Below are 283837 nucleotides of genomic sequence, written 5' to 3' on the forward strand. Positions count from 1 at the left end.
AGGAGAGGATCAGCTTTGCCTGATTAACAGGTGGATCTGGTGATGTTTTTGGTGAGGCATTCTTCAACAGGAAACTACACAGGTGGGAGTCCTCTCTCTGACCACTGGCCTTTGGGATGGGGAGGCCAGCGGCCTGAGTCCAGGCTAATCCACAAGGGATAGCTATAAGTGATCACAGGGTCTTCAGGAGCTGAGAAATAGTGACCATATGAGTTCTGGAAGGGCCCTTGGGGGTCTCCTGGTGTAGCCCCTTAGTTTTACAAACAGGAAACAGGGCCTGGAGAGGAAGAGATTTGTCCAAATCCCAAAGCTAGCTAGGATTGTTACAGGGATTAAATGAGTTAATATCTATAATGCACTAAGACACTGCCTGGTACCCACTAAGCTCTATGTATGTTTGTTAAATAAAAACAATGGATCATCCGGGAGCAGTGGCTCATGCCTGTAATCCCAGCACTTTTGGAGGCCGAGGTGGGTGGATCACCTGAGGTCAGGAGTTCAAGACCAGCCTGGCCAAAGTGGTGAAACTCCGTTTGTACTAAAAATACAAAATTAGCCAGGCGTGGTGGCGGGCTCCTGTAATCCCAGCTACTCAGGGGAGCACCTGGCCTAAAACTCAAGGCAAACTTAAGTTGGCCTCTCAGACTTAGAAAAAAGCAAACCCTGACTTTAACATGGAACCCAGAGCAGCAGTGCTCTAGCAAGCATCAGAACCACACAGAGCACTTGTTAAGACAGAATGCTGGGCCCCACTCCTGATTTCAGATTCTGCACATGTGGGGTGGGGTCAAGAATTTGTATTTCTTTTTTCTTTTGAAAAGACAGGATTTCGCCATGTTGGTGAGGCTGGTCTTGAACTCCTGACCTCAGGTGACCCGCCCACCTTGGCCTCCAAAGTGCTTGGATTACAGGCGTGAGCCACCACGCCCGGCCAAGAATTTGTGTTTCTAACCAACTTCCTGGTGCTGCTGATGCTACTGGTCCAGAGACCCCTCTTTAAGAACCATGGACTCAGCAGAACAAATGACTAAAGGAGTAATTTCTGGCACCAATAAGGGAGAAATTTGGAGATAGCGGCTCTCTTTATCCTTTCCCAGATACACAGTTTCCCCCTGACTGCCATCCTGCAGCAGAGCAGCTGGGGGGCACGCACCAATTCTGTGCCCACCTGTGACTAATCCACGTTTCACCCCAGTCTAGCCTTCTCTACCTCATGCTTTCAACAAGAGGACACCTCACTTGCATGTGGGCTGGTTTGATGCCCAGGCTATAGGAGGTCTGTACGGTGAGAATGAATGAAACACCAACCAGGCAGATGAAAACAATGCATTCTTTATTGCAGACTAAAGCTAAGGGGCTCACTCACTGTGAGCTCTGATTTGGGGGCTGCTGTGGCTGCCCACACTTTCCCGGAGAGGCAAGGGCAAACTCTCCAAGCAGAGGAGAAAACAACTTCCAGAAGCTGCCCCTTCAGAGGCCTGAGGTGAGGACCTGGCTCAGCAGACAGCTTGGCATGCAGGGGTTAACCAGAAAGGCCGGGTCCAAAGGGCCAGGCACACCTAACCCTCATCTCCTGGTGACTGCAGGTCACTCCCTTCTTCGGGAGTGTCACGCAGACTCTGGAACAATCTAACAGGCCAAGGGTCTCTCAGGGCTGGTTAGGGAGGAGGCTGCGCACAGGCTTGGATCCCTGGAAGTGGCAGGGAGAGAACTGAAACTTCACTCTCTTCTTGGAGGACATCCCCAGCCCCTGTCCTTGCTTCTCAAACTCTAAAGTGCTTACAGGAATCAGCTGGGGGGTCTTGCTAAAACGCAGGGTCTGAGTCGGGAGGTCTAGGGTGAGGCCTGGACTCTGCATTCCTAACAAGCTCCGAGGGGACGCTGCCACTGCAGGTCCACAGACCACACTGTGAGTTGCAAGGCTCCCTGTAGTCTCAGCTACTCGGGAGGCTGAGACAGGAGAATCACTTGAACTCGGGAGGCAGAGGTTGCGGTGAGCCAAGAATGTGCCACTGCACTCCAGCCTGGGTGACAGAGCTAGACTCCATGTCAAAAAAAACCCCAACACCAAAAAACCCAAAACAAAACCACATAAGCAGTGCCTGCCTGGTGCTGATACACTAGGAGCTCCAGGGGTGCTCTTGCGTAGACCTAACACAGTCATACACTGCCTTTGTGCATATCAGAGAAGCATGCCTCTTCTTCAACAGGGAGAAACCCTGTCCAGGTCACAAGGCAGGTGGGGCCAGCACAGCCTGAACAGGACTTCAGCCCCAACTTGCCCCCAACACCCACAGATGAACTCGGTAGCTCTGAAGACCTGTCTTAACCTCCTCATCCTGAAAACCCTTTGCCCAGAGTTTGACCAACCAGGCGTTGTGATATGAGCAGAACGAATAGTTTCTTGAGATACTGAGAGCTCAGTGATGGCCCAACAGGCCCAACCTGTCAGCTCCTTACCAAGAGACAGGAGACCTGGGCAGGGACAGGAGAACTGGGAGCTTTCTCAGCAGGGATTACTGCTCTGAGCAGTGATCTGAGCTCCTAACATCTTAGCCCTAGGAGTGCTAAAGTGGCCACTCATCCACAGAATGCAGGATTTGGGTGGCCTGGTTTTGTCTCAAGCCCAGGGGCCTCAGGTGCCTCCAGAGATTCAAACAAAGGTGCAGATCAGGTGGGGTCTGGGGCACTGAGTCAGCTTGCTCCACACATGAGAGAAATGAGACGTAGATGCTTGAGGACCAAGCAGTCTTCAAGCCACAGGTGTTCTCAGGAAGAAAAAGCCCCAGGCCTTCTCCTGGTAGGGGACCAGCCATTCCCACTTGCCGGGTACTGTCCCAGTGTTAGCACTGAAAGTTCCACGTCCTGGGAAACCAGGACAGCTGGTCACCCTGTTGCCTCATCATACCCTAAGATGCCAGGTTGAGTCCTTAAAAGGACTAGGTCATCAGGGGTTTGGGTGTTGGCCTGGGAACTGGCTGGCTACAAATTCGGCGATTCACACCTTGTTTGCCCCCAGGGGCCCTGACAAGGCAGCCAGGCTGCTGCTGGATGGGACTGTGGTGAGGGTGGCCATCTGATCACTTCAGACCAGAGCCACAGGTACAAATGGCTCTGCCGTTCTGGGCCACCTCTCCCACAGCTCAGGGATGACACTACAGAGGGACAGAGCACTCAGGACTTGTCACCCCGCCAATTTGTTAACTGTCAGGAAGGACAGAGCTGACGTGACTTGCTCCTCATTCCCAGCCTGCTGGTCCTCGGGCTCCTACATGAATGTTCTTGCCCCACAGCAGTGCCAGGCCAGATTCCCACCACAGCTCTTGCAAGACTCCTAGCGGAGGCTCCTGCCAGTCCAGGGACCACAGGGGTGAAGACCGGGCCCTGCAGAGGGCCGCATCCAGGTCAGTTCTCAGGAAGCAATAAATAGATGGGGGTTGTCTTCTCTTCTCAGGACAGCAACTGGCACTCAGCACTAAAAACAAGGCCTCAAACCCGCAGGGGTCCAGAAAATACCCAGCAATGCCCACCTGTGCCTGCTGATCTGGAGGTAACCTGGAGGCACATACTGCTTAAAAACCTCCAGGGAGCCCAAAGGAGGTAAAGGGTCCCTGCCTTTTTGTAGGGATCTTTTCCAAGGTCCCTTTTTTCAAGTGACAAGGCTCAGAGAAGGCAGGAGACCTGCCTGAGCTTGCATAGCAGCTGTAAGTGCCCAGAGTCCAGGTGGCAGGCGCCACCTTGCCTCTTCCCTTGGGCATTCTAGAGCCCGCTACTGTTGTAAGCTATCTATCCAGACCGGCTGCACCCCACCCACCACTTGCTGGTCGGCCCACCCACCCCCAGCCCGCAAGCCTGGCCTCCCATGGGCCTCCCTCCCTTCCAGGGTGACAGGCCAGTGGCCTCTGTCCCTTGCTGGGTGGGCATGAGGAGGGTGGCCTAAGGTAGGGGGCCTCTTGCGCCCTCCGGAGACATGAGCATGTCAAACTTGATGAGCGGCGGGGCGATCACGCGCACCTCGGCATTGAGTGGGTTGAAGCGGAGGTTGATGCTGCGCAAGGCTGGCATGGCGGCCAGCTTCTCCACGGGCACATCTGTTGGGGACAGAATGGACAGGTTAGAGAGGTGGGGGCCAACCAGACAGAAAAGAAGGACAATGGGCCAGGAGGACTCTGAGCACATGATGTTGAGGGGCAGCTCCCCATCACCCACTGCACATGGTGAGGCTCAGCTCCTGGTGCCCAGCCCTGTACGAGGGGCCATCAGGCCCACCAGGGTACTACAATCACATGGATGAAAGCATCCTAAAATATAAGAATCAGCTGCTTCAAAAAGTCAAACATAGGATTACCATATAACCCAGCAATTTTACTCATAGGTAGAACTGAAATAATTAAAAACTGGTATTCAAACAAACAATTTTACACAAATGTTCATTGCAGCATCATTTACAATAGCCAAATGTCTGCCAGTGGATGAATGGATGAACAAAATGGTATATACATATAATGGAATACTATGCAGCCATTTAAAGGAATGAAATTCTGATACAGGCTATGCCATGGATGAACCTTGAAAACATTGTGCTAATGAGAGAAAGAAGGCAGGCACAAAAAGACAGATAACGTATGACTCCACTTATGTGAGGTACATAGAGCAGTTAAATTCATAGAAACAGAAAGCAGAACAGAGATTACTAGGGACGAGGAGAAAGGGAAGCAGGGAGTTATTGCTTAATAGCTACAGATTCTGTTGGGGTGAGAAAATATTTTGGAAATGGATAATGGTGATGGTTGCACAACATGGTTAAAGTAATTAATGCCACTCGGTATGCTTAAAAATGGTTAAAGTCAGCTGGGCTATAGTCTCAGCTAGTCAGGAGGCTAAGGTGGGAGAATCACTTGAGCCCAGGAGTTCAAAACCAGGATGGGCAACATAGTAAGATCCTGGTCTCTGTTTCTTTAAAAAAAAAAAAAAAAAAGTTAAAATAGCAAATGTTATGTTACATATATTTGTCACAATTTAAAAATAATGTAATATGCCAAAAACCACTGAATTGCATACTTTAAATGGGTGAATTGTATAGTATGTGAAGTATATCTCAATAAAGCTATTAAAAAACAAAGGCTATTGTGTGCATAAAGAATATTTTAGCCAAGAGAGAGGAAGCTGGATACAGTGGCCTATGGACACTCTTCTTAACTATGGGAAGGCCATTCTATATCATGTCATCTGCTCCATCATACACCTAAAGAGTCCCCAAAGAGGCAGACATGGCTATCTTGGGTCTACCTGAGGGAGGTTAGTTACACTTTGAATTTATCAGGACTCTTGATAATGTGCCCTACCTCTATTATTGCTCCATAAGAGTATCCGGGAAGTTCCAGACTATGTTGGATCATCACTTAGAGATGGAATGTTCTCTGGAATCAAAACAAACATATCTCCTGTCTCAGCTCTAGTTTCCAAAATTTAATGTGTAGAATATAGAAACCAAGTTTCAAGCTGTCATCCACCTAATTTACATAAAGATACTAGGGTATTTTCCAACACTCATCAGAAATGCCACATTGTAACAAATTTAAAGATCATGGTGAGCTACTAATTAATTCCAGGTCCGATATTCTCAGTTGTAACTAAAGAGACAGCAGCCTAGTGTCATAGACATGAAAGGTAACAGACAGCCCTAAGCTGATGCCCCAGCTTTATCACCTAAAAATGTTTATTACTGCCCTGTACCTTGTAATCTTGAAAATGGAAATAACTAATCTTTCCTCAAACAGAATAAAATTGGGGAGTGACTACTTAAGGGGAATGGGGACTCCTCTGGGGTGACAGAAATATTTTGGAATTAGAGGTGATGATTGCACAACACTGTGAATGTCCTAAATGCCAATGAACTGTACACTTTAAATGGTTAATTTAAATGGTTCATTTTATGTTATGGGAATTTCACCTCAATTTTTTAAAGGACCAGAATAAGGCAGCAGCTATGTTAATACTCCGTAACCTGTTCCTCCCACCTAACCTTTAGCATCACTCAGACAAGAATAGGACGCTTGCCTCGACGCAAGCCCTCTATCCAGGCTGAGGCTCTGGCTGCATCTGCTCTTCCGTGATCCAACTCTGTGAGCAGCCAGATCCCATAAAACCTCCCACCTCAGCACAGGATGGGGCCAGACCTCACCCCACCGAGTCCTACACAACCTCAGGTTGACAGTGACGGCAAGAGCCAACTCCTCTCCTCTCCTGGGCACCAACTATTGGCCAGAGTTGGGGAGGGATTTGTTTTTGGGGTTGTTTTGTTTTTAATTTTAGAACACATTGGTGATTATGCACATATTTTACTTGAGATCTGTGCTATGGATCTCGGGCCACCTCAAGTTATATATGTATTTTTAACTAAGCACCAGTAACAATCTTCTTTGTAATTTATTTTTAATTTTTAGTTGTGGTAAAATCAAATAAAGTTACCATCCTAACCATTTTTAAGTGTACAGTTGAGTAGCATGAAGTACATTCACACTGTTGTACAACCAATCTCCAGAACACTATTTTGCAAAACTGAAACTCTATACCCATTTAAACAAGAACTCCCTATCCTGCCTCCTCCCAGCACCTGGCAACCACCACTCTACTTTCCGTCTTTATAAATTTGACTACTCTAGGTACCTCACATAAGTGGAATCATAGAGTATTTGTCTTTTTGTGATGGGCTTATGCCACTGGGCATAATGTCCTCAAGGCTCATCCACGTTATGGCATGTGGCATTGATAATGCAGGATTATTCAGCCTTGAAAAGGAAGAAACACCAGGCGCAGTGGTTCATGCCTATAATCCCAAAACTTAGGGAGATCCAAGCAGGTGGATCACCTGAGGTCAGGAGTTCGAGACCAGCCTGGCCAACATGGTGAAACCCCATCTCTATGAAATACAAAAAATTAGCCAGGCGTGGTGGCAGGTGCCTATAATCCCAGCTACTTGAGATGCCGAGGAAGGAGAACCGCTTGAACCTGGGAGGTGGAGGTTGCAGTGCGCCAAGATTGCGCCATTGTACTCCAGCCTGGGCAACAAGGAAACTCCATCTATAAATAAATAAAAAGGAAGAAACTTCAGACACATGCCATAATGTGAGTGAACCTTGAGGTTCAGCTGTCAGTGGTCACCTGGGTTGCTTCCCTCGCTTGGCTATGATGAATAATGCTGCTATGAACGTACATGTGCCAACATCTCTTCGAGGCCCTGCTTTCCATTGTTCTGGGTGTATCTGCAGATATATGTGACCCTCACCCAGATAAAAATAGAAAACATTTCAAGAACCCGCCAATAGAGTTTCCTTGTGCCCCTTTCCAGTTTATACCCCCCTGATCTTTCTCATCATTAATTCAGTCTATTCCTGACCTTCATATAAATGGAACTACATAGCATGGTCCATGCTTTAAATGTTTTTAGGACTTTTGGTTTGAGAAAGTCTGAAACTTTTTTCACTCAGGAAAGTTGAATATTATTGTCTTAAGTCTCTTCCCCCCTTCCTTTTTCATTTGGAAATAATTTCAAGTGTATAAAATGTTGCAAAACTAAAAATAAAAACAGTAGCAAAAATACCAGATGCCCTTTAGCTAGATTCACCAATTGTTATCATTTTATCCTATTTGCTCTATCATTTGTGCACGCATTTTCTGTTTCTCTCTCTCTCCACACACACACACACACGGACACACACACACACACACACACACACACTTTATTCCTGGATCATTTGAGTGTACCATACATACATTATGGCCCTCAGTGTGTATTTCCTAGGAACTGGGACACTCTCTTACTTTTATAACCACAGTGCAGTTACGGGTTCCAGGTGCTGACATTGATAGAATGTGTATCTAACCCAGGGCCCACAGTTCAGTGTGGTCAGGTGTCCTAACATCCTGTACAGGATTTCCCCGCTCTAGTACCAGAACCAGTCTGGAATCAAGGATTGCATTTACTTCTAACTCTGGGCTCCTTTGTCTTTTATGACGTTGACATTGGAGGAGCAGTGTACTACCCCTCTCCCTTTCTAAAAGTTCCACATTTTGTGTTTGTCTGGTGTTTCCTCATGGTTTGACCGGGTTTTCACACAGGTAAATGTCCTTCCTGGGGCATCACGTCAGAGGCATGCCAAGATCATCTTGATTGTTACTTTTGGTCAGTTGATCTATGTGTTACTTGCTTTCTCTACTAGATAATCACTGTTGTGGTTTTTTTTCTCCCTTGCAACTAACAGGAAGTCTGTGGGGACACATCTTAAGTGCGTGCAAATATCCTAAATGTTGGTTCTCACCAACATGTAGCATTCATCACCTTTAGATTTAGCATCCACTAAAGATTCCCACCTGACCTGATCTTTATGATGGCTGCAAAATGATTTTCCAGTGTCACCAGTCCTCAGCATTCTACTTCTCTTCCATTTACTTATTATCAATATAGACTCCTATGTTTCTAGGGATTTACAATTCATTATTGTACTTCATTATTCTGTGTTGGGGGAGGCAGCAATTGAGGAAGGGTTTAGAGTGTGCCTACATAGACTGGTTATAAGTAATGTAAAAAAAAATCAGGAACAATAAACTGCGGAAGGCCGTGGAGGCCTCTGGAGAGGAAGGCCTCTCTATGCCAGCATGTTCCCAGGAACGGAGTGACCTAAGCTCTGATATTCTAAACATAGTGCCCAAGGACATAACACTCCCTTGAAGCACTGGAATCTAACCAGGCATGTTGGCTCCTTGCTAAGCCCTCTCCCATCAGCTCCACTGTCTATTGATAAACGTATGCTTTTAGCTCATGAGAAACTCACATAAACTACCACTGCTATCAATTTTATATTTGATGAACAGCCTCCCCGTCACCAATTCACCCTACCACCTGCACTATAGATAAAAGTGGTTGTGTTCAATAAATATTGTGGAAACCACAGCTTGGGGCCTTTGCTGCCTCCATTACAAGTGATGGTCCCCTGGTCCCACCTTCATTCTTAATCTGTCTTTTTCTCATTCCTTTGTTGCCCCCGAACTCAGGGTATCCATGGGTGGGATGTGGGGGCTGGCTCCTTACAATTCTGATGCTCAGATTGTCTAGATTTGACCAGTGGGAGCCCATTTTGACATGGCTGCAGCACTTTTCAGATGCACTGCCTGACTTTCTAGGAAGACACATCTTGAGCCTTCCCTGTTCCCAGCCCTGGAATCAGCCACTTCTCCAAGAAGTCCTGGTTCTTTTCAATGGGGAAGGGTATCAGTGCCCGACAGTACCAGTGTGACTGACTAAGCCACGTTTTACAATCCATCCACGAGGCCTGTGTACATCGAATCCATCTGCTTGTGACTGCTGCCTAGTATACCATGCTGTGTGCCCACCACACTCTACCTCTCTACTGTGCCAGCGATGACACCCAAGTGGCCTCTATCTGTCCTTAGAAGCCAATGTGGGAAAGTCTTTGGACGTATGCCCAGAAGCAGGACTCTGCTCTGTCAAAGGATATGTGTATACACCTCCACTAACTGCTCTCTAATTCCTGTTGAGTCTCCCTGGGAGCTTCCTATCCTTCCTCCGACAAAAACTTTCAAAGAGGCTGCTTGGACCTGCCCAGAGGCCCGGCCCACCTCCAGGCTGACAGACACAGAGCCCTGGCCTTCAGCAAGGTTTCTGCAGTCTCCTCGTTTACCATGCCTTGAGCCCTGCAGTGAGGAATGGGTTCCACAACCCCGGAAGGAGGGAGGACAGCTCTGTTGCCTATGCTCTGGAAAGAGCCCATACAACTGCATTCCCCGAGGACAGATACTCTCCTCTCCTCTGGGCTTGGCAACTGGAACGTGGCTCCACGCCAGCTCTCCTGGGGAGAAGGGGATGGGAGGTCACTGGCTCGGGACAGCCCCTCGTATGTGCAGACGCACACCTGACTTTATAAAGCACCTCCATGTTTGATTCTCCCCACGGTCATGAGGGTAGAAGCAGTACAGGTGCTCCTCTGCCCACTTTACAGAGGAGGAAACTGAGGCTCGGAAAAGACTGATGCTGAAGGGCACAGAGCTGGTAGGAAGCTGAGCTGGGGCCCAAAATTTGCTATCGCATCATGTCCCAGTGTCCAATGTCCAATGTCCATGCCCGACATGGTGAGCATGGGAAGCGAGAAAGCAACTCAAAGGCTTTACACCTGAATTGGCAGAGGGCTTAGCACCCACGGGAGCTCCCAGGGGCCTCTTCTCCCCAACGCTGTCTGCCAGGCTAAAAGTGGCAGTTTGCAGGCCTGTGAGCCTCTGGAATCTGTGCTACGCCACGTTTGTCGTTCATGATGGCTTTTTAGGTAATGCATGTTGAGTGCTTACTGACTGAACTTCTTCAGTTTGTTTAATCCTCACAAGAGCTCCATCTTATAGATGAGGAAGATGAAATGTGAAGTTAAGTCCTGGCCCAAGAATAGACACCCAGCCAGGAAGTGCTGGAGCCAGGCTCTGAAGCTAGGCCAGCTGCCCCAGAGCCCCTGCTCTTCATTCCACCTCTCATGTGGCCTCTCTGCCACCCCTAGCTAGGAGATCCCTTCAAGAAGCCCTTTTAGATAAGAGAGAGAGAAAACAGTCTTCTTGCAGGGATCTCCGGGACCCAGCAGCAGTGTCTGGCTTTATCTGACCAGGATGCTCACCACTCCCTGGACTACCCAGCCAGTCCCTCCACAGCCAGGGACCTCACCCCCAGCAGAAGCCAGAGGGCACAAGGCAGGAGTCATGGAATCTCTCGGCCCCATAAGGTCCCCATGGCAGACATTTCCCTGCTGACCTGTCCTGAGAGACAGGGTTTCCTGGAGATGTTATCAAACTGGTTCTGGAATCTTCCAGGCCTCCTTGTTCTGCTGTGGGCCATAGCACAGAACAAACCTATCCCTTCTTGTCCATGACACTTCTGAAGCTTGGAGCTTAGAAAACACCACCACCTTCTTTAGGTCAAGACCCCCAGATCTTTTGCTTCACGTGATAGTTAAGAGTGGGTGGGTGGTGGTTTTAAGATGAACAAGCTCTGGAGTCAGAAGGAGATGCCTGGTTTTGCAGTGACTGTGGTGCCTCAGACAGGATCCCTGCACCTGAGCTTTCCCACCTGTAAAATGGGGTCACACTGCCCACCTTGCAGGGAAGCCTCAGAAGTCGACAAGACACCTGCACACCGTACACCAGCACAGTGCTCCAGCAACATGCGTCCAGCTAGTACAGGTCCCCTGCTCCCTGCCACTGCTCTGGGGCCTGCATCCACTGAGCAGCAGCCCAGACCCCTGGGGACAAGCCTGCAGAGCTTGGCCAGCAGAGTCTCAGCCTGAGCTCTCCCCCGAGATAACCCGGATGTCAGCTCACATAGAAAGGAACAAGGACTGAGCCTCAGATTTCTCCTGTGGCCCCCAGAGCCCCTCACAGAAGGCCAAAGCCCCAGATTGGCCTCTGCTGAGAGCACCAACTAGAAAGTTCATGGACACATTTATATTCATGGGCTATTGACAAGAAGCTGTACAGATCATGGCAGAGAGACCATGGGAGGCAGGAGGGTCCTCAAAGTTGTGAAAACCCAGGCTCGGTGGGAGGAAGTAATTTTGCCTGGGGTCACCCAGCCAGTGAGTGGCAGGCCTGACACAGAGACAGAGAAGACTCTTGACCACAGAGAAGCGCTATGCAGGAGTCCCCAGGCCCTGTAAACAGGCTGACAGATTCCCTAACAGGAGGAGCTCACCCACCCTTAGACTCTGGGTGACCTGTCCTCTCAGGTCCATGAAGGCAGGCTCTGCGTATGAGACCAGGGACCCAGTCTATAGCTTCGAATGCTGGGGGACAAAGGAAATGCTTAATCCAGGAGCTGTGTCCCCAACAAGAAGACTGGCTATAAGGCAGCCGGGGGTGGGAGGCTGGTCACCACCTGCCTGGAGCAGGAACCACGTGACAGTTTGCGAGCCGGCAAGGAGGGGTGGGAGAGGCTGGGAGTCCACGGCAAATGGAGGCTTGGGCAGGAAAAGATGCAGAGAGATAGGCTGTTTTCAGAAGGCAGGGTTATGAGCAGACGTGACTCCTGGGAGAAGAGGAAAGCAAGAACAGGCAACAGGAGTGGCCACTCACCTCCTTCGCCTTCTCTGGAGCTCATGCAGGTGCAAATGTCACACCATACAGCTGCCAGCAGCCTGGCCTCCCTCCTCCCGGCCCATTGCAGGGTGTGGGGGCTAAAGGAAGGTGCTGCCTATGGTAGTTCTTGAATCTCTTTTTTCAAGCAGGGCCCCCATTTTCCCTGCTAATAATTAATAATGGCTGGGAAGAAAAGGGCTAACTGCTTGGACTCTTGCACATCATCACATTCAGCATCCCTGTTGCAGCCATTCCCCAGCGGCACAGACAGCAGGTGGGCAGGGGTACAGATGCCTTCCCCTCTGCCCCTGATCACCCAGAATAAGAAAGACCCCTTGCACTTGGCTTTTATTTCATGGGCCATCAACCTCCATTAGACACAGAAGGAAATCAAGGTGCAAGGCGGTATAGACATTACTTTGTCTAAATGGGCCCAGCAAAGGGGGCTTCTTCTGGGAACTGATGTTTGAGGCCCACATTAGACGGTTCCTCACAACCATCCATTTCCCACGTAAGGAAACTTGAGTCTCAGTTTCTTCATGCCCAAGGTCGCCAAGCCAGTAAGTGGTGGAGGCAGGACAATTCCGGATCCCAAAGCCCATAGGCTTCAGCCCACAGTGCAGAGGGCAAGGCCAAGGCCAGAACCTGGCCCCCAGAAGATAACAATGACGGGCAAGTTTTGCTGAGTGATTCAGTAAGGGCTGGACTGTGGGTGAGAGATCACGACCTCAGTTGTCCAGATATCCCCACTTCAGAAATGGGGGCTCAGAGGGGCTGTCATCCCTTCTCGTCATCCACTACAAAGGACCCCTGGTCCTGCCCCAGTTTCTCCAGAGGAGGCTAAACAGAAGCTGGCTAAGACCCTCCCAAATCTGAACTCTGTCTCCTCTGTCCCTCAGCTGGGAAGACCAGTGGCCCACACAGTAGCTCCTGAGGGCAGGACGGGGGTCCCCCATCATGCTGCTGCCACAGGCTTACTGGGCACAGCAGGAAGACCCACTGCAGCCCTGCCTGGAGCACATCTCCATGACTCCAGACCTAGTGGGAGCGGCACTGCCAGGGTCTCAGCTTGTTGTTTCCATGTTTGCCACAAGCTGGCCTCTCCAGGGTCTGTGGCATTCTCTGAATTCAGCAGCATTCACCCTGCTGAAGGCCAGTAATAGCTTTCACAGGCACAGAGCAGGGATTAGGTAAAGCTCTCTCCCCTCATTTAACTGCAAAAGTCATTTGAGCAGCTTAGAGGAAGGAGCGATGGGGCCATGAAACACACCAAAGCTGGTGGAACTACCAGAGTAGTCCAGCTAGCAAGTGACAAGCCCAGGAAGGCAACTGGGAATTTCTGGGTAAAGCTGAAAGATCATTTACAGCATCCTTAACAGGAGGCAGACAGCTGGAGGCTGCAGAGGAGATTATGAAATGATCTGCATTTTGTGGATGGGGAAACTGAGGCTTGGAGAGGTTAAATAAACGTGCCAAGGCTAAACAGCACGTTGGCAGCACAGTGGTCTCTGGACTCTGTTGTACCTGGAGAGAAAAGGGACCTCATCTTTGCCTCAGTAGCATCGGCCATGCTCCCATCACCACTCACTGCGTCCTGCTGCTCCCCAAACCCCAGCTCAAGGGCTGCTTCCCTTGCCACTCCCCTTCATTCCCCTCCAAACTCTGCGAACACTTTCTACCACACTCATATCATGCACCATGCTCCACATCCTGTAAATATATCTGTTCACTCCTGTAAATGTGCCACCAAGCACAGTGCCCAGGGGGTGCTCCATAACTGTTGGATGAATGAATGTCTAACCCAGGCGTCCCCAGACTTTTTACACAGGGGGCCAGTTCACTGTCCCTCAGACTCTTGGAGGGCCGCCACATACCGTGCTCCTCTCACTGACCACCAATGAAAGAGGTGCCCCTTCCTGAAGTGCGGCGGGGGGCCGGATAATGGCCTCAGGGGGGCCGCATGCAGCCATGACATGCTGTTCTTCATGACACACTGTAAATATCTTTTCAGGTTACAAATTGGTGACTTTCTATGGCTGCATCGTAGTCCATGGGATGGATGTACCACTTTGGCTCCTGTTCCTGTTGTTGGACGTTTCAGGTTGTTTTTTTTTTTTTGAGACGGAGTTTCGCTCTTGTTACCCAGCCTAGAGTGCAATGGCGCGATCTTGGCTCACCACAACCTCCACCTCCTGGGTTCAGGCAATTCTCCTGCCTCAGCCTCCTGAGTAGCTGGGATTACAGGAACGTGCCACCATGCCCAGTTAATTTTTTGTATTTTTAGTAGAGACGGGGTTTCACCATGTTGACCTGGATGGTCTCGATCTCTTGACCTCGTGATCCACCTGCCTCGGCCTCCCAAAGTGCTGGGATTACAGGCGTGAGCCACTGTGCCCGGCCCAGGTTGTTTTTAATGTTACACTTTCTTTTTTTTTTTTTTTTTTTTGAGACAGAGTCTTGCTCTGCTGCCCAGGCTGGAGTGCAGTGGCGTGATCTCGGCTCACTGCAACCTCCACCTCCCAGGTTCAAGAGACTCTCCTGCCTCAGCCTCCCAAGTAGCTAGGATTACATGCGCATGCCACCACACCTGGCTAATTTTTGCATTTTTAGTAAAGACAGGGTTTCACCATGTTAGCCAGGCTGGTTTCAAACTCCTGACCTCAAGTGATCCACCTGCCTCAGCCTCCTAAAGTGCTGGGATTGCAGGCGTGAGCCACTGCAACCAGCCTCGAACATTCTACTATTCCAGATAAAGACAGGCTTTGAGTCTACAGGACATTCTGGGGTTACTTCATCTCTTTCAGCCTATGACCGTTGAATGTAGGAATGTGAGATTCTATAATCCTTTTATGAAGGCAGAGGAATGTTCCTTTACCTTTCCATGGCCCCCAAGCATATACACTTCTGTTGCAAGGCCTCATGTCTTAGGTGGGGACTAAAGTCAAGGACTCAGTGGCCTGTGGCAGGACAAAAACCTCAAGCAGAATGAAACCATGCCCTGTCTGGCCCTCCTCCCACCGCAGACAGCCACCCTGGACTCCCATCTATGTCTGTGGGAAGTTTAATCAGTAATAATAGAAGCAGAGTGGGAAGTGTTTACAGAAAATTACCTCCCCAAGGTCAACTTGCCCCCGTCTTGCTAATTGTTAGTGCTACTGACAGGTAAACTTGTCTTACATCAGTGAGACCGGCTGAGAAGCAGGATGATTACAAACGATGGCTCCTGAGTGCTTTCCTCGTCCAATGTGGTGCCCAGAGTGGAATCCTGAGACAAGACAGAGGGGGTCGGAACCCGGGGAGGTGTTGGGGCGGTAAGGGCCTAGCACAGAGGGAAGCGGAAGAGCTGGCTGGCCTCTGATTCCAGCATTGCTGGAGAATCCAGGCCAGCCCTGGCCCCACGTCTCAGCCTCAAGGCAGCTCTGCTGTCTGGGCACAAAAACAACTAAGATCAAGGACGCCCTGCTGTGCCGTGCCGAGCTGCACACCCCTCTCAAAATGCCACAAGAGACACGCAAGCAGACTGTGGCAACCTGGAGGGGACAGGGGGGTCATGCTGCAGCAGGAAGACTCCAGGACCACACACACACACACACACACACATCTCTCAGACCACTACACCACACCCTGCTGGGCAGAGTCAGGTGGGCAGGGGCTGAGCCTTCCCTACCTCCACAGGGCCCTGGACTTGGCATCCTGGCAGGGGTGGTGCTGAAGCAAACAGAAATAGAACAGCTCCAGCCCTCAGAGAGCCGGAAGCACACTGCACAGCCTTGACAATACTGCAGGCTGAGTTCTAGCTGGGTGGCCCCTGAAGAACAAGGGCCATTTGACAGGGTGAACAGGGCTAAGGACCCAGGCCCTAATTTTGGCACTGCCATTCAAAGCTGTGCACCCTCAGGCAAGTCCCTTCATGTCTCTGAACCTCGATCTTTCATCTTTAAGACCGTCCTTCCACCTCATGGTCTGTGGGGTGGGACCATTGGTGCTCTCCAGGGAGGATGGGGTTAGTGAGGTGCAGAAATTATGGCAGACACCCCTATTGTTAGGATAGGAAGCATGGGGTTGTTTTAAGAATCTGCTAATGAACTTAGAGACATTTTTCTCTCTTAAGTATGAGCTGCAGGGAAAGAAAAGCAAAGGAGAAAAAGCCTTGGCTTCGATTCTTCCTCTGTGCCCCAGGTTGGCCAGCAAGAGTGGGCGAATGAGCATCAAGGGGGCCACCTGCCACAGCCTTTCCCTCCAAAGACTCCCCTGCACCCTGATCTGACATGGAATCAAAGCCAGATCATAACAGTGTTCTGCAGAAATGACTCAGTCTTCCTATTGGCTGCTCGAGACAGCCAAATAAGCAGCTGAAACTGCTGGGCCGATGCCTGACCTTCATCCTCCTCATCCTCTGCACCCTCCCTCCCCTCCCTCCTACACTCCGGCCGCTGGAAGGCCTGCGCCCTCCCACAGGCTGCTCTCAGGCCTCTCTTAGTTCCTCTGCTTTGGTTAAGGTGCTCTGGGAAGAGCCTCAGAAAAGAATGACAATTTTGTTGTCCCCGTCATGTGCCCATGTTTCCTGCCTCGGAGTTGGTGGTGTTCACCTGGGGCAGAAGGTTTGTCAGAAGTTCTGGTCTAGCTCAGTGGTTCTATCTAGCTTGCACACCGGAATCATCTGGATAAAACTTCCTCTACAAAATTATGACAGGGAGAGAAATCTGACATAGCTGACTCCATCTTGATTCTAAACTCACAAACTGTCCTTGATCATTCTTGAGCATAAGCCAAGCTAACTATGGGAAGAATTTAGTTTATAGCTTAACCTTAAAACAAAGACAATAACAGCCCCTTCCCAAAACTAACTCCGTCCTTGCTCAGGGACCACCTTTGTAAAACTAACAAGTTAGCCACAAGGTTAGAATTATGGTTCTGAAGTCATGGAGCTGGGGGGGTCACAAGATTCCTAACCTTCCCAACTGCTCCTACAGATAACATCACAACTGCAAAACCTATCATTGGTGTTTGAGCTGTCGCTCAGACTCTGCATTCTGATGGACCTGCTGGCACCACCTGGACCAGTGTATTAGTCTGTGTTTACACTGCTGATGAAGATATACCAGAGGTTGGGTAATTTATAAAGAAAAAGAGGTTTAATGGACTCACAGTTCATGTGGCTGGGGAGGCCTCACAAATCATGGCAGAAGGTGAAAGGCACGTCTTACGTGGTAACAGGCAAGAGAGAATGAGAGCCAAGTAAAAGGGTAAACCCCTTATAAAACCATCAGATCTCATGAGACTTATTTATTACCGTGAGAAAAGTATGGGGGAAAACGCCCCCCATAATTCAATTATCTCCCACTGGGTCCCTCCCACAACACATGCGAATTATGCAAGCTACAATTCAAGATGAGATTTGTGTGGGAACACAGCCAAATCATCTCAACCAGTAACCCATACTAAGAAACTGGCTCAACTGGTCTTGTGACCCCTGCCCAGGAACTGACTCAGCACAAGAAGACAGCTTCAACCCCCATGACTTCATCCCCAACCCAACAAATCAGCATTCCCCATTCCCTAGTCCCCTGCCCAACAAACTATCCTTAAAAAATCCTAGCCTCTAAATTCTCAAGAAGGCTGATTTGAGAATTCTCTCCCATCCTCTGGCTTGGTTGGCCCTGTGATTATTAAACTCTTTCTTTGCTGCAAAACCTGCTGCTCTCTGTGAATTGGCTTTCCTGGGCAGCAGGCAAGAAGAAACCATTGGGCAACTACATTGAGAGCCCTAAAAAACAATGAAGCCCAAATCCCACCATCAGAGACTCTGATTTAATTGGCATGGAGTGTGGTCAGGATATGGAGTTTTAAAAGCCTGCTCAGTGATTTGAATGCACAGCTAGTTTGGGTACCACTGGTCCTCTTGGTAAAGATTAATGAGACAATCTGGTGAAAATGCTCACACAGCACTTCCATTCTGGGTGCCACCCCCCCGCCCTGACTTCCAGAGTTGACTGGAGCTAGCAGGAGCGGGGCTGACTGCCTACCTGGCCTAGGGAAACCTGCCTCATTACCTTATACTGTTCTCTCCACCCCAAAGGTGTTTCCTTCTGACCAAAGTTGTGCACTTCAGCCATAATGTTCCTGTGGCTTTCCAGCTCCCTATAGCTATGTGCAAAAATCTCTTCCCATGCAAAACACTTTCCTGAATAGCTGGGACTCTGTAGCGAGACTACTTGAGTTGGAATCCTGGCTCAGATGGAGTGATCCTGGCCAAGTTAGTTAATCTCCCTGTGCCTCAGTTTTCTCACCTCAAGAGAAAAATAGTATCTGCCTCATAAGGTTGTCATGAGGATTAAATAAAAGCATCCCTGAAAAGTACTTAGAGAAGAGCTGGGTGTGCAGCGAATGGTCACCAGTGCAGGGGACAATGCCAGGAGCGCCGTGAGAGCAGGGAGTGTGTTTGTTCTATCTGTGTCTCCAGCTCACTGCAGCTCAGCTCTAGCACAAAGTAAATCACTTAGTTAAAAACAGCAACTGGTGAATGAAGGAACATCTCCCTTCATTCAATGCCTGAATCCAAAAGTGCCCCCAGAGGGCTGACAAGAATTGCATGCCACATTCTGGATTGAAATACAGTTATAATTAAGCATTAATCGGGCTGTACTTTGGCCCATTTCCTTGTTGCTGAAAGTCACACAGCACGAGATCCTGACCATTTGTATCCCAGTTGTTCCTGTAGATAGGATTTCTGACATTAGGGTCCAAAGACTGTTTACAAATCGATTCACGTCCCCGTTGTTCCTATGGACGGGATCTCTAACATTAGAATCATGAGTTTTTGCTGCAGGATAGCTTAAGATGTTTTTCAGCCCCCCAATTCCAGCAACCGGTTTGGAGACCCCCATGGAGGATCAGGATGAGCATGAAAGCACAGCTGCTTCCTCTCCCTGTCCCATGACCTCGCCCTGCACTCTTCCACCGGTCAATGATCTCCACACTTTGGCCCACTCCAAAACTGTTAAAAACTCTACTTCCAAATTCCTTGGGGCAATAGATTTGAGGTGTCCTCTGAGGCCTTCGTTCAGTGACCCTATGATTAAACCTCTTTCTCTGCTGCAACCCGGTGTCTCCGCATACTGGCTTGCTGAGTGCATCGGGAAACAAACCCATTATGGTTACATATCCATGTCCATATCTCCACAAGTCTTTTATTCCTTGGATAAGGCATCCTTGCAAGGCAGGGCTTGGAGATCCAGGGCATTAGGTGGCTCTCCAGCACTCTGGACAGAGGCAGGGGCAGTCAGTAGTGGAGAGTGGCAGTAAGTGGAGCCTGGAAGCCTTTTGTTGTGTTTATTTATTTATTTTTGAGACACAGTGTCATTCTGTCACCCAGGCTGCAGTGCAGTGGTGTGATCTTGGCTCACCGCAACCTCTGCCTCCTGGGTTCAAGCAATTTTCCTGCCTCAGCCTCCTGAGTAGCTGGGATTACAGGCGTCTGCCACCATACCTGGCTAATTTTTATATTTTTAGTAGAGAGACAGGGTTTCACCACGTTGGCCAGGCCAGTCTTGAACTCCTGACCTCAGGTGATCTACCCACCTCAGCCTCCCAAAATGCTGAGATTACAGGCATAAGTCACCACGCCAGGCCCTTTTGTTATGTTTTAAGCAAGGGTCAAAGAACTTCTGGCTGTTGACCTGTGTGCTAGCAGCAGAGCACCAACAGCAGCCTGGAGAATTGGAGGCTTTGGTTCATCCAGGCTTCACCACACAGTGATTGGCACAGAGAATGCCATCTGGGCAGAGACCAAGTGTGTGTCTTGCTACCTCCCTGCAGATGCATACACATGGGTCAAAGGCTGCGAACAGCTTCCTACACCCTCATGTTTGGGGGCCATGTCTAATTTGTCCTAATTGCTTTTGACACCTGTTTGTTTACTCCCAGCCTCTCCTTTGGTGAGGCTGCAGAGCTGGCAAGCGCTCCCTGCACTGTTTGTCTAATGACTACCTCCCAAGTGCTCTCTAACACAGTCAATGCCTGCCTCTACTGCTCGATGCCTGTGAGCACAACTCAGAGCTCTGCAGACACCAAGCAAGGGCGTGCGGGGCAGGAGGCAGGAAGCTACCACCTCAGAGGGCAAATCATCCTTTCATGGGGCTTGTGACACAGCACACAGGAGTCCAGGCAAGGCTCAGACTCTGGGAAGCTGGCTGTGCTCAGGGGGGCAATCCAAACTCCACACTCAGGGAGGGGACAAATCAGCATCCCTCCAGATGGGCTTGCAGCCCCAGATCCAGGTGCAGGAGAGGAGTGCCACGGGTTTGACTTTGTCCTCCCACATGTGCCAGCCCAGGGGGCCCCTGCCTAGTCAAATTCTTGCCAGGCTTAAAGGCTGTGCGTCATGATTGCTCCCTCTTCTAGATTCTAAGTGGCCATCTCAAATCCCGTTTACAGATGCGGTAAGGAAGAGAGGGAGCAAGGGAAGAAGGAAGGACCCCTGCCACCCAGCACTGTCAGTCCCTTGCAGCCAGCCTGCCATTCTGTACTGCCCAGTTATTGCGTCTGATCTTTCCATGATACACCAGGGTCACTCTGAGATCTTGGGCAACTCACCGAGGTCTTGCCCAACTCTAACAGACCATGATTGTATCCACAAGCCCTTGTCTGAGCCGCCCCTTACATTCTTACAGCACAACTACCACCATACAGAGAGCTCACTGCATGTCAGCATGGTTCGAAGCGCGCTGTATAGACTGACTCACTTAATCCAGTATTATTTAATCCAGTATCATCCAGAGAAGGAAATGGAGACACCAAGCGATTAAACAACTTGCTGGAAACGTAAACCCACATTTTCTTGATCCCCTGCAGTCAGAGTCGGCCAGTAAGTGCCCCAGAGGGGGCAGGGGGTGGGCTTCTGCCTTAGCATCTCAGGGTCCAGGCCCCCTGCAGTGGCCTCCCAATCCCTCCTTGGCAGTCCTGCAGAATGACTTGAGCTCACTAGTTCCATGGTGGCCTCCTGCTCTCCGCTTCCTGACTACGGAGGGACTAACTCACTCTCATCAGCGGTACTCTGAGAGTGACGGTTGGCAGCCGGGCCTCACCCACTGCCAACACCTTCCAGGCTTTTGTAAGAACCTAAGTCCCCATGAAGCCCTTTTTACTTAAAATGCCCGCATGGCTTCTGTTTCCTGTACTTCCTGATCAGGTGTCTGGGAGATGAGGGGACGCACAGTGGGGGAAGGCACTTTATAACCAGGAGATATCAGGGGGAAGGTTAGTCATCATTACCTACCCAACCAGGATGTAGGGGGCCCCTTTACATATGCAGACACTTACATGGGGGGAGGGTCAACAATCCCTTAGAAGTCCATAAAGGACTTCATGCTTTATAAAATGTGGTGCGTGCATTAATTTCATCTTCTCCTCTGGAGAGGGCTGGGAGGACATAGGGAAGGACTATCTTCCTATTTTTCAGATAGGAAACTGAGTCTCTGCTCCTCACACAGATGGTGCTGAAGGTGGGACTCAGACACAGATCTGCAGCCTCCCCTTGCAACATCCTTCGCATCATCCTTACAGTGGTAAGTGGAGATTCCTCATCTGTCAGCTCCCTTCTCTGCAGAAATTATTTGTCCCCTCTGTGAGTCACAATGGGACCCAAGACTGAGACCTGAAATGACAGAGCAGCATTCTTCCAAGTGTGTGCATGAGGAGAAGGAAGGTTGGAGTGGGCTCTGGGGGACCAGGGAGGGCGTGACACAACTCTGCTGGGGGCTGGCCACTCAGAGTGTTCCAGAAGGCCAACTTCAGCAAACCTTCCCTGGTCACCTGCCCCTGGCCCTGGACCCTGCAGTCATTGGTTAGCCTCCATCATACCACTGAACAGTGCCTCTGCCTCCTCTGTCCTGGCCCCTGGGTGTGTGCAAGAAGTATATGCAACAAGTGGCCCTGTGGGCTAGACGGCGAGGAGTGAGCAGGCAGCACATAGTCAGGATTCCAGGTGGGCTGAGGGGCAGGAGGTGATCACAGTGATGCTGCCTCCAGCCTGATTCCAGCAGGTAGCACTTTCCTCCCCACTCTGCAGATGAGGAAATGGAAGCTCACAGAGAGGAGGCCTGCTTATGCTAATGATGTGTGTGGGTCTTCAGACCTTTGCCTTTCTTTTTTTTTTTTTCCCCCAGGTTAATTAATTAAGTAAGTAATTTATATTTTTTTAAAGATGGGGTTTCACCATGTTGGTCAGGCTGGTCTTGAACTCCTGACCTCAGGTGATCCACCCGCCTTGGCCTCCAAAGGGCTTGGATTAACCTTTGCCTTTCTTGCTACAAAACTCTGAGAAGCCGAGGTTAAGGGAGGGAGGACAGGCAAGGGTTGAATGTGGAAAGTGGTCAGGTTGAGCGGAGTTTGACTCAGAGGCTCGCTATCCTGTAGGGGGCCACGGGTCATCAGGAGAGAAGCAGAAGCAGGTGTAAGATGAGCCCTGGTTTCTGCTCTGCTTCTGCTATCACCATGGGAGTCTCCCTTTCCTTTTTCTTTCTTTCTTTCTTTTTTTTTTTTTTGTTGTTGTTGTTGTTGAGACAGGGTCTCCCTGTCACCCAGACGGGAGTACAGTGATACAATCATACTTCATTGCAGCCTTGAACTCCTAGCTCAAGCAATCCTCTTGCCTCAGTCTCCTGAGTAGCTGGGACTACAGGTAAGTGCCACCATGCATGGCTAATTGTTTTTAAATTTTTTCTTTTTCTTTTTTTTTTTTTTGTAGAGATGGGGGCTTCATTATATTGCTCAGGCTGGTTTCAAACTCCTGGCCTCAAGCAATCCTCCTGCCTTGGTCTCACAAACTGCTGGGATTACAGGCATGAGTCCCCAGGCCCAGTCAGGGGTTTCCTTCTCTGTGTCATCCAAGCTGAAGACAGGCAGGCAGTCCTAGGAGACACTGAGAAGCCTTTTGTGACCATGGTTCCATCTGCCTTGTGAGCCCAGAGGAAGTGCTGAGGGCATCTGGCACTGGCAGGTTAAGGCACCCTCCCTGGCAAGCTGGGAGGTCTGAAGCCTGGCAGGACCCAAATCTTTGGGTCCAGAAGCATTTCTTTTGGCCAAGATTCCCTAGTTCCTGCTGACCCTATTCTACTGAGGGTTGGTGGATCTACAGGATGGGTAGCAGGCCAGGCCTTGGCACAGTGCTCATTAAATGAAGACTTATTATGCAAACAGATCACCTGGCATTCTTGCTCAGGGGCAGATTCTGACTCAGGAGGTGTGAAGTGAAACGTAAGGTTCTGCATCTCTAACAGGCTTCTAGGATGCCCATGCTGCTGACCTATGGATGACACTTTGAGAATCGAGAGCCCAGGCAGAGCTTCTCAGGCTTCAGCATGCATGTGAATCAGAAGGCAAGGAGTATGGGGGCGGGCAGTACAACAGACTGCTGCCCCCTCCCCAGAGTTTCTGATCTAGGTCTGGGGCCAAAGAATGTATATCGCTAACCAGTTTTTTAGCGATGCTGTTATTGCTGGTCCTGGGACCACACTTTGAGAAATATCAGCAGGGATAGTAAGAGGTGAAACAGGACAAGGGCAGAATTAAGTAAATGCAGCCCAAAGCATCCTATATGACACATACTTTTCCTCTTAAAAGTGCTATTGGCCAGGTGCAGTGGCTCATGCCTATAATCCCAGCATTTTGGGAGGTCAAGGCAGGTGGGTCACTTAAGCTCAGGAGTTTGAAACCAGCCTGGGCAACATGGCGAAAACCCATCTCTACCAAAAATACAAAAATTAGCCAGGCATGGTGGTGTGCATCTGTGGTTCCAGCTACTTGAGAGGCTGAGGATCACCTGAGCCTGTGAAGTTGAGGTTGCAGTGAGCCAAGATCGTGCCACTGCACTTCAGGTTGTGTGACAGAGCAAGACCCCATCTCAAAGGAAAAAAAAGTGTTGTTACTCTATGTAATCAATTCTGTTTTATTTGTTTCTGTTTTTTGAGACAGGGTCTCACTCTGTGGCCCAGGCTGGAGTGCAGTGGTACAATCATGGCTCACTGCAACCTCAACCTCCCAGGCTCAATGGATTCTCCCACCTCAGCCTCCCAGGTAGCTGGAACTACAGGTTCACACTACCATGCCCAGCTAATTTTTGTATTTTTTTGTAGAGATGGGGTTTCTTCAGGTTGCCCAAGCTGGTCTTGAACTCCTTGGCTCAAGCAATTCTCCCACCCTGGCCTGCCAAAGTGCTGAGATTCCAGGCACGAGCCACCACGCCCAGCTTAAATTCTTAACAAAGACTTGTTTTCCTCTAATCTCTTATGCTCTCTGGAGCAGGAGGTGCATAGAGGGGGGGAAAAAAAAAACACCCAGAGAACTGAGGGTTACAGAAAGTTAAATTCCAGCATAACTGAAATAATAGTCTCTTACTTGGCAAAATCATCTCTCAAATATGTGACTTTTGTCTTCCGCCCCACATGATCCAGGACTGAATGGCTATGCAGCACCAAGTACTGGTGAGCCAGTGGCGAGGCCCTGCTGCCCCTGTATCCACGTGCGTGGCCACCTTCAAGCCACATGTGTTGGCTACTGGGGTGAACGAGCTGACTGTCTCCACCCATCACATCCCCATGTCATCATTGACATCCGTCTACTTAGAAACCCTCCCACAAGGACACAAGGACAGCCACCCTCCCTCCCACTGAGAGTCCTCTTCCTAGCCCTCCACAGCATATCAGCCCTCCCCTACACCTGTGACCAGGTGCCATCTAGCCGTCTAGTGTTTGCTAACACTAATACCCTGTAAGCAACCTGAGGTCGAGACTTGCATCTCCGTAGCCCCTCCTTCTCCAGAGATGACATTTTCCAGGTGGTCTTATTTATAACTACTTAAAAACTTCCATACGCCACTTTCTGATTTGAAAAACATAGGAACTATCTCATCTCCCAGAAACTTATAAATGACTGTTGTCTGAACAAATATTCTAAGCTACAAACCCCTTCCTCCCTCCTGGGAGTACCTAGAGTAAACATCTGTGTCCTGGCAGGCCAGTCCCCAAGGATCCTGGAAGCCTCTCCTCTGGGTAGGAGACACCTGCAGCTATGTGTCTGCCAGGGAGTCAGCTGGGAGAGGGAGAGGGCCCTTGACCCACTCTGCTTCCCTTTGACCTGAACCAGGTCCAGACTCAGGATTTGGCCACAGGCAGAGAAAATGTAAGACATGAGAAAAGACTTCCAGACTGAGAACATGGGCCATGCGGGGTGGGTGAACGGGAGGGATGAGAGGAGGAAGTCTGATAATGTGGTTGGGGCATAAGCTGGGAAGGACAGGTGGCTGATGTGGCTGAGAACAGACCCCCAGATCTCTGCAGGACAACTCATAGGAGTAGTTTTCAGTATTTTTTCATCATGACTAAGAGTAAGAAATAATCATTTTTCATCACATCCCGGTATATCTCTATCTATCTATCTATCTATCTATCATCTATCTATCTATATCTGTGCATGCACACAGTAAAACTGAAATTAAAAGTTACAACGTGGTAATTACCATTTTATATGTGATGAAACTGAAATTAAAAGTTACAACATAGTAATTACCATTTTATATGTGATGAGGTACTCTGACATTTTCTATTTTATTGCATTAAAAAATTGCTGGTCTTCACCCACTGACTTAACAATTCACTACCAGGTTATAGTATGCAACTTGAAAACTCTGCCCTATCATGTCTCAGTTATTTCAGAGGGGATTCAAGGCTTTGGAATTCCTGCTCTACATGATGCTCCCACACAGCTGAGCACCTGCTATATGCCACATACCAGGCCCGATGCTGGCAGAGGTGAGGAGGGCAGAGAAGGGTCAAACATGTAGACCAGAGGGCTGTGTGCTCCAGGTGGAAACATGGGCATCCAAGTGCCATGCAGACCTGATCTGAGGGTATTTAGCTACCTGTGAGCACCAAGGTCAGGTACTACCTCGCAGTGATTGGCATCAGAAAACAGAGTATCCTTGTCCCTCTCAGCCTGCCTGCCCTGTTGAGATCCCAGACCTCTCTCTTTCTCTCCCTGAGAATGGCTCAGAGGGCGGAGGAAGATCAGGTGGCAGCTCTATTTGGAAACAAGGGGATGACTGAGTTGATCCTGGCAGCTGCCTGGATGCTGAGAGCTCCCAAGTCTTTCCAGCGCCAGGCTGGGGCCACTTTGAGGGAGGTCCATTTAGGGTGGCTGTCCTTACAGTTCACTTGGGAGCCTGTTTCAGAGCTGCCTGTTCTCTACTTACTAAAGCTTTAAAGGCTACTTTAATAATCTTGAATTGATTTCTCATAAAAATTTTGATTTATTTTTCCACCACCCTCTAAGCATTCTGAAAGAAAAAATAAGCCACTCTGAAGGCACCATAAACTTCTATAAATATCCCAGTGAGGTGCTGCAGGAACTCAGCTACAGGCAGCGAAGAGTACAGAGCTATTTCCCTAATGGAAGACCCTACGGCCCTATCTTCTTCACCGTAACCGCAGCTCCTCCTTCCTCCAGCAGGCCCTTTCGTTCTCACCTCCCTCCAGTCTGGGGGTGAAGGCTGTGGCCTGGCTCTCCTGCCAGTTTGGGAGTTGAGAAACCACCCGAGTAACTCGGATGGATCCGGGAGCAGTAGCAAATAGAAGCAGGGAGACACCAGCAAGGGAACAGTGGCTGCCTCCAAAACGCCCCTCTCCAGATCGGGGACAGGGGAAGAACAACCAGGCCTTCTGCAGTGGACAGGGCCCTGGGATCAGTCAAGCTTTTTCAGGAGCAGCTGGCCACTTGGGGTTAACCAGGAGCCCCTCCTGGACAGGGGCAGCCCCTGGCAACTCCATATCACCCAGGCCTGGCTGAGGCCGGGCAGCAGGGGCTCTGTCCCAGGCTGAACTGACTGGGAAACACAGCCCAGTTGCTGACGTGTCTTACCTGGCCAGGTGTGTGACAGGCACTTGGCCATGAAGGCTTAGAGCTTCAGTTTCTACCTGTGTCAAAGGGAGACCATCATCCTGTGGCTGTGGGACTATACATGACCATTCTTGGTAAGACATAAGATGCTTCCACATGTGGAAATTACTACTATCGTTCTTCAGAAAAGCGGCGGTATATCTATGCAAGGAGCCAAAACAGCCGATCTTTGCTCTGTGGCTGTGCCTGCTAAGAAATACTGTCAGCCTTTTAAAAGGCGAAGGACCAGGAGATCTGGGCCACCCTTCCTGCCCACTTTGGTACAAATCCCTTCTTGGACTGCAGCTGACATAGGTACCCACTCGACTTACTCCCCTACCTGCAGAAAAGCCATCTTCCTATCTCAAACCACCTTCTAGGGCTGGGAGATAAGCTTCATTTGAAAGATGAGAGGGCGCTGAGACTCACACAGCTGCTGTGAACCTTGCAAGGCCACAGTTAGGATGTGGGGAAGCCACGGCCAATGCTGGTGAGAACCACCTGTCTACCAGCTGCACACCCAGCTCTGGTCTTGCTCAGTTACTCCCCCATTTGGATGAGCAGCAGAAGGAAGTGGAGGCATCGGAGGGGCCACAATGAATAGAGGCAGGAAAGGAAGGACTCAGGCAAGAAGGGCCTGGCCAGGAATGCAGGAGGCAAAGGGCTCAGAAGCAAGGCCCTGGGTGAGCAGGACAGCACAGCAGGGAGAGCCGCGCAGGCCAAGGCAATTCTGGACAGGCTCCTTCCACTTAAAGACTGCTCAGAGGCCCCAGTGACCCAAGAGCCAATCCAGGGGCAAGCTGCTTGAGGACTCTGGTCTTGGGAACCCAAGACTGAACCAGAGCCCACCTCCAGGGGCTCCCCAGAGTTCAGGCAAGAGAAGTCCATCCTGGGCACAGGGCTTTTCTGGAATCACATATTCCTGTCCTGGAACTATGAGTCTCACTATGTAACCTGATGCTCTCTCATGATGTGTTTGGTCCTTGGTTGATTCATCTGTCCAAGAAAAGACCCAGAACCTCAAAGGTCAGCTGGCCCTGCCTCCCACCCAGCCAGGGCCAGAGTTCTGCCTGCAGCACCCCTGACAGATGGGCACTTGCCTCCACATGAGGCAGGCCATGCCCCAGTAGCTGGGTCCAAACTACTAGGAGGCTGTTGCTTTTCATCAAATGGGTTAATGGCGATAAAAGGGCTTGTGAGAATGAAAGCATAACTGAGGGGGGTTATTATGAACATCACTGGCATCAGAACGGCATCCACATTAGAGATCATGTGAGAGACGGTGAACTGGGGCGGAGCCACCGAAGGAAGGTGCTACAGGAGGGAGGGCACACAGAGACCCCGCCCAGTGCTCAGGTTCTCTGGGCAGGGGGGACCGCTAGCTGGAGCTCAGGCTCGGCTCCCTGACGTCCTGATGAGACAGGAGGTACATCACTGCTGCAAGAGGAAGGAGGGGCCGCTTCCTGACCTCAGCAGAACCCACCCTCCTGGGGTCTGCTGTTTACAGAAGGCACCTATCAGACCCCTGGTTCCCTGGTAGTGAGAGCCCTGGCGGGCTGGGCTGACAGGGAGCAGCATGTTTGTCCTGGAAGGCACAGAGTGGCTGAGCTGAACGTGGCAGTCTCTAGTGGGCCCTGCTTACCCCTGTGAAGAGGTCCCGGCGAAGGCAGGGGAGTTGGGGAGGAGAAAGCACACAGAGGGCCAGAGCCGAAGGGTCTGAGACCACCTAGGCTGGCAGGAGAGACCTGGAGAGGGAGGGCCTGTGGCCCCCAATGGCCCAGCTAGTTCAGAGCTGCACGGTGGTGAAAGCGGAGGCCATCCACCTGCCGGGAAAAGCCAGTGTCCCACCCAACAACAGGCAGGCGACAGGGCCTCAAAATGTCTACCTTCCCAGGCCCCAGGCCCTTTGCTCAGGCGTGTGGGACAGACAGCCCAAGCTTCCCCTCCCGCCTGTGAAGATCGACTCCAGAGCCCTGTGCCCCATGAACGCCTTGTACAAGCACAACAGCCCAGGGCCGCGTGGGCCAGGCCCACTCACCTACGATCTCGTTCTCCTCCAGGTTGATGGTCTCCAGCACCGGCAGGGCAGTGAGTGGCTCAGGGAAGTCCTGGAACTGGTTCCGGGACAGGTCAATGGCCTTGAGGTGCTGCAGGGCACTGACCTCGCTGGGGAGGCGGTGCAGGAAGTTTCCCTCCAGGCGGAGCTCTGCCACATGCAGGGAAGGAGAAAGAACTGGATGAGGAGGGGGCCACCCGAGCCCACAGGGACTGCCGGCTGTGGCTGTCACCCTGCCTGGGCCAGGAGGGCATAGAGGAAGCCCTAGGCCACAGAGAGAGCCCTGCACAGTGTTGATTCCATGTTTATTTGTGCTAGAGGAGGGGTCACCCTCCTACCACTGCCTAGGGCCTGCCACCTGTCACTCCAGCTGAGGTCACCTGCTGCTGGTTTTGGAATGGAAGGCTCTCCCAGCAGAAGCCTGGGCCTCAGCGAGGGGTCAGGAGGTGCTGGCTCCTCCCTCATACAAAGCCTCGACTCCAGGCCCTGATTGGGCTGGTCAGGATGGGAAGCCTTTCCCGCTCAGGGCTCTCCATACTCCATTTAGGGGATACCACTCTCCATGGCCCTCCCTGCTCAGGGGGCCGCCAGGGGCAGCCACATTCTTTCAGTGTCACGTGCCCCTTCTCTCCTGGCCAACCACAGCTGACCCAATGTGGGGGGGTTCCTGCTCCGATAGCAGCTGCTCTGAAGGCTGGCCCGTGAACTGGGCAGAGACCTGCGTGGGAAGGCAGCTGGGCCGGGGGAGTCCCTCTGCTGGGAACCCAGCTGAGCCAGTGCCAAGAGATGGGGCCGGACACAGCGTGGGCTGAAGCTGAGATGCCTCAATCTAGTGAGAGAAGCTGGGTGCCCACAGGGCCCTGTGCAGGGAGGAGAGCTGGGGGACAGGAAGCAAGGGCGGCAGGTGGCAGAGAAGCATGGCCCAGGGCTGATGGGAGGAGGAACTGCAGCCGCCATGCTTGGGTGCACACCAGCTGTGCCCCCTACTCTCACTGGTCTTCCTTGGGACGTTATTTAATCCCCACAGAAAGGACATCGTCTCACCTGTAGAAAGGAACTGACATCAGAACGCATGTTTCCAGGGCTGTGGGAGGATTAAGTCTGTGAACGCGGGTGAAGCACCATGACAGGGAGATGTTGAGGTGAGGCCCCGGAGGCTGCCCAGTCCCGTCCATGTGTGGCCTTACAGTGCCTCTCTCCCCATCCTATCTGACCCAAGGGAAACTGACACCCAGAAATGCTGAGTAACCTGAAGAACATCCCCCAGTTCTTCTCCCCAGGGCTGGCTTTGTGAGCATCGGCCAGTGCATTCACACAGGGTCTCATGCTCAGAAAGACCCCACACTTGGGGTGGAATACCCTGGATGGCCATCTTGAAAGTCTTGATAATCTTATCCTTGAACCTGTGTTTTGTCAGTGGAGCTGGAGTCATGGAGTCTGAGCTCACACATGAGCCGAACTCCTACTGCCTCCCCAAGACGGCGGCCTGCTCTCCCGCCTGGCCGCCCCTCCTCATCCCTGCTCTCCCGCCTGGCCGCGCCTCCTCATCCCTGCTCTGCCATGGCACTGCAGGCCTCCACCTCAGCAGGCAGGGTCAGAGTCAGGCATGCGTTCCACATGTCTCAGGGTGGAGCAGGCAGGCAGCAGCTCTCCTTCATCCTCACCTAGGGCCCCTGGGGCTTAGCGGGAGTGAGCCTCTTACCCACCCCAGACCTAGGTACTGGGCAGGTCCTGATGCACAGGTTTTAAGAGCCTTGGAGTTGCCTGCCTGCCATAGCTGAGGGTGGTGGACTCTTAGAAAGAGAAGACCTGGCTCAGCTTCCTCAGATCACCCCGGGCCAGGGTGGAAGGCAGCCATTCTAGCATCTGCTAAGAGCAGAAACCTAGCAGCCGTCAGGCCTGAGGGTGCTGGCATGGGTGCCCTGCAACATGGACGGGGCCCCTGGGTCGTCTGTCCTTCCTCCCTTCCGCCTTCCAACCTGCCTGAGTCTGGTTTGAGTTTGTCCTTCTGGACTACTCAGGAGAAAATAAGCCACAAAACAGGAGTTATATAATTTCATGATTCTACGTATGATTTAAATGCTCTGATAATTGTGCTTAAAACTGGCATTGCACAACATAAAGATAAATGGTAAAATTCATGCTAAGTTTTGATCTTTCAAAAGTAGTAAATATGAAATAGTAAATGAAAGTCACCATGACATGCTGAGAGAGACTGTAAAAGAAAGGAAAAGCTTCCGATGTAACTTTTAGGAAAACGACCCCTGATTTCTGGAATCCTTTCTCTCTGTGCCCCACCAATTTTGCAGCTGGCCCTGCCCCTCCCTCAGTGCTCCACATCTGCTCTTCCACAGCCCCACAATGAACGCCGCTGCTCTGAGCTCCCCACAGCCCCTCCCAGGTATCCCTACAGTGAAAGCTGACCCCCTGCCTCACTTCCCAGTGCCTCTTTGTACACACTCCCCCCCGACACACACACGCCTGAGTTCTAGCCCCACTGCAAATCCCCTGCTCCAGCACACTGGGGTTCTGGGGAGGTAGGAATCTGGGGAGGTAGGAACTGCATCTGATTTATCTTTGTCCCTACAAAAGGCACCTTGTGTCACTCAGCAAATATGTGACTCAGCAAATATAATGACTCTTCTCCCCTCAGGAGGCAAATAGACTGTGCAGGGGACCTAGACTACCTTCCATTTTTCCATCTTCAGGGACATTGGAAACCAAGGTTCCATCAACAGAAGAAAGAAAGAGAGAAGGGGGGAAGGGAAGAGGGGAGGGAGTGGGGAGGGAGGGAGGGAAAGAAAGACAGGAAGGAAGGAAGGAAGGAAGGAAGGAAATAGTTGTTACTGCATTCCACAAAAATAATGTTATTCAATTCTCTCTGGACACTGTTGCCAGATGAGGAATCTGGGCCCTAGGTAGATTTGTACCAGTCTGGAGTTGGGGGAAGAGCACATTCCAGGCAGGAGGGAGCTGCCTTACAGAGTCACTCAGAAGCCCCTTCCCTGGAACAGACCTTTGTTCTTCACTGAGAACACAGCCCGCTTTCTCTGGCTATTTGGTTCTTGTTTAGTTCACTTCTCTAAGCTGGGAGCACCAAGCATCAGAAAGCTGATAAACACAGCCAGTGTCACAGACACACAGCACGTTTACTTGAGGGATCTCAGGGGCTGCTGGCCCAGGCTCTCATGCTCTAGGGCCAGACCCAAAAGCTCAGCAGGGCCACCAGGATAACTACCAGAGGGTGGGAGGGAGAATCTCCTCTGGGTTGATTTTGTTAGCCCCAATTTTTTGACATGTTCAAAAATTTTTAATGGCCTTTTATCAAACCAATTCAGGCCTGAGTCTATCCTTCCAATGCTAGGATTACAGGCATGAGCCACCACGCCTGGCCAGAAAAGGGTAATCTTCGAAAATTTAATACACTCAACAAGGCCAGGCGCAGTGGCTCACACTTGTAATCCCCGTAATCCCAGCACTTTGGGATGCCAAGGTGGGTGGATCACTTGGGGCCAGGAGTTCAAGACTAGCCTGTGCAACATGGCGAAACTCTGTCTCTACTAAAAATACAAAAATTAGCCAGGCCTGGTGGCACACACTTCTAATCCCAGCTACTTGAGAGGCTGAGGCAGAAGAATCACTTGAACCCGGGAGGTGGAGGTTGCAGGAAGCCAAGATCACACCACTGCACTCCAGCTTGGGTGACAGAGTGAGAGCAAGACTCTCTTAGAGACACAAGACCCAAGACACTTGGTGCCTGGATTATGGAACCTTTGGAGAAACAAAACTGAAAGCCAACATGAAAGCAGGAATCAAAAGGGAAAATAAGAGAGGGTCAGTGCAGCTCTAACACATGGACTGCAGGAAGTCAGAGCCTGTGATGCCAAAACAGCCTCCACTTACACAACAAATATGACTCAGCACCTACCACAGGGCAGGCACTGCTAGACAGCGGGAAATCATGGCTAATGACAGACTAGATTCCTCCCTTGACAAGCTTACAGACAAGTGCAGGGAGAAACAGTAAACAAGAAAAGGTTATTTCAGAATGCTAAGAAGGTGTTTGAGGTCAGGGTGAAAAAACCAGTTCTGCCGAAAGCCCAGGGAAGAGCTATCTGCTTGTTGTTTTACTGCAGTGGTTAGAACTCTGAGGATGAGAGTGAGCATCCCTGCCTTGGTCCCAGCCTGGGAGAAAGCCTTTCATCATTAAGTTGGATGTTAGCTGTAGGATTTTTGAAGACGCTACTTAACAAGTTGAAAGCTAGTTCCCCTGTATGCCTAGTGTGCTGAGAGACGAAATCTGTCAAATGCTTTTTCTTTGTCAAATGATATGATTGCATGATTCTTCTTCTTTAGCCTTTTCTTTTCTTTTCTTTTTTGAGACAGAGTCTCAGTCTGTCATCCAGACTGGAGTGCAGTGGCACAATCTCGGTTCATTGCAACCTCCGCCTCCCAGGTTCAAGCAATTCTCCCGCCTCAGCCTCCCAAGTAGCTGGGATTACAGGTGCATGCCGCCACTATGCCCAGCTAATTTTTTGTATTTTAGTAGAAACGGGATTTCCTCATGTTGCCCAGGCTTGTCTTGAACTCCTGAGCTCAGGCAATCCACCAGCCTCAGCCTCTCGAAGTGCTAGGATCACAGGTGTGAGCCATCACACCCAGCCTAGCCTTTTTATATAATAGATATATTGACTGATTTTTAAAGTTGGACCCAGCCTTGCACACCTGAATAATTGATAAATCCCACTTGCACATGTCTTATATTCTTTTTATACATTGCTGAATTTGACAGGTAATATTTTGCTGAGAGTCTTTCCACCTATGTTCATGGGAGATATTGGTTTGTATTTTTTCTTTCATATTTTTTGTACTGTCTTTGCATTTGTTATCAGAGTAATATAAGCTTCATAGCATGGGTTGGGAAGTGTGCCCTTCCCTTCTACTTTTCTGGAAGAGGCTGTGTAAAAATTGATGTTAATTCTCACTTTAAATGTTTCGTAGAATTCTCCAATGCAATCATCTGGGCTTGGAGATTTCTTCTCTGGGATTTTTTATTTACGAATTTCACTTATTTAATCGTTGTAGGTCTATTCAGGTTGTCTACTTCATCTTGGCTGAGTTTTAGTGGTTTGTGATATTCAAGAACTTGGTCCATTTCTTCTAAGCTGTCAAATTTATGAGAATAAAGTTGTTTATAATAAACCTGGTAGGTTGTGAGTGAGAACCAAACCACGGAGCTGCTTCTAGGCCCCCTCCCCAAGGGAGGGCAAAGAGAACAGATTCCTGGAGATGGATGTCCCACCCCTGTCAGTCACCCTCTTGCCAACCCCTAGGGCTTTATGAATGTCAATGTATGTGCCAAATTCCACCAAAATTGTTACAGTAAATCTCAAGATAGCAAATCTGAGCACAATGGGAAAGAAGCAATCCAGAAAAAGGCCTTGACTTGGACAGAATGGGGTATGCATCCTGATGTGGGATGGGCCGGCAAGAGGGCAAGTTCTCCCCAGACATCCAGCTCCACTTCTCAGAAGTCAGGGCCCAGCAGGGTCTCTGAGTGGCTTCTGCTCCCACCGTGGTGTCCACTGCTCTACCCAAGCTTCCTGCTTCACAAGCTCCACAAATCCTCTGTACAGTAAGGTGGGGTGTGTGTGTATATATATACATATATATATGTATATATATACATATGTGTATTTATATATGTGTGTGCGTTTGTATATATGTATACACACACACACACACACACACACACATATATCTACACACACATATATATATATACACACACATATATATACACACAACCAGTTGAAAACAGCCTGTCAGCATTAGGTGAGAAGCAGGTGACCGCACCACCGGCTTCCATGGCAAAGAGCCTGACCAGGGACCCAGGGACCCTGAACTGAAGTCTCGCCCTGCATGTGCCTGGAGGCAGATCAGAAAAGCCACTTCTCCCTTCTGAGCCTCAGGGTCCCCATCCGTGAAGGCGTGGACTTGGGGATCTCTCCAGTTCTGTTCTCACTGAAATTCCTTGTGGAGAGACAGATTCGTATGACCGGACCGTCTTCCTCACTACTTGGCCAGAGACCTCTCATGTCTGCAACTAAGCCTCCCAGTGTCTTCAGCATCACCATGTCAGAAGCACTGTTCATCAAGAAACTTGCATGCACCAAACCAAACCCTACACAGGACACCTTATATGCATTCTCTCTAACCACACAAAATCACAACGTAGTAGATGTTTCTTCATTTCTCAGATAGCAAAACGGAGGCCCACGAAGGCCAACTGGGGCCAGCAAGGCTGCTGATGTCATGACTTTCTTTTTATCTCCTATATGGCCCCATACCGGGCACTTAAAGTTTTCTGTATTGCTTCCATTTCAGAGGAAGAACAAAAGTGTGGCCAAAGCCCTAGCCACCGGATCGGCCAGGGTGTTGGGCTTCCAACCTAACACAGCCACAGCCACGTCTGGCTTTGCTTCTCACCCCTCGAGTCACGGCACCCAGGCCACCTGCCCAAAGTCTCACTGCCCCCTCTTCTGGACAGAGAGGGCTGAGGTCTGCATTAGGGGTTCCAAAGATTCTTCTTCCTGCACTCAGACCAGGGATCGGAGTGGAACAACCAGGGCTCCTAGGATGGACTGGGACTCTGGAAAAAGGCTCCACTCCATTCCATTCCCAAGGCTGTGCCCAGCCTGAGAGCAGCCCCTGTCATGACATTTCCTTATTGATTACACCTCCTGAACTGTAGTTTCCGGTGTCTGTTAAATGGACCTTTTCTTCCCCAAGTTCCACTTATTACTTCCTACCATCCTTATTTTGGAAAATTGCCGAGGCTGACTCAGAGGCCTTAGATTAACACCAGTCGAGAAAGAAACTGCCAATCCCATTAGGGGACAGACTAAGCTGGCCGGCAGTAATTATACAACCCATGCACGAAGGAATGTGCCAGCTCCAAAAATACCTGCCCACCAAAGCTCAATCAGTATCTCGGCTCTGACCCTGCGTCAATGAGCAATCACGGTCCCTGAGTGCACGGACTCCCCAACAGGGCAGAGTCAGATGGTCAGGTGGGCAGTGTCCTTCCAACAGCCCGTGCTCGGTGCTGAGGAGACAGCTGTTGCCCACAGGGGTCAGAGGGCATTTCCAGATGCCACAGTCACTCGTTAGTGGTGGACAAGGGGAAGGGGTGAAAAAGCACTTTTAACTAGGTCTGAGACAAACTAAGACAAAGTACTAAACATTCTGCCTCGGTAAAAAGATGAAGGCAGGCCAGATGCGGTTGCTTATGCCTGTAATCGCAACACTTTGGGAGGCCAAGACAGGCAGATCACTTGAGTCTAGGAGTTCAACACCAGTCTGGGCAACATGGCAAGACCCTGTTCCTACAACTAATACAAAAAAATGGCTGGGTGTGATGGTGTATGCCGTAGTCCCAGCTAGTCGGGAGCCTAAGGAAGGGAGATCACTTGAGCCCAGGAGGTAGAGGCTACAGTGAGCTGAGATTGTACCACTGCACTCCAGCCTGGGTAACAGAGGGAGATTTGTTTCCACAAAAAAGACTAAGGTAGCTCTTTTTCCTTGCTGTGTGACTTTGGGCAAGTTACTTGTTACTTATGCTTTCTTTGCTTACAATAGTACCTATTAAGGTGGTATATCATAAATGTTACTATTACTAAGTATATTTATATTTACATAGGCATGGAATATCTCTAGAACGGGTAACAGAGGTCATCTCTGTACATGGACTTGGATGTCTGGGGAGAGAAGCAGAAGAGCAGACTTATCTTTCCTTACTATCCTTTCAATCTTCAACACATTGCATTGTATACATCTACTGCCTAATCAAAAATAAATAAGTAAACAGGATACATTTTTCAAATGAGGCCTTAGAACTCTGTGGGTGTGGTAAGACATGAACAGCAACTAGAGAGATGCTTGGGAATGGGCAGGAAGGGCAGAGGCAGGTATGGAAATGTCTGAACCGCAGAGCTGGGAGCAAAGGAAGGCAGCACGTAGAGCTTGGAAGAAGGACGTGAAGGGAAACTGCAGTCTTCTGCCTCACAGGGTTGCAGGAAGTGGTAGCTCGGGCCCTGGAGGACAGAGGTACCAGAGGCTCAGAGCCACACTGTCCTGGTGCTCCAGGTATGTCCTCTGTGGAGGTCTGCTGGTTTCCAGGGGTGGTTAAGATACAGGATGGAAGAGGTGTTCTCCTGCTGGCGAAGCAGCAGTACATCCCCAGGCTGCCCCAACTCCTTCAAAGGGAATTTAACTTATTTTTTCCAGCTCTGTAGGTTGGTTGGTCTCTGCTGGGTGGTTCTTCTGCCATACACAGTAGAGCCTTAAAATGCCCTCTGACCTCAGTGATCCCATCTCTGGGATTCTACTAAGGATGCTGTAACCCACGACGCTTGGGTTTCTTAACCCTGCCTGGAAGGGCCGACCCACTGCCCAGAGGCAGGCATGCAGGGGTCACACACAGTTTGGCGTTTACTTCGCTGAGGTCATCCAGGTAGCTCCAGCAGTGGGACACCCTTGACGACTGATGCAGAAGGCCACAATCTTGCCACTGTCTCAGTATCAGGTAGGAACTCTAGATCATCTGCAATTGAGGTCTGGCCCTGTGCATAACTCGGGGGAGATGGACTCTCCCAGACCCCACTATTCCAGTGGTGGGCTGCCCTGAGGGAACCAGAAACCTGGCCTGGTTTTTGGCCAGGTGCCATGGCTCAGCCCTGTTATCCCAACACTTTGGGAGGACAAGATGGGTGGATCATCTGTGGCCAGGAGTTAGAGACCAGCCTGGCCAACATGGTGAAACCCGGTCTCTACTAAAAATACAAAAATTAGCTGGGTATGATAGCAGGTGCCTGTAATGCCAGCTACCCGGGAGGCTAGGGCAGGAGAATCACTTGAACCTGGGAGGTGGATGTGGCAGTGAATGGAGATAGTGCCATTGTACTCCAGCCTGGGTGACAGAGGAGACTCCATCTTAAAAAAAAGAAAGAAAGAAAGAAAATGTGTTTCTGACAGACTAGACCTGCCTGATCCTGGGCTACAACCAAAACCTCCGAATCTCACAACCGCACAAAGCTGCCATGTCTGCCCAGCTCTCCCAGCACATTCCTGGGCCCCCCTCTTCTTTTCTCTTTTGTCCACTGAGTAACATCAGCTCTGAAAAGGAGTAAACCCAGCTGGCTGAAGAGAAGTAGGAAGTTGGGGAGGAACAGCGTGCCGAGACCCCAACAGCCTTTCTGAGGACGGCTCCCTTGCTTCCCCGCTTTGGAAACATAACATACCCAGGGTACACCCCCTTCCCAGAACACAAGAAAATAATAAGTCCTTCTGGGGCCCTGACATACACTGTTTACTGGCACACCCCCTTCCCACCCCCAAATACCACCTAAGACTCCTGACCACACGTGGCCAATGGCAGCTGTGATGGCATGGCCTGAGGAACAGAGGGACTCACAAGCCCTCTGGGCCCAGCTCTGCCAGGCTGTGTTACCCCCAGATGCAGGGTCTTAGGGTCAGCAAGTCTCCATGGAGACCTAATGCCAGCACACCCGAGCAGCCCGCCCCCCAGTCTGCCCAAGCCCACATGCCTGCTCCTGGCCAGTCAAAGCCCCCCAGTGCCTGCAGCAGCCCCAGCAGCAGCCTCCGGCTTCCTGGCCCAGGCCCAGGCTCTCCAGCGAGGGAACTCATCGCTTTGGAGGGCAGAAGGAGCTCACACCTCCCTTATGACTTGGTTTCGAGGCCCTACCTATTCCGTGCCTTCCCAGCCTGGCCTCACGCTGCCTCTCCCTGCTAGGATGCTTCTCTCTACCTTTTCCACATGACCTATCCCCTTCCAACCTCCCAGGACTCTTCCCAGACGTTCCTGATCAGGCAGATGACTCCCTCCAGCCAGTCCCTAACAACACATGAGTCCTCTGCTGTGTAACACTCAGTCTTGTGCCATTTTTCAGTTATTTCCCAAACATACCTTTCACTGTCACTAAAAGATGCTTTGGAAACTCCTTATTTACCTGATAAACCCCTACTTATCTGTCAAATCCCTGCTTTTAGCCATTTCCTCTGGAGGTTTTCTGATTCCCTACTCACCCAAAGCAGACCTGAATTCCACCGCCTGGACACCCACAGACCATGGGCAAATGTCTGCTGCACCACCCCTCACATTACAATGTGATGTCTGCTCATAAACCTGCCTCCCCTGCAAGACAGGGCCTCCTCCAGGGCCATGTCAAGTTCTCAGTTTTCTTATCATTCCCAAATGACCACAGGTGCTACCAGGACTAAATGCCATGATGCACAGAGAATGCTCAGCATGGAGCCAGGAGAGCTGAGCACCCTGTGAATTTGGGCTCTGCTGTTATCACTCACCTGTGCATCCCCACAGCCACGCCGAAACTGATGCTGCTGGGAATCTGCTGGACTGAGTTGATGGGCAGGGGTGTGAGAGACTGAATATACAAACAGACAATGACCAGGCCAAATATAAAAACAGAACTCCACTCACAACCTGCAGAAGCCTGCCCAGGAAACAACCCACGATCTACAGTAACTGACCAGGACGTCTGCCTGCCATACATCAGATTTGTCCGAAGCCAGGCGGCCATCTCTAGCAATCATCCAAACAATAATCCCTGTAACAACTGGTCCCAAATGGCCAGAAGTCAATTGTTAACTAATAACTTCCCGAGTTTTGTCTCCACTTCCAATTAAGGACCAACCAGAGAAAGCCAACATGCCACCCTCGTCAATCACAGAGGAGGCTCCGCCTCTAGTTAGAACTCCCCCATGCCAACAATCAGAGAGTACCCTTCCCCTTTTCCACTCTACGGCTCCGCCTGCCTGCCTTTGAGTCGCCGCCGAAACACAAGTGATGGTGGCTGACTCCTTCGCTATAACAAGCTCTGAATAAATAGCCTTTGCTTTTCTCATTTGGGTGGTCTTTGTTTATTGCCGTAAGGGTGTCTCCTACACCTCTGGCCTGGCAGTCCCAGGACACATTTACTAAAAAGAGCTGAGACTAGAGGAAGATGGGAATCAGGGTTACAGGAATAGAAGAGACAGAAGAGCCACAGCGGGGCATGGGGACCCACTCTCTGCAGGGCGCACCTGCCATCAGACCAATTCCATTTGTGCCCTTGGCTTTCTCACATCTTGTTTTTTCCTTCCATAAAATGGATGAAGGACTTCAAGGGAATGGAATCACCTAGAGATGACGCACCCATACCAGGGCCTTGGGCCTTGCAGAAGAGTCCCCAGGGCAGCTCTGGGAGACAGCTTGGCAGGCAGGGAGGAAGCAGCCTGTTCCCTCCCCGGCCCCACACCAAGGCAGCCCACCTCTGTCAAGTACCCAGAGGAAGACACAGAAGGCCTGCTGAGCTCAGCCAGGCCCTTGACACATAAAAGAAGAGAGCTTTTCTATTTGAAAGAGAAACCACAATAAAGGCTCAGGCCCAGAGCCATCTCTCAGGGTTTGGGGGAGAATCCAACGGAGTGCTCTGCTCCTGCCCCTCCCTGCCAGCCACTGCATCCTTCAATCCACTGCCTCTGTGAATTCAATTAGCAGGCACAGTTGGCCTTCTCTTTGTGATCTGAGGCAGCGTGAGGGAGTGAAGAGCCACTGGCGGCAGGGAAGGAGTTCAAACAGCATCTTCAATAGACTTCTGACCGGAGGTGCTAGGTAAATACATTTCTGCAGCCACAGATGCATGGGCTAAGTGGCATGTCTCTGGCACCCTCCCCCGTAGCTTCTGGAGAGGGCCTAATTATTCATCTCACAAGGCAGTCCCCAAATGTCAAGCACTTTCAAAGCTCTTGCGTCCATAGCCAGGCCCTACCCATGCCACTCTCAGGAAGAATTCATTCCTCTTCCCAGCTGTCCCTTCCAGCATTTTCTCCATACTCGTATCATAGCACTGAGCAGTGAGGACAATCTGTCCCACAACCCTGGACTCCGCAGGGAGAGACTTTTGTGGCCTTGGTTTCTGAGCCTCCTAACCTAGGTCTGGGAGAAGCAGGTGTTTGAGGGAATGTCTAATGAAGGAAAAGCACAAGTGAGCTCTCCTCTTACCCAAAGGTCCTGACTGCCTTCCCGGGAGCCCCATACAGCCCCACCCTCCATTTTCAATCATCCTATCCTTGGGAAAGCAAACATCCAATCCCAATTGGCTGGGTACAGCACTAGAGGACCCTTGGACTAACACAGATGCCCTGGAAAGGCGGTCATGGCCTGGAAAGTTCCAGAGTAATCCTTGCCCTAGGAGCCTCTCCCTGTCCCCCAAGTCATAGGGATTTTAGCTTTCCAGCCACAGATGCAACAAGCTCTGTGAGCTTCACTCAGAAACAGCTATATGGACTAATCCCTCCTCCTCGCCCTGTTTGCATGGTGGCCTTTCCAGGTCCTGCCTATAGCTTCCTCCTGAGCCACTGTCCCTTCACTGTGTTTGCCACTTCATCCACCCTCTCCCTTCTGGCCTGCCCAATGCCCACACCTCCTCCAGGAAGCCTGCCCCGCCTGAAGTCAGCCCTATGAGATAGGCTTGCTCAGGTCCCTCATGTACTATCAGCATTTTATATATTTTTTTCTCTCAACAGGATCTTAGACCCCTTTCATATTCCTATCATGTACAGCATTCCCAGATCCTGGATGATATTCCCTTTCATGGGGAGACAACATTTTGTGGATCCATTTCCCAGTTGATGGACATTTGGGGTGTTTTCACTTTCCAGCTTTCAGGCTGTGGTGAATAATGGTGCCATGAATATCCATGTGTAATGTGTTTTGCATGAATGTATGGGTTTGTTTTTGTTTTGCTTTTTTTGAGATGGAGTCTCGCTCTGTCACCCAGGCTGGAGTGCAATGGCACGATCTCAGCTCACTGCAACCTCCACCTCCCAGGTTCAAACGATTCTCTTGCCTCAGCCTCCCCAGTAGTTAGGATTAGAGGCCACCACACCCAGCTAATTTTTGTATTCTTAGTAGAGACAGGGTTTCGCCATGTTGGCCAGGCTGGTCTCGAACTTCTGATCTCAGGTGATCCACCCACCTTGGCCTCCCAAAGTGCTGGGGTTACAGGCGTGAGTCACCATGCCCAGCAACGTGGATGTATGTTTTTATATCTCTTGGGTATATGCCTAGGAGTGGAATGACTGGGTCATACGGTCACTTTGTGTTTAACTGTTTGAGGAACCGCCTGACTGTTCTGCACGGTGGCTTCCCAGCTGCTTCTTGTACTAGGCCTGCCTTCAGCATGACAGGACTAGCAAGAAGATCAAACCACAGAGTCTATGTGAATTGCCTGTTTTCAAAGAAATAGACTACTGTGAAGCACTCTTTAGACTGCATCTTTGCTGTTGAGTCTTTGATGGTTCTAAAGGGACTTGTGGATTCTGCAGGGTCTCAAGGGCACTGCTATGAATGCTGGTGGTTTTGTGCTGGCAGACACGATTCCAGCTAGTGGGCTGTGGCAACAGAGACAGTGCTGGTACAAATCCTTAAGTTCAGGGTGTGAGGGAGGGACAGGTGTGAGTGAATGCCTATCAGGAAGTCTCCTAGAAAACAGAGGGTAAGCTCTGAAGCCTGGTCCAGGGGAGACAGGCGGGAGGGCAAGGTGGGCAGGGTGGAAGGGGACATGGAGGTGGGGCCCATGTGAGTCTGGGATGAAGTAGGATCTGCCCCTCATAGGCTTCCTGTGTCCCCTGCAATTCTCCCACTCCACCCTTTCACAAATCTACAAAAGGTACCCACACTGCAGCTCTGCCACATGGGTCAACACTGAAGAGCAGTGACCTCTCGTAGAAGGATGGAAGGACTGCTCTCTGCAGCAGAGGGCAGGTATTGCAGCAGTCAGGGCACGCCGCTTGTCCATCCAGAGGAACCATTTCTAGAGCATCTACGAGGGCCCCCTCCATGCCAAGCACCACATCCATGTGCTCTGCATATGCCCAGCACAGAAAATGCCAACATCCCTGGCATCTGTCACTCCTGAACTGATAGCAACACAGGAGAACAATGCTAGATGGGAAGGTGAGAAGGGAGCTCATTCAAGACTACTGAGAAATAACAACTCCTGGGGCCTCAAGACCCAAACACCCTGTTAGTCTGTTCAGAACAAGAGCATCACTCCAGGACCCACACCCTTGACCCTTGATCAATCTGCTTCACAGCCAGCTAGAGGCAGAAGTGACCTAGGCACCCCCCCCCTTTTTTTTTTTTTTGAGCTAAAACATTTTTATGCAGGTTTCAATGACTTCCCATTGTCCTTAGCAGGGGGAGCACAGGTCCATTTTCAAAGTCTACCATGGGAATGACTTCATGGGTGTCGCTAACCATGGACCAGATCTGTGACCCTCCCCAGACAGGGTCAGAGCCTGAAGGATGAGGGCTAGCCATGCCCTCCTCGCTGGAGCTGACCAGCGCCTACCTTGGAGCTGACTGAACGTGGTCATGAACTTGCTGGTGAGGGACTTGAGCTCGTTGTTAGCCAGGGTGATGAGGTGGATCTGGCCAGAGACATTCCGCAGGACCTTGTAGATGCCAGTGGGAAAGGAGACCAGCTTGCACTCGGCCAGGTCTGTAGCCAAAGAACACAGACAGACCAGAGTTATCAGCCACAGCTACCCAAAAACTTGACTCACATGGGCCCCACGTCCATGCCCCCTTCCAGCCACCTTGCCCTCCCGCCTGTCTCCCCTGGACCAGGCTTCCGAGCTTGCCCTCCGTCTTCCAGGAGACTTCCTTATAGGCATTCACTCACACCTGTCCCTCCCTCACACCCTGAACTTAAGGATTTGTACCAGCACCGTCTCCGTTGCCACAGCCCACTAGCCGGAATCGTGTCTGCCGGTGCAAGACCACCGGCATTCATAGCACTGCCCTTGAGACCCTGCAGAATCCACAAGTCCCTTTAGAACATCAAAGACTCAACAGCAAAGATCAGTCTAAAGAGTGCTTCACAGTAGTCTACTTATTTGAAAACAGGCAATTCACACAGACTTTGTGTTTGATCTTCTTCCTAGTCCTGTCTCACTAACGGCAAGAAGCAGCGGAAAGCCGCTGTGCAGAACAGTCAGGCAGTTCCTCAAATGGTTAAACGTGGAGCACATAGTTACCACGTGACCCAGTCACGTCACTCCTAGGTATATATACACTTGTCTGTAAAATGAAGGTACTATCATCTGCCTAGCAGAACTGTTGGGAAAAATTAAATATAGCAAAATAATGACTAACAAAGCACCTAGGCCAGGTGCAGTGGCTCCTACCTGTAATCACAGCACTTTGGGAGGCCAAGGCGGGAGGATCATGAGATCAAGAGATCAAGACCATCCTGGCCAACATGGCAAAACCCCGTCTCTACTAAAAATACAAAAAATAGCTGGATGTGGTAGCGCCCACCTGTAGTCCCAGCTACTCGGGAGGCTGAGGCAGGAGGATTGCTTGAGCCCTGGAGGTGGAGGTTGCAGTGAGCCGAGATGGAGCCACCGCACTCCAGCCTGGTGACAGGGCGAGACCCCATCTCAAAACAAAACAAACAAAAACAAAGCACCTAGAAGATACTTAGCAGGAATGCTACAATATTTGTAGCATTCCACTTGACCTCTCCTTCTACTTTACCTCCTCTTCCCACACAAACTAAAGCTTCTTTATGCTTCCAGGCCAGCTTCCATCCCATTTCTTCCAGAAGTCTTCTGGGTCACCCCTGTGGCTAGTGTCAGCCCCCAACCCCTGAACCCCAGCAGCACTCGCTGACTCTGACAGCACCACCCCATTTATCTCAGAAAACTCTCCTTTTCCCCAAAGAGGTCTGGCTCTCCCAGGCTTCTAAGCCTTTGAAGATTGCTCCAAAATAAATATGCAAAACTCACTAATATTCCTATATGCCAGCAATAAAATATGGTTTTAAAAGATTCTATTCCTAACAGCAACAATAATGCAAAATGCATGGAAATAATCTCAAATGAAGCCTTTCTCCCTCATCTGCCTCATAGAACTTCTACTCTTGCTCCAAGACCCAGCTCAAATGTCATCTCCTCCATGAAGCCTTCTCTGACTGTCCTAAACAGTCAGTTGCTCCAGGAGCTGATCCTCCTAATGCAAATGAGACCTCTTCACCTTGTATTGTATTAACCCCTTTTTGTGCTGTTTTCCCAGTGGATTGGGAAGACCCTCCACCCCAGAGCATAGTACCAGAAGTCCAGCAGGCTCATAGGCAAGGCAGAGGTTCCAGTTGACCTTACAGAGGTAGTTTGGTGGCGGGGGGAAAGGGACTGGTGGGTAAAGGACCAAAGTCCAGATGACTGACAGTCCACAGGGGTCCTCTGCCAGGCAGCCTATAAGGGATGTGGTTAATGTCTCCTCTAGTCCAGGACTACACTTGGTAACTCAGCCCTGTGGCTGTCCAATGTCAAGCACCAGATCTTCTATCAGCAGGTGGGGGTGGCAGGAGAGAGTGCTAAGTTTTGCTGGAGAGGATCAAGTTCCCAAAAGTCAGGCTTTCAGAAGAGAGAGAGCAAGGGCTGAGCTGAAAGCAAACAGGCACTGTGGGCTCAGAGTTTGGGGCAAGCTGGGGATTCTAGAAAGAGTGATGCTTCCAAACAAGAAGCCCTCTAGTGCTTTGTGACAGACATATGAAGGGCTTGGAAAGAAGTTTTGTTGGGGTCGTTGTGAATTACACCAGCCCCTTTGGGTAGGAGTAGACAGATCTCATCATACATTCCAGGAGCAACATCAAGGTAATAGATGAAGCTTTCCCTTTAAAACAAAGAGCAAAGTAAGGATGCCTTTCATCACCAGTCTCCCTGAGTATCATCATGAAAGATCTTGCCAGCCCGGGCGTGGTGGCTCATGTCTGTAGTAATTTGGGAGACCGAGGTGGAAGGATTGTTTGAGCCCAGAAGTTTGAGACCAGCCTGGGCAACATAGTGAGACCCTGCTAAAAACTAAAACTATCTGGGCATTGTGGTGTGTGCCTGTAGTCACAGCTACTTGGGGGATTGAGGTGGGAGGATCACTTGAACCCAGGAGGTCGAGGCTGCAGTGAGCCTCTGAGCTCCAGCCCGAGTGATAGTGAGACCTTGTCTGAAAAAAGAAAAGAAAAAAAGGAAAGAAAAGGAAAAGAAAAAGAAAGAAAAGAAAACAGTCAGGTCTGGCCAATTAAACAGAAAGCAGACACTGAAAACAGACAAAATGATTCTTAGGTGCATATGAAATGGCTGTATGATCTCAGAGACCCAAAGCAGTCATCTGACAAACAACATAAATTAAAATGGTCTCAGCAAAGTGACTAATCAAATAAGCATGAGAAAGGCAATAATATTTCTATGCACCAGCAAGAAAATACAGTTTTTAAAGATCCTATTCCTAACAACAATATAAAATATAGACAGATAAGCATAATGGAAAATGTATCTGACCAGTATTTTTAAAAAGTAGAAAAATTCACAAAGATACTTGTTTTTGTTTTGTTTTGGTTATTGAGACAGGGTCTCGCTCTGTCACCCAGGCAGGAGTGCAGTGGCACGATCTCAGCTTACTGCAGTGATCTTGGCTCACTGCAGCCTCAAAGTCCTGGGCTTAAACGATCCTCCCATCTCAGCTTCCCAGGTAGCTGGGACTACAGGCACATGCCATCAAACCCATTAATTTTTTAATTTTTTGTAGTGATGGGGTTTGCCATGTTGCTCAGGCTAGTCTTGAATTCCTGAGCTCAAGTGATCCGCCCACCTAGGCTTCCCAAAGTGCTATGATTATAGGCATGAGCCACCATGCCTGGCCCACAAAGACATTTTTTAAAGCAGATTTGAAGATATAACATGTCTTTTGATGACAAGTCAAAATATTGAAACACTGGTTTTTTTTAAAGAAATTAATTTATATATTGTTGAATGTATCTCCTACCCAAATCCCCACTGGTTTTTCTAACTTGATTAAATGTTTTAAAGTTCAACTAAGGAAATATGTAAGCAAGAACCTCTAAAAAAGGTGAGATTATAACTAATATTATAAGACTAAAATAATTAAAACAGAGGGCAAAAGGGAAAATAGATCATAGAAAGAAATTATATAGTTCAGAAAATACAGTCCAGAAATAGTGTGTCACAATAAATGTTAAAGGAGCCTTCACAAATAAATTGGGGGAGAAAGGATTGATCAGTTGATATCAGAATCCACTTAAAAATGCTGAGAAAGATTCAATATAAGAATCAAAATACATCCTAGATAGTATTACACTTTACATATTTTTTAAACCAACCAAACAAAAGTAAACAGAATTGAACATATACAACCTCTTAAGCGAGGATGACTTGTCAAATCTAAGAGTATAACAGAATCACAAAGGAACAGATCAACAAAACTAACTGCATTAAAAAAATATATAAAACACTTAGAAGCTTTAAAACAATAAAGCAAACAACAGGGATTTGTAAATAGGATGCACAGAGTCATCTTTATTACTGAAAATGCTCAATATAATTGAGTAAAGAAAAAATTAAGATCACATGAGAAGGAAAAGATGTAAGATATTTACAAATGAAAAAATATAATTAGTAAACAAATATACAGCTCCTGATGTGTTTCCAAACTGCTTTCCGGAATATTTATGCCAATTTACATGTAACCTATCCAACAAATAATAGGATCATTAAAAAGAAAATAAGCCTTGCTAAGTTGATCAAGGGAAATGGTATCCCTGCTTTAATTTGTAATACTTTCAATAATGAAACTTATTATCTTACATGGTTAATTAACTGTTTTTCAGCTAGGCATGGTGGCTCACACCTGTAATCCCCAGGCTTTGGAAGGCCTAGGTTGGAAGATCACTTGAGGCCAGTTCACAGCCAACCTGGGTAACACAGCAAGATCTGTCTCTACAAAAAATAAAATATGGCTGGGCTTGGTGGCTCACACTATAATCCCATCACTTGAAGTCGGGAGTTTGAGAGCAGCCTGGCCAACGTGATAAAATCCCATCTCTATTAAAAATACAAAAATTAGCCAGGCATGGTGACGGGTGCCCATAATCTTAGCTACTCAGGAGGCTGAGGTGGGAGAATTGCCTGAACCCAAAACTGCATCACTGCACTCCAGCCTGGGCGACAGTGACAGACTCCATCTCAAAAAATAAATAAAATAAATTGGCTTGACATGATGGTGCCTGTGTATAGTCCCAGCTACTCAGGAGGATGAGGTGGGAGGATCACTTGAGCCCAGTTCAAGGCTGTATCACTGCACTCCAGCCTGGGCACAGAGCAAGACCCCATCTCTAATAAAATAAAATAAACATCAATTAACCATTTGTTTCCCCTGTGGAAAACCCCATTCATGTTTCAATATTTTTCTACTTGGATTCTAGCGTTTTTTTTCTCCCAAAGGGTGGTAGAGCTCCCTAAATAGCATTATCAACCCAGATGTGTTGACTATTTGTCTTGTTGAATCATTCATGTTACAGAGCATACGGTTTTTTCCTGAAGCAGGACATAAAAAGCATATGCATACTATAATTCCAACTAGGTATAAAAGGATACATACCTGGGAAAGACAATAGAAAGAAAAATAATCAGAATGCTAACAGTGGTTATTTCAAAGAATTTGAGCAATTTGTTACTAAAGTATAGCCCTCACGGTTGTTTACTTTATACAAAGTAAGTAAAATACTGTTCTATATTTATATAAAACCATTTGCCAAGTATCTGTATATAGAGATACTTTACTTTCAAAATAAAAAATTTATCATAAAATTAGCTATTTTTCTGAGACAGGATCTCGCTCTGCCACCCAGGCTGGAGTGCAGTGGTGCAATCTCGGCTCACTGCAGTCTTCACCTCCCGGGCTCAAGCTATTCTCCCACCTCAGCCTCCCGAGTAGCTGGGACTACAGGGGCACAACACCATGCCCAGAAAATTTTTGTATTTTTAGTAGAGACAGTGTTTCACGATGCTGCCCAGGCTGGTCTCGAACTCCTCGCCTCAAGTGATCCACCTGCCTCATGTTCCTGAAGTGCTAAAATTAACTTTTATTGGAAAAAACAACTTGGCAAATTCACAGATAAATTGAGGGCAGCCAGCTGTTCGTCAATGAGGGAAATAGGGAAAAACAGACCCAAGAAACACAGGAACTCTGCATCGGGCTAGAGCAGAGTTATAAAAAGGAGCTTTCAGGCACCACCACTCCCTACAGTGGGGAGGGAAAATGCTTACAACAGAGGAAGAAATCATAAAGCCATAAAGCCATGCAAGTTATTTCCAAGGGTCCTCAAAGCAGCCTGTCTTTCTGGAGTAGATTAGCCCAAAATGCCCAGCCCACAGTCTCATTCCAACCACCTGGGCCATCCACACACCATCCCAACCTCACACCATCCACCCTTCCAGTCTCTGATTTAAGCAACATACAAGGGCCAGGCACAGCAGCTCACGCCTGTAATCCCAGCACCTTGGGAGGCCGAGGTGGATGGATCACTTGAGGTCAGGAGTTCGAGACCAGCCTGGCCAACATGGGTAAAACCCCATCTCTACTAAAAATACAAAAATTAGCTGAGTGTGGTGGTGCATGCCTGTAATCCCAGCTACTTGGGAGGCTGAGGCAGGAGAATCACTTGAGCCCGGGACGCGGAGGTTGCAGTGAGCCGAGATCACGCCACTGTACTCCAGCATGGGCGACAGAGGGAGACTCCATCTCAAAAAAACAAAACAAAACAAAAAACATAAACACACACAAAAACAAGCAACATACAAGCCCTCTGCAGCTTCATCTGGCCAACTAGCACATTGCAAGACCACACTTCTCTAACACTAGAGGATGCTGAGGGCCTGGAATGTCGCCCACGATACCTGCTTTTTTCATTCACTCTCCCCAGACAGCTATCAAGGCCCTCCTGTGTGCCAGACACTGATCTGCACTGTATCCTGTGACTTACATATGACTTTTTTTTTTTGTCCCCAGGGACTCCATTTGTTCCTTCCATTATGTGACCCCTACACTGCCCACCAGAGGCCAGGATGCGTGTCAGAGGGGTCCACCACCAAGCTCTTACCCAGAACAGCCCGGCTGCCACCAAAGGCAAAGGCCATACAGGAGTCCCACAGGAGGGCCCTGCTGGGATGTAATGCAAACACCCCTTATCCCAGCCCCATCACCAGCCCTGACACAGCACGTGGACTCTCACCCCCACTGGGAGGAGAGGTCCATGATCTCCAGAAAAGTTTTCTATGGTTCTGGGACAAGAAAATGGGGACCTAGGTACCAGACATCCCGGAGCAAATCTCAACCTTGCCCAGTCATGTTCCCATCTGTACCCCTGGAGCAATAAACTGGATGCCACACACAGGGGATGGGAATAATAACAACCATAAACAACACCATTTACTATTTCACATGTGCTTTGTAAGTGCAAACTGTCCCCTCTCTGCACACAGGAAACTGTAATGAAGTGACTTGCCCAAGGTCATACAGCTAGAAGTGAGGAGGAGGAGGAGATCTGGACCCAGGTTAGGGGGACCACGAAGCCAGGGGCCCTAACCATTCTACTCTACTGCCCCCTTGAATCAAAAACATGCCCAAGTGCCTGCCTCTAGGCCAGGCCAGAGAAAGGGTCTATGCTGAGCTCCCCCATGGGAAACTGAGGTCTTGACTACAAACTCCTGTAAGGCCCTGTCAGTTCAGAGCCCTCGATCCCTCTGGGGAAAGAGGCCAACAGCTTTCTGCATGAGCCAGTCACCTTTTGTTCTCAGGAAATTCCTCTGCAGGTCTAATTCAGAGGTTGGGCACCATCTATACCCACTATACCTGTTTGCAGAAGGAAAATGGTCCCATGAGCTGAGCCAAGTTCAATGCTGAGCCCTGAGTTTATAGGGACAGCACTGCCACCAGAGAACACAGCCAAAATGCGACTGGGGGCCAGGTCCCACTAGGGAAAGGGGGCCCCACCCAGGCAAGAGAAGATCCAGGCTGCAGATGGGAGAGAGCTGCCCCCAAGTGGCTATGGGATATCATGAAGAAGATCCCATTCTTTATGGGTCCTCAGTACAGACAGTATATAGTTCACCAAGGTATAAAGAAGAGGCTCCTGGGTGAGGACGTGAGGACTACTTCATGGAGCATGATCAAGCAGGGTCTCCACAGAGAGAATTCCTAAACCAGACAGAGGCTGAGATGGTAATCTCAAACGTCCCATTCAAGTTAATAAACACAGGACCAGGTGTCATGGCTCATGCCTGTAATCCCAGCACTTTGGGAGGCTGAGGCAGGTGGATCACCTGAGGTCAGGAGTTCGAGACCAGCCTGGCCAATGTGATAAAACCCCATCTCTACTAAAAATACAAAAAGTACCTGGACATGGTGGCGTGTGCCTATAATCCCAGCTACTCATGAGGCTGAGGCAGAAGAATTGCTTGAACCCAGGAAGCAGAGGTTGCAGTGAGCAGAGATTGCACCACGATACTCCAGCGTGGGCAACAGAGTGAGACTCCATTTCCATAAATTAATTAATTAATTAATTAATTAAAACACAGCTAACAGCACTGAGTATTTGCTGTGTGCCAGACACAGTTCTAGGAGCTTTTTCTATATTAATTCATTTAATTCCTTTAATAGCCTGAGTTACCCCCACAGCAGCAGAATGAGGCCCATGTTGATAGGTAAACTGTCCATGGTCATTTGGCCTCTTGCAATAATTATACTTAGGAGGAGTAACATGCCTTGCATTTATTGTACTGTTACCGCCTCCCCCAGGGATCTTTCTATTCCCTGCTACAGCCCAGGGGTCAGTGGCTGGGGCTGCTGGGGAGAGGCACTCTGGAGTCTAGCTGCTGTCTACATGGGGCTGGAGGGATAGGATCAAATATGCAAAGATTCAAGACCAAAGATCCAAGCAGGGTGAACAGTAGGGTAGTTTAAGCAGGACTTGCCTAATTTTAGCACTGAGAGTCCTGCATCCTGGGGAATCCCTTCTCAGTCACTGGCAGATTGGGATGCTCAGGGTCACCCTAGATTCAGGTGGATGGATGAGAGCTCTACAGACAAAAAGAACAGAGGGAAGGGAGGCCGGACGCGGTGGCTCACGCCTGTAATCCCAGCACTTTGGGAGGCCGAGGCAGGTGGATCACGAGGTCAAGAGATCGAGACCATCCTGGTCAACATGGTGAAACCCCGTCTCTACTAAAAATACAAAAAATTAGCTGGGCATGGTGGCGCATGCCTGTAATCCCAGCTACTCAGGAGGCTGAGGCAGGAGAATTGCCTGAACCCAGGAGGCGGAGGTTGCGGTGAGCCGAGATCGCGCCATTGCACTCCAGCCTGGGTAACAAGAGGGAAACTCAGTTTCAAAAAAAAAAAAAAAAAAAAAAAAAAGAGAGAATAGAGGGAAGGGAACTCAGGAGTGAGCCATGGCGCAAGCAAAGGACTGTCACCCCTCTGGGACTCCCCCCTTGAGCTCTGCCTTCTCCTACAAGTTCCCAGAGCCTCACCCTTGCCGCATGAATGCTCAGAGAGGAAGGCTCTTGTCATTGGAATCATTTAGTGCTAAATGATGAGCATCATCATGATGGTGCATGTCCACAGACCCTGACAGGGATGAGGAATATCATGGTGGGTGATTAGCTACAAGGAACAATGCCAGGCTCCTCCAGCACCATGTAGACAGCAGCTGGATTCCAGCATCCCTCTCCCCAGCAGCCCCAGCCGCTGACCCCTGGGCTATAGCAGGGAACAGAAAGATCCTTGGGGGAGGCGGTAGCAGTACAATAAACACAAAGCGTGATAATCCTCCTAATTATAATTATTATTGCAAGAAGGCAAAACTGCATGTCCCCAAACCTCTAATTAGAACAGTACTTTGTGTTAATAAACAAGCCTTTTATTCAAATCACTTGTGTCATTTATTAAAGCTTATCTCATTAATTCTAATGAATGCCTAATGAAAGGTAACCGGTGGGCAGAACCAGGGCAGAAGGAGCAAAATCCAGGAAGAGAGAAAAACATTCAGTTGGAAGTAAGAGCGCCGGGTTGAGCTTGCATGGTGACTTAGAAATACAGAACTTTCACTCCTGCCAACCGCTGACAAGAAGTGGGCCTGGTGACAGGGCCCAAGAGTGGGAAGTAGAGGGACTCCCCTGCCAACCAAGTCACAGAGCCCAGAGGCGAGGGTGTCAGGGACTCAGGTCAGTAGGCACATGGGCTTGTGACCTAGCCAACAAGTAAGGCTCCCAAGGCTACTGGAGGAACTCTGCAGCCAGTGTGACCCACTCCCACTGAGAAGCTTTCTCCATGGAATCTTAGGGTTAGGAGACTGGGAGTCATTTGGCCCACATTTGCCAAACTTCTGAGTTAGAATCAACTGGAGGCACAGTGGCTCATGCCTGTAATCATAGCACTTTGGGAGACTGAGGAGGGAGGATTGCTTGAGCCAAGAAGTTTGAGACCAGCCTGGGCAACAGTGTGAGACCCTGTCTCTAAAAAAATTAAAAATTAGCCAGTCATGGTGGTGTGCACCTGTGGTTCCAACCACTCAGGAGGCTGAGGTGGGAAGACTGATTGAGCCTGGGACGACGGGGCTGCAGTGAGCCATGATTGTGCCACTGCACTCCAGCCTGGGTAACAGAGTGAGACCCCGTCTCAAAAAAAAAGAATCATCTGAAGACGCTGGTCCTTGCACCCTCCCCCAGACATTCTACATCAGTGGATCTGGGATGGTGCCAGGAAATTTGTTATTAACAATATCTCCAGGTGATTCTTATCAACAGGCAAACTTGGGAAACACTGAGTAACACAGCCTCCAATCTGAGGCCTATATTCTCTTCACGTCTCCATGAGGTCATAGAGTTCTCCTTGAACACTGGTGATGGGGGGCTCACTCCTCCTCCCATAGAATGAGTTTAACTGTTAGAGAGTTCTTTCACAAACTGTTAATAACTGCCAGCCTCCACCACTCACCAGTCCTGCTGCCCTCTCTTCTGCATGGCAATCCTTTACATAAATGATGACGAAGGATATCGTGAACATTTTCTTTTTAATTATGGTAAAATATACATAACGCAAAAACTTAGCAAGTGATATGACCAAGTTATATAGGAAAACTCCAGTGATTTTCAATCAACCACTGCCTACGCAGCCAAGGAGCAATGAATAGCAGCAACTACAGTCGAGGAAGCCATGCACCTATGGGCATGAACGGAATGGGAGGGATATCTAACGCGTCCCATGTGAGTGTATGAGTGGTGGATGGGAAATGTAATTGATTGATCCTAATCACTGACTCTTGGTAAACTTAAAAAAAAAAAAAAACTTTAACAGTTCCTGCATTACAAGCTTATGATTTACGCTTACTCTCTAAGTAGAAATCAGGAATGTTATGAAGACTTAAGGCTCAATGTTTGAACACAGTACTCATCTAGGATGTAACAGTGAAGCTGAGTAAACTATAACTGTTAAGTTCCAGCTTTTCTCAAGTTAGTTATATTACAGGATGTCCTTAAGCAGTAAGTGTATTTAGGTGAAAGAAGTTGCATTGTGTTCAATATTACCCTTGCCACATTACACTGAACACCGTTAGGATGCACGTTGAAAGACGTGATTTTTTTTTTTTAACTCAATATAGGAGCTGTGTCTGGAAACGTTTCGCATGTTTGTTCATTCTAGTTTCATTTAATAACCTGTAAGGCATGTAAGTTTTTTTAAGTTAATGGGAAGAATTTGAGATGCAATACCAGCACTTTAGAATTTGAGTCTTGGTGTTTGTATGAAATTCTGAGGCTATGATTTAGATCTTTCATTGTATTGTGACTTCCTTTTAGGTATATTTCACTAAGTGAAACTTGTCAAATAAATCCTCCTTTTAAAAACTGCTAAAAAAATTTTAGCAGCCAGGTGCAGTGGCTCAGGCCTATAATCCCAACACTTTGGGTGGCTGAGGCAGGCAGATCACCTGAGGTTGGGAGTTCGAGACCAGCCTGACCAACATGGAGAGACCCCCATCTCTACTAAAAATACAAAATTAGCAAGGTGTGGTGGTACACACCTATAATCCCAGCTACTCAGGAGGTTGAGGCAGGAGAATCGCTTGAACCTGGGAGGCGGAAGTTGTGGTGAGCCAAGATCACGCCATTGCACTCCGGTCTGGGCAACAGGAGCGAAACTCCATCTCAAAAAAAGAAAAACTAGCATTTTATTGGTGGCAAGGGATTAGCAGGCAGAGCACTGAGGATTCTCAGGCAGTGAAAATGACAGGTGGCAGACATATGTCATTATACATTAATCTGAGCCTCAAGCTGTGCAACACCAGGAGTGAACTCAAAGGTGAAGCATGGACTTCGGGTGGCAAAGATGCACCAATGTAGTTTCGCCAACTGGAGTAAAAATGCCCCTCTGATGGAGGATGTTGATCCTGGAAAAGGCTATGCATGTTTGGGGGCAGCGGGGAGTATACTGGAAGATCCCTATTCTTAACTCTCAATTTTGCTGTGAACCTTCTGTTTAAAAATTAAGTATTAAAATAAAAAAGAAAAAGAAAAAAAATTAAGTATTTTTTAAATTGTGCCATCTTAACCGTTTTTAAATGTACGGTTCAATAGCTTAAAGTATATTTATATTGTTGTGCAATCAACCAATCTCCAGGACTTTTGCATCTTCCGAAACTGAAACTCTTTACTCGTTAACCCTCTATTTTCTTATCCCCCAGCTGATGGGAACCACAGAATACTATCAACTTTTCTCCAGGCGAAAACATCTCCAGAAACTTCAGTCCCCCACGGTTCTGGCTGCTTCTGTGAGAGGAGCAGGACCAACCAAACTCACACTCTGGCCCGGCCAGCACTTTCTCCTGCGCAGGCGTTGAGTCTGTAACACGTAACTGCAGCCACTGCTGACTGACACCAGGTATGTCCCAGAAGCTGTGCTGGGGCTTCAGACCTTTAATTCCCTCTACTCCTCACAACCACCCTGTAAATAGGTCACTACTATGCTTACCCTTGCTTAACAGTTAAGAAAACTGAGTCTTGGAGAAGTTAAAACAAATTGTTCAAAGTCATATGACTTATTCAAGGTTAACCGGTTAATGAAATAATAAAAAACATTTACAAAGTGCCTGCTACCTGCAATTAGTGACCTCAGCACTGTCGTGCAGTAACTCAGTTAACCCCCACAACAATCCCCATGAGATGGGCACTAATTTTTATTTTTATTTTTTGAGACGGAGTCTCACTCTGTCACCCAGGCTGGAGTGCAGTGGTATGATCTTGGCTCACTGCAACCTCTGCCTCCTGGATTCAAGTGATTCTCCTGCCTCAGCCCCCTGAGTAGCTGGGACTACAGGCATGCACAACCACGTCCGACTAATTTTTGTATTTTTAGTAGAGACATGGTTTCACCATCTTGGCCAGGCTGGTCTTGAACTTCTGACCTCAGATAATCCACGGGATAGGCACTATTATTACTATTCCTGTTGTATAGAGGAGGAATCAAGACACAGAGTCAGGGGTCTTGGTTAGTAAGCTGTAGAGCTGGGCTTTAACCACCATACTACACTGCCTCCCTAGAATATGTAACCCGCGTTCAGGATGACCTGCCATGCTGAAACAGAATAGGAGATGGTGGGTTTCCAATGAGTAGATAGATCTTCCATGATATACAATGGGTTCCCTGGGAACACTGGTATATTGCAGTTCCCATGGAGCTGTATAAAAGAGGACTTAGAGTTGAAAGAGCTGGTGAGAGAGTCATCAGGGTATCAGGAGCCTGGATTTGTCACTTACTGGCTTTGGGACCTTGGGTCCTGATGCCCTTAGTTTTCAAATCTCGGTAAATTGCAACTCATTATCTCCAAGGTCCCTCACAGCTGCCTCTGTGGACTCTAGGACTTGGGCACAACCAGGAGGCACGTTGGGAGCTCTATAGATTCTTGACGCCTTAGTCTCCCTCCCAGAGAGTCCAGTTTAATTAGTGGGGGCTGGGGCTTGGGAATGGGAGGGAGGGTAAAAGCTGCCGGGTGATTCTAACGTGTAGCCAGGTGAACTCTGCACCATACCATCACCTCTCAAACTAAAGTATGCCACCTGGGGACACTGCCAATGTGCCAGTTCTGATGCCACAGGTCTGGATGTGGCCTAAAAGTCTGCCTTTCCACCCAGCAAGTCCAAGGACCACACTGAGTAGCAAGGGCTAGTCCAGTGCAGTGGTTCGCCGAGGGGGGTTCCCAGACCCATAGTATCAGCATCGCACCAGAACTTGTTAGAAATGCACGGCCTCAGGCACCACCCCAGACCCACAGAATCAGACACTCTGGTGGTAGGGCCCAGACATCTGTGTTTTAGCTGGAGAATCACTGGCATAGAGGGGCGAGGCCTCCTCCAGTTGTGGCTGCTTCCTGGACTGATTATGATAACGGGGTGATGATGACAGTTACTGAGTGCTGGCTGCTCCTGCCTGCCTAAAGACGTGAGGTTTACTCACTCACGGCAATTTTTTGTGCCCTGGGTGCCTCCTGCTTCCCCTCGGAGCGGACTATTTTAGGACAGAGTCTCCTCACTCTCTTCTCTTGCTTTGTTCACGCTTCTGGTGCTCAGAGGCACACGTGATCGTCAGCGTGGTGGCTGCCCTGGGCTGTTAACTCAGGAGGCCAAATTCTTGTTCCAGCCCCTCCACTATCAGCCAGGGGGGCTCAGAGACATGACTTCTTCATGGGCCTTGTCCCCTCATCTATAGAATAAGGGTTTGGAGCAGGTGATTTGGTGTCTCAACCAGGCCAGACATCCTCTGACCACATGATTCTACTAAACAAAGGCTCTTCAGGCAGTCCTCTGCCAAAGAGGAACCCCTGTGACTTGGGCTGCCAGACTCTGAAATGCCACTCATTCTCCAAAGTAGGAAGACACAGGATGCAGACAGCGAGCAAAACAACTGCTTTTTTTGGGACCGTGGGACTGTGCCGTGCATCGCTAAGGACAATTAGGCATAACTTTAACAAAGCGGTTTGTTGCAGTGCTTGCAGAGCTGGCTAGCTCTAAAAGGCTTAAGACAAAAAGCAGCCAGACCTGCTCCCTCTTGACAAATCCCCTCCCCCAGGGACAACCACTGTCAGTTCTTTGGGGGATTTTTGGGGTGTTTAACTCCTGATCTCTAGAGCAGTGTTTCTGTGCCTGTTTCCTGTTTCATGCACCGTACAGAGAAAAGGGCACAGGAGGAAGAGCTCACTGAGAACCACATGTCCAGAAAGTCCCACCACAATAGCACCACTACTGGGCGCGGGTGGGTAGTCGGGAAGAGAAGGGCAGAAGGGCACTTCAGGAAGGGGCGTCTTCTGAGATAGGGGCGGGAAATCACTCAAATCTATAGAGACAGAAAGTAGACTGGTAATGGCCTGGGGCTGGGAGGAGATCAGGCAATGGAAAAGGACTGCTCACAGGTATGGGGTTCCTTTTTTGAGTGATGAAAATGGCTTAGAATTAGACAGAGGTAATGGTTATACAATCTTGTGAGTATACTAAAAAACACTGCATTGTGTACTTTAAAATGCAATGTTTGTACTTTGAATGTGCTAGTGGGTGTGGGGGGATTTTTTTTTCACTTCCTATTTTATGGACTTCTATATTGTGCAAGATTTTTACAATAAGCACTTACGACTTCTTAGAAATATCTTCAGTTTAAAGAAAGGAACATCCCTAACATGCAGTAAAGTATGCTTTCCTTCAAATGCCAAAAAACCTGGATCCCTGGAGACGGGTATTGATGCGGACAGGGGGAACAGAGCTAAAGTCCTGGTAGGGCAAAGCTAATGGGAGCTGCTGGGGAGAGCGGCTGGCTGTTCAGGGGCTACGTGGACACCCCTCTGACAAACACTGCACACACGAATCCTGCAGCTCAGAGGTGCCTTCTCACGTCCTGCTGCAGAAGCCCCAGCTTCCCTAGGAAATAATGTGCTACCGAGAGTCAGCTTCAGAGAAGAAAGCTGAGCACTGGGCCCTCTAGCCAGTGGCTGTCCCACTCAGTCAGAATATGTTCTAACCACACAAGAGACCTAGAAAGCAACATCTTCTTCTCAGGATCTAAACTGAGTTCTTTCTTGGGCCAGCTCTTTCTTGGTGTAAGACCTCAGGCAAGTTACTTAACCCCAACCTTGGTTTTCTCTTCAGTAAAGTGAGGACAAGAGCTCTTTCAAAAAACCTGTATGCAGCCTGGACATGGTGGCTCACACCTGTAACCCAAGTACTTTGGGAGGCTGAGGCAGGTGGACCATGAGATCAGGAGTTTGAGATCAGCCTGGCCAATATGGTGAAACCCTGTCTCTACTAAAAATACAAAAATTAGTGGGCGTGGTGGCTCATCTGATTGCCCGACAGAGAAAGCCTATAGTCCCTACTACTGAGGAGGCTGAGGCAGAAGAACTGCTTGAATCCAGGAGGCGGATGTGCACTGAGCCGAGATAGTGCCACTGCACTCCAGCCTGGGTGACAGAATGAGACTCTGTCTCAAAAAAAAAAGACCCGTATATAAATGTTCACAGCAAAATTTTCACAATAGCCTGAAAGTGGAGACAATCCAAATGTTCACCAGCTGATGAATAGGTAAAGGACATTTCATATATCCATTCAATGGAATATTATTCAGCCATAAAAAGGAATGAAATCCTGACATGGGCGACAACATGAATGAACCTTGAAAACATTTTGCTAAGTGAAGGAAGCCAGCCACAAAAGGACAAATGCTGCATGATTCCATTTACGTAAAATGTCCAGAAGAGGCAAATCTATAGAGGCAGAAAGTAGACTGGTAACGGCCTGGGGCTGGGAGGAGATCAGGCAGTGGAAAAGGACTGCTCGCAGGTACCGGGTTCCTTTTTTGAGTGATGAAAATGGCTTAGAATTAGACAGAGGTGATGGTGACACAATCTTGTGAGTATACTAAAAAACGTTGCATTGTGTACTTTAAAATGTAAATTTTACAGTATTTGAATATACCTCAACAAGAAATGAGGACAACAGGATCCAACTAACAGGTGGTTCTGAGCATGAAATAAAACGTCTGCAAGGCTCTTAGCACAGCGCCTGGCAGGTAGTTTGTGCTCAGTAGATAAGAGATGCTACTATGAGGATGCAAAAATATTGTTTTTATTTGAGAATGTCTGGCAAAGATGTGCTTCAGCTCTGTCATCCCTGGAGGAGTGAAAGGACCCCTGAACTGCATTTATTCTAATGACCCCTTGTCTAATGACACAGCGACAACTGTATGGGCTATCATGGGCTTCGAGACTCCCCAAAAAAAAAAAAAAACTCCTGCCTGGCAAGCCAGTAAGAAGAAAAGAAGCCCATATTCAATTAAAATCAAAAGCAAACCCTGCACAGAACATAATCAAATGACACACAGTCAACAATTTGGGATATTAAATTATTTCAATTTAACTGATGACTCACACAAACATATGCATACAAAAGGGAATAAAAACAGCGGCCAGGGCCGGGCGCGGTGGCTCACACCTGTAATACCAGCACTTTGGGAGGCCGAGGCGGGTGGATCACGAGCTCAAGAGATGGAGACCATCCTGGTCAACCTGGTGAAACCCCGTCTCTACTAAAAAAAAAAAATACAAAAAAAAAAAATTAGCTGGGCATGGTGGTGCGTGCCTGTAATCCCAGCTACTCAGGAGGCTGAGGCAGGAGAATTGTCTGAACCCAGGAGGCAGAGGTTGCGGTGAGCCGAGATCACACCATTGCACTCCAGCCTGGGTAACAAGAGTGAAACTCTGTCTGGGAAAACAAAAAACAAACAAACAAAAAACAACAACAACAAAAAAAAACAGCAGCCATGATAATGCTAACAGTGTGGCCACCGATGGCTCTAAAGGGACCACAGCTGGTCCCAGTGGAGGAGCCCATGTGGCCAAGAGCCCGGGACAGGCCCTGAGGTCTTCCAGCAAAGAAAGCAGCAATCAGTCCCTTTTTGTAGGTAAGGAAACAAAAGCCCAGAGAAGTTAAGAACTTGCTCAAAGCCACACAGTAAGTAAGGAAAGGGTGGAGCTTGCTTGTTCTTGAGAACATCACCCTGCGGGGTGATACTCTGCCATTAACAGGTGCCATTAACAGACGTTCTTTAATGAACCAGGTAGCAGACCCTCACCAAACACTGAGCCTGCCATTGCCTTGACCTTGGACTTCCCAGCCTCCAGAATTGTGAGAATTAAATCTCTGCTGTTTACATGTTGCTTTAGAGCCCTGAATGGACTAAGATAGCTAGCCTCAAGTGGGTAGAGACTAGGATGTTGCTAAACATCTTACAAAGCGCAGCACAGCCCCCACCGCAAAGAAGCACCCAGCTCAAAACGCAAAAGTGTCAAGGTGGAGAAGTGCCTGCCAGGGGATACAAAGCCCTCCTTTCAAATAGGTGCAGAGCCCTCAAGGGAAAAAAACCCTCCTCCTTCCCAGGGGGCACAGAACAGGAGACAGAGAAGGGTCATTCTCTGCCTCCCAGGACCCCCAATCCAGAGTGCACATCTAGCGGTGGCATGCTAGGCAGAAGGCTCCAAGTCACCCCACTCCACAGCGCACCACGAAGGAGGCAGAGTTGGGAAAGGTCTCTCTCCTTACAGAGGAACTCAGCTCCCTTGGGAGAGCAGCCCCCTCGCCTGCCTGGCAGATTCCTACCTGCTTCCCCCGAGAGGCAGGGGGCCAAGGATGGCAGACCGAAGGCTCAGTCCTCGTGGCAAACACAGCCAGGCAGCCCCGGCCGTCTAGGGGCTGCCGTGTGAGAGCCCACTCCCTCCTCCCTGCTCTCAGAGCTGGACTGTGCCAGACTGACCCTCAGGACTCGCCAGGCCAGGAGACCTCACAGCAAAACACACTCCCCTCACCCCTACCAGGCGCCAGCCTCAGCTCTGGGCCAGGAACTACAGGTCAAGAAGCCCCAGTGAGGGCCAAGACCACCACCCCACCAGGCCAGAAAAGCTGCTGCCAGCCACTCCAGTCCCTGGCTGCCTCCTCTCAGTGTAAGAGTGTGCTAGGGAGATGCCTGCCTCCCCTCCAGACTGGGCACTCCCGGGCACGTGCACTGCCCTGCAGGTAGGGCACACACAGTAGCTGCTCAACGTATGTTTTTTGAAAAAGGATCCAGTGGCAGTTTCTGAACCAAAAAAAGACAAGGTTCTGATTCAGTGAGTATCTATTAAGTGCTTCCTGAGTACTCTTGTTCTAGAAAGGGGCTGCAACATCAGGTCCCTGCCGAGGTTGGACAGGAATGCAAACGCAGGAAGGGAGTGGAGCCCTGGTCAAGACCCTGGAGCCCACACCCAGCAAGAGCCTGGCCAGGTCCCGGGGCTCGGCTTCCGGTGCTCGGCTTAGCCTGTGACCGGGCGCCATCTGCCGGCCAGTACAGAAGGAGGCAAGCGCTCGGCCAATGCGCAGGCGGGCCTGGGCGGGGAGGAAAGGCGGACACACCCCTCCCACTAGCCTTGGTCTGCATTAGATTCCACAGCTCCCAGCCTAGCTGCTCAGGTCCCTCCGCAGGAACACCTCACATCCATGTCCGTCTTCATTCATCATCTCCCACATGCACATCCAGAGCCCGGGCAGGCAATGCCCCTGCCCCACCCCACAGCAGCCACCAGGACAGGAAGCTCCAAATTGTAACCAGTAAGCCAGTGATTCTCAAAATACAAGGCAGAAAAGAATCAGACACAGTTCATGCTAAAATGCAGATCCCCAGGCCCACTGGTAACATTCAACTTTTAAAGCTCTAGAGTAGGGTCCATGAATCTGTATGCTTAACCAATACTCAAATGATCCTGATAGAAGAAAATCTTTGTGACCTTGGGCTAGCCAAAGACTTCTCACATACAGTAACAAAAGTACCATCTACAGCAGAAAAAAATGATAAATTAAATTTAATCAAAATTTAAGATGTGAGCCAGGAAGGTGGCACGCACCTATAGTTCCAGATACTCTGGAAGCTGAAACGGGAGGATCTCTTGAGCCCAGGAGTTCCAGGCTGCGGTGTGCAACGAATGCACCTGTGAACAGCCACTGCACTCCAGCCTGGGCAACATACCAAGACCCCGCCTCTAAAAAACAAAACTAAAAAGAAAGAAAACCCAATTTTTTTAATGGGCAAAGATGTGAATAGAGATTTCCTCAAAGATGAATGGATGGCCAACAAGCACATGAAATGTTGTTCAACATCGGCCAGGTGTGGTGGCTCACGCCTGCAATCCTAGCACTTTGGGAGCCAAGGCGGGCGGATCACCTGAGGTCAGGAATTCGAGACCATCCTGGCCAACATGGTGAAACCCCACCTCTACTAAAAATACAAAAATTAGCTGGGCATGGTGGCAAGTACCTGTAATCCCAGCTACCTGGGAGACTGAGGCGGGAGAATCACTTGAACCCGGAGGGTGGAGATGGCAGTGAGCTGATATCACGCCACTGCACTCCAGCCTGGGCAAGCAGCAGCAAAACTCTGGCTCAAAAAAAAAAAAAAGGTGTTCAACTTCATTCATCATCAGAGAACTGTAAATTAAAACTAAATGGAAAAGAAAAATAAATCAAACTATAATGAGATACATACACCCTAAAGAATGTATATAGTTAAACACCATATCGAGTGTTGAAAAGGATGTGAAGCAATTGGAGCTCTCAATCACTTTGGAAAAGAGCGTGGCCGTTTTTTATAGTCAAACATACACTTAATATATACAGTTGGCTCTCTATATCTGGGGGGTTTGTATCCATAAATTCAACCAAACACAGAAAATATTTGAAAATAAATAATACAAATTTTAAAAAGCAATACAACTATTTACATAGCATTTACATTGTATCATGTATTATAAGTAATCTAGAAATGACTTAAAGTATTCAAAAGGATGTGTGTAGGTTACATGCAAATTCTATACCACTTTATATAAGTGACTTGAATATCCTTGAGTATTGGTATCTGTGGGGCTCCTGGAACGACTGGAGACTCTGTCTCAAAAAAAAAAAAAAAAAAAAGCGCACACACGCGCACACACACACACACACGATAAAAGATGCTACTCACACCTTTGTTTCCTCATCTGTAAAATGCGGGTATTAACATCACCTTTGTCATAGGGTTATCATGGGGGATGAGTCAAAACCAGCAAATTGTTTACTACAATCCCTGGCATTTAATAAGAGCAAGCAGGCCAGGTGCAGTGGCTCACGCCTGTAATGCCAGCACTTTGGGAGGCCGAGGCTGGCAGATCACGAGGTCAGGAGTTTGAGACCAGCCTGACCAACATGGTGAAACCCTGTCTCTACTAAATATACAAAAATTAGCTGGGCGTTGTGGTATGGGCCTGTAATCCCAGCTACTCAGGAGGCTGAGGCAGGAGAATCACTTGAACCTGGGAGACAGAGGTTGCAGTGAGTCAAGATTTATACCACTGCACTCCAGCCTGGGCAACAGAGCAAAACTCCATCTCGAAAAAAAAAAAAAAAAAAAAAAAAAAAAAGGGCTGGGCGCCGTGGCTCAAGCCTGTAAACCCAGCACTTCGGGAGGCCGAGGTGGGTGGATCACTTGAGGTCAAGAGATCGAGACCATCCTGGCCAACATGGTGAAACCCCGCCTCTACTAAAAGTACAAAACATTAGCTGGGCATGGTGGCGCGTGCCTGTAATCCCAGCTACTCAGGAGGCTGAGGAAGGAGAATTGCCTGAACCCAGGAGGCGGAGGTTGCGGTGAGCCGAGATCGCGCCATTGCACTCCAGCCTGGGTAACAAGAGCGAAACTCCGTCTCAAAAAAAAAAAAAGTCCAAAAGATCAAAAACAGAGAATCTGAGTCCAGGCTCAATGGCTCACACCTGTAATCTCAGCACTTTGGAAGGTCTCAGCACTTTGAGACCAGCCTGATCAACATGGTTAAACCCTGTCTCTACTAAATATACAAAAATTAGCTGGGTGCGGTGTCAGGCACCGTAGTCCCAGCTACTGGGGAGGCTGAGGCAGAAGAATCGCTTGAACCCTGGAGGTGGAGGTTGCAATGAGCTGAGATCATGCAGCTGCACTCCAGTCTGGGTGACAGAGGGAGAATCCATCTCATTAAAAAAAAAAAAAAAAAAATTAGAGAAATTGGAAGACAAGGGTAGGTAGGATCGTCTGGGGGACCAAGGGACTAAGGCTTAAACACCAAGACTCCTGCAGAAATCTGGGAATTTGAAGAACTACCTTTAGTGAAGGGGTAAACCAGAGAAAAAGAAAATCTACTACTTAGTAATAAAAAATAAAATAATAAAAGTCTACTACTCAATAAGACAAAAAGCAGTTTCATCTTTGCCTGGGCAGTGAATTTTTAAACAAAAATCTCCACTAAGATTCTGAAATCACAGACCTGTTCATATTTAGGGTTTGAATATTTACATCCCTTAATACACACAGAGAAACCCTTAGGGCTGAGACATTAACAGAAGATGTGCTTCTAGGCTGGTCACACTGGCACCTGACCAAAGCAAACACGACCCCTCCGGAGGACACAGCCCCGCAACCCAGGATTACACAGATGATAGTCCACTAGACAAAAGCACAGGGCCCAAATTATTACATAAAGTCCACCCAGAACAACCTACTGTGAGCTAGAGTCAGCAGGAACAACAGACTCAAACCTCCAAGAACGTCCTGTTACAGAAAAAAGCAGGCCAGGTGCAGTGGCTCAAGCCTACAATCCCAGCACTTTGGGAGACTGAGGGGGTTGGATCACTTGAGGCCAGGAGTTCAAGACCAGCCTGTCCAACATGCTGAAACCCCATCTCTACTAAAAATACACAAAATTAGCCAGGTGTGGTGGCATGCGCCTGTAATCCCAGCTACTTGGGAGTCTGAGGCAGGAGAATCTCTTAAACCTGGGAGGTGGAGGTTGCAGTGAGCCGAGATCACACCACTGTACTCCAGCCTGGGCAACAAAGCGAGACTCCGTCTCAAAAAAAAGAAAAAGCAGTACAGTTTTAAAAACAAGTAGAGGTTGGCCGGGCGCGGTGGCTCAAGCCTGTAATCCCAGCACTTTGGGAGGCCGAGGCGGGTGGATCACGAGGTCAAGAGATCGAGACCATCCTGGTCAACACGGTGAAACCCCATCTCTACTACAAATACAAAAAACTAACTGGGCATGGTGGCGCATGCCTGTAATCCCAGCTACTCAGGAGGCTGAGGCAGGAGAATTGCCTGAACCCAGGAGGCGGAGGTTGCGGTGAGCCGAGATCGTGCCATTGCGCTCCAGCCTGGGTAACAAGAGCGAAACTCCATCTCAAAAAAAAAAAAACAAACAAGTAGAGGCTGAGAAAAGAGGATAGCTTGAGGCCAGGAGTTTGAGCCTAGCCCAGGCAACACAGTGAGATCCCATCTCTACAAAATATTTTCAAAATTAGTCCATCTAGTAGCAAGTGTCTGTAGTTTCAACTACCTGGGAGGCTGAGGTGGGAGGATCACTTGAATCCAGGAATTCAAGGCTGCAGGGAACTATGATTGTGCCACTGCACTCCAGCCTTGATGACAGTGCAAGACCCTGTTTCTAAAATGATTAAAGAATCAAAAATTTAAAATAGAACATAAAAAAGCAGTAAGATTATTCCCTTACATTTTTTTTCAGTAAGACACAAAAGATTTATTGGATCGAAAAAAAAGTAGAGTATATTATATCAGATTTTCTTAAATAGAACTTTTTTTCACTCAGGCTGCAGTGCAGTGGCTTGATCACAGCTCATTGCAGCCTCAACCTCCAGGGGTCATGCAATCCTCTTGCCCCAGCCTCTCAAAGTAACTGACACTACAGGTGTGTGCTGCTGCAGCTGGCTAATCTTTTAAATTCTATTTTTGGTAGAGACAGCGTTTACCAAAAATACAAGCAGTTAGCATGCATTGAGTACTTGCTGTATACTAGATGCTTGGGGACTCGCAGGGATGTGAGTGGAGAGTATTGGGCCTGAGGAAAGGCTCCCAGGCCTTTTCAAATCCTACTCCTCTACAGTCACGATCATTCTTTAAAAGCCAGCCTCCCAGATCACCTGAAGTTGGGATTTTGAGACCAGCCTGACCAACATCGAGAAATCCTGTCTCTACTAAAAATACAAAAAATTAGCCAAGCATGGTGGTGCATGCCTATAACCCCAGCTACTGAGAATGCTGAGGCAGGAGAATCACTTAAACCTGGGAGGCAGAGGTTGTGGTGAGCTAAGATCATGCCATTGCACTCCAGCCTGGGCAACAAGAGCGAAACTCCATCTAAAAAAAAAAGCCAGCCCCCATGCACACATCAGAGCTTGGAGCCTAAGACCCAGAGAGGAGCAGGGTGCAGGGAAGCCTGGCCCCACAACCACAGGCTGGAAGGAAGGGTGGGGACAGACGGAAGCCCCGTAGGGGTCCAGGACCCATGGAAGCCGAGATAGAAAAGGGGCAGGGAAAGAGCCTGGCTCAGGGGAGGAAGGCTACCTCTGGTGCACAGTTTGCAACTCTGCCTGCTCCTTAGAAACCTCCAGAAGACGATGCTGAGGAGGGCTGAGGGACTGGGAAGAAAGCAGCTTCAACTCAAGCTGAGGGCCTCCCAGGGTCCAAATGGAAAGGAGCCCACCTCTCTGGGATGAAGCCTGGAGTGGAGTGAGAAGGGCTGGCATCCTCGCCTCGGGTTACAGGAGGAAGCAGGGCTGGCTCCAGTTCTAGCCAGAGGTGCCCCAGGAACGCAGGGGGAGCGTGAGAAGTGCTTACCAGGGTCACCTGCCTGAGTAAGGTGAGAGTAAGCCTGTAACTGAGCTCCTCCAGCCCGGTGTCTACAGGAGATCTACTCTGCAGCAGCACCTGTGGCTCTGGAGAGCCATCCTAGGAGGGAGCCCAGGAAGAAGGGAAAAGCAGGGGAAGGCTGTGGCTCTCCCAGGGGCCTGGGCTTCCAGAACGAGCTAGCCCTGAACTCTCAGCTGTTGTCGGGACGTGTGCTTTATTTCCATAGTGGCAGGTGGTCCTTTCCCTAAAATCTATTCTCTAATGTTAAGAGTAATAGGTTCACCGGGCGCGGTGGCTCAAGCCTGTAATCCCAGCACTTTGGGAGGCCGAGGCGGGTGGATCACGAGGTCAAGAGATCGAGATCATCCTGGTCAACATGGTGAAACACTGTCTCTACTAAAAATACAAAAAATTAGCTGGGCATGGTGGCCCATGCCTGTAATCCCAGCTACTCAGGAAGCTGAGACAGGAGAATTGCCTGAACCCAGGAGGCGGAGGTTGCGGTGAGCCGAGATCGCGCCATTGCACTCCAGCCTGGGTAACAAGAGCGAAACTCCGTCTCAAAAAAAAAAAAAAAAAAAAAAAAAAAAAAAGAGTAGTAGGTTCATGACAGAACATTTAGAAAATGCAAAGTAGTATTTTCTAACTCCCTCCATTTGCATATTGGTTGATTTCCTTCCATTTTCTTTCCTACCTACATGCCCAGGTTTAACATAATTAGTACCTCACTCTACATACGGTTTGGCAGTCTTGATTTTTTTCCAATTCACGTATGAGATTGTGCCAGTCTTTATTCAATCATACAATGAAATGTTACGTACCATTGTTGATGGCTATATAATTAGCATTGGACAGAGCGAGCACAGTGGCTCACGCCTATAATCCCAGCACTTTAGGGGGCTGAGGGGGATAGATCGCTTGAGGCCAGGAGTTAGAGACCAGTTTGGCCAACAGGGCGAAACCCCATCTCTACTAAAAGAAATACAAAAGTCAACCAGGCCTGGTGGCACACACCTGCAATCCCAGTCATTCAGGAGGATGAAGCAGGAGAATCACTTGAACCTGGGAGAGGGAAGCTGCATGAGCCAAGATTGCTCCACAGCACTCCAGCCTGGGTGACAGGGCAACCGAGACTGTCTCACAAACCAAAACAAACCAAAACTAACAAAAAAAAAGCATTGTATAGCTGTAACCAAATTTATTTAAGCAATTTTCTGGTGCTAGGTGTTTTAGATGCTTCAGATTCTTAGCTATTTTACATGAAAACCATATAGTTACTTTAGGATTCAATTCAATTACTTCTTCCTCCAGAAAGCCTTCCTGAACTACTTCAATACCCAGCAATATCTCCCACCTCTGAATTAAGACAACCTGTGTTCTGTCTGACACACCTTAGCATGGAGTCCGTGTGTCACTGCTCTCTGAAGACTGTCTTGTGGGTGGTGGGCTATGTCAGGTCCAGGACTGTACTGCACACATTCCTGGGAGCCCCTAAGCAACTAGTATACTCAATACATGATAACTGCTTTGACCCAGGCCCCTTAGATTGTATGAACCTGATCAGCTCCATTTTCTAAGGGTCAGGATTACAGGTGCCCACTATGGCCCAGTTGGAAATTTTGCTTCTTCTCTGGCCACTGCATAGGTACAAAGGTTTCCTGTTATTCAATCACAACTTCAGGACCCAGTACCCTCCACATGAAAGTCTTGAGCTTCAAGCAAGATCACCATGGCTAAAGGTTCTCCCAACTTGACTAGAGCTTCACAGCACTCATGACCCTGGCAATCACCAAACATCTGTACCCACCCCAGAGCTGCATGGTGAGGATAGGGCCCAGGCTCTGGTGCCAGACAGTGAGGGTTCCAATCCCAGGCATGGTAGTGGTCTGGCAGGGCAGCCAGAGGACTGCTTGGGTTCCTTGGTGGGTATGGTCCCCAGACAGTGCAGGGGAGCTGGTCGCAGCATGCCCTGTCCCAGCCACCCTGCACACTTCACCTGATGCAAGGTACCCACCCTTCAGCTCACAGAAATGCCCCCTGCCTTGCAGAGGCACCTGACCTTCCAATCTCCAGTCCACAGAGGTTGAAGTTCAGGGGTTTCTCAACACGGCCTTCTAGGCTCTCCGCCTGCTAGGCATCATCCCTCACCACCTGCCCCACTGCTGCTGTGGCAACTGGGCAGGACCTCTCCAACTCAGGCACACCTCCACCACTGCCTGGAGTGACTGTCTCCTGACACATCCTCTCTCAAACAGCACCCACTTCCTAAGCAGCTTCCCTGACGCCCCTGGGGAGAATTCAGTTTTCCCGCCCCTCCACCTCTCTGCTCTTACCATATCTGAATGAAGTGGAGCTGCTGTGTCCCTCTTCTGTGACACTTTTATTTATTTAGTTAGTTTTTAGATGGAGCCTCACTCCATCACCCAAGCTGGAGTGCAGTGGCAAGATCTCGGCTCACTGCAACCCCCACTTCCTGGGTTCAAGCAATTCTCCTGCCTCAGCCTCCCAAGTAGCTGGGATTACAGGCGTGTACCACCACTCCCAGCTAACTTTGAATTTTTAGTATGTTTTAGCAAGTTGGCCACGCTGGTCTTGAACTCCTGCCCCAAGCAATTGGCCGACCTGCTTCAGCCTCCCAAAGTGCTGAGATTACAGCCATGGGCCACCATGCCCAGCCCCCTGTGACATTTTCAAGCAGGGGTACGTTACTCATCACAGAGATCTGTCGATTTGCACTGAACCCTCCATTGGAAAGCAGTGAGAAGCACACCCAGCATAGACCTGGCTGGCTGACACCCAGAGAAGGTTCATTTGCCAGGGGAAGGACTTAGGTCCCACCAGCTTTGGGGAATGAGCAAAAATTAAAAATAATAGCTGCCATTTACTGAGTTCCCTGCATACCAAGCACCTTACAGACAATCCAATTACTCTTAATTACCTCGGTGAGGTAGACACAATTACCATTCCCATTTTACAGATGAAGACACTAAGGCTCTGAGAGGTTAAGCAATCTGCTACAGTACCAGGTAAGTGGGTGGCAGAGTAGGGATTCAAATCCAGGCCCATGTGACTCAAAGCCTAGCTCTCAACTGCAGTCTCAGCGGAGAGCCTTGAACAACCATATCACTGCCCAGTAGAGAATTCCAGAATTCCTTCACTGAGGGCTCACAGTCATCAGCTCACTAGCTTAAGGCTTCTTCCAAAGGCTTCCCTCCAATACCAATGACAATCTTCAGTGAGCCTGCTGAGAGCGGAAATGCCTCTCACCTTAGTTAAGCTCAGGAAATGCTTCCACATGTTTACAAAGTGCCTGACATTGAGCTGGGCTCTGGGGCGGGGCAGGGTAGGGGGACGCAAACCACGGCAGGGCCCCTGCCCTCTACAGATGCTGAATGGGTGATACAGAGGAGGAGGGGAGCAAAGGGTAGATAAGGTAAGGTGGAGGGCTTCCTGGAAGAAGCAGTGATCAAGCGCGTCCTGAAGGCTGAGTGTCTCTCCACTTCCTGGACCACCTCTCTCTGTCTCAGAGAGAGCTGTGCCGTCCAGACGCACCTGGTGAGCAGCTGCTTGCAGAAACTGGAAAGGCATTCTCTCTGTGACTATGCTGAGGCAGTAACCAGCACGGAAGGAAGCAATCCTTTGTGAGACAGACACACACACACACACACACACACACACATACACAAACACACACACACCCCTACCTGCCTGTGAAATTCCTCTCCGTGTACCTAACTGCAATTCTGCCTGCCTATCTGCAAGATCATCCCCAAGGCAGGACTGTGCTCCAGGCCTCTACAGTGGTGCCTGCACTCCAGAGGTGAGATACATGCACCCATGCACACACACACCCACGTGCACACACTTGGACACAGGCACCCACACATAGGCACACACACACAGGTAGCTGCACTGTGTCCCCTGCTGCCCCTTGCACTTGGTGGACGGTCAGTAAATATCTGCTGAATTTAATTAAATGGGATCGTTTGCCTAAATGCTTAGGAGTGTTGGGGTGATTGAAGAATAAAATGCCCTAGCCAATTCAAAGCAAATAATATATATGACACAATTCAAGAAAAAATAGTGGAGTGTAAAGGGGTCTCTCGGCTGAGTAACCTCAAAGAAACCCATTTTGCCATCTTCACCCTTCTTCATGCGATTACTGAGGCTAGCCATGCCCAGCAAGCATCATTCACCCCAGGAGCCTGTGAAGCTTTAAGAAGATAACATTCAGGAGGCGCCCAGCACAGGGCTCGGCACACGGATGCTACTTGGCCAGGACCAGCTCTGTATTTTCACCTGGTCCAAGGGCACACACGCACTAGGTCATCAGCAGTCAAAGGACAAGCAGGCAAGTCCCATCACTCAGTGGTTTTCAAACCTCTTTGACCTGGACCCACAGTAAGAAATGTCTTACACAAACTACACACTGTTGCAATGAAAGTTCCACAAAACACTTATCCTCAGGATGAGGTTGCACACTGATGCTTGTGTCTCTTTCATCTCTTTCTATTTCATTTCTAAGCTGGTCTCACAACTGCTTCCAGGGAAGTTGGGGAAAGCCCTGCCCTCACTCACCCAGAGTATCAGAGCCGCTCTCCACCGTCTCGTTGACCTTCCTTGCTACTCTGGCCACGGCCTCACCCATCTTCTTCAGCATGCAGACACAGGTGTCCTGCTGCCAGCCCCCAGGCTGGTCTGCTGCTCACAAAAGGGCCTGAGCCTGGGGAAGATGCAGTGTCATGAAGTGCCCGCCTGCCAGCCAGGGGCCCACCCAGACATCCCCCTCCAGCATCCTTCTCCCCCAGGACCCAGGCTGCCAGGAAGCCTGCAGGGAGGGCCCCAGGCCACTCACCTCCTCTTGCAGGGCCCAGAGCTCAGGCCATGTCCAGGTTGGCCTCTGCACAGGCTGGTCTGCCAGTCAGAGGGTGGGGGCAGCTGGGTCCTACTGGTTTCCTGGGAGGATCGACATGCGTGACCTCACCAGACACGAGGACCAGGCCTGAACCAGCAGCCAGGCAAGGTGTGAGGACTCATGGGTGTGCTGGCCTGTGATTCACTTAATAGGCGGGTACTGGGGAGAAGGTAGGGCATAGCCAACTGCCGAAGAAAGACACCTGTCCCTCCATCCCACAGCCTCTGAGCTGGTGCCCTATCCACGCACCCCCAGGACAATTTCCCCAGCTTCCCTGTTCACCCCACACACATCTGCCTTGCGCATGGCAGGAAGTGGGGATATGAAGGCAAATCAGAGCCCTGTGAGCCCATCAGAACACACAGACTGGCGGTGGGTGGTCTCTACAAATTCCTTTCCCATGTGCCAATAGGAAGGAGAAGTTATAGTACTAGCCTGAAGACCTGATTATCAGCCTGATCCTGAGTTTATCTGCAAGAAAAGCAGGGGAGGCGGGTAGGGATGGAAATGAGAGAAGAGAAATTGGATCACTAGGGGAGAACAGGCTGAAAGAAAGGTTAGGAAGACAAAATGATATAAGGACTTGCGAACACCCTCAACTCCCTGTTTATTACAGAGAAGGAAACAAGGGCACAGAGAGGGGCTAGGTGACCTAGCCAAGGTCAAAGTGAGTCAGTGGCAAGAATCGGGTCAGCCCAGCTTCATAACCAGTGCTCACTTCTTTACAAAAATCACCCACATCACCAATAACAGCACCCCATGGAGAGAGGAATGAACTCGAGTCCAAGGTCAGCACCCCTCGTTGCCCCCAGACCCCAGTCCCAGCTTCACAAACAACTCAAGGAGCTCCAATGAACTCACCCCAAGGGCCAAAGGCAGAAGAAGGCAAAGGGCAGAGAGAAGGGGCATGGGGACAGTGCTAAGAGCTCACAGTCACCAAGAAAAAGTTCCCATGTGCTCAACTGGACAAGCGGGGCAGGCAAGGCCAAGCCAGGGCTGGCCAAGCCCACCCATCTGCTTTAAGGAGTTAGTGTGAGTTTAATATGTGTGTGCATTTCCACTAAGGAGGCTGGCACTAAAGGTTTGAGACACATGCACATGGTGCAGTGAGAAAAGTCTGATTTTGGAGACAGGCCAAATGCTCAACTCCCCCATTTATTAGCTGAGAAGCCTTGGGAGAGTCTCTTAACTACTCTGAGCCTGTTTCTTCATCCGAATAGGAGATCTAGTAATACCCAACTTAGTAGGTTAATAGGAGGGTTGAACAAAACATATATGCCTGTCTAGCTCAGAGCCCAGGACATGTAAATAATCAATAAATGGTAGTTGAGAGGATGAGCAGTGCACATGTGGACGCAACACCATCGAACCCCAGTTTAATACTCATGTGACTCTGAACAAAACACTTAGGGAACTCATCTTTGAGGAATGAGTGGAATTTCTATCTCTCCACCTCCAGGAACTCTCCTCTGATTGCCTCAGTGTTCTCTCTTCCCCTCTGAGCTTCAGTAGCACTTAATGACTTAGCACAAGTCACCTGGATTATTTATGAGCTTTTAAATATACACTTGTCAGCCATGTGCAGTAGCTCACGCCTATAATCCTAGTACTTTGGGAGGCTGAGGCAGGCAGATCACTTTAGGTCAGGAGTTGGAGACCAGCCTGACAAATGTGGTGAAACCCCATCTCTACTAAAAATAAAAAATAAAAAAGCCTGGGCACAGTGGCTCACATTTGCAATCCCAGCACTTTGGGAGGCCAAGGTGAGTGGATCACCTGGGGTCACGAGTTCGAGACCAGCCTGGCCAATGTGGTAAAACCCTATCTCTACTAAAAATACAAAAATTAGCCAGGTGTAGTAGCGGGCGCCTGTAATCCCAGCTACTCGGGAGGCTGAGGCAGAAGAATCATTTGAACCCAGGAGGCAGAGGTTGCAGTGAGCCGAGATCGTGCCATTGCACTCCAGCCTATGCAATAAGAGTGAACCTCTGTCTCAAAAATAATAATAATAATTAGCCAGACATGGTGGCTCATGCCTATAATCCCAGCTACTTGGGAGGCTGAGGTAGGAGAATTGCTTGAACCCAGAAGGTAGAGGTTGCAGTGAGCCGAGATCGCACCACTGCACTTGAGCCTGGGCGACAAGAGCAAGGCTCTGTCTCAAAAAATAAACAAATAAACAAACAAACATATACTTGTGGCCCATATTGGCTTGTGGGCAGCTTGGAGGCAGGGAATAGATCTATACTGTGCTTCCCCCCACAATGAGCCCAGGTGCTCAGTTAGTATCCCCCAATGCTGATGATCAACAGACATCATTTGTGTTTCACATCTGAATACAGGTGAAGAGACTCTGACATCAAATTTAAGACACTGTCTACATTGAGAAGGGTCAAAAATCCAAATGCCTAACAGTGCCAGGTGAGCAACCTGCATAAGGTGAGCCAGTGCAGGGCAGCAGGGAATAGAAAGGACTGTGGCAAACTGGACCCAACACCTTCACCATGCTGCCTTGAAGAACGTACCCCTAAGCCTAAATCATAGCCATGTTGCTGACATCTAGGTGACTTGTTCCAACCCCTTTATGAATGGGAAAGCTGAGGACCCAAAAGGGGAGGCAAATCAGCTAGATGAAAACAAAAAACCCAGGTCTTCTAAGTCCCAGCTTAGGACTCTTTCCACCATACCATGCTCCGTCCTTTCTCCATCTCCAATTCATCATCAATAATCACAAGCATTTACCAAGTGTCTCCTAGGTATAAGGGATAAGAATGAAGAGGGAGGAAAGAAATACAGGAAACAGCTCTGACTATTCATTCTGATGAGGAAGAGCTTTCTGAAGAACAGCACTGAAGCAATCCTGGCCACACAGCAGAGAGGGAAAGGAAGGGAAGTCACCAAGCTGCCCAGGGTCTGGGGTAGCCCTGGTGGGATCGCCTAGGTTGAATACAGGCACCTTGCCTGCAATTCTATTAGCTGCCACCAGGTGGGGGAGGTGGTGCCTTAGACCAGCAGTCCCCAACCTTTTCGGTTTCCTGGAAGACAATTTTTCTCACCTCAGGAGGAGAGGGGGATGGTTTAGGGATTAAACTATTCCACCTCAGATCATCAGGCATTAGATTCTCATATGGAGCGCACAACCTAGATCCTTCGCATTTCACAGCTCGCAATAGGGTTCAGGCTCCTAGGAGAATTAAATGGGGTCCCTGATCTGACAGGAGGCGGAGCTCAGGCAGTAATGCTCACCTCCTGCTGCACAGCCAGGTTCCTCACAGGCCAGGGACTGTAACAGCCACAGCCCAGGGATTGGAGATTCCTACCTTAGACCACTGATGAAAACTAGTCAGATCAAAAATTTCACCACTGGTGGCAAGTTCAGATACTCTATTGTGTGGGTCAGGGTGGACACAGGTACAGGAATAGAAACAACATGTAAATTCTAGGTGTCAGGGCGATTCAATAGGAAGAAGGGCCCCTTCTATTCCAGAGGATGCTCTGAGTACAGCACAAATGTGCTCTGGACTCCCAAAAGATTCCTGCTGCCCAAAATCACCACGCTCATTAACTAGCTAGGAAGCCATCCTCCCTTCACCTAAAACTGCCCCTTCCTCAGCAAGGAGGAATTGCTTCTTGAAGTCCAGCTGACAGGCCTGGGCTCCTTGGGGTACCTGGTCAGTGCCATGCACAGGGGTAGTGGTAGCAGAGAGCCACAGTGTCCCAAAAGGAAGAAAGAGACACCATCAGCCCACGTGGGCCAGATCTCTGCTTAGGGCACGCCAGTCAGCTGGCACTATTGGTCCCAGCCAGTCCCAGGCACTAGAGAGTGAGTCTTCGAAAATGTCAAGGAAAGCACTCCAAATCCCAGACACGCTTCAGCACAGGGTTAAAGCTCATACTCACACTGCCTACATCTCGAGGCATGGCCCTCTCCACACACCCCCAACCCCGTTTCCTCAGAATGGGAGTAAAGGGGCAAAGACAGGGTATGTGTTACAACAAGCTTCCCACTGGGAGGCAGGATGAGCCCGATGCTAGTAAGGCTACAGGGCCAGGCCTAGGGGGGTATGAAGACACATGGCATCGGGGGAACGAACAGATGGGCTGAGCAGCAGATGCACAGAGAGACTGAGGAGCAAGGAGACAGGGAGCCAATCAGCTCCCAGATTACTGAGGGAGGAAACTGTAGCTCTCTTACGAGGTTGTCCTCTGCTTCTCTGTAGTGAACTAAGAAGTTTTTGGGGGAAGGCAGCAGAATCCAGGGTTTCGGAAAGTTATCAGTGTTGTGAGCAGTCCCATTTGTAAAATGGAAATACCACCTTCCTCGCTGGATTATTGTGAGAAGTAACTGATGAGTAACTTTTGAGAAAGGACTTTGCAAACCATCCCCGTTTTCCACACCAAGGCATTACCAACAGGTAATTAACCAGGTGCAGAAAGGAAGTTTGGATGTAATAAATTTGATGCCAGACAAAAACCTTGTCCTGCTTTGTGGGAGCTGGCAATACAGTCCTCCTGTCCCTATAACCCGGTTTCACCTCGACTCAGCCGGCTGGGGGAGGGGTGATTCTTCTTAAACCCTGACCTAGCCCCCTGTCTCCAGCCCTCACCAGCAAGAACTCTACCTTATCTGCAGTCTGGAGACCTCTGCAAAGGAGCCGCTGCGACAGCCCGTCCCCACCATCTGCTCCTATATTTAGTTACTGGTGTGGTCAGTTGGGAACTTTAGAGCCTGGCAGCGGCTCGGATGGGCAACCGGAGCCTCCGGAGCCATGTGTGCAAGCTGGCCCCACCGCTGGCTCCAGCCCGGGCTCTGGACCATGCCAAGCCGGGAAGCGGGTGGGGAGGTGAGGAGCGACCCAAGCAGCCCCAAAGCCCCCTTCAGATCGGAACAAAGTTGACCCACTTTCCCACCAGAGGAAAAGAAGCATGCTGGGGCGTGAGCCGGACCTGCTGGCGCCTCGTTTTTGTGCCATCGGGTTTGGGAAGCTCAGCGCGCGCTCCCTCAAGAACATCTAGGGATCCTCTGACTGAGCCTCCAGCACTAAGCGCGGTGGCCAGGCCAGGGTCCCCCGCCCCGCGCGCCAGGACCCGCCTCACCCCCGGTGCCTGCAGCCAATGGCACCTCGTCCGCTGGCCTGGCAGGCGGGGACTGGGAAAATGAAGCAGGCAGAGGGGAGAACGCTAGTGATCGCAGAGGGCCGGGGGCTCCCACGCTGCCCGGAGGCCGAGCGGAACGCTCTGGAGCAGGCGTCTGCAGCTCCCCAGAGCGGAAGCAAACCCCGAAAGTGTCGCTTCGGGGACGAAATGCACAGCAGCCTCTCCCAGCAAAGGGCGCCTCCCGCCGGGAAAGGAGGCCCGCCCGGGAGCGCTTCTCCGAGCTCCCTATTCCCTGGCAAAGCTGCACCTACTCCCCCGAACCATAGGGGTCCAGCCGCAGTAGGCAAGCAAGAGCCGGCGCATGCCAGGCACCTTGGCACCGCAAGAGCCTCCGCTGGTGCACCGCTGCTCTTTTCCAGCGGGTAACCTGGGGGAGGGGAGGGGACGCTGCAAAAACCGGGACACTTCTCGCCTCCTCTCCCCCAGCCCCTGCAACGCTCGGCCTCTGACTACGTTTACTTTGCGGGGCACGAAGAGTGTGGCCCGTTCCGGGCCGCTTTCGGCTCCACTTACGGCGACAATGCCTCCTAGCGCCCTGCGCAGCGCAGTCAGGCTCCCTCCGCCGCCGGCGGCGCCCCAGGCGAGTTCCCAACCGGCAGGGCGGGGCGCGCGGGGCTGCAGGATCTGCGCGCGCGGCCGCTCCTCCAATCCCCGCGTCAGGACCGGCACCGCGGCTGGAGCAAGCTCGGCCCGGGCTGCGCGCAGCCAATCAACGCTGGCCTGGCGCGCGCGGGTGTGGTGCGCGCGCGGAAGGGCAGCCTGCGCGTTCCCGCTCGCCAGGAGGAACGGCTTTGTGTGCGGCTTCTAGAGGAAGAACGCTGGGAGGGCGGAGATACGGAATTTGACTAGCAGTGCATCCCAGGATCAATAGAACCGGGGCTCCAGATGGTCTCTTCTCCAGGGAATGGAGTTGAATTAGCCAGATCAGGCGTACTTCGAAACACGTGAAGCACTTTGGAGGCCAAGGTAGGCGGATCACCTGAGGTTGGGAGTTCAAGACCAGCCTGACTAACATTCCCTTGGGCCTCGTTGGATGTTAAGAGTTTCATTATGCCCTCTCTACCCCCCTCCCCACAATATGTTAAAGTCCATCAGAATGTGATTTGATTTGGAAATAGGGCATTGCAGATGTAACTAGTTAAGGGCATGCTGAAGTAGAGTGGGTCCCTAATCCACTGAGACTGGTGTAGTTTTAAGAGGAGAAGAGACACAGAAGAGACCACAGGGAAAACCACCTGTGATGATAGGGATGGGAATCCGCTGATGCATTTCCAAGGCCAGGAGTGCCAAGCACTGCCAGCAGAGACCAGAAGCTAGGAACGGGCACGAAATAATTTCTCCTTCAGAGCCTCCAAAAAGGAATTAACCCTCCAGACACCTTGATTTCCAACTTATAACTTACAGAGCTGTAAGTGAATAAATTTCGATTGCTTTACACCCCCCAATTAATGTCAATTTGTTATAGCAACCCTAGGAAAAAACTGCAATATGTTAGTAGGAATAAAAAGAAGAGGATGATAAATATCTCCAAACTAAGTCTTTTGAAACTGAATACTTAGTATATGCAAGGCCTTGTTTCTTGGGGTAAACGAACGTGAATGAGACACAGACTCCCCCGCCTCAAGGGGTTAACAGTCAAGTGGATACCTGAGCAGCCATGTTTTCTGACCCTTGTGCCTTCCGAAGAAAGACTATGGAGACCTCTCTCAACCCATCAACACCATATCCTTGCCAGATATATACCAAGTACCAGATATAAATAACTAATGGATAGAGTCTCTTTCTGCCCAAACCAAGATGTTGCTTGTTACTATAGACAAAGCCACATAGCTGCTTCTGTTTTCAGTGAAAACCAGCATGACACTTCTCACCAACTTTTACATGTGGACATCTTCTCTGCCCTGCTAGTTCATATGCAGATCTGAGACAGCCAGTGCAGTGTTCCTGTGCACATGGTCAGGGCTCAGTATATACTGCTGGCTGATGGCCCCAGCCTGGGGTTTCCCACATTCATGCTTTCCCTTAGCTGGTCCCCATCCTGGACCCTCTAACTCCACAGAGACAAGATCCCTCCCTAGCTCAAATGCCACCTCTTCTATTCCTACTGTGTTTGCTTCTCCAGAGCACTTACTATATTATACCCATTATTGTATAATCTCTGCACAAGTCTTTTCTCCCAAGAGTCTGCCTGATTGCAAATACCAGAGCTTGGCTCATGTTCAGTGCTTATATCCATCAGTGTTTCCTGCATAATAAAACATCCCAAAATTTAGATGTGGCTTAACACAACAATTACTTATTTAGTTCATGATTTTATGAGTCAGCATTTTAGGCTGGGCTTAGCCAGGCGGTTCTTCTGGTCTCAGGTGGACTCCCTCATGCATCCCAGTTCACCAGGCAGTCGGAAGGCTCTGCTTCGGGGAGGTGCCTAGCTGCCAACTGAAGCAAGTAAGCCACATATCTCTCATGTACTAACAGGCTAGCCTAATTTGTTCACATGGAACAAGAATGGAATTGGGTAAGGTTTCTCAAAGTCTAGGCTCAAAGTTGGCACTACTCCACTTCCACAGTTGTATTTACCAAACCAAATTGCAAGGTCAACCCAAGTTCGAGGGTGAAGAAATAGACTCCATCTCCTGCTGGGAGGAACAGCAAAGTCACGTTGCAAAGAACATGAGTACAGCGATAAGCAGAAAATTGGGGCTAATTTTGTAATCTATCACAGGACTCAGTAAGTATTCTTGGGCCGGGTGCAGTGGCTCACACATATAATCCCAGCACTTTGGGAGGCTGAGACAGGATGATCACTTAAACTCAGAAGTTCGAGAGCAGCCTGGGCAACATGGTGAAACCCCATCTCTACAAAAAATACAAAAAGTAGCCAGGCATGGTGGCATGAGCCTGTAGTCCCAACTACTGAGGAAGCTGAGGTGGGAGGATAGCTTGAGCCCAGGAGGAAGACCAAGTCTCAAAAAAAAAAACCCTGTTCTCACAATACCTAGCATGTAGTGGGTGCTCAGAAAATATTTATCAACATTGGAAAGATTTTCAATCACTATGCTTACCGACTACATTCAATTCAATCAGGTGGCAAAATATTATCCTTCACTGTTAGGGTCTACAAGCCTCCTGCCATTGGCAGCCATTTTCTGTTTAAGAAAAGCAAGTGAAGGAATCAGGAAGATAGGGCTGTGCAAGGCAAGCCCCTGAGGCTTCTCAGTGAAGAAGCTCAACTGGCCCAAACAAACAGGTTCCTCTGAAGAGATCCAGAGCATCTTTGGAGGCCTGGACCCCTTAGTGCCAAGGCTGGCCACCTGAGTCCAAAGCCACACCCCCTGCACAGTCTCAGCTACTCAGGAGGCTGAGGCACGAGAAATGCTTGAACCCAGGTGGCAGAGGTTGCAGTTAGTTGAGATCGTGCCACTGCATTCCACTCTGGGTGACAGAGTGAGACCCTGTCTGTCTCAAAAAGAAAAAAGAAAGAAAAATAGGGCTTGAGCCTAATGCAGTGGCTTACACCTGTAAATCGCAGCACTTAGGGAAGCCAGAGCAGTTGATTGCTTGAGCCCAGGAGTTCGAGACCAGCCTGGGCAACATGGCAAAACCCTGTCTCCACTCAAAAGTAAAAAAAATTAAAAAATTATCCCAGCGTGGTTGTGTGTGCCTGTAGTCCCAGCTACTCTGGAAGCTGAGGTGGGCAGATCACTTGAGCCCAGGGAGGTTGACGCTGCAGTGAGCCATGACAGCACCACTGCACTCCAGCCTGGGTAACAGAGTGAGATCCTGTCCGAGAAGAAAAAAAAAAAAAAAAAGACCCAGCTGGGTGGTTCATGCCTGTAATCCCAGCACTTTGGCAGCACAATGTGGGAAGATGGCTTGAGACCAGAAAGTGGAGCCCGGACTGGACAACATGGCAAAATCCCATCTCTACAAAATATACAAAAATTAGCTGAGCATAGTAACATGAGCCTGAGTCCCAGGTACTTGAGAGGCTGAGATGGAAGGATCACTTGAGCCCAGGGAGGTTGAGGCTGCAGTGAGCCATGATCACGTCACTGCACTCCAGCCTGGGCAACAGAGTGAGACCCTGTCATAAACAAACAAGCAATATTATTAAGTTCTAGCAAATTATTGTTGTCTGATAAAGGGCTAAGCCTGAAGCCTGTTCTCTTTGTTATAAAAGGATCCTAGGAAGTGCTAGAGAGATAGTACACAAACACCTGCACCCTGGTTTATTGAAAGTGATTCAAATAGATTTGAAATGTAAATAACTCTTTCATATCAGTGCTGGTATGCCACCAGGAATACAGCTCCCATCTTGGGAAAGACTGTCATATTGCAACAAAGAAGAATGGGTTCAATAGTAATAAGTAAAGAGTTTCAGGACAGGTTGCTCCCAATATGCCCACCAACTGCAGGAAAAGATGATACCCAAATAAGTCTTAAAGAAGTCTTCAAAGAAGTCTTAAAATATTGAATTTCAATAGGCACAGAAGGCCAAAGAGTGGATGGGAGTGGACAAGAAGTAGGGAAGGGAAGCCTATTCCTAGAAGAGGCTCAGCTGAGCAAAAGCTTAAAAGCAAGAAAGCAAAAAGTATTCCTGGGAACACCAAGGGTTCATTATTTAGCGAAAGCTTGGGGGATAAGGGAGCAGTGCATGAGGGGGCACACTGAGCTGATTGTGAGAGCCTCTGATGCCAAGAAGAGGAGCTGGTACTTGATTTAGTGGGTATTTCAGTAGCTTTTACCGTGCAACAAATTACTCCCAAATTTGGTGGCTTACAATAATAAATGTGATTCTTCTCACAGTTCTGTAGGTCAGCTGGGCAGGTATTCTGGTCTGGACTGTTTTGGCTGATCTCTGGCATCAGCAGGCACCTGGCTGGGGTTGGGAGGTCTGGGACAGCCTCACTTACACATCCGGCAGTAAGCAGGCTGTTGTTGTCTAAGGTCCTCAGCTGGGACAGACCGTAGCCTTGTGTCACATGGTCTCTCATCACCCGGGAGGCCAGCCTGGGCAGGAAAGCAAGCCCCAAAGCAAAAACACCTTTCAAGCCACTGTTTGTTGCACAAATTTGCTATTACCCCATTAGACAAAACATGGCCATGCCCAGAATCAATATGGAAGGCCCACCCAAAAATAGAAATACAGGGAGGAGTATATTGGAGACCATAACTGAAACAATGGCTCACAGAAGGTAATGGCGACCTTTTGAAAACCCCTGAGCAAGGGAGTGATGTTATAGAGAAGCACTTTGGGGTAAAGGAACTGAACACAAGGTGACTTGGAAAAAGAAGAAGAATGTTTAGACTTAAAATAGATCCATCACATTTTCTTTTTTTTTTTTTCTTTTGAGACAGAGTTTCGCTCTTGTTACCCAGGCTGGAGTGCAATGGCGCGATCTCGGCTCACCGCAACCTCCACCTCCTGGGTTCAGGCAATTCTCCTGCCTCAGCCTCCTGAGTAGCTGGGATTACAGGCACGTGCCACCATGCCCAGCTAATTTTTTGTATTTTTAGTAGAGACGGGGTTTCACCATGTTGACCAGGATGGTCTCGATCTCTCGACCTCGTGATCCACCCGCCTCGGCCTCCCAAAGTGCTGGGATTACAAGCTTGAGCCACCGCGCCTGGCCTGATCCATCACATTTTCTTTCTTTCTTTTTAAAAATGATTTGCGCCAAAACCTAAAATGCAATAAAAAAAAAAAATGATTTGCGAATCACAGCATCTCGAGATGTGATGGCTGTTCAAGAAGCCAAGGTTGGATCGGAGAACATTGGTATAGCAGCAAAAGAGGCAAGGCTAGGGGAGTAGTTTCCATATTTTTATCTTCATGGACCAGTACAATTCTAAAAGAAACAGGGCTCATCAACACAGGATTACTGATGTTTTATTTTTATTTTTTTATTTTTTGAGACAGAGTCTCACTCTGTCACCCAGGCTGGAGTGCAGTGGTGTGATCTCAGCCCACTGCAACCTCTCTCGGATTCAAGCGATTCTCCTGCCTCAGCCTCCTGAGCAGCTGGTATTATAGACGCACACCACCACAACTAGCTAATTTTTGCATTTTCAGTAGAGACAGGGTTTCACCATGTTGGTCAGGCTGGTCTTAAACTCCTGACCTCGTGATCCACCCACCTCAGCCTCCCAAAGTGCTGGGATTACAGGCGTGAGCCACATGCCTGGCTGTTGATGTTTTATTATAACAAAAAACAAATGCACCAAACAAACTATCCATTATTCTTATAGTCTCATTTTTTAATTAAATTTTCAAAAAGCCTAGGCAAGACACAATATAAGAAGAAAGAACTATCTTTTAGATCAGATAAATTTATCCATATTGTCCTTATTTATCTGTTATTTCCCCAGGGACTGTGGCAATTTCTTCACATTGTGGTATCATTGGCATATTGGAATTTGAGAGCTACCACTATAGGGCATGTACAGTTTAATATGGGCTCATGTTGCATCATTGCTCTGCAGGGTCAAGTGGCTCATAAGCTGGTTTAGGGATCTTAGTCCAGCACTCGTAGAGGGGAGAGCCCCAGAAAGAATGTGTGGATGGTACAGTAGGGTGCAGGCATAACTTGGATGCTAAAGAATCTGTGAGCAACTGTTTGTGGAAACCACTTGTTTAGATGTAGAAGACTCTTAGGGAGCCAGAAAGCCATATTACAGTACATGAAGGGCTTTCATGTATAATAATCCTTGTTATGCCAGAGGACAGATCCTGGCAGACCCATTTCAGATTACTGTAAACAAAAGCTGTTGACAAGCAGACCTTTCCAATAAAGGTTAACAAACTGCATGGAGATGGGATGGCCTCTCTGGAAGAGCTCAAAGCACATGTGAGTGACAATTTGTTAGGGATGTGAAATGAAGGGATTCTGGACTGAGTTGGAGGTTGGACTAACTTTGCTGTTTTCCAACCCTGGCAGGCCTCATAATGCCTATAAAGCCTTTCAACAAATGTTGGCTACTGAACCTCAACTTGGATCCATAGGAACAGAATCTCCATGAACAGGACTCAGGAACCTGAGTGTTTAATAAGCCCCCTCAGGAAATTCTGAGTTAAGCTGCCTGCAGCCTTGAAACAGTTAGATGAAGTGAATTCTATCTTAAAGCATCTATGATGAATTATCTCTTAAAGCATCTATAAAATTTATAAAGAGATAGCATTTTGTTATGGTATCAGTATTTGGATATCCACTTAATAGAACCTATTTTATTACTGGTTACTTAAAAGTTATGTTTGAAACAACCAGTTATCTGAACTTCAGCACAAACTGAAAGCCTTTACTGTTTTGAAAGCAAGATTTACTTTGAACTTGATAGTAAAATTAGCTTCATATGAGGAAAAGGAGTCATGGACCTAATTATAAAATACGGAGACATAAGTTTGCCAAACAGATAATATGTTTGTGCCAGAACTTTTTATTTACAAGATCAGTGACTCATTCTTTCCAATCTCAAATTACACACTAGTATGTGATTTATTAATATGGCATTAAATAGGCAAGGCAGGTGGCTCACGCCTGTAATCCTGACACACTGGGAGGTCAAGGCAGGAGGATCACTTAAAGCTAGGAGTTCGAGACCAGCAAGGCCCAGTCTCTACAAAAAAAAATTTTAATTAGCTGGGTTGGTGGCATGCACTTCTGGTCCCAGCTACTCAAGAGTCTAAGGTGAGAGGATCACTTGAGACCAGGAGGTCAAGGATGCAGTGAGCCATGACTGCACCACTGCACTTCAGTCTTGGTGACAGAGAAAGACCCTGTCTCAGAAAAATATTTTTTCCATGAAAATGAAAAAAATATATAATTAAATAATATATTATATGTAACATAAATATATAGTATATAATATGTAATATATAAATATATACAGTATATATTAAGTATATATTACATATATTATATACTATACAATGTATTATAAGTATATCTAAATATACAATTATATGTGGTTATATATAATTTTATAAATATATATGATCATATATATAATTAAATATATGTTTATTCCCATGAGAGATAAATTTGGGGGAGTCCTACAAGATTTTGTGAAATATTTCATTTTCATGAATGTTTCATTCTGTTAAAGCTCGAGTGACTGTCCCAGTAATTGAACTGTTAGGGCAGAATAGCAGAGTGGCCCAAAGAACTATCATTTTTTCTTCTAGGCACTTTACTTATTCAACCTTCTCTTTCACACACACACACACACACACACACACACACTCACACACTCTCACACACACACTCTCACACACACACTCTTTCATACACACTCACACACACACTCACACACACACATACACTCTTTCACACACACACACACACACACCACACATACACACCTTTTAACAGCCTCATTTTAAAGATGAGGAAACTAAGGCAAAGAGAAGTTAAAGAGGTTGTCGAAGGTCATACAGCTACTAAGTGGCAGAATTAGAATTCTAACTCCATAGCCGATGTATATAGCTATTACGTCATGGAAAGACCCACAAGAAAGCCCTTTTGACATCTATGTGAAGAAGATAGGGCCTGATTAGGTAGTCATAGAGGAAATAGAAAAGGGACAGACTCAAGGAGATACATCTGAAATCAACTCTTAAGGGCTTGGACATTGATGTGGGGATGGAAGAGGAAAGGGTCAGGGAGAGATACTGGGCATGAGAGATGTGGCTATGCCCCATGCAGGGATTGAGCTAGCAGGAGGACCTGCTGTTCTAGGGATGGATAAAGAGGAGGAAGATTTAGGCTATGCTGGGAAAGAGGTCAAGCAGACATTCATTCATTGCTGTCCAGCAAAGCCTTGGGAATAGACGTCTGGAGCCCCAGAGAGGCGGCAGGGCTGGAGCTCAGGGATGGAGCCTCATGGGTCAGAGACTGTGGGTGGAAACACAACAAACGAGAATAATTTAGTGTTGGGGGAGAGAGTGCACACATCAGAAGTGGCAAGGTCAGAGGAGGGAGGCCAGAGGGAAGTTTGAAGGTGAGAGCTAGGAGTGAGAGAGGAGAAGGCAGCTGCTCACAGAGGGCAGGGGCCTGGAAGGAGTCTGTGGAGGGCTTGGGCTGCAGGGCCCAGTGCTGCAGGGAGGTGAGGAGCAGAGGACTGAGAAAGACTGTTGCTTTGGGGATTTGAAAGTTGCTGCTGAACCTTGAACTCCTAGTCTCAAGTAATCCTTACATCTCTGCCTCCCAACTAGCTAGGACTACAGGCACATATCACCAAGCCCTGATATTTTTTTTAAAAAAAGATGGGTGCATCTCACCATGCTTTTCAACATATAGATCATTAAGGGTCTCACTCTGTCACCCAAGCTGGAGTGCACTGGCACAATCACAGCTCATTGTAACCTTGAACTCTTGGGCTCAAGTGATTGTTCCACTTCCACCTCCCAACTAGCTAGAACTACAGGTGCATATCACCAAGCCCTGTCATTTTTTTTAAAGAGATGGGGTCTCACCATATTGTCCAGACTGGTCTCAAACTCCTGGCCTCAAACAGTCGTCCTGCCTTGGCCTCCCAAAGTGTCATGCTTGTAGGCATCAGCCACCACTCCCAGTTGTCCCATTGGCCAGTTTAGAAATCAGTTTAGTGGCAGTATTAGTTATCTATTACTGCATACCCAAAAATTTAGTGGCTAAAAATAACATTGATTATACAATGGTTTCTGTGGGTCAGAAATCTGAGCATGGGTTCTCTGGCTCTGAGTCTGTTAAAGCTGGCCTGGGAAGAAAACCTCTTTCCAGCTCACACACAAGATTGTGCTGTTGAACTAAGATCTCAGCTCTTCACAAGCTGTTGGCAAGAGCTTGTGAATCCCTGTATGGGGCAAGAGGCCGCCCTCAGTTCTTTGCCATGTGGGCCACTCCAAAGAGCATCCCACAACACAGCACTTGCTTTAACACCATGAGCAAGCAACAAGGAAAGAGTGAAGGCAAGCAAGACAGTGTCAGTCTTTTAAGAGAGGGGCAGTGTAATCCCAGCATTTTGGGAGACCTAGGCAGGCAGATCACCTGAGGTCAGGTGTTTGGGACCAGCCTGGGCAACACGGTGAAACTACATTTCTACTAAAAATACAAAAAATTGGCTGGGCACAGTGGCTCAGGCCTGTAATCTCAGCACTTTGGGAAGCTGAGGCAGGCAGATCACCTGAGGTTGGGAGTTTGAGATCAGCTTGACCCACATGGAGAAACCCATCTCTAATAAAAATACATAATTAGCCAGGCATGGTGGTGCATGCCTGTGATCTCAGCTACTTGGAAGGCTGGGGCCGGAGAATCGCTTGAACCTGGGAGGCGGAGATTGCAGTGAGCCAAGATGGCACCATTGCAGTCCAACCTGGGCAACAAGAGGGAAATTCCATCTCAAAAATAAATAAATAAATAAATACCAAAAAATTAGCTGGACATGGTGTTGCACGCCTGCAGTCCTAGCTACTTGGGAGGCTGAGGCAGGAGAATCACTTGAACCGGGGAGGTGGAGGCTGCAGTGAGTTGAGATCACACCACTGCACTCCAACCTGGGCAACAGAGGAAGACTCCATCTCAAAAAAAAAAAAAAAAAAGACAAGACAGTCATTCTTTTAGAACCCAATCTTGGTTGTAACATCTATATTTGAAACTGCCTTTGCCAAATTATCACTAAAGAAATTAAGACAGTGAAAGAAATCAAACCTAACCAACTCTATCTTGTTTTTAACCTTTAAGCTTTCCTTGTTAATGCCTGGGCACACGCAGAACTAACTTGGGGAAAGAATTCAGTTCATGATTTTACTCTGAAACAAAATTGAAAATAGCCTTTTTCTGAAAAGATTCCCTTTTTGCCCAGGGACCAGTCTGCCTTTGCAGGACTAACAAATTAGCTACAAGATTAGAAATTACACTTTAGGGGTCATGCAACCTTTGGCTCCAAGGGTCTGAACCTCCCCAAATTGCTCTTGGGGGTAACATCACCATTGTAAAACCCAAGATCAGTGCTTGAGATATTTTGCAGATCCTGCACTGGATGAGTCAGCTGACACCACCCAGACCAGTAATCTGGTTCAATGAGTTCTGCCATCACACCCAGGAACAGATGACGGCAAGAAAACCTCACTTCCATCCCCTATGATTCCATCTCCAATCTGACCAATCAGCACTCCCCAATTCCCAAGCCCCTACCTGCCAAATTACCTTAAAAATTCTGATCCCTGAATGCTCAGGGAGACTGATTTGGGTAATAATTAAACTCTGATCTCCTGCAGAGCCGGCTGTTTTTGTTTTTTGTTTGTTTGTTTGTTTCGTTTTGTTTTTTTTTACAGAGTTTCGCTCTTGTTACCCAGGCTGGAGTGCAATGGCACGATCTCGGCTCACCGCAACCTCCACCTCCTGGGTTCAGGCAATTCTCCTGCCTCAGCCTCCTGAGTAGCTGGGATTACAGGCATGCGCCACCATGCCCAGCTAATTTTTTGTATTTTTAGTAGAGATGGGGTTTCACCATGTTGACCAGGATGGTCTCAATCTCTTGACCTCATAATCCACTTGCCTCGGCCTCCCAAAGTGCTGGGATTACAGGCTTGAGCCACCGTGCCCGGCTGTTTTTTTTTTGTTTTTTTTTTTTTTTTTTTTTTTAAAGCTGTGCAGAGCCAACAGATATATCACAGTCTTTCAGGTCCTCCCTATGGGACCACGAGGTAGAAAAGACAGAAACAGGCAAAGTCATGCAAATATTTAAGAGAAAGAAATGACAAGTCATTATGACTGATTAGATATAAGGAGTAACGAAAAAGAGGAATTGAGGCTGACTTTTAGTTTTTGGCTGGAATGATCAGAAGGATCGTGATGTCACGTACCAAGAGAGGGCACGCAGGGGAGGGGGAAACTGGCAGGGGGAGACGGCAGGCTTTATTTAGGAGGCATGCAGTTAGAGGGACACCCAGGGGAAGTTAGTTATCTGAGTTGGGGGCTCAGTGAGGAATCTAGGCTGAAGCTACAGATCCGGGAACCATTGGAAGAATCAGAGGCAATAGGAGTGGGCAGGCTCACCTGAGGGAGGTGTGGGGTGAGAAAGGAAAAGGACCAAGAGCAAAACTTGGGGAACAGCAACACTTCGGTGAGGGGCAGAAGGGCAGCAGACTGGAGATAAAGATAAAAAAGGGAAGGGTATGGTGGCTTATGTCTGTAATCGCAGCACTTTCAGAGGCTGAAGCAGGAGGATTGTTTGTGCCCTGGAGTTCACTGCCCAGCCTAGGCAATATAATGAGGCCTCATCTCTACAAAATTTTTTTGAAAAATTTTTTTCTTTGAAATGGAGTCTTGCTCTGTCACCCAGGCTGGAGTGCAATGGCATGATCTTGGCTCGCTGCAACCTCTGCCTCCCCGGTTCAAGCAATTCTCCTGCCTCAGCTTCTCAAGTAGCTGGGATTATAGGCGCCCGCCACCATGCCTGGCTAATTTTTATAGTTTTTAGTAGACATGGGGTTTCACCATGTTGGCCAGGCTGGTCTCGAGCTCCTGACCTCAGATGATCCTCTTGCCTTGGCCTCTCAAAGTGCTGGGATTAGGCGTGAGCCACTGCACCTGGCCCCCAAAATTTTTTTTGATTAGCCAGATGTGGTGGCAGGAACCTGTGGCCCCAGCTCTGTGGGAGGCTGAGGCAGGAGGATTGCTTAAGCCCAGGAGTTCTGTGCTGCAGTGAGCCCAGATCACACCACTGCACTCCAGTCTGGGCAACAGAGAGAGGCCCTGTCTTGAAACAAAAATGAAAAGAAGATGCCAAGAAGAAATGAGGAGAAGCAGAAGAGACCAGTGTGCAGAAATTTGAAGGACGACAAAGGGTCAAAAAAGAGAAGAGTCAGAGGAGGACCAAAATATCCACTGCATGTGACATCAAAGCAGTTTCTGACTGGGCAGAGGCCAAAACATAAGTGAGGAGTGAATGGATGGAAATGAGACAGTGTTCGGCAAGTGTAGACAATGCTTTTAGGAAGCCTGGCTGGAAGGAGAGAGGAAAGCGTGGTTAGAGCTAAGAAGGGCCTCGGGACCCGGGAGGCTGGAGAGACTTGGGCACATTCAAATTCTGATGCCAATAAAACAGAAGGGACAGAAAAAGTCCAGTTGAAGATACCTCAGAACACAAGACTAAGAAGGCTGAAGGCTCTCAACCTTATTTTTATAGCACAAAGTGGAGCTTTTTGGATCACCTTCTATCTTAGCTTAGGCTACCATAGCAAAATACCATAGATCGGGTAGCTTAAGCAATAGAATGGTACTTTCTCGCGGTTCTGGAGATTGAGAAGTCCAAGACCAAGGTGCTGGCGGATGGTTCTGCTGAGGGCTCTCTTCCTGGCTCGTAGATGGCCACCTTCTTACTGTGTCTCCACATGCTTTCTCCAGGTTCTCTTCTTGTTCTTAAAAGGGCACCAACCCTATCGGATTAGGGTTCTACCCTTATGGCCTCATTTAACCATGTACCTTTTTATGAGCCCCATTTCCAAAGACAGTCACTTGGAAAGTTAGGGCTTCGACATAAGAATTTGGAGGGGAATTCCATCCATAGCACCCCATGGACTCACCTTTCTATCTGTCAGGTATTTGGCATTTTGTGGCCCTTATTAAAACTGCCAAGCTGGAGCTTCCTCCTCCTCACTGAACCTCTTTTCCCCCTGAATTTCCCTTTTCTGACCATTGAAGGTGGAACTCATAGGGAGGATACGGTGAAGAAAGTTATCTGGGGATCAGAATATAAGATGTTCTTCTAGAAGGAGGAAGAGCCTGGAGTTTCCAAGAGAAGTACAGTCCTACCAAGCCCTGGGGCAGCTCGGTGTGTCTGTTTTATGGAAACATGTTCCCATCAAGGATGTTCCCAAACACACTTTAGCTCCAGTTGTCTAGATATGTCAGAATAAAAGTGAGTTTTGGCTGGGTGCGGTGGCTCGTGCCTGTAATCCCAGCACTTTGGGAGGCTGAGGTGGGCAGGTCACTTGAGGTCAGGAGATCAGCCTGGCCAACATAGTGAAACCCTGTCTCTACTAAAAATACAAAAATTAGCCAGGTATGTTAAATAAGCCTCTTACCTCTTGCCTCAACTTGGCGAGCGCTCGGCTCCCAGGCTCTGTACGCAATGTTCTTTGCCTTGGGCTGTGGCTGGCACAGGACAGGGCACACCACTGACTGTTTGGATGACAGTGCATTTCCATTTCCAAAGTGCTCTCCCTGGATGAGCTCAAGCTATGAAAACCAGCACATCCCGCCAGGTGCGGTGTGGCATTAAGCATCCCGCCCACTTTGACGCTTGCTTTCCCCTGCAGTCCAGGGGTTATACAGAGTTGTACCCGTGAAGAATCTTCTACTAAATATCAGCATGAAGAGGAAGAAAGACATGAATGACAGTTGTTGAATTGTAGTAAGTAGGCAGAAAATAATACTGGTTTTCGATAGATGACTTTATTAGGCCTATGTAACACTGAGCAAGCTGTATTTCATCTTCTGAGGTCTATAGCTACAGACAAAAGGCATCACCTGACAAGACATCCGAATGAGAGAAATACTAAAACTAAGGCCTGGACCCCTCCAGCATACTGGGCAGACAAATGTACTGCTAGCCTGCTGCTCCCCTCTAGCCCTAATGGCCCTGCCACCTTCCTGAATCCAGCTTGGTGCTTAATCACCTTTCCCATCAGCCAAACCTCAGCTAGGCCTGACAGTCAGTCCTCTGTAGAGCACTCTGTGAATGAGGAGTTCTTCCTTTTATTTTTTTGGACAACAGGCTCCAGAGCTCACGGTCATACAGCAAGCTGGTGGTTAGAGCTAACATTTAAACCAAGGTATGCCTGATGTCAAAACCTAGGCACACTGCCCTGTTCCAAACAACTGTGAGAGGCCAAAGAAATTTCTAGAGATACAGAAGGTCACTTTGGACAAGTTAGCTACTCTGAGGCCGCTTTCTCACTTGTAAAATAGGCATAATAACGCCTACCATGTGTGGCAGTTGTATTGGAGATAAGATCTCTAAAAGATACCTAGCAAAGCACCTGGCACAGCCTAAATACTTACAAATGCTATCTGTTATTATGATCACTTTCTCAATACATTCTGCCTCATATTTCAGGAGTTCAGGAAATGGATGCTGCTTACCCCACAATGAGTTAAGCAGATGTGCTGATAAAGGGTAGGTGCCCAAGGGACACCTTGGATTCTTTAGGAGTGCAGGAAGCCAGCAGGTGCAAGAGAAAGTGCAGAGGACCATCAGCTGGAAGCTTGGGTTCTAGTCCCAGCTCCACCGGGTCCTGGCTGTAGGACTTCAGGGAAGTCACTCAACCTCTTTGAGCCTCAATGTCTTCATCTGTAAAATGTAGATAAGAATAATAAGCAGGTTTCCATAGTCAGAAGGGAAGAAAATAAAATTTAAAAAAAAAAGAATAATAAGCAGGCTGCCTCTGTCACTGGGCTGTGGCTCAGCTTAAATGAGGTTAATTGTTGTTAAAGTGCTTTGTGAAGTCGAAGAGTGTTATCTAAATGTAAGGGGCTATTATCCTTACAACATTACAGATCTAGCATGTGTGGCTACATCACAGAGGGTGGAAAGCAGCTTCCCTCTGCCCCTGGGAAAGACAGAACCAGAGGAAACCGGGGCAGCAGGTGATTAGAAGGAATAGGTTTTGGGAAGCCAAAAAGGCTTAACACTGGAATTGATGACTACAGAAGGAATACCTCTGGGTCAGGGACACTAGACCATTTCGGGTTTTTGTTTGTTTGCTTTGAGATAGAGTCTGGCTTTCTCGCCCAGGCTGGAGTGCAGTGGCGTGATCTCCGCTCACTGCAACCTCTGCCTCCCAGGCTCAAGGGATCCTCCTGCCTCAGCCTCTCAAGTAGCTAGGATTACAGGTGTGTACCACCATGCTTAGCTAATTTTCGTATTTTTAGTGGAGACGGGGTTTCACCATGTTGGCCAGGCTGGTCTTGAACTCCTGACCTCAAGTGATCAAAGTGCTAGTATTACAGGTATGACACTGTGCCCTGTGCCTGGCCTTTTTTTTTGAGACAGAGTTTTGCTCTTGTTGTCCAGGCTGGAGTGCAATGGCACAATCTGAGCTCACTGCAACCTCCACTTCCCAGGTGCAAGTGATTCTGAGTCTGCCTCCCAAGCAACTGGGATTATAGGTATGTACCATCATGGCTAGCTAATTTTGTATTTTTAGTAGAGACAGGGTTTCACTATGTTAGTCAGGCTGGTCTCGAACTCCTGACCTCAAGTGATGCACTCGCTTCAGCCTCCCAAAGTGCTGGGATTACAGGTGTGAGCCACCCTGACTGCATCCATTTCTTTCAAATTCCAGTAATATCAATAAATTGTTAAAAAGTCATAGACAGGACTGCCCACGTGTGGGGTATCTTTCATGCTTGAGCCTAGGAATACATGAGGTATGAATCTAAAGCGTCCTGCATCTGTGGGGTCACAATTGCATCAGCAGCTCCCCAGTCCCCATTTATTTAGATAACCTCATTCAGAGATAATACCCACCTGTACATTTGAGGCCGTGTAGAGGCCCTCCTGGTCTCCCATGGTAGGCTCTGGGAAAGGGGAGAAATAGATTTATCCTTTAAATTCTCACCTGAGGCTGGGCATGGTGGCTTACACCTATAATTCCAGCACTTTGGGAGACTGAGGTGATGAGAGGATCACTTGAACCCAGGAATTTGAGACCAGCCTAGACAACAGGGTGAGATATCCCCAAAATTTTAAAATTGGCAAGGCATGATGGCACATGCCTTTGGACCCATCTACTCCGAAGGCTGAGGCAGGAGGATTGCTTGGGCCTGGGAAGTTGAGGCTGCAGTGAGCTGTGATCATGCCACTGCACTCCAGCCTGGGAAACAGAGCAAGACCCTGTCTAAAAAAAATCAATCAATAACAAATAAAAAATATAAACTTGACCAGGCGCAGTGGCTTGCACCTGTAATCCCAACACATTAGGAGGCTGAGGAGGGAGGACTGCTTAAGCCCAGGAGTTCCAAGCTGCGAGATATGATCTCCAGCTTGGGTGACAGACTGAGAGTCTGCCTCAAAACATAGAAATAAACAAATAAAATTTCCCAGCATAAGCTTCATCAAGTTCAAGATGAAAATGCATCTGCTATGTGCCTGGGCTATCTTTTGGGGGCAATAAAAATATTCTGGAATTAGATGGTGGTGATGGATAAACAACTATGTAAACTTACTAAAAATCACTGAATTGTCCATTTTAAAAAGGTTGACTTTTGGCCGGATGTGGTGGCTCATACCTGTAATCCCAGCACTTTGGGAGGCCGATGTGGGCAGATCATGAGGTCAAGAGATTGTGATCATCCTGGTCAACATGGAGAAACCCTGTCTCTACTAAAACTACAAAAATTAGCTGGGTATGGTGGCATGTACCTGTAGTCCCAACTACTTGGGAGGCTGTGACAGGGGAATTGCTTAAACCCGGGAGGCGGGGGTTGCGGTAAGCTGAGATCATGCCACTGCACTCCAGCCTGGTGACAGAGCAAGACTGTCTCAAGAAAAAAAAAACAAAAACAAAACACACACACACACACATATACACACACACACAGACACAAACACACACACACACATATAAAATATCTCAATAAAGCTGTTACCAAGAAAAGCACATTTTTAGAAAGTGTGAAAAAATTAGTTGAGTGAAGTTTTTTTTAGGGGTTTCTAGAGGTGAAGAAATTCACACTTACACAGCCACAGTCACACACATGCAAATGCACACACACATTTTATTTCAAAGGAACACAAAGGCAATTTTGTGCTGGTACTTTTGCAACGAGACAGTTATTGAATTTTTTGTTTTTGGTTTCAATTTTTTTTTTTTTTTTGAGACGAAGTCTTGCTCTGTCACCCAGGCTGGAGTGTAGTGGCACAATCTCAGCTCACTGTAACCTCTGCCTCCCTGGTTCAAGTGATCCTCCTGCCTCAGCCTCCCAGGTAGTAGCTGGGACCCCAAGTGCACCATGATGCCTGTCTAATATTTGTATTCTTGGTAGAGATGGGATTTCACCATGTTGGCCAGGCAGGTCTCGAACTCTTCAGCTAGTTATCCACCTGCCTCGGCCTCCCAAAGTTCTGGGATTACAGGCACGAACCAGTGTGCCTGCTGGCCTGACTGTTGACTTTTAATTGAGGAAAAGGTGCAGGAGATATCAGAGGTCCTAATAGGAAAATCTAAAACCTCAGTTACCGAGGCAGGAGGATCACTTGAAATCAGGAGTCTGAGACCAGCATGGCCAACATGGTGAAATCTCATCTCTACTATAAATACAAAAAAAAAAAACAAAAAACCATATGTGGTGGTTTTTTTTTTTTGTATTTATAGTAGAGATGAGATGTGGTGGCATATGCCAGTAATCCCAGCTACTTGGGAGGCTGAGGCAGGAGAATCTCTTGAACCCAGGAGGCGGAGGTTGCAGTGAGCTGAGATTGCGCCATTGCACTCCAGCCTGGGAGACAGAATGAGACTCCATCTCAAAAATAATAAATAAATAATAAATAAAAATAAAACCTCAATTAATTTCAGTATGACTTTGTCAAGTCGCAATTATTTGCTAAGCATGTTATATGCTAACTCACGGGACTACGAGATGAGGTAACATGGTTATTGTCACATTACAGATGAGGCTCAGAGAGCATAGGCATCTTGCCTGGGGTCACACCGCTTGTAAATGGCAGAGCTGGGATTCAAACCCAGTCTGTATGTTCTGAAACCTGTGCTCTGTTCACTTCCCCCAGGCTGCCTAACAAAATAAATAGAAAGCAGACCATACTCTCCTGTCCCCAAAACTTCCAAATTGTACTTTGGTTCAGTCTTCCTTTATTTCCTTTCATCTCATCTTTAGCTCCATCCTCTGTGTCACAGGTCTTGCTCTGTCAGGCTGGAGTGCAGTGGCACAATCATAGCTCATTGTAGCCTTGAACTCCTGGGCTCAGGAGATCCTCCTGCCTTAGCCTCCTGAGTAGATTGGGACTACAGGTGCACACTACCATGTCTGGATATCTTTTTACTTATTTCTACTTTTATTTTTGTAGAAATGTGAGAGGAGGGTCTTGGTTTGTTATCCAGGCTGGTCTTGAACTCCTGGCTTTATGCCATCCTCTTGCCTGAGCTTTCAAAATTGCTGAGATTACAGGTGTAAGTCATTGTGCCCCGCCCAGACTGATGCACTTTATAAACCATACGCGGTAAGCTCTACACAAATGTAAACTAGCATTTTCCCCTTTCCTTCCACTAACGTGTCTCTGTTGGCATGTCCAAAGCCTCAGAGTCTTTCAAGGTTAAACTCAGTCCTCTGCAACTCCGCAGCTTCCAGATGGCAGGGCAGGCAGGGGACTTTTCTTTCTGGATCCTTGTGACACTCACCACAAAATCAGTACCATGTAATGCCCTGGCCTGCCCTGGGCTGTGCAACTTCTTTTGTCTATGTTCTTGCCAAGCACCTGTTTGACCCTCCGAGCAGTGAAGCAATAGCTGTCTTCCCCTCAACCTCTCTTACCCTTATTTTTCTCATTTGCAAAATGGGAATGATGGTAGCTATGTTGACCTTACCCATGAGTCTCTTCCCAACCCCACCTTGCGCAGGCTGTGAGCGGAAGTAGTGCTGCCTTAGTGCTGCCATTGGTTCTGAGAGTGTGGTCTGGAGAGCCCCTCGGGGGTCTGAGACAACCTAACTACATATCTGTGTGAGGCTGGGTTTTCTTCATATACTTGAATCAACACATTACAACAGCTCGAACGAAGAAACAGATATGAGAATATAGCTGTCATCTATTAAGCCAGATCTTAAAGTGCTTGCAAAAATATAAAATAATGCCACTGTTCTATTTTTTGTTTCAGAAAAAATATAATAAAAAATATGTCAACATGTAATAGGTTGTTATTTTATGAATGAATAAACATTTAAAACATCCTCAGTTAAATTTTTTTTTTTTTTTTTTTTTTTAGATAAAGGGCCTCACTATGTTGCCCAGGCTGGAATGCAGTGGCTATTCCCAGGTACAGTCCCACTACTGATCAGCAGGGGCTCAGCTCTAGTTTCTAATAAAGTAATTATCGATGTATACAATCCACACAGAAGCCCTTGGAGATCCTCAATAATTTTCAAGAATTAAAATTTGAGACCCCAAACTTCGAGAATCTCTAGAGGAGCCGGGCGCGGTGGCTCAAGCCTGTAATCCCAGCACTTTGGGAGGCTGAGGCGGGTGGATCACGAGGTCGAGAGATCGAGACCATCCTGGTCAACATGGTGAAACCCCGTCTCTACTAAAAACACAAAAAATTAGCTGGGCATGGTGGCGCGTGCCTGTAATCCCAGCTACTTAGGAGGCTGAGGCAGGAGAATTGCCTGAACCCAGGAGGCAGAGGTTGCGGTGAGCCGAGATGGCGCCATTGCACTCCAGCCTGGGTAACAAGAGCGAAACTCCGTCTCAAAAAAAAAAAAAAAAGAATAGAGTTCCAGATGTAGATTTTTCAGGTACCTCGTGGTCTAAGCCCTCTCTTATGCTTCAATTTATCTCTAATATAATGATCCTCATTCTTGTGACGTGGGTGGCTCTTAGTTTCTTCCTTTTCCTCATGTTTAGATCTTGTTCTATGTGTGTTATATAGGGATGGTCTCTGGAAGGATACACAATTAACTGGGACAGCGGTTGAAGGGAGTTCGGAAACGGGGAGAAAGTGGCACCATAAACCTTTCTGCTCACTGATTTTTTTAAATACAGTACATCGTGTATGCATTGTCTGAACAATTAAAAGTAAAATTACATTTTTAATGGATAGGAATGCATGAGAAATTGAAGTCGGCTCAAGTAAAGTGGTGTTGACCGACAATGAAAAACAATAGCAATAAGACAGTTTTCCTTGTCCGCCTTCACCGGGCTCTCAAACACTTAGCCCAGGTTCCCTCCGGCTCCGCTCCCGCCCACCAGGGCTTAGCCCAGCTCAGGTTCAACTCCTCGGCCCGTCGGCTTCACGGAGCGCAGCCCCGCCCCACCACCGCCTCGCCCCGCCCCGCGGCGACGTCACCTCCGGCAGCCCCGCTTCCCCGAACTCTCTCTGGCTCCCGCCTTCGCCCGCTTCCGGTCGTCGTCGTCGCCGCTGCTGCCGCTGCTGCTGCTGCTGCTGCTGAGGCTGCTGGCGGAGGCCGGAGGATCGGGCGGCGGCGGCGGCGGCGGCTGAGAGGGCGGCGGCGGGAGCGGAGCGGGACGAGAGAACGAGAGGAAGCAAGCGAGGAGCGCGGGGAGCGCGCTTTTCCGCCCGCCTGAGGAGCCGGAGCAGCCCCGGCCCCGCCGCCGCCGCCTGCCCGCCGGACAAAGCCGAGAGCCCGCGCCCACAGCCATGTCCTCGTCCGCCGGCAGCAGCCACCAGCCCAGCCAGAGCCGCGCCATCCCCACTCGCACCGTGGCCATCAGCGACGCCGCGCAGCTACCTCATGACTATTGCACCACGCCCGGGGGGACGCTCTTCTCCACCACACCGGGAGGTGAGCGCCGGCCAGCCGTCCGCTGCGCTCGGGGTCCCGCCGCGGTCCTCTAACTCCGCGGCGCCTCGGCGCCCGGCCGCTTCGCCCCCGCCCTCGGTGGGACGCCGCCCTCGCGCCCGCCCGCGCGCCCGGGACCCTTCGCTTCGCGTTCTCTCTCGCCCGCTGATCGAGTCCGCGCGCGCCCCACTCGGGAATGCGGCTGTCCTGACGCGAAAAGAGCCCTGGTTTCCGCTTCGTGGCAGGCTGACGCGCTCGACCCAGTTTTCTGTCCCCTCTCTGCCTCCTTCCCGGGCGGGTTTGGCTCGGCTGGGCCTCGCGGTACACTCTGCGTTGCCCGTCTCTTGCAGGGTGTGCAAATTCATGCTTGATTTTGGAGCTGGCTCCGGGCCTTTTGGAAAAAAGGACTTGGGGAGAGGAATTTGGCCCTGGGATCCTGCGATAGCTTGTTTTGCTGCTTTGGGAACACTGGGAGGAGGCTGGAATGCGGAGTCTGGAAGCCTCGCCCAGCGTTATCCTGCTTTGACAGCATTGTTTACTTTGCTGGAAGAGGCCCCACGGGTGAGGGGAGTCCCCAGGCCGGGAGGAGAGAGTGATATAATAAAGCTCAAGTCATAGCCGAGGGAAAGTAGGTGGGGGGTGGTAGGGCGCTGGCAGCGCGACGCCTTCGGAGATGGATTGAAGGACCTTTATCAAGGACACCCCAGTTGGATAGGGGGGTTGCTTGATCCTTAGAAGAGGCTAGAGAGGCAGTTCAGAAAGAGGATGGTTCCCTGGCATCGCTTTTCAAAGCACGACCAGGAACTGTTTACAAGTAAGTAACACTGGAGTCGAGGTGAAGCTTGGTCACGGGAAAAGAGAGCTCAAAGGTTGTCTGTGCCCTAACTGGGCTGTCCTCCAGAGGGAGGAGCCTGGAAAGCGATTTGGAGGAGCCTTATTGAAGGAAATGGGGCCTCCTTTTTGACTTCAGAACTTTGCCTCCTTTTGGTGTTGGGGTGGCCTCTTGTTAGAGGGTGGGGACTTAGCCGCTCCTGCGGTCTAGAGGATTGCTAGCCTTGTTCCTGTGGGCAGGGCTCAGGAGTTGTACTACAACCAATCCGGTGCAGTTAGGCCTGGACCATCCTTAAATCCGTTGCACAATAGCAAGGCCTGTGGAGTAAGGAGACCTGCTTGCCAACACCAAGGGATAAAAATCTAGGAGAGAGCTTTACAGAGAAATTCAGCCAGGCCGCTCTAGGGGAGTGGCTGCCTTGGAAGGCTTTTTAAATGACCCAGGCAGAAGTTCATTAATATGTATGGAGAGCTGGGTTTAAGGAACTGTTAACTTCACAGAATAGTGGAGTTCTTAGGTGGCCTAACTCATGGAAGAAGACTCCTCCCTGATATGATCGATTCAAGACTAAAGACGGTAAACCCTGTGTTTGAGCGTGGGACAGGGTCTCACTCTGTCACCTGGGCTGGAGTACAGTGGCATGACCTTGGCTCACTGCATTCTCCACTTCCCCAGGCTCAAGCAACCCTCCCACCTCAGCCTCCTCAATAGCTGGGACTACAGGCACGTGCCACCATGCCTGGCTAATATTTTCGTATTTTTGGTAGAGTTGGGTTTCGTCATGTTGCCCAGAGTGGTCTTGAACTCCTGGGTTCAAGTTATTCGCTCCCCTCTGCCTCCCAAAGTGCTGGGATTACAGGCGTGAGCCACTGCACCTGACCGAGTTCTTGCTTTTTAATCCTGAAAAATTTTGGCAGACCAGAATTGGCTCCAGATAAGAGTTGTCTTGAACTTGAGCTGATAGCTTTTAAGAAATAGATGTTGTTTTCCAAGGTGATGGAAAAGGGTTTATAACTTCTTCCCGAATTCTTTATGGTATTTCTCAGTAAATGCCTATGCTTCCAGCAGTTCAGAACACGTCATGGTAACAGCCACACTCGGCTATAGTTTATTTGGGAAAGGAACTAAACCTTCAGCTATATATTATTCCCCTGAGGGAAGAGCCACCTAGACACATTTTTGGCTTATGTCAAATAGTCAAGCTACCATGCTTTTAAAAATAAGGGTCTAGTCTTTAAGTGTTGCTTCAAAGATGGAAGCCTGTCTCATAGCCGGGATTAATTTTTAAAGTGCTTGGAAAGATTCTGCCAGAAATACTGATTCATTTGCCCCTCCTCCTAACACACTCAATCACCACTGTTTTCTCAGTTATCACTTAACTTCCCTCCCTATTGTTTCTACACAGTTTTTTGTTTTGTATTTAAATACTTGTCATCCTGGCTCCTTAATGTTGAGCCTGTATTTGTTGGGAGAACTCATCGTAATCTTTGGATTTTTAACACGAGGTCTTATTTAATATGTTTATAAGGATATAATACTGTTGAAATTGGACTTAATCACTATTACAGCAATGAATGCTCTTTAGGTGTTGTGTATTTAACTGATTTAAGTTCCCTCTCTGATGTTTTGTGTATCTCTAATGCTACATCTTCCTCTTACCATGTAATTTTGTTTCCCTCAACCAGGGTGCAGTAGTTTGTTATCTGGCTACCTCCAGATGCCTGAATTAATGTGGTTAGGTATTAATTGTGAATTTTGTGCACCCAGGGAGTGCTTTGCACAAAAGGGGACAACAGATGAAAGTAGGAAATACAGTCCTTGGTCTGAATAGGTTTAAAATGATTTGGGGGTACCGGCAGACAAATTTTTAGTTCTGTAAGAGTAGAGTGAAGTGCTCACATATATTTCAGACTTGAAAACATTTAGAAAAATGAGTGGGAGGCTTGTGTTGGAAATCTCTATTTAGTGGTAAGGGAGGAGATTAACATTTCCTGCCTCAAACTCCTGGAAACCTTCTGGAGGGTCACATACATGTCAGAGCATGCTGGCATAACAGCAGTTGGTGAACCAAATGCCCTAAATGATCAGACTGAGCAGGGACATTCACAGCATACTGAACTTAAAGGTTCTCCCCCTTTCCCCTTTAAGAGTCCTTTATTCATTGGGGTTCAGAGGATACAGCTTACCCTTGAGGTTTCTCAAAATTGCCTTCCTGTGGTTTGGGAAGTAAGAAGTGGGTGAAAACACACTGGCTGAAACCTTCTGGATTTCTCATATTGTTAGAAGAGTACCCTTTCTCATTACGAAGGAAGAGGAAACTTTTTGTTGGGCAAATTCCAGGCCAAAAAAAAAAAAAAAGTTCTTGGATTTTATTTTATTTTTCTATCAGCCTGTGGAGGAGTGGGGATGATACTTAGTTCTTCCATTGAGAAGCTACTTATACCCTCAAAGGAAGGTAAAGTTACTATAGTTGGCTTGACTTTTGTAACACTAGTGAGTTGGAAGAAACCTAATGCTTTCATTTTATTATTGAGAGAAACTGGGACCCAGAGAAGTTAAGTAACTTGTTAGTGTTAAACAGCTGATTATTTTCTGTGGCTCCCTCAAAATTTAGTATCCTGATCACTATTCCAGTTTTTTCCTCAACTCTTTTGAGATGCTTTATCTTACTAGCAAAGGAAGTTTGCAAACATTTAGACACTTTTCTCCCTCTGGAATGCTAGCTAATATGATTCTTTCCGCTACCTTATTTCCTTTCTAGGTGCTGAACTGGCCCTTTTTAGGAGAGTTGTGCTCTGCAGAATGAGCAGAAACGTAAAGATCTCTTTTACCCTTTCTCTTTGCCTTTCTTTTCCTGCACAGCCGTCTCATCAGCCATGGAAAAGTATGCTGTTACCATAACAAGGGCAACAGAGGGGAACTAACTGTGATGGTCTGAAATTTTGTCCGTGCTGTAGCTCTTCATTTCTGCCTCTTGGATAGTTGCTGTGATTGGTTTACTGGGGCAGAATTTCATAAAGGATGGGTTTGGAAAGAAAGAGAAGGCAGGGGAAAGGGAAAATAATGCACTTGGAGTGAACTATACCTATAAGAGTATACTGAAGGGTGAAGGGAGCTGCTTTTTTAATCTGGTTCCCTTGGGAGGAGTAAGTAGAGTTCTGGGAAGGAAGGCCAGCTTCTGACCATGTCATAAAATTTCTAACTGTGTATCCTTGGGCTGAGTTTACTCAGTAACTTCTGAACCCTTCTAGCCAGAGGACTTCATTATTACATATGAAAAGTGCTTGAAAAACATAGTTAAGGGTGTTCAAACACTTTGCCTTGTGTTTGAGGAAGATGGCATTTACTTAGTAACACAACATATGTTGACATTTTGTAGAAGATTCAACTTTAATCTCATATTCATCAGCTGCCAATATATATGTAGAAGAAAGTGTACCTCAGTTTTGATGTTGGGTGCATTTTTGCTGGCAAGGGGCTGAATTCTAAGCCTGAGGAAGGCAGTAGTCCTCATCTTCAAGGCAGTGGAGGGAGTGCCTCTGCCTGACCTAAGCCAGCTACAGTCTGACAAGGAAAGAGGGCACAGGTGGATAGTGCAGCATACACGACAGACCTGTGCACAGCTCCCTGTAGCTCTCCTGAGGGCTGCTCTGTGGAACAGGAAGAAGGAAAAGTGACTAGCCTGTAAATTGGCACTAAGGTTATTCTGCAGAAGCCTTTTGAGGATAGTAGTCTTAAAGACAATTTTATAAGAGGCATCTTGCAGCTGGGTGTGATGGCACACACCTGTAATCCCAGCACTTTGGGAGGCAGACACGGGTGGATCGTGAGGTCAAGAGATCGAGACCATCCTGGCCAACATGGTGAAACCCCGTCTTTACTAAAAATGCAAAAATTAGCTGGGTGTAGTGACGTTCCTCTGTAATCCCAGCTACTCAGGAGACTGAGCTAGGAGAATCACCTGAGTCTGAGAGGCAGAGGTTACAGTGAGCCGAGATCGTGCCACTGCACTCAAGCCTGGCGACAGAGTGAGACTTCATCTCAGGAAAAAAAAAAAAGGTAGGGGGATCTTGCATGGTTTGAAGACTCTCTAGGTTGATTGTGTGTTGTGTATGACGATTTACAGATCAGACGGGGTAAAGTTAGCATGGAGAAAGTTAGTTAATCTGGTTATAGAGGAAGAGAGCTTAAGCAGGGGGACAGTTTATTGGTGAATGGCAGAAAAACTTTAGTTAAACTAGTGTATAAGATATTTTTTTGAGACAGAGTCTTGCTCTGTTGTCCAGGCTGGTGTTCAGTGGCATGATCTTGGCTCGCTGCAACCTCCACCTCCCAGGTTCAAGCAGTTCTGCCTCAGCCTCCCGAGTAGCTGGGATTACAGGCACCTGCCACCATGCCCAGCTAATTTTTGTATTTTCAGTTGAGACGGGTTTCACCATGTCGGTAAGGCTGGTCTTGAACTCCTGACCACGAATGATCTGTCCACGAATGATCTGTCCACCTAGGCCTCCCAAAGTGGTGGGATTGAGCCACCATGCCTGGCTCTGTTTTGTTAATGTAAAAATTGTCTCTGTTGGTGGTTTGGCCACCACCAGTCTCCCAGGAGGACAGAGTTAGGCAGCTTTTAGTTTCTTCTGGGTTATTTGCCATAGAGTTTTTCAGGAGTCTGTCTCTTCATCCACAGTCTCCAAGAAGAACACATGTTTAAAATTGAAGTTCTTTCATGAATAGTCTCTAATTCAGTCAATAAAACGTGACTTTACCTTCCTAAGTTGAAAGAATAAGAAACAGAGAAAAACACCTTTTTTGTTAACTCTCTTCTGTTTTTTCATTTTTTTCCCCTTTTTGTGGAGGTAAGAGAGAGAGTCAGGCTTAGACTTCTTTTCTGAGTGCATTAGAAAGTGCATTAGAAACACTTGCTGCTTGTTTATCTTTTATCTGTTTAAAGGAGAATACATGAGACATAGCTGGAGAATTGTCAACAATTCCTAATAGAAAATTGAGGTTACATGCCAAATGCTTTGTTTCTTTTTTTAATTCAATGTCTAGGCTTGAAGGAGACCTCCTTCCTCATGGTCCCTGCTGCCTTTGCAGTGTTAGTCTGTATGTATGTATTTATAAGAGTTTTGCAAGCATCTTTTTTCTTGGTTCCTTATAATGGTTTTTAAATATACTATCTCTTGATTTTTTAAAAATATATTTTTATTGTGGTAAAACATATATAACAAAAATTTCCATTTTAGTCTTTTTTTTTTTTTTTGAGACGGAGTTTCGCTCTTGTTACCCAGGCTGGAGTGCAGTGGCGCGATCTCGGCTCACTGCAACCTCCGCCTCCTGGGCTAAGGCAATTCTCCTGCCTCAGCCTCCTGAGTAGCTGGGATTACAGGCACGCGCCACCACGCCCAGCTAGTTTTTTGTATTTTTAGTAGAGACGGGGTTTCACCATGTTGACCAGGATGGTCCCGATCTCTCGACATCGTGATCCACCCGCCTCGGCCTCCCAAAGTGCTGGGATTACAGGCTTGAGCCACCGCGCCCGGCCCATTTTAGTCATTTTTAATTGTACAGTTCAGTGGTATTAAATATATTCACCTTGGTTTACAGCCATCACCACCATCCCCGTATTCAGAACTTTTTTCATCTCCTAAACTGAAAACTCATATCAATTAAACAATAACTTCCCGTTAAGCACTATACTGTAGCCCCCAGCAACTAACCATTCTGCTTTGTGTCTTCATGAGTTTGACGACTCAGACCCTCAGATAAGTGGAACCATGTAGTAATTGTCATTTTGTAAGTGAACATTCATCAGTGTTTATGCTTTTTTAATTTATTTTTTATACCTGTGAAAGCAACAGAGTTTTAAAAGTCACATAGTATTATTGGCCATACAACAAAAAGCAACATTCCCATGCCCATTTCCTCATCTCCATTTCCACTCCCAGAGAAACCATTTTTAAACCTTTTAGCTAATGTGCACTGAAGCTTCGGTCTCCTGGGCTTAACCTCCTGGGATCACAGGAGTGCCACCAAGCATGGCTAATTTTTCTTTTTCCAAGCCAAACTGTATCCAGCTTTATTAAAGATACTTCCCATAAACAATCATGGTATTTCAGGCAGGACGTGGGCAGACAATCGTTAACAGTATACAACTTTGAAACTCCCTTCTTTGATGGACTACCAAAAACCAGAAAGCCACTATAAAACCCAATAAAGTCCTCATCTGATGCTTTGAACAGGGAAAGTTTAGAATGAGGGTTGACATTTCACATTTAGCAAGTTTAATAGCTCTTCACGAGCCGACCCTGACTTTCAGGAAGTGAAATGAAAATGGCAGAATTTATCTGAAGGTCCACAATCTAGAAATGGAATCACTGCTCTTTTGACAGGTGCCGTCTCAGTGGCATCACTGGCAAGTCCAGATTGCCTGACACACTGGTAACCAATGACTGGGGGTCAGGTCCCAACAGATGCCTGGGCTTAAGGGAGTTAAGTCTATGCTGGAAGACAGAAAGGGAGACGAGGACATAAAAACGAATTTGTGTTTCCATACCACAAGGCTTTTGTGTGCCAAGGTGGCCATGTGTGTCAAAGTCAGGGAATCCCTCCTCCTGGGAGCCAAGAGGAAGTCTCTCAAAACTAGAAGGGAAAGGCATTTCCCCACATCAGTCCAGCTTTGGAGACATTCTATTAGTGACATATGCCCCTTCCCCCAAAACAACAATGAAGTGTTCTGTGTGCTAACAACATAGCTTAAAAAAATATAAAAATTCTGCATTTTTATAAAACTTGATGAAAAATAGTATTTCAAACCGTACAGTCTGTACACAGTTATCAAAAATGCACACACTTCACTTGGCATCTCTAGCACCTTTGGCTTTCTATGCCTGGTCTGTTTTGGTATCTCCATTTTCTGCAGGGTTATTCCCTTCCTTGCCAGCATCAGCTTTTCCCTTTTTCCCTTTGGATACCTTCTCTCCCTTCTTTGCAGGGGCCTTTTTAGGCTTGGGCTCTGGCTTTGAAGGAGCAGGTTTAGCAGACAACCTCGTGGATCTTCTCTGTGGTTCGTCCTTCACCTTGGCTTTATCTCCTTTAGCATCCCCTTCAGCCTTTCTCTTGGGCATGGTGGTGACGGCGGCGGGACATAGGCGCTGGGCGCGGGATGCAGTGGCGCGTGGGCTTTGGTCGGTCCTGGGGTCGTTCTCGCCTCTTCTTCACACTTCTCCAAGCATGGTTAATTTTTAAAATCTTTGTAGAGATGGTTTCTCACCATGTCGCCCAAGCTGGTTTTGAACTCCTGAGCTAAGGTGATCTTCTCACCTCAGCCTCCCAAAGTGCTGCAATTATAGGTGTGAGCCCCTGCACCCAGCCTATTTCTCAGTTTGGGATATTAACAATTAGTTTCCTGCTATGGAAGATGAAGATTTAGTTGCTATATACACCCTTCTCCCATTGTATACACTTTTGTTTCTTAATTTTTTTTTTTTTTTTTTTTTTTTCTGAGATGGAGTTTCGCTCTTGTTACCCAGGCTGGAGTGCAATGGGTGATCTCGGCTCACCTCAACCTCCGCCTCCTGGGTTTAAGCAATTCTCCTGTCTCAGCCTCCCAAGTAGCTGGGACTACAGGCACACGCCACCATGCCCAGCTAATTTTTGTATTTTTAGTAGAGATGGGGTTTCACCATGTTGACCAGGACGGTCTCGATCTCTTGACCTCGTGATCCACCCGCCTCAGCCTCCCAAAGTGCTGGGATTACAGGTGTGAGCCACTGCGCCCGGCCCTTAATTTAATTTTTTAACTCTTTTTGCTTAAACTATATGTATGTAATATTTACTAAATTTAGGTAAATATTAAATACAGATGTGGCTGACATTGTTCATTTCCTGCTCTATAGCCATTCCCTCTTCTTGCTTGCTGCCAGATTCCCTCAAATTTTTAAATGGCAGAGGGCTAAGCCCCAAGATATACACCATGACTGCTCTATGCCAGTCATAGTTTCCCCTTTGTTTGGTCTGGTGGGCATCTGAACCACTTCTGGCCAAATGAGATGTAGAGGAAGCCTGCAGGTGACTTCTGAGATTTTCCCCTTCGATAGAGAAAGTCCCAGGAGGAAAGCCCTGTTTGATTTCACTTTGTCGTTTCCTGCTTGGAACACTGTTGTTATGAGGATGTAGGTCCATCTCAGCCTTTTTGGATGGCTTGTGGTCAAGTTACTTAATGTATCGTTCTCCAAGCTTTCTATTTGGATGAGTAAATGCTTAATTCTAATTCTGGAAGCAGACTTAGTTCAAGAGAATTTTATGATGGAGTTCCCTGTAAAAATGTAGTTTAAAACTACCCTGTAAGTTAACCATGTTATAATGAACTTCCTCTGTGTGGTTTTATTTGAGCTTACATAATTTCTTAAGTATATAGCTTAATGCATAGATTATTTATTATTTAAACTAAGGCACTTGGTATTGAAAGAAGCCCTTATGCTTGAATGACCTTGTTTCTGTACTAGCCATCTTGACAAGCATAACTTTGGGTTTCATGCATTGACCTTGTTTTCTGCAGTTTGAGAACCACTGGTTTTGGATTCAAAGGTAGGTGGGGTTTTCCCCTCTCTCTATCAAAGGGACTCAGTTTTACTCTCATATTTCCCTAGTAATGTAACTAGAAAGTCCTGGATGAAGGTATTAGATCTGTCCTAATATCTGGTCACTAAGGATGAAAAATTTATAAATAGCTAATGTTAACCTAGATGCTTTCTATTCTGAAATCCAAACATGAAGACTAAGAAAAATATGTGCGTTTTTGAAACAAAACAGAAAAATGAAACTTCAACAGTGTAAAAGAGCATGAAATGCCAATAGACTACCACTTTCAACAGTTTGTTTGCTGTGCTTTTGCTAGTTACCATTGTTACTGTAAATAATACATGTATACTGTGATATCTTTAACATTAGACAATACTACTAACTCCCCATTATGAAAGATGAGGAATCTAAGATACTTTTATGACTTTTGGTCCCTCATTTCTCATTCTTGCTCCATTTACTAATTCCTGTAAATTGTATTATCATTTTTGGCTCTTCTAGTAGTTATCTTTAAAACTCTAAATATTTGTCTCAACTTGACAACTTTAGCTCTTTACTATATAAAAGTACACCATTCACCTGTCCTCCTGCCTTTACTTTGCTGGTGTATAACTTCATTATTTTTGTAATAGCAGGGTTTGTGAGCAGGCATGGTGTCTTACACCTACAATCTCAACACTTAGTGAGGCCAAGGCAGGAGAATCGTTTGAGCCCAGGAGTTTGAAACCAGTCTGGGCAACATAGTGAGACTCCATCTCTACAAAAAAATAAAATTAGTTGAACTGTAGTCCCAGCGACGTGGGAGGCTAAGATGTGAGGATTGCCTGGGCCCAGGAGGTCAAGGTTGCAGTAAGCCATGATCATGCCACTGTGCTCTATTCTGGGTGATAGAGCAAGGCCCTGCCTCAAAAAAAAAAAAAAAAAAAAAGTCAGAGTTTGTAACATTTATGTACTCTTCCTTAACTGTAATTCTTCTATGTTTTTACTATAGTTTGCTTATAAACATTGAAAATTAGCAAACAGCATATACAATATTGTAACTTTTTTTTTTTACAACTTTCCAATATAAAACTAAGGAGCATAATTATTTTCATAGAGAAGGAATGGAAAATTGTTTTTTTATTTTTTGTATCACTGTCAATTGATCATAATCATGTCCCATTTTAATATTGTGTTATATGAGCTATAGATTTCTTGTCTAGTCTGTTTTCCTTCTTCAGTACCTTAAGGTTAACCTGTTTCTAGTTACTTATGACTGCACTGGTTGACATTAAATTGAGCTGACATAAATGTTGCAGGGAGTTTGGGTGAAATGTGAATTTCTAGGAAGTCCTTGCTTCAGAAATGTACTTCTGCATGCATAAGTGAACTTAAATATTTTATATCTTTTTAATAGGTTGTCATTAAATTGATATAAAATTGTAGTAAACATAACGTTCAATAAAGGAAATAAAGGGTTTTTTTCTGCCACTTTATCGATGATTGAATCTGAATTTTTCTCTTTGAATAATTTTGGGTTTTTTTGGTTTTTTGAATAATTTTGGTCAGTGTCTTTTGAATTACACCCTGAATCATTAGTGATTAACAAGCTGATTCCCTTTTTTTGCTTTATACCCACTACAATTAAATTTTTTTAGCTTGCAGAGATCTAAAATTCAAAAAGTTAAAATACTATGCTTTCATAGTCATATTTTTCCCTGGCTATATTTGAGAACATTTACACCATTAAGACCCTAGTTCTTCAGTGTGTCTTGTTGTCTGAATTATTTACTGTGTTGGCATTCAAAATCAAACATATGTTAGGGGAATACATTAAGAAACTATTAGAAATAATAGGTGAGTTTGCCAAGGTTGCAGGATATAAGAATCATATAGAAAAACCAGTTGCGGGCCCAGCACAGTGGCTCACGCCTGTTATCTTAGCACTTTGGGAGGCCACGGCAGGCAGGTAACTCGAGGTCAGGAGTTCAAGACCAGGCTGGCTAACACGGTAAACTCCATCTCTGCTAAAAACAGAAAAATTATCCGGGCATGGTGGCGCACACCTGTAATCCCAGCTACTCGGGAGGCTGAGGCAGAAGAATCACTTGAACCCAGAAGGTGGAGGTTGCACTGAGCCAAGATTGTGCCCTACACTCCAGCCTGGGCAACAGAGGGAGACTCCATCTCAAAAAAAAAAAACCTGACTGAGCCTTTTATCCCAGCACTGTGAGGCTGAGGTGGGCAGATGTCTTGAGCCCAGGAGTTCAAGACCAGCCTGGGCCACATGGTGAAACCCCCTCTCTGCAAAAAATACAAAAATCGCCAGGCGTGGTGCCTTACGCCTGTAGTCCCCGCACTGTGGGAGGCCGAGGCAGGCGGGAGATCAGGAGATCAACACCATCCTGGCCCACATGGTGAAACCCTGTCCTTATTAAAAAATAATAGTAATAATACAAAAATTAGCCAGGCAGGGTGGCATGTGCCTGTAGTCCCAGCTACTAGGAAGGCTAAGGCAGGAGGACTGCTTGGGCCTAGGTTGCATAGGTTGCAATGAGCCAAGATGGCTCTTCTGTTTTCTAGCCTGGACAACAGAACAAGACCCTGTCTCTCAAAAAAAAAGAAAAAGAAAGCAATCCCATTTACAATAGCATAAAAACAATTCAATAAATAGGAATAAAGTTAGTCACAAAGCATAAAACTTTTGCTCTGGAATCTACAAAACATTGTTGAAAGAAATTAAAGACCCATATAAATGGAAAGATATTTGGTGGTCACGGATTAGAAGACTTAATATTGTTTTTTTGTTTTTTGTTTTTTTTGTTTTTTTGAGACGGTGTTTCGATCTTGTTACCCAGGCTGGAGTGCAATGGCGCGGTCTCGGCTCACCACAACCTCCGCCTCCTGGGTTCAGGCAATTCTCCTGCCTCAACCTCCTGAGTAGCTGGGATTACAGGCACGCGCCACCATGCCCAGCTAATTTTTTGTATTTTTAGTAGAGACGGGGTTTCACCATGTTGACCAGGATGGTCTCGATCTCTTGACCTCGTGATCCACCCGCCTTGGCCTCCCAAAGTGCTGGGATTACAGGCTTGAGCCACCGCGCCCGGCCAGAAGACTTAATATTGTTAAGATAGTAGTGCTCCACAACTTGACCTTCACATTTAGCACAGTTCCTATCATAATCTCAGCTGGCTTCTTTGGCAAGCTGACAAAATTCATATGGAACTTTAAGGGACCTAAAATATCCAGAACAATCCTGAAAAAGAAAAAGTTGGAAGACATAAACTTCCTGGTTTCAAAACTTACTACAAATCAAGACAATGTGGTACTAGCATATGGATAGACATATAGATCAATGGAATAAAATTGAGAGTCCAGAAATAAACTCTCACAATTATGGCCCGTTGATCTTCAACAAGGGTGCCAAGACAATTCCATGGAAAAAGAAGAGTTTTCAACAGATATTGCTGATTGAACTGGTTATGCACACAGAAAAACTGAAGGTGGATCAGATGGCTCACAGACCTAAATGTCAGAGCAAAAACTATTAATATAAAACTCTTGCCGGGCGCGGTGGCTCAAGCCTGTAATACCAGCACTTTGGGAGGCCGAGGCAGGTGGATCACGAGGTCAAGAGATTGAGACCATCCTGGTCAACATGGTGAAACCCCGTCTCTACTAAAAATACAAAAAATTATCTGGGCATGGTGGCGCGTGCCTGTAATCCCAGCTACTCAGGAGGCTGAGGCAGGAGAATTGCCTGAACCCAGGAGGCGGAGGTTGTGGTGAGCCGAGATCGCGCCATTGCACTCCAGCCTGGGTAACAAGAGCGAAACTCCGTCTCAAAAAAAAAAACAAAAAAAACAAAAAAAAAAAAAACTCTTAGAAGAAGACAGGCAAATTTTTATGACCTTGGATTAGGCAGTGGCCTTAAATATGACTCCAGAAGCACAAACAAAAGGAAAAAAAAAAAAACAGATACATTGGACATGATGGAAAATCATATAACAGGTTTGTATCCAGAATAAAGAACCATCACAATTTAGTAATAAAGACAACCCATTGAAAAATGGGCAAAGGTTCTGAATAGACATTTCTTCAAAGAAGATATATGGTGGAATGGCCTGTAAGTACATGAAAAGAGCATGTTCAACATAATTAGCCAGCAAGGAAATGCAAATTAAGATCAAACCACAATGAAAAACCACTTCATATCTGTTAATGTTGGCTACAATATATAGAAATTAGAACTCTCACACATTGCTGATGGAAATGTAAGATGGTACAACCACTTTGAAAAATAGGCAGTTCTTCATAGGGTTAAAGGTAGAGTTAACATGTGATCTAGCTAGCAGTTCTACTTTTTTTTTTTTTTTTTTTTTTTGATACTGGGTCTCACTCTGTCACCTAGACTGAGTGCAGTGGTGCAATCATGGCTCACTGCAACCTCCATCTGGGGGCTTAAACCATCCTCCCACCTCAGCCTCCCCAGTAGCTTGGACCAGAGGTGTACATTGTCACACCTGGCTAATTTTTTTTTTTTTTTTTTTTTTTTTTTTTTTTGTGAGAGAGAGTTTAACTCTTGTTGCCTGGGCTGGAGGGCAATGGCACAATCTTGGCTCACAACCTGTGTCTCCCTGGTTCAAGCGATTCTCCTGCCACAGCCTTCTGAGTAGCCGGGATTATAGGCATGTGCCACCACGCCCAGCTAATTTTGTATTTTTAGTAGTGACAGGGTTTCTCCATGTTAGTTAGGATGGTCTCGAACTCCTGACCTCAGGTGATCCACCCACTTTGGCCTCCCAAAGTGATGGGATTATAAGCATGAGCCACTGTGCCTGGCAATTTTTGTATTTTTTTGAGACAGGATTTTGCCATGTTGCCCGGGCTGGTCTTGAATTCCTGAGCTCAAGCAATCCACACACCTTGGCCACCCAAAGTGCTGAGATTACAGGTATGAGCTGCCATGCCTGGCTAATTCCACTTTTTTAGTTTAGTACATGCCCAAGAGAATGGAAATATGGTCACACAAAAACCCTGGGAGGCAGAGGTTGCGGTGAGCCGAGATTGTCCCATTGTACTGCAGCCTAGCAATAGAGCAAGTCTCAAAAGAAAACAGAAAGAAACCTCACCCTTCTGAAATCTAACCATGAACAAAAGTGGGGTGACTCAACAGACAGGTAAAGTCCATCCATAAGACTCCTTCCCTTTGTTCATTGGAAGGCCATCAAACTCCCTTTCAGCCTGTTTGCCCTTATTTTACATAACATGCTAATAAGCAAGTTGCTGATTTCCAAACCCAGCAGACTAGAAATACCAAGTTAGAAAGGGTTTAAGGGTGGACTATACAGATTGAATTGTGTCTCCCAGAATTCTTATGTTGAAACCTTAATTGGTGCTTTTGCAAGTTAATTAGGTTGAGTTGAGGTCATGAAGGTGGGACCCTCGTGATGGGATTAAGTGCCCTTATAAGATGGGACACCACAGAGCGATGGTCCCCTCACCCCCATGTAAAGGACACAGTGAGAAGGTAGCTATCTACAAGCCAAGAAGAGAGCCCTCAACAGAAACCATTCATTAGTATTGGACTTCTAGTCTCCAGAACTATGAAACAATACATTTCTGTTGTTTAAATTGTGCAGTCTGTGGTATTTTGTTATGGCAGCTTGAGCTGCTGAGCCATGGTAGTAGCCTGGAAAAAAGGCAGCCCTCAGTCTAACAGGAGACAGGCACACTGGGAGAAGGGTGCACCAGCACAGCCTTGACAGTCACTTTTGTATAGCGATGTTCAGCTGTACATAGCATCAACTTGATAGGGCTTGAGACTTCTTAGGTCACAATATAATAAATGATTTTCTTAATAATGACTGATTCATCAAGAGGGTTGAATCGTTTTCTGTTGAAGGCCATAAAGGGATTTAAATCTGTGTTAGAAGTATTTCTATCCAAGATAATTGAAACTATTCACCCTTTAAAAGTTGAATTAAATTTTGTGCTACCCAGAATGCCTCGTTCCTCATAATTTCTAGATGCCTTTGAGTGTTAGTCGAGTTTTTGTTTTTCAAAGCAAAGAGGGTGAAGGTAAGTTTCTACTTTCCTTGTCCTAAAATTATATTTGATTTAAATTTTGAGGCAGGATGTTGTTCTGTTGCCAGGCTGGAGTGCAGTGGTGCAGTCATAGCTCCCTGTAGCCTTGAACTCCAGGACTCAAGCTATTCTTCCTCAGCCTCCAAGTAGTGGGGACTTCAGGCCCATATCACCTCCCTTGGCTCTTTTTTTTTTTCCTTTTGAGACAGAGTCTCGCTCTGTCATCCAGGCTAGAGTGCAGTGGTGCAATCTCAGCTCACTGCAACCTCTGCCTCCCGGTTCAAGCGATTCTCCTGCCTCAGCCTCCTGAGTAGCTGGGATTCCAGGTGTGTGCCACCACACCCTGCTAATTTTTGTGTTTTTAGTAGGGATGGGGTTTTACCATATTGGTCAGGCTGGTCTTACACTCCTAACCTCATTTGAATTGTGTCTCCCCAGAATTCTTACATAATTCATGATCCACCTGCCTTGGCCTCCCAAAGTGCTGGGATTATAAGCACAAGCCACTGCACCCGGCCCTTAACTCTTTTTTTAAAATAATTTTTTGGTGGAGACAGGGTCTCACTATGTTGCCCAGACTGGACTTAGACTCCTGGGCTCAAGCAATCCTCCTGCCTTGGACTCCCAAAGTGTTGGGATTACAGGCAGTGAGCCACCATGCCCAGGCTCTCTTGTCTTTTTTATAATAGCCATTCTAAGAGATGTGAAGTGATAGTCTCCTTGTGGTTTTGATTTGCATTTCCTTGATGATGAGCACCTTTTAATGTACCTGTTCACCATTTGTAAGCAGGTTTCCATCACTGTTTATCAGTTAAAGTGTACTCTTCAGAATTATTGTTTTAAAAACATTCAGGTAGCACTAACTGGTAAGCAGATTGTTTTGCAGAATAGAGAGGGGCTGCCAGCCAGTTCCAGCTTTGACTATAGCTGTGAGAAGAATGTCAGTCTCAGTGCTTCTTTGGAAAGCCTTTTAAAGGGGCTGTTTATTTTTTATCATACTTGTTTTTTCTTTCACTTAAAACTTTTTTTTCCGGTGGCTCAAGCCTGTAATCCCAGCACTTTGGGAGGCTGAGGCGGGTGGATCACGAGGTCAAGAGATCGAGACCGTCCTGGTCAACACAGTGAAACCCCGTCTCTACTAAAAATACAAAACTTAGCTGGGCATGGTGGCACGTGCCTGTAATCCCAGCTCCTCAGGAGGCTGAGGCAGGAGAATTGCTTGAACCCAGGAGGCAGAGGTTGTGGTGAGCCAAGATCGCGTCATTGCACTCCAGCCTGGGAAACGAGCAAAACTCCATCTCAAAAAATAAAAATAAAAAAAAAAACCTTTTTTTCTTAAAGATGTTAATGTTAGGACCTAGATCACATAGAAATAAGTCATAGCCCGGACATAAGAAACTCAAAAGTCTATAAAGAGAGACAGATGGATAAACAGGAGTCCTGTAATACGTGATGTGTGTTGAGTAAGATGGGGAGGAAGAACCTTTTTAAAAAGTGAAGGGTGGCGGTGGCTTCATAAAGGAAGTGATGGTTGGAGCTGAGTCCTGAAGGATCAGCAGGAGTGTCACTGGCAGAAGAGAAAGAGAGCATTCCTGATGGCAGAGGAGCCTGTTTACAGGTAGGGAGGTTAGAGCTTATGCTTTCAACTTGAATTGTAAAATCCTTAAAAGTTAGGATTATATGGGATTTAAATTAAATTCCTGGGTAGTATTATATGTTGACAATCCCTTAAATTGTTTCAAACTCTCTTTAACTCTGTTTTCCAGGAACTCGAATCATTTATGACAGAAAGTTTCTGTTGGATCGTCGCAATTCTCCCATGGCTCAGACTCCACCCTGCCATCTGCCCAATATCCCAGGAGTCACCAGCCCTGGCACCTTAATTGAAGACTCCAAAGTAGAAGTAAACAATTTGAACAACTTGAACAATCATGACAGGAAACATGCAGTTGGTAAGAGAATGGCGGTGTTGGAGACCTAGAGCGTGGCTGTTGGAATTTGAATGTCTGTTTGCTATAGGTTGAGAAGCTATTGATTCTTTGGTGGTGGTTTTTATATTTCTTTTTCTGTTTTAGGCCCAGTTGCATTCTGTCACCCAGGCTGGAGTGCAGTGACATGATCTCAGCTCACTGCAACCTCCGCCTTCCAGGTTAAGCGATTTTCCTGCCTCAGCCTCCCCAGTAGCTGGGATTACAGGCACCCACTACCACGCCCAGCTGATTTTTGTATTTTTTAGTAGAGATGGGGTTTCGCCATGTTAGTCAGGCTGGTCTTGAACTCCGGATTACAGGCGTGAGCTGCTGCCCCCGGCCAATTCTTCAGTTATAACTGATGTTCAGTTACATGTCTCTAAGGTTCCCCTCCCTCCCCCAAAGGTTTTGAAGTGCTCTGAAAACCCTGAGTCCTGAGTTGTTGTTTTTTTTTTGAGACGGAGTTTCATTCCTGTTGCCCAAGCTGGAATGGTGCAATCTCGGCTCACTGCAACCTCTGCCTCTTGGGTTCAAGTGATTCTCCTGCCTCATCCTCCCAATTACCTGGGATTACAGGCACCCGCCACCATACCTGGCTAATTTTGGTATTTTTAATAGAGACGGGGTTTCACCACGTTGGCCAGACTGGTCTTGAACTCCTGACCTCAGGTGATCCACCCACCTTGGCCTCCCAAAGTGCTGGGATTAAGGCATGAGCCACCGCACCTGGCTTGAAAACTCTGAGTTCTGAATCATAATCAAATCTAATGTCGTTGGTGGGAGAAAAGAATCCGGAATCAGGATGGTAAACCCCAAAAATGACTCCTTGAACCATGCCTTAAGGATTGCCTGGCCTCAGCTTCATTGGACTAAGGATATACACAGAAAACAAAACATGTTATAGCCCCCATTTCCATTACCCTCAGGCAAACAGACCTTGTTTCTTGTAGGAATTTCTTTTTTATGGTGTGAGGAAAAGCAGTATGGCTTATTTCCTGTATTTTCCAGAACTACCTAAATTACCCCTTCTCTAACACAGTCTTTTGTAATAAGCCCTCTTTATCTTTGTAGAAGCAGAGTGGTGAGGTGGGAGTGGCCAGCTCCTGATCCTCAGGGACTGCACTTGGACCACTAGATGTGAGCCAGCATTCTGCTTTGTCATATTTCAGATGAGTTTTTTTAATACACAAAGTGTCAGTTTGGAGCAGGACCAAAGTCCAAAGCTTCCAGAAGAGTGTGCTCCCCCATAGATGGCAAAGAGCTCCCTAGGAGCTGCTGTTTGGTCATAGTAGAATAATTGTTTTAGGGCAGGAGAGAATGGGACAATCTGAGTTATTTTTTGTCTCTCATATAGAGGGAATGACAGTTAAAACTGTTTTGCTTTTTTTGTGTATATGCTAAACTCTTCATTTTATTTGTCCTAACTAGGGGATGATGCTCAGTTTGAGATGGACATCTGACTCTCCTGCAATGATTAGAAGAAAAGCAGCAACACTGATACCTGTGTGCACCTGATTTGGCCAATAAGATCCACAGTGTAAAGACAGAAGAGGCAATACCAGCAGTCCCCATTACAGTCTCCACCTCCCCCTTTTCCCCTGGGTGCCAAATGATGGGAAGATGAGCTTCATCTGACCATTTCTTCGCCCTGTCTCCTATTCCCCTTCTCAGTTAGACAGGTTAGATTGAAAGCCCTTGGTGTACTTCTGTAGCGCTAAGCAGCCCATAGAGGAAAACAGTTAAACTCTGACTTTCCTAGTTGTATTTTTAATTGAGAGCTAACATCATACCCCCCAGTTTTGTCCCAAATCAAATATTGACCTACCAACAACTGCCTGACTGGGAAGTCTGGGAAAGGGATACAGAGGCTTGGTGGGCCTAACACCATTCATGTTCCTTACACTCTGTCTCTCCTCCCCGTATTCCGCCTATGGTTCAGTGTTGCAAGAATCGGCTTGGGGTCTTTAAAACCAGCAGGGTAAATGATAAAAAGAGAGCTGCTTTCCCTTTTACCTTGAGGTATTCGTCCCTCGGGACAGAGCACAGTTTGTGCAACTCTGGTAGCATTATCCTGTGACACTGTTTTGAGGTCCACTTCTGTTCTTTCCTTTGGGAGGAATGTCTTCCGTCTTTGGTATTATAGTTCATCTTCCCATTCTTTTACTTAGCGCATTTGTGCAGATATTTTTAACTCTGTACATCAGAAGAGAGCCCTTGGTAACCAGTTTAGTTCTTCTGCCATTCCTCCCTGCTTGCATCTTGTTGCTGGCAGAGTCCTCTTGTACTTCAAGAAAGAGAAGTGATTTTGTCTGTTCTTATTACCAAGTAATAGAGGCACTTTAGCCTCACTTGGTGGGTAAGGCCTGATCATAGTATTCTGTCAGATAACGCCTAAGAATGACCTCTGAAGAGCGTTGACCCATTTGAGTACCCAGTCTCAGTAGTCATTTTTAAGTCCAGGGAGCATTGTGATAGTTGTTCTCAGATTGCAGTTTCTTAACGTTTTGAGTTTGAAGTTGATTTTCTTAACGTTCTTAGAAAAGAACTGCATTTTTCCTTTGTGGATCTGCTTTGTTTGGCTGCCGGGATAGATAAGTATGGGCTTAAAAAACGTGTTCCTCCCAGTTTTCTTGTCTTTTCTATTGTACTCTGAATTTCCTTCCCTACCTCCCTCACTGTCTTCCTCTCTCCTTCCTTTCCTTCCTTTTTCTCTACCAGGCCATTTTTCAAATTTACATCAAAGATACCTCATGTTGGTATCTGAGAATATCTGTCACTCCTCTTATCTGAGAAGTGACCTTTTATTTTTAAGATGACTACAGACCTATTTTTAGATATGTTTTCAGTACAATTTTGAACAGCAACTTTTTAATTAAACATCTTCCAGTGTTAGGAAGGTGAGAAATGTTCATAGGCAAGTCTGCTGTTCTATGTCAACATCTTTTGTCGCCCCTAGTCCCCCAGGAGCTCTTTCCTTTCCCCTCTAGTTTTGGGTGTGCATGTTTGGAGTTTGTAGTGGGTGGTTTAAAACTGGACCATTCTGCCTTGCTTTGGGTTGTTCATGAAAGCCTCATTCTTTTCTCTGATCCTTTAGCTTTTGCATTCACCCACCCTTCCCACCTACCTCTCCTGGGACTATTGACCAGCATAATAATCCCAGGAGAATGACTTCTCTCATAGAAAGACTAAAGTATCCATCCCCTCATAGTTAAGTAGCCACTGGTGTCCTGGGAATTTCTGGTTGGATTTGGTGCCCTGAACTTTGTTATTAAGAAATCAGTTCCCAGGGTGAGAGTAACAGGCCATTTGGCCAAGAAAGAAGCCCGATTGTTTTTCTTTCGAACTATGAAAAGACCCTGTTTGTGAATACATTTGACACGAGAGGAAGGATGTCTGCAGAACTTTGTTCTGTTTTCTGCTACAAAAATGTGAATAGTTCAGAGTGAAAACCTTTTGTGATGGTTGATGTCTCTCAGGAATAAGCTGGATCTCCAATGTTTTGGGGATGCTTTGAGTCTCAAAAATTGATAATCAGAAAAGTGTTTTTTGTTTGTTAATGTATCCCTGTTCTGTTTTTAATTAAACTCCAAATCTCATTTTACATATTCTTGGGAAAATCTAAGTTGCGCTGTAATTTACATAAAAAGCATGCTCAGGACCTCTTTGCACCCTGGGGAGCCTGATTCTTTGGGAATGAAACTTTTCATTCTTCATACACTGGCCTTGGCATCCTGTGGAATTTGACCCAACTAGCAGTCAGTGAGCAGAAGAGTGAACTCTTCTTGATCTTTATTGCTATGTGTGAAAACTTGGCTTCCTCACTGAACAGTGGAAAATGGATTTAAAGCATGAGCTTGAGTAGTGTCAAGATGCCATTTTTCTTTTCTTGCCATCTTGGGGAGCTTCTTCTGCATGTGGCCCCCTAATTAGAAGGCATGTTTTTAGTATTTCTTGGGAGCGTTAGCTGTATAATGCAGCAGTTGTCCAATCCCTTATCCTTCTCTGCAAGGACTTCCTTACGGCTTGGTGCAGTTCTTTCCCAGAGACCGCCTCTAGACGGCCTTTGACCTTCATAAGTTGGCATTTAAAAAATAATTTCACAGGGCATGAGATAAACTTCCAATAGATGATACCTTTGTGTCATGCCTCGTAGAATTATTTTTCGAACAAGCCAGAGTCCACTGGGTGGTTTACCTCTGCATGTTTGGAGGGAACCTCACAGATGAAACCCTGAATGAATGATGTGTCCTGGCTTTTTTAGAGGGAAGGAACACCCTTAAGTTGCCACTTGACTGAGACAGTTCTCACCACTTTAGTGACCATATGTAGTTTTCTTTTTATGAGGAACCCATGCTTCTATTGTTGTGGGGACATTCGCTCTTAATGAGAAATGACTTCCCTCCAAATTCCAGAAGCAGACATGCATTGTCATGGTTCTGCCTTCTTTATTGTGTGGGTCATTGAGTTCACCAGTTCTCATTCTTTTTAAATATGTACAGCATTTTCAAGGGCACAGATACAGAGAAGCTGGCTTCTAGGTATTGGGCTTCCAAGCCAAGAGTTTCGTCCTTCCACCTGTATTAGTTATCTATTGCTGTGTAACGAATTACCCTAACTTTAGTGTCTTAAAATAGCAAACATTATCTGTCCGTTTTTGTGGGTTAAGAATTTGGGGGGAGCTTAACGTGATGGTTCTGGCCCAGGGTATCATGAAGTTAACAGTCAAGATGTGGGCAAGGGCTGTAGTCAGCTGGAGCTGGAGAATCCACTTCCAAGTTCTCTTTTTGTGGCTGTTGGCATTATGCCTCAGTTTCTTCCCATGTGGGTCCCTGCATGAGTGGCCTCACACCACGACACCTTGGCTTCTTCCTGAGCAGCTGATTCCAGAGATGGGTGGCAGGGCCAGGAGAAAAGCTACAGTGCCTTTTAAGACATAGTCTTGGAAAGGACACACCATCACTTCTTACTCCAGTCTTTAGAAGCAAGCCACTAAGTCCAGCCTGCTCTCAGGGAGAGAGGAATTACACATCCCTCTACCCCAATGGAGCAGTAGCAAAGAATGTATGGATGTATCGTAAAAGCACCACACCCCAGCTGAGGAGGAAGCCAGGTCAATAGGGAGGTAGGTTTAATCTAGGTAAGCTGAAAGGTAGATTGCTATCAAAAACAATTACCTGGATAGAAAGCAAACTCCCCAAAGCTACCTGCTGTTTTTGAGAGGGGTGGTAAGAAATGGCAATTCCAGGAGAAGTAGAAAATAATAAGCTTAACTACCAGCAGCTCAGGTATGCTTATTTGCAAGTCCTAGGCTTGGTGACTCATTTACCACTTTTATTTTCCTGTAGCTAGGAATTAACAAAAGGAAGTGGGGCCTTCAGCTGAGTCACTAAAGCTATCTTATTTGGAATGGGGATTGTCCAGCAAAGAGAGCAAACATGAATTAGATGTTAAGCTATACTGAGCTGAAGACAAGAAAGCAGTTCAGATTTAGGTGAAATAGATGATGTTATCAGAAAGCCAGTTTCCCACCAGCGTGGGTGCTTGGTACCTGGTCTCTCCAGTCTCAACAGACTCAGGTCAGATCTCTCACCCAGGAAGCAACCACTCCATAAAATGGAGAACATCTGAGAATTACAAATGACCTATGCTTGGTTGCTCCTCTAAATCCAGTGCACAGGTTAACCCTGCATGCCCATCTCTTCCTGGGCTTCTTGATGGCAATGTGTTCTTAAAGAATTGGTCTTGTCTTCACCCTCAAGACAAACTTATAAAGTTTTTTCGTTTCATGCATTCTAGTAAATGGCTGCTATATGTTTCTGGCACCCATTCCTAACCAGTTCTTTAGAGAGTTCAGATACTTTAAAGATGCAAATTTTGTTTTTGTTTTTGTTTTTGTATTTTTTGTGAGACAAGAGTTGTGCTCTGTCGCCCAGGCTGGAGTGTAGTGGTGCGATCTCAACTTACTGCATCCTCTGCCTCCCAGGTTCAAATATTTCTCCTGCCTTAGCCTTCTGAGTAGCTGGGATTACAGGCCCACACCACCATGCCTGGCTTATTTTATTTTTATTTTTTAATTTTTGTATTTTTAATTTAGAAACAGGGTTTCACCATGTTGGCCGGGGTGATCTCAAACTCCTGACCTCAGGTGATCCACCCGCCTCAGCCTCCCAAAGTGCTGAGATTACAGGCATGAGCCGCTGCGCCCAGCCAAAGATGCAAATTCTTGTTCGGATTTATGTTCTGCCTCTTCCCAGCATTTTCTTATCTATAGCCCTGCTTGCTTGAGAGTACACTTGGATAAGAAGCATTGCTGTTGAGGCAGCTGTAAGAAAAGGATACTTCTTCCAAAAGTAAATAACTCCTCTTTAGAGCACCTTTAAATGAATTTCATTTTTCTTCCTTATTTTGAAGTGTATTCAAATATATGGTCTTCTCTTTTTTTGCTGTTTGGGTTTCCAGCTTTTTGGGACTTTCAGAACTTACCTTTCCAGCTCAAACACCATTAGTTAAAGTCCCTCACCTGCTTCAAATCAAGGCAGCTGGTGAAGGGCTCAGCTTGTCGGTGGCAATATCCAGATTGAGTCTGTTTCCATTTTCCTCACTTGGATAACAGCTGCTTGAAGCCAGGGCTCTTAGCCCTTTGCATTCCCCTTTAGAGAGGAAGCCACACTGCCTTTCTTCCTTAGTTCAGAACTATCCTTCTTGGCAGGCATGTTTTCTGGACTACATGCACATGAGCAGCTATTGATTCATCTGCAAAACCCAATCACTTGCCTACCCATAATATCTGGGAATGAGTGGTATTTGTGTTAAAAGAAACATTGTGTCTTTGGGAGCGGTTTCTGTCTGGACTTTGAGGTGGACTTAGTTATCTCACAGTTCTTCACAAAGCTCTCAGCTTTTAATAAAAGATGAAACCAGATATGATGCAGTTGGGTCACAATTCTCTAGAATGCTTCTACCCCAGGGCCACTTCCTGTTAGTCATGGTTTTCCAGTTTAGTAGAGTTTCTTGAGGGTGACCTACAGACATTTCTAACTGAAAACGATAAGAGTTATTGATACATACTTGTTTTCTCAGTTAATCATTTAACATCACCTTTCCCACTCTCTGGAATTTAAATTTATTTCTCTAGGCTGGTCCTGGAAGTTGATACCTTTTGGCAAAGCTTAGATTTAGGAGAAGGCTTGTGAGTCCCTATTCAGAGGGTCTGTGGTTTCTCTTTGCTTAAGGCTCTCTGCCTGCAGCCCTGGTAGACCATACCGTATGTCATGGATACCCAATGGAAATATTACTGAGATGGAAGACATTTCCCAGGGTAAACTCTCACTCTGCCACCTTTCTAAGGGTGCAGAGAGATGCTGCAATGCTTGATAATCACTTGGCCACATTGAAATTTCCAAAGGGAGCTTTTGCCGGTGCTTAAAACCAAAACTCCTGGACACTTAGAAAATTCCATGAATCTAGCACAAAATACCCATTCTTGCCTAAATGTATCCCCTTTCTCTCCAGCTTAATCTAAAGGAAAAAAATGAAAGCCCAGGCCAAGGGTACTTTTAACTGGAAACCAGGGGAGGAGGGAAGAACACTAGCAGGGAGCCCAGAGGCGGGTTGCTGGGTAAGCCACCCCGCCTTACCTGGTGCCTGTATCTACATTGCTGAGTGCCGTGCGCCAGTGCCTTTCCTTCACCTGCAGTTGGAGCCCATCTCTCTACCTGGGTGAGGAGATCCTCTGCTACTCCAGGGGTAAAACTTAAGAAGGTGTCTTGAAGAGCCCAAAGGACACTCACATGCTAAGGTGTCCATTTTATGCATCTTTAAAATATTTTATTTAAAAAAAAAAAAAATAGCCCTGCCCTGTCTTAGTGCCACTGATGGCCCAGTACCATCCATTCTGTATGGAAAAGCGGAGACTGCCAGCACTTTCCTTGGTCTTCCCTTTGTCTCCCATGATGTGTTGTCCCCTCATCCCTCTCATCCACTTCACCCTGTGTGGATGGACAGCAGAGGGCACCACGCAGTCCTTGAGGCAGTTCTGTGTGATTCCATGATCGGTTGTTTTTGTATTTTAACTATCCTTCCAAACAAGCAGATGTTTGGAAATTAGGGAAAAAATTAAATTTTCATCAATGGTTGCTGTTATAGTTAAATCAATAAAGATCTTGAGTATCAACTTGGTGATTTTATTTTATTTTTAATTTCAGGTGAAATCCTAAGGTTATTTCACATTTCAGGAGTTTTCGGCTGGTGGGGGATATAGGCAGAGGGATATGGGCTGCTTTATCTGTTACCTCTGCACTTAGGGAGCATGCACTTTGTCAATGTGGACCTGATGGTGGGTCACAAGATGGTGGAACTCTTTCGGGAACAAGACCCTGGTCCTGTGCTCAGGAGCTCGGAGGTGAACATGTATATGCTGGGCTGACAGCACCGAAGGATGTCCTCTTAAGTACCAGCCCTGAGGAATCTCAAACAACTTTTCCTCTCTCTGAAGAGGGGCTGCCTGTGCCCCTGGGAGCACTGGTTAGACACCCATCATGCCTGGTGTCTAAAAAGAAGCTGTGCTGCATGAGCGTCAGATTCCCTGCTGCTACTAATCCAGCAGGTCCCACACAGTCCTGAGAACAAGAATTCTTTCATGTGAACAGAGGTCCACAAAATAAAACCGGACTGGAGGAAACTTTCCCACTGGGACTGTGTAGAGGTTTAGGGCACAGCTTTGGAGCCGGGCGGCTTCCGTTCCAGCTGTGCTGCTTAGTAACCACATGACCCCAGTAGGATTCTTCATCTACAAGCCTGTTTTCTCTGAAACAGGGTTAAGAAATAACTTTTCTAGTTGGTTGTGAGGCCCAGTTGATGTCATAAAGAGCCCAGTGCCTAGTACACTCGGTTCAGTAAACAGTAGTTCCAGTTTAAGGGACTCAAGCACAGCCCAGCTGGCATGGACAGCCAGAGGTTATTCAGCCCGCGCACCTCCTCCCTCCAAGTGTGTCAGTTTAGGAGTGGAGCAGGTTTGAGCGCTGCAGCCACCATCTACTTGTGGAACCTAGAGAAGGATTATCTATTTAAGGGAAGATGGGACCAAAACTTTAAAAGCCCTTTGCTACATCCTTTACCCTAACGGCAATTAGGATAGATAAAGATCCTATTGCTAGGGAGTCTGGCTCTGTCCTCCAGGCTAGAGTGCACCTCGGCTGACTGCAACCTCTACCTCCTAGGTTCCAGTAATTCTCCTGCCTCAGGCTACTGAGTAGCTGAGATTACAGGCTTGTGCTATCACTCTCTGGTTAATTTTTGTAATTTTAGTAGAGACGGGGTTTCACCATGTTGGTCAGGCTAGTCTGGAACTCCTGACCTCGTGATCCACCCACCTCAGCCTCCCAAAGTGCTGGGATTACAGATGTGAGCCTGAAAAGAAAGGCTTTTAGAGATGGAGACACTAGGTTGGGGGTGCTATTCCAGGGTCACAGAGACTTCCCACATCTCTGTGTATCCCGTGTTTCTGTTTCTTACAATGTTTCTAATTTCTCCAGCTTACCTACTGCCGGGCCCACCCACTTCCCAGGCCAAGGAGTGTAATGTGTCCAATTTTTCTCACAACTATGACTTGGCACTGCTTGTGAGCAAGTTAAAATAACTCTTGACTACTCTTAAAACCCTAGGGTCAGGCCAGGTGCAGTGGCTCACACTTGTAATATCAACATGTTGGGAGGCCAAGACAGGAGGCTAGCTTGAGCCCAGAAGTTGACCAGCCTTGGCAACATGGCGAGACCCTGTCTCTCCAAAAAATATTGAAAAATTAGTTGGGTATGATGGTACATGCTTCCAGTCCCAGCTACTCAGGAGGCTGTGAGGTAGGAGGATTGCTTGAGCCCAGGATGGCAAAATGCAGTGAGCCATGTTTGTGCCACTGCACTCCAGTCTGGGTGACAGCCAGATCCCATCTCAAAACAACAGACAACATCCCAGGCCGGGCGTGGTGGCTCACTCCTGTAATCCAAGCACTTTGGAGGCCAAGGCGGGCAGATCACCTGAGGTTGGGAGTTCAAGACTAGCCCAATCAACATGGTGAAACCCCGTCTTTAAATAAATAAATAAATAAATAATAAAAAATAAATTTAAAAAAAAAAAAAAAAAGACAACATCCCAGGTTCAGACAGGACACAATTCTTCTAGGTAGTATTTCCAGTGACTTAGAGAGTCTTCACAAGCACATGGCCTAGTGCATGGAGCTATTTCCTAGGCTCGGAGAGGTAGGCTTTGCCCCAGTTACTTCCGTCCAGGCAGCAGAATGACTCTGCTGCTGATGTAGCAAACACTGAGCTTTCAGCAGGGGTCAGCAAAACACAGTTTCACTACTTTATGCCTGCATCTTTTGCTTGACATGAGGCAATGCCCTGTTGTTAAGGGTTTGTTCTTGGAGTCAATAGAGCCACTGACTATAAACACTCCCACAAGCTGTAGCCACAAATAGCTTGACCTTTCGCTCTCTGGCACCAGCCATGTTAAGAAAGTCCTGGGGTGGGATTTTCTAAGAACTAGTTCAGTAGAGCAATTGGGTTCAAATGTCTGGTTCTAAAGGCTAAGGCCTGGATCCCAAGATAAGTGAGCACGAACCTTTAGCTGCTATTAAGCAGTGAGCACCTCTAGGGCTGAAGAGACCAGAACTCAGCTCTTGGCCCTGCCACTCCTAGCTGTGTGGTCAGGCCCCGAGGCCTCACTGGGATCTCATTTAGGAATGGGGATCAGACAAGCTGACCCATAGGGCTGCCCCTGCTCTGCTATTCTGTACACAGATGCAGAATCCTGTTGTGATTCTGAATCGTTGGATCTGGGCAGTCTATTTCTAGTCCAGGCAGTGAACAGCTGGGTCAGCTTTGTTGTGGAATCAAGGCACTGAGGTTCCTCAAGCCCAGGCCTGGCTCTAACAAATCCAGTCCCTTCCGGGGCCGTGATTATGGCATTGACTCACAAAGCCGCGGCTGAGTTCATCTGAGCTCAATGGGGTTCACAAATGATTGGAATCATTTCCTTAAGCCTGTAGCATAAGTGAGTAGGCTTCTTGGGAAAGCAGGGTGGGTCATTTTTTGATGGGCTCACATTCCCAATAAAGTAGCCCCTTTGCCCCATGAAACTACAAAAAAAGTTTCCCTGCTTTGGCAATGCTCAATGAGATCAAGCTGTTAGGAGCAGAATTGCTTTTCTGGTTTTATTTAAATGGGGACAGGTTCATCACTGTGTTGCCCAGGCTGGTCTTGAACTCATGGACTCAAACGGTCCTCCCACCTTGGCCTCCCAAAGTGCTGGGATTACAGGTGTGAGCCACTGCACCCAGCCAGAATTGCTGCCTTTGGGGTCTTTTTAATAACTGTGGTCAGAGGTTTTTGGGGATAGAGCTGCCTCACTCGGGCTCCTTTTGCTGTGCTGCCATGTGAAACCTGAAATTAAGTCCGCCTTAGAACCCTGAGTAACAAAAGGGCTGATAAAGGTTAGAGTAAGGGCATATGGCAGGGACTGAGTTTAGCAGGCTTTATAAGCTTTAGCGGGCGACAGGGATAAGACAGCCCTTCCTATTCAGTCTACAGCTTAAAGCTCATGGCTCTTCTGAGCCCGACAACAGACATTTACTATGAATGCATTAGGATTCACCAGCGTTCCTTTTACAAGTGGACAGTGAATTGCTCACCTGAGATCACACAGCTTCTAGTGGCTGAGCTGTGACCATAGAGCAAGTATCCTGCCACCCAGGGCAAGGCCTTTACCACTGCTGGATAGGAAGATTGGGGGCCTCATTAACAGCACACATTGAGAGATTGAGGCGAACTGCTACCAACTTTAATAGATTCAGGTTGTGTCTGCCTAAGCAGACTGATGCGGGCATGTCTGAAGGCTCCAGCTACTGTAACCCAACATGGCCAGTTCTCTTGGATGAGTTACTGCCTCTGCCTTCACAGGCACCAGCTGGCCCAGGAGAACTAGACAATGACTTTATTGTTGCACAGCTCATTAGCAGAGACCCACTCCAAAGAGCCTCTGGATAAGGCCAGTAGATTGTCATTGGCCCAGCCAGCAAGCTGTGGGGCTCCCCCAGCCCAGCCTGAGGCAATGAGACTGATGCACTCTTTTTAATCTATACAGTGGTCCTTCATCTTTGGGGAGGGGGACAGGTCACACACAGACAACTTTGGAGAATACATGAAAGCTTTAGGTCACCTCATCCCACCTCCAAAACCCATGCACATATGTCTCAACTTTCACATACAATTTCAGGAGGTTCACAAGTGTTTTTAAAATCCAGTAAAGAACTCAGGCTCTTGTGCTTTTACTTGCCACTGTGTTTTCGGTAAAGAGAGCACCCAGCACGGGCTTCTTCCTCCCTCTTCCTGACGGCAGCCTCTGTGCTTGGCCAGACTCCACTGAGCCTTCATTTACAGAGGGGGCAGCCCTGTCTCTTCATTTCTGGTAGGCAGAGCAACTTTGCTCCTCTCATTTCTCCTTACCGTATTAGATGGTTATCATGTCTTCCAGGAGCTTCCCAGCCTTCCAGAGTGCGGGCAAATCCAGTCTCCCCCCAAGATCTCATCAGAGGCACCCGCATTCTTCCACGATCATGTCCTTATGGTGATCTAGGAGCACTCTGCCATTGTCCACATACAGCATGCTCAGCGGCTTGGTCTTCACTGGTGCACAGCAAGGAGAAGGGACTCGGTGGGGCTGGTAACGTTTCAGCAGACTCTGTAGAGGGGAGGAGAGGAGTGTCAGTTCACATCCTGATGGGCAGGTCACAATAGTAGTATGTCTGGGTAAAGAGTAAAAAGGTTACAGAGTTGGCCAGGCATGGTGGCTCACACATAATCCCAGCACTTTGGGAGGCCGAGGCAGTGGATCACGAGGTCAAGAGATGGAGATTATCCTGGCTAACATGGTGAAACCCTGTCTCTACTAAAAATAGAAAAATTAGCTGGGCATGGTGGCGGGTGCCTGTAGTCCCAGCTACTTGGGAGGCTGAAGCAGGAGAATCGCTTGAACCCAGGAGGCGGAGGTTGCAGTGAGCTGAGATCACGCCACTGGACTCCACCCTGGTGACAGAGCGAGACTCCACCTCAAAAAAAAAAAAAAAAGTTATGGAACTAAAGTCAGTTCCTGAGTGCAAAAATGGAAGAAAATTATTTTCATAAAGGAGTCAGCTTGCCAATATATCATCAACTTTAATGTCTTAACTCTGTGCTTGTTTTGAAGAAAATAGCTTTTAGACAGATTCAAAAAAAGTGTATGTGTCTGGGTAGAGTAGTAGCTAATTTTTTTTTTTCTTTTTAGTAGTAGCTAATTTGTATATTCTCCTATTATTCTAATCTAAAGCAAATACCATTTTTTTTTTTTTTTTTTTTTTTGAGATGGAGTTTCACTCTTGTTACCCAGGCTGGAGTGCAATGGTGTGATCTTGGCTCACCACAACCTCCGCCTCCTGGGTTCAGGCAATTCTCCTGACTCAGCCTCCTGAGTAGCTGGGATTGCAGGCACACGCCACCATGCCCAGCTAATGTTTTGTATTTGTAGTAGAGATGGGGTTTCACCATGTTGACCAGGATGGTCTCAATCTCTTGACCCTGTGATCCACCCACCTTGGCCTCCCAAAGTGCTGGGATTACAGGCTTGAGCCACCGTGCCTGGCCTCATTTTTTTTTTTTTTCTTTTTTGAGATGGTCTTGCTCTGTTTCCCAGGCTAGAGTGCAGTGGTATGATGCACTCACTGAATCACTCAATGATACAGCTCAATGAATCCTCCACCTTCTGGACTCAGGTGAACCTCCCATCTCAGCCTCCTAAGTAGCTGGGACTATAGGTGCTTGCCACTATGCCTGGCTAATTTTTGTATTTTTTGGAGAAACAGAGTTTCAGCATGTTGCCCAGGCTGGTCTCGACCTCCTAGGCTCAAGCGATCCACCAACCCCAGCCTCCCAAAATGTTGGGATTGCAGGAGTGAGCCACTGTGGCCGGCTGTAAATACCAATTTTTAAAATATTCCAAGAAACTCCTGGTAACAGAGCAAGACTTTAGTTCTAGAAATATGAAGCAGGATAGTTTGTCATGTGGACATTCTTATGGGATTTGCTGTCAGCCAGAGAGAAGGACAGAGAGAGTTAATGGGAGGAAAGGTAACAACAACCCCTTGGCATTTTTGGAACCAGGCCCTGTCCCTGTGGTCTAGTGACATCTTTTTAGATCAGAGTGTCGGAGTTAGCAATTGGAACTGTCTGGGTCGCTGTGGTGCTGCAGGTGGGCTAATGAAAATGAGCAGCGTCTGGGTGAGGCTCAGGAGAGCCCATGCTCAGGACAGGTCCTTGGAAGCTCCAGCACCACCACCACCACCTCCCGCATGACCTCGGCTCATGTGCTCATGCTCCCCAGAGACCCTGAACCCTGCCTGAGACTTCACAGAATAACATGAAAACATTTTGATCCCATATGACCTTTGACAGCAGAGCAGGGCCACCTATAACATCAGAACCACCCTATTGGGTTCTGTTTTCTGTTCTCTCCATCTTCTTCTCTTTCCTAACTCACCAGTCCTGTTCTTCCTCCGCCACCTCCTAGATGTTAGGCTGACTACTGGCACCAAGTGGCAGCCTCTGGCCTTGTCTACTTTTTCTTTTTTTTTTTTTTTTTTTTGAGACAGAGTTTCACTCTTGTTGCCCAGGCTGGAGTACAATGGCACAATCTGGGCTCACTGCAACCTCTGCCTCCTGGGTTCAAGTGATTCTCCTGCCTCAGCCTCCCAAGTAGCTGGGATTACAGGCACGCGCCACCACACTCAACTGATTTTTGTATTTTTAGTAGAGATGGGTGTCACCATGTTGGTCGGGCTGGTCTTGAACTCCTGACCTCAGGTGATCCACCCATGTCAGACAGTGCTGGGATTACAGGTGTGAACTACCACTCCCGGCCTGCCTTGTCTACTTCTATAGAATGGGTAGTCAATTTCTGTTTTAGGCAACCAAAATATAGTGGCTGGAACAGTGTTATTCCAACCAGGGCCCCATAATGCAGCCAAACATGCCTGTTGCCTACCAACTACTTTACATGGTGTATGCATGTCATCTCATGAACCCTACAGCATCCCTGTGAAACACGGCATTGCCCTCCTCCTTGTACAGGTGGAAAAACTGAAGCTTGAGAGAATAAGCAACCTAACCAGTATCACACAGCTAATAAGGAGTCAAATGCAGGCCTGCCTGTCCTCAAAGTCCAGATTCTGAACTTCCTTTTCTAGAATGTCAGGGCTAGGGAGGAGTGGAGACCCTCTGGCCTACACCCACCGCCTAATTTTATGAAAGACAAGGATAAAGTCCCAGGGAAACAATGTGTTCAAGGCTACCCAATGAGGCATGACCCCATGCAGGCTCTATAAGGATGTTATACTCCGTCATCTCTGCATCCCTGGTACCTAGCACAGGATCTGGCCCATTGGAGGTGCTTGAATAACTGTAGATGCAGGAACACAGTCATTTGTTTTTCTTTCTTTTCGAGATGGAGTTTCACCCTCGTTGCCTGGAGTGCAATGGTACGATCTCAGCTCACCACAACCTCTGCCTCCCAGGTTTAAGCCATTCTCCTGCCTCAGTCTCCCAAGTAGCTTAGATTACAGGCGTGCGCCACCACACCCAGCTAATTTTGTACATTTAGTAAATACAGGGTTTCTCGAACTCCTGACCTCAGGTGATCTGCCCGCCTTGGCCTCCCAAAGTGCTATGATTACAGGCATGAGCCACTGATCCTGGCTGGAACACAGTCATTTAATAGCAAAGCTAGAGCCCCATTCCCTGAGTCCAGCTTACTGCCTCCCCTTCCCCTCACACCTGGCATCCCACCTGAATGTATGCATGGTTGGTTGGATGAAATTCCTCCCCCACAGGATTAGGACACTCGCCCTCACAGCGATAGGCATTGTACTGCTTGGGGTAGATGATCCAGGAGCCCCATCCGATCAGGTTGAAATCCACCTGGAACTTGACCTTCCGACACAATTGACTTCTGTCTGGCAAGTGATGTCGACGGTGCCTCTTGCCCCACTCCCTGGACAGCTGTCCCTCCTGGGCCCTCCAGGAGCTCTCGGCTTCCCATAGCAAGGTGGACCCGCCCAGCCGCCTCTGCCTCTGTGAGAGGTTGGAGTATAGCATAAGGAGCACGTCCGTGGCTGGTGGTGTGGGGGGCTGCTGCCAGCACTGCCCAGCCACCCTGGACATCTGCTTCTCCAGGGCACCAGGGCACTTCAGCCACTTCGAGAGTGGCCTGGTCACCTCTAAGACCATGCTGCCCAAGGAAAAGGTGACCTGGGACAAAGTGACAGTGAACAGGTCCATCTGAAACCGCTCCAAGCAGCTGGCTGAAGCCTGCTCTGCATCGGGCTTTGGCTGGTGGAAAATCTCAATGGCAAGTGAGCCCTCAGTGGGGAGGTCCACAGGGCTGGGCAGCTGCAGCCGGAGCTCAGCCCACGCAAGATCCTCTTCTTGGCTCAGGAAGGAGAAGTCGAAAGTAAAGGTCCAGTTCTGCCCGTCCACCTCCACATCTGGGTAGGAGAAAACCAAGAAGGAACAGGGTGAGTAAGGCCCCCCACCCAGCCTCAGTCAGCGTAACAACCACCATAGCTCGTGCTGAAGGCCATACCTTACATAGAATTGCCTTCTAATTCTCACCCAACCCTATGAGTTGGTAAGATTTTTAAGATGAGGAAAACTGAGGCTGAGTGGTTAAAAGACCTGATGAAGGTGTCATTCTTGGAAGGTGGCAGACCCAAGAGTAAACCTGAATTTGCCCAACTGCCAAGCCCAGACTCTCAATCACTGTTCTTTCAGTCCCGCTTCCAAGATACTTTCCACAGCCAGAGGACAGTTAGTAAAAATGTGATGAGATGCATCTCCCCCTCCTCCCATACATAAAGTCTAAGGCTCGGGGCCGGGCGTGCTGGCTCAAGCCTGTAATCCAAGCGCTCTGGAGGTCAAGGCGGGTGGATCATCTGAGGTCGGGAGTTCAAGACCAGCCTGACCAACATGGTGAAAACCCGTCTTAAAAAAAAAAAAAAAGTCTAAGGTTGACCCCTGAGCCTTCTAACCTAAATCCCAGGCTTCCACTCACTCTCTAACCCTGGAGCAAGCCACCTTCTTGGGCTCTATTTTCCTGTTGAAAAGAGCAGCCTGTTTTACAGACACATTGAGCTAGATGTGAATATCACGGAAAAGCTCAGAGCTCTCAAGGAGGCATAGGCAATAGAAGCCAAAGATTGGCCACCCTCTCCCCGCACCCCAGTTCCTAAAGAACAGGCGGCAACTTCAGGAGTTTCTGGCAACTTTACCAATAGGTTTCTAAAGGCGTTCTAGGCAAGGCTACATACCTATAGGATGTTGCCCATTCCTGCCCCAGGTCATTCACATACCTGGGGCACACAGCAATGGCACGTACCCAGGAGCTTCCAGAAGGCTGAAAGTGGGAGTTGCCCCTTTACAATACAAGGTGGATTATTTCCCAGAGAAATTCCCTTTCTCTAACCAAAGATGCTCTATGAGACAATAGATGAATAAACTGCTAGATGCCCAGACTGGACCTACATCAGAGATCATCACCCAGAAGACACGCACAGCCAACCTTCTTCCACTCACCCAAGACAGCCAGACTGAATGACAAGGAGTAGGGGAGGACGTTCCATTTATTCTGGTCTTGGACTGAGTTTCCCTGATGTTGGGGAATAGCACAGATTTGTGGATTTTCAGGTGACTTAATAGTGATGAACTTTCTTCAAGCACAGTTTCCTCTTCTTTGCAGTGGGAATAATGCTGCCCCACCCTCTCTGATAATTATCACAAGGACCCAGAGAAATAAAGAGGTTGGAAGGTTTACTGCTAAATAAAAGACAGGGGTTATTTATTAGAAATAAGACAGGGAGGCCGGGCGCGGTGGCTCAAGCCTGTAATCCCAGCACTTTGGGAGGCCGAGGCTGGTGGATCATGAGGTCAAGAGATCGAGACCATCCTGGTCAACATGGTGAAACCCTGTCTCTACTAAAAATACTAAAAAAAATTAGCTGGGCATGGTGGCGCGTGCCTGTAATCCCAGCTACTCAGGAGGCTGAGGCAGGAGAATTGCCTGAACCCAGGAGGCGGAGGTTGCGGTGAGCCGAGATCGCACCATTGCACTCCAGCCTGGGTAACAAGAGCGAAACTCCGTCTCAAAAAAAAAAAAAAAAGACAGGGAATTTATAAGTCTTTGTGGATAGATTCTGGAGGTAGTGATGACCTCTGATGTGGGTCCAGTCTGGCTAGATAACACTTCATTCATCCACTATCTCCAAGAGTGTCTTTGGTCAGAGAGGAAGTAAATTTCTCTGGGAAATCCAACTTGTATTGTAAAGCCTCCTGGCAGCTTCTCCCAGCCATCTCCAGCAGCTCTTTTCACTTAATTTCCACTTCCCTCCTCATTAGCACCTACAGGAGGCAATAACCACCTCCTGACTAGCAGCTTTCCTCAGAAGTGTGGGGAGGAGGCTGACATTACCCAGCACCCACTGTGGCCACCTGTACCTGGAGGCCTGGGGCAGTGAGTTTAAAAATACTTTTTTTGAGGCCAGGCACGGTGGCTCAAGCCTGTAATCCCAGCACTTTGGGAGGCCGAGGCGGGTGGATCACAAGGTCAAGAGATCAAGACCATCCTGGTCAACATGGTGAAACCCCGCCTCTACTAAAAATACAAAACATTAACTAGGCATGGTGGCGTGTGCCTGTAATCCCAGCTACTCAGGAGGCTGAGGCAGGAGAATTGCCTGAACCCAGGAGGCGGAGGTTGCAGTGAGCCGAGATCGCACCATTGCACTCCAGCCTGGGTTTCAAGAGTGAAACTCCGTCTCAAAAAAAAAAAAAAATACTTTTTTTGGCCAGGTGTGGTGGCTCAGGCCTGTAATCCCAACACTTTGGGAGGCTGAGGCAGGAGAATTGCTTGAACCCTGGAGGTAGAGGTTACAGTGAGCTGAGATTGCACCATTGTACTCCAGCCTGGGCAAAGAGAGCGAAACTCTGTCTTGAAACAAACCAAAAAAAAAAAACTTGAAATCTTTTAGAGGAAGGCACTCCTTCTTAATGGTTAAGAGCAGGGGCCCCCGCGTCTTCCCATGATGGCTCAAATTCTGTCACTTGCTCTTTGACATTGGTCAGGCTACTTTCTTCTCTGAGCCTCACTTTCCCTCTGTAAAAGGGTGATGATAAGAGTAGCCACCTCACAGGGGTGTTAGGATTAACTGAGATAATTCATGTAAAGTGCTTTGCCCAGCACAACCAAAGTTCAATAAACATTGGCCATCATCAACTGCCTCATTATTGCCCAGGTCTGAGAGTTAGAAATGAAGGTGTCCAGCCAGGCCACGAGGGACCTGGACGGTGGTGCAAAGGCCCCTGTGAACAGGATGGGCAGCAGGCATGGATGGGCAGCAGGCAAGACTTTGCCTTCCTGTTGAAAGAAGTCTGTGACTCCACCAACCTTCCTGCCTTCTCCCACTACTGCCAGGGTGCCCTGGGACAGTGCTGATAGTTTCTCTGGTTCACCTTAGAATAAGCGTTCTAATATTTAGGGTGTCACTGGTGCCTGATGCAAGGTAGGAATGTTCTCAGAAAAAAACAAAAACATCCAAATACAACAAATGTTATTTTAAGGTGGGTATGAGGAAAGGGTTCATGGACACCCACAAACCCATTCGTATGCTGAATGCAGACTTAGTCACACAGGCTCCCCTGATGTCCTGACCCACCTCCAGTTCTTCTTCTTCTTTTTTTTTTCGAGACGTCTCATTCTGTCACCAGGCTGGAGTGCAGTGGCATGATCATGGCTCACTGCAACCTCCCCTCCCGGGTTCAAGAGATTCTCCTGCCTCAGCCTCCCGAGCAGCTGGGATTACAGGTGCATGACACCACGCCTGGCTAATTTTTTTGTATTTTTAGTAGAGATGGGGTTTCGTCATTTTGGCCAGGCTGGTCTCAAACCCTTGACCTCATGATCCGCCTGCCTTGGCCTCCCAAAGTGCTGGGATTACATGCCTCAGCCACCATGCCTGGCCCCACCTCCAGTTCTGAAGAAGAAAGTGGTTGGACTTATACCTTTGGGTTCCCTTCCTGCCACCTACACCACTGTCACCAGAAAGGGCTCTGAGGGCCTGACACTGAGCACCCATTCTACATTTTAATAAATTATAAGGACTGTTACCATCAGTGGCTTCCTGTATGCCCAGTGTTTCACAGGCATTTTCTCTAAACCTCCTCACTGTTCCTCTCATTTCACCATTTGCATATGAGAAAACTGAAGGTCCAAGGTGAAGAAGGTTCAACCGCAACAGATACGATGTAAACCCAACTGGACTCCAACATCCCTTTCATGCAACTGTGGTGCAGCTTATAATAAATAAATCCAAGATAGAAGGAGTGGGGCCAGGACATCCCTTCTCCACTGGTATCCTCCAGGCTGGCTCTTCCTACTGCTCTTAGAAATGAGGCCAATTCACAATGTAAATATGCTGCATGCTGCTGTACAGTTAAAAATAGCCTGTAAGGCCGGGCGCGGTGGCTCAAGCCTGTAATCCCAGCACTTTGGGAGGCCGAGGCGTGTGGATCACGAGGTCAAGAGATCGAGACCATCCTGGTCAACATGGTGAAACCCCGTCTCTACTAAAAATACTAAAAATTAGCTGGGCATGGTGGCGTGTGCCTGTAATCTCAGCTACTCAGGAGGCTGAGGCAGGAGAATTGCCTGAACCCAGGAGGCGGAGGTTGCGGTGAGCCGAGATCACGCCATTGCACTCCAGCCTGGGCAACAAGAGCGAAACTCCGTCTCAAAAAAAAAAAAAAAAAAAAAAATAGCCTGTAATCCTAGCACTTTGGGAAGCCAAGGCAGGTGGATCACCCAAGGTTAGGAGTTCGAGACCAGCCTGGCCAACATGGTGAAACCCGTTTCTACTAAAAATACCAAAAAAATTAGCCAGGCATAGTGGTAGGCACCTGTATGTAATCCCAGCTACTCAGGAGGCTGAGACAGGAGAATCTTTGAACCCAGGATGTGGGGGTTGCAGTGAGCCTAGATTGCACCATTGCACTCCAGCCTGGGCGATAAGAGCAAATCTTCGTTTCAAAAACAAAAACAGTGTTTAGGCCAGGCTCAGTGGCTCACGCCTATAATCCCAGCACTTTGAGAGGCCAAGGCAACGGTTGGATAACAAGGTCAGGAGTTCGAGACCAGCCTGGTCAATATGGTGAAACCCCGTTTCTACTAAAAAGATAAAAAATTAGCTGGGCACAGTGGCACGGGCCTGTAGTCCCAGTTACTCAGGAGGCTGAGGCAGGAGAATCGCTGAACCTGGGAGGCGGAGGTAGCAGTGAGCCTAGATCGTGTCACTGCACTCCAGTCTGGGTGACAGAGTGAGGCTGTGCGTGAGGGGGCGGGGTGGGGAACAAAAAACAACAAAAAAAGTGTTTAGCTGAAAGAGAGCAGTCTCCTAATTTACAGAAGGGAAGGCAGGCAAACCAAGACCTGCCAGCGACAACAGGGAATCAGGAAGCAGGGCTTGAGGCCTAGTTTTCCAGATGCACACATCTCGAACCTTCCAGAAGGGAGTGAACTGGAAAAGCATTCCCTCCCTTCTTTACCCACTCCCATCCTTGGCTGCTTTTTGGTAGAAAGGAAGAGCCCTCCAGCAAATTTCTCATTGCCCCGCCCCCAAGGGTGTCCCCCGGTCTGGCCGGTCCCCAGATGACCCTTCCGGAGAGGGTCAACGGCCTTCAGCCTCCAGACGCCGGAGGGAGGAACCCCGCCCGCGTGTCACAAGGAGCCGGCAGGCAGCAAGTAGGATCAGATTAGCCGGTGTGGATTGCGCCCTGGCCCCGGGGAGTGCCGTCTGGACCCCCTAGGCGGAGGGAGGCGCGGGCGGCCAAGGCTTCCCAGGCGTTGGGATGTGGATTGAGGAGCGTGGAAGGGGCTCCCTCTCCTCAGCACCCACCTGCCTGCCACGCTTGGTGCTCAAAAAGGCCTGCCAGGTCCTCGAGGGTGATACCCTCAGGTCCCTACCATCCCTGACTCCCACTCCCCTCCAAATCCTGGTCTCGAACCCGGGGTTAACCGGGACACTTGATACCTCCTCGGCGCGGCTGGAGGACCCAAGGCTGCCACAGTTCACGACTTGGGGACAGCCCATCCCTGATCTCGGGACCGTGAGCCCGAATCCCCGATGTTACCAGCTCACCAGCTCGGTTGCTTATACTCCCGACGTCACACCCCGGGGCATCACAGCCCATTCACCCTCACTCGCAGAAAGAAAAAAAAAATCGCCAAGACAAAACCATTACTGTAATACTGACGACCATTTACTGTGACCGTGCCGGGTACTGCGAGGAGCGTTTCGCACACATTGTCACCTCGCGCACTCCACAGCCTGATTGATGGGCGAGGTACTGTTTATTACACCTACCCTGCAGGTGCGCAGACCCAGGCGCCGGGATAAGCAACTTTACAAGACGGCGGAGATTAGGGGCTCCCACCTTTCCGCGCTGCTCTCCGCGCAACCCCAAACCAAAACCCAGAGACAATGGTCCCCGTCGAGGACACACCCTGACCATTAGAATCCCCTCCCGACTCGGCCGTAGATGCGCCCCCAGACACCAACGCTGCACCCCGAGCCTGCTGACGCGGAGACACCCGCAGAGCCAGGCCCTGGGCTCGGGACTCCCGGGGCGGCTGCAAACCCGGCTCGGGGCCGCAGCCCCCAACCCAGAGCACATCCCGAGTCCGCAGGCTGGACGCTGCGGAGGCGCCCCGGGGTGCCAGCCGGGCGCTGGGCGCCGCACGCGGCACAGCCTACCTTGCGCCTGCAGGCTGCGGATGATGTCCGCCCCGGGCAGCGGGTTGCGGTAGAGGCTCAGCATGTACGCCAGTGGGGACGGCGACGAGGGCTGCCCCCGCGTACGCAGGGGCGCAGTGCCCACCGCCGCAGCGCCCGCCTGGAACAGGGCGCACCAGGCGTGCAGGAGGAAGGGCAGACAGTGGGCGTGCATGGTGAGCTGGCCAGGCCTGAAAGCGGCACCTCCAGCGCTTATAGCCTGGACCTCGGCAGCCGCCCCGCCCCCGCCTTTCTTCCCTCCAAGTAAGCTTTAAGATCACATAACCCCCACCTCCGGAGGGTGGGGGACAGAGGCACCCCCTGCTGGGGGTGGGCGAGACCCGAGCCTGGTGAGGAGGAGGCCCGCAAAGCTGGCGAAGGACCCAGATCCAGGGACGTGATCTAGGGCTCCTGGTTTGCCGGTCTGGGCACCCTGGCACCCTGCTCCTCTAGGTACCAAAGACCTTGATGCTGAGATGGAGCAGGCTTGTCCCGGCATACTCCCAGGTCAGACCTAGACCTGCGGCTCCCTAACTGGCCTCACCTGGGATCTCGGCCCCATCCTCTCCACTCAGGCTGCAAATGAGCCGCTAGCGGCTCCTGGAGAAGCAGGTAGAGAATGCCGCGGGATCCTCGCGGCTCTTGGACAGGCTTTGGCCCAATATGACCGGGGCAGCCTTCCTGGCCACTGTCCAGATGGCCTCGGGGAGAACCCCTGGCCCTAACAAATACTGAAGTGCTCTGCTGGGGAAGACAGAAGGCAGGAGGGACCAGGAGGAAGACGTCTCCATCTGAAAAGGTAGCAGTTGTAGCAGAAGCTGGAGCCAGATGGAGCCAATGGGGTGATCCTGGTTCATCAGGCTCTTCCCCCATAGGCAGACCTCACTCGGTGATTTCAGGAGGAAAGGTGTTACCCTTGCTGCCACATCCCTCAATCCCTGCCTGGCGTGGCAGGGCCGCAAAGACCTGGGTGTTGGCTCAGGACCACTCACTTTGATCTCTGGGCCCCGCTTTCCTTATTTGCACAAGAGTGATTTTTGCCTGGCCTCCTCCCTTCCAGGTGCAAAGTCAAGTCAGGGCTGGAATGACTTTTAAGGAAATGTAAATCCCTACCCAGTGTCAGGCCCCTCCCGTTTTCCTTAACACCTGAGGGCTCTTTCTCTTCCCAGCTCCCCCCACCTACCTGGCCTTGCCTAGCAAGTTAGCGGCCGGCCAACACTTACTGAACACTGAGTGCCAGGCACAGTGCTAAGTGCTCTATACACCTGACTTTTTTTCCTTCTTTTTTTTTTTTTTTTTTTTTTTTGAGATGGAGTCTTTTGCTCTGTCACTCAGTCGTCAGGCTGGAGTACAGTGGTGCAATCTCAGGTCACTGCAACCTCCACCTTCCGGGTTCAAGCAATTCTTTTGCCACACCCTCCCGAGTAGCTGGGACTACAGGTGTGCGCCACCACGCCCAGCTAATTTTTGTATTTTTAGTAGAGATGGGGTTTTGCCATGCTGGTCTCAATCTCCTGACCTTGTAATCCACTGTCATCCACCTCCCAAAGTGCTGCGATTACAGGTGTGAACCATGCGTGGCCTTACACCTGACTTCTTTCACAGGATGCCTGTAGCTCAAAAGAACCATAGGCTGCTTGCTGGGCATGGTGGCTCACACCTTAACCCAGCACTTTGGGAGGCCGAGGCTGGAGGATTGCCTGAGCTCAGGAGTTCAAGACCAGCCTGGTCAACATGGCGAAACCACTTCTCTACCCCAAAATACAAAAATTAGCCAGGCACGGTGGGGTGCACCTGCAGTCCCAGCTCCTCTGGAGGCTGAGGCGGGAGGATTGCTTAAACCTGGGAGAAAGAGGTTTACAATAAGCCGAGATTGGGCCACTGCACTCCAGCCTGGGCAACAGAGTGAGACCCTGTCTCAAAAAAACAAAATAACAGGCCTCAGGCCTGTAATCCCAGCACTTTGGGAGGTCAAGGTGAGCAGATCACAAGGTCAAGAGATCAAGACCATCCTGGCCAACATGGAGAAGCCCCGTCTCTACTAAAAACACAAAAATTAGCTGGGCGTGGTGGTGTGAACCTGTAGTCCCAGCTACTCAAAAGGCTGAGGCAGGAGAATTGCTGGAATCCGGGAGGTGGAGGTTGCAGTGAAGTGAGCCTAGATCAAGCGACTGCACTCCAGCCTGAGGACAGAGTGAGACTCTGTCTCAAAACAACAACAACAAAAGAACCATACAGTGCGACCAAGTGGTTGTTAAAGAATGGAGAAAGGCTCAGCAGGCTCAACTAGGAGCTCCAAGCCTTTGTCCTCTGTCCTAGGGGAGGAGGCTATCCCACCTAGCTGGGGACCTCACCTACGATTCAGAAGACTTGGGCTGCCCACCACACGAGCCCTGGACGATCTGTTGGTTTCCTAAAGCTGGAACTGCCTTGTTCATCCTGCTGTCACACAGTACGTACCATTATCATCGCTGAAACTCAAAGACTCTGTGTTAAGTAAATAACTCAGGCCAGGTGTGGTGGTTCATGCTTGTAATACCAACACACTGAGAGGCCAAGCCTGGAGGATCACTTGAGACGAGGAGTTTGAGACCAGCCTAGGCTACACAGAAGGACACTGCCTCTTAAAAAAAAAAAATTAGGGCCGGGCGTGGTGGCTCAAGCCTGTAATCCCAGCACTTTGGGAGGCCGAGGCGGGTGGATCACGAGGTCAAGATATCGAGACCATCCTGGTCAACATGGTGAAACCCTGTCTCTACTAAAAATACAAAAAATTAGCTGGGCATGGTGGTGCGTGCCTGTAATCCCAGCTACTCAGGAGGCTGAGGCAGGAGAATTGCCTGAACCCAGGAGGCAGAGGTTGCGGTGAGCCGAGATCGCGCCATTGCACTCCAGCCTGGGTAACAAGAGCGAAACTCCGTCTCAAAAAAAAAAAAAAAAAAAAAAAAAAAAAAAAAAGCGGCCGGGCGCGGTGGCTCAAGCCTGTAATCCCAGCACTTTGGGAGGCCAAGGCGGGTGGATCACGAGGTCAAGAGATCGAGACCATCCTGGTCAATATGGTGAAACCCCGTCTCTACTAAAAATACAAAAAATTAGCTGGGCATGGTGGCACATGCCTGTAATCCGAGCTACTCAGGAGGCTGAGGCAGGAGAATTGCCTGAACCCAGGAGGCGGAGGTTGCGGTGAGCCGAGATCGCGCCATTGCACTCCAGCCTGGGTAACAAGAGCGAAACTCCGTCTCAGAAAAAAAAAAAAAAAAAAAATTAGGCCAGGCACAGTGGCTCATGCCTGTAATTACAACACTTTGGGAGGCCAAGGCGGGCAGATCACAAGGTCAGGAGTTTGAGACCAGCCTGGTCTATGTGACGCAACCCCGTCTGTACTGAAAATGCAAAATTAGCTGGGCATGGTGGCGGGCGCCTGTAGTTTCAGCTATTTGGGAGGCTGAGGCAGGAGAATCACTTGAACCTGGGAGGCAGAGGTTGCAGTGAGCTGAGGTTGCGCCATGGCACTCCAGCCTGGGAGACAAATGCAAAACACCTTGGTCTCCCAAAGTGCTGGGAGCCACTGCATCTATTGATTCTCAAGTCTAGACCAGATCTTCAGATCTAGAATTTGGAGAGAGGGCGTGACCATCTACATATTTAACAAGCACTCCAGTGATTCTTTTTTTTGAGACAGGATCTCACTCTGTCATCCAGGCTGGAGTGCAGGGGCATGATCTCGGTTTACTGCAGCCTCTGCCTCCTGGGTTCAAGCTATTCTCCTGCCTCAGTAGCTATAATTTCTGCCTCAGTAGCTGGGATTACAGGCACATGCCACCATGCCTGCCGAATTTTTGTACTGTTAATAGAGATGAGGGTTTCACCATCTTGGTCTTGAACTCCTGAGCTTGAATGATCTGCCTACCTCCGCCTCTGTAAGTGCTAGGATTACAGGCCTGAGTCACCGTGCTCTGCCCTCCAGTGATTCTTATCAGCCAACTTTGGGAACCTTGTGGCCTAGGGCTACTGTTTGTAACCCACCTCCCTACGTTCAGTTCCCTCATCTGCAAAACATATCGAGAGATTACTCCTACCATGTAGATTAAACAAAATGAATGTAAAAATGCAGTACAGGCCAGGCGCGGTGGCTCAAGCCTGTAATCCCAGCACTTTAGGAGGCCGAGGTGGGTGGATCACGAGGTCGAGAGATCGAGACCATCCTGGTCAACATGGTGAAACCCCGTCTCTACTAAAAATATAAAAAATTAGCTGGGCATGGTGGCACGTGCCTGTAATCCCAGCTCAGGAGGCTGAGGCAGGAGAATTGCCTGAACCCAGGAGGCAGAGGTTGCAGTGAGCTAAGATCCCGCCATTGCATTCCAGCCTGGGTAACAAGAGCGAAACTCTGCCTCAAAAAAAAACAAAAAAAAACAAAAAAAATGCAGCACAAGCTCTAAAACCTGATGTCACTGTAGAGGATGATGCATGTGGGAATTACTGTGCGTGCTTCATGGCTGTCATCTGACTTCCCCAGCCTGGGACTCACTAGAGACTCAGCCTCAGCTCTGCATCCGAGCCCTCCCCAGAGGCAGAAGGCACCCTCTTCCAGGTTATGCACATACAAACGCAACAGTGACAGGTTGCGGTTAGTGCTGTGGGAGCCTCTGGCCAGGTCTCAGGTTCCAAGGATGGCAGCACAGGGAAGGCACAGACAACTAGATGGAGGTGCAGGAGTCAGATTCAGTGACTCCAATTTCAGACCCCAGGTCTCCCAAATCGCCATGTGGCCTCACGTGTAGCTGGTCCCTGTTTAAACATGCTCAGCTCAGCTCAGAGCACCCTCACCCAATGAGACTGGGGAGGGAACAAAAAAGAGAAGACATGTTTTCCATCCTGGACCAGAAGCTTCTTTTTTTTTTTTTTTTTTTGAGACGGAGCAGTGGCACAGTCTTGGCTCACTACATCCTCTGCTTCCCAGGTTCACGCGATGATCATACCTCAGCCTCCAGAGTAGCTGGCATGACAGGCATGCACCACCACGCCCAGCTAATTTTTTGTACTTTTAGTGCGTTTAGTATGTTGGCCAGGCAGGTGTCAAGCTCTTGACCTCAAGTGATCCACCTGTCTCAGCCTTCCAAAAAGTGCTGGGATTACAGCTGTGAGCCAGTGCACCCAGCCCAGAAGTGTTTTTTTTTAAATTAGGGCTAAAGTTTTATTTGTCACATGTCTCTTGGACTATGTGGCACTTAGTAGGTGCTCACTAACTGTTTAAGGTAAAATGAATAATAACCATAGCTAATATTTACTGAGCACCGAATGCACCAGACATTCTGCTAGTCATTGCATTGATTTTACCCTCATCCCCACTTCAGAGATGATGAGAAAACGGAAGCTCAGATAATTTGCTGAAAGCCACAGATTTACAAGTGGAAACAGCCAGTATGTGAAGGGTCAGTCTGCTTGTCACCCAAACCCGTTGCTTTCCCAGAGTAGAGGAGTGAAGATGTGCCTTGCACTAAGAGTTTTTTTAAACTCTCAAGTAAGTCTTGCCTTTCCCAGGGTCCAGCAGCTGCAGACAGAGCTCATTTCTGATGTGTATTGGCTTAGAGCCCTGCGGAGGCCTGGAATTTCTCTCTGACCCACAGGAGCAACTGTCTGACAACGCTCATCCATCTCTGAACTTTCTTGGGCTCTGGCACTGTCCGTGAAAGAACCTGAATCTCTATTGCTTCTTTAGGATCGAGGCTAATAGTCACCCTCACTTTGTAAAGACCTTAGTCCAAGATCTCTTTCGTATAAGACCAGAAGTACCCTTTTCCCAGGTGAGGAATGACATCTTCTCATTTCCTCTGCCCCAGACAGACTGACCATCAGATTCCCTGACCTGAGAGATAACCTTTGAGGCCATCCCAGCTGGCAGGAGGGTGGGGGCAAAGTCCCTTGAGGTTCTCCGATGCTTTCCAGTGCTTTCCTTCCGGACATTTGGAACTCTCCCAAGCAGTAATGCGTGACATGGTTAAGTGCTTGGACCCTGAAGTTGAGCCTCCAGGCGGCAGAATCTGGATGCTTCTCTGTCACTTCCTGCCTTGGGATATTAGACCAGGCATTTTGCATCCTGAAGCTTCTGCTTGCTCAGCTGTAAAATGCAGACAAAGACTATCTACTGACAGGAATGCTATAAATAGTAAATGTGTGTAAAGCACGTAGTACATATGGCATTTATTCATTCATTCCTTCCTTCATCAAACAAACCTGCTTATCTAGTGAGTCCCTGACAGGCTAATTCAGAGCTAGATTCTCATGGAGTCAAGGACACGTGTTTAGTGAGCATTTCCTGTACATCTGGGTGACACTAGCTGCCTTTGCCTGTATGTTGCCTATGTAAGTAATCCTGTTCACCCCTCACTAAAGCTTTGTGTGGTAAGCCTTTTAGGATGGGTAAACTGAGGTATGGAGGAATTAAAGCATAAGCTTTGTGAGGGTGGAGGGCACCTGCTTCGTCATATCCCTCTGTGCCTTGCATAGCTCCTGGCACACAGGTACCAGTATTTGCTAAGTGATTGAATGAACCCCATATTCCCAAAGCAGGGTCCCCAAACACCCTTGCCTTTCACGTGTTCTTTCCTCTTGCTGTTTCCACTTTATCCCCTGCCCCCCCGCCCAGTAAACCCCTACTCATCTATCAAGACACAGTTTAAAAGTCCCCTCTTCTACAAACCTGTAACTGCCCCCATAGCAATTTAGCAGAACTCTCTTCTAAGTAAAGCATCAGGGTGAGGTGTGATGGCTTGTGCCTGTAATCCCAGTGCTGTGGGAGGCCAAGATGGAAGAATTGATTGAGAGCAGGAGTTTGAGACCAGTCTGGGCAACATGGTGAGACCCTGACTCTCCAAAAAGTTTTAAAATTAGCTAGTTTGTGCCTGTAGGCCCAGCTACTTACTTGGAAGGCTGAGATGGCAGGAAGTCAAGGCTGCAGTGAGCCGTGATCACACCACTGCACTCCAGCCTGGGTGACAGAGTGAGACCCTGTCTCAGGAAAAAAAAAAAAAAAAAGGAAGAATAAAATCAACTAACAAACAAAGTAAAGCATCATAGAGCAGTTGTCCAAACTGTCTTCACTGAAGGCCACCAGCCTACCAGACTGCGAGCTGCCTAGAAGCAGGGATGACCCTGACTACTTTCTCTCTGAGCTCCCAGCCCCTGGTTTAGAACTGCCCATTGTTTGCTGGAATCTGCAACCCTGCATGAATGCATTCAATCTCGTAAAGGCAGGTCTAAGACAGGCCTCTTGTTTCTACCTTTAGTCTGTGCCTGCCCTTTCTTGTACTCCCCACTGTTGGTCTTGCAGGCTGATGCCCAGGCTGAGAGGTGGCATCCAGCGACTCTGCTGGGCACATGTGGCTCTCTGTGATCTCAAGCTAGAGATGAGCCTTTATATCCAGTCTTGTTGCCCAGAGCCCTCCCCTCCAAGCCCCTTTGAGCCCAAAAGCACTCCACCCCATGCAAACACCTGCCCTTTCCTCAAGTTCAAAACGGTTCTTTCTCTGCCCAAAATGATTTTGCTTCCTCTTCATTCACACAGAACATTCCTATTTATCCCACAGAATCCAGCCCAAGAGTCTCTTCTTCCATGAAGCTTTCCTTGTATGATCTCCTTCCCCTCAGGCACTCTCCCCCTGAGACCCCTTCTTTATCCAGGCTCTGATCCCAGCCATTTTGTTTATGGGACAAGATCTTTGAGCCCCTGGGAGTTTCCCACCAGCAAGCCTGGTGCTGGTTTGCACTGTATTCTTCAAAGCGCTGGGTAAAGGGCCTGGTGTGCAGTAAATGGGGGTTGCAAACCATGCCTGCAGCTGGCCTTGGCTGATGCAGTGTTTTGTCTGCCTCCAACCATGTTTTAAAAAGTTTTTGGCTGACTGCCATGGCTTGGAACTGTAATCCCAGCACTTTGGGAGGCTGAGGCAGGAGGATCACTTGAGCCCAGGATTTTAAGACCAGGCTGAGCAACATAGCATGACCCCATTTCTGAAAAAAAAAAAAAAAAGGAGCTGGGCATGGTGGTCTACACCTATAGTTTCAGCTGTGTAGGAGGCTGAAGGAGGGAAGATGGCTTGAGCACAGGAGTTTGAGGCTGCAGTGAGCCATGACTGTGCTATTGCCCTCCAGCCTGGGCCGTAGAGTGAGACCCTGTCTCAAACAAAAGCAAAAAACAAAAAGCAAAAAGAAACGTTTTTAAGATGTTAATAATGTAAATTTTTGAGATTGTTCATAAAATACATTTTTTTTTTCTTCATTTGAGAAATGGAAAGAAAGGTCTGGGCCTTCGTTTCAACATGGCAAAAGTTCCCGAAAGCCAAATTGTCACTATTTCCTTTAGGCAGGGTCTGTTCTCTTAAGTGTTAGAGTCAATCCTTAACTATACCCATTTGCCTGACCCTGGAGACCCTTGTTATATTTTATTATTAGTAGTATTATTATTACTATTTTTGAGATGGAGTCTCACTCTGTCACTCAGGCTGGAGTGCAGTGGCCTGATCTCAGCTCACTGCAACCTCCGCCTCCCAGGTTCAAGCAATTCTTGTGCCTCAGCCTCCTGCGTAGCTGGGATTACAGGCATGCGCCACCACACCTGGCTGATTTTTGTATTTTTAGTAGCGATGGGGTTTCATCCTGTTGCCAGGCAGGTCTGGGACTCCAGACCTCAGCTGTTCCTCCCCTCTCAGCCTCCCAAATTGCTGGGATTACAGGTGTGAGCCACTGCACTGGCCCACTTTGTTGTATTTTAGATGAGGGAAAGACACTCTGGAGTCAGTCAGGAGTGTTTGGGTCGGGGCCATGTCATTGTCCTTCTACAAACGGACTGACTCATACATGTGGGGGCCCAGGCTGGAGGAGATAGACATAAGCTGTTATTCTGTAAGTGCTTGCCATAATGTGTTTGCATCCTCCTATCAATCCTAGGAAGTGGATTGGATGGTTACTACGATTTTACAGGTGAGGAAACTGAGGCTCAGAGAGGTTAAATAGCTTGCCAGTGGAGAACATCTAGCAGGTGGGAATGCTTAGGGGCCCTAAATCATTGTGGCTTGAGGACCCACACTGGATACTCCTTTGTCCCAGCAGAATCACCACTTATTACTTTCCTTGCAGAGATTTTTTTTTTTTTTTTTTTTTTTTTAGACGGAGTTTCGCCCTTGTTACCCAGGCTGGAGTGCAATGGCACGATCTCGGCTCACCACAACCTCCGCCTCCTGGGCTCAGGCAATTCTCCTGCCTCAGCCTCCTGAGTAGCTGGGATTACAGGCACACGCCACCATGCCCAGCTAATTTTTTGCACTTTTAGTAGAGACGGGGTTTCACCATGTTGACCAGGATGGTCTCGATCTCTTGACCTCGTGATCCACCCACCTCGGCCTCCCAAAGTGCTGGGATTACAGGCTTGAGCCACCGCGCCCGGCGCTTTTTTTTTTTTTTTTTTTTTTTTTTTGAGATGGAGTTTCGCTCTTGTTACCCAGGCTGGAGTGCAATGGCGCGATCTCGGCTCACCGCAACCTCTGCCTCCTGGGTTCAGGCAATTCTCCTGCCTCAGCCTCCTGAGTATCTGGGATTACAGGCACGCGCCACCATGCCCAGCTAATGTTTTGTATTTTTAGTCGAGACGGGGTTTCACCATGTTGATCAGGATGGTCTCGATCTCTTGACCTCGTGATCCACCCGCCTCGGCCTCCCAAAGTGCTGGGATTACAGGCTTGAGCCACCACGCCCGGCTGAACAGAGAGATCTTTCCCAGCTCCCCCCATCTGACATCCTGCACTCTGTTATATCACTTTGTTTATTTTCTCCACAGCTTTTCTATGGTCAGAAATTACCTTGTGGTGGGGCGCGGTGGCTCACGCCTGCAGTCCTAGCACTTTGGGAGGCTGAGGTGGGTTCAGGAGTTTGAGGCCAGCCTGGCCAAATTGTCAAAACCTTGTCTCTACTAAAAATACAAAAATTAGCCAGGCATGGTGGTTCATACCTGTAAGTCCAGCTACTTGGGAAGCTGAGGCAGGAGAATCGTTTGAACTCGGAAGGCAGAGGTTGCAGTGAGCCAAGGTCACCCTGGGCAACAAGAGGGAAACTCCGCCTCAAAAACGAACAAACAAACAAAAAAGAAGTCACCTTGTTTTGTTTCCTACTGCATGTTTCCTTTTTCTCCTTTCCGCTCCCCGGCACTAGGCTGGCTCTAAGCAGCTTCCCGGTTTGGTTCATTGCTGGACCCCAGTCGTTAGCACAGTTCTTGACACGTGCAAGTGTTCACAGTACATGTGTGTTGAATGAATGCATTTAACCTGGGGTCCGCATTGCAGGACACAGGGATAAGAAAGCCAAGACAGGGGAGGCGCTTCTTGGTCCAGTGGCCACTAAGAGGACAGAAGTCCCATAGGTCAGCAGCTTCCACTGCTTCCAAGTTCTTCTACCTCACTCTCCTGAGCACACGGGTGGGTGCTCAGTGGGTCTCAAAACTGGGTGCACTGTCTGGGCATGCCGACATGTGGACATCAGCAAGAAAATGCGTTCTGTTTCCCTAGCTCCTTATGGACCCGCTTCATGTTACTGCACCTTCTGCCTGCATCGCTCATGCCTCCATTCTCTCTCATGGCCCTTGCAGGAGCTATGTGACCTGTCAGGGCTGGGACCACCCTCAGACAGGGTGACCGGCCCCACATCGTCCAGCTGGCAGGGCCTGGCCTGTCTGACTCTGAAGCTCAAGCTTCTCCAGCTCCCACGGCCCCCCAGCCTCTCTGGGGTGGAGCCAAGTCCAGGCTTGTGCTTCCCACAGGGTCAGGAGGTGAAGGCACAGCCTGGCCTTGGAACCCCGCGGAATGGGAAGGTTTTGTGAAACAAACAGATAGACCACCAGGAGGGCGCCTTCCCTTCCCACCCCGGAAGCTTCTCAGAGATTCCCACAGCCCAGTCAGCTACTTCTGCCTCCTGCCTCCCAACTTCACACTTCCTCCTCCACAGGGAGTCACTGGCTGAGCTGGAGTTTGATGACCTAACTCTGAGCCTATGGGTGGGAGAAGGCGCTGTGCTTGAGAGAAAGAGAGGGAAAGAGAGAGAGAAAGAGAGAGAAAGAGAGAGAAGAAGGCATGAATAAATAAGAATCAGAACTGGCTAGGTGAGGTGGCTCATGTCTGTAATCCCAGCACTTCAGGAGGCCGAGGCAGGTGGATTACTTGAGGTCACGAGTTCAAGACCAACCTAAGTAGCATGGTGAAACCCCACCTCTATTAAAAATGCAAAAATTAGCTGGGCATAGTGGAATATGCCTGTAACCCCAGCTACTAGGGAGGCTGAGGCAGGAGAATCACTTGAACACGAGAGGTAGAGGTTGCAGTGAGCCGAGATCATGCCACTGCACTCCAGCCTGGGCAACAAGAGTGAAACTCCATCTCAAAACAACAACAACAACAACAACAACAAAAGAATCAGAACTAAGGGCCAGGCGTGGTGGCTCATGCCTATAATCCCAGCACTTTGGGAGGCCAAGCGGTGGGCACCTGAGATCAGGAGCTCAAGACCAGCCTGGCCAACATGGTGATATTCTATCTGTAAAAAAAAAAAAAACAAAAACAAAAACAAAAATTAGCCAGACACGATGGCAGTTGCCTGTAATTCCAGCTACTCAGGAGGCTGAGGCAGAAGAATTGCTTGAACCCGGAAGGCAGAGGTTGCAGTGAGCCGAGATTGCATCATTGCACTTCAGCCTGGGTAACAGAGATTGTGTCTCAAAGGAAAAAAAGGCCAGGTGCGGTGGCTCACTCCTGTAGTCCTAGCACTTTGGGAGGCCAATGTGCGTGGAATGCGAGGTCAGGAGATCAAGACCATCCTGGCCAACATGGTGAAACCCAGTCTCTACTAAAAATACAAAATTAGCTGGGCGTTGTGACACACGCCTGTAGTCCCAACTACTCGGAAGGCTGAGACAAGAGAATCACTTGAACTCGGGAGGTGGAGGGTGCAATGAGCTGAGACTGTGCCACTGCACTCCAGCCTGGCAACAGAACGAGACTCTGTCTCAAACATAAATAACTAAAAATAAATCAGAACTAAGAATAAACACTAAACACGTAGGGATTGTTTACTTACTGGGTGCTGAACACTGTGCCAAGAGATTTATGTGTGCAATTAGCTCAGTGTCTCCCAAATTGCTTGATGACAATAACCACTGGGATTATTAATCATAAAGGGAGCTCCAAAAGTCCTAGTGCACTTTTTAGTCACATTTAATCTTTTTTTTTTTTTGAGACGGAGTTTCACTCTTGTTACCCAGGCTGGAGTGCAATGGCGCGATCTCGGCTCACCGCAACCTCCGCCTCCTGGGCTCAGGCAATTCTCCTGCCTCAGCCTCCTGAGTAGCTGGGATTACAGGCACGCGCCACCATGCCCAGCTAGTTTTTTTGTATTTTTAGTAGAGACGGGGTTTCACTATGTTGACCAGGATGGTCTCGATCTCTCGACCTCGTGATCCACCCGCCTCGGCCTCCCAAAGTGCTGGGATTACAGGCTTGAGCCACCGCGCCCGGCCACATTTAATCTTTAATAACATCAAAAGTATAAATGATAGAAACTGACAAAACCAGTTTCTGATAATCTATTGAAATTTCTTTTATACTTAATTTTTTGATCTTTGAGTAATGTATTTTAAATTTTATTATTTTGTTTTTGTCAACATGTGCTGTCTTAAAAAAGCATTTATATTAAAAACATATTGGCTGGGCTCGGTGGCTCATGCCTGTAATCCCAGCACTTTGGGAGGCCGAGGCAGGCAGATCACTTGAGGTCAGGAGGTTGAGTCCAGCCTGACCAATATGATGAAACCCTGTCTTTACTAAAAATACAAAAATTAGCTGGGTGTGGTGGTACATGCTTGTAACCCTAGCTGTGCAGGAGGCCAAGGCAGGAGAATTGCTTGAACCCAGGAGGCAGAGTTTGCGGTGAGCTGAGATAGCGCCATTGTACTCCAGCCTGGGCAACAAGAGCAAAACTCTGTCTCAAAAACAAACAAACAAGCCGGGTGTGGTGGCTCAAGCCTGTAATCCCAGCACTTTGGGAGGCCAAGGCAGGCGGATCACGAGGTCAAGAGATTGAGACCATCCTGGTCAACATGGTGAAACCCGTCTCTACTAAAAATACAAAACATTAGCTGGGCATGGTGGTGCGTGCCTGTAATCCCAGTTACTCAGGAGGCTGAGGCAGGAGAATTGCCTGAACCCAGGAGGCGGAGGTTGCGGTGAGCCGAGATCACGCCATTGCACTCCAGCCTGGGTAACAAGAGCGAAACTCCGTCTCAAAAAAAAAAAAAAAAAAAAGACATATTCAAAATTCAAAACCATCCTAAAGTCCATGGATAATTCAAGTTCAAAGTTGAATGGATAATGACCAGGCATGGTTGCTGTGATCTCAGCACTTTGGGAGGCCAAGGCAGGAAAATCACTTGAGCCCAAGTTCAAGGCTGCAGTGAAATATGATCGTACCACTACACTCCAGCCTTGATGACAGAATGAGATCCTGTCTCTTAAAAAAGAAAAAAGAATAGCTGGGCGTGGTGGCACATGCCTGTAATCCCAGCTCCTTGGAAGGCTGAGGCAGGAGAATTGCTTGAACCCAGGAGGTGGAGGTTGCAGTAAACCAAGATTGTGCCACTGCACTGCAGCATGGGTGATAAGAGTGAAACTCTGTCTCAAAAACAACAAAACCAAAAAATAAAAAGAATGAGTAAACAAATTGTAGTATATCCATATACTGGAATACTATCTGACAATAAAAAGGAATAAACTATTGATATACATGAAGGAGATGGATCTCAAAACAATGATAAAACGATGTTGAGTGAAAGAAGCCCAACAGAAAGTAGTACTCAATGGATTATTCCATTTCTATAAAATTCCAGAAAATGTAGACGAAGTATAGTGACAGAAAGCAGATCAATAGTTGCCTAGGGATGGGGGAGAGGGAGGGATAACAGGGCAGAAGGAAAGTTTTGAGAGTGATAAATATGTCCCCCTTCTCTCTCCTCCCCTCCCCTCCCCTCCCCTTCCCTTCTTTCCTTTTCTTTCGTTTTTTGACAGTGTCATTCTGTCACCTAGGCTGGAGTGCAGTTAGCGCAATCTCTGCCCACTGCAACCTCCACTTCTAGGGTTCAAGCGATTCTCGTGCCTCAGCCTCTGGAGTAGGTGAGGTTACAGGTGCGTGCCATCATGCCTGGCTAATATTTGTATTTTTAGTAGAGATGGGCTTTAAGCATGTTGGGCAGGCTGGTCTCAAACTCCTGATCTCAGGTGATCTGCCCGACTCAGCCTCCCAAAATGCTGGGATTACAGGTGTGAACAACTGCGCCCTGCCTGTTCATTTTCTTAATTGTGGTGATGGTTGTGTGTGTGTGTGTGTATACACACACACACACACAAATATATCAAAGATTATCAAAAGGCACACTTTAAATATTTGCAGTTGTAGCCTGGGCAATATGGTGAAAACCAATCTCTGCAAAAAATATAAAAATTAGTTGGGCATGGTGGTGCGTGTCTGCAGTCCCAGCTACTCCAGGGGCTGAGGCAGGAGAATCGCTTGAGCCTGGGAGGTAGAGGCTGCAATGAGCCAAGATCATGTCACTACTCTCCAGCCTGGGTGACAGAGTGAGACCCTGCCTAAAAAAAAAAAAAGAAAAGAGGGGCCAGGCGCGGTGGCTCAAGCCTGTAATCCCAGCACTTTGGAAGGCCGAGGCGGGTGGATCACAAGGTCAAGAGATCGAGACCATCCTGGTTAACATGGTGAAACCCGTCTCTACTACTAAAAATACAAAACATTAGCTGGGCATGGTGGTGCATGCCTGTAATCTCAGCTACTCAGGAGGCTGAGGCAGGAGAATTGCCTGAACCCAGGAGGCGGAGGTTGCGGTGAGCCGAGATGGTGCCATTGCACTCCAGCCTGGGTAACAAGAGTGAAACTCCGTCTCAAAAAAAAAAAAAAAAAGATATCAAGACCATCCTGGTCAACATGGTGAAACCCCATCTCTACTAAAAATACAAAAAATTAGCTGGGTATGGTGGCATGTTCCTGTAATCCCAGCTACTCAGGAGGCTGAGGCAGGAGAATTGCTTGGACCCAGGAGGTGGAGGTTGCGGTGAGCCGAGATCGCGCCATTGCACTCCAGCCTGGGTAACAAGAGCGAAACTCCATCTCAAAAAAACAAAAAAAAAGAAAAGAAAAAAAAATTCACAGTTGTTTGTCGATTACACCTTACTAAAGCTGTAAAAATGAAATTAAATGTAATAAACTTTAGAACTATAAAATTGTTCTAGGCACAGTGGTTCATGCCTGTAATTTCAGTACTTTGGGAGGCTGAGACAGGAGAATTGCTGGAGCCCAACACTTGGAGACCAGCCTGGGCAACATAGCAAGACCCTATCTCCTTTATTGTTTTTTTTTTTTTTTTTTTTTGAGATGGAGTTTCGCTCTTGTTACCCAGGCTGGAGTGCAATGGAGCGATCTCAGCTCACCGCAACCTCCGCCTTCTGGGTTCAGGAAATTCTCCTGCCTCAGCCTCCTGAGTAGCTGGAATTACAGGCACGCGCCACCATGCCCAGCTAATTTTTTGTATTTTTAGTAGAGACAGGGTTTCACCGTGTTGACCAGGATGGTCTCGATCTCTTGACCTCGTGATCCACCCGCCTCGGCCTCCCAAAGTGCTGGGATTACAGGCTTGAGCCACCGCGCCCAGCCCTGTTTTGTTTTTTAAAGATGGGGTTTCACCATGTTGGTCAGGCTGGTCTTGAACTCCCGACCTCAGGTGATCCACCCACCTTGGCCTCCAAAGTGCTTGGATTACAGGCGTGAGCCACCACGCCTGGCGCAAGACCCTATCTCTTAAAAAATAAATATAAAAACATTGGCCAAGTACGGTGGCTCATGCCTGTAATCCCAGCACTTTGGGAGGCCAAGGCCAGTGGATCACTTGAGGTCAGGAGTTTGAGAGCAGCCTGGCCAACATATTGAAACCCCATCTCTACTCAAAATACAAAATTTAGCTGGGCATGGTGGCGTGTGCCTGTAGTCCCAGCTATTCGGGAGGCTGAGGCAGGGGAATCGCTTGAACCCAGGAGGCAGAAGTTGTGGTAAGGCGAGATCACACCGTTGCACTCCAGCCTGGGTGACAGAGCGAGACTCCGTCACAAAAAAGAGATAAAAACAATTCGCCAAGTGTGGAGGCAAGCACCTGTAGTTTCAGCTACTCAGGAGGCTGAAGTAGGAGGATTGCTTGAGCCCAAGAGATCAAAGCTACAATGAGCCATGATCGTGCTACTGCATTCTAGCCTGGGTGACAGAGTGAGACCCTGTCTTGAAAAAAAATTATATATATCTATGGCTACATCTTATTCGAAATTCATAAAACTAATAAGTGTAAAAACTTTAAATAAACCTTGATGTTCTTTATAAGTTTGTAGCATTTATACTTCTGAAATGGAAATATATTGAATAGAATATACTTCTATTAAAGCTTAAAGGTGCTCTAAAACTTTTTAGGCTATCAGTCATGTACATCTCTGGTCTCGGTGCGCCCGGAGTGGGACCCAGGAATCCTTGTTCTTTCCAAGAGTCTTAGGTAAGATGGGAAACAGCATAATCTCTTCTCTCTCTGTCTCTCCCTCACTCCCTCTCTTTAGCTCCCAGAGGTGGGCGTTTCTAAAGATGAGAGATCTGAGGCTCAGAGAGGCTAGGTGAATTGCCCCAGGTCACACAGCTCCTTAAGAGCAGTGCTGGGATTGGAGCCCAGGCAGTCTGACTCAGAAGCCCACACAGGTAGGGGCTGGGGGCATTTGCATCATCTCAAACTCCCCAGTCCCTATTCCTTGATGGTCCCTGAATCCAGAGCTCTCAAGAGCCCCAGGCTAGTGCATCCACCACTAACATCAAAGGGCCCCAGGCTTCAAAGGCAGGTGAGTAAGATGCACATACCCCATACCTGGCTAGGTATGCAGGGAAGCCTGGGAGAGCTAAAACGATTAAGCAGAGGCCCAGTGGAGCCGGAAGTAGCTTCCCTGAGCAGATCAGTCACTGGGAGCAGCTTGCAACCATTCTCACCCACCAACCACCCTGAATCTTTCATTCCAGGACTACTCACAAAACCTCTGGACACTTAGGAATCAGGGCAGTGGTGGGGGCTGTGCCAAGTGTGTGTCCATCCTGTAGATGGACAAACTTGTTTGAAGCCAGTTGTTACCAAATTTGTGCCAGGCATGGTGCTGAGTGCTTTGGACATGTTTCATTTTTATCCTGAAATTAGGTACAGGGTAACCATGTTAAACGCACGACTCCGAGGAGCTCCTTGGATGTCGTATCCTGCAGGTAAAATTACTCCCATTTTACTGATCCCAAAAAACAAAGGCTTGGAACACCTGCCCAAGGTCAAGTAGGTACTAAGTGGCTAGAATTGGAGGCCAGGCCTATTTTGAGTCTAATCTCCATTCCCTGCTATGTCCGTCAGGAGGGGGCAAACAGCTAAGACCCCAGCATGTTCTCCTGGCCCTTTCCCTTGACTCTGGGTGTCAAGAGTGGCAGGGCTGCCTACGTGCTCACAGAGCACCCCACATATCTTCAGGGAATGGAGAACGGACAATCCAAAGCTGAGATCATCTCCCCATGATTTGAGATGTTACAAAACCACAAGGCCTCCCCCACCTTCTCCCATCGCTCCCCTGTCCATTTCCCCATCCCCCCCAGTCATTCTCCCACCAACCAGCACTCCAGACACTCCCTGACAAAGCTGCTGTTTCAGAGCCAGAAAGTGTCAGGGTTATGAAGAGTGAGGGAGGCTTTAAGTGCAGGGCCGTTTCTCCCCAGCTCCTGTCTCAGCCACACCAGCCTCCCTCCCAGGGGAGCTTCCAGCCCAAACTTCCCAGCCTATTCTTGCCCACTCCTGCCCTCCCATCCCAGCCCACCCCTCAGCTCCACTTGTGTGTCCTCCCAGTCCCTGTCTGACCTTTCCTACCCACTGGAAGATCTAAGGTCACATACCCTTTCTCTGCCTGTACCTGCCCCCGGTCCTGAGTTGTACCAGCAGAAAGGGGTGGGGGGTCAGTAACAAAAATTTGGAAGGACCCGCCCTGCTGGGAAAATCATCCTTGCTGGGGAAGTGCAGCCAAGGAAACTCCCTGAGGGCAGGCAGAGGTGGGGAGCGGGAGCTTTGTTTAAATTAGTACTAGTTAGGCTGGGGTATGAGGGGCAGGACACCTGGGTCCTGCTCCCAGCTCAACCCTGACCTTGTTGAGCACATGACCTTGTTGAGCCTCAGTTTCCACATCTAGGATGATTCCCAGCCTTGTCTCCGCACTTGATTGTCCTGTGCTTGGTGGAGCTCTGAGGCCAGTGGGTGGAAGTGTCTCCTAACATTCAGGGTCTGCACAGCTTCTTCCCCCTCTCCTCTCCCAACTCTTGATAAAATGCAGCCTATTCCCGAACCTTCCCACACCTTCCCGCCCCCTCCGTGAAGTCTCAGCTCACTACAACCTCCACCTCCTGAGTTCAACCGATTCTCCTGCATCAGCCCCCCAAGTATTTGGGATTACAGGCATCTGCCGCCGTGCCTAGCTAAGTTTTGTATTTTTAGTAGAGATGGGGTTTCACCATGTTGACCAGGCTGGTCTTGAACTGCTGATCTCAGGTGATCCACACGCCTCAGCCTCCTAAAGTGCTGGGATTACAGGTGTGAGCCACCGCACCCTGCCGTATTGTGTTTTTTAAACATAAAATGAATGCCTATTAGAAAACTTGCAGAGTATATAATGTTATATATATATATATCTATCTCCTCTGTAACTCCATGATCTAGATATGACCATGGTTAATATTTTGAGGGTAATTTTTTTCTGCCCCCCGCCCCGCACTTAGGTATTTATGTGCACATGTATTTATGTGCACATAGAAGAATTATACCATGTGAACTGTTCTGTAAACTACTTCTTTTTTTTAAACCTGAACATCTTTCCAGCCCAGAAAGCATCCTCTCCACTACCATTTAAAAATAAACATTGGTGCCGGGCGCGGTGGCTCAAGCCTGTAATCCCAGCACTTTGGGAAGCTGAGGCGGGTGGATCACAAAGTCAAGAGATTGAGACCATCCTGGTCAACATAGTGAAACCCCATCTCTACTAAAAAAAATACAAAAAATTAGCTGGGCATGGTGGCGCGTGCCTGTAATTCCAGCTACTCAGGAGGCTGAGGCAGGAGAATTGCCTGAACCCAGGAGGCGGAGGTTGCGGTGAGCCGAGATCGCGCCATTGCAGTCCAGCCTGGGTAACAAGAGCGAAACTCCGTCTCAAAAAAAAAAAAAAAAAAAAAAAAAAACCCAAAAAACCACAAAGACACAAAAAAACATTTTGGGAGGCCCAGGCGGGCAAATCACAAGGTCAGAAGTTCGAGATCGGCTGGGCTTGGTGGCTCACACGCCTGTAATCCCAGCACTTCGGGAGCCCAAAGTGGGTGGGTCGCCTGAAGTCGGGAGTTTAAGACCAGTCTGGCCAACATGGTGAAAACCCCGTGTCTACTAAAAAAACAAAACAAACAAACAAACAAAAAACACAAAAATTTGCCTGGCGCGGTGGCGGGCATCTGTAATCCCAGCTATTCAGGAGGTGGAGGTTGCAGTCAACCGAGATCGCGGCATTGCACTCCAGCCTGGGCAACAAGAGTGAAACTCCGTCTCAAAAAACAACAACAAAAACCGTTGCCTGTGTGTGGTGGTTCATGACTGTAAGCACTTTGGGAGGCCGAGTCACACAGATTTCTTGAGCCCAGGAGTTTGAGACCAGCCTGGCCAACATGGTGAAAAATACACAGATTAGCCGAGCGTGGTGACGCCTGTAATCCCAGCTACTCAGAAGGCTGAGGCACAAGAATCACTTGAACCCGGGAGGCAGAAGTTGCAGAGCCAAGATCTCGCCCTTGCACTCCAGCCTGGGCGACAGAGAGAGACTTCGTCTAAAAAAAAAAAAAAAAAAAAGTTGCTTAATTCTTTAGGCCTCCTCTAGGAAGCCAGCCAGGAGGATTTCTCCAGCCTAATCATCCTATCTCAGGGTCGTTCCACCGTGTCCCCTGTTATCCACCTCCTCTTAGACTGTGAGCTTCCCGGGAGCAGAAGCTCCCCTGGACCCTTTCACTCAGTGCCCGGTGTACGTAATAAGTGCTTAATTAATGAGGCTGGAAAGGGCACTTTCCTTGATTGCTGTCAGCAGGAGGAAGCCGACGCAGAGGAAAAGAGCACTGGACTTGGAGTCGGCGTGCCTGCCTGCCTGCCTGCCTCTGGCTTGGCGTTCCCATTTGCAGCGAAGGGGCATAATGGTCTGCCCAGCCCCGCCCGCCCCGCCGCCGCTGGCTCGGAGCCTGGCACAGCCCAGGCGCTCGGCTGGGGCCCCAGGCATGGCAGGACCGACCCAGCCCGGGGAGGTGAGCGCGCCCGGCCGGCCCGCGGGGCTAGAGGCGGAGGCCCAGGCGCCCGTCCCCGTGGGAAAGCGCGCGGAGGGCGACCCGGGCGAGTCAGCTGCAGAGCCGAGCGGGCTGCGGAGCGAGAGGACAGAGGCCGGAGGCGGCGGTGAGTATTCCCGCCGGGCAGGGGGAGTTGTCGCCGCCAAGCGGGAGCCGCCCCTCTCCCCTGTGCCTCACACTGCGGGTCCCGCCGCCGAGGCCCGGACACGAGCCTCGCAAGACAGAGACGCTCCGGCGCGAGCTCCCGTCCCGGCCCTGTGGTCGGGAGGGGTACGGGTTACCCAGGGCTCTGGCCTCAGCGAGATGTGTCCCCTCCCATCTGTCCCGTCCCCCCCGCTGGGCTTCTGTCCGATGGCCTCATTCTCTTGCTGCTGGTGGGAGGGGTGGGATGTGCCTGCTTGGTAAATTGTGCAGCGCCACCAAATGTGTGTGTGTGGGGGTACCCTCATTTGGTGCCAGGCTGGGCCTGGTGCGTGGGCAGGAGGGGTGGGATGGGCGCCGCACACCATCACCGCCTTACCGGGGTGCTGCACTGAGAAACCAAAGGCTCAGGGAGAGAGCGGCTCCCCCACTTTCATCCCCCCATACACTTACCCCCTGCTTCATCCTTCCCCCACCCCACCCCACTCCAAGCCCCAGGGAGCCCAGTTCCTAAGAGCCACTGCCGCCGTTTGTCCAGCACTCACTGGGACGCTGCCTTGTGATAAACGTTTTGCACAGTGACCTTAGTTAGCCCTCCCGCTGGCGCTACACTGCCAGCTGTCTTTCCAGACCAGGAACCCGAGCTCAGAGAGGTGAAATCACTGGTTCAAGGTCACTGCAGTCAGAGGTGGAGTTACCCTGGGGCTAACTGAAGCTTAACTTTCAGATCCTTGCAAGTCCCAGGACCTAATTTTGCATTTGTATTTTTGTGTTCATTTCCTTTAAAAGTCCCGTTCCTCAACAGTAGGAGGGTCAAGCCCCTTCAAAAGGAATCTCTCTGGCGGTGTCTGGTCTGTCTGCTGTCCTCTGTAGCACTGCCCGGGATGGGTGGAGATGGGGGATTCCTGCAGCTGGACAGTGCCAGCCTGGCAGGGAGGGAAGGACGTCCAGATTTGGTCAAGGGGCTCACAGGACGTCTGCATGATTCTTGGTGGACTCCAAACAGCCTGCTCTGTGTGGAGCCAGCTTAGGCAGAGCACCCCCTTGTAACGTTGGGCTCTTCTCTGGGGCTCAGCTGTCCTCATCTAAGTTAGGGGTGGTTATTATGGGGTAACTGCAGATACAGGGTAAAAGTGGAAGGAACAGAGGCTGGAAAGCTCGCAGCCCTGCCAGTCCTCTGTTTCCGCCTCCCATTCCCCCATAGCTATCCCACAGGTGCATGCCACTGTGCCCTGTGCCTTCATCTTCACAGCCAGCCCTCTCCCCTCCAGCTGCCGCATCTGCTCCTTCAGAGGAGCAAGCTGTCGGCGGTGCCCACACTCCCCGCTGTCAGCCACCCTTCACCCCGTTCCATTCTGTGTGCCTCCTGCCTCCACCCACCATGGCATCTGCCCTGGCTTGGGTTGTAGGAGAGACTGTGTTGGCAAATTGGCTCCAGCCCTGCCTGGCTGCACAGCAGCCTTTGACACGGTTGAAATGCTCCCCACCTCTTCACTTTTGTGTGGCTAAGCTTCCCTCCCACATCTGGGCCCCTGCTCTGGTCTCTGTCTCCTGAGCCTCTTCCCCTGCCCCAGGCCTCCCCTCCCCTCCGCCTGCCCTCCCAGGCTGTGCCTTGACTTCTCTCCTCCCCTCACCCTACCTGCCTCTCCTGGTGGGTCTCACCCATCCTGGGGCTTAAAACCCACCAATGCCCATGGTGCCCGGCCTTTGTCTACCCCAGACCACTGCTCAGAGCTGTGGACCCCTGCCCCCACCAGCCCACCCATGCGTCTCCTGTGGGCTCCCTCACAGTCATCTCCCGCACCTTCTCCAGCATTCCCTCTGCAGCCAACCTCATTCCTGATTCCTTCCTCCCCAACACCACAACATTCAATCCCATACCAGCCCTGTGGGTCCCGCTTCCAAAATGGCTCTCTAGGGCACGGTGGCTCACGCCTGTAATCCCAGCACTCTGGGAGGCCGAGGTGGGTGGATCACAAGGTCAAGAGATCGAGACCATCCTGATCAACATGGTGAAACCTCGTCTCTACTAAAAGTACAAAAAATTAGCTGGGCATGGTGGCACGTGCCTGTAATCCCAGCTACTCAGGAGGCTGAGGCAGGAGAATTGCCTGAACCCAGGAGGCGGAGGTTGCGGGGGAGCTGAGATTGTGCCATTGCACTCCAGCCTGGGTAACAAGAGCAAAACTCTGTCTCAAAAACAAAAACAAAAACAAAAACAAAAAAAACAAAATGGCTCTCTAGAATCCACCTGCTCCTCCCACCTCCTCTGTCACTACCTAGTCCCAGCCACCATTGTGTCTCTCCTGGACAACTGTGGGGGCCTCCCTTCCTCCACCCTGGCCCTCCAGAATCCACTCCTCTCAGGAGCTGCTGTGCTAGATGGGATGGCATCCCTCCCCTCACTGAAACCCTTTGGTGCCTCGCATTGCCTGCAGGATAAAATACGAGCTCCAGAACCCCGGCCTGCGGGCCTCAGCCCTCTGGGCTCATTGCTCTGCAGCTGCTGTAGTCTTCTTTCTGCTTTTGGAGTGTGATGTGAGCGTTCCTATTGCAGGGCCTTTGCCCTTGCTGTTCCCTCTGGCTGGAATGCCCTTTCTCCCACTCTTTGCCTGGCACACATCTAATTAGCCTTCAAGTCTTAGCTTAAGGATGACCTCCTGGGAGAGGCCTTCCCCTCAACCCCCTCTCAGACCTTCTAAGAGCACCCAAGTACTTAGTGTCAGCTGGACTTACGTCTTTATTTCTGGGGCTATGGGTTAATGTCTGCCACCCCCACCAGACGGCAAGCTGCACGGGGCTGTCTGGTTTACTGTCTGTGCTAGGCACACAGTGGGCACCCAGGAAACACGTGAAGGAGAGGTGTGGAGGCCCAGCTGCCAAGGGTGTCCTGCTGCAATCTGTCCAGCAGGTGGCCTCCCAGACCAGAGCTTCGTCTCTGGAGATGGGTACCCATGGCAGCCTTCGGATTCGGAAACAGCTCCTATGCCAACCCTGGGGCCCCCAGTTGAGATTCACATGGCAGATGCGGGAGCCAGGCCACCCTCTTTTGTCTTCAGTCCCAGAGAGTCCTTGGCTCTTGCTTTTTTGAGACTTACTTTTTGGCATTGTGATTTGCTTTTGAGGCAGCTCTCGCTCTGTCACCCAGGCTGGAGTGCAATGGCACAATCATGACTAATTACAGCCTCAACCTGCCTGGCTCAAGTGATCCTCTCACCTCGGCCTCGAGAGTAGCTGGGACTACAGGCATACACCATTATGCCCGGCATATTTTTGTATTTCTTGTAGAGATGGAGTTTTACCATGTTGCCCAGGCTGGTCTCAAACTCTTGACCTCAAGCGATCCACCCACCTCAGCCTCCCATAGTGCTGGGACTACAGGTGTGAGCCCTCGGCTTGGCATCACAATGATCTATCTGCATCTTCTGCAAGGGGGCTAGGGGCAACTCCAGCCAGAGACCTGATCTAACCTGTCTCTTTTTCCTTGCTTGAGCAGAGCTCAGAAAATGAATGACTAGTAGGGAAACTGAATGACTCAGTCAGTGGAGAGACTGATCCTGGAAGTTAATATTAATGCTTTGACGCCCAATGCCTGGGTTCTAATCCTGGCTCTGGGGCTTCCTAGTTGTGAGGCTTAGGGGAGTTGCTTAACCAATCTATGGCTACCCTGTAAAGCGGGAATACTACCTGCCTCATAGGGTTGCTGTGAGACTGGAATGAGGAAATACATGAAAAGTACTTTTCCTGGTGTCTGGCACGTAATCAAGGCTCAGTAAATGGGAGCTTTCATCACTGACAATTCTTTCCCCCCACTGGAAGCCCAGTCTCAGCTGTTGCACTGGGCACACTTGTGCATGCTTGTGCAGGCCCTGCACACACATATGCAGGAACAGCGCACAACTCTCCCAGCTGTGACGTGAGCTGGCCAAGGCGCCACCCTTACCAGAACTGGGGATCCTGGCAGATGCCTTGTACCCCACTGGAGCTGTGCCTCCTGTGCCCAGTGCCATTGGCTTGGCAAGACAGGTTGCTATGGCAGCAGGTGATTGGGCCTGCAGGCAGGGACAGTGGCTGGCCTTGGCTGAGCTCTCTGGCTTTTTAGAAGGGGGTGGCTTGCTGCCAAGGCATAGGCCTTCCTGTTACTTGGCTGCATCCATGGCCACACCCAGGAGCCCCCGTGGGCTCCCGGCCCTGGGAACCGGGAGACCAAGCCAGCCACTCACTTCTGGGCATTCCCCCGGGCCTGGGCACATTGCCACTTTGTCCATCACTCACACTTCACTAGAAAGATCTGGCATGGGTGCTTTTCCCTCTACCTCATGGTGAACTCCTAAGAGTTCAGATTGCACCCAGCACATTGTAGGTCTCTCTCGGGGTGAATCAAAAAACAAAAAGTGAGCAGGTAGAGCAGGTAGAATGATGTCTCGAGACTTGTCTCTCACCACCTAGAAGGGGAGAGGTGGCAAGAGGAGAGTAAAGTCTTGAGACATCATTCTACCTGCTCTAGAGATGAATATCTAATTAATAATGTTAATTTAGTACCTACCGTGTGCCAGACATTGCTCTAGGTGAAGCCAAGATTTGAACCCTGATGGATACATTCCTGCTCTCCTGGAGCGAATATCCTAGTGGAGGGAGACAGACAATAAACAAACAAGCAAACAAAACCAGGAACACATCAGATAAGGACTACAGGTGCTGTGCTCAGAGTGACAAGGTGAAGCATTAGGGAGGAGCTGAGTGACGGCTTCAGATGGGGGACAGAGAAGGCCTCTCCAAGGAGGCCACATTTAAGCAAAGACCTAACTGGAAGAAAGGAAAATCTGGAAGGGGAGCCTTCTAGGAAGACAGACCAGCAAGTGCAGAGGCCCTGGGGACAGACCACACTTGGCCAGTGTGGAGAGAAGTGAGGTTGAGCTTAGTAGGTGAAGGGGATGATGAAGATATATACATACAGTGAAATGTACTAATCCCGGTCACAAACTGATGAGTTTTCACACATGCATTTGTCCACATAACCCTATCCAGATCAAGCTACAACACCCAGAACGTTCCCTCAGGCCCCTCCCTGTCCGTTTCGACTCTCACCTATGGGCTGCTCTTCTGTCCTTGATGACTGTCATAGGCTACTTTCGCCTGTCCTGGGACCTCGTATACGTGATGAGATCTTATGCTGAATTCTTGTTTGTATCTGGTTTCTTTTACTCATCTTTAGGTCTGTGATGTTCATCCATGACGTTGCCTTGTATCAGTAGTTTACTCATTTCAGTTGCTGGGTTCCATGCTAAAACTGTATCTCCATTTTTTTTTTTTTTTTTTTTTTTTTGAGATGGAGTCTTTCTCTGTCACCCAGGCTGGAGTGCAGTGGCGCAGTCTCAGCTCACTGCAGCCTCTGCCTCTTGGGTTCAAGCAATTCTCCTATCTCAGCCTCCTGAGTAGTTGGGGTTACAGGCGCGAAACACCACGCTTGTCTAATTTTTTGTATTTTTAGTAGAGACAGTGTTTCGCCATGTTGGCCAGCCTGGTCTTGAATTCTTGACCTCAGGAGATCCACCTGTTTTGGCCTCCCAAGGTGCTGGAATTACAGGTGTGAGCCACTGCACCCAGCCCTGTACCTCCATTTGTTGATTCATTCCTTTTTTTTTTTTTTTTTTTTTTTTTTTTGAGATGGAGTTTCACTCTTGTTGCCTAGGCTGGAGTGTATTGGCACGGTCTTGGCTCACTGCAAGCTCCACCTCCGGGGTTCAAGTGATTCTCCTGCCTCAGCCTCCCAAGTAGCTGGGATTACAGGTGCCTGCCTGTAATTTTTGTATTTTTAGTAGAGACAGTTGACCAGGCTGAGGTCAGTAGAATGTATTTAATGCCACTGTAGCGTTTCATTAAAAATGGTTAAAATGCCAGCCTGGTCAACCTCTGGCTGGCATTTTAACCATTTTTAATGAAACGCTACAGTGGCATTAAATACATTCTAGTAGCTGTGCAACCATTACCACTGTCTGTCTTCAGAATGTTTACATCTTCTGAGGCTGAAACTCCTTAACTAGTAAGCAATCACCGAGGCTTTTAAAATAGTGGTTTTTGGAGAGGGCAGGCAGCCCTCCTTGAGAAGAGCGGGAGAAGTTGTAAGAGAAAGTGAGAGAATGTGGAACCATCTGGGGAGAAGGGGCAGGAATTTGCGGGGAGAAAGCAAGGGCCCTGCGGCGGGGAGGCTTAGCACACTCAGCACACTCTGCGATGCTGCGTGGGCACTTTCCTTCCTTCCACAGTCACCCCACTGCCACCATCCTGGTCTCACCCTCTTTCCCTGTTGGGAAATGATGGGAATTTTTTTTTTTTTTTTTTTTTTTTTGAGACGGAGTTTTGCTCTTGTTACCCAGGCTGGAGTGCAATGGTGCAATCTCGGCTCACTGCAACCTCCGTCTCCTGGGTTCAAGCAATTCTGCCTCAGCCTCCCGAGTAGCTGGGACTACAGGCGTGCGCCACCATGCCCAGCTAATTTTTGTATTTTTAGTAGAGACAGGGTTTCACCATGTTGACCAGGATGGTCTCGATCTCTTAACCTCGTGATCCACCCGTCTCGGCCTCCCAAAGTGCTGGGATTACAGGCCTGAGCCACTGCACCCAGCCTAATGATGGGAATTTTAAAATTTATTTATTTATTTTGAGACAGAGTCTCTCTCTGTCGCCCAGGCTGGAATGCAGTGGTGTGACCTTGGCTCACTGCAATCTGCGCCTCCCGGGTTCAAGCGATTCTCCTGCCTCAGCCTCCCAAGTAGCTGGGACTACAGGTGCGTGCCACCATGCCTGGCTAACTTTTGTAGTTTTGACTTTTTTTTTTTTTTTTTTTTGGAGACGGAGTTTCGCTCTTGTTACCCAGGCTGGAGTGCAATGGCGCGGTCTCGGCTCACCGCAACCTCCGCCTCCTGGGTTCAAGCAATCCTCCTGCCTCAGCCTCCTGAGAAGCTGGGATTACAGGCACGCACCACCATGCCCAGCTAGTTTTTTGTATTTTTAGTAGAGACGGGGTTTCACCATGTTGACCAGGATGGTCTCGATCTCTTGACCTCGTGATCCACCTGCCTCGGCCTCCCAAAGTGCTGGGATTACAGGCTTGAGCCACCGCGCCCGACCAACTTTTGTAGTTTTAGTAGAGATGGGGTTTCCCTGTGTTAGCCAGGATGGTCTCTATCTGCTGACCTTGTGATCCGCCCGCCTTGGCCTCCCAAAGTTCTGGGATTACAGGCATGAGCCACTGCGCCCAGCAGGGTGAGCATGTTAACCATTTCACTGCCTCCTGCTGGCAGTAGCTGATTCCTGCACCCTCTTCAGAGGCTTGAAGTGGGAGACCACTCCTGACAGATGGCGGGGGGGGGGGGGGGTCCGTGGGGTGCAAAAGGGACTTGTCCACAGGTCTCTAAGTGTCAAATGTCAGCTAGGCGTGAAGTCAGAGCCAGGAGACCAGCTTCTGGGGGGTATGGAAGGTGCTGAGTGTTGAGAGAAAGCAGGGTTTCATTCTCTTCTTGACCCCCTTGGGAAAGAGGCCCCCTGGGGAGCTGGAGGTAGAATCACAGTTAAGGCCCCTTCTTTTCCTGGAGGTTCCCACCAGCCTTTGAAAGTCCTGGGATGTTTAGCTAGAGAAGCCTGGGGGTGGGGGTATGAGATGGGGTTTCTCAAATATTTGAGAGCCAGCTCCGTGGGAGGAATCACCTGTGCTGTGGTGGTCCCAGTGTTGGAGATTGGGGGTGGGAGGTGAGGGAAAGTGAAAGACTGGCTGCAGAGTGAGGGGAGCGACTGCGAAGTGGATGTTGGATTGATGTGAAGAGAAGGGTGAAGGATGTCCCAACACCCAGCACTGTTCGCAGGGAAGCAGATGGCCTCTGAGGGAGTGAGACCCCCGTCACTGGGAGGATTCAAGTCAGGCAGCATTTTAATAGCTGAACACAAAAGCTCTGGAATCAGAGAGGGCTGGGGGACATTGGGCAAGTTCCTCAATGGCTGTGCGCCTCATTTGCTTCGTTTGTAAAATGAGGATAGCAATGGAATGGGCTGGCTCTAGGGGTTTTGTGAGGAGTGAGATCATGATTCTGACACAGTAGCCAGCACTTAGAACACACCCGGGATAGGACAGGAGTGCATGGGGAGGGGGGTGTTCTTGGATGAGGCAGGGAGTTGGATTAACTCCTCACCATGAGCCCCCTAGCCCTGAGTTTCACAGAAGTGTGGAGGCCCCCTGCTGCCTTTGTTCCACAAGGAGCCCCTGGCCAGGACTTCTAGTGGACAGAGCACAGCAGCCTAATCCCAGCCCAAGAAGCAGGACTCCTTGTTTTTGATTTTGAGATGGAGTCTTGCTCTGGCTGGAGTGCAGTGGTGTGATCTTGGCTCACTGCAACCTCCGCCTCCTGGGTTCAAGCAACTCTTCTGAGGCAGGACTCTTTTTTTTTTTTTTTTTTTTTTTGAGATGGAGTTTTGCTCTTGTTACCCAGGCTGGAGTGCAATGGCACAATCTCGGCTCACCGCAACCTCCGCCTCCTGGGTTCAGGCAATTCTCCTGCCTCAGCCTCCTGAGTAGCTGGGATTATAGGCACGCGCCACCATGCCCAGCTAATTTTTTGTATTTTTAGTAGAGACGGCGTTTCACCATGTTGACCAGGATGGTCTCAATCTCTTGACCTCGTGATCCACCCGCCTCAGCCTCCCAAAGTGCTGGGATTACAGGCTTGAGCCACCGCGCCCGGTGAGGCAGGACTCTTATTGCGGCTCCATAGCAGATGAAGAGACTGAGACTCGGGGAACACAGCTGGTAAAGGCCAAAGCTGGGATTTAAATCTGGCGGCCTGGTTTTAAAGCTTGCCTTTATCTACCCACAGTGGAGGGGGCAGGGTACCATCTCTGAATCCATTGCCTCTATTCTTGGAAGGCACCTTGGATTTAGGGGCTGCATGTGCTCCTTCTGAGCCTTGGCCAGCACACCATTAAAAGGAGCTGGCATTGCTGGGGCCCCTGCCAGCTGGAGTTGGGAACATCTCACCCCATGCTGGCAGGCGGCTGAGAGTCAGATTGGCCTATCAGCCAGAGGAATGCCTTAGAGTCCCTTGGAACATGGATTCCCAAATGTGAAACACTACTGCAGCCTTAAACCCTCCTGGGGGCTTTCCCAGGCTCAGCCCTGGAGATTCTGGCTGAGGAGGGCTGGGCGGGGCGTGGGAGTCTGTTGTATAACCCCTCTGCCAGTGATTCAAATGCATATACAGGCATACTGGGGAACAAGTGTTTACTTCTAACTGCTGGACCATGAATGCCTGTCTCAGATTGTCTGGGGGTGCCTGGAGGGGCCTTCAAGCCAGCGGAGCTTCAGTGGCCACTATTGAAGTGACTGTGCATTGCATGCATTACGCTTCTGAGTTTGCTGTGGAGGTGAAGTTGGGCTGGGTTCCCCTGGGCCACCCTTGCCGGCTGCTGGGTGCCTGCAAGATTCGAAGGGTGGGTGTGCTGGCTGGTGTCTGTAACTTTTTTTTTTTTTTTGAGACGGAGTTTCGCTCGTTACCCAGGCTGGAGTGCAATGGCGCTATCTTGGCTCACCGCAACCTCCGTCTCCTGGGTTCAAGCAATTCTCCTGCCTCAGCCTCCCGAGTAGCTGGGACTACAGGCGTGTGCCACCATGCCCAGCTAATTTTTGTATTTTTAGCAGAGACGGGGTTTCACCATGTTGACCAGGATGGTCTCCATCTCTTGACCTCGTGATCCACCCATCTCGGCCTCCCAAAGTGCTGGGATTATAGGCATGAGCCACCGTGCCCAGCCCTATTTATTTATTTTTAAAAATTTTTTTATTTTCTTTATTTTTTAAATTTTCTTCTTTTTCTTTTTTTTTTTTCTTCTTTATTTTTTTATTTTATTTTATTTTTTGAGACAGGATCTAACTCTGTCACCCTGGCTGGAGTGCAGTGGCATGATCTCAGCTCACTGCAACTTCCACCTCCTGGTTTCAAGTGATTCTCCTGCTTCAGCCTCCCAAGTAGGTGGGACTACAGGTATGCATCACCACACCCAGGGAATTTTTGTATTTTTGGTAGAGACAAGGTTTCTCCATGTTAGACAGGCTGGTCTCGAACTCCTGACCTCAGGTGATCCACTGGTCTTAGCCTCCCTAAAAGTGCTGGGATTACAGGCACGAGCCACTGCGCACAACCCCAATAGTATTACACATTTAGTACTCTTATCCCTGGATACTATGTTTCTTTCTTTTTTTTTTTTTTTGAGACGGAATTTCGCTCTTGTTACCCAGGCTGGAGTGCAATGGCGCGATCTCGGCTCACCACAACCTCCGCCTCCTGGGTTCAGGCAATTCTCCTGCCTCAGCCTCCTGAGTAGCTGGGATTACAGGCACGCGCCACCCTGCCCAGCTAATTTTTTATGTATTTTTAGTAGAGACGGGGTGTCACCATGTTTACCAGGATGGTCTCGATCTCTTGACCTCGTGATCCACCCTCCTCAGCCTCCCAAAGTGCTGGGATTATAGGCTTGAGCCACCACGTCCGGCCTGGATACTGTGTTTCTAAGCTCTCTGCATGTTTCCCTGTGTGCACCTGGGTAGGTGTAACTGTCGGACAGGATTCTGTGGTTGGAATCCATGTGACTTATTCATCACCCTGGAGACAGATACTGAGGCTGCCTCCAATATCCCACTGTCAAGGTTAACACCACCGTGGCCATCCTTGTCCATGTCCCCTCTGGACCTTGCCCTTTCCTCTAGCAAGCATTTTTCCTCAGCCCACATCCATCTGCCTTGGGTTTTAAAATAGCTGCATGGTGTTCTTAGTTTTGGATGTTCCATAGTTTAGCCAATCACCTGTTGACAGACCTTTCGATTTTCTCTTTCCTCATCTCACTCAAACTATGAATAGCCTTGTTTAATCATCAGTTTGCACACATGCAAGCACATTTCTAGGTGAAAGTCCTCGGGATGGAATTGCTGAGGCAGAGGGTCTGTGCTTTTATCATTTGCATGGATACTGCCAGAAAAGTATGAGAATGGCTCTTTCCCACCCATCAGCAAAGCTGCCTTCTAGCACTAAAGTTCTTTGAGGCTCAGAAGGTGTGGGGATCTGGCTGGGATAACACAGCCAGTGAGGGTTGGCACTGAGCCTGGCCTGCAGGAAACTGAACCCTGGCCAGTGACCTCTCCAAGGCACAGCTTTGGCTTCTTCGTGTCCAAAGCTTCACAGAATCTGGGACCTTCCTAGTAAGTGTGGGGGCCTCAGCCTTTGGAATGTGCGTGGTAAGCAACCCTTCCAAGTCCCCACTGGCCCAGAGAGGTGTCAGCCCAGGAGCTTGTCACATGAAAGCCCCTGGGAGGCTGTCAGGCCCAGCCTCCATAGATCCCTGACCCTTCCCCGCCTCCACCTCCCCTGCAGCATCTTCATAAATGGCTCTGTTGGAGTGAGGCATCCTCGGGAACCTGGAGTGGTGTTGCCTGGAGACAACTGGGCAACAGAACTGAGTTATTTATTTCTGTTTTTGAGACAGAGTCTTGCTCTGTCACCTAGGCTGGAGTGCAATGGTGCAATCTTGGCTTGCTGCAACCTCCACCTCCCGGGTTCAAGCAATTCTTCTGCCTCAGGCTCCCGAGGAGCTGGGATTACAGGCACCTGTCACCATACCTGGCTAATTTTTGTATTTTTAGTAGAGATGCGGTTTCACCTCATTGGCCTGGCTGCCACTTAGTTGTGTGACCTCAGGCAAGTCACGTAATTCTCTGAGCCTCAGTTTCCAGATCTGTAAAATGAAGATCGTCACGCCTGTCTTGACAGGGTTTTGAGATCAACTCCTGACCTCAGGTGATCCACCCGCCTTGGCCTCTAAAAGTGCTAGGATTACAGGCGTGAGGTGCTGTGGCCGGGCAGATCTGAGTTATTTAAAGAAGGGAGAGGATGGGAGGAGAGGGGTGACAGCCTGTTTATTCAAAGATGGATGGTCCTGCTGCTGCAGGGTTTGGCAGCCGCCTCCCACCCCTCATCTTTCCCAGTGTCCAGAGCCTGGGACTCTGGAGCAAGACTCACTAAAAGGCCACTTGGAGCACCTTTCTGATGGCAGTGAGGGTAGGGGATTCTCTGCATGTCCTAGAGGGCTGTGTACAAATGCTGGCTCAGGGAGCAAGGAGGTGTGGGCATAAGGGACCATGCCTCAAAGAGGAATCTTCTGATGTTTGTAACCACAACTTCTATTATGAACATCTCTCAGACAGCTACTCACTAAGGATTTTAAATTTATTAGTTCATTTGATCTCAGAACCCTGTCAAGAGAGGTATGACTATCCCCATTTTATAGATGTGGAAACGGAGGCTCAGAGACATTAAGTGACTTGCCTGAGGTCACACAGCTAAGTGGCAGAAACCAAATAAAAACTCAGGTCTGTCTGATGCAGAAGTCAGAACAAACCTCTGTACATTGCTAGAGATGGCAGGGCCCTGGAATGCACCCATGTTCTCCCCACTCGGAGTTGACCTGGAAGGTCCTGCATCCTGCCCCACTGGGTGTCGCCATCTATGCTTCCCCAGCACCTAGCCCCACCCTAACCCTGCAGGAAACAGGACTCTGCAATGATCAGTGACTTGTCTACCTCTCCACAGGTCTGTGAGCACTTCAAGGGCAGGGCAGGGTCTTATTCATCTCTGTGTCCTGAGCCCAGGGTCAAGCACATAGCAGGTACTTAAAGAGCATTTCCGTATGGAGCTTGGATGCCTGAGCAGCTCTCCCACGGACAGGGGCCCGTGGTCTATCCGTGGGCCCTCGCTGTTTCCCAACAGCCCTGCAGGGACCAGAAGAAATGATCCTTCTTTTGCTGTTGTCTGCTTGTTTACTGTGTCCTTCCAGCCCATGAAAATGTCAGTTCCATGAAGGCAGGAACTTGTCTGCCTCATTCACTTCCCTGGGGACAGAACAAGTCTTAGAATATAGAAGGGGCTCCGTAAATGTTTGTTGACGGGCTGAATGACTAAATAATTAAAAAAAATTTTTTTTTTTTAAAATTGAGACAGAGTCTTGCTCTGTCACACACGCTGGAGTGCAGTGGTGTGATCTTGGCTCACTGCAACCTCCACCTCCTGGTTTCAAGCAGATTCTTGTGCCTCAGCCTCCCAAGTAGCTGGGATTACAGGCCTCCACCACTACAGCTGGCTAATTTTTTTGTATGTTTAGTAGAGACGGAATTTCGCCACATTGGCCAGGCTGGTCTTGAACCCCTGACCTCAGGTGATCCACCTGCCTCGGCCTCCCAAAGTGCTGGGATTACAGGCGTGAGCCACTGTGCCCAGCCTGACTGACTAAATAAATGAATGAAGTATTTGTGGAATGAATGAACCAGGATTCCTTCCTCCTTTTCTCTCCTGATCAGATGGAGCATCTCCCTGTAGAACTTGAAGAACGCTGCCGGGCGCGGTGGCTCAAGCCTGTAATCCCAGCACTTTGGGAGGCCGAGGCGGGTGGATCACGAGCTTGAGAGATCGAGACCATCCTGGTCCACATGGTGAAATGCTGTCTCTACTGAAAATACAAAAAATTAGCTGGGCATGGTGGCGTGTGCCCGTAATCCCAGCTACTCAGGAGGCTGAGGCAGGAGAACTGCCTGAACCCAGGAGGCGGAGGTTGCGGTGAGCCGAGATCACGCCATTGCACTCCAGCCTGGGTAACAAGAGCGAAACTCCGTCTCAAAAAAAAAAAAAAAAAAAAAAAAGAACTTGAAGAACGTTCTAGAGCTAGAATCACCCTCCTGCCACATGTCCTGGGTGCCCTTCAGTCAGGCCCTTAAGTGGTCCTGTGGGGACAGAGGGGAGCAAGATCTGGTCCCTGCTCTTACAGGAACCTCACTGTCTGTGCAGCATGTTCAAACTGCAGGTCACGGCCAAAATAAGTGTAGTAGTGCCCTGCACTCAGCAATAACAAAAAGAAATAGGATAAGAGAAATTAGAAAATACCAGAATGCCATGGCCAGGCACAGTGGCTCACACTTGTAATCCCAGCACTTTGGGAGGCTGAGGCAAGTGGATCACCTGAGGTCAGGAATTCAAGACCAGCCTGGCCAACATGGTGAATCCCCATCTCTACTAAAAATACAAAAATTAGCTGGGCATGGTGGCAAGGGCCTGTAATTACAGGTACTTGAGAGGCTGAGGCAGAAGAGTTGCTTGAACCTAGGTGGCGGAGTTTGCAGTGAGCCGAGGTTGCACCACCGCCACTGCACTCCAGCAGGAAGGAGGGAGGGGACGGAGGGAAGGATCCAAGGCAGTAACGCTAAGCATTTTTTTGTGAATAACACACATTTGCATATCTCTATAGCCGGTCCTCGTGTAAAATGTATTTCTTACTTTCGATCTTGATAAAAAAATATTTGAGGCCAGGCGCGGTGGCTCAAGCCTGTAATCCCAGCACTTTGGGAGGCCGAGGCGGGTGGATCACAAGGTTGAGAGATCGAGACCAACCTGGTCCACATGGTGAAACCCCGTCTCTACTAAAAATACAAAAAACTAGCTGGGCATGGTGGTGCGTGCCTGTAATCCCAGCTACTCAGGAGGCTGAGGCAGGAGAACTGCCTGAACCCAGGAGGCGGAGGTTGCGGTGAGCCGAGATCGCGCCATTGCACTCCAGCCTGGGTAACAAGAGCGAAACTCCGTCTCAAAAAAAAAAAAAAAAAAAAAAAAAAAAAATTTGAACCTTGTGTGTGAATTTGGGAGTCAGGGGATGCGATCCTTAGGCTTAGACCTAAAGAAGGATATAGCTAATAAAATGCATAATCCTGCCCATAATGTGATGTTGATAACTGAACATGTATCCTGTGCCAGGTAGGGGTGCTCAGGCCCCAGGGCCTGGCAGGGAATGGAGGGGAAGGAGTCCAGAGTGGACAGAGATCCCATGGGCAGATGGGGAGGAGTCCAAGGTAAACTGCCTGGAGGAGGAGCCTGAACTCAGCCTCCAAACACCCCTCTACCCTGGCAGGTTCAGGGCTAGGTCATAGTGTGAGCTTGGGTAGCAACTATAATGACAGGAACAGCTGCCATCAGTAAATACTGGCTAAATGCCAACCACTTTTTATCCTCCAGACTTTCCCAGGAAGAAAGAACTGCTCTTCGCATCATTTAACGAAAGAAGAGACTTGGAGCGATGTGGTAACTTGGAGCATAGGGGTCACACGGTGGTAAAGTTGCTGTGGCTAGATCCAAGCCCAGGTCTGCCCTGCTTAAAGCCATTGTCTTAAGATTGCACACAGATGGGGGCTGAAAAAATGGGAGTGCTGGATGCTGGGGATTGGATAGTGGGCTTGGGAGGGCGGATGGCCAGGGCAGACAGGGGATCCATCTGTGCTGGGACTCAAGCATCAGGGATGAGTTTGCCTTAGGCTCAGAGACTACCGGGCTCAGGGCAAAACCTCAGGCCCCAAGACTCCCACCCTGGAGGGTGCACATGGCCCCTGTTCTTGGCAGTAATGTGATCACAAGGACCAAAGCCAGGCCAGCCCCTTTCCTGATGTTGTCCACTCCTCAGGCCCAGTGTCCCCCAGCTGTGGCAGATGTCGGGGAGTGGGGAGTGGAGAAGAGCGGCAGGGCCTGTTTCCCATCTTTGATCAAGATTCATCTTTGCTGGTTTGAACCCAGCTCCTCTGCTTTCCAGCAAGTCATTTGTGCCTGTCAGGAAATAATTTTTGGCTTGAGTGTTCCCTCCAGGGAATCTGAGGTTCCCACAGCTCATGCTTCTGCCCAGGGACTGAACTTGGGAGCTCTCTTCCAAGAGCACCTGCACTTGCTTGGGCTGATGGGGCAGTGGACGGCCACAGGCGAGTCTCTCGGGATGTAACAGGTTACTCATATTCTTCGCAGCAGGGGCTCATCTGGTTTTGGACTGTGCCAGGTGCTTTGCATGTGTGCTACACATACCTACACATACATACATGCTCACTCATAAAGCCACATTCACTCCCGATAGACACTTGCACAAACATGGATCCCTGGAAATACGAGTTCACACACGAGCAACATAAGCATGATAACGTGGTGTCTTGGGGGCTTGCGAGTGTGGGATGTGGGTGCTGGCAGTGCTGGTGGAGTACTGGGTGAGTGGGGGACAGTCCTGACCTCTCTCCTTCCTGAGATCCTGTTTTGGGACCCATAAATCTTTTCGCAGGGGACTTTGGGCTTTTGCTCTGAGCTTCCAGATTTCTCAGGAATCTTCTGCTGCAGTTTGAGAGGCACAAATTGGCTCAGCTGAGAGAGCTGGCTTGACTGTTTCTTTCTGCCTGGGGCTGGCGAGAGAGCAGAGTGCCTTCTCTTGGGTGTACCAGAAGGCTCTGTGGCCTCTCTCCATCAGCATTCAGCCCCTGTTCCCCTCCCAGGCCCAGGGTGGGGCAGATCCGACTGTGAATCTTTCTTGTGGTTGTGGGGACTCCTAGCCCCATGGCCAGCAGACAGCCAGGACTGCAGGACTCGCTATTCTGAGTAGGGACTTGGCAGGCCCTCTGGGGGGCTGGTGGTAGGCTGGTAAGGCTGGGCACTGTGGTTTGGATGCAGTCTGTGGCCTGACCCTGAGGTACCTCCAGGCCATCAGCCCCCTACCTACCAGCTGATGCTGACTATTAGAGCCAGAAGGGTTGTAACTGCAGGCTCTCCTGAGGACATCTTTGCCCTGGGCTTTTCTGCTTAGTTCAACAAGAACACCTACTGTGTGCGTGCCAAGGACTGTGCTGTGGACCAAAAGACAGGTCAGACACAGGTAGAACATAGCTTATGTCCTCTGGGAGCTAGAGAGGCATGCAGCCATGGATCCCAGCATCTGCTGGGCAGGGAGAGTGAGGGGAAGCAAAATGTGTGTATTTGTATGTGTGTATGTGCATATGGCCATGTACTATGTTTATGTATGTATATATGTATGCATGCATGCCTCTGTATGCATGTATTTGGATATATGTGTGCATTATGTGTATATATTTGCATGCATATGCATGCACATGTATGTATATGTATATATGTGCATCTGCTCACACACATGCATGCCCCTTAGTCCTGGCCTAGAGTAGGGCATTATCCTGGAATGCATCCTCAGGATGGCAGGCTTCAGTTGGGGAGTCTGAGACAGTGGGCGGGATGGGATGCGGGGCTGTGGCGAGGACTAAGGAAGGAAACTGTGGCCCAGGATGGAGTCCTACAGTGTGCCACACACAATGTCTGGACATTACTTGCCCAGCTCATGGCTCCTCAAACACCTCTTTGAAGGAGGATGAGGCCACCTTGTGGATGCCGAAGTTGGGAATCTGAGAACTTATCTCACGTTTCCCAGACCACACAGCCAGTAAATTGTGAGCCACCTTGAGCCTAGCTCTGCTGGACTCTGAAGGTCAGGTCTGTTTCTCAAGGCCAGTATGGGACTTTCTCTGCTGCTGTCCCTTTCACACACCTTGGGTGGCGCAGGAGCAGGTATGGAGCTGAGGACAAGTCTTTCCTGGGTCTGTTTCCTCATTCTTTAAAATAGAGATCAGAAAAGTACTAACCTTACAACATCATGAAGCACTGGAGAGCTAGGTGCTAGGGATGTGGTGAGACCACAATGAATCATTTCTCTTGTCTTCAGTTATTCTTAGGGGTCATGGGGCATGTGTATCCCTCTCCCAGCCCAGCGCTCTCCCGTCTGACTTTGGACAGAGGTGCCTGCACTGCTTTCATCGTGGGGCAACCCTAGCTCCCCCAAATCCCGCTCCAGTACTGAATGGGGGTGAGGCAGGTGGTAACAAGTGAGAAAGAAGGATTTCCCGAGTGTGGAGCGGAAAGAGTGAGGAAGTGACTCACCAAATACAACAAAGCCCACCTCTCCACGAGGAAGCCCTGGCGAGGAGTGAACACAAGTGGGTGCGTTCACCCACGTGCTCGCGGGGACGTCTGAAGCCGTCGGGGTGGGCCGGGCTGGCTGCCGCACAGTGCTAGTCTGCACGGGTGGGATAAGGGGAGGTGGGGGGCAGGCCTATGGTGCCGGTCACTGCCTGGAGCCAAGTGATGGGGTGGGGGCGGAGGGACCTGCCGTTCCCCTTTGGCCTCTGGGGGCCGAGGGACGCGTTTCCTTAGGACCCTGGGGCGTGGGAGAAGCCCCTGCTTGGACGGGCAGTCTGCTGTTAGGCCAGCCCTTCGACACGTGGGAGGCAAAAGTCCAGCGAGCGCGGTCGCCCAGCCCCGGCGCACAGCACAGCGACGCCGCCGGAGCGGAGCCCGGATGCTGGGCTCGGTCCCGCCGAGGCTCGGCCTGGCTGCAAAGCAGAGAGGGGCGAGGGAAGCCAGGAGCCGGCGTCCGGGAGAGGGTGTGGCGCCGAGAGCGCTGCTGCCTCTTGAAGCCAGGAGGCTGGAAGTCGGGTTTGGGTGTCTTCCAGAAGCAGCCGCGAAAGCTATGAGGGAAGAGGAACTGGCTTCCCGGGCAGTCTCCCCCGCCCCAAACTTTTCGTTCTCGCTGAGGTGAGGGTGGGCGGGAGGAAGGAGGAAGAGTGGCCGGGGAAGGTGGAGCCAGCGTTCCGCCTGCCCGGGGCCGCGGCTGGGGTGAGTGTGTCTTTAAATCCGAGCCCCCCGCCCCCCGCGGTGGGGCTGGGGCTCGCGGGCCGGGCGGGGGCGGGCGCGGTGATTGGCGGCCGGGCCCAGTCCGCCCCTCGGCGCGGGGGACGCGGGGCGCAGGGGAGCAGCGCGGGGCGCAGGGGAGCAGCGCGGCGCGCACTGGCGGGGTCGCGCAGCTCCCGTCGCCGGCTAGCGCGGGCTCCCTCTTGAGTGGCCTCGAGTGGCCTGGCCTGCCCACCTCTGGAGCCGCCTCAGCCCCCGCATGGGCTGGGGAAGTTGGGAGGAGCGAGCCGGAGCCCGCGCCGGGCGTGCCCCGCCGCTGCCTGACTCGGCGCCCGCAGTCCGGGCGCAGCGTGCCGGCATCAGGAGCACGAATGCCCCGCGGAGCCGCGGGCTGGCAGGTACCGACGTGACCCAGCCGGGGGCTGGCGAGGGGAGGGCAAATCCGGAATCCTATGGGCACCCCCCCCAGCCCGAGACTGCTCTAGACACCAACTCCCCGTCCCCTGGGGAGGTGAGGTCCTGGGCCTTCACCCCAAACCCGCTCAGGATTGGCCCCTGGGAGGCAAAAGGGACTCACAGGGAGCAGTTGCTGGGTGGTTCTGTGTTGGACCCTGGGCTGCCCTCTCTCCCGAGTTTACTGGGTCTGGTGTAGGCACGGGCTGGCGACAACTCCGCTTTTCATTGCCAGGCCTGGGAGCACGGCCAGGATCTAGGCTTCCCCGCGAAGTTAGGGGGAGACTGGGGAGAGGGAAGCCGTTTCATGACCCAGAGATGGGGTCCCGGGACTCACCTCTAGGGGACTTGAGGCCCGCAGACCCGGGATGAGTTCAGAGGTCTCAGCGGGCATAGGCATTGATTCTTGGCCCAGTCTGGCCCGCTTCCTCTGCAGGCCTGGGTCTCCGAGGAGAGCACATTTTTCAGTTTAAAAAGGTTTTCTGAGGGGGCAGTAATCTGTCAGAAGGAGAGTGGTCTATGGGAGACCCGCAGCACCGGGCTCCTGAAGGTGGCCAGGATGGCTAGAGCCCTTTCCTGACTCTCTGAGTTGTCAGATGGGAGTAAAGCTTCATGGTCCCAGGAATCTTCTGGGCATCTCTACTCTCCCAGCCAGAGGCCCAGGCACCAATTCCTTGGCTTCTGGGCAGAGCAACCTGAACCCAGTGGCTGAGCACCACTTAAATGCCAGTCACTGGGCAGTCACTGGCCCTGGAGTATGTGGGTAGGGGAGGATTTGGAGGATTCTGCTCTCAGGAGGCTCAGCCCCTGCAGGGAACATGGGACAATAACAAAAGTTCCCTGATGCAGGGTTTTGATACCAGTCCTGGTAATAGTGGAAAGCAGAGAGGCTACACACCATTGTTGCATGAGTAATCTAGGCTGCGGGACCACCAGGGCAGCAGAGATCCAGTCTCCATGCAAGCAAGTAAATGTGCTGAAATGTTCCAGCTCCATGCCCACTCCTCGTTATTACCCTGCTCCAAGGGCAGGGAGCAGCAGGGGAGCTTAGGAGGTTCTCCTGCATTCGTCCCCACTCCCAGCTTGCTTTGTTTCCTGCTGATGGATTTCGAAGCAACCCATTTGGTTTCTTGGCTTGGGCTGAGCACGGGACTCTCCTAGCTGGCCCGTGGCTCCTGGGGTTTGGGGTCTAGAGCCAGCCTTGTAGGAGGTTCAGAGGCAAGTGGGAGGAAGTCCTCACTTCCTTTCTGAAGAGCCTCCATCGCTGGGGTTTGGGGGTAGGTTGGGAGGCTGGCAGGCACTGGTCCAGTTTCCTGTGAATGCAGACAGACCCCTGGTGGTGCATGCAGCCTCCTCCCTTCCCTGGCTAGTGTTGGGGGTGGGCACAGTAGGGCCCAGGTGGCTTGAGGTGGGTGGTTCCTGGCACGGTTCTGACCTCACCTCTGAGGCTCTGCTATATCTGGGTCTCTGCCCCCTCCCTCATTGTCCCTGACAGGTTTCTGTTTTTCTGGAACACTTTGCGGAGGTGGCAGTGTGCTCATGCCCATGGCCTTGGGTGCGGTTCTGGGAGTGGGAGTTGCTTAGCTCACCCTGAAGCCCTTGGCTGGCACTGTGAGAACCTGTGTGAACACAGTTGCCTGCCTCCAAACAGGTGTGCATGGACCTGGGTTACCCAGGCACCTGTGGGGGATGCCCATGTGGGCAGAGACATGTGTGCACGTGTGTGGTCAGGTTTACAGCTGCATGCGCAGAGACAGAGGAACTGAATTCATATGTGCATGAAGACAGACACGGGAGGATGGTGGGGGTGAGCAAACAACCTAGGGACACAGACATGCATGAGGAGAGACACACATGAACTCATCAGCGTGGGCCACATATCGGCTGCAGACACGTACATAGATCTACATCATCACAGGGGTTTGAATCTACCCACATGGGAGGCAGACATGTCAGTGGACAGACATATAGGTGGACCCACCAGAGCACAGGGGGATGTGAACCAACATTCCCAGACACAGACGCAGAGCCACAGGGAAGCAGCTGAAGTACCTGGGCAGAATGGAGTTGGCCGTGAGCTCCCAGGGGCACAGACACATGTGTTTGCCAGAGCCAGCTGATAGCAGAGGCCAGTAACCAGACACAGGGGGTTCTGAGAGGCAGGCTGAGGCACGCACTGCCTGGTTATCACTGTTTCTTTGGGTGGCACAGTGCCCGGAAGTTGTCCTGTTTGGGGTGGTGATGATGCAGGTGCTCTGTGCTAGGGCTTATTTCTAGACTCAAACCCCGCTTTGGGGTTTGAGGACCACAAAAAGCTCAGTCTCCTGTGTTTTACTCAGAGTCGTTTGGCCTCTCTGCCTCTGCACTGCAGAGCTGGGCTCATGCCTTAAGTATCAGCAGGTGTTCTTTGAGCTTTGATTCTTCCTTGGGTCTCCAGAACCTTCCTGAAGTGAGGCCGTGTGGCCCGAATGGGATGCTCCAACTGTTCTCTGCCTACTGGAATCGGGGAGGAACTGCCTGGGGATTCTCCTGAACCCAAGCCTGCCAGTCTTTGGCAGGGATGGGATGATCCCCTGAGGAGAGAGAGAGGACACATGCAGCTGAGTCTGTGATGAGAGCCACTGCCCTCGGGGGCTGGCTTCTCCTCTGCTAAGCCCTGGACTTGCACAGGGAAGGGGTCCCCCACCTGGCTATGCTCAGGTCTCGTCTGCTCAACCTGGCACCTAGGAGCCAGCCCAGATTCTAGATATGGTTTGTTACTAACATACCTTGTAACCTCCAGCAGGTCATTCAGTGGCTGGGTTTCCTCATCTTTAGAGTGGGGTCAGTAATCCCCACCTCCTTGTGGGTTCAGTGGGAGATAGTTAGTGGAAAGCGTGTGGCCCAGTGCGTGGCATGGAGTGAGCTCCCAGCTGATGTGGGTGTGAGGGCCTTTGATTATGAGTCTTCCCCTGCGGCCAGGACTCTGCAGGGCTTCCTCAGCAGCCAGGTGCATGGCCCTGGGCCCCTGGGTGAGGCCTAGAGCAGGCTGGGTGGGCCAGGCACCTCTCCTGTGAAAGCTGGAGGGGTTTGTCTTTGCTCTGTGCCCACCAGTCCCTCCTTAGCCTTGTGGGACCTCCATACATGGAGTCAGGAAATGGTAGGCTGGCGGGGGTATGGAAGCTTGGGCCTGCTGCCTGCTGGGCCTCTGGGAGGGGAGCCAGTGGTTTGCTAAGAATAGTCCCAAATCATGGCTCCCACCTCCCAGCGGGCAGCCCGGCCATGTGCCGCCCTCATCTCCGGCCAAGGCAGTTGCAGATGGGCTTTTTATGTTTCCTGTAACTGGTGCTCAGCACAGGATTGGGTCTGGGAGCAGCAGGCTTTGTCTGGGAGGAGGCTCTGATTGCCTTCCGAGGCCTTTGGCTGGGACCTGGGGAAAGAGAAGGTCTGGAAGCTCTGGCCTTTACAGTCCCTGAGCTTCTTCCACTCTGGGCTTTTCCTGACACATCTCCCTTGACTGTCTTCCTACCCTCAAATAGACCTGTTGTGATTAAGAACGCTGGCTCTGGAAAGAAACCACCAGGGTCTGAATTTCTGCTCTCTCCCTCATGAGCTGTGTGGCCCGGGGCAAGAAACCTAACCTCTCTGTGCCTTGTATAACAGGGCTAAGGATACTAACTCCCTTATAAGAATGTCACAAGGATGAAAGGAGATAATTGCAGAGCCCTCGAGGCTCTGTCTGGCTCACAGGAAGTGCTTATGTTAAGTAAACATTAGGTGCTTATGTTATTATTATAATATATTCTCTCAGCGGAGGCCAGGATGCTTGCACAGGACCAGGTGGTGGGAAGAGACCAGGGTGGCATCTTGATTTGGGTGCCTGAGCTTTCTTGGCCCTGGGTTCAGTATGAGGTGCAGGGACTCTGAAGGTAGATTAACCTCAGTCCCCACCAGGAGGTGAGCGAGGTACGTGCAGATGTCATGTCTGGTGCTGTGATGGAGGGAGGGAATAGCTGTCCTGGGGTGCATGTGATACTTCATGTGGGCTTTGAGGGATGGCCAGGGGTTTGCAAGGGGGAGGGTGAGTCTTCCCCAGCAGAAAGAGCAGCATGGCAGAAGTGTGACAGCCTTTGGGAAGCATTATATATATTTCCCATAACTGGCACATGGGCTGGCCTTGGCTTTAAGGGGTGCCCCTGCCTGGGGCACTGACGAGAGAGGCATGTGGGGTGTCTGGGTCATCTGCACGCTCATGGAAGGGAGTAGGGAACATCTTTGGGAACTGGGTGTGTCACTGGCCAACACCATGGGCTCCCAGGGAGCTGGGGCTTTTAGAAATTCCACGAGGAGGGAGGATGTGGTGCTGAGAGGGCTGTGGGTACCCTGGGAAATGGCCGACAGGCTGGGCTGGGGGCCATGGGAGGGGAGAAGGGTGGGTGCCCTGAGATGACTCTGCCAGCTTCTGCATCCTGCCTGAGCCCCAGGCCTTCCTCTCAGCAGGCTGTGCCAGCCTCTGTCTGGCCTTGCCAGAGTGGAGGCCTGGGATGCTGGGACATTTTTGAAGAGTCTGTTTAGAAAGCACAGAGGGGACTTCTCCTCCCCTTTTCCTTTTCTTGGAACCGGAGAACCTCCTGAAGGCGTTAACCCCTTTCCTGCTGGTCACACAGTGGCCCATGGATGTCCCTCCCTTTTTTTTAGGATGACTATTTTATTGTTGCCTTTTCTGTTACGAGAGATGTATACATCAGGTGCTGAAAGGTACGACACATTCTGCAACTGGGCACCACCTTCCATAACTGAACAGGCCAAGAAAGTACACTGAACATCAGCATCCGGCAATATCTTTGTTTGAGATGGAGTCTCACTCTGTTGCTCAGGCTGGAATGCGGTGGCCCGATCTTGGCTCACTGCAACCTCTGCCTCCTGGGTTCAAGCGATTCTCCCAACTCAGCCTCCTGAGTAGCTGGGATTACAGGTGCCCACCACCACAGCTGGCTAATTTTTGTATTTTTAATAGAGACGGGTTTCACCACATTGGCTAGGGAGGCTGAGGATGGAGAATCGCTTGAACCTGGGAGGCAGAGGTTGCAGTGAGCCAAGGTCAAGCCACTGCATTCCAGCCTGGGCAACAGAGCAAGACTCCATCTCAAAAAAAGAAAGACCTCATCAGCCTGATCGGAGTGGTAGTTTAGCTTTGCCTTGACCGTCGTCTTCACGCATGCTCCCTCCCTGTCTCCCAAGTCAGCCCTGTCTGCTGGAGCACAAAGACTTCTGGAGTCCCCTGCAGGTGCTGCCCTGCTGGCTCACCCCAAGGCCTGTAGGGAGGAAGCTGATTTCTGGATACCTCAGAGAGAAGGGCCCTCCCCAGAGTTGGCCCCCAGAGTTGCAGAGCATTTGGGGAAGGTGTGGGGCAGTCTCTGCTCCAGGGGGCTTTGAGCTGGGCCCTAAGGCATCAGGTGAATAAGCCCTGGGCTGGCATTTGACTGTCCTTCAGCTTAATTTTCTCACCTGCAGAATGTACGTGAACATTTTCCCCTGACTAGCTTTAATTTTTTTTTTTTTTTGAGACGGAGTTTCACTCTTGTTACCCAGGCTGGAGTGCAATGGCGTGATCTCGGCTCACTGCAACCTCCGCCTCCTGGGTTCAGGCAGTTATCCTTCCTCAACCTCCTGAGCAGCTGGGACTACAGGCACGTGCCACCATGCCCAGCTAATTTTTTGTATTTTTAGTAGAGATGGGGTTTCACCATGTTGACCAGGATGGTCTCGATCTCTTGACCTCGTGATCCACCCACCTTGGCCTCCCAAAGTGCTGGGATTACAGGCTTGAGCCACCGCACCGGCTAATTTTTTTTTTTAACTGAGGTGAGATCCATTGAAAGAAAATTAACCATTTTAAAGTCCCCAATTCAGAGGCATTCAGTATTATCACAGTGTCATGCAAACACTGCTTCTCTCACCTTCTAAAACTTTCACTACCCTGAAGGAAAACTCTGTGCCTACTAAGTGGTTACTCACTATTCCCTCCTCTACCACTGTGCTTTTATTTATTTTTTTTTTAAGAGAAAAAACAAAGGCAGGGTGCAGTGGCTCACACCTGTAATCCCAGCACTTTGGGAGGCCAAGACGGGTGGATCACGAGGTCAGAAGATGGAAACCATCCTGGTCAACATGGTGAAAACCCGTCTCTACTAAAAATACAAAAATTAGCTGGGCATGGTGGCGCATGCCTGTAGTCCCAGCTACTTGGGAGGCTGAGGCAGGAGAATTGCCCAAGAGACGGAGGTTTTGGTGAGCCCAGATCGTGCCATTGCACTCCAGCCTGGGTAACAAGAGCGAAACTCACCTCTCAAAAAAAAAGAGAAAAAACAAATTTGGCTGGGTGTGGTGGCTCACTCTTGTAATCCCAGCACCTTGGGAGGCCAAGGTGGACAGATCATGCCATCAAGAGATTTAGACCATCCTGGCCAACATGGTGAAACCCCATCTCTGCTAAAATACAGAAATTAGCCAGGCATTGTGGTGCATGCCTGTATTCCCGGCTACTCAGGAGGCTGAGGCAGGAGAATCGCTTGAACTGGGGAGGCAGAGGTTGCAGTGAGCTGAGATCGTGCCACAGCACTCCAGCCTGGCAGCAGAGCAAGACTCTGTCTGAAAAAAAAAGAAAAAACAATTTTGAGATCCCGCGTGAAGTGCGCACTTTTGGAGAAAGTGTCATAGCCGTGCAGCCACCTCCTAGACAAGTCTGCCAACATTTCTATCACCCAGAAGGGCCTCATGCTCTCTTGTAGCTGGGCACCGCTCCCATCTTGGGCCCAGGCCTGATCATCTAATTTCTGTCACTATCATTTTGTTTTATTTTCTGGATTTTTCACATGCATGGAATCATATAACAAGTAGCCTTTGGTGACTGGCTTCCTTTTTTTTTTTTTTTTTTTGAGACGGAGTTTCGCTCTTGTTACCCAGGCTGGAGTGCAATGGCGCGATCTCGGCTCACCGCAACCTCCGCCTCCTGGGTTCAGGCAATTCTCCTGCCTCAGCCTCCTGAGTAGCTGGGATTACAGGCACGTGCCACCATGCCCAGCTAATTTTTTGTATTTTTAGTAGAGACGGGGTTTCACCATGTTGACCAGGATGGTCTCGATCTCTTGATCTCGTGATCCACCCGCCTCGGCCTCCCAAAGTGCTGGGATTACAGGCTTGAGCCACCGCGCCCGGCCGGTGACTGGCTTCTTTATTCAACATGATGTTTTTTGAGATTCATCTCTGTGATTGCATGATTTAATCAGTTTCATTTATTTTTTATTGGTGAGTAGTATTCCAATGTGTGGGCTATGTTAAAAATAGTGTAATTTGTTTTTCTTTTTTCCTTTTAGACAGGGCCTCATTCCTGTTGCCTAGGCTGCAATGAAGTGGCAGAATGTCAGCTCTCAACTTCCTGGCCTCAAATGATCCTCCCACTTCAGCCTCCTGAGAAGCTGGGTCTACCAGCGCACACCACCATGCCTGGCTAATTTTTGTATTTTTAGTAGAGACAGGGTTTTACCCTGTTGCCCAGGCTGGTCTTGAACTCCTGGACTCAAGTGACTTGCCTGCCTTGGCCTCCCAAAGTGCTGGGATTACAGGTGTGAGCCACCATGCCCGGCCTAAAATAATCTTCACAAAAGATTCAAGTAGTAGCTTCATAGAAAGTATAATGTCAAATTCCCCTTTCCCCTCCTTCCCCTCTCTCTGGTCTCCGGAGGTAACACTGTCAGCAGTGTGCTGATTATCCTTTTTTTCTTTCCTGTGCTTCATGATTTCCTGTGGTTTTTGATTTTGGGGTATAAATGAGCTCAGACTTGGTCCATGGCTGTGGGGCCTGCTTTCATCTTGCAGCACTGCCGTGGGCGTTGAGAGCACATGCCCTGAGCTGGGGCCTGGCTAGGCTTTGGGAGAGATGGCAAGAAGTCTTCTGCAGGTGGTTCATTTAGAGCAGGTTATGGAAAGGGAGGCATTGGATCAGACGGGATCAGTCTGTCTAAAATAGTCTCTGGTTACCCGTCCCAGGGTCTAGGTGGATGTGCCCTCCTGCCGCTTCACCACTGACCCCGACTTGGCTGCCACCCATGGGGGCTGCTGCTTCCTGTCTCTCTGAAGTGTTACAGGAAGGAATAGGCCCAGGAGAGGGCAGTTTGTTGGGTTGACAGAAAAGGGGCCCTGGGGGAGTTGCCCCTTGCCAAAGCTTGTGGGGGCCTCCCAGTAGCCATCCTGCCTGGCCTGTGTGGGTGGAGGATGGGATGCCTGTGGCCTCTGAGGAAGGGGCTGCCTGGGCTCAGATTTTCACTGTCCTGGCTCCACTCCAACTCCAGCCTTGAGACCTCAGCCAGTCGGGTCCTAGGGGCTCCAAGCCCATCTTGTTATGCTGCTTTCCTTGACGCTGCCATCTATGTCTAAATGAACCCATCCTTTGCATCCTAAAGTTGGTTGTTTTCATTGCTTTTTTTTCTAACTTAACCATTGAAAGACTTGGGTTTCAGGAGATAGGAATCCTATGTGGTGGTCCAGGGCAGCCCCTTGCTCACCCAGGATAGGGATGTCTTATGACATGGGGTCTCATTCTGGGCTCAGGAGTTCTGTACAGGGAGGGAGAGGACCTGGCGGGAGTTCCGTGTAGATGGGTTTGTGGATGTCTCCATTTCTGCAGCTCAGTGCTGCTCAAATGTGGGTAATACATGGACTCCCAATTCACAGCTCTATTGAGATCGAATTCACATGCTGTACAATTCACCCATTTAGTAGCTTTTAGTACATTCAAAGAGTTATCATCTCACCACAGTCTCATTTTACAGCATTTTCACTGTACCCAGTAGTATCACTCCCCACCCCCAGCCCAGTAACATGCTGTCTATCTCTATAGATTTGTCAATTCCAGACATTTCATATAAATGAAGTCATACAGTTGGGCGCGGTGACTCATGCCTGTAATCCCAGCACTTTGGGAGGCTGAGGCGGGTGGATCACGAGGTGAGGAGTTTGAGACCAGCCTGACCAACACGGTGAAACTCCGTCTCTACTAAAAAATATGAAAATTAGCCAGGCGTGGTGCTGCACGTCTGTAGTCCCTGCTACTCAGGAGGCTGAGGCAGGAGAATCACTTGAACCTGTGAGGCAGAGGTTGCAGTGAGCTGAGATCATGCCACTGTACTCCAGCCTGGGTGACAGAGCAAGACTTTGTTTCAAAAAAAATGAAAATGAAGTTATACAACATGTTTTTTTTTTTTTTGGTAGACTCCCTCTCTCTCTTTTTTTTTTTTTTTGAGATGGAGTCTCACTCTGTTGCCCAGTCTGGAGTGTAGTGGTGTGACCTCGGCTCACTGTAGCCTCCGCCTCCTAGGTTCAAGTGATTCTCCTCCCTCAGCCTCCTGAGTAGCTGGTATCACAGGTGCTTGCTACCATGCCCAGCTAATTTTTGTATTTTTAGTAGAGATGGAGTTTCATCATGTTGGCCAGGCTGGTCTCAAACTCCTGACCTCAGGTGATTCATCTGCCTCGGCCTCCGAAAATGCTGGGATTATAGGTGTGAGCCACCATACTCAGCCCTCTCTCTCTCTTTTTTAAAAGTCTCACTCTGTTGCTTAGGCTGGGGTGAAATGGTACAATCATGGCTCACTGCAGCCTCAATCTCCTGGGCTCAGGTGATCCTCCCTCCTCTGCCTCTTAAGTAGCTAGGACCAAAGGCCTGTCCCACCACACCTGGCTAATTTTTAAATGTTTAAAATAGAGACGAGGTCTTGTGTTGCCCAGGTCTTGAACTCCTGAGCTCAGGACTCCCTTTTGAGCAACAACAAAAAACCCCTCACTTGCTAATTGACATTATTCTTATTGTAATGTAACTGAGATGTGTATAAGACCAGGCATAAACACCCTAACGTTTTTATGTAACTGTTAAAAAAACAAACAAACAGGAAATAATAGTAAAACCAGAAAGCCAACTCATTCCCAGTGAACGGTGTTCCTTTAATTAGAAGGATGTTAACCGCACCTATATTGCCAACCGTGGGTCGGTGGTAGAGAGCTGTGCCTTTGGGCCTCTCCTATGTCCCCTGCCTCTGTTTCTTGGGCCTGCTGTACAGGGAAGTACTAATAATGTTGGGCTGATGGGACAGTTTGGGGTAATCAGACCTCACATTTAAGCCTAGATGCACGTGAGCAATCCCTGAATGTCTGTTTTAATAGGGCATCGCCTGATACCTGGAAAGCTGGCATGTTTGAAGATAAGGTGGAATAGTGACATTATTGAAATCTGCTTGTAGTGGCTCTTAAACCCACTTCTTGTAGGAACTAGGAATTTGGCACAGAGATAGGCTTTGCTCAGTTCACGCAGATGCTCTCAACATGCACATGGTCCTGACTGCTAAGAGGCTGGGCCTTTGAATTGGGTACCTCCAGGCTGCCATGGGCTGTGGGGCGGCTCTGTTCTCCTCCCCACCCGCTTTTTTCCTGTTTGAATCACAGCCTTTCTTTGTGCTGTGTGTGATGATGTCGTCTGGCCTTCATGGAGAAGGAACTGGATTGTACACACAGGAGCAAACTCGAGGCCCAGATTGTAGGGTACTGCTTGCTTGTGCATTACCTCTTGGGAATCTTGGGGTCTCACTCCATAGTCTATGTTTGGGGGTAGTGGGTGGGAGCTATGGGCTCGCTGAGATGGACCACAGGAAGCTCTCCGGACCACAGGAAGCACATGGGCTCGCTGGCTGCCTGACCCGTACCTTGGCTCATTCTGGCCCTCTCCAGCTGCTGTTTCTTCTTTTTTTTTGAGTTGAGGCTTTGCTCTGTTGCTCAGTTTGGAGTGTAGTGGCATGATCGCAGTTCAGTGCAACCTTGAACTCCCAGGCTCAAGCGATCCTCCTGTCTCAGCCTCTCAAAATGCTGGAATTACAGTCACGAGTGACCCCTCGTGACCCCTTTCTGGCTCCTAAACAAGAGGTGCTTACTGTTTTCTTAGTGTCCCCACCCATGAATGGGTCTGTGAGCAGCCCAGCCTAGGCCACAGTCTGGGCTCTGCGGACACGGATGTCTGTAGTGGGTCAGACATGCTGTGCTGACTACTCTCCAGATCCTCTTTTACTCTGTCTGTCTTTCGTATTGCTTTCCACAGTGGCCTGTGTGAGCCTTAGGACCAGTTCCCCTTTTGGGATGCTGCTTCCTTCTAAGCTTGCAGCTGAGGGCGGCGGTGGCTGCCTGGACTGTCTGTTCAGTCCTAACCACATACTTACTTCCCCCGAGTCTGGCCTGTCTCAGTTGGCAGCAACCCCATGGTTCTAGGTGTTCAGGCCAAACACTGCAAAGTTGTCCGTGGTTTCTCTCTCTCTCTCTCTCTCTCTCTCTCTCTCTCTCTTGAGACGGAGTCTTGCTCTGTTACCCAGGCTGGAGTGCAATGGCACCATCTTGGCTCACTGCAACCTCTGCCTCCTGGGTTCAAGCGATTCTCCTGCCTCAGCCTCCCGAGTAGCTGGGATTACAGGCACACATTACCATGCCCAGCTAATTTTTGTGTTTTTAGTAGAGAACGGGTTTTACCATGTTAGTCAAGCTGGTCTTGAACTCCTGACCTTGTGATCCTCCCGCCTTGGCCTTCCAAAGTGCTGGGATTACAGGTGTGAGCAACCATACCCAGCCTTCTTTCTCTTACCCTTCAGAAAAGACGTGCCAGGAGAGGCACTGGCCTCACCTTCAGCATGGATGCAGGATGAGCTGTGTCCTCACCTGTCCTCCACCACTGGCCCCGCCTCCAGCATCACCTGCACTGTTGCAGTAGCCACCTGATGTTTCTGCTGGTTTCTGCCCTTGTCCTCAAGCAACTCTTCTAACACGGCAGCTAGCAGACCTTGTCAGAACTTAAAACTCAGGGCAGAGCACTTCTCTGTCCCAAGCTCCCCAGGGGTTCCCTGTATCCTCACAGTGAAAGCCAGTGTCCTTACTGTGGCTTCCAGGACACTGCCATCCAATACCCAGCTGCATGTGCACCTTACTGCAGCCCCACGGACCAGCTCACAGCTCTTTCAACACCCTAGGGGCACCCCAGTACAGGACTTTTGCACAGGCTAGCCTGGCGGCCTGGGATGCTTTTCCTCCAGAGCCACGTGGCTGCCCTGTCACTTCCTTCAGGTCTTGACTGTTGTGTGCAGCCTCCCCTGAATCCCTTGTCTAAAATGTCACCTCTTCCCTGCATCTCCTTATATACTACTTTACTAATTTACATAGTTTATTTCTGTGTCTCTTGCTAGCATGTGTGAGGCAGGGATTTCTGTACTTCTGGCTCCTAGAACAGTGCCTCACACATAGGTGGCATCCCAGAAATGTTTGTAGGATGGCTACATGAAGAGAGAATGCATGAGCCCATTTTATAGATGAGAAAATGACCCTCAGAAAGGTGGACTGGAGCCTGGTCTCTCCACTCCCTGCCCAGGGCTCTCTGGCTGAGCTGCAGCTGCCACCTCCTCTTCCCCATATCCCTGACTCCAGAACAGCCATGTGAAGCTTGTGGGTTTTTTAATTTTAATTTTTTTTGAGGTGGAGTCTCGCTCTGTCACCAGGCTGGAGTGCAATGGCATAATGTCGGCTCACTCTGCCTCCTGGGTTCAAGCCATTCTTCTGCCTCATCCTCTCCACTAGTTGGGACTACAGGTGCATGCCACCACACCTGGCTAATTTTGTATTTTTTTAGTAGAGATGGGGTTTCACCATGTTGGCCAGGATGGTCACGATCTCCTGACCTCGTGATCTGTCCGCCTCGGCCTCCCAAAGTGCTGAGATTACAGGTATGAGCCACCGGCGCCCTGCTGTGGGTTTGAGCGTTCAAAGCTGTCTTAGATGTTCCCCTTGTCATCAGGGTAATGATGGAACTGGCAGCTACCCCTGGGCATTTGCATGGAAAGATGATAAGAGCCTGCTTCCGTGGGCGACGGCTTGCGCTGTGTGAGGCACTGGGCTTAGCAGGTTAGAGGGATTTCGCAGTTAAACCTCACAGCGTCCTGAGGAAGGGGACTGGTCATTTCTCCCATTCTTTCAGACAGGGAAGTGGGGAGCTTTTATATGGGCAGACATGAGAAAGACTGGTAACATCTTGAACCAGGCGGATGCGGGGAGACTGGCTTTCTTAAGCAGTAAGCGGCATTGGTTGCTGTGTAAAATGCAGCAACCTTTTGGAAAGGTAATTTGGCAGCATCTCTGGAAGTTGTTTCAGTGCACATGTCCTTTATCTCAGCCTCCCAAATTCTGGTAACCTGTCCTAAAGAAGTACACTATCAGGATGCAAGACTGTGCGTGAGGACTTCGCGGCAGTGAACCGGAGACTTCCCGTCTCCTTTCAGTTCTGTGTTCTTCCCATCGCGGGCCATCTGCACCTGCTGCCCAGTCTGCTGCGGGGTGCGTGTCTTCACATGGCCGGCGCCTTTCTGTCTTCATGCGTCACATAGGCCTTCTGTGACTGTCATATCTAAAATATGCCCTTTTCCTGTCTTTCCCATCTTCTCGCTCAGACTCTCAGCCCCTTGTAGCCCACATGACAACGTATACAGTGTAGCATAATCGTGTCCCCTGGTGGACTTCCTCCCTCCCTGCCTCCCTCCCTCCCTCTCTTTCTCTTGTTGGAAGATCTGCTCCTTGAGGGTCCAGGTCTGTGCCTGTCGGGTTGACAGGGTCAATACTTCTCAGGTGTTTGTTGGATCAGTAGTGATGCGATGAAATGGCATGCCACTGTGAAGAAGACAGGGCTGGAATTACCTGGATTGGCTGGGAGGGGTGTTTGTGTTGTCATGTTAAGGGCAAAAGCTTGTTTGCACGAGGAAGCTTAAGAGGTGGGCTTGGGTGGCGATGGGAAGGGTATAAGCATTTTCCGTGTAGACCTTTGACTTGTGACAAAGAGTACAAGGTACTTTTGTAATAAATCTGGGAGCCGGGTGTGGTGGCTCAAGCCTGTAATCCCAGCACTTTGGGAGGCTGAGGCGGGTGGATCACGAGGTCAAGAGATCGAGACCATCCTGGTCAACATAGTGAAACCCCGTCTCTACTAAAAATACAAAAAATTAGCTGGGCATGGTGGCGCGTGCCTGTAATCCCAGCTACTCAGGAGGCTGAGGCAGGAGAATGGCCTGAACCCAGGAGGCGGAGGTTGCGGTGAGCCGAGATCGCGCCATTGCACTCCAGCCTGGGTAACAAGAGCGAAACTCCGTCTCAAAAAAAAAAAAAAATAAATAAATAAATCTGGTAGGCCAGGTGTGGTAAGCTCATACGTGTAATCCCAGCACTGTGGGAGGTGAGGGAGGAGGATCTCTGAGGCCCAGGAGTTTGAGGGCAGCCTGGGCAGCATAGTGAGATCCTTGTCTCTACAAAAATTAAAAAAGAATTAGCCAGCTGTGATAGTGTGTGCCTCTAGTGCCCCTGGGATGTTGAGATGGGAGGATTGCTTGCGTCTGGGAGGTTGAGGCTGCAGTGAGTCATGATTGCACCACTCCCCTCCAGCCTGGGCAACAGAGAAAGACCCTGTCTCGCAGCAACAACAACAACAACAACAATAAAACCCGGTTAACCAACAAACAAAATTTAAAAAAGGGAAAGAAGAGGGGAGTATCAGGACTTGAACTCTAGTCTTTCTGACTCCCAGCCCATGTTCTTACCCACAATCCAACCCTTGCCATGTTTCCACACACAGCCTCTTAGTAGCCTCACTGTAGCCCTCAGGGGAAGGTAGAATATGAGTTACTAGCTATTTCTATCTTAGTTTGTCAGTTGAGATCTAATTTCCAGATAGTGAATCCAGGCATAGCTTGGTGAGTTGCTACAGTTGTATCACCTGTGTCTCCCCTACCCAGATCACCGTGTAGAACGTTTCTAGTGCCCCAGAGGTTCCCTGGTGCCCTTTCCTGGTCATTTCCCCCACCTTCCCACCCCTGCAGGTGGTCCCTCTCCTGACGGCCTTCCCAAGGATCAGTCCTGCCTGTTGTTGAACTTCGTACATGTGGACTAACACAGTATGAGCTGTTTTTTCTTTTTAGATGAGGTTTTGCTCTTGTTGCCCAGGCTGGAGTGCAATGGCGAGATCTTGGCTCACTGCAACCTCCGCCTCCCGGGTTCAAGTGATTTTCCTGCCTCAGCCTCCTGAGTAGCTGGGATTACAGGCACTTGCCACTATGCCCAGCTAATTTTTGGTATTTTTAGTAGAGATAGGGTTTTACCATGTTGGCCAGGCTGGTCTCGAACTCCTGACCTCAGGTGATCTGCCTGCTTCGGCCTCCCAAAGTGCTGGGATTACAGGTGTGAGCCACTGAGCCCTGCATAGCTGTTTTTATCTGGCATCTTTCATTCCACATCAGCCCTGAGGGAGTCCCCCAAGCAGGTGTCACTGGTTTGTTCCTTTCATTGCTAAGTAGGGTTCCATTACAGGGACAATTTGCTGACTATTTTTCTTATTGTTGGGCCTTTGCCATGTTTCCACTTTTGGTGCTTGTGGATAAAGCTACTGTGAACATTTTTGTGTTCATTTTTTGATGAACATGAACACCTCCTTCTCTAGGACATAGAGCCAGGAGTGAACTGGTGGGTGCTGGGGCAAATCCTCCTTTCACCAAGAGGGAGAGTGAGGAGGTTTCAGAGGGTCTGAGAGAGGAAGAGCCTTGCTCAGGGTCACATGGTCACTCAATTAGCCTATCTAACCCTCTTCCTCCCTTTACCTTCCAGTCGTACCAGCCTCCTACCCCCAGCTGCAGCTTCGTGGGAGAGTGGTCAGGCTGGAGTTGGGGGTGGGGGTTTCTGGAGGAGTCTCATTTCGCAGGGTGTGCCCACTACGTAGCAGTCTTCTCTGCCTTCCTTCCTCGCCTCCTTCCTCATCCCTGGCTCCAGAGAGAGTGGCCAGGCTGCAGTTTGCCCTACTTGGTGGTTGGTGTTGGGAGAGATGAGGAGGCCTTGCTGTTTGTTGGATGTTGGTGCTGTGGGCTGGCCAGGCACAGACCCCGATGGGCACATAGGGACTGTACCGGCGTCTTGAGCCTGGGATGGTGCACACATGTTAATGAAGATCTGAGCATGGCCCTGCACACACCGTCCACTCACCTGAGCTCCTGACGGATGCAGGTGCGCACAGCTGCCTCTCTCAGACCCAGCCTGTCTGGGGCCGGTGCGCGCCTGGCCCAGTGGCTGCCAGCTCCCAGACCCGAGGCAGCATTTGGGTCATTCCTCAGCACCCATTGCACAGCTCTACCAACTGTGCCAGCTCCTTGGGTGGCAGTGCCTTTAGCTCTTTCCATATCTGTTCCATCTCTCCATCCTGAGCTCTGCAGGGATGGAGGCAGAAATGAATATAGGCATTAAACACATTTTTAAATGAGGCCTTAGTTTTTTTTTTTTTAATTTCACCATGGTAGAATATACATAACATAGAATTTACCATTTTGGTCATTTAAAACTGTGTAATTTAATGTCATTAAGAACATTCACATTGTTGTGCACCTACCACCACCGTTCAGCTCCAGCACTTTTTCTTCCTTCCAGACTGAAACTCTGTACCCACTGAACGCTAACTCCCACTCCCGCTCCTCCGGCCCCTGGCATCTACTCTTCTACTTCCTGCCTCTGAATTTGACCAAGGTGTCTCATGTAAGTGGAATTCACACTGTTTCTTCTTTTGTGTCTGGCTTATTTAAACACATAACGTCATGTCTTCAAGGTTCATCCATATTGTAGCATGTGTCAGAATTAGTTTCTTTTAAAAAATGTTAGAATTTATTTTAGTTTTCTTTAGAGACAAGGTCTTGACCTATCACCAAAGCTAGAGCAGGCATGGTGGCACGGTCCCAGCTCACTGTAACCTCAAGCTTCTGGGCTCAGGCAGTCCTCCTGCCTCAGCCTCCTGAGTATCTGGGACCCCAGGAGTGTGCCACCACACCTGGCTAATCTTTAAAATTATTTTGTGTAGAGATGGGATCTTGTTATATTGCCCAGGCTGGTATCAGACTCTTGGCTTAAGCAATCCTCTTGCCTCGGCCTCTCAAAATGTTGAGATAATAAGCATGAGCCACCATGACTGGCCTGTTTTTTTTTTTTTTTTTTTTTTTTTTTTTTTTTTTTTCTATAATCATTCTTCTGAGCATATTTGAAAGTATATCACATCTTTGGGATTGAGTGAGGGAATCAGCTTGATGGTGAGGGTGGCAATACAAATATATAGCATTTATTATGTTTACCAGGTACTGGCACTTTCCTTACATTGTCTCATGTAATCCTTACCACATCCCTGTGAAGTAGGTATCAGCATCATCCTTATTTTACAGATAAGGGAACTAGGCTCAGAGAAGTTCAGTAACTTAGCCAAGGTCACACAGCAAGTCATGGGCCAGCTAGGTTTGGATGCCAGTTCTGTCTGGCTGTACGGCCAGTGCTCTGTGTTCCTGACCCCAGCTCAGGCTCTGGCCCTTCCTTCAGTACCAGCCTTAGAGTTATTTCTTCAAATTCTTCTTGTCATCTCTCTGGTCTGAGTGTGAAGCTGAGTGGTGCCATGGTATGGGCCCCTCCTCCCAGCCCAGGCCCCCTTCCTGGGCCCTAGCTTCTTCTGAAAGCCTCTATGCAGCAGCCTCCAGGCCAGGCAGGAGTGTCTGCAGGGACCCAGACACTCAGAGCCTACAGTGTGAGGCTGGCAGGGGCGGCCTGGCCTGGGCGGCCACATGGCAGGATGTCCCTCTTGGCAGGACTTTCCCTGAAAAAACAAAACAAAACAAAACAAAACAGCTACCAGGACTTCAGGATGGAAGGGACAGATAAACAGGAAGAGGGAGAAACTTAAAAATATTTGTCTTCCTCTCCCATGGCCTGGCATTTTCTCCCTGTCCCTCCCTCTGCCACTGGAGGTTTGAGGTGGTGGAGCCTTTGCTCTCCTGCCTGAAGCTGCCCGGGGGCCTGGAGAGCCACAGCTGGCAGGTGCAGGTTTCAGTGTCATGGTTTTTGTTTCGCCTGATGGGCTGGTGTGAGCCTAGGCATTCGGGGCCAGACAGCCTGAGTTTGAGTCTTTGCTCCACTGTTTCTTTGCCATGGGCTCTAGGCCAAGTCACTCAGCCTCCTGGTGCACCAATCTGTAGCCGCAGGGCTATGTGGAGAGAGAACACGGCAGTGACTACTTGGCACACCCCAGCTGTGGCACTCAGGTCTGTACAGGGGTTTTCTCAGTCCTCATGGCCTCGGAGGTGGGTGTATTCATTTGACAGATGTCAAAATATAGAGAGGTGGAGTGCTTCAGTCAGGGCCATCATGCTGGTCGTGGCAGAGCTGAGGCTGGAGCCAGGCAGTCTGCACTGAATCCCCTGCTCCCTTGCTGGTCTGGCGTGTGGTACAGACCTTGGTATACGGTACTGTTGGTACTGTGAACTTCTTTTGTAGTTTGGTGGGTATCCCAGAGTGATACCCACCCCCTTGCTCAGGTGCTCCCCCTTGTTGCCTCCTCCATGCAGCCCCCCTAGGGACATAGGCAGTGTTTGTGCCTCTTTCCCATTGCGCCTGCTGGGCAGCACACCACACCCTGCAGAGCAGCACCTAAGATCCTCGCATGGTCCCCAGGGATTGGGGTTCGGCCTACCCCACCTCATCCTATGTTCTGGCCTCGCAAGCACCTTAATTCTTCCCACAGTACTGCACAGGAAGCACCTCCCTCTCCATGCTGCTCCCTCTGCACAGAGTACGCTTCCACCCTCTTCCCGTCTGTCAAATGTTGCTCATCCTTTAAGGCCCAGCTCAGTTGCATCCTCTTTCAGGAAGCCTTCCCAGAGTTCCTGCCCATCAGTAAACATCTCCCTCCACTGTGTAGCTCAGTATAACGGGAAAGGTACTGAAGTCCCTGCCCTTGTCGGGCTCTCTGAGCCTCAGCTTTCTCATCTGTGGACTGGGGATAACAGGGGTAGTGGAGAGGAGAAAGCTTGGACTTTCTTGCTCTGGCTTGTGTGGAGTTGGCTGGAGCCGGTGCAATATGGCCCTCTTAGGGTTAAGTTTCTCCCATGCCAGGGGCGGAAGTGAAGAGGACAATGTGTGAAATGAAGTCACTTCCCTGCCGGGGGTCTGCCGTGTGCCTGGCCTTCCGCAGCTAATCCTGTTTCCTCCTTGGCCTCTGTATGCCCACCCATTCCCGGCTCCCATGACCCCAAAGGCCACCAGCAGGTGGGGGCTCCTGATGGAATGTCGGCCTGTCATTCATCCGGCGAGGTCACTTCCTGTCTGGATAAGCCATCCCACCTTTCCTGCCACCCAGGGAGGCTACGTGAGGTCAAGTGCAATGCCCAGCCTGCTGCTTTTACTCCTAGAGATGCTGCGGCCCGGGGAGGGGAGAGGACTTCCTGGTGTCAAGACTCTGGACCACACTCCAATTGCGGGGAGGGCTGTGTGGGCCAGGGTGTCCCTCCAAGACTCTGGACCACACTCCAATTGCCGGGAGGGCCGTGTGGGCCAGGGTGCCTCCCCTGGTTGTCTCTGGGGAAACCAGGCCTCACAGGCCTGCTGCATGAGGTGAGGAAGTTTCTCAGCCTCCCTGGGCCTCCGTGTCTTCTGTGGAACCTGGGGGAGCCTGGGCGTAAGAGCCACCCTGAGAACTGGCCTGGACTGGCCAGGATATCGTGGCTTCATTTAACCTTCACTGCCCTGCAGGAGAGCGAGGCTCAGAGATGGGGGCTAAGCCACAGGCTGGCGCTGGGGTCTATGCAGCTCCTTCTGACTCCACTGGCCAGTTTTCCCATGGGAAGGTGTTGAGCGTCCCAGCAGTGGCACCTTGGGAGAGTCCTCACCCTGCGGGGTCAGGGTCTCTTGGGCTGTGAAGTTGATGCAGAACCGTGGTTGCTGGTGTCAGTGGCCACCATGTAGTTCTTTTTTGTCTTTCTTTTTTTTCTCTAAATAGTATAGTTTTACTGTAGGAAAATGAGAGAAAATAAAGGTATCCAGGAAGATGAGAAAAATCATCTGTGATCCCATTTTCCAGAGATAACCACGGTTCACCATTGATGTTTTGAGGGTAATTCTAGACATTTTTCCTCTGAGAGAGAGAGAGAGAGTGTGTGTGTGTGTGTGTGTATGTGTGTATGTGTGTGTGTATGTGTGTGTGTGTGCATACCTATGTTCATGTACATTTGTATACCAGAGGCCTCCCCCTTTTTAACGGAACAAAACTCTAAAATACTGTGGTGTCTTTTTTTCAAACCATATATAGTGGATATTTTCCTACATCAGTAAATAAGCTGCTATTTCATTCTTTTGAAATTTTTAAATTCAAGTTTAACATCCATAAAAGGGACAAGTGCAGTGGCTCATGCCTGTAATCCCAGTGCTCTGGGAGACTGAGGCAGGAGGATTATTTGAGGCCAGGAGTTCAAGAACAGCCTGGGCAACATAGTGAGACCCCCCCATCTCTGCAAAAATTTAAAAAAAATTAGCCCGGCAAGGTGGTGCATGTCTGTAGCCCCAGCTACTCAGGAGACTGAGGTGGGAGGACTGGTTGAGCCCAGGATTTGGAGGCTGCAGTGAGCTATGATTGTTCCACTGCACTCCAGCCTGGGCGACAGTCAGACCCTGTCTCTGAAAACAAACAGAGATACTTCCATAGAAAAGTGTACACATCACAGGCATACAGCTGGATAAGTGCATAGTGAGCACGCCCGTGGGAGCCTCACCCAGGTTGAACAGTAGAATTCTACCAGCACCCCAGACTCCTGTATCCCATCACCACCCTCTTGCTGCTCACAACAGAACTTCTTGCCTGACTTTGAACACACATAGACCAGTTTTGTCTGTTTTTGAGTTTTAGATAAATGGAATCATGTAGCATTTGCTTATGTTGGCTTTTTTCCCTCCACGTCCTGTTAAGGATGTTCATCTGCTGCTCCATCCATTTTCATGAGCTTAATGGTGTCCATGATCCATTCACCTTCAACCACTGCTGATGTGAAAGACATTTCTGATCTTTCGCTAATACCAACAAAACTGTACTGGATACCTTTGTGGCCGTATCTTTCCTTGTTTTCTTTGGAAACATTGCTAGAAGGCGTGCAGGGTCAAAGCGTCTGCAGGACAGTTTTGTTGATATCAGTGAAAGACTAGAAATATCTTCCACATTCACAGTGGTTGAAGTCGAATGTATCATGGATGTCATTATGTAGTCATGAAAATGGATGAAGCGGTGGATGAGTATCCCTAACAGGATATGGGGCGAAAGAAGCCAACATAAGCAAATACGGCATGGTTCCATTCATCTAAAAAAGTCATTTTAAAGATATTTTAGTATTGTGGCTGGTTTACGTCCTGCCAGGTGCTCAGGAGAGAGCCCATCCCCAGTGCCCATGGCCACACGGGCGTTTCCATCCTGGTTCACCTCTGATGTGATGATGGGCACTGCCTGGTTCTCATGATTTCTTGGTTTTCCATTACAAGTTAGATTGAACATTGTGTCTCACGTTCATCGGCCATTTGTCCTTCTTCTCTTTCCATTTTGCTTGTTATTTTTCATCTGTTTTATTTTCAAGATGTACTTTTTTTCCCATTTGTTTGAAAAAACCAAATCCGTATGTCAAAAGACACATAATAGGCCAGACACAGTGGCTAATGCCTGCAATTCCAGCACTTTGGGAGGCCGAGGTGGCCGGATCACCTGAGGTCAGGAGTTCAAGACCAGCCTGGCCAACATGGCGAAACCCCATCTCTACTAAAAACACAAAAATTAGCCTGGCATGGTGGTGGGCACCTGTAATCCTACCTACTCAGGAGGCTGAGCCTGGGAGGCGGAGGCGGAGGCGGAGGCTGTGGAGAGCCGATATCATGCCACTGCACTCCAGCCTGAGTGACAGAGCAGGACTCTGTCTCAGAAGAAACAAAAGAATGACAAATAATAAAAATACATTGAAAATATTTTTATCCAGTTTGTCATTTGCCTTTTAACTTTGTGGGGTTTTTTTCTGTATTGATCAAAAGCTGATCATTTTTTATACAGTCTGATCTAGCCATCTTTAACTGTATGTGCTCTGCTTCCAGAATTTTGTGTAGAAAGTTCTTTTCTGCCCCAAGATTATATAAATGTTTACTTATATTCTCTTCTTTCATGTCTGCAGTTTCCCTTGTATCATGTCTTCTTTTATCCTTCGGCACTTCCTTTGGGAGCATAATGTAAGATGAGGGGCAGCTGTCGAGAGCATACCCTGGGAAGCCCGGCTGCCTGGCTTTGAGCCCTGTTCAGCCACCTGTGCACCCTTGGGGCAAGTTACCCAGACTTTCTGGGGCTCAGTGTTCTGCACCTGCAAATTGGGAGAAATGCAAGGGTTATGAAGGTGAAATCAAACTGTTTGTAAATATATTCTCAGGATGCCTTTACACTTAAACACTGATGACTTTAAGAGCTTTTGTTTGTGTGGCATGTATATGTGTGTATATATATATAGTTACCACACTGGGAATTAAAACTGAGTGTGTGTGTATATATATATATATATATATATATATATAATTTATTTAAGTTCTGGGGCACATGTGCAGATCATGCAGGTTTGTTACATAGGTATACACGTGCCATGGTAGTGGTCTGCTGCATCCATTGCCCCATCATTTACATTAGATATTTCTCCTAATGCTATCCCTCTCCAATTCCCCAAAACTGAATATATTTTTAAAAACACATATTTTGGGCCGGGCACGGTGGGTCAAGCCTGTAATCCCAGAACTTTGGGAGGCCAAGGCGGGTGGATCACGAGGTCAAGAGATCGAAACCATCCTGGTCAACATGGTGAAACCCCGTCTCTACTAAAAATACAAAAAACATTAACTGGGCATGGTGGCTCGTGCCTGTAATCCCAGCTACTCAGGAGGTTGAGGCAGGAGAATTGCCTGAACCCAGGAGGCGGAGGTTGCGGTGAGCCAAGATCGCGCCATGGCACTCCAGCCTGGGTAACAAGAGCGAAACTCCGTCTCAAAACAAACAAACAAACAAAAACATATTTTGGCCGGGCACGGTGGCCCATGCCTGTAATCCCAGTACTTCGGGAGGCTGAGGTGGGTGGTTCATCTGAGGTCAGGAATTCAAGACCAGCCTGGCCAACATGGTGAAACCCCATCTCTACCAAAAATACAAAATTAGGTGGGCTTGGTGGTGCATGCCAGTGATCCCAGCTACTCGGGAGGCTAAGGCAGGAAAATTGCTTGGAAGTGGAGGTTGCAGTGAGCCGAGATCGCACCCCTGCACTCCAGCCTGAGCAATAGAGCAAGACTTCATCTCAGAAAACAAACAAACAAAAACACGTATTTATAAATTCATCTATAATGACAAACCTATTATATGTCAACATAAATAAAATCTATTATTTTTCCTGGAAAATAACTATATGTTCCAAGACAAAAACAATTTGAATGGGAAGAATGGCATTTTGCCTTACAGATTTGTGAGCCTCTTTTGTGTCTGGCTTAATAGAAGACAGATTCTCTAATCTGCCTCTGCTTTCAATCTATTGCAATACATTGTTTTGACTGAAGCATGGTGAAGAGAATTGGCTTCACCACAGATATGTATTGTGAAAAGGGAGGAATATTTTATTAGCTTTAAGATATTTTCCTTTGATCTCACGTAAAAATTTGGCAGGTGGTTGATTTGTAAAGTTAGTTGAAATGTGGAATCTGAAAGCACGTTAATGAACGTTTTGTACCTCATTACAAAAAAGTCCTGTTATGGGATTTTGTAATATGAGGCATCTGTCTCTCAGAAAACAATTGGCCTGGTGTGTTACACAGATCTTCCAAATGTGGTTATATTTCATGTCAACATTTTTAAAAAGTCACATCTGTTACTATCATCACACCTATTATCAGAAAAATATTTCTGTTTTCAGCAGCTTTTGTGAGTGGCTGACACAGGCTTTCCAAAATTCTAATTTTCCCTTGAAGGCTCCAAGCTCCAGCTTTATTATTGGCAACAAATTCAGTCAGTTGTTTTCTTTGATGGGACAGGATCACTTTACTCATTTAGTAAAAAAGTCTTGCAAATACCGAAATCTGAAAATCCACCCTGTGTCTGTTGATCATTCTCTCAAGTAAAAATGGTGCTCCCAGCCCGGGGCAGTGGCTCACGTCTGTAGTCCCAGCACTTTGGGAGGTTGAGGCAGGTGGATCGCTTGAGCCCAGGAGTTGGAGACCATTCTGGACAACATTGTCAAACCCCATAGCTACCAAAAATTTAAAAATTAAGGCCGGGCGCGGTGGCTCAAGCCTGTAATCCCAGCACTTTGGGAGGCCGAGGCGGGTGGATCACAAGGTCAAGAGATCGAGACCAACCTGGTCAACATGGTGAAACCCCGTCTCTACTAAAAATACAAAAAATTAGCTGGGCATGGTGGCGCGTGCCTATAATCCCAGCTACTCAGGAGGCTGAGGCAGGAGAATTGCCTGAACCCAGGAGGCGGAGGTTGCGGTGAGCCGAGATCGCGCCATTGCACTCCAGCCTGGGTAACAAGAGCGAAACTCTGTCTAAAAAAAAAAAAAAAAAAAAAAAAAATTAGCCAGGCATGGTGGCATACACCTGTAGTTTTAGCTATTTGGGAGGCTGAGGTGGGACGATGGCTTGAGCCCGGGTTGAGGCTGTGGTAAACCGTGATCATGGCATTGCATTCCAGCCTGGGTGACAAAGCAAGACCCCATCTCAAAAAAAAAAAAAAAAAAAAAAAAAATGGGTATTCCCTGGACCAGAGGCTGAGTCAGCTCCAACTCGGAAGAGTTCTGTGTGGTCTCTAGATCCCTGTCCTTGGGCCTTATGCATACGTCCCATTTTATCACACGGGATATTAAATGGACATGGACCCAAAGGCTGAGATTCAGTGAAACTAATCCTTTTTACTGCCTCCTCATGGACCCTTATGTGACATGGGTGAATTTTCTCACTGTGACTGCATGTCTCTGGCAACACAGTGAGACTGGCCCAGTTTGGGGCTGTGGCCTTGTTTCTACTGAGACTCTAGCAGTTTTGCCCCCCCATGGCTTTTGAGCCACCAAATGTCTTTCCAGTGAAAGTCAGTGACGTCTTAGTGCTGCCGTGAGAATCCTGTTGACCTCTGGACCCCTGGATGGAAGGTGCTGGGTCCTGGGGTCGGTGGAGCCTGCTTTCAGAACCGTAGGATTAGATGAGAGGCTGGCTGAGCCCACTGCCTGGCACACTCCTGGAGTCCAGCACACATTACCTGCTGCCATTAGTATCCTTTCCCCCAGCGAACCTGAAAGGCACAACCTCGGGGAGTGGAGGTGGAAGCCATTGGGGTTAAGAATTCAGTGTTTGTGATTTCAAATCTGGGCCTCAGGAGTGAGTGAGGGGCCCAGGGGACTTCATAGGTGCCCCATTTTTCTTGCCCCACTGAGTGGCAGGGAGGGCATGACTCCTCGAGAGACCCAGGGGTCTTAGCCAGGCAACTCTTCCTCATGGGTGGGATCTGCCTCTCAGAGAGGAGCCCCCTCAGAGTCACTCTGTCTTCCTTCTGACCTAAAAGGGCTCCCCTAGCCTCTGGCCTCCATGTGTCCTCCTCCTTAGCCTTCTCACCTGGGGGTGGGAGGTGGTCAGTGGTCAGCATCTCCCGCCCTGAACTTTCTTTCAGACAGTCAACACGTGGTGGCCACTTATGGATCATCTGTTGTATTTCTGGAACCTGGGCTAAAACCCCATCTGTGCTGTCTGGTTTATTCTCACAACACAGACACCTGCAAAGTTGATCCTTTAAAAAAATTATCTTTTTATTTAAAAAAATTGTTTTATAGACAGGGTCTTGTTCTGTCGCCCAGGCTGGAGTGCAGTGTTGTGATCACAGCTCACTGCAGCCTTGACCTGGGCTCAAGTGATCCCCGCCTTATTCTCTCAAGTAGCTGAGACTGAAGGTGTGTACCACCATGCCAGGCTAATTTTTGTATTTTTAGTAGAGATGGGATTTTGCCATGTTGCTCAGGCTGGTCTCGAACTCTTAGTCTCAAGCTAGCTGACAGCTGTGGCCTCCCAAAGTGTTGGAACCATAGATGCATACCACCATGCTGGCTAATTCTTAAATTTGTATGTTTTTTTGCGTGTGTGTATGTTATTTTGTGTTTGTAGAGATGAGGCCTTACCATCTTGCCCAGGTTGGCTTTTTCTTGTTTTTTAAAAATTTTCTGGATCGGGTGCAGTGGCTCACACCTGTAATCCCACCACTTTGGGAGGCTGAAGTGGGCGGATCATGAGGTCAAGAGATTAATACCATCCTGGCTAACATGGTGAAACCCCATCTCTACTAAGAAATATAAAAATTAGCTGGATGTGGTGGTGCATGCCTATAGTCCCAGCTACTCGGGAGGCTGAGGCAGGAGAATCACTTGAAGGCAGAGGTTGCAGTGAACCGACATCGTGCCACTGCACTCCAACCTGGTGACAGAGTGAGACTGTATCTAAAAAAAAAAAAATTCCCCGTTTTGTTCATTCAAGTGGCTCCTTTGTGCCAAGGACAGGACAGGCCCTGAGGATGCCATTGAAGGCCAACCCCAACTTCTGCCAGGTGGGTCCCCTGGGAGACCCTTGTGGTGGGAAGGGATGGAGGGGAGGTCAAGGAAGCCTCCTGGTGCAGGGAGTGGGCTGGGAAGGAAGGCTGAGCCAGTCAGGAAGAAGTAGAATGAGTGAGTGGGGGTCTGCTGTGTGGCCCTCAAACTTCTACTGCTCCACAGAAGAAACAGCAGCATCTGTTCGAGTGCTGGAGGAAAACTGGCTGGGCCAGACTGAGAGGTGGCCCAGCCTTGTTGTTTATGGACCATGTCAAGAATCTTCAGAGGCAACATTTCTGCCATAAAAAGACGGCAGCACACCCCGCTCCCACCCTCAGGTCCAGTAAGATGCTCCTCAGCCTTCTACTTTTTATTTATTTATTTATTTTTTTGAGACTGAATCTCACTCTGTTGTCCAGGCTGGAGTGCAATGGTGCAATCTTGGCTCACTGCAACCTCTGCTTCCTGGGTTCAAACAATTCTCGTGCCTCAGCCTTTTGAGTAGCTGGGATTATAGGCATGTGCCACCACACCTGGCTAATTTTTGTGTTTTTAGTAGGGACAGAGTTTCACCATTTTGCCCAGGCTGGTCTCGAACTCCTGACTTCAGATGATCCACCCACCTCGGCCTCCCAAAGTGCTGGGATTACAGGTGTGAGCCACCATGCCCGGCCTCTTCTTATTTTTGTTATTGATGTTGATTATTTGCCAAGGCCTGTTGATGGTGCCTGTTCTGTAGACTGTGAGGAGGTACACTGGCTGGAGTTGAGAGCACAGGAGTTGAGGACAGCAGGTTGGAGGAGAGCTGGGCCAGCCCAGTGTATTCCTGGACTGTCCTGAGTGCTGCGCCTTGAGTCCAGCTGATATGCTTAATATGGAATCTGCCTCCTTGGGAGCAAGGTTGTCCCTGGTCCTGGGTGGACATGCCCAGTGATGCATATGAGCAGGGGGTGCCAGGATGAGCAAGGAGCAGGAGACCTCGGTCCCAACACCACCACCTACTGTTCTTGTGACTGTGGGCAGGTCTCTGGCCACCCGTGGACCCCAGTTTCCTCCTCTATAAAATGAAAGAGTCAGACTTAGTTCTCAAAGGCATTCTGGCTCTCAACTCTAAGATGCACAAGGTGGGTTTCTACTCTGTACGATGTGTGTGTGTGTGTGTGTGTGTGTGTGTGTGTGTGTGTGTGTGTGTGTATGTATGTATGTCTCTGTGTGTGTGTGGGAAGTGGGGGAACAGGCCCAGGGCAGGTGAAGGGCTGGTCTGAGCCCCGGCCCGGCCCTGGGTATAGACCTGGACATTTCATGTGCTCTGCACCCACAATTGGGAACCCTGCAGCAGGGCAACTTCCTCTGTGTTTGTTCTGGAGCTGAGGCAGATGTTTCCTCCAACAGGCCACTCGGCCCCCTGCCATCCCCCAGAGTCAGGCCCTATTTTTAGCTCCATTGTTACTCACCCTGGGCATCTGGCTGCCAGGGGCGTGTGAGAGGCCATAGCTCTGGAAGGGGTACTCTCCGCCTGGGTCCTATGTGTTCTCTGCCTCCTGCGGTCCCTGTTCTAAGCTTCCTGATGTCCATAGGGAAAGCTGGGGTAGTGTCAGCGGAGGAATGAGGGAGTGGCAGGTGGATGATGGAGGAGGAGCCCAGCTGCGGAACTGGAGGCTGGGCCCTGTCTTGTCTTGTAGCGAACTCTCTGGGCTGTTTTTTTACCCACTTGATGGGACAGTTGCCCTGTGTGTCTCCCTTCCTCATAAGATTGTCCTGAAGTTCCAGTGAGGTAGCCAATGTGAAATACACTTAGTCAAGTGACATTTGGAATCTACAACAATTGTTGGCTGGACCCTGTTAGTGGGGCTGCCCCACAAAAGGAACATCAGACTCAGAGTCGGGAGGTGAGGCATGTACTTAGGAAACCACAGGGCACTGGGGTCAGGGCCAGGTTGGGTGGAGCATGGGCTGAGTGCTGGCTGGCTTGGAGCGGGAGGCCCTTTCATTTCCACTGGATGCTGATGGAGGTACTGAAGGGGGTGAGGGTGGGGCTGGCATGCCCGGTTATGGGACCCACAAGGGTGAGGACAGGAAAGGGCTTCATGTCCTGGGAGGGCCTTGAAGGCCTTGAGCAGCTCTGGGGGGGCAGCTCTGGAGCTTCTCTCCAGGAGGGCCCAGGGTGGGTCTGGGGGCAGGAGGTGCTGCAGCTTCTGAGCCTGCAGCCAGCACATCAGCTCTACTCCTGGCTGTTTGACACATAGAGCTTTCAGGAAATGTTGATTTTTGCACAAAGAATTCAGCCGCTGAAATGTTTGAAAACCACCCATCTGTCTCATTCAGGTGGAAATAGGTGTGGGCTGCTCTGAATTCTTGGAAAGTCAGGGCTGAAGGAAAACTAGAGGGGCTTTTTTTCTGTTCAGCACAACTGGGCAGCTGGGATCTGGATTTGCCTAAAATAGTGGGAATGTGGGGGGCAGATTCGGGGTGCTGAGGGTGGATAAGGGGATACTTGAGTGCTGGGCAAAAGAATTTAGACTAGAAGCCAAGGGTGGGTGGGATGGAGACAGATGCCCAGGATCCAGGTCATGGTTCTCCCCAGCTCCTTGAAATGATGCTTTAGGTCCCTGCAGGGTTGCTGGAGGTTGGAAGTGGGGCTGAAGTGTGGCACTCTGAGCCTAGTCCCTCATGGCAGCCAGGAGAGTGTCAGCAGGGCAGAGCCCTGGGTGAGGTCTCAGGACACTCTGAGTTTCTGCTGACTTTGAAATGTCCAAATGCCCAGCTTCCTGGAACTGAGCACATGAGCATGTCCAGATGCTCTTAACCCTATTCTCCCTGGGCCCCCCTCCCCAAGGCACTTGTCCCTAATATCTGGCTGCATGGAACCTGGAGGCGGATGGGAACTCAGGCTCTTTTGGGAGAAGAAGGCGTTGCCTTTCCCTGAGTTGACCTGCTCCTTCCTGAAAGAACAGGGCAGGGTTCCTCCCATCCAGATAACACCTTCCCTCTTCCCAGGGACTTCCTTGGCTCAGAAGGCCCGCTAGAGGGAAAAGGAGAGACCCTTGTGGTCTTTTCTTCGCCATTTGGAGCAGTAGAGGCCATGTCTCTGTCTATGGGGTGGAATAAACATTTAGCAGCTTGGGACTTTCGAAATCTCTGCCGCTGACTCAGGAAAAGCTGCCTCACCATGCCGTCTCGCAGCTGATGGTGCTCTGACGGTGTGAATCTCCTCAGCTATCCTGCAGGCCCTGGTGGGCCAGGATGATGTCTTCTGTGTTCTGTGAACTCCACACTTGGCTTCTGGGCTCACAGGATCCTGGAGTTGCTCTGCCCAAACATGGAGCTGCCAGTCCGCAGTGTAGCCTGGCTTTCACCGGTAGGGAAACTTGACATTCTCCTGCAAGAGGAGAAAGAAAGAAATTCTCTCCTGTTCCCATGTGGCATGTGATCAGTGAGGGTCAAACCTAAATATAACTGAGTGCATTAGTCAGGATTAGATTTGGCTTCAAGTAACAGGAAAAGCCAAATAACTGTGGTTTACACAAGTTGGAAGTTTATTTCTCTGTCCCGTCTAAGCCCAGAGCTTTGCAGACCAGGTCTGGTATAGTTGCTCTACTCGACAGTTTCCCTGGGGAGCTTGATGTCCACCCCACCGTTCCCAGGCTGTGGCGTCATGGGCTCATGGTTCAAGTGGCTGTGAAACTTTAGTGATCACATCTGTGTCCAGGCAGCAGGATTGAGGCAGGGAGGAAGGGGGTCTTATAAGGAAAGATTCCAGAACTTGGCGTCTGACACTTACCCTTATATCCCTGTCTAAGTCCACTTTCTGCTGCTGTCACAGAATACCACAGACTGAGTAATTTATAATGAACCAAAGTTTATTTGGCTCACAATTCTGGAGGCTGGGAAGTCTAAGAGCACAGCACTGGCATCTGCTTGGCATCTGGCACGGGCCTTCTTGCTGTGTCCTCTTATGGCAGAAGGCAGAAGGGCAAGTGAGCGTGTGAAACAGAAAACTCATTCCCCAAAGCCCCCTTTTAAAAGGTGTTGAACCCATCCACGAGGACAGCGCCCTCATGGCCTAATCATACCTCTTAAAGGCCTTTTAATACTATTGCATTGGCAATTAAATTCCAACATGAGTTTTGGAAGGGTCATTCAAACCATAGCAGTGCCGTTAGCCTGTTAGTCACATGGCACCAGGAAGCTGCAAGGGAGCTGGGGAATGCAGTCTTGGCTCTGGGCGGCTGTGTGTTCAGCCGGCTGTCCCTGCTTCTGGGGGATGAGAGCGTTGTGAGCTCTTTGATTAAATCTGGGCCATTCCCAGGCTGAAAAGCTGGACCAGAGCGTCAGAGTTTGAGTCTCTCACAGGGAGATTTCCCAGTGGGGACATTAGTCCTGCCTTGGGACAAGAAAGCCACATGCTGTAGGCCAGGAAGGGGGAAGCAGGGGCTGAGCCCGAGGCAGAAAGGCTTTAGAGGTGTTAGGAGACAGCTCAGTGGCAGTGGTTAGAATCAGAGAGGCAGCGACCTCTTGTTAGTGTGGTCAGAGTATGCCAAGAAAGTGTGTCTGTGTCTGGGCTGCTGAGGCTCAAGGGCAGAGGCCAAGCTCATTCATAGGACAGTGGCCAAGAGGCTGGGGACTGAAAGGCTTGGGAAAATCGAGGAGGCTGTTTAGGTTTTGGGGCACAAGTGAACACGGTACAACAGTGGGAGGGCCACCGCAGGACAGGGTTAGACCAGGAGCACCGTCCCCTTCTAGCTGTCAAGAGGCCAGGGCAGGGCCCAAGTGCAGTGTGGATCCCCGCCTGAGTCCAGCCCCCGTTCACCTCCTCCAGTGGCACCTTGTTGCACATTTTTTAATTCATTAAGAGAAGCCGGAGATCTAGATTTTTATTTGAAATTCATTGATTTCAAAGTACTACAGGTGGCTAATTAGAGTGGAAAATACAAAACTCTGCAGATCACACAGATTGCACCTGAGACCAACACCTTTTGGCCTGTGGGCCACAGGCTGACTCCCTTCAGCAAGGATGCATCCTCTGAGTCCTCAGGGGCGGAACCAGGAGGAATCCATGGAGCACTTCTCATAAGACAGCGTAACACTTTTTTCAGTTTTATTTTTGAAAGTTTTTAACACCAATTTTCTTATTTGGAAAAATTTTAAACCTATAAACAAATCTAAAGAGTTCGCTGGGCGCTGTGGCTTATGCCTGCGATCTTACCACTTTGGGAGGCCGAGGTGGGTGGATCATTTGAGGTTAGGAGTTTGAGACCAGCCTGGCCAACATAGTGAAACCCCATCTCTACAAACAAAACAAAACAAAAAAAACCCCCAAATTAGCCAGGAGTGGAGGCACATGCCTGTAATCCCAGCTACTCGGGAATCTAAGGCTGGAATTGCCTGAACCTGGGAGGCGGAGGTTGCAGTGAGCCAAGGTTATACCACTGCCCTCTAGCCTGGGCAACAGAGTGAGACTCCATCCCCCCCCCCCAAAAAAAAAAGAAAAAAAAAAGAAAAAGCAAGCAGTGAGTAAACCCCTGTCTGTCAACACCAGGTAAGATTTGTTCCATTTACTTCTCTCTCTAAATCGTATGATCTTCAACAGACATCAAGAGGCCTTAACCCCAAATGCTTCAGCCCATATTTCCAAAGAACAAGGGCATTTTTCTTTGAGCCACAGTCTGAGGATGTTAACTTATTTATCCAGCATATACTCCATCCTCCAATTTTCCCAGTTGTCCTCAAAATGCCCATTATAGCCTTTCCCCGCTCCCCAATCCAAGATCCCATAGACAGAAGCTTTCTAACAGCAGAGCAGACCCACTTGGAGGCAGGCAACTATGGGTACTGGAAAAGGTCCTGACTTCCAGGAACCTGCAGACCCGTGACAGCTGGCCTGTGACAGCTGGCCCGCACCTGGTGACCCAGGGACTGCTGCTGGCCGTGGGGCAGGCTCTTTCATCCCGAGAGCCCGCCTGCCAGGTGAGCTTAGAGGGAGGCTTGCCTATCCCTCCACAGCTTCTCCCAGCGCAGTGCGACCTGCATTTATGTCCCTGCACTCTGCTGGCTCTGGGTGCTGGCCTTCACATGCCACAGCTCCTCTGCGGGCCGTCGGTCATTCTCTCCACATTTGTCCACTTCCTGCTTCATGCCCACCTTGACTTGTCATCCCAGTGCATGGCAGCGATGAGGTCTCCTTCCTGCCAGGACTCAGTGCTTCAAAGGCTCCCCAGGGATTGCAGGCTGAAGCTGGAATCCAGGGCCGCCCCCCAAGCCCCCTGCAGTGGCAGCCCGGCCTGCTGAGCAAAGGGCTGTGTTTCCACACGTCCTCTAGCTTCTGTTTTTAACTTTTAAACTTTTTTTTTTTGTAGCTTAGAAAAATATAAAAACAAGAAGCATATAATTTAGCAGGTGAAGGGTTTCTGTGATCTGAGTTTCTGTGATCCCAGACAGCTTTATTTTAGCTTCTAGTTTGGACTCTTCCTAGGGTTTTTTTTTTTTTTTTTTTTTTTTTTTTGAGACAGAGTCTCACTTTGTCACCAGGCTGGAGTGCAGTGGTGTGATCTAATCTCACTGCAACCTCCTTCTCCTGGCTTCCAGCGATTCTCCTGCCTCTGCCTCCCAAGTAGCTGGGACTACAGGCATGCACCACCACGCCCAGCTAATTTTCTGTATTTTTATTTATTTATTTTTTTTTTGAGACAGTTTCGCTCTTGTTACCCAGGCTGGAGTGCAATGGCGCGATCTCGGCTCACTGCAACCTCTGCCTCCTGGGTTCAGGCAATTCTTCTGCCTCAGCCTCCTGAGTAGCTGGGATTACAGGCATGCGCCACCATGCCCAGCTAATTTTCTGTATTTTTAGTAGAGACGGGGTTTCACTATGTTGACCGGGATGGTCTCGATCTCTTGACCTCGTGATCCACCCGCCTCGGCCTCCCAAAGTGCTGGGATTACAGGCTTGAGCCACCACGCCCGGCCCATTTTCTGTATTTTTAGTAGAGACTGGGTTTCACCCTGTTAACCAAGATGTCTCGATTTCTTGACCTTGTGATATGCCCACCTCAGCCTCCCAAAGTGCTTGGATTACAGGCATGAGCCACGGTGCCTGGCTGGACTCTTCCTAGTTTTAAAGAGAAAGAGGCTGAGGGGCAGAGGTCATGAAGGGACGGGTCTGTGGGACTCCCAAGAGATGAAGGAGTCAGGGCCAGGAACTTCTGCCTCCACAAAGCCTGCTACCTTGGAGGATCATGTCTTTGACTTTGCTCAGCTGTTGCCTCTTCTGTAAAGTGGGGATCATAATTCTCGGCTCCCTTGAGAGTTGTAGCAAAGACACAAAAATCCTACCAGGCTGTACGAGTGGAATGATAGTCAGGGGAACATGCAGTGGGCTGAGTGTGCCTGGGAGGAGGGCAGGGTTAAGGACTCGGGGCTGGAGGAGCAAAGGGCTGCTTTGGGGTTGGGGGGTGAGGGTTCCCTGGGTGAAGAGTTGTGACCTTTGCCCAACTTGGAAACTTACACAAATAACTACACTTAACAAGAAAATGTTCCTAGGGTAATCATGTTCATTGTAAGATGTTTGGAAGCGACAGATGAGCAGAAAAGAAGAAATAAATACCACCCTGCAGAAGTAGATGACCCCCAGGTTTTAGTGCCTACCTGTTGAGAACCAGCCTTGGCCCGTCATCAGTAACCACACGGGGTGGGAAGATCAAGTGATGGAGAAACCCTGCCCTACCCTCTCAGAGCAGATTTCATTCCAGTAGCAATTGTGTGTCCAGCCCCTGCTCTGAGCTGGGTACCTGGTACAGAGCCAAGAAGGACACAGGCATGGCCCCTGCCAGGAAGTGTGAAGTGCAAGAGATGGAGTGTTTCATTTTGTGATGTTTACACACAAAATGTGAGGTGGGGATTGAGAGGTGAGAGTGAGTGTACATCAGGGAGGGCTTCCTGGAGGAGTTAACCTTCGAAGGTGGGTGGAATGTGAGAGGGTCGGGGAGGAGGGCAGTCCAGGTGAGAGGAGTGGGGTGGGAGCAGCGGGGAAGGCTGAGACCTGCTCCTTGGTACGGGTTGCTCCCTCCTCTATGAACCCTGAAAGCTGCAAATGTCTTCAGCACATTGCTCATTTGTTCATCTCCTAAATATGTACTGAGCACCTCTGTGCCCTGGGAGCTGTTCTGGTGCAGGGCCGACGAGGACAAGTCAGGCTCCGTCCCTGCTCTAGTGGACTGGGGGAGTCTGGTGGTATCCACAAGATGCTGTTAACCTGGTGATTAAGGAAATAAAAGGAGGTCATAGATGGAAAGGGACCGTGCGGTGGGGGCCGGGGGTTACAGCATCGCTAGGGTCAGAGAGACCTCTCTGAGGAGAGGATGTTCCAGGCAGGGGTGGCAGGTGCCAGGCCTCCGTAGGCAGGAGGGGAAGAGTAAGGAGGACATGCCTGTGGCAGGAGTCGTGCCAAGGAGAGGGTAAGGTCGGGGGGCGGACTGTCATTTTAGCATGATAGAAGGAAATGCCATGATCGGATTTAGGTTTTTAAAACATTCTCCTGCTTATGGGAGGATGCTGCCGCTTACGGATTGCGGGGCACAAAAGGGAAGGAGATAGGTCAGCCAGGCGCGGGAGGCCCAAACCCGGCGGGGGCAGAGGGTTGGAGGGAACTGGGTTGACCCGGTCTGAGCACCTGTTCTTCAAGGGGTGGAGGACTTGTCCTAGGGCCCAGGGCAGAGGTTTTTTTTTTTTTTTTTTTAGATGGAGTCTTGCTCTGTCACCCAGGCTGGAGTGCAGTGGCATGATCTCAGCTCACTGCAACCTTGGCTTCCGGGTTCAAGCGATTCTCCTGCCTCAGCCTCCTGAATAGCTGGGATTACAGGCACGTGCCATCATGCCCGGCTAGTTTTGTATTTTTAGTAGAGACGGGGTTTCACCATGTTGGTCCGGCTGGTCTCGAACTCCTGACCTCGTGATCTACCTGCCTTGGTAACCCAAAGTGCTAGGATTATAGGTGTGAGCCACCACGCCCGACCTCCTTCTGGTTCTTGAGGAAGGCCAGGGGCAGATGGAAACCACCATGAATGGCTTACCAGATAAAGCAGAATGAGGAGAGTGATGATCTTGGTTGTTAAGAGAGGGTGGCTGCTGCGGCCCATCCTAGCCGGGCTCTGCCCTGCTGTCTGCCTGTGGTGACAGCCAAGGACTGCTGGCCATTCACAGATGGTGCTTGGGCGAGGACCCTGGTCCTAGTCCTGGTCCTGAAGGTTCTTGTCTGTGGCAGCGGGTGGTTGCTGAGAGTTCAGTGCAGGGCTGGTTTGGGTGTGGGGGTGAGATCAGGGCAGCTGAGGAGTTGAAGCCTCGCTGTGCTGTGCATTGGGCCGTCCAGGTGTTGCTCTGCACACATTCAGAGTTAATCTGAATTGTGAGAACCCATATCGGGAGTGGGGAGTGATTTAAGAGCACCAGGTGTGGAGTTGCCTGAAGCTGGCCAGGTGCATCAGCCCAGCACCTGTGGGCAGGGGACTGGGGGCTCACGTGGTCCTAGGTGTGTCTGATAATGACTGTTGTTTAGAAGAGTGGTACCGTAAACGACATTTCCAGATCCCACTGGGATGTGATGTGAAAACAGCCGTGAGCTCTGTGGCACTGGCTCACGCTCTGCTGTCCCTGCAGGGGCAGCTCTCACTCATGACCGAAGGAGAGTTAGAAGATAGGAAATAAAGGCATAAACCACTCACCAACCATGCAGGCACATCTCATCCCAACCCACTTCCCCCTGGCTTTCCTTAGCAGAGATTTGAGCGCTAGGCACCCCACCTACACCCCGACTCTTGCTAACCCCTGTCCCTGGCAGGCAACAGCAGTACTGTGACCACTGAGATCACTGATCTTAGGTGCCAGATCCCTCTGAAGCTGGAAGGGGTGTTCAGACCATCCCACCCCTCACTATCATTTTACAGTGAACACTGAGGCCCAGAGAGGGGAAGGAAGTGGCCCAAGGCCCCTCAGCGTGTGGCCAGCAGGAGGAAGGCCTGCGTAGTGAGGTTCTCTCTGGCAGAGTTGAGAGAGATTTCAGGGTGAGAGCTACAGAGTGACAAGTCTGGGGTTGCACCCGCCTCTAGATATTTTGGAGGTGAGTCTGGTTTTCAAAGCACATTGCCTTCCTCCCACCCCCAGCTGCCTGTTCTACCCCTCCAGCCTGCAGCTGTGCACATCTGTGTCGTCCCTGGGCCGCCCTTGCAGGGCACCGGCTGCAGCCTGTCATTGCCTCTGGAGCCATGAGAGGCAAGGGTGGCTGGAACTGGAGCCGGGAGCAGGCGGGGGAGGAGAGGTGGAGGTGTCAGGCCAGCCCAGTCCTGGGGGGGCCGGCCCTGGGGCCTGGCCTTGGCCTGAATCCTTCTGCAGGCCCTTCTGGGTCCTGCCCATCCTCTCTCCCTCGGGAGAGCTGCCCTGAGCCCTTGTTCTCCGGGTTGTTCCCACACGTATCTCCCTGGCCCAGGCTGCTGCCAGGGGTCTGGGAAAGTTTGACGACGGCTGTTTGGGGCCTGCCAGGGTGGTGAGGTGGAGGGAAGGTGCCGCTCTGCCGTTGGCCGGTGAGGGGTCCACTGTGGAACTCCATCTCCTCTCTGAGCTGCCTGTTTTTCTGTTTGGGAACAAAGAGGCTCATTCCCTCCACCCTTGACAAAAAGAGAGAAAGAGAGGGAGAAATGATGTGGAGCATCGTGGAGATGGGGCTTCTATAAACACAAGGTGTGTGTGTTTACGAACCCGTCACGAGGCTCCTGGGAGTTTTCAAGGGTGACAGGTATGGGTCAGTGTGGGGATATCTTTCCAGATTGGAGAGGGATGGGTGGCTGTTTGAGAAGGTTCTGGGAGGGCCCGTGAGTCTGGAGTTGTTCTCTCTGAGAGTCCCCGAATGAGAGGTGGCTCTGGGGTAGGAGCCTGAGTGCACGGTGCAGAGGAGGCCTGGGGAGCACCCACCTGGGACCAGATCTCTGGTTCAGGACCCGGAGAAGAGAGGACAGTGAGCTCAGCCATCAGACTGACCTGACCCCAGCTTCATGCTGACCCTGTGATTCCACCTTGCCCTTGTTGAGGTGATGCTGCTGCTCATGGGAGGGCTGGGGGAGTGTGGATGTTTGTATGGGAGGCCCGGGGAGTGTGGATGGTTGTATGGGAGGCCGGGGGAGTGTGGATGTTTGTATGGGAGGCCGGGGGAGTGTGGATGTTTGTATGGGAGGCCGGGGGAGTGTGGATGTTTGTATGGGAGGCCGGGGGAGTGTGGATGGTTGTATGGGAGGCCGGGGGAGTGTGGATGGTTGTATGGGAGGCCGGGGGAGTGTGGATGGTTGTATGGGAGGCCGGGGGAGTGTGGATGTTTGTATGGGAGGCCGGGGGAGTGTGGATGGTTGTATGGGAGGCCAGGGGAGTGTGGATGGTTGTATGGGAGGCCGGGGGAGTGTGGATGGTTGTATGGGAGGCCGGGGGAGTGTGGATGGTTGTATGGGAGGCCGGAGGAGTGTGGCTGGTTGGGAGCAGACAGTCCTCACTCCTGTGGGGCAGCTTGTGCCTGGTCGAGGGCAGCTGGGGAAGTTGCTGTACTCTAAGGGTGCTTACCGTCCTTGTGCTTCTGCAGAGTCAAGGGGTGGGGACTGGCAAGACAGCTTGCCCCCACCCCCAGTCCTGGACCATCAGTGCTGTGTGGGGCTAGTGGCCACTGAGCTCCCAGAAAGGGCCCTAAGCCTCTGTCCCTCCTGTCTGTCACTCTCTGTCCATGTGGAATTCCCAACCTTCTCTCTACTCTGCAGCTCTGGCTCTGGGACTCCTGAGCCACGCCTCCCCATCCTTTGACCCGCCCTTAAAAGATGTCCCAGCCATCTTCCCCAGCCATTCTTTTATTCTTTAAATAGGCTTTAACCCAGTGTTCAGAGGAGAAAAATTAGAAAATACAGATATGCAAAGAAGAGAGAATACAAATCTTTTATAATCTCATCACTTGCAGATAACTCATGCTAGCATCCTGGTCTAGCTAGACTCTTCCTGATGCCTTTCGTGAGTTAAGGTGGGGGTGTGGCCTGCACTTGGCTATACAGCCCACTCTGTCCTAGGTGTCTTTCCACGTCAGCCAGTATGAAATTTGTAATGGCTGTTTGGCATTCTACCCTATAGATGTCTTAGTATGTATTCAGCAAATCCTCTGCTGTGGACTGCAGGTGGTTTCCAGTGTTGTGTGATTATAAATAACACCCCAGTCAACAAAACACCATGGTACCCCACTGTGTGCACACACCCTAAAGTGTTTCCTTAGGAGGGAGCCCTGCAGGAGGGACTGCCGACTCCCTGAGGGTGCCCGGTGTTCTTCGAGTCGGGTGGAAGCTGTGCCTGTTGAGGATACTGATATTGATTCAGATGATTTTTTTTTAATATACAGAGTTTTACTCTGTCACCGAGGCTGGAGTGCAGTGGCACGATCTCAGTTCACAGCAACCTTCACTTCCCAAGTTCAAGTGATTCTCCTGCCTCAGCCTCCCGAGTAGCTGGGATTATAGGTGCATGCCACCATGCTTGGGTAATTTTGTCTTGTAGAGATGGGTTTCACCATTGTTGTCCAGGCTGGTCTCGAACTCCTGGCCTCAAGTGATCTCCCTGCCTCGGCCTCCCAAAGTGCTGGGATTATAGGTATGAGCCACTGTGCCTGGCCACCAATTCAGATATTGATGTTGATGTTGAGTTTAGGGCCTGGTATTTTCTTGAACACTTGATCTGCTGAGAGCTCACCTAATTTGGACTTCCCTGGCTTTATTTTGTGCTATTTGTGGCTATATGTCCTCCTGCATCCTGTTCCTATCCAAAGCCTTCAAATCCAAGTCTGACTTCGCTCTTTGCATCTATTTGCCCCTGGTTCTCCTCTCTCGGGGACATTTCCCACTTCTCCTAGCCTGGAAGGTCTGGACTTTGTCTATATCACCTGAAACAGTCACTTTGGACTCAGTGAACCTGACCTGCAGTGGATGCTTCACCTCTTTCTGTCTCATTTTCACTAGAGGAGTGTAAACCAAGGGGTTCGAGGGCCACATCTTTATGTCTGTCTACGTCCGTGACTCACCCAGAACGTTGATAAAGGGCTGGGCATGGAGCAGGCACTCAGTGAGCATGTGATCTGGGCCCCCCGGGTGTAGGTGGCAAGTGAGCTGCCTCTCTCTGTGTGGTGGAGGGCAAGAGGTGGGTCAGGTTTCCTGCTGTGGCTTTTCCTGTCCCCGCCTTCACTACATACCCTCTTATCTCACAGGTCTGGGGTCCTGAGGCTGCTGGCAGACCATGGGTACAACGGCCAGCACAGCCCAGCAGACGGTCTCGGCAGGCAGCCCCTTTGAGGGCCTCCAGGGCAGTGGCACGATGGATGGTCGGCATTCTGTCAGCGTCCACTCCTTCCAGACCACAAGCTTGCATAACAGCAAGGCCAAGTCCATCATCCCCAACAAGGTGGCCCCTGTTGTGATCACGTGAGTGGCAGGGGCAGTGTGCCCATGTCCCTGGGAGATGCGGTGGGCAGGGGTACCCGCTTGGGGGTGCAGTGGCATACAGTACTTGACGCTTGCAGACTGCATTAGTTTTCATAGACGATGACACTGAGACCCAGGGAGGTGAAGCAGTTCATCGGGACTCACACCGCATGCAGCTGGCGGGGCTGCGTCTCTGTTGTCAGTCTCTGAGCCCACGCTACTCACCATGTCCACAGTGTGAGGGAACGTGGAGGAAGAGGCATGGATGCAGGACCACCCCCGCCCCGCCACTTTTGAAAATAATTTTTGGCCGGGCGCGGGTGGCTCAAGCCTGTAATCCCAGCACTTTGGGAGGCCGAGGCGGGTGGATCACGAGGTCGAGAGATCGAGACCATCCTGGTCAACATGGTGAAACCCCGTCTCTACTAAAAAAATACAAAAATTAGCTGGGCATGGTGGCACGTGCCTGTAAGCCCAGCTACTTAGGAGGCTGAGGCAGGAGAATTGCTTGAACCCAGGAGACGGAGGTTGCGGTGAGCTGAGATCGCACCATTGCACTCCAGCCTGGGTAACAAGAGCGAAACTCCGTCTCAAAAAAAAAAAAAAAAAAAAAAAGAAAATAATTTTTGGCGTAACGTTTCAAAAGATGTTTATGTACCTTATGCATGAAATTGAGATTTCTTTTTCACTGACAGTCATTATGGCTTAAAACTGAGCCTAACACCAGGCTGTGGAAGAGCCTTGGGCTGAAGGAGCTGGAAGCTGCTAGTCAGCTCTCCTGATGATGCCCATTAGGGCTTGTTCTGGCAGCGTGTTCTGAGATCTGGACTTACTGCTTATGTCCAGAGGAAGAGAGTCGTGAGGGGGGCCCTGAAACCCTGTCTGCCCTGTGGGGCTTTGAGGAAGGGGTGGGTAGTGGAGAGCCATGCTAGGGAGGACAGGAAGGCGGTGGGGAGATTGGATCCATCTCCTGGTGCGTTGGGAAGCCTCATACTTCCCACACCTCTGCCCACTATGCTCTTCTCCTCTGGGTCTTCCAGGATGCAGGAAGCAGGAGATGACTAGCTAGGAATTAAATGTATTCCACACGTCAAAGTTTGGCAACGACTTAGCAGATGGAGCCTTTTGGATAAGGAAACTCCAGGCGTGGGAATGATGAACCCTGCCTGCCAGCTCTGGGGCCCGCCAGGAAAACTGTCATCATAATCAATTATTGGGCTTCTGCTAAGGGGAGGAAAGAGATGTCATATAAAAGAGACTTGATATGTAGTCTCTGTACTGACAGATGACAAAGGTAGGTTTGGGCCTTGAAGGTAGCACTGGAGACTCGTGCCCCGGTCCTGCCTCTGCCCCTGCTTTGTTCTGTGACCTTGCGCAAGTCCCTTTCCCTCTCTGGACCTCAGTTTCCTTAACATAAGCAGAGGTGACATTCAAAATATTTAACCAAGTGGTATGGTCTCAGAACAATTGCTGACCAGCTGTAAAAGCCCCATACACGGCCCTGCGCTAAGGGCCTGTAGCCAGCCATGAGCGCAGCACTCCTTGGGGTATAGAATGTTTGAAGTGGAAGGGACCTTTAAAGATCATCCAATAGAGGGGTCAGCAAACTACATCCTGCAGGCTCCGTGTGGCCTGTTTTTTCAAATAAAGTTTTATTGGAACGTTGACACTTCCTTTCACTTACATAGTATCTGTGGATGTTTAGGGCCTCAATGGCAGAATTGAGTAGTTGCAACAGGCACTGTATGGCCCATAAAGCCTCAAGTATTTACTGTGTGGTTCTTTCCAGAAAAGGAATGGTGACCACTGATCTAATGCATTTTAGCTGACATGTGAAAACTGGGTTTCAGGGAGGTAGAGAGAGTTGCTCCCCATGAGTCACATGTTAACATGGAGGCAGAGCTGGCTCCTCCTCTAGTGCTCCTCTGCCCCACCCATTCCACCCCCTGCCTTTCTGAAGGGCACCTCTTTTGTCAAGAGGACCTAACATCAGATCATGAACTTTGGGAGGCCCTGTCATATTCATTGTTATCATCAGCACTGGAGTTATTGTGTCTTGAGGGCACAGTAGCTTGAGGTTTGGACTTGTACCTCCTTTGGCATCTACAGAAATCTTGATTTTTATCTGTAGCCCTGTATGGAGCTAGAACTACAATTACGTTAATAAATCCTTACTGTGCCCCAGGCACTGGGCTAAGCACTGACAATCATTAGCACATTTAATTCCCAGGACAGCCTTGGGGGTAGGAATTCCTGGAAACAGCTCCTTATCCAAAGCCATAGAGTTACCAAGCGGTGGAGTTAGGCTTCATGCCCCAGAGCCTGTATTCTTTTTTTTTTTTTTTTTTTTTTTTGAGACGGAGTTTCGCTCTTGTTACCCAGGCTGGAGTGCAATGGCGCAATCTCGGCTCACCGCAACCTCCACCTCCTGGGTTCAGGCAATTCTCCTGCCTCAGCCTCCTGAGTAGCTGGGATTACAGGCACGTGCCACCGTGCCCAGCTATTTTTTTGTATTTTTAGTAGAGACGGGGTTTCACCATGTTGACCAGGATGGTCTCGATCTCTCGACCTCGTGATCCGCCCGCCTCGGCCTCCCAAAGTGCTGGGATTACAGGCTTGAGCCACCGCGCCCGGCCCCCAAAGCCTGTATTCTAAACCACCTAGCTGTGTGTAGAGTTGGTGGTGTGGGGATTGTCCCTCCGACACAATCTGATGGAGAGACCATCCAGTGATGGTGTCTTCTTCAGGGTACAGGCTAGGCCACTGTCACAAAGTAACCCAGATAGGATGCCTTCCTCAGGACAGAAGCTCATCTCACATGCAAGTCCAAGAGGGCGTCCGGGCTGGGATGGCTGCTGCATGATCACCCAGGCCCCTCCCTTCTCCCTCATTGCTGCAATATCATCAACATGTGGCTTCCATCTTGTGATCTGAGATGTTCTACCTCTGCCATCACTTATGGATTTTAGCCGGAAAGAAGGAGAGAAGACAAAACAGAAGGCACCTCTCCTCTTTGGGAATGGCCTGGAATTTGTGCACGCCTATCACATTTCCTCACATCTCATTGGCCAGAACTTAATCACATGACCACAATGAGTTGCAAGGGAGGCTGGGAAATATAGTCTGCAACTGGGTGGCTCAGTCCTCAGTCACAGCCCTGGGTAGGGCTCTCTTGTCGAGGAAGAAGGGAAGAGTGGATATTGAGGGACAATGGGCAGTCTCTGCCACAAATCATAGTCACAGGGGCTTCTCTGCTGTGGGCTCTGTGAGCGTGGAACAGACCTTGACCATGGAGGTTGCTTGACTCAGTTTCTCTTCTGCCCCCCACAGGTACAACTGTAAGGAGGAGTTCCAGATCCATGATGAGCTGCTCAAGGCTCATTACACGCTGGGCCGGCTCTCGGACGCCACCCCTGAGCACTACCTGGTGCAGGTGAGCTCAGGCCTTGCCCTGCCAGCCCGCCTGCCACCTCCTGTCCCCATTCTTGTGGGTTCCTGCCCTCTCCTCCCTCTGGCTCCTCCCTACTTTCCCCATCTATTTGCCCATCTTCAGAACTGGCAGGGCCCTAGGACGGGGCTAGCACCGTGGTCCTCTTGTTGATTCCTGGTGCCCCAGTTCTGCCCTCCTACTCAAGCCCCTTCCCCGTGTGCTCCCTCCAGAGGTGCTCCTACCCTAGAGCCAGCTTGGCCATGGAGAACCTCTCCCTGCTGTTTCCTCCAGGCCTGGCTCAGATGTCACCTCCCACGTGAAGCCCTCTCTGATGCCCCCTCCGAAGGAGTTGTCTTTCCTTTCCCTGCACTTTATGACACCCTTCCCCAGATCACAGAGAGTTATATGTTTGGTCTGTTTTTTTCCGTGAACTTCAGGCAGGCTGAGGGCAGGACCATGTTCTTCTTGCTCCTATTTCCCACCTCCCTGTCCCCTGGAGCCTGGGACAGAGCCCTGTCTGCAGAAGACACCTCTGAGCCATCTGAGTGACCCCCCCCCCCGCCCCCCGTGGCTCTCCCCTGCCAGGGCCGCTACTTCCTGGTGCGGGATGTCACTGAGAAGATGGACGTGCTGGGCACCGCGGGAAGCTGTGGGGCCCCCAACTTCCGACAGGTGCAGGGTGGGCTCACTGTGTTCGGCATGGGACAGCCCAGCCTCTCAGGGTTCAGACGGGTCCTCCAGAAGCTCCAGAAGGACGGACACAGGGTAAGCATGCCACTTCCCAAGGTAGAAGCCAGGCCCCCAAAGCCAGGGAGAGGGGCACCTTGGAGAGGCAGCTTTAGAGGTGCTGGAGGGTCCTGCTGCATGCTGGGGAGGTAGGGTGGTGGCCTGGACCAGACCCTCCTGCCAGGATGGTCACTGCGGTTGGCCTGGTTGGGAAATTCTGGAGAATGTTGATTGTACGTACTGAGTGGACAGTGGGGCACAAGATCAGAAGCCTTCATAGACCCTATTTGGGAGCCTCAGGGGAAGCAAGGGGCGTGATTGGGTGACAGGAGAAGCCAGCTCATAATATGACAGCTTGTTGAATGGTGATCACAGCTAACACTTAAGTCCTGATGTTAGCCCTGTGATGGAGTGGCAGTTCGGCTCCCATTTTACAGAAGAGGAGAAACAGGCCCAGAGAGGCTAAGTGACTTGCTCAGGTTCACACAGCTCATGAGTGGAACTCCAACACCCAAACCCAGGCAGCTGAACTCCCAAGTGCCTGCTCTCAAGGACTGTTCTTACCTGCTGGTGTCAAGGCAGGATTTTGCATGTCTCTAGGACACAAGCTGAGGGTCTGCTGCGATTGTAGGTTTCTTAGGTGCATCCACATCTGAATGGACCCCGGGATTAAGGTGGAAAGGCTTTGAGTGACACAGGATGGGGTGGGGGTGTGGGCCATGCACAGGTTCCGTCTTCTCATCTTGATGATAAATTCCTCGAGGGCACCATCTGCCCACACATTTCCCTCTGCCTGTATGGTGCTCGCTGAATGAATGATTGCATGGTCATGGGGCATTCATTTCTTCAGCTGATGTTCATCAAGCACCTGATTTATCCAGGACACCGTGCTAGGACTCGTGAGTACCTGAAAATGAGCAGGACATGATTTTGCCTATGAGGAACCTGTGGTCCATCAAGGGGGAAAAGATGCATTCATTGATAATACGAAGCAGGAATTAATGCCAAGAGGTTCAGATAAAGGACTCTTGGCCCTGACAGGAAGGTGGGGTCCTGCTGACCAGGAGGGTCACGAGGAGGTGGCATTTGGACTGAGCTTTTCTTCTTGGGTAGGATTCAGGTTGCAGAGATGGCGTGGGGTGCAGCTTGGGCAGGGGCCCTGAGGTGGGACAGAGGTGCAGGTGTCTGTGTGGGACCGTGGTGATGGCTTCCTTCCCCCTCGGGCTCCTGGCAGGAGTGCGTCATCTTCTGTGTGCGGGAGGAGCCTGTGCTGTTCCTGCGTGCAGATGAGGACTTTGTGTCCTACACGCCTCGAGACAAGCAGAACCTTCATGAGAACCTCCATGGCCTTGGACCCGGGGTCCGAGCGGAGAGCCTGGAGCTGGCCATCCGGAAAGAGGTGAGGACCAGTGCAGTGTGTGTGCGACCCCAGCCCACAGCCCCGCTTTGCAGATGCTGTTTCTGGGGCCAGGCCACCTGCTCTTACTGGCCCAAGCTCCCTCACCATTGTGCCCTGCTTGGGTGAGTGGCTGGCTGCAAGCCTGGCTCATGGGCACCCAGAGGAAGGACTTTCTATTCCAGCTGTCTTCGCCTCTGCCTCTTTCCCACCCTGCTTTTCTCCTTGATGCTCAGCATCCTTATTTAGAAAGGGGTCTGCTGGCTCACGCCTCTAATTCCAGCACTTTAGGAGGCTGAGGTGGGTGGATCACCTGAGGTCAGGAGTTTAAGACCAGCCTGGCCAACATGGTGAAACCCTGTCTCTACTAAAAATACAAAAAATTTAGTTGAGCGTGGTGGTGCACGCCTGTAGTCCCAGCTACTCAGGAGGCCGAGGCAGGAGGATTGCTTGAACCTAGAAGGCGGAGGTTGCAGTGAGCTGAGATCGCACCACTGCACTCCAGCCTGGGAAGCAGAGTGAAACTCTGTCTAAAAAAAAGAACAAGGAAAGGGGTCTGGTAGAGTGGAAAGAGTGCTAGACTAGAAGCGCCGAGACCACAGTTCAGCTCTTCAAGAGCCACAAGGCTCTGAGTCAGTTCCGTTGGTGGGTCTGTGGGCCTATTTCAGGATCCTCTGTCCTTGTTTTCCATAATACGAAGGGAGGCTTGTGGAGGCCCCTGAGGCAGCTGATGCACCACTGAGGTCTGTGAATAGAGTGTGGGGTCCCGGTGCCCTCGGAAGCTTCATGGCGGGAACTGAGGCCTGGCACCCCACTCTCTCCCTCTCCCACCCCCTCCAGGCCTCCTCTGTGCTCTGCTTCCCTCAACTCCAGCTCCCAGCCAACTATGCCTCCCCCATTCTGGCACTGATGGCTTCAGAATTCCTGCACCCACCGGGCAGAACCCTCCTACCTGGCCCCTGTGTGGGCATCCCAATTCCTTCAGGACTCCCAGGAAGGGCATAGAGAGCACCTCTGGCCATGTAATTCCTTCATGGAGGGCAGAAGCCTGCTTGTGGCCTCTGCATAGCCTGGTCACTCCAGAGCTCAGCCAGGACACTCAGGGAGGGACCTGAGGTTCAGTCCATGCCATCTGACCCCCACACCTCCTTCTAGATCCATGACTTTGCCCAGCTGAGTGAGAACAAATACCATGTATACCACAACACCGAGGACCCAAGGGGAGAGCCCCACGCCGTGGCCATCCGTAGCGAGGACGACGTGCTCGTGACGGAGGAGGTGTACAGGCGGCCCCTCTTCCTGCAGCCCACCTACAGGTACCATGGGGCCACGTGCTGGCCATGGGTGCTCTGGGTCCTGCTCTCCAGCTGCGGCCTCAGTTTCACTGACCGCAGGTTGGGCGGAGTCCCCCACACCCATGTCTCCCAGAGTGGGGGCCTTTTCCAAACAGTGCCCAGGAATGGGGATGAGGGGGATTCCCAGAGTGGGCAGCTGTCTAATGGGCTGCCCTCCCTCACCTGGCAGGTACCACCGCCTGCCCCTGCCCGAGCAAGGGGCCCCCCTGGAGGCCCAGCTGGACGCCTTTGTCAGTGTTCTCCGGGTAAGTGGGGCACGGGCGGGTGTGGGGGAGGAGTCTTGAGAGTCGCCCCCACGAAGGTGCTCAGGGCAGGCCCTCCTCAGAGGAGGGCCTCGTTCTGTGTTGTGTGTGCGAGCATGTCAGGGTAGACGTGTGTATGTCTGTGTATGTCAGTGTCCTGTGTGTCTCTAGGGAGTGTGTGTACATGTCTGTGTGTCTCTGTGTAACTCTGTGTGTGTGTGTGTCTGTGTATCTGTGTGTAGGTGTGTGTTTGTGCATTCTCTTATGACAGAGCCCATCACTGGCCTCTGGCCTAGCTGCTGGCCACCGGGCTGCCAACTCGCTGTGTGGTCCTGGACTAATTGCTTCACCTCTCTAGACCTTAGTTCCTCATTTCTTTTTTTTTTTTTTTTTTTTTGAGACGGAGTTTCGCTCTTGTTACCCAGGCTGGAGTGCAATGGCATGATCTCGGCTCACCGCAACCTCCGCCTCCTGGGTTCAGGCAATTCTCCTGCCTCAGCCTCCTGAGTAGCTGGGATTACAGGCACGTGCCACCATGCCCAGCTAATTTTTGTGTGTGTGTGTGTGTGTGTGTGTGTGTTTTTTTTTGAGACGGAGTTTCGCTCTTGTTACCCAGGCTGGAGTGCAATGGCGCGATCTCGGCTCACTGCAACCTCCGCCTCCTGGGTTCAGACAGTTATCCTGCCTCAGCCTCCTGAGTAGCTGGGATTACAGGCACGCGCCACCATGCCCAGCTAATTTTTTTGTATTTTTAGTAGAGACGGGGTTTCACCACGTTGACCAGGATGGTCTCGATCTCTTGACCTCGTGATCCACCCGCCTCGGCCTCCCAAAGTGCTGGGATTACAGGCGTGAGCCACCGCGCCTGGCCTAGTTCCTCATTTCTTCAGTGGAGCTAAACGACTCTTGCCCCACAGACTCTTCAGCTGACATTTCCTGAGTCCTGGTGGAGTTTCTGCCTAGCCCCTTTCAGGACTTTATCTTATTTCACCAGCATCTCGCAGGAGGTGTCAATGCTGGCCGGGTGCCCTCTGAGTCGCTCTCCCTTCCAGTTCTTTGAGCTCTTTCAAGGCCCGGGGAGGGAGCAGGCGGAGCTGATCAGGCTGTGGCTTTGGCAGAAGAGGCCAAGCCACCTATCAGAACCCACTTTGCTGCAGAGCGTAGGGTAGGGTGGGGGGGGCCGGTGTCCTGCCTTTCCCCTGCTCAGGCCTGAGCCCAGGATTTCCTGGTCTCACTGGGGCCTGATCGTCATGGTCTTTCCCAGGAGACCCCCAGCCTGCTGAGGCTCTGCGATGTTCATGGGCCTCCCCCAGCCCTCATCTTCAGCTGCCAGACGGGCGTGGGCAGGACCAACCTGGGCATGGTCCTGGGCACACTCATCCTGCTTCACCACAGTGGGACCACCTCACAGCCAGAGTGAGTGGCCAGGGGCCCAGCGTCCTGAAGGGCTGTGGGGCCGAGGAAGGGACAGGCTGCCCCACAATGTGGGGTCATGTTTAGGAGCCCACAGCCAAAGCTGGAAATTTGGCATTGGGGTTCGTTTCCTAGTTTGCCACAAGACTTTCTGTGAAACCTGGAGAAAGTCACCTGACCTTTCTGGGCCTCAGTTTCCCTAATTGAGGAAATGTCCCCTGCTTCCCACAACGTGATTCAGAAGGAGCCTATAGTCTGGTGTCCCCAGTGGCCATGTGAGTGGAGACGGCAGGCAGGTGGCCATGTGAGACCTTTGGAAGAGCCCTGCTGATGTACTGACCCCTGTCTGGACAGGGCTGCCCCCATGCAGGCCAAGCCCCTGCCCTTGGGGCAATTCCAGCTGATCCAGAGCTTTCTCCGAATGGTGCCCCAGGGAAGAAGAATGGTGGAGGAGGTGAGTGAGGTATGGCAAGGGGGTGCGGTACGGGTGGTGGAGGGGAAGGTCACTCCTCTCACTGGTCCGGGCTCTCTTCCTCCCCGATACCCTCCCCCACCTCTCTGCCAATCTTTGTCTTTCCCTCTCTTTTCTCTGCTCTCCTGCCATCTTCCTTGACCCTGCTCCCCTCCCCGCCACCTCCCTCTTCCTTTCCCTGGTCCCTGGCACCAGGTGGACAGAGCCATCACTGCCTGTGCAGAATTGCATGACCTGAAAGAAGTGGTCTTGGAAAACCAGAAGAAGTTCGAAGGTATCAGACTGGAGCGCCCGGCCCAGGTGAGGCACTGAAGGCACCCCTGCTTCTCTGTGAGCCCCGCAGCCTGGTTTCTTGAGGCATGTTGACTGGTTTCTTTCAGACTGACTTTTTCTGGCTGCTGCTTCTCCCATGAAAAGAGCAGTTTTCAGAGGAAAGGGCGATGGGGCGCTGGGCCCGCAGGAAGGACAAGGAAGAGGGGAAGTTTACTTTCCCTGACCAGATCCCTTCAGCTGCAGAATAAACAGGACGGAGGAAGGGGCTGCTGGCTGGGACCGCAGACTCAGATACTCCCCAGGCCACTCATGGCCTCCCGCTAGTAAAACTCCTGGTGTTTCTTTGGGAAGACTGGGGTTTCATCCAGCCGGCTGCTTCTGGAAGACTTCTGGGCTCTAGGCTGTCTCAGCAGACCCTGTCCCCATGCCCTGGGAAAGGAGGTGGGCTTGATAGTGTTTACACCATACAGCGCATGGGAAGAATCTACAGCCACAGAGGCGGCTTCTTTTTTTCCTTCTTTCTTCTCCTCCTCCCTCCTCCTCCCTCCTCCTCCTTCCTCCTCCTTCCTCCTCCTTCCTCCTCCTCCCTCCTCTTCCTTCTCCTTTTCCTCCTTTCTCTTCCTCATCCTCCTCTTCCTTCTTTTTCTTCTTCCTTCCTCCTCCTCCTTCCTTCCTCCTCCTCCTTCCTTCCTCCTCCTCCTCCTCCTCCTCCTCCTTCCTTCCTCCTCCTCCTCCTCCTTCCTTCCTCCTCCTCCTCCTCCTCCTCCTCCTCCTTCAGTAGGGTCTGGCCGTGTTGTCCAGGCTGTAGTACAGTGGTGCAGTCATAGCTCACTGCAACCTCGAACTCCTAGGCTCGAGGGATTCCTCCACCTCGGCCTCCTGAGTACCTGGGACTGCAGGTGCATGTCACCATACCTGGCTAAAATTTTAAAAATTATTTTTTACAGATGGCGTCTTACTATGTTGCCCAGGCTGGTCTTCACCGTATGGCCTCAAGCAATCCTCCTGCTTGGCCTTGCAAAGCACTGGGCCTTATTCTTTTTAAAAATATTTTTAAAAGGCCAGGCGTGGTGGCTCACACCTGTAATCCCAGCAATTTGGGAGGCCAAGGCGGGTGGATCACTTGAGGTCAGGAGTTCGAGACCAGCCTGGCCAACATGGCGAAATCCCGTCTCCACAAAAAATACAGAAATTAGCTAGGTGTGGTGCCACTCGTAGTGCCAGCTACCAGGGAGGCTGAGGCAGGAGGATCCCTTGAGCCCAGGAATTCGAGGCTGCAGTGGGCTATGATTGCACCACTGAACTGTAGACTGAGCAACAGAGCAAGACCCTGTCTCAAAAACAAAAACAAACCCCAAAAGCAAAAAAAAAAAAAAAAAAAAATGAAAACAACAAAAACCAAAAAACCCCAAAACCCCCATATGGTACTTAAAGCCTGACACAGAGTCCCTGGAATGTCACCCCTGCTGTGATTTACTCAATTACTCAACAGTCCCTCTCTTCTTGGACAACCGAGTCGCTTCCAGTTCCCCACCGGGGTAAATACTTCTTTGTCCAGCAACATCATGAAAATGAAGGCTGTTGTATATTTAGGATTCTTTCTCTGCTTAGTCTAGATTAGGCGTCAGCAAACTACTGCTCTTAGGCCAAATCCAGCCTGCCCCGTTTTTGTAAATGTGTTACTGGAACACAGTCTTGCCATTCTCTTCTGTGCTGGCTGCTCTCTGCTAGGATGGCAGAGTTCAGTCGCTGCAGCAGGGACCCTGAAGTCTGGAAGGCTAGAATAGTTACCGTCTGGCTCTTTATGGAAAAAGTTTGCTGACCCCTGGTGGAGATTCCCAAAGATGGGATTAAATTTCACCAAAAGGCGGGACTTTTCTTTAGGGCCTCTAGGTACTGACCCAGCAGGAGCACCTGGAGATCCGAGGGTTGAGAGAGGGGCCCTTGGAGTTCTCTTGGACAACCCTCCATGCAGAGGAAGCTGGGTTGGGGTCAGGAGACTTGGGGAAACTAGCTCTGTTTGCTGTCAGCTGTGTGACTTTAAGGAAGTCACCTCATTTCTCTGATCCTCCGTTTCCCCTATTAATTGGGAATAATTAGGATGCCCCCCCCACCCCCGAGCACTGCCGTGAGGGTCTTTGTATTTGTATTCTCCTGTGGAGAGGCTCCAGTTCTTTTTGTTTTTCCATTTGTTTTTTGAGACAGGGTCTCGCTTTGTCATCTGAGCTGGAGGGCAGCAGTGAGATCGCCACTCACTGGAGTCTCAGCCTCCCAGCTGCAAGCGATTCTCCCACGTCAGCCTCATGAGTAGCTGTGACTACGGGCGTGCGCTACTGTGCCTGGCTAATTTTTGTATTTTTTGAAGAGATGGGGTTTCTCCATGTTGCCCAGCTTGTTTTGAACTCCTGGGCCAAAGTGATCTGGCTGCCTCATCCTCCCAAAGCGCTGGGACCACAGGCGTGAGGCGTCTCGCCCAACCCGGTTCACAGCCCTGACCTGCTGGGTGTCGCTGGAGCCCCTGCCTGTCTCGGGGCTGGGAACCTGCTTGGGGAGACCAGCCCTGCACCCAGAACCACAGTGCCTGGTGTGACCACGCACACCGCCCCCAACACCACAGATTAAGCAAGCAACTGGGATAGGGTGAGATGCTTAGAAGAGCTTCTAGCCTGCCAGAACTGTTTCATGAGGGGTGGGGAAGGCTGTCCTCTGGAGAGTTCCAAGGCTAAACTCCTGCCCTTGCAGGGACGGGGACAGGGACAGGGACAAGCCTGAGGAGCCCGTTGATAACACCCTGTCCCCCCTCCTGGGCCCTCTTCTCAGGGAAGCGGCAGCCAACACAGCATCCGGCAGAGGGCACTGTGGAGCCTGGAGCGATACCTCTACCTGATCCTGTTTAACTACTACCTTCATGAGCAGGTGGGGCCTGGGAGGAGCAGACCCATGTCCCCTCCTCCTGGGCCTCTCCCAGCCTCCCCACCATGGTGACTGGCTTGCTGTGGAGGGAGGTCCCCTCCAAGGAACCAGGGAGGGAAGGGAAGCCAGGAGAGACCCAGATTCAGGAGTCGCCCCTGAGCAGCGGGGCAGAGAGGCCCCACCTCTCTCCCCCGGCCCTCAGCTCTGTCCCTGAGCCAGGACACCAGATGTCCAGGTCTCCTCTCACCCACTCCCTTGTCCCTGCCCCAGCCATGTTGGATATCTCTTGGGGCTTCCCCTGCCATGGTATGGGCAGGGAGGGTTCAGGATGGCCCCGTGCCCCTGAGCTCGCCGTTTCTCTGCCTCGGGCTGCAGTACCTGCTGGCCTTTGCCCTCAGTTTCAGCCGCTGGCTGTGTGCCCACCCTGAGCTGTACCGCCTGCCCATGACGCTGAGCTTAGCAGGCCCTGTGGCTCCGAGGGACCTCATCGCTGAGGGCTCCCTGGTGAGTATGACTGGCAGTTGGGGAAGTGGGCGTGGCTGTGGAGTGGCCCTGGCTCCTAAACACTGGATGCCGTGGGGTTGGGGGAAGCATTGGCCTTGCAGGAGGTCAAGAAGAGAGGCTGTGGGTATTGAGTTCCTCTTGTGAGCAGAATGGGGTCACGCTCAGGCCCCAGGAGGCATCTGCAGCTCTGGCCTTTGCTCTGGTACCTTCTCCTCAGTGTCAAACCCAAGAGCTCTGGGCAGGGTTCTAGGATCCTGCCTCCAGCTTCTTGTCTTTGAGCTTCAGCTTCCTTGTCTGGAGAGAGGGCGCCATTGCCCTTCTTGCCAGGGTTGGGAGGAAGCTCCAGGAGTGGAGGAGTGCTTTGTACACGGTGAAGCTTGGGTTCCACCCCTGACCCCACCTGCCGCAGGCTGGGTCCTGACCCTCCCTCCCTGTGGCTGCGGTGGCTGCTGTGGGTCCCAGGCTCGCTGCTCTCCCCACAGAGGAAGGACGATCTTGTCTCCCCGGATGCGCTCAGCACTGTCAGAGAGATGGATGTGGCCAACTTCCGGCGGGTACCCCGCATGCCCATCTATGGCATGGCCCAGCCCAGCACCAAGGTGATCCCTCCTCGGGGCCTGGGTTCCCCAGTGGGGTGAGGGAGGGAGGGCTGAGCGCTCAGTACCAGGCTTCCCGTGCCCAGGCCCTGGGGAGCATCCTGGCCTACCTGACGGATGCCAAGAGGAAGCTGCAGAGGGTCATCTGGGTGAGCTTGCGGGAGGAGGCGGTGCTGGAATGTGACGGGCACACGCACAGCCTGCGGCAGCCTGGGCCCCCCATGGCACCTGACCAGCTGGAGGTGAGGACCCCTGCCTTCTAGGCACCCCCACCTCGGAGGCTCTTGGGGAGTGGCCTGGGAGGGTCTTCAGAGGCCCCACGCTCCCGCCTACAGGTGGAGAATCTGAGGCCCCAGGAGGAGCAGTGTCAGGGCGTGGCTGACTCAGGACTCCCACTAAAGTGCTCTGGTCACCTTCCTGGCTCAGGGGTGGTTGTGACCCCTGAGGCTTGGGGGGTCAGGGATGGGACTGGAAGCCAGGACCGGGCTGGGCCATGGCAGGCTCTGGCCTTTCGGGGCTAGCCTGGAGCCTGTCCCAGTGGCCTGTGTCCTCCCTCCTGACCTGCAGACCCTGGAGGTCCAGCTGAAGGCCCATCTGAGTGAGGCTCCGCCAGGCAAGGAGGGCCCCCCGACCCACAGGTTCCAGACCTGCCTCACCACGCAGGAGGTCTTCAGCCAGCACCGCAGGGCCTGCCCTGGCCTCACCTACCACCGAATCCCTGTGCCGGACTTCTGTGCCCCCCGTGAGGAGGTGAGGGTGCTGCTCAGGCTGAGGCCGCTGCGGAGCGATGGGAGGCCTCCCTGCCTCCCTTCTGGCCTGGGCTCCGGGAGGGTGAAACCCCCTCACCTTCTCTATGTGGCCCGGGGGTGGTCTCACCGGGTTTTTCGATTTGGCCCAAGTGGTTTATTCACATCGCTTTCAAGCTTTGTGTGTGTGTACATGGCTTTATTGTGTGTTGTAGCGGTGTATGTGTGTGTATTGTGTTGTTATAGGTGTGTGTGTTCAAGGTGTGTGTATGTATTCTGTTACTGTGTGTATATTGTGTTATTATAGGTGTGTGTGTATATTCTGTTACAGGTGTGTGTGAAGGTGTGTGTACATGTGTTTATTATGTGTGGTGGAGTGTGTGTATATTGTGTTGTTATAGGTGTGTGTGTTATAGGTGTGTGTGTATATTCTGTTACAGGTGTGTGTGAAGGTGTGTGTATGTGGGTTTATTATGTGTGGTAGGGGTGTGTGTATATTGTGCTGTTATAGGTGTGTGTGTATATTCTGTTACAGGTGTGTGTGCATATGTGTTGTGTGTGTACATGTGTTTATTATGTGTTGTAGAAGTGTATGTTTTTTGTTGTAGGGGTGTGTGTGTTATAGGGATGTGTTTGTATTGTTACAGGTGTGTGTGTATGTGTTGTAAGGTGTGTTTATTTGTTGTAGGGTTGTGTGTGTTATAGGTGTGTATGTGTATTCTGTTATAGGAGTGTGTGCATATGTGTCGTAAGGTGTATGTGTGTGTGTGTATGTGTTTATCATGTGTTGTGGGGGTGTATACGTATTGTGTTATAGGTGTGTGTGTGTTATAGATGTGTGTTACAGAGGGGTGTGTGTATGTTCTGTTACAGGTGTGTGTGCATATGTGTTGTTACAGGTGTGTGTGTGTTATAGGTGTGTGTGTTATAAGGTGTGTGTGTGTATTCTGTTATAGGTGTGTGTGCATGTTATAGGTGTGTGTGTTATAGGGTGTGTGTGTATTCTATGTGTGTGTGTGTATGTGTTGTTAGGTATGTGTGTGTATGTGTTAGGTGTGTGTGTGTATGTGTTGTTAGGTGTGTGTATGTGTTGCTAGGTGTGTATGTGTATGTGTTGTAAGGTATGTGTGTGTTGAGGGCGAGCATGTCCATAGTGTCTGTGGTGTGCGTGTCTCAGTTGGGGGACTGTGTATGGAGTGTATGTGGCGTGTGGAGTGTGTGTGTGTGTGTGCATGTCTTTTTATGGAGTTTGTGATGTCTCCCTTGTGAGTGTTGGGGGCTGTGTGTGGAGGACCATCTTTAGGGGCATGCTGTGGTGCATGCTGGGGTTTGGGGAGGGGTGGTTAGGAATGCTTGTGTGTGGCATCTGTAGGTCTGTGACTGTGGGTATCTATACAGTGTGTGCGTTTATGGGACGTGGGTCTCCGTGTGGTGCGTGTATCTGGCGTGTGTCGTAGGTGGGCCACCGTGTGCGTGGTGCCTGTGTTGTGGGTGGGTTGCTGTGTGCTGTGTGATCCTGGCGATGGGCTGTTTCCTGCCCGAGCTCCTCCTGGTTCTTCTCTCTGCGGCTCTCACTGCCTGCGGTCTGCTGCCCCCTGGTGGCCGTGCAGGACTCCTCTGAGGTCAGGCCCCTGCTCTCACGGTGGGAGCAGGGCTGGGTTCAGCTCAGGTGGGTGGCAGGGCCAGCGGTCCATGTGCAGCCCCAGGGGCACAGCACACAGGGGTGGAACACAGGTGCATGCCCTGCCTGGTGGAGGGTGGGCACCTTGAGCCCCAGGTGCGTGCTGTGTTGGCTCACACGTCTTGTCCTGGTGAGGGTTTTTACGGCTGCACAGGTGCAGCTGTTCACATGCATGTGGTCTCGTGCACCCTGGTGAGGTTTGTTTGTGTGTCTAAGCTTGTGAGCCTGACAGTTACTGGCTGGAGGACAGTGGCTGGGGCTGCTATGTGGAGGGGGGCCCCGTAGGGGTCTGCGCCTCCAGGAGGCACACACTGACCTTGCTCTCCCTGCCCAGGACTTTGACCGGCTGCTGGAGGCTCTGCGGGCCGCCCTCTCCAAGGACCCAGGCACTGGCTTCGTGTTCAGCTGCCTCAGTGGCCAGGGCCGGACCACGACCGCGATGGTGGTGGCTGTCTTGGTCTTCTGGCACATCCAAGTACGTGTGGCGTACTTGGGCAAACCTCTCAGTGAGATTAGAGATTTGCCCAAGGTCAGGGGTGGACACTCAGGCCCCAGGGACATTGGCTCCACAGGAGGGTGTGAGGGGCAGAGACAGTCTGGTGTGGTCCCAGAGCCCCTCCCATCAGCCTTGGACAGCCCCTCCCATCAGTCTTGGGCAGCCACCTCCCCCCACTCCTCTGTGGCAAGGGGCTCCTGGCATTGGAGGGGGCATCTGTCTCAGCAGCTGTCCTCCCTCAGGGCTTCCCCGAGGTGGGTGACGAGGAGCTCGTGAGTGTGCCTGATGCCAAGTTCACTAAGGGCGAGTTTCAGGTGAGCATGCCCTGCGGGTCCTTGGGGCACCTTGGGATGGGAGGAGGGGCAGGGGGAGGGGGAGGGGGAGGGGGACTCTTGCTCGAAGGTCTAGGGGTCCTCAAAGCACTTCCCAGTGCTGTCACCTCTGCCACCTCGTCATATCAGTGCTTCCTTGTTCCCGTTTTATAGATGAACCCAGCAAGGCATGGGGCAGCTCCACTCTGGGGTCCTGGCAGGTGGCCGGCCATGGAGATGTGGACTGGACTTCTCCCTGCCTGCCCTTGCCGCTGGGCTGCTGTGTGCCTTGGGGAGGTCACTGGCCACCATCTTGTCTGGGTAGTGTTGATAACAGCCTCCCGGCACCTTCAACCCGGCTGTGGTTGGTGACCTTGTACACGTCCCCAGCCCACTCTGCCCTGCCTGTTCCCCTACTTCAGATCAGGGCACTGGAGCCACGAGCATTCCCGATTCAGTCACCCATGTATTGTGCACCTGCCACATGCCACAGGCCATCTTCTCGGGCATCCCGAGAGTCATGGGAGCATCCCTCAGAGTTGGCCCATGGCTGACCCACGGTCAGCAGCACGGTTGGCTCCTGCCTCACTGGCCACCTTCGACACTTGGCCCTCCCCTGCCCTTGCCACAGTCCCGAGCCCCTGGCGGCCATGCAGCACCTCACACTTGCCACGCTCTTGCAGCCTGTGGGCCTTTGCATATGCAGTGCCTTCTCTCTTCCTTCTTCTGGCTGATTCTCTGATTCTTTCCTTTTTCCTTTTCTTTTTGTGGTAAAATGCGCATAACATAAAATGTAGCATTTCAACCATTTAAAAATGTACAGTTCGGTGGCATTAAGGATATTCATGTGCAACCATTGCCGCCACCCATCTAACTCCTTCATCTTGCCAAACAGAAACTCTGCCCTCTCGTTCAGTAGTAATTCCTCATCCTCCCTCCCAGCAGCCCTAGTAACCACTGTTCTACTTTCTGTCTCAATGGATGTGACTACTCGGGAATCTTATGTGAGTGGAATTGTACAGTATTTGTGTTTTATGAGTGGTTTATTTCACTGAGTATAATGTTCTCAAGGTTCCCCGCATTGTAGCATGTGTCAGAACTTCCTTCCTTTTAAAGGCTGAATAATATCCCGTTGTGTGGATAGACCACATTTTGTTTCTCCATTCCTCCATCAAGGGACACTGTTTCCTTCCAGCTCTTGGCTGTTATGAAAAATGCTGCCATGAAGTGCATTGTGCAGATAGCTGAGTCTCTGCTTTCAGTTCTTTTGGGCATACGCCCAGAAATGGAATTGCTGGGTCCTATGGTAATTCCATTTACTTTTTTGAGAAACTACCATGCTGTTTTTCACAGGGTATGCACCATTTTACATTCCCACCAGTAGTGCACAAAGGCTCTGGTATTTTCACATCTATGCCAACACTCGATTTCTGTGTGTGTGTGTGTTTTTTAAAAGACAGGGTTTCACCATGTTGGCCAGGCTGTTCTCGAACTCCTGACCTCAGGTGATCCATCCACCTTGGCCTCCAAAGTGCTGGGATTACAGGTGTGAGCCACTGTGCCACCCAGTTTTTTTTTTAATAGCCATCCTGCTGGGTATGAAGTATCTTGTGGCTTTGATTTGCATTTCTCTAATGATTTGTGATGTTCAGTATCTTTTTATGTGTTAATTGGTCACTCGTGTATCTTCTTTGGAGAAATCTGTTCAAGTCTTTTGCCTATTTTTGAAGTGGATTGTTTTGTTGTTGAGTTTTGGTTCTTTATATATTCTGGAAACTCATCACTGAGAGGTGAGATGTAAATATGTTTTCCTATTCTGTGGGATGACTTTTTACTCTGTTGATATTGTTATTTGATACACAAAAGTTTTTAATTTAGATGAAGTCCAGTTTGTCTGTTTTTTCTTTTGTTGCCTATGCTCTTGGTGCTATATCCAATAAATCATTGCCAAGTCCAATATCATGAAGCTTCTCCCCTGTGTTTTATCCTAAGACTTTTATAGTATTAACTCTTAGGTTTAGCTCTTTGATCCATTTTGCATTAGTTTTTGTATATGGTGTGAGGTAAGGGTTATCTAAATTCATTCCTTTACATGTAGGTGTCTGTTTTTCCAGCACCATTTGTTCAAGAGTCTGTCTTTCCCCATTGAAGGGTCTTGGCACCCTTGTTGAAAGCCACTTAACTATGTATATGAGGGTTTATTTTCCAGCTGAATTTAGTCTTTGCATCAGTCCTTTGAATGTGATGGTCAGGCCTCTCCTTCCTCACACTAGGCCCTGTGCTGGGAGCTGTGTGTACTCCCTCTGTCCCCTTTCTCAGCCCCCAGGAGGTAGGTGCTTTTACTGCCCCCAGTTCGTGGATGAGAAAATGAGTCCTGGGGAGACAAGTTTATTACCCTAGGGCCACATCAGAGAGTTGGGGCTGGGGTATGAGCCAGGCGGTGGACCTCAGAGTCTGTGTTCCAGAGTTACCTCATGTGACCTGAAGATACCTCTGTATACCCCATTCTCACTGACCCCCAGATCATCTAGACCAGCTTCCTTTGCAATTAGTTCAGCATGTATTGGTCCTACAGTCCGTTGGGGAGAAGGGAATATACAATAGAGTATGAAGAGGCCCAGAGCAGACACTGGTTCTAAGGGCCAAGGGTGCAGCTGAGGGAGCCCGAGAGGGCTTCCTGGAGGAACCAGCATTTGAGTGCCTTTGGGAAACATGAGTGGGTATGCATGGTGATGAGGGGAGTGTGCACAGGGGTCAAGTGTGCACAGGAGGGATTCTGGGAAGGGCAGGAACTGTGTAAGGCTGTGATTTGTCAGAAGGGAAGCAGGTAGGACTGAAGGGTGGGGGCCCAGACTCTGAAGACCCTGGAGGGTTGCACTATGTGATTGACCTTGATGTGAGGCCAGCAGGGAGGCAGAGGAGGTTGTGATCAGTTTCTCAGTTTGGGGGCCCTAGCAGGCAGTTGTGTGGATTGGGGAGTGGAGGGAGGCAGGAGCTGAGTGAGGAGGGGTGCGGGGTGAGCAGGAGAAGCCCAGTCCTCATTGGTAGGTCTTGTGGGCTCCTGGATGTGGGGTGAGGAGGGCACCCAGGATGACCTCGAGTTTCTGGGTTTCTGGCTTTGTGGAACTGACAGCCATCGAGATGTGGACTTCAGGAGAGGAATAGCTGCAGCAGAGGCCAGGAGTTGGGTTTCCTGTGAAAAGCTGTAGCCCTCTGTTTGAGGCAGCCCCCAGGGGACACAATTCCCTACACCCTCCTGGGGACCTGCCCAGAGCCTGATATTGGGGGTGAGGACTGGGCAGCTCCCTCCTGCTCCCCTGGGCACAGCCTGCACCAGATCTGCCACTAGTTCCTTCCAGACTGTTCCTTTTTCTCCTCCCACTTGGCTGCAACTCCATGCCTGCTGGGGTGCCCAGCCCCGGGCCAAGACTCTGAGAAACGCAAGAGTTGAGGAAAGCCCCCTTCCTATTCTTAAGCAGCATCCAGAGAGAGAAGAGGGCCAGTTAAGTGTTCATTCATTCACCGGGCAGCTGTTGCAGGTGCCAGGCACCACTCCAGGTGCTGGCAGAAAGCCCCTCATTTAGTGGGGAGCAGATGTGAAAGTGGAAGCAGATGAGCAGGTGGCTGTTGACCACGGGATGGGGCTCAGCCCATGGGACAGGGCTCTGCGGGAACCTTGCAGGGTGTTGGGAGTGGGTGGTGGGAGGGCTTATGGGTGAGGCTGGAGAGGTAGGCTGGGGCCAGGTGGTGTAGGGGGCCTTGTAGGTCCCAGCTTCTGTGCTGAGTGCAAGGGTGCCATTGCACTCCAGCCTGGGTGGCAGGGCGACTCTCCCTCTCAAACAAAAACAAAACAAAATGAAAACAGCACCTTAGGTCAGCTTAACATTGTGTGGGTGCACTGGGGGTGGTTTTTGTGTAGTAGAATACAAAGCGTACGAAATGGCAATTTGGAGTCACAGTCGTGCATTTAATATCTTGAATATCTTAAATGATTTCTCTTCCCATGTTTTTTAGTAGAATTATTTCCTAATGAAAACCACTTCTTGATCGCGTCTCTCCTGTGAGAACTGTGTGCACTCTGTGATGTCTTTGGCCTTGACAGTCGGGTTTTCCTGCTTTGTTGATGTGCTCTGATGTTGAAAATCTGAATGTGTCGTGTGCAGGATATTAAGTTGTGGATTGGTGGGCTTATGCCACAGCTTATCAACACTTGAAGATACTGGTACTTAACATCCTCTTAAGGAACAATTTGCCTCCAAATTTTAAGCTGGAAAGTTAACAGAATAAGTTCCCAGCACTTTTGGAGGCCAAGGGGGTAGAGTGCTTGAGCCCACGAGTTAAAGATTAGCCAGGGCAACATGGCAAAACCCCATTTCTACTAAAAGTGCAAAAAATTAGCCCGGCGTGATGGCACAGGCCTGCAGTCCCAGCTACTTGGGAGGCTGAGGTGGGAGGATCACCTGAGTCCAGGAAGTTGAAGCTTCAGTAACCCTGATCATGCCGCCACTGCACTCCTGCCTGGATGATAGAGTGAGACTGTCTCTGGGGTGGGGGGGGGGATAAAAAAGTCAATGGAATAACTAAAAAGGAATCGCAATCTATGGTTTTTTAAGAGTTTCAGTACAAATTGCAATGTCTGCATACTAATCCTCAACACAACCAATAAGTCCCAATTGTGGAGGAAAAAGCAAAGCATTGAGGGAACCTGGCCTCGATGTCCAGAATCCCCCTGTCCTCCCTCAGTCTGAGAACTGAGGGGCAGGCAGGGCTCTGTGGTCAGTGCCTGGGCCTTAGGCCTGATGTGGCCCTTGGCAAAGGTGCAAGCCTGGTGCTGGGGCTGTGGGCTCTCACCCAACCCTGCCAGCTTCCTGTCTGCTCATCTGCCTTCTTTGTCCCCAGGTAGTAATGAAGGTGGTGCAGCTGCTGCCTGACGGGCACCGCGTGAAGAAAGAGGTGGATGCGGCGCTGGACACAGTTAGTGAGACCATGACGCCCATGCACTACCACCTGCGGGAAATCATCATCTGCACCTACCGCCAGGTGAGCGCCTCCCCCCTCCACCCAGCTACCCTTCCAGGTGTGCACAGCCCAGAGAGTGGCTGATATGGCTTTGGGGTTGCTAGGGGTCCTATGGGCCCCTCCCTGGCTCTTGGTCACTTTTCCACCTCTGGAAGTGAAAGTGATCCATGAAATGGCCACACCCTCAGTCCCAAAGCACCAGATTCTAGAGTGGTAGGGGGATGTGTGCAGGGGCCATGTTCAAAGCATTCAGCCACTGCTGCAGCCCTGGGACCAGTCAAGGATGTGGAGTGAACACCCAGGACCCTTGTGGTGCAGGCGTTCACACTCTTGTTTCTGGGTCCTGGACAGGAGTCAGGTGGTGGGTGGGTGGGGACCCTCAGGGTCTTGGGGTGGCTGTTTCACAACGAGCATGGCAGCTGTCAGCTCAGGATGTGTGTGTCTGTGCTGACCTGGGGCTGGGGCTGGCTCCCAGATGGGTTATTTTTTGGTCTGCTCAGTAAACATTATTTTTAAATAACTCATTATATTATAAAAATAAGGTTTTGGCCAGGTGCAATGGCTCACACCTATAGTCTCAGCAATTTGGGAGGCTGAGGCAGGCAGATCACCTGGGATCAGGAGTTAGAGACCATCCTGGCCTACGTGGAGAAACCCTATCTCTATTAAAATACAAAATTTAGCCAGGCATGGTTGTGGGTGCCTGTAATCTCAGCTACTCAAAGGCTGAGACAGGAGAATCTCTTGAACTCGGGAGGCGGAGGTTGCAGTGAGCCAAGATTGCACTATTGCATTCCAGCCTGGGTGACAGTGAGACTCAAAAGTTTCATGATAGTCTGGATTTCATGTAAAAATCTGGATGTTCAGCCTATCTGGAAAGAATGTGCCCTCAAGCCTGTCTGGGTCCCCAGTACTCCCTGTTCTGTTGCACTTGGCCCTGCAGGCCTGGTCCCGTGACCACAGGCTGGTGTGGGCCCTGGAGTTTTCCACCTGGGTCTCAGTGTGGAGCACTCAGCTCTGTTCCACTCTGGCCCCGTGAATCTGATTGGCTGCTGGGACAGAGGCAGGTGCTCAGTGGGAGGGGCAGCAGTGGGAGCCAGTGGGTAGGGGGTAAGGACTCCCTGGTACTGAGAGGGGGCTGTATGGTCCAGCCATGTGTTCCCTACTGCTGGCCAGCAATTCTCAGAAACAGCTCTTGCCTGTGGCCCCTGCAGAGAGGCCTGCCCCAAGCCCAGCCCTATGCTCAGCTGTAGCTATGCACGAGTTGGGGAAATGACTGATTGGGCCCAGCTTTTGCTCAGGGTCATGGATCAGGCCCTGATTGGGGCTCAGGGAGGATACCTGGCTAGAAGGCAGAGCAAGTCATCTGGCGTCAATCTGGGTCCAAGATCAGAGGTCAATTGGGAGGAGAGTGTGGAGAGATTAAGAGGCTGCTAGGCCAGGTGCAGTGGCTCATACTATAATCCCAGCACTTTGGGAAACCCAGGAAGGAGGATCACTTGAGGTTAGAAGTTTGAGACCTACCTGGGCAACATAGCAAGACCCCGTCTCTACCAAAAAAAAAAATAAATAAAAAAATAATCTGGGCATGGTGGTGGCTTGTGGTCCCAGCTACTTGGGAGGCTGAGGTAGAAGGACTGCTTGAGCCTAGGAGATTGAGGCTGCAGTGAGCTGTGGTCACGCCACTGCACTCCAGCCTGGGTAATGGAGAGACTGTCTCAAAAAAACAAAAAATAAAATAAATAAAAAGCTGTTAAATGGGGGGAGGGGAAGGTGGTTAAGGAGTTTCAGAAGATGGACTTTGCTGGTTTAGGAAGATCTGTTTTCTTCAGGGCCACAGTTAGATTGGATCCTGAATCTCCTTCTGAGTTACCTTTGGGTCCCACTCACTGCGGTCACCTGGCAGTGATTAACTAAGAAGCTGACCTCCTTCCACTTTCAGAGTACGCTGAGAGGGCTGAGAAATGAAGTTTCCAGTTCCATCTGAGCTGGAGGCCCAATAGCTGGAAAAGGATGCCTGCTTCAGAGCACCTTAAACCCTCCACCCCATGCTGGCCAGGCTCTGTTAGAGAGCTCCCTACCTCCCTGACTCCCGAAGCTGATAGGCCCCCCTTCCTCTGAGCTGCGCAGCCCCGGATGTCCATTGCGAGGCACCCAGAGGGTGGAGCAGGAAGCGTGACAGGGCCTGAGCCACTGGGAGAGAGGGCTTCCCCAGAGCTGGCTGGGAGCAGTGCCCTCAGAGAGAGCCCAGGAAGCCGCGTCAGGGGGAGGGGCTGCATGGCAAAGGCCAAGGGCCTGAAGGTGCAAAACGAGTTTAGAGGCAGCACAGTTGGTTTGGTGCCCACTTCTCACGACATGGAAGCTGTTGGAGGTGAGTTGGTATGGACAAGTTGGCGTTCCTCCTTGGACATTGGAGAGGGAAAGGTGGTTGGGGCTGTTGAAGGTGATTGCTTTACTCTGTTGGCATTGGAGAAGGAAGGCTGCTGGGGCTGTTAGAGGTGGTCACTCTGACTGCCTTCTGGATGTGGAGTGTTTTTTAACGAGGAGGGAGGAAGTAGAGCCAGCCGAGGATTCTCACCTGCTCCCACCAGGTCACCGAGCCCCATTCTAAAGGCCAGGTTGGTGGTGACCTCTGCGGTGGGAGGATGGGGATCCCTGAGCCCACCCCCGGGGCCCTTTGGAGAGTCCAGAGGCAAGATGTAGAGTCATTCCCCGGTATGGACACTAGGTGGCGCCAGTGAGCCACCTGGTCAAATTCTTAGAGGCACTGAAGCTCAGAGGGCCGAGACACACACACTCTGGTTCAGAAGCTCTCATCCCGCACGTCTGAGAGATCAGTCTGAGAGCCTTAAACCATGCTGTGCCTGAGCTGTATCCCTAGAGAGTCTGATTTAGTTGGTGGGGGTGTCTTGGCCAGGGCACGGGTCTTGTTTTTGAAGGCTCCCAGGTGATTCCAATGCACAGCCACAGCTGAGAGCCACATACTGTAAGCAGTGGCCCCCTGCTCTAGTGGGCTTCAGAACCACCTGGTGGACTTGCTGAAATACAGACTGCTGGGGCCCCCTCTGGAGCTTCTGATTCCGTAAGTCTGGAGGTCTAACACGCTCCTAGATGATACTGATGCTGGTGGGGACCACACTGGGGGACCTGCCACCCCCCCCACAAACCCCATTACAACAGCTTTATTGACATACGTGTGCCATGCAATTCGCTTATTTGTGGTGCATGCATCCGTGGTTGTCAGTACATTTACAGAGTTGTGCATCCAGCACCACATCAAGTTTAGAACATTTTTCATCACCCTAAAAAGAAACCTCATACCTGCTAGCAATTGCTTCCCCTCCCCCAGCCTCTGGCAGCTGCCAATCTTTCTGTCTCTATGGATTTGCTTGGTCTGGCCATTTCATGTAAATGGAATCATACACTCTGTGGTCCTTTGTGTCTGCCTTCTTTAACTTAGCGTCATGTTTGAAGGTTTATGCATGTTGGAGCATGCATTATTCATTTTTATGGCTGAATAACATTCTGCTGTATAGACATATCCCCTTGATGTCTGTCCATTCCTCAGCTGATGAACATTTGGGTTGTTGTAGAACTTTTTGGCTATTATGAATAATGTTGCTGTGAACATTCATGAACAAGTTTTTGTGTGAACATACGTTTTCCTTTCTCTCGGTTATATACTTAGGAGTGGAATCGCCAGATCATATGGTAATTCTGTGTTTAACCTTTTCAGGTTAATCACCATGAGTTGGTGGCTGAGTGGGGATGAGAGTCTTCACTCCCAGTCCACGTTCCTCCCCGGACCATGCTGTCCTTGACCCAGGGATCTCATCCATGTTGCCCTAGTGGGCTGTGGGGAGGTTGCAGAGGCTCTAGAAAGGCAGCAGCGGCCGCTACCACCCCATCCTCTAATGGTGACTCCTGGAAATTGGCAGCCGGGTCTCACCTGCGGTATTGGCTGTTTATTTAAACGTCCACCCTCTGGTTTCAAACCAGAAGTTCCCAGGTGGCCTCCAGCAGGTCTGTGGTTCTCTGCTCAGAGCAGGTGGGGTGCTGTGCATTCAGGGACTGCCATCAGCCTGGTCAGATTCCCCCAGAGCTCTGGATGAGCTCAGGCTTGGGCAGGGCTTTATGCCTTCCGTCGGCTCAATTTACCCGGGAATGTTCCAGGTCTGGTCCACATTTGGCCCATCTGAAGTTTTCCTCCCAAGAGTCCACTTGGGATCCTGAAATTCAGCAGCACGTGTCTTTTTGGCTTCCTGCCCCTCACTCCCCAGAGCCCCCAGATGGTGAATTTCCTTTTCCTGGCCCCCTGCCAGCTTCAGCAGTCAACTTACACTTTAATAATAAGCAGTTAAGAACACAGCTCCTGTGATTTGGCATTTGTGCTTCTTCAGCAATAAAGCTATTCCAGGGCCCTCTGTGGGGAACAGTGGAAGGATTTGGAGGTCAATTTCCTGTTGGGGATCAGAGAGGAGGGCTCAGAATGTGCATGAATCTTCATCTGTGCCCTGAGGTTGCACAGCAGGAATAAGGACAGTACCAAATGCTTAGATGATCCAGGGAGAGCAAAGAATCTCCCAAAATCTTGCCAACTCAGCGATTTTACTTTTGGCCTTTTCTTTCTGGGCTTTATGCACTTGCATGCAGCCTCCCTCAGAGCTGTGACTGCAGCAGGCCCACAAGATGTCTCTCACTGCTCACCTAGGCTGTGTTTGTGCATTTCAACATGTGCCCAGCCAGCATGTGCCACCTCAGTGCTGGGCCCCGTGTGGGCACTGGGGGGGGCTGGTGATGAAAGGTGCATACAGCTGACGTTCTCGTAGGGCAGAGAGAGGGAAAATTAAGCAATAGCTCTGACTCATGGGCATTTTGTCGTGTTTGCCAAGGAACCCTGATATCATCGCATTCCACATTCACATACCTCGCGGTGAGTGGAAGTACCGTTTCCCACGCTGTTCTGTATATGGCACCCGTGGCCCTTCACATTCTCTCCTGTCGTCCTCTGGGATGAGGGTGATGTGGACCTTGTAGTGCATGTGGCTCTTCCACTTATGTGGATTATTTCTGTAAGGCTGATTCTTAGAAGTAGAATTATTGAATGAATCGAAAAGTAGGAACTTTTTTTTTTTTTTTTTTCCCTGAGATAGAGTGATGCTCTGTCACACAGGCTGGAGTGTAATGGCATGGTCTCGCTCACTGCAACCCCCACCTTACAGGTTCAAGCAATTTTCCTGCCTCAGCCTTCCAAGTAGCTGGGAATACAGGCTCACGCCACCATGCCCAGCTAATTTTTGTATTTTTAGTAGAGACAGGGTTTCACCATGTTGTCCAGGCTGGTCTTGAACTCCTGACCTCGTGATCCACCCTCCTCAGCCTCCCAGAGTGCTGAAATTACAGGCATGAGCCCCCGCACCCGGCCAGAAACTTATTTTTTTTTAAAGTATTTTGGAATGTTTCAAACAAAATTTCAAAGTAGAGAGCATAATTTCCTGGGCCTTCGTGTGCCTATCTCCTAGCTTCAGTAAGTACCATCTCTGCCAGTCTTATTTCATCTCAAGCCCTCCGAGCTCTGCACTGAATTATTTTAAAGCACATCCCAGTCTGCACATTACTTCTTCTGTGCATAGTTCAGTGCATACTTCTAAAGAAGGAGGATCTTTTAAAGAAGGCAATCACACCGCCATTATCGCCTCTTTTTTTTTTTTTTTTGAGACGGAGTTTCGCTCTTGTTACCCAGGCTGGAGTGCAGTGGCACAATCTCAGCTCACCGCAACCTCCGTCTCCTGGGTTCAGGCAATTCTCCTGCCTCAGCCTCCTGAGTAGCTCGGATTACAGGCATGTGCCACCATGCCCAGCTACTTTTTTGTATTTTTAGTAGAGACGGGGTTTCACCATGTTGACCAGGATGGTCTCGATCTCTCGACCTCGTGATCCACCCGCCTTGGCCTCCCAAAGTGCTGGGATTACAGGCTTGAGCCACCGCGCCCAGCCCATTATCGCCTCTTAACGGACAGTCACTACTTACCAGCAAACACATGGTCAGTGTTTAGATGTTCCCTCTAATCTCATAGGCTTTTTGCAGCTGGATCAGGATCCAGACAAGATCCACATGTTGCATTTGGTTGATGTGGCCCTAAGTCTCTTTTAATCTCAAACAGTTCTCCTTTTCCCCCCTGAAATATATTTGTGAGGTAACCTGGTTGTCTTGCTGGGCTTCCTGGAGCTAATTTTGCCAGTTGCACCCCTAGGTTTAAGTTGGCCTGTGCTTCCTGGAAATGATTGGCATCCAAGGCTTTATGAGAGTCCAGCTCAGCGTGGCTGGAGTGGTTATGGGGCTGCCGTGTGCTACTTGCCGGGGCCGGAAGGTCCTGTCATCTCTTCTGTCACAACTGGCTTCCAGCAGTGTGCATCGCCAGGATTTCTTATTGAGAACTTGCAGAATGGCGGTCTGCCGGCGTTAATTAACTGCAGTATTTCCAGAGTGAGAGGCTTCCCCTCAGGTGTAGTGGGGACAGACAGGCAGGTTCCATGCTTGCTCTTTCCTTTAATTTCCCTGTCTCCGGGGGACGGGTTGGTTTGGGAGATGCTTGTCTAAAAATGAGGGACAGATGCTGGCTTCAGCAAGGCCCAGTGTTCCTCCAGATGTGGATGCGGTTGGAGTCTGTGGGGAGGGTTTGGGTGACTGGGGTGAAAGCGAGCAGGGAGAGGGATGGAGAAGGGCTCAGGCAGAGGGGCAGGGAGTCACTAGAGACCCAGTGCTGGCCACACGTGTCCTGACATCTCCCTGGCCAACTTGGGAGTCGTCCGAGAGCTGCCCATGCTGGGCTGATAGACATCCTCACAACCACAGTCCTCACTTCAGCGTGTGACAACGGGTGTGTTAATGTTCCAGTTTTACATTTGAGGAGGGAGGCACTGAGCTGCCCAAGAACACACAGCTGGCAGATTCAGGAGAGGGTCGAGACCTGGCCCCTGACTCCTAGATCGGGCCTCTCCGCCACGCCACGTGAGGGAGGAGGCGCCACTTCACCTCTCTTTGCTCACCCTGAGCCCTGCTGCAGGGGAACAGACCTGGAAGCCATGGTCCTTGCCCTTGAGGAAGTCGCCGACTGAGCAGGAGAAGGATGAGGACAACGGGTCCTGGGTGCAGCTGGGAGGTGGTGGGACCGAGCCTGTGCACACATTTTCCACTGGGACAGACCTTCCCTGAGGGAACAGCCTTGGCCCTTCTATCTGCCTAGGCCTGTCTCAAGCGGCCAGACCTCAGGGGGCTGCAGCCCACCAATGCCCCTCCATTCTCTAGCAAACACAAGGTTGAGTCAAGGCCTGGCTGCCCAGTGCATGTGAAGGGACCAGACGCTCAGGGCATTTTAAGAACTGCCTCAAGGCTGGGTGTGCTAGTTCATGCATGTAATCCCAGCACTTTGGGAGGCCAAGGTGGGAGGATGACCTGAGGTCGGGAGTTCGAGACCAGCCTGGCCAACATGGTGAAACCCTGTCGCTACAAAAAATACAAAAATTAGCTGGGCATGGTGGTGGGCGCCTGTAATCCCAGCTACTAAGGAGGCCGAGGCAGGAGAATGGCTTGAACCCGGGAAGCAGCGTGCTGAGTGAGCAGTGAGCCGAGATCATGCTACTGCACTCTAGCCCAGGTGACAGAGTGAGACTTTATCTCAAAACAAACAAACAAAAAAACTGCTTCAAAGGGAAAAAAGAAAGAAAACCCACTGAACGAAGCCACTTCCGTCACTTCGGTGAGACGTGAGAAGGCCGGGCCCTGGCCCAGGAGAATCTAAGGTGGCCGCCGGCCCAGAGCGGCAACACCCTCTGGTGACTTCGTTGTTTCCTGTTGGGCTTGGAAAGGGAAAAGGTTTGTGACAAAAACCAAAGTCGGGGCGCCTGGAGGCAGCCCTGCTAGAATCATTAATGCCAGCGGCACTTTTCCTGGGCTTTGGCTGGTGACGTTAATTCTTGGTGTTCTGTGTTTAAAGCTGCCTGCTGTGTCTCCTGTCTTCCCTTCCGAAGAGTTTGAAGAACAGCTGAGGTGAAGGGAGCCGCAAAGCGGGCAGGAAATGTCCTCTGGCCTCAAAGCGAGGTGTATAGTATAAAGACTGTAGTGCTTTAACTTTGTTGATCAGTAGCATGATCTCGGCTCACCACAACCTCTGCCTCCCAGGTTCAAGCAATTCCCTGCCTCAGCCTCCTGAGTAGCTGGGATTACAGGCGCCCGTCACCACACCCAATTTTTGTATTTTTAGTAGAGATGGGGTTTTGCCATATTGCCCAGGCTGGTCTCGAACTCCTGACCTCAGGTGATCCTCCCCTCTCAGCCTCCCAAAGTGCTGGGATTACAGGCATGAGCCACCCCGCCTGGCTGCTATTTGAGTTTTTTAAGAAGTCCCCTTGGTCTCTTGTCCTCAGACAGGAAGTGAGATCAGGACGGATTTTATTACACCCATTTGACTGAGAAGAAACTGAGGCCTAATGAAGTTTTGTGATTGGCTGGAGGCTGGACCAGAACCTGGCTCCCAACTCCTCCATCTACATCCCTTTTCCTCTGCTGCGGCAGCCATGACCCAGGGTCAGTCTTGTGGCAGAGAATGGAAGGGCTGGCAAGGAAGCCGCCATCCACTACGGTGTGACTGCCTGGGTGGGTGCAGAGTTGGCCCCGAGACTCAAGGAGCTGCCGGGAGGTCAGAGAGACCAGCTGTTTGCCCCGAGGGCTGAGGTCATTTCTTAAGAAAAATAAAAGGCCAGAGAGCTCTGGCTCTGAGCCCCAGGCAGGGTCTCTCCCAACCTCTTGGAAACCCTGGCTGCCAAAGTTGTTCACCAGAGACGTGGTTCCAGTAGGTAATGTGTCTTGGGAGCAGGGCCGGGGCAGTTAGGGCAGCCTGCCATGCATGAGCTGCCACATAAAATAGGACCCCAGGAAAGGGCTGCTTCCCAGGCTCTTTCACACCCAGCCTAGAACAGCTTCCAGAACAAGTGTGTGTGTGTGTGTGTGTGTGTGTGTGTGTGTGCATGTGAGTACGTGGGTGTTCTTGTGGGTGTATGCGTGTGTGCAGGGTACGTGTTCTCAGTCACCAAGCCCGCTCTCTCTCTTTTTTTTTTTTGAGACAGGGTCTTTTTGCTCTTTTGCCCAGGCTGGAGTGCAGTGGTGCAATCACAGCTCATTGTAGCCTCACTCTTGGTTCAGGTGATTCTCCTGCCTCAGCCTCCTGAGTAAGGGGAACTACAGAGATGCACCACCATGCCTGGCTAATTTAAACACTTTTTTAGAGACGGGGTCTTTGCTGTGGTGCCCAGGCTGGTCTCAAACTGTTAGGCTCAAGTCTTCCTGTTGCCTCAGCCTCTCAAAGTGCTGGGATTACAGGCGCGAGCCCCTGTTCCTGGTCGCTGAGACCATCTCCCTTCCTTCTGCTGAGATCATCTCCCTTCCTTCCGACTGTAGGCCAAGCTGGTATTTCCATTCTCCAGGGGGACCTCCCTGCTTTATTCTACAGCAAACGTCCACTGAGCATCTATGGTGTGGTGGGCGTGGTTTCCAAGTGTGCACCATGGGGCTTAGAATTGGTGGGCTTGGGAGGGGTTGATAACTCCAGCACCGCCACCTCCTTCAGCCCCTGCTTAATCCACAGAGACCCTGCCTCGGTGCCTGTCCTGTCATTGTCCTGACTGTGGTTGTTACCAGAGGTGCCTGTTTCTGCTGCAAGGTCCGCCTCTGAAGCCCTAACTCCAGAACCCTGCCTGGCACAAGTAGGGACTTCACAAATGTCTCCTTCGTGAGCAGACAGAGGGAAGGTTGAGGAAATCATTGCATAAATAAATAGGAGAGCCTGGCTGCACCTTCATTATTAACGCTTTTGGTTCTTTGTCCCCATTGTTGGTCTTCCAGGGCAGGGCATTCTTCTGCACCAAGCCAAAGAGCCCTGGGTCAGGGGTTGGAAACCGTGGCTCCAGCCCTGGCTCTGCCAGTAACTCCTGTGGAACCTTGGGCAGGTGTCTTTGGGCTGCCCGGGCACGCTGTGTTTCCGTCTGTCATGGATTTGACAGTTATTCCACATCTGCTAAAGTGCACTGTGCTAGGTGCTGGAGATGCCACACAAACAAAGGGCACAAGCCCCCGGCCTCACGGAGTCTACGCTGTAGTGAGGGAGACCTGCCGGGGCAGCACACGCGTCAGGGCCGGGCTCTGGTGGACGGCGAGGTGTCCCGTTGGAAGCAGAGCTGCTAAGTGTCACAGGTCGCAACTCTCCGGGGCTGGTATTACATGAGGGGTAAGAAGAATTTGCTAAAATGGTTGTAGGTAAAGAAAGACAGATTTTTAGAGAAAGCATGAAAATACGTTGGAAGGGTGCCATGGGCAAGTTAGCAAGGGAGGAGGTGACGGCAAGGAGACAGCTGGCCGGGGGTGTTTTCGGACGGTGCTCGTGCTGTGTGTCGGAGGGCTTTGTGCAGTGTTGGTAACACCAAGGTTGCCGTGAGCTCAGTTGCATTTTTCTGTCAGCCGAGGGTTATTTGTGTTATTTGCGCAGCAGGGCCACGTCCTGGACGATGAAGAAAGGCAGACTTGGAGCTTCTCTGCTTCCTCTCTTGGCTTTCCCCTACTCCCACCAGCCTGACCGCTTTCCCTAATTAGGACTCCACAGTTAGGAGGTGCCGATGGGGCGGTATGGGGGCTTGCAGTTTTAAATAAGTAGGGTGGTTAGGCAGAGACTCCATGAGAAGGTGGGGTTGACACAGACCTGACGGAGGAGGCTGGCATCGGGGGGAAGAGCGGCCCAGGCAGAGGATGTGGCCCGAGCACAGTCCCCGAGGTGGGGCTGCCCGTGTTTGAGGAGCAGAGTGAGGGAACGAGAGGCAGGAGAGGTCAGAGGTTCTGGGGACAGGGCAGACTGACTATAGGGCCTTTTCTAGGATTGCTGGGACTTGGGCTTCTACTCTGAGTGCGAAGGAAGAAATGGCAGGGTTTTGGGCAGAGCCACCCACTTCGTGTTTGAAGAGTCACTTAGGTGCTATGTTGAGAATAGACAGCAGTGGGTGGGAGAGGTGGCAGGGGCCAGCCAGGGGCTGTGGCTGAGTTGAGGGTGTCTCTCTGAACAGGGCGGTGAGAGGCAGGCAGCCTCTGTAAGTGTTTTGAAGTGGCGCTAGAGGGGTTTCCTGATTGATGGGCCATGGGGTTGAGAAAGGGCGAAGCGAAGGTGGAGTCCCGGGTTCTGGCCTGTGCACCTGGGAGGATGGAGTTGCCATTGAGCTGGGCAGGCTCGTGGGTGCAGCAGGTTTGGGGTACACTCGGGAGGTTAGTTGGGACATGCTTTGTGGGTTTGAGCTGCCTGACCCATATCCACATGGAGCGCTTGAGCAGCTGGCACATCCCAGTCTGCAGGCCCCACTCAGCATCTGTCTAGGATCCTGATTCTAGATGGTGCTAGAAGCCATGAGCCAGGGCAAGAGGGCCTGGGGAGGAGTGCTCAGTGACCCACTGAGCGCCTGCTGCATACCAAGTTCTATGCAGACCCCCAGGGTGGCAGAGAGAAGGGGAAGGTGTACCTGATTATGGGCTGGTGCCCGCCCCTGGGTTTGTGGTTGTTTTGAGACAGCCCCTGCCTTGATGAAGCAGTTGGAATCTGTCAAGATGGAATTTGGTGCAAAGTTTAATTGAAAGGTTCAGCCTGAGGGCAGAGGAAGCTGAGAAGGGCAGGGCTGTTGGGGTGGAGGGCTGGGAGCCGGCTTCGCTTTGGGAGAGTGGGGAGCTTGTCATAGGCCTGGAGGGAGCCCAGCCAGGCAGGAGGAACCTCGTGGGTGAAGGTACAGAGACAAGGGTGAACAGGGAGAGGTGGGGCTTGACTGTGGCCAAGGGGGTGCAGGTGGTAGGAAGAGCTGGGGTCTTGGGGTTCATCTCCCAGCTCAGAACTCTGTGGGTTTGGGCAGGATGCCTACTGTTTGAAGGGTTAACTAAGCATGTGCCAAAAAAAAAAACCCAAAACAAACCCTTGCCGAGCCTCATCTGCAAAATGGGATGGTCACCCCTCCTTTTCGGGGTTGCGAGGAGAGTGGGTTAGGGTCTCATCTTCAGGTCAGGATATGACTCGCTCGGCCCCCACGTGGCACTCAGTAGACTCCGACACACTCACGCTCTGCTTGTGTGGTAGCCTGGGGAGGCTCCCAGCCCTGCCTCAGTGAGCCCCTCCCTGGTGGCCCGGCAAAGAGCAGAGCTTCCTGGGAGACCCTGCTGGCAATGCTGGGCTGCCTTGATGGCAGGCTGGCGGTTTGAGAGGCCTGAAGGACCCAGTGCCCCGGTCACCTTTCCTGGCCCTCTTCTATTTTCGAGGAAGCCTTGCCCGGCTCTACCACTGCTAATGACAGCCTGGCCTGCCAGGCCATATAAAAACAGCTCCACTATTTTTATCGACAGGAGGTGGCCGACCCGTCCTCCTCCCCAGCAGTGGTGCTAACGTGGGATGGTGTTAAGGAAACCAGGGCCTTGATAGGAAGTGGGCGATTGTCTCAAATCACAGACCTGTGAACCGGCACGATGTGCCTTCGGAACCCTCTGGGGCGAGGGGAGGTCAGGCATCACTCGTACACAGTGGTCTGAATTTGGAGATGTTTCTACCTTTGGAGCTCAGAAAGAGCCACTCCTCCTCTCCACCCCAGAGAATCTTCCTCAGCCCTGATCCTCGCCATGTCTCTTGCGGCACGCAACACCCTCCCCACAGCCGTGGGAGAGGATGGTGGTCGTGTTCGTGGCACAGAGCCAGAGCTGAAGGCATTTCACGTCCACGGCACATTGCCGCCCAGCTCCTTAACTGAAAGTAGTTTGGAGTGGCTGTTGCCCAGTGGAACTGTGGGTGATTTCCTTTCCTTCCTTCTGAGAAAATGTTTTGAAATAAGCTGCAGGCTTTGGAATGGAGCTTGGGGAAGGACAGAAGCAGCTTAAGCGATGGGGTGGAGAGCGGCCAGTTGTGTTGCAGCGCGGACCGTACAGCCTTGCAGACAGGCAGGGTCGCGTTGTATTGGCTGCGGTTTCTATTTAGGTAAAATCTTGTTTGTTGTTGTTCACGCCCCAGTCTCTAAACACATCCTGCCCCCAGTGGCCCCATCCTTTCCATGGCAGACATGGGCCATTCCCACCCCCAAATCCCCAGAAGCCCTCACTGGCCTCTATCTGCAGGGCCAGGCCTTGGCTTGGCTTCCATATCCACTCGGGGCCTGGCCTCTCACCTTCACCCCTCCCCTACTGCCACTAGCCCCTCCCGTCCTGCCCACCCTGGGAGGGAGCACCCTGGGGACCCATCTCATTCTTGGGCCCCCTTCCTGCCGTTCATGCTCTCCCCATCTCAGGGCTCTGTTCTGCCTCCGCTCTGTAGACCTCACCCACCCTAGATGTCCCCTCCTCCTTGAGTCCCCCCCGCCAGTGATTTGTATTTCTGTCATCCTGGAATGCAGCTGCTCTGGCTGCTTTGAAATGATTTCTGTCCCCTCCAGGCACGGAGGGCAGAGCCTGTGAGGAATTCATCTTTGCATCCCCAGTTTGTGGCTGGGTGATGGGCATGGTGCAGCAGCCCCTCCCTGCTGGATGAGTGAGTGGATTGGTGAGCGTTCTGTGGCTCCCGGGTGCCTTCTCATCCCCCACTTTGCTGAGAAATCCTCCCTCCGTAAACCTGGGGCCTGTGAGTTTCAACGGCAGAGCCAGGACCAGAAGCCAGCTCCTGGGACTCATGTCTCCCAGGGAGTCACAGGGCCGGCTCTGGTCCCCTCGCCCCTCTCAGGCACAGCCCACTGTCTACATTTCACCCCTGCCCCCATCTCCAGGGCCCCAGAGCTCCTTCTGGATGGATGGGTGGGCAGGCTTTGCAAGTTACCATCTACTCTGCCACCCTGGAGGCAAAGACAGCAGAGACTGTGGTGGTAGCAGTGGGAGGTTGGGGACCACAGGCCCTGCTCAGGCAATTCCAGCTCTGATTTTTGGGACTGTGGGCTGTGCCACGTCTGAGGCCGCGGAGCGCACCCCAGGGCTGAGGAGGAGATGCATACAGGCTGACGTCGTGTTCCTGTGCGGAAGGGCTTCCAGCTGCAGCCCAGCTGTGAGCAGAGCAGCCATTCCTGGCTCCCAGAGGCCGGGGCTTGCCGTGCCCTCCCACAGATGTTTCTGGTGCCCAAAGGATGACCCCTTGCCACATCCCCTTCCTGGGGTGGGGTGAGAAGGGGGTTAGTGTGAGGCGAGGCATGCCTTCACTCTTCAAACTTCCCTTCCATAGCGTGCAGGGGAGGGTGCAGGCTGGGTGACATGTCTGTGAGGGGTGGGCAGGGTGCCCTGCAGGAGAACCAGGCTGTGCATGTCCTGGGCCTTGTCCCCCGGCCTGTGGCCTGTACCCTGACCCCACACACTGGAGAACCTAGAGGAGACCCTCTTTAAGTTCCCTTCCTCCTGAGCACAAATCTCCCATACATCTTCTGTTAACAGGTCACTCATACCCTCAGACCTTCAGTGGCTCCCCAGTGCTGGAGCCATGGTGGGCAACCCTGGCTGTAGTCTCCCGGAGAGCTTTTGACAATCCCGATACCCAGGCCACGCCCTGCTGAGGTTCTCATTGGATTGTTCTGGAGGGGGCCAGGCATCTGCATGTTAAAGTTCCTCACGTATCTCATTGGCAGCAAGGTTGTGAACCGCTGACCTGGGGATAAACTTTCTGGGTGACACAGGCGGCTTCCATAATGGACGCAGCCTAGCTCCCCACCCTGTCCCTGCTCATCCTCCCTCCAGCCAGGCCAGCCCCTGTCAGCCCCCACACTCCAGGCATCGGCCTCACCTCTGGTGAGGGGTGTTTCCCCCATCTGGTGCACATTCTGTCTGTGTAAATCCACCAGGCCCTCGCAGCCCAGCGATGCTCCCACACTCTCTAGGAAACCTCTTTAATTGGCTTCGCTGTTGCTCTCGCCGCAGCACGTGGCCTGGTGCCATTTTCCATGAAGATGCTCAGGCTTGCTTGCTTAAAACATCCGTGCTCCACAGTCTCCTGCACCCACACACCCTGTCTCTCTCCCGAGCCGCTTCCTCGCTTGCTGCTTCTCAGCCAGGTGGCCTCTCTCTGTTACCTGTCCCCAGCCTGGGAGAGGGTGAGGGCTGGGGGTCTGAGGGCTGTGTGTGTACTCCTTTCGCTTTTGGAAGTCTCTTGGGGGCCTGCTGGGCTCAGAGGCCAAGATGGGGTTTCTCCCCTACAGGGCTGGAGGATGAACTCACCCACTCAGTAGGCCCAGTGCCGGGGTGGGTGAGAGGAGGTTGATGTGTGTCCACATGGCAGAGCCCCAAGAACGTAGCCTCGACCCCTGCCATCAGCCCTCTCCCAAGGACACTGGTCAGAGCCCTCGTCCCCTCCCTGAGGGAGCCCTGAGGCCCGCAGAGAGAGGAGTGAAGCCTTTCCTTTGGTGCTTGGAGGATTGGGTGTTGGTAGGAGGTGGCAGTAAGGATCCTTCCGCCCTGGGCATCGGTCCTGGGGGTGAGGTCCTGCAGGAGGGCCTCGGTGCGCTTTGGGCACCATGGAGGGTATCTGCAATGAGCTCTCCTGCTGTCCTCGTTCACCCCAGAATGGGACAGCAGTTGTGATTCTGTGGCAAGGAGAGGGCGGCTCAGGGAGTCCAGGAGGCCTGCCGCACCTCTCAGGTAGAAGTGGGCTCCTGACCCACGACCCCAGCATGCTCCGTTGCTTGTCCTGTAACCCAGCTGGGGGCCACGCCTTCAGCTCTGAGGCTGGGTCACCCTGCCCTGGCACTCAGGGCAGCAGGGTGGGATGTTTGTTTGTTGGGGGGCGCAGATCCCCCCACACTGACCCCACCCTGTTCCATCCTCCAGGCGAAGGCAGCTAAAGAGGCACAGGAAATGCGGAGGCTGCAGCTGCGGAGCCTGCAGTACCTGGAGCGCTATGTCTGCCTGATTCTCTTCAACGCGTACCTCCACCTGGAGAAGGCCGGCTCCTGGCAGAGGCCCTTCAGCACCTGGATGCGGGAGGTGAGGGGAGGCTGAGGCCGAGAGGGGCCGGGGCAATGGCTCCCACAGATGGAGCTGCGTCACAGCCACTCAGGGTCTGTACATGGCCTGCGGGGATCTCGTGACAGGCGGGAAGAGCCCTCATCTTCCATTCTGCAGGAGGCTTCCGTTTGGCCAAGAGTTTGTCTAATCTGACTTTGGGTCCGCAGCAGCTGGTCTGTGCCTGGCAGGCAGTTGATGAGTTTGGCGAATGAGTGAATGAATGAGGAGGCGGGAGGGGATGCAGTGGTGGGGGACGGAGCAGGGCAGCCTCTGGGACTGGGACCCTGTAGCACACATCACTACAGCAACCCAAGCGTGGATGATGGCTCTGGGCCCACCTGGGCACTTTATGCGCTCAACTGTGGTCCACCCACACCTGTGCTATGTGAGGGGCTAGGGTGAGGCCGTGGTGGCCGTGCCCTGTTCTCCCTCCAGCCATGATCTTGAACCAGTGAGCCAAGCCCTCTGCAGCTGCTGGCCTCAGCACTAACATGGAGGTAATGTGGACGCTGTTGGTGCCAGCCCTGAAGGCTTCGATGGGGACTCTGGGGAGACATCCAGTGCCGTCTGCTGGAGCCTGTGCTGGTCAGGTCTAGCACAGTGTGATTGTTGCTCTCCCATTTTACAGAGGTGGAGACTGAGCACAGAGAGGGTGGGTGACTTGTTCAAGCTTGGCATGAGGGCTAAGACAACAGCCTCACTGTCTGCCCTCCTGGCTTTTCTTCTGCTCAGCTGTTTTAGAGGCAGAGCTGCCACCACGGCACCTCTAGGTCAGAAGAGAGGCCTTCTTCCCTCTTTGGCAAAGCAGCCTATAATTACTCCCCTGCCAGGAAGCTGGCTCCTCCAGACGTCACCAGCAGGTCCTGGCAGTTCTAATCTGGACTGGGGGCCAGAATTAGCTCCTGGGAAGTGGGTGGGTGGAGAGCAGGGGCCGGTGACCCGGCCAGAGTGGACACAGGAAGGGTACAGGGGCCGAGGCAGGTGTGAGGTGGACGCAGAGCTGTGAAGGAGCGGAGGCATAGTAGGGCTGCCGAGGGCAGGCTTTGAGGGTGGCCTCAGGACGTCAGGTGGCAAGGTATTTGAAATGTCCTGGTGCATGTGATGCGTGTTGAGTCAGGAGGCCTGGTGGGGTCACACCAAGGCCATGTCGGGGCCACCCTCTTGAGCAGGCCTGGGCTCAGCTTCCTCTTGGAGCCCCTGGGGAAGGGTAGAGGTGGAAGGGGACGAGGACACTTCCTGCTTGGGTTCTGCCTGGAGAGTGGAAGTTGGGGGATCCCGGGGCTGGGAGGAAGCTTGATCACCTCCCCAGTTGAACCCCCTGTTGGGGACATCAAGGAAAGAGGGTTGCTGGTCTAGGCAAAGTGTGGGTTCCAGTTTCAGGGGACCTCAGCCCCTCTCTCTTGTGGGTGAGTGGTGGGTGGCCCCAGAGCCAGAGAGGGATGGACCCATCCCTTTGTTCTAAGAGGAGGTTGCACCCCCCACCCCATGCCCAGGATGGTGGAGAGACAAGGGGCCTCGTTGTGGGATGGTTTGAGTCTGGCGCCAGGGTCTGGGCTGCCGGGCAGCAGGGCTGAGTGTCCAGGGGGGCCCCATTCAGCCCACCCGGGGTGGAGGCCGTAGCCTTGCCTGGCTCTGCATCCATGCCCTCCTCTAGCCCTCCCTGCAGGCCCCACTCCTGGGCGTCCCCACGGGATCATCCAGCTGCACAGGGCCCAGCGTGTGCCTGGCCTCCCTCGCTGCCCTCTGCATGGAGCACTCACTGTCTGCCTGGTGCTTTCTGTGCATGTGAAGCCCTCCTCCAGGCTGTCCTATGAGGTGGAGTCTTTTCCTTATGAGGAAACTGAGGCTCAGAGAAGTTAACAGAAGTCAAAAGTGCAAACTCGTTCAGGTCACCAAGTTCACAGGCCACAGACTCAGCTTCAGAACTCAGTGGCCTGAGTGGCTCCCCTGATACACTGCCCCTGCCTCTGCTCTCCTCCCAGGTGGCATCGAAGGCTGGCATCTACGAGATCCTCAACCAGCTGGGCTTCCCTGAGCTGGAGAGTGGGGAGGACCAGCCCTTCTCCAGGCTGCGCTACAGGTGGCAGGAGCAGAGCTGCAGCCTTGAGCCCTCCACCCCTGAGGACTTGCTGTAGGGGACCTTACTGCCTGTCTGCCACCCGCAGGGCCCCACACAGGCCTGGGGTATCTGAGGTGCTCTTGGCTGGGAGTGGTCCTGGGGGATGCTGGCCTTGAGGAAATGATTCCTCCGCTTCCTGGAGAAACTGGGTGGAGTTGGGAGCCTTTTTGAAAAGAGCTTTTTAGAGGACAAGGAGACAGCACAGTCATCCCTTGCAAACCACGGAGGTGTGTGTGTGGCTGGCCTCCAGGGAGGCTCCGCTGTGTGCACCTTGCAGACAGGCTGGCGATCGGCCTCCAAGGAGCTCGCTCCCACAGTTGCCAAACACTGTGGATCTCTCTGTCCTCTTCTCCCTGCTCTCAGATTGGCCGGGCGGCCCCTGGCACAGAGCAGATCCGGTCACTGGTAGCTCCCCATGTCCTTGCTCCTGCTGCTCTGCCGGTGCTGCTCCCCTTCTTGCTGCCCGAGCACTGCCCTCAGGCCTCTGGCAGCCCGAGGGTGGAGGGGACAGTGTTCTGGATGGATCTATTATGTGGAAGCCAGCTTCACTCAGTTTTCTGGACTCATGTCCCTATCTCCAACCCAGTGGACTTCAGGAAGGACAACCTACCTGGCCTGGTGGGGCTGGCAGGAGGGTGGAGGTTTCTCGAGGAGCTGGAAGCCTCAGGGAGCCCCTCTCAGGAGGAGGAAAGAGCTTCCAGAAGGTGGACGCAGCACAGTGAAAGAGGCCCGCTCCACTTGCCTGGGAACCTGGGCAGGAGGCACAGAGGAAGCCAAGGCCTGGAGCTGCAGGACCACAGCACTTCTCCCTGTCCTGGCAGCCCAGGAATGGCCTGGTGCCCCCACCTGCTGCAGCAGGAGTCCCAAGAAGTGCTGGCCAAGGGCGGTTGCTGGGGTGGTCCTCATGGACAGTGAGGTGTGCAAGGGTGCACTGAGGGTGGGGGAGGGAATTACCTGGGCTCCAGGCCGTCCTTACTGAGCATCTTTGAGCTGCCTCCCTGTGGGAGCAGAAAAGGCCAGACCCTGCTGAGTTAGAGGCCCCTGGGATCCACTCTGTCCACACAGCAGGAAGGCTTCTGGGCACGGGCAGCAGAGAAGTGCCATGGTTGAGTTGAGCCTTGCAGCTCTTCCAGCTGGGGACTGGCGCTTGCTGAAACCCAGGAGCTGAGCAGTGAGGAGGCTGTCCGCCTTGCCTGGCTCACTGGGGCCAGGAAAGCCTGTCTTTGGTTAGGCTCATGCACTTCCGCAGGGAAAGAAACAAAAAGAATGTGTCATTGTCATGATATTTGAAAAGGGGAGGAGGCCGAAGCTGTTCACATTTACCCAGTATTGGAAAATATTTGACCCCCTTGGCTGAATTCTTTTGCAGAACTACTGTATGTCTGTTCACTACCTTTTCAGGTTTATTGTTGTGATTTTTGCATGAATTAAAATGTTTTAAGTTCTTTGCAGACAAGGTCTAGATACGAAGTCAGAGATGGGATTGAATGGGGAGGGATTCTTTGTGTTCTTATGTTTGGCTCTGACTTTCAGCTGTGCTGGGACCACTGGCAGATCACATCACCTGTCTGCCCCAGTTTCCCCATCTGTCAAATGGGAGACTAATACTTGCCTACCTACCTCACAGAGGTGTTGTGAGGATTCATTCGTGATTTTTTTTTTTTTTTTTGTACAGAGCTTTTAAGCATTAAAAAAACAGCTAAATGTGAGTACACCTGGCTACTAATTCATCTTCAGTGTCAGACAGACGTTGTAGAACTGGTATGACTGGCTGGGGTCCCTGCCCCTTCAGAGTAAGGTTGGGCCAGCAGAATGAGTTGAGAGCACCTGTCCTCGGTACTTCCAGCTCTAGAGCAGGTGGGTTTTTGCAGACACGCATCCCTGGTTGTGCCTCACGCTTTTATCCTGGATGCCCGGGGCTGTCAGGCTGAGCTCCTCGTGGAAGAAAGCAACAGAACCAGCAAATTCTCACTAACGTATGAAGGACTGATGCATCTAGGGAAGCGGTACGGAGCAAAGTGGAATTGGGGGCCTGTGAGGGAGAGTGGATCTCAGCCTCCACTGTCTCCCCGGACCCCGTGGGTCCCACCTGACCCCTTCAGGCCCCTGGTTGACTGAGCACACCTCACCACTGGTTGAGATGCTGGCATTTAAAGAGGCAGTGGGGGAGGGTAGGGTAGAGAGAACACTGACTCCAGGCCTCTCCCCCAGCGCTCGCAGGGTTAGGGGAACAAGGTTGTAGTTCTGAGGTCAGCTGGGTGGGCGGAATGGAACCCAGAGCCCCCGCTGCCCCTAGGGTTGGTGTTCTCCCCAGACTAGGAGAGAAGGCCCCCGGGGATTCTTTCCCAGCCCAGCAGGGTATGGAAGTTGTCTTCTGTGGGTGCAAGAATGCGCTGCGTGGCTTCTGGACACGAGTGTAGAGCTGTATCCACTGGGGTGGGGCTGACTCTGCAGTTCTCTCCCTGGGATGGGGGAGGGGCTGGGTAAGTCAGTTTTAGCTGACTTAGCCCAGTCTTTCTCCAAGCTCTGTGGGTGCTCAGAACAAGTCCCCCATTGACGTACACATATGGTCACTGTCATGTGGCATCCTCACCGCTTCCAGGACTTTGGACATCCCTCACCCCACCCCCACCGCCATTTCAAGTGTCCAGGCTGTGCGGCATCAGGTGGGATGAGACCCTGAGTCTGTGCCTACTTTCAACCAAGGATCTGCCCTGGTCCCTGGTTGAGCCTCCACCCTGTCTTCCCTGCTGCCCTGGTGGAGACCCTGTACCCCAGGCTAGCAGCCTTGATATGCTTGGCTCCCACTCCCTTAAGATGTGTTCTTTCTTTGGAGCTCCTCAGTCTTTTCAGGGTCCTGTCACACCAGTTTGCCCAGACTAGGCAGGCCTCAGCTGGGTCCACCCGGGACGCACCCCCCTGAGCATGGTGATGAGTGCGCTTGGTGTTCTCTGTGTAAGGGGACACGTGCAGTGGGGAGGTATGTGCATATGGGCAGTGGGCAGTGATGCAGCAGATCATGGCAAAGTTGGGCATCTACATAGACCAGGCACCATGCCAGGCACCAGGAAGCTGTGGACAGGGACAGCCTGTCTGCCAGGAACTTGTGGCATTGCAGGGACGAGAGAGAATGAACAAGTCATTTCCACCAGGTGTCATGAGAGCTAGGGCAGGGCAGGGTTTGGAGGACAGTGGTGGTGTGATAGGTCAGAACCAGCCAGGACCCCACTTCGATTGCTCTCTTCTGGAGCTTCTAGAACAAGGAACCAGCGATGTTGTGGACCCAGGGGGAGCCAGGGGGCCTGTCGTGTCTGGGGTGGGACCACCACACCCTGGAAACCATGTAGCACTGATGGTCTGAGCTCTTCTCAATGTCCGTGCCCTCCCTCCCATCCTTTAGCCAGACTTCAGATCTGGCCAGATCCTGAGAAAGGGGCCCATCCGCAAAGGGCTCTTGCTTTCTCTGCTTGTCACAAGAACTGGTTTTGGATGAGCAGGAAGAATGAAGCCGCCCACCGGCCATCGCCTGCCTGGTCCTTTCCTGTGGTGTTCAGTACAGAAACCCCAAACTTTATCTGCAGAACTGGCACACATGTATTGTAACTGGTTTTCTCTTACAAAAAGCTGTTCATCTTTCATTCACACAAGTACAGCGTAACCATCACTAGTTGTGAAAATTCAGCCAGTATCTTTATCCCTCTCCCTGTTCTCACTCCCACTCCCTGGGTTCTGGTTTTCAAAGGTATCGTTGTGACCCATGCAGCCCTGTGGGTGACTGGGCATTTCTCTTCTCTGTGCTATCCCTGGCTGTGTAGCATTGCCCCATCTGCTTCTCTGACCACCTAATACTGTGTGCTACACACACCCCTTTCTGCTCAGCCAGCAAGAGTGGTTTCAGCATCCACCCACACAGTGCAGGAGTTCAAAAGAACTTGGGTAAATCACACCGCCTCTCTGAGACACAATGTCCTCAACTGTAAGTGGGATTAAAATACTTATTTTGGGCCGGGTGTGATCACTCATGCCTGTAATCCCAGCACTTTGGGAGGCTGAGGCGGGCGGATCACCTGAGGTCAGGAGTTTGAGATCAGCATGGACAACATGGTGAAACCCTGTCTCTACTAAAAATACAAAAATTAGCCAGGCATGATGGGTGCCTGTATTCGCAGCTACTTGGGAGGTTGAGGCAGGAGAATCACTCGAACCCGGGAGGCAGAGGTTGCAGTGAGCTGAGACTACACCGCTGCGCTCCAGCCTGGGTGACAGAGTGAGACTCAAAAAAAGAAAAGAAAAAGAAATGCTTATTTTGTAGGGTAAGTGGAAGGATCAGAGTTAATGGCTGTGAAGTTTCTGGACCTTACACACAGCAGGCTCTCACTGCAGGAATTGTCTTGTTTTCGGTAGTTACTAGGAACCCTGGAGCTAATTGTCTTGTTTTCTGTAGGGCAGGTTATTAGGAGCTCCTCAGATGGACTCCAGTATTTGAGTTAGTGGTGTGAAGTGACTTTACTCATGAGTGATGGCAGGGATTCGGGGCAGAGGGCACCACTGGCTCTCAGAATGCAGCACCTCAGCTCCTGTGTCCTCTGGCACTAGAGAAGCCAGTAAGGGATGAAGGCATTTCTTAGTATTTCTTGGGGGAAGCCATGCAGACTTCTCTAATGTTGAGAGCAGAGGTGGAGTTGGTGGGCCAGGGAGAGTCGTTGGGAAGGACTAACTTGGTGGTTTCCCAGAGGAATCCAAGAGCGGGAGAACTCTTGGCGCATTGGCCCTGGGAGAGAGTAGCAGGAGTTTCCGTAAATGTGTTGCAGTTGGGTTAGGGCAGACAGCCTGGCTTCCAGAAAACCTGCCTCCTTTGCATTGCCCAGGACAGAGCAGGTTTGGGACAGAAGCTTCAGAGTGACTTGCTGGGACCGTGGCCAGTCACTGCATTCTCTGGGCAGCTTGCCTTTCTTTGCCATAGCAGACTGATCCTCCCTCTTGCCTCTAGGCAGCCTGAGGAGAAAGGAGAAAAAGCAGTTCTTGGCCTAGGGCAGGGCAGGGCAGATGCCAGGGTCTGTTAGACACTGACTGCTGAGCTTTCCGCTAAGTTCTTTACACACGCAATTGAAAATGAGGGCAAATTCCATCAGATCTGCCTGCCCTGCTTGCTTTGGGTTGCTTTTTAAACTCCCTCTCCCAAGCTTTTTCTGTGAAGCTGAAGGCCATGGTAGCTGAAGGCCTCGCCGCTGAACACTGGAACTTAGCCGTCACTGGCTACTTTATAGATAACTTTCATAGGTCACCGTGGTGATGGTCACTTCAGTTGTTTTTCAGAAATTTGACCAGCTCCTGTCCAGTTCAAACTAGTTGAGACCCGTGTCTTTCACCCCAGACCTCCCAAGTGCTCAACGGGTGGCCTTTTGATGTCAGAGAGCTGACAACCCCACCCTCAGCTCTGCAAATGCTGCCATTTTCGGCACATGCGCCCTATCAAGTGCCGTGAAACCTGACTACCCGTGCTCAGGGGAAACCTGTTGCTTTATTTTTTTTCCCACTGCCAATCACCTTTCCCCACAATTTAGATCATCCCACTTCCCTAACCTGTAAAGATCCTTCAATCTTATCCTCAGGGGTTGATTTTGCGAGCTGTTCTCCCGACTCCTTGTGTATTGCCCTTACACATAAATCTTATCTCTTTTGCAAAACCCATGTCACCATGATATATTCACTGTGCAGAGGCAGAATGAACCCGGACCTGGCCAATCTCACTTATGGTTAGGAGTGAGTCAGGGATTGTGGCATTTACAGTCGAGAACACAAAGGCTCAAAGAGAAGATGGAAGATTCATTCGAACTAGGTAAAAACCAAAGAAGCAAAGCACATAAAAATCGTGTCATCTTGAAGCTGGACAAAATCATGTTTAACATCTTACTCTATTTTTCTACAGTTTTACTTTGTGAATATACGTAGGATGTACATGCCACGTCTTCTATTTGAATATGCAAGATATCCATGGATGCTTTATAAAATTAGGTCCAGAACGTTGCATTATCTTTTTTCTTTAGTTACATGTTAACAAAAGCATTCTTCTCTGCCTTTAGCCTTTGAAATAGTTCAGTGGCTGTATTTCGTTGTGTGGATACTTAATAACTTTTTATTATTTAATTCCTTTATTCTAGAGCATTTAGGTTACACTGTTGTTTACAATTCGGTTTTTTCTCTTTTGAGGTAAAATTTAGCCGTCGAAAATGCACAAATCTTAAGTGTCCCATTTGATGAGGTTCTTTTTTTTTTTGAGTCAGAGTTCCGCTCTGTCACCTGGGCTGGAGTGCAGTGGTACAGTCTCAGCTCACTGCACTCTTCTGGGTTCAGGTGATTCTCCTGCCTCAGCCTCCGAGTAGCTGAAACTACAGGCGCCCGCCACATGCCTAGCTAATTTTTGTATTTTTGGAGGAGGTGGGATTTTACCATGTTGGCCAGGCTGGTCTCAAACTCCTGATCTCAAGTGATCCACCCAGCTCAGCCTCCCAAAAGTGCTGGGATTACAGGTGTGTGCCACCAGACTGGGCCCATTTGATTAGTTTTTGCAAATGCATACACCTCTGTAATTCAAACCTCTAGCAAGATATATAGACTTGCATTGGGGTTTTCAATGTTAAAACTCATAACAATACTTCAAATAATGTCGTCACAAATCTTTGTGCAGGCAACAATTGTACCCCTTTGGGTGACATGTTAACAGAAAACAGCCCAGCTAACTTAAGCAAAGAGGGAGAGTGTAAAAAATATGATCAGTAGAGGGACCCTGGCAGGAATGCAGCAGGGACTGGGACTAGGAGACAGCCTGGGGAGTCCTGGAAGCTCCCTGTGTGTCCTCCGTTGGGGTGCACCACTCACTTCTCTCAGGACAGCCTGCTGCAGAGAGAACGGTTGGGCCGCCTTCCAGCAACTGCACCCCTGGATCCAACACTGTTCGTGCCAAGGCCCTGCTCCCCAGTCCAGCACACTCCACCCACAGGCTGCAGACTGAGCAGGGCAGGAATACAGAGCCGGCTGTGTCTGCCCCTCCGTCCTGCAGCCTGGCTGGGAGCCTCCCCACTGGTCTGACCAAGCGTTGCCCAGAGCTACCCAGCAGTGTCAGGCTTGTCGTGTCTGCGGAGGGAGGACGAGGTTCACGCACATTTGGAAATGATAGCTTTATTTCTCGTAAAGGATTGCAGCCTGCAGAGTGGCCATTCTGACAGACTGGGAGCCTCTGGCCAGAAGCCAGAAACAGACCCTTCAAGGGTGGAGAGAATAAGATAGGGATTTGTGCTGAACAGGGTGTCCAGATGTACATATTCAACAAGTTATAGGAGGAGCAATGGATATTTACAAAGGGGCGGCAAGGGCATTTGTAGTAGGGTAACATGTATGTAACACATGTCCCAGGTTCACTTTGGGGTTGAGACTTACCATGTAAATGTATTACAGATAGGCCCTCTATAGTAAAAAGTGAAGCAGAGGACATGAAGGCCCTCTGTGTGCAGCTTCTGTAGACAGGCAGGAACCACTCTGGCCAGTGGCTTTTTTTTTTTTTTTTTAATCAGGAAGGAGTGCTGAGCAGTTGCTATGACAAGCTGCGAAAAGGAAGCAGGTGGTGTGAGGCAGTGGGTTGGAGTCAGTGTGAGGCATTGGTTTCTGTGTAACCCTTAGGGAAGAAAGCCTAATGGGGGGAGGGGGTGCATAATGATGCCTGTCCAACCTGTTCTGTCATGGCTGGGAACTCCATCTTTAAGGTTTCTCTGGGGTTCCCTATGCCAAGAGGTGGTCCATTTGGTCAGTTGAGGGGCTTAGGATTTTCTTTTCTTTTTCTGACTCTTCTTCCCGTCTCTTTCTGCGGGCGTTAGACCCACACTGTGGTCTGAAGGCCCTTCCTGCTGCCTTCTGCTTCCTTCTTTGTTCTTCACAGGTGTTTCCCCAAATAGCTTTCTTGCACAGCCAATCCCATCTTGGTGCTGCGGCTCTGAAGCCCCGAACAGTCCCCCCCCACCCCCCTCCCGTCTTGTCTCATCCTCTCTGGGCACCTGGCTTTGTCTCTGAAGGTACTGCTATGGCACTGCCTGGTGAAAATGACCACGCTGGTTTCTGACTTCACATGGTACAGTTCCAGCAGACTAAGAGCTGGCTCTTGCTGTGCTGTGTGCTGCCATCTCAAGAGAGGGGGCTGGCCCTGTCCACGATGGTGGCCATGGGTCAGGGAACGGTTGCTCAGCCTTCCCTGTGGATGGAGGAAGCTATAGCCATCTGGGTTGGTGCCACCACATCTGTGGATGGAAGTGCAAACCTCTGGTTATCTCCTAAATAAAGGGAAGCTTCACTGTGAAGGCTTTCCATATGCACCTCGAGTTTGTCCTTCAGAAATGCCCTGTTTCAGTCTCAGGTAGCAGTGAGTGGGCATGCTCTTTCCCGGCCTTTGCTAGCACTGCCCGCAGTTTTATGACTCAGAATGAAATACCATATTTGTTCAACTTTATATTTCTTTTTAACTAATAGTAAAGTTGGATTTTTTCATGTGTATTGGCCATTCTTTTTTCTTTTATGAATTCTTTGTCCTTTGCTGACTTTTTTCTATTGCCTGCCTGCCTTCCTTCTTTCTTCCCTCCCTCCTTCCCTCCCTCTCTCCCTCCCTCCTTCCTTCCTTTCTTCCTTCCATTCTTTCTCCCTATCTTTCTTTCTTTTTTCTCTCTCTCCATCCCTTTCTGTCTCTCTTTCTTTTTTTTCTTTCTTCTTTGTTTCTTCTTCCCTTCCTCCCTCCCTCCCTTCCTCCCTCCCTCCTTCCCTTTCTCCCTCCCTTCCTCCCTCCCTCCCTCCCTCCCTCCCTCCCTCCCTCCCTTCCCTCCTTCCTTCCCTCCCTCCCTCCCTCCCTCCCTCCCTCCCTTCGTCCCTCCCTCCCTTCCTCCCTCCCTCACTCCCTCCCTCCCTTCCTCCCTCCCTCCCTTCCTCCCTCCCTTCCTCCCTCCCTCCCTTCCTCCCTCCCTCCCTCCCTCCCTTCCTCCCTCCCTTCCTCCCTCCCTCCCTTCCTCCCTCCCTCCCTCCCTCCCTTCCTCCCTCCCTCCCTCCCTTCCTCCCTCCCTTCCTCCCTCCCTCCCTTCCTCCCTCCCTTCCTCCCTCTCTTCCTCCCTCCCTCCCTCCCTTCCTCCCTCCCTTCCTCCCTCCCTCCCTCCCTTCCTCCCTCCCTCCCTCCCTCCCTTCCTCCCTCCCTCCCTCCCTTCCTCTCTCCCTCCTTTCCTCCTTTCCTTTCTTCCTTTTCCCTTTCTCTCTCTCTCTCTTTTTCTTTCTTTTTAAAATTCTGTGCTGCTACTGGGATAGAATATTACTTTGTCACCCAGGCTAGAGTGCAGTGGTACAATCATAACTCACTGCAGCCTCAACCTCCTAGGCTCAAGTGATCCTCCCACCTCAGCCTCTGGAGTAGCTGGGACTACAGGCACATGCCATCATGCCCAGCTAAATTTTGAATTTTTTTTTTTTTTTTTTTAGAGATGGGGTCTCACTATGTTGGCCAGGCTGGTTTTGAACTCCTGGGCTCAAGCGATCCTTCCACTTCAGTCTTCCAAAGTGTTGGGATTACAGGGTCAGCTACCACACTTAACCCCTTTCCTATCGATTTGTTAAGATGGTACCTTTATCATGCATGTTGCGTTTATTTTTTAGCTTTAAAATCCCATTAGCTACACATGCTCTCTTAGAGCCTGTCCTCTCCATTACTGTGTGTCTCAGTCTGTGCTGAAGCTGACCTAGTTCCAGCTATTGATCTTATGATGTCCTTTATTATATTACTCACTTTGTCAAGCATTGTATCTGGTTTCTTTTACAGTCATCATCTCGTTCAACCCTCTAACAATAATACCACAAGGTGTTATTTTACAGCTAGAGGTACCTGTGTCTGATGCCAAACCCTTGCTCATTTCACGGCTGGATGTGGGAATCCTCTCTGTCATTTTTGATGACAGGTAGGGGGAAGAGGAAGGTGGATCCTGGAAGCGTGCCCAGGCTGGGGTGACTGGGGGAGGGGACTGAGGGGAAAGCATGATGACTTTGAAAGCCCTCCCTCAAATTCTTGTGGTTCTCTGACTTGATGTTTTTGAAACCCCTGTGCACTTTCAAGAGGTTCCCCTCAACAGCCACAAGAATGGCAAATGGCTTGTGTCCTGTGAGTCACACTGGTAGATGACCTGTGACATGGGCCTTCTCAGTTTCACTTTGCACCCCGTCTTGGCTATTCTTTCCTTCCCGACATCCGCTCACCTCGCCGTCAGCAAACCCGCACAGTGTCTTTGCCCTTCCAAAGCAATTGTCATTCTTTCTTTGAACTAAATGATGCCGTCTAAGCTGAATGAAACACTCATAGCCTTTCACAGTTTATGAAACTATCCATTTCCCCATTCCCACCTTAACACTGGAGGTCACCAGTCCTTTTCATTTTTTGCCAATCCCATAAGAAAAAAAGTGTTTTATTTTTATCTTAACTTGACTTTTCCAGATTAGTAATGAAGTTGGAACATCCTTTTATATGTTTATTGGGCATTTGAATTTACTCTTTTATATATATGCCCGTTTTTCTACTAGATTGTCTTTTTTTAATTAACAGACATAAAATTTTAATAGAATTTGTTTTGCGGATAGGTAGATAGACAGTTCTTCCTCCCAGTTTGCCTCTGATCTTGTAACGTTTTTAGTGTATTTTGTCATAGAGAAGTTGTCAAATGTATATAAGTTGTATTTTGTGTCTTGTATGAGCAGGCTTTCCCTACCCAAGTTTGTAGATCTCTTTCTTATGTTTTCTTTGAATATTTCCACAGTGTTGTCTTTTATGTTTAATGCTTTAATTAATCTGAAATAAATTTTTGTGAATGACCTGAGATAACAAATTTTTTTTAAAATTCCAAATGGATATCCAGTTGGCCCACGTTTATTATTATTTGTTATTTTAGAAGTGGGATCTTGCTATGTTGCTTAGGCTTGTGCTGACCTCCCGCCTCAGCCTCCCAAGTAGCTGGGACCATAGGCATGTGCCACTGCACCTGGCTGGCCTACATTATTTGCGGGGTAGCCACATCTTCCCACTGCTGGAACTACAGCCTTCATCATATGTGGAGTAAGCACTTACACATAAGTCCGTAGGGTGGACATGGGGTTATTGTTGCTCCTGGCTTCCATTCATCCTTCTGGTAACCATGTCTGACTTTCTTCATCATCAGGAGGAACAAGAACCAGGACTTGAGCCGACTCGTGCATCTCATTGTCCTGGCACTGCCATTGGCCCATGGCTGACCATGCGACTCAGCGGGGCCGATGACGCCCAGTCAGAGCTTATCCCTGCCGTTTGTCTGAGTGACCGGAAGAGTCTTAGCTATTCTTGTGGAACTTAAAGGGAGAGGCCAGACATGGCTACAGTTGTCACACAGCCACAAGGTGAAAACAAATACGAAAATCAAACCGAGACACCAAGGCCAGTGGAACTGAGCTGAGGCGACTGATGTTGCCCTTAAGCTTCTGTATCCCATCGTGCCTAGAGCCAGATTACCCCATGCCCACAACACTTTTAACTGACAACCCAGAGCCCTTTGTGCTTAAGTGAGCTGGGTTGGGTTTTCTGTCATTGCACGGGACACATATTCTATATCTGTACTCTGTTCTCGCCATGGATTTTTTGGAGGTCTTTTCAAGCTCCTGTTCTTTCTCCCTTCCTCATTCCATCTCCCATCCCCCTTTTTTCCTTCCTTTCATTCAGTCTTTCGTTTTTATTCTTCTATATTTCTGGAGTGTTCTAGCGTACTTTCATTTCCAAATGGATTTTAGAACCAACATATGGACTTCTATTTAAAAATCTCGTTGGTATTTTGATTGAAATTGCATTTAAGATATTGACTAATTTTAGGAGAGTGGGCACTTTTACAATATTGTGTATTCCTATTAAGGAATTTTTTTCCCTGTGTTTATTAAGGTTTCTTTTGTGTCTTTTAATAATAAAAGTTATTAATACTTTTTTAATAAGTTATACCTGTTTCTCATAGGGCTTATTAATGGTTTATTTTTTGAAATTATAATTTTTTTCATTACATTTTTTGATTGATTAATGCTCATGTAGGAAAAAATAAATATTTCTTTTTGCTTGAATTTGTCCATATTCTTTTTTTTTTTTTTTTTTTTTTGAGATGGAGTTTCGCTCCTGTTGCCCAGACTGGAGTGCAATGGCATGATCTTGGCTCACCGCAACTTCCGCCTCCCAGGTTCAAGCGATTCTCCTGCCTCAGCCTCCCGAGTAGCTGGGATTACAGGCATGCGCCACCACGCCCGGCTAACTTTGTATTTTTACTAGAGACGGGATTTCACCATGTTGACCAAGCTGGTCTCGAACTCCTGACCTAAGGTGATCCACCCACCTCAGCCTCCCAAAGTGCTGGGATTACAGGTGTGAGCCAGCATGCCCAGCCCAAATTTAACCGTATTCTTGAACTCAATAACTAATTTTTAAAAACTTGTCTTGGATTTTAGAGATAGATGATTATATTATCTGCAAATAATAACTATTTAATTTCTTTCTAATTCATATTTCTTTTCTTGTCTTTTATTATAAAGGCTAGACCTTCCTGTGTAATATTTGGAATAGCGACCCTCCTTACACTTTCTAAGTTTAAAGGGAAATTTTCACCACTAGCTGTAATTTCTGTTCTAGGTTTCAAGTAGAAATATTTGTCATATTAAAGAGATTTTCTTTTATTCTTGGTTTACAAATTTTAAAAAATTGTAAATGGATTTTTAATTTAGAAAATGTTTTCTTGCCGGGCGCGGTGGCTCAAGCCTGTAATCCCAGCACTTTGGGAGGCCGAGGCGGATGGATCACGAGGTCGAGAGATCGAGACCATCCTGGTCAACATGGTGAAACCCCGTCTCTACTAAAAATACAAAAAACTAGCTGGGTGTGGTGGTGCGTGCCTGTAATCCCAGCTACTTAGGAGGCTGAGGCAGGAGAATTGCCTGAGCCCAGGAGGCGGAGGTTGCGGTGAGCCAAGATCGCGCCATTGCACTCCAGCCTGGGTAACAAGAGTGAAACTCTGTCTCAAAAAAAAAAAAAGAAAATGTTTTCTTGACATCTATTGAGGTGGTCATATATTTTTTTTCCTTTAATATGTTAATTTTGAAAAGTACATTAATAGATTTTTCAATGTTGAATAGTCCTTGCATTCTTTTTTTTTTTTTTTTTTTTTTTAAGATGGAGTCTTGCTTTGTCACGCAAGGTGCAGTGGTGTGATCCTGACTCACTGCAACCTCTGCCTCCTGGGTTAAAGTGATTCTCCTGCCTCAGCCTCCTGAGTAGCTGGGACTACAGGTATGGAGTAGCCACATTTTCCCACTGCTGGAACCACAGCCTTCATCCTATGTGGAGTAAGCACTTATACGTGAGTCCACAGAGCAGACTTGGGGTTATTGTCACTCCTGGCCTCCATTCATCCTTCTGGTAACCAGGTCTGGCTTTCCCCATGCCAAACTAATTTTGGTATTTTTAGTAGAAACAGGATTTCATCATGTTGGCCAGGTTGGTCTCGAACTCCTGACCTCAGGTGATCTGCTTTCACTGGTAATGTGCCCAGGCTGCACATGAGGAGCTGGGGACTTGGAGGGGAAGCCACTTGCTCAAGGACACTCAGCATAAGGGGCACAACCCATCCCGCACTTCTGGTCTGGGAAGGCTTTGGGAATGCTCGTCATACCAGATGGTATCAGTAAGGACCATTTTGCCCAGTTCTGTTGAAAAAAAACAAAGACAGCCAATTAGCAAATGCTTTTAGGAAATAGCTGCGAGGCATAATTAGGGGAGAAAGTCTAAATCATGAAGCCTTTTCAAGAAAGTCCTAGTATTGTTAGAGAACCCCTGCTTATTAGGCCTGTGGTTAAATAAAACATGACTAGAGCGACTCCATCTTAAAGTGAGTACCTGGGCACTCACAAGGCATCTGTAAGTTTAATGCTCATGGTCTGAAAATAGCCATATCTAAGCTGACCACCATTATAACTCCAGAATATTTATGGCCACACAGGACATCTCCCACAAAGCCTGCAGAATGTCCACATGTTCTAAAAATACAGCCCTCTTTACTCATTTTTTTTCTTTTTGAGACAGTCTCACTCTGTTGCCCAGGCTGGAGTGCAGTTTGGAGCGTAGTGGCGCCATCATGCCTCACTGCAGCCTTGACTTCCTCCGTCTCTGGTGATCTTTCCACTTGAGCCTCCCGAGTAGCTGTGACTACAGGCACTCGCCAACAAGCCCAACTAATTTTTTGTATTTTGTGTGTGTGTGTGTGTGTGTGTGTGTGTGTGTGTGTAGAAACAGATCTTTGCTATGTTGCCTAGGTTGATCTTGAATTCCTGGGCTCAAGCAATCCGCTCACCTTGGCTACCCAAAGCATGTGTCAGCCATTGGGCCCGGTCTGTTTCTTATAAGTGGAGACACTAACAAAGGGTGGTGCATTCCTCCTCCTGCTTTCTGAGGACGTCCTACTCTGTATCGAAGGAGTTTCCAGTACACTTACTTCTTCCAGTGTGCTTTGTGATTTACCTCCGATTCTTTCCTGCACAAGATCCAGGAACTCTCCCTGGGGGTCTGGATCCGTACCCCTCTTTTTCTGGCAACGGTATTATTTTCAAATACACTACAGATAATAACCAAGAATGAGCTACTGCATTACCTAGCTGGAGTCCCTGCAGCGCCAGCTTCAAGGGGCATGTTGGGGTCAGGAGGGATTGCTTACTCAGGGTTTGTAAACTAATCTGCATGGTTTGCTTAGTGAGCAAAACTGCATAGTCTTAATGGTTTCCAAAAAACTTGAAAGTAATTTGGGTTCTTTAGAAAGTTGCATAATTCCTTGCCATCTCACTGGCCCTGTCTTAGGGTCCGAAAACCTCATTTTCATTTTGTTTTTTAAATCAGAAACGGATGTTCATGTCTAGACTGCAGGCTTCGGCTTAGATGTGGGCTCTTCATTTCTCCGTTGCTCAGCTTGCTCTGCTAGTGGTGGGAGGGGCTTCTGGCAGACTGGAGACCTGGCTACTCCCTCAGCACTCAGCTCCCCCAGAGAGGGAGGGTGTGAGTGCTGGGGAGTGGGGCCTTCTGGCCCATTCACAAGTGGCCTGGAGCCAGCTCTCCTGTTCTGCCTATGACGTCCTCACTGCCAGCTGAGAAGATTGGAGTGACAGAGAGGCCGCCTCCCGCCACGTGCCCAGCATGGTGCCTGACATGGAGGTGTTCAGGGCACACTGCTTACTTTTCCTTTGAGTTCCCTGGAATTCCCGTTTCCAGCCTTGCCCACCTTCTTCTGGTCCCAAGAGTAGGCATAGGAGCTGGGCGCTGCTCAGTGAGTGTCCCTAGCTCTGCCCCCTGGAGAGCTGTTGCTGTATGTCACCTGTGGGAGTCACTTCCAAATGGCCAGGAGAGTAGTGAGCAACAGCCAGAGGCGCTCAGACTAACCGTGTGGAGGGAGGGCCCTGAGGAGTCCCTCTGCCCTGGCCAGAAGGAGAAGAGTGACCTAGGGCACCCAGGCACCGCCTCGGTCCCTGAAGCAGCTGAGGGGAAGACATACCCAGTGCCGCTGGCTGCAGATGCTGTGTGTTCAAACCCCACCCTTTGCAGCAATTAAGTAACTGGGGACCCTGGGCAAGCCATCAGACCTCTCTGAGCCTCGGCTTCCTGGCTTCCTCATGTGTAAAAGAAGCTCTTGGGGAAATAAAGTGAGATCAAGCATTTATGCAGGGCCTGGCCCACAGTAGGCACGTCGGCTGTGGTAAGGAACGGTAAACACATGAAAACCCCTGAGCTGCTTGGCATTTATGATGAGTTTATGCCTCTTAGGCAGGTGTGCCAGAGCAGGGAAACTTGGCTGGCTCTGGGCCAACGTCCTTCCTCCAAAAATACTGTCTCCAAACTGTGAGTCTCCAGCTGTTTCCAGGTCAAAAGGAAAAGAGCTAGCCTTTCTGGGTGGGAGAGAAGCAGTGGGAAGGGGGCTGCTCCTCCCTGCAAGGGAGCTCTGAAATGAGGAGGTGGGAGGGAGGGGACAGGAACCCACGCCGCCTCTTCTTAGCTGCTTCTCAGGAGCAGGGCTTGGAATTTCTCTTTGTGCCCCACTTTCTCGCTCTCTCTTCCTCCTTCCCCACACCCTTCCAACAATCTGTTCTCACTTCTCAGTCATTTCAATTCACTTGGGTCCTACAGATGTTTTCTTGTTCGTGAATTCTTTTTTTTCAGACCGGCTGTGTGGGAATATTGGGATGAACAAGCTGTGGCCCCTACCCTCAATGAGCTCGCAGTCCTGCGAGGGGGTGAGGTGAAGTGGGAATACATGTCAGCATTCATTCATTCATTCATTTATCCATCAATATGCTGGGCCAGGCCCCTACTGGGGCTATGGAGACAGAGAGGAATCAATAGAAGGGGGTGGGACCAGGGAGAGAATCCCAGCGCTCAGCGTTGGTGCCCATCTGTGCAGCTTTCCATGCTCCCCTCCTGGGCAGGGCCTCCGCTCCAGGGGAGAGTTTAAGGGAGGGCAGTGTGGGGAGGATGAGAAGGCCTTCCTGAGTGGAGGGTGGACTCCCTGAAGCTGGGGAGCTGAGCTGGACCCCTGGTCACGTCCTGATCTGATGGGTATGTGAGAGGAAAGTAATTCTTGGGACCCCCAAATCGCTAAGCCAAAGGGAAGAGTCAGCTGGGAACGGCTTAGGGCAAACCTGCCTCCTATTCTATTCAGTTATCCCTCTGCTCACTGAGATTAATGTGTATCTGAGTGTCTCCTTTGGAAAGGCTAACCAGAAACTAAAAATAATGCAGCCATTCATTTCTTCATAGGAAACAAACATTATGACTGGGAAGTCCCCTCCTCACTTCGAGTTGTCCTGCCTTTCAGGACCAAACCAATGTTCATCTTATATATACTGATTGATGTCTCATGCCTCCCTAGAACGTAAGAAACCGAGCTGTGCCCGACCACCTTGGGGACATGTGCCCAGGACCTCTGAGGCTGTGTCACACATACACACCCTTAACTTTGGCAAAATAAGCTTTCTAAATTGACTGAGACCTGACTCAGATATTTGGGGTTCATGGGTGGGAAGGTGGGCTCAGAAAGGCCAAGGCAGAGGCTAGCTACGAAGCTAGTGGCAGGCTGTGGAAAACGGTTTGGTGGCTTCTCACAAGGTTAAACATAGAACTACCATATGACCCAACAATTCCACTCCTTGATATATATTTAAAAGAATTGAAAGCAGGGACTCAAATAGATACTTGCCCGTCACTGTTCACAGCCATGTTATTGACAATAGCTAGAGGTGGAAACAAACCCAAGTGTCTGTCCATTGATGGATGAGTGGAGAAACAAAATGTGGTCTAGACATACAATGGAATATATTCAGCCACAAAAGGAATAACATTTTTAATTTTTATTTTTGTTACTATGTTTTAAAGACAGAGTCTCACTCTGTTGCCCAGGCTGGAGTGCAGTGGTGCGATCTTGGCTCACTGTAACCTCCACCTCTGAGGTTCAAGCAATTCTCCCACCTCAGCCTCCTGAGTAGCTGGGATTACAGGTGCACACCACCATACACAGCTAATTTTTGTATTTTTAGTAGAGATGGGGTTTCACTATGTTGGTCAGGCTGGTCTTGAACTCCTAACCTCAGATGATCCCACCCACCTCAGCCTCCCAAAGTGCTGGGATTACAGGCGTGAGCCACCGTGCCTGGCAGGAATAAAAGTTTCATACATGCTACAACATGGATGAACCTTGAAAACATCGTGCCCACTGAAATTAGCAGAAACAAACATGGCATGGGGAGATTGCCCCCCGAGAACATTCCCCTCAAGTGAGTCCTTTCCAGCCACTATGTTGAAGACGGCTGTGGGGACCAGGAAGGGATGGCGTGAGGGGAGGCTGCGCAGAGCACACCTAGGCACTCAGGCGTCCTGCGGTGCGCTGCTGGAGAACGTTCCAGGCGAATGTGAGGGGAAAGCCTGAGCCTTCTGGGCTACTTTATTTCTAAAATGGGGATAAGTATTAGGTCCGTGCAAAGGTCATTGTGGTTTTTGCCATTAAAAGTAAAGTAATTGCAGGTTTTGGCATTAAAAGTAATGACCCAAAAGCGCAATTACGTCTTTGTCACCAACCTTACCTGCCTTACAGCATTGTTGGAAAGACTAAAGGAGGGAGTATGTGTTACATATTCATGCTGTATTTACATGTCATGTAAGGCAACACGTGTTCCATGTATAGTCCTTAAAACACTACAGTAAGTGCTCAAGAAATGTTATTTTTTAGTATTTTACTTCTGGTGTTTGTTAGAGAAAAATAATGGAAGTGAAGGGTAGGGGAAGGGAGTGAGGTCTCTCTCCATTTCTTCAACTTGGAAAATGATTTATGGAACGAAAATCACACGAAGCCCGAGAACCCACATTACTGTGGTGGCGGGGCAGGCATATGCGGTAGCTAAGTCCCCTCTCAATTACTGCTTCCTGCCGCTGGTGGAGCCTTGGGCCAAGGTCCCAGTGCCTGATGGTGCTGATTCCTGTGAATGCATGTAACTGCCAAAGCGAACCCCAAATGCCCCATGGGTTCATTTTGCCAACTGCTCAGAGAGCTGGTTTTTCAAGACAGGGGAATAGCAATGAAGAGTGTAATTCATGCAGAGCCAGCTGAATGGGAGACTGAAGGTTTTTGACTCAAATCAGTACTCCCTAAAAATTCAGAGGCTGGGATTTTTCAAGGATGGTTTGGCGGCAAGGGGATGGGTGCTGCTGATTGCCTGGGGAAGCAGTTGCAGCGGTGTGGAAAATGGTCTTCATGTTTGTTGAATCTGCCTCTGTCTGTGGACCACAGGAGCAGCTGAGCCAAGAGTCATGGGTCCAGGAGGGGCCATCTGGTTGTCAGAAATGCGAGTCTAAAAGATCGTTTCAAAAGGCCCATCTTAGGTGCTCTTCAGTGGTGATGTTAGCGCAGGAGTAATTGGCGAAGTTGCAAATGTTGTGCCCTCTGGAATAATGGGGTTAATCGTTTATGCCTACCTCTCAGCAGAATTCAGCCTCCTTCCATCCTCCTAACCTGATGGTTTTTCATTAGTTTTATAAGGCGGTTGAGTTTTGGGGGAGGGCTAGTATCAGTTAAACTGTAAACTAAATTTCTCCCAAAGTTAGCTTGGCCCAAGCCCAGGAATGACCAATGATACTTTGGAAGATAAAGGCAAGATGGGAACTGGTTAGATCAGATCTCTTTCACTGTCATGATTTTCTCACTGTTACAATTTTTGAAAAAGCAGTGTCATAAAGAGGAAAGAGAGACAAATCTGTTTTCTTCAGGGTCAGCCTCATTTTTTGAAGGTTGAGTCTCCCAAAGAGTTTGGGTTTCCCAGGGAAAAATCCAGTGTCCCTCCAGCAAGCTGACGTCACTGCCCTTTTAAGAGGAAACTGGGAACCAGCTGTTATGGAGATGAACTATGAGTGCAGATGTACACAGTTGGAGCCCCACAATAAACAAAAATTCTGATTATGCCCCACCAAACAACAGCAGTTGTCTGGTTCTGGTTGGGCAGGGATGACTATGCGGGCCTTTGGAAGAGAAAGTTAATAAATAGGATCAGGGCTTCTTCCAGCTTGCCAAAGATGGTGTTGTTCATGGGATGTACCCATTGTGCAGACTGGCGAGGGCAGGGCTGCTGGATCCACCTGTTACTGGACAGGAGTCCCGATCCAGACCCCAAGAGAGGTTTATTAGATCTCATGCAAGAAAGAATTTGAGGTGAATCCATAAAGTGAAAGCAAGCTTAGAGAAGTAGGGAAACAAAAGAATGGCTGCTCCATAGGCGGAGCAGCCCCAGAGGCTGCTTGTCAGCTATTTTTATGGTTCTTTCCTGATTATATGCTAAATAAGGGGTGGATTATTCATGAGTTTTCCAGGAAAGGGGCAGGCAATTCCTGGATCTGAGGGCTCCTTCCACTTTTAGACCATATAGGGTAACTTCCTGACATTGCCATGATATTTGCAAACTGTCATGGCGCTGGTGGGAGTGTCTTTTAGCATGCTAATGCATTATAATTATCGTATAATGAGCAGTGAGGATGACCAGAGGTCACTTTCATTACCATCTTGGTTTTGAAGGGTTTCAGCTGGCTTCTTTACTGCATCCTGTCTTATCAGGAAGGTCTTTGTGACCTGTATCTTGTGCTGACCTCCTATCTCATCCTGTGATTTAGAATGCCTAACCTCTTGGGAATCCAGCCTAGTAGGTCTCAGCCTAATTTTACCCAGACTCCATTCAAGATGGAGTCACCCTGGTTCAAGCACCTCAGACCCACCAGGCCATGCTGCTGAGTGTGAGGGACTAGACAGCTTGTGGGATCAGGGCTGAGACTCTCTAAGCTGAAGGCTGCAAAGAAATCACTTTTTCAGCCCACTCATTCACAGCTGGGGACTTGATTCTGGAGGGGGAGTTTTATGTTCTTGCAATGTACAAGAGAACTGACTGAAGTTGGGAGTCTGTCTTGGACCAAAGTCAGAATTCATAAGATTGGATTGGTTTCTGTGGCTGGATTTCTAGTGAGTATGTGGCTGGGGTCTTTTCATTTGTGGATTAGGTTGGATGTCGGTGCTTGGCTGCTCTCCAGGGTCCTGTCTGTGACTGAGACTGTCTCTTTTCAGTGCATCACTAACTCTAACCACTCCCTGAGAATCTCACCTGTGACTTTGGTCTCAACTGCACCAGTCACATTCACACCCTATTGTCCTCAATGGTGAGAAACTGACAGATGCTCAGCCTGCCCCTGCCCTAGGAGTGCTGTGATCAGCTGAACTGTGGAAGTCGAGGCTGGAAAGAACCTCACCAACCAGTGGAGGGGAAGGGAGGGAAGGGGATCCTATGAGCTGGCTAAGGTGGTAGACCTTTCCCCTCTGTGGCCAGAACCTGCCCAGGCCAGTGAGCACCAGCTTTGCCCAGAGAAACAGCTGCCTCAGCTGCAACTGACCCCAGTTGGTGATGAGGTCTCTTGAGGAACCAATAATCAAGAGCAAACAGCCAAAAGCATCCATCCCTCCCAGGAGGGGGGGGTCTCACTTCTGTTGTCAGCTATAGAGAAGAGGGGCGGTCCACCTTCTTCTGGGGAGTGCCTGGCCCTTCCATGACTCCTTCACAGAAGGAGAGTGAGGGGAAGTGCTGCATGGACTGGAATCAGCCCAGTAGTCCTTCTGCGTGACCACGTTGAAGACAGGGCCAGAGATTTATGTATGTATGTATGTATGTATGTATGTGTGTATGTATGCATTTTTAGAGACAGGGTCTCGCTTTATTGCTCAGGTTGGAGTGCAGTGGCACGATCATAGGTCACTGAAGCCTTGGCCTCCTGGGCTCAAGGGAACCTCTTGCTTTAGCCTCCCAAATAGCTAGGACTAACACCGTTGACTAAAATCAGAGCTTTAAATATATAGAATCCCTGAGCCACAACCAGGGGCAGAGGTTAGGCATCTGTGGCAGGTAGCCTACTGTGTAGGCTTCTGTGTAGGAGGTACTCTTCTGTGTAATATGAGGGCTTATGGTTAGAACCTTCTAAATGTGGGACAGTTACCTTAGGAGGTAATGAACTCTCTGTCTCTGAAGGAGTTCAAGCAGAGGCTGGAAAATTCCTTGGTGGGGTTCATTCATCCACTCATTCATCTTCCATCTAATCATCCATCCAGTATTTTTTATTTATCAAATTTATGCCAGGCGTTGGACTAGTTGATTTAACCAGGAGTAAGATGCAAATGGCTTGTGGCTTCACAATGCTGTCATGGGGAAAGATGGGGACTACAGAAGCAGGGTGGAGGCCAGCATGACCTAGACCTGGCAGTCAGGGAAGGCTTCCTGGAGTAAGTCATCTTTGAGGCTGAAGGCTGAAGGTTGAAGAGGACTTAGCTACAAGGAGCCAATAGAGAGGTGAGCCAGTCAATGGCACAGACAGATGTGCGTCTTAGCTGGTTTCCTCACAGGGACATGCTGAGACAGGGATCCAAAGGTGTATAATTTCCACTGCGGGGTGACTCCAGAAAATACCAGTGGGAAGGTGCAGTGGTGAGACAGGAAAGGGAGGCAGCCAGGCAGGGGTGTGTGGTCAAGCAAGTCACCTCCGTGTGCACATGGAGCTTCCACCTGCTGTAGAGCTCTGGGAGCCAGTGTGGTGGGTGTTCTGCAGTTATTCCCCAGACAGGGAGAGCTGGCATTTATACACCAACTTTCCTCATCCACTGCTTGCAGGTTTTTATGGACTCAGTTGGACATGGACACAATTCTTAAATACTTCTGGCTTCCTGATGGGGCAGGCAGAGTGGGCCCCAGCATAGGCCTTAGGCGGAGATGCAGGGGCTGGTGGTTGGGGTGGGGTCCGAGGGGATATGGGCAGCATACTGGCATCTCTGCAGCTTCAGAGTGAGTGAGGAGCACATGTGAACCCCGAGATCAGTGAGGAGGCCAGAGGCAGAGTGGGCCAAGCAAGTGATGCTGGTGGCCTGGGCTGGAGAGGCTGTGGTTGTGAGGGAGCGACAGACGTCAGGATGTGGAGTGGCGTGGGGGAGTGGAGATGCTGGCGATTGAGAGGAACCACAGCCTTCCAAGGCTGCAGCAGCCCGCTCACCACAAGGAACTCCTTCACTCCCTCACCCCCACACCACCCCCTCCAGCAGGCCCTCCTCTGTCCAAACACATTAGGGACATCAGGCTCACTGTGCTGGCTTGTCAGGACCACGAAGGTGTGTATGGAGGGAGATGATGGTGCTGCAGCACCTACTTAAGAAACAAAAGCTGGGGCCAGGCGCAGTGGCTCACACTTGTAATCCCAGCAGTTTGGGAGGCCAAGGCAGGAGGATCGCCTGGGGCCAGGAGTTTGAGACCAGCCTGGGGAACATGGAGAGACCTTGACTCTACAAAAATTAGTCAGGCATGGTGGTGCATGCCAGCTACTCAGGAGGCTGAGGTGGGAGGATTAATTGAGCCCAGCAATCAAGGCTGCAGTGAGCTATGATAGTGCCACTGTACTCTGGCCTGGATGATAGAGCAAGACCTTGTCTGAAAAACAAGCAAACACCTGGGTTGTTGTCAATGGCAGCCCTAAGTCTTGGAAGAGACCCCTTGGACCATGTGTGCATATGAAAATGAATGTCATCCTGACTACCTCTAGCTTCCAGCATGCCCATGTCTGTCTTCCTGTTGGATGCAACCCTCAAGGGAACAGGTGCTTGGCATGACTTCCTGGCCTCAGGAGCCCCGGGACCTGACTCATAGAGGGCCCTCAGTAATAATCTGTCAGATGATGGAGAATGTGAATGGACCTCTGCTTCTATGCTTCCTGCCATTGGGAAGGAGGGGCTGGGGACATCTGTGTGGTAGCTCTAAGGGTCTGACCCCACTAGCGTTGGGAAAGGGATGGTTTTGTCAACCAGGGCTTTTAGCTGCAGGCAACAGAAGCCGTGTCTGGATGACATAAGTAGAAAAGACTGTATTGATTGGGCATCTCACATCTCACCTGGATGGCTAAGCAGCCTGAGCATTCAGGGACAGTGCCCCTAAATCCTGCCTCAGGACTGCTCCAGTGGGAACCTCTGGTTGTTTCTCTGACCCCATAAGCCCTAGACACTCACCAGCAGCCCCAGTAACTCCCTCCACCTGCAATGGCAGCTCCAGATTTCAAGGGGAGCAAGATTGGCACCTGTATCCTCTGGGCAGTATCCTCTCAGGGCAGGTCCCTGCCTTTGGACTCAGCCTCTGCCTCTTCCCCTGAGGGTTTCCTCTGGCCACTAGACTCTGCTCTGCCTGCCCCTTTAGTGGAGAAAGGGGAAATTAACACTCATGTTCAGGAGCAGACACACATGGTGTATCAACACCCAGGCTCCCTCAACCCTTGGCTAGAGGAACATGTCCTTTGTCTCCAGGACAGCTCCGGCTGCCCACAGTGATGACTTGTAAAAAAGATTCACTTTTCTTTTTTTGAGGTGGAGTCTCACTGTCACCCAGGTTGGAGTGCAGTGACAGGATCTCAGCTCACTGCAACCTCCGCCTCCCAGATTCAAGTGACTCTCCTGCCTCAGCCTCCCAAGTAGCTGGGACTACAGGCGTGTGCCACAACGCCCATCTAATTTTTTTTGTATTTTTAGTAGAGATGGGGTTTCACCATGTTGGCCAGGCTAGTCTCGAACTCCTGACCTCAAGTGATCTGCCCACCTTGGCCTCCCAAAGTGCTGGAATTACAGGCGTGAGCCATTGTGTCCGGCCAAAAATGCACTTTTTATTGACCGCCTTCCCTTCTGGCTCACTTCCTGTCTCCCCTATTGGTGCTTCCTAGGATCACCTCTGGATAAATTGCCTACACTCAAATCCTCAGTGCTTGCTTCTCAGGAAATCACAAGCCTAGGCAGCTGTATCTGACTGGCAGCCCCAGTCCCATGTCCTTTCCTAGGTACGAGGGAGGGTTGGGAAGAAATAATTGGGCATTTTCAGCTTCAGCAGGAGGTGGGCTCTGCTTCCCACCAGAACTCATACGGAGAATGACCCTGTCATCCAGAGTCCCAATAGGACGCCAGTGGCATATTCAAATTATAATAATTGGTGGATGGTTATTCAGACTTAAGCTGTAGGGAGT

At 50.0% G+C, this 283837-nt stretch overlaps 4 protein-coding genes and 1 pseudogene across 12 annotated transcripts; 2 read left to right on the forward strand and 3 right to left on the reverse strand.

Annotated features, from left to right (window-relative positions):
- Window positions 1-1316: 1316 nt before the first annotated feature.
- Window positions 1317-78535, reverse strand: LRRC20 (leucine rich repeat containing 20). 3 transcript variants are annotated; one of them, XM_010339296.3, is made up of 5 exons: window positions 78415-78533; window positions 72408-72552; window positions 43555-43704; window positions 29099-29266; window positions 1317-4091 (listed from the first exon to the last, which is right to left on the reverse strand). In XM_010339296.3, exons 2-5 carry the CDS (start codon window positions 72487-72489, stop codon window positions 3937-3939), a joined length of 555 nt encoding a protein of 184 aa, XP_010337598.1. In that variant the 5' UTR covers window positions 72490-72552; window positions 78415-78533; the 3' UTR covers window positions 1317-3936. The 3 variants fall into 3 exon arrangements, with proteins under 3 accessions (XP_010337598.1, XP_010337599.1, XP_010337600.1); XM_010339297.3 differs by lacking the exon at window positions 78415-78533 and adding an exon at window positions 77367-77447; XM_010339298.3 differs by lacking the exon at window positions 72408-72552 and having other exon boundaries at window positions 78415-78535.
- A 20460-nt stretch (window positions 78536-98995) lies between these two features.
- EIF4EBP2 (eukaryotic translation initiation factor 4E binding protein 2) lies at window positions 98996-125043 on the forward strand. Its single transcript, XM_039477977.2, has 3 exons — window positions 98996-99422; window positions 116667-116852; window positions 118299-125043. Exons 1-3 carry the CDS (start codon window positions 99278-99280, stop codon window positions 118328-118330), a joined length of 363 nt encoding a protein of 120 aa, XP_039333911.1. The 5' UTR covers window positions 98996-99277; the 3' UTR covers window positions 118331-125043.
- On the reverse strand, window positions 107100-107375 carry LOC101041851 (non-histone chromosomal protein HMG-17 pseudogene; annotated as a pseudogene).
- A 3166-nt stretch (window positions 125044-128209) lies between the features above and the next one.
- On the reverse strand, window positions 128210-139964 carry NODAL (nodal growth differentiation factor). The gene is made up of 3 exons (XM_003928635.4): window positions 139753-139964; window positions 132740-133437; window positions 128210-129605 (listed from the first exon to the last, which is right to left on the reverse strand). Exons 1-3 carry the CDS (start codon window positions 139943-139945, stop codon window positions 129453-129455), a joined length of 1044 nt encoding a protein of 347 aa, XP_003928684.1. The 5' UTR covers window positions 139946-139964; the 3' UTR covers window positions 128210-129452.
- Window positions 139965-160231: 20267 nt separating this feature from the next.
- On the forward strand, window positions 160232-259702 carry PALD1 (phosphatase domain containing paladin 1). Of its 7 annotated transcripts, none has more exons than XM_074382352.1 (21): window positions 160232-160387; window positions 195966-196070; window positions 219229-219442; window positions 222773-222875; window positions 223458-223637; window positions 224833-224997; window positions 226150-226310; window positions 226519-226594; window positions 227856-228007; window positions 228359-228458; window positions 228672-228776; window positions 231570-231665; window positions 232038-232166; window positions 232649-232765; window positions 232849-233004; window positions 233330-233512; window positions 235524-235664; window positions 235928-235999; window positions 240896-241036; window positions 256875-257030; window positions 259034-259702. In XM_074382352.1, exons 3-21 carry the CDS (start codon window positions 219258-219260, stop codon window positions 259184-259186), a joined length of 2571 nt encoding a protein of 856 aa, XP_074238453.1. In that variant the 5' UTR covers window positions 160232-160387; window positions 195966-196070; window positions 219229-219257; the 3' UTR covers window positions 259187-259702. The 7 variants fall into 7 exon arrangements, with proteins under 7 accessions (XP_074238453.1, XP_039334333.1, XP_010337597.2 ...); XM_039478399.2 differs by lacking the exon at window positions 160232-160387 and adding an exon at window positions 178643-178904; XM_039478400.2 differs by lacking the exon at window positions 160232-160387 and adding an exon at window positions 178923-178985.
- The last annotated feature ends 24135 nt before the right edge of the window (window positions 259703-283837 follow it).

Source organism: Saimiri boliviensis, chromosome 12, assembly GCF_048565385.1.
Source record: "Saimiri boliviensis isolate mSaiBol1 chromosome 12, mSaiBol1.pri, whole genome shotgun sequence".
In the NCBI taxonomy this organism is placed as follows: domain Eukaryota; kingdom Metazoa; phylum Chordata; class Mammalia; order Primates; family Cebidae; genus Saimiri; species Saimiri boliviensis.

Bases quoted from the DNA above. Each gene is read 5' to 3' on its own strand.
- LRRC20 (XM_010339296.3), bottom strand. From the start codon at position 72,489: ATGCTGAAGAAGATGGGTGAGGCCGTGGCCAGAGTAGCAAGGAAGGTC. The intron at 43,705-72,407 runs GTGAGTGAGGGC...CTTTGGCTACAG, and splicing joins GAGCGGCTCTGATACTCTGG to ACCTGGCCGAGTGCAAGCTG. The intron at 29,267-43,554 runs GTAGGCGCTGGT...TGCATGTGGCAG, and splicing joins CACGTTCAGTCAGCTCCAAG to AGCTCCGCCTGGAGGGAAAC.
- EIF4EBP2 (XM_039477977.2), top strand. From the start codon at position 99,278: ATGTCCTCGTCCGCCGGCAGCAGCCACCAGCCCAGCCAGAGCCGCGCC. The intron at 99,423-116,666 runs GTGAGCGCCGGC...TCTGTTTTCCAG, and splicing joins CTTCTCCACCACACCGGGAG to GAACTCGAATCATTTATGAC. The intron at 116,853-118,298 runs GTAAGAGAATGG...TGTCCTAACTAG, and splicing joins TGACAGGAAACATGCAGTTG to GGGATGATGCTCAGTTTGAG.
- NODAL (XM_003928635.4), bottom strand. From the start codon at position 139,945: ATGCACGCCCACTGTCTGCCCTTCCTCCTGCACGCCTGGTGCGCCCTG. The intron at 133,438-139,752 runs GTAGGCTGTGCC...TCTCCTACCCAG, and splicing joins CCGCAGCCTGCAGGCGCAAG to ATGTGGAGGTGGACGGGCAG. The intron at 129,606-132,739 runs GTGGGATGCCAG...TCCCCTCTACAG, and splicing joins CCAACCATGCATACATTCAG to AGTCTGCTGAAACGTTACCA.
- PALD1 (XM_074382352.1), top strand. From the start codon at position 219,258: ATGGGTACAACGGCCAGCACAGCCCAGCAGACGGTCTCGGCAGGCAGC. The intron at 226,311-226,518 runs GTACCATGGGGC...CTCACCTGGCAG, and splicing joins TTCCTGCAGCCCACCTACAG to GTACCACCGCCTGCCCCTGC. The intron at 226,595-227,855 runs GTAAGTGGGGCA...GGTCTTTCCCAG, and splicing joins CCTTTGTCAGTGTTCTCCGG to GAGACCCCCAGCCTGCTGAG.